Raw genomic sequence first — 287,070 nt, forward strand, 5'->3', positions numbered from 1 at the left:
ATCAGTGAGGAATAATAACTACCACTAACCACTAACTAAGTCTAAACACTAGTTATACTGATATGTCAGAATGGACGACTCCGCAGCGCTTTCTAAGCTATTTCTTTGATTTGTCTGAGAGGAACCAAATAACACAAAGCGCAGTGGGATCAGTATTCCTGCACAGCAACCAGCAACATTATTGATTGATTGCTGCTGAAGACTCTTTGACAAGTGCTGTGGGGTTACTGCCAGTCCAAAGCGCACACCGGAAATGAGTCAAATCTGTCTTTGGTGTGGGGCAGCAGTGGGTAGCGCTGTCGCCTCACAGCAAGAAGGTCCTTGGTTCGATCCTACCCGGGGACTTTCTGTGCAACGTTTACATGGTCTCGCCGTGTCTTGGGATTCTGTCTCGGTTCTCCGGCTTCCTTACACCACCAAAAACATCAATATGAGTATAAGTCACTCTCAATTGACCGTATGATTGTGAGAGTGAATGGGTGTTTGTCCATGTGTCGCCCTGGCAACATATCCAGGGTGTACCCTGCCTTCTCCCCATTGTCAGCTGGGATAGGCTACCGCTTAAACTCGTGACCTGGATCCAGATAAATGGCTGAAGATGAGATGATTACTGCTTGCATCTGAAAATCAGTGAATGAAAGTAACACAAATCTTGGTGGAATATTTTTCTGACTCTTGACTGCTGCCGGCTTTGCATGGAAATAGCCTAAGATCTCTGATTTTTCTACTCATGGTGGTTTGTTTTTTGCTAATTGGAGAGCAGTGTCAAGAATTTCCTTGTAAAATTACAGGGATTTTTGAAAGCATTACTTTCTCTAGTTTATAAAGTTCAAATAGCTGAAACTTTTGTAAAACCCATTAAAAACATCCCACCACATGGGAGACATCTTGACAGTTCTGAGAACCAATGTGGCATCCCTGGTCTGATCCTCACTTGGCTGAAGTCCTAACTATCTGAACAAACACACCATGTTCCCTATAGATCTAATAATAAGCCATCATTATGAATCCTGAAACCTGAAATGCGTAGTACCTCAGGGCTTTGCTGTTGACCCCTTTGAGTTTCTTTTGAGTTATTTCACACCTATACTGATCTTCAGTTCTATTTGCAGGTAGACTATAATTCTCTAGTGTGAAAAACTGATTTCTCTGGAATCTCTTCCATTTAAATTACATTTTTTGGTTCATTCATTGGCCTATGAGCGCAAACACACACACTCACACACACACACATTGACAAACTGAGCTAAGTGTAAGAAACACACAGAACTTGTGAGAGACAAAGGCGAAACCACTAATGGGAAAGAACGCAGATTAAATAGTCTCGGAAGAGGGGCAATGAGACACAGGTCTAACCAATCAGGGTGGGGCAGACACACAACAGCTGGGAAGCACACAGGAAGCAGGAAGTCTCGAATCAAGAAACAGGTGAGTGAGGGAAAAAAAAAACATGGCATTGAGAATAATTAAACTGAAAACATGTCCTTGGATGCTTGATGCTGTAGTGAATCACTGATCACAACATCTAATAACGACAACATTTCTGTCCCCTGCTGAGAGATGCTTCTGAGAATCCAGGATATAAAAAGGGAGAGGCTCGAACTGTATCTGAAATTCCCCGGTGAGACTCCGGCTTGATGTGAACGCTGCTGTCTTCACGCCAGCCCGACAATAACGATCACTTTGTGCGCCGATGAAAGATAAATGTTGAAGAGAGACGTCGACAGTGGAAACATGATTCCTCTGAAGTGTGTGAACATGACATCTTTCATAAAGCTTCGTTTAACACAAGTGGAAGAACATTTCTGACCTTTTCTTTTGGGTTGCTCTGAATCAAGGCTGTTTGCTGCAGCAATTATCACTGAAAACAGAAAAAAGCCTCCTCCGAGCTGCTGTATTGTGTTTCAACATTGTCGCAGTCATTCTTTCTGCTGAAGTTGCATATATTATGTTATATGATGGCCTTGAGGTAACACAAAGTGCTGAATGACTAACAGCAGAAAAGAGTCCGGCGTTCCTTTTTTGGCCACATCAGGTCTCAAGCTCAGATGAACGGATCTCCTCATGATTCTTAATATCTCAGACAGAGAAAATAGATTTGAAATAGCAAAACAATAAAAGTTGCCGGATGCCGAGAATCAATAGAGTTTGTTAAACAAGTTGAAAACATTGTGTGGGGGGTCATTGATTCTCAATAGACGTATGACTCACTGCAGCAGCACCTGCACACAGCCTTGGTTTCTCTCTAATTGTCTCTCTAGATGCTGTTTGATAAAACTTATCCATCTGTCTTTGTAAATGAGTTCAGAAGTGGGTGCGGAAAAACACAACAGAAACATAACTGTGTAATGCCAGAGGCCAGTTGCATCAACACGTCCATCAATGGTCCATTGCCGAATTGTAACATCACCAACTGCATCAGTGTGTCGCAGCTGACGAGGACTGACGGCGGCTTCACACGTCCAATAGTTGTTTATCGCCCTTCAGCTCAAGTCAGTTGAATTAAGAGAACGAGAAAGTATTCTGCGATCTAATGCTGAGATGTTTGCTTTCTTAGGTCAGTCCTGGTGAAACAATATGGATGTAAAAAATAGTGTCCAAAAATAAAATGTCAAAATTAACCTGCAATGAACACTATAGAATGAGACAAGGTGTGATCAGATGGGGAGAACAGGCGAAGACAATGCAAACAGTCTAAAGGGAGGGACAACAAAAACATGGAGAGAAAATAAGTACAAAATAAAAGGGAGTAATGACTTGGATGTGTTTAAGGATTAAACGGACTGTGTTAATGCGACACCTCCCATGAAGACGACATCTGCATGACAAAGTCTGACACAACTAATGCATGCATGATGTTTCATGACCTGCAGTCGTAAACACTCGTTATGCAACATGTGGACTGTGTCCGCAGTCAATCCTATAAACATGGATTATTGGTGTATTGCTGTTGATTAATTATACATGAAGGTAGACTGATTACGTTTATGCACATAAATGCTAACTACACTTACTGATACAAGCCTCATCGCTCCACTGCGGTAAGGATTCTAACCAATGCATGTGGCGTCACTTAAAGAGAAACATGTGTTGAGGCGAGCGTAATGTTTTGCTGCATCTTTAAGTTTAATGGTTAAGTGCTTCGATTTTCAAGCTTTTAATCAATGCTGCATAATAAATGGTTTTATGGAAGTCACTAAAATGCACAGAGGTATATGAAATATGCTTTGTGTAGTAAATACAGAATTCAATTAAAATAGCAGCAGTGGCATGCCAGGATTAACTAGATTATTTTCTTTTCCACTCCACCATTTCTCCAGTCTCGTGCCTTTTGTTTTCTTCTCCTACTTCACAGCTGTTTCTTTCCATCATTAATGGCATTGCTCGTGTCTTCCCAACTTCTTTCTATTCATCTCACTGTTTGTGCATGTTGTGTTTGTCTAATGCGTCCTTCAATTATTGATGGCCCCTCTAGATTTTCATCTTTCACATATTAAAAGTCAATTTGCGGGGGAACATGAATGCATTAAAGGCCCACAACTATTAATTTCCCAGGTACAAAAAGAAAAGCACAGAACAAATGCGAGGCTCTTTCACAGGACTGCAGTGCACGCACAAAAGCAAGGCTATTACTTGACGATTAGAAAATATTACAAAAGAATCCGGGTGATTTTTGTTTTCAGATGTGCTGCTCTGTACAGCATTTATATATATAAAAAAATACAGGAAACAGCCTGTTGGCTTTTTAGCAACAAAACAAAATTCAACTGATTCCAGATATCCCATCTTTACGAGGAGAAGAGAAATGTGTGACTCTGCCACGACAGAAGATAAAAGACAAAGAAGAAAAATAGGCCTGATCACAGCAGGAGGCACAAGACAGCGTCGTAGGGTGTGTTCGTGGAAAATTGATGTTTCTCAAAGGGTTACAACAAAGGACAGATTGTATTTGAAGAATCTGCAGCATTTGTCCACTTTGCTCCTTGTAAAACACGGAGCGCCTCAATCTGCAGCCACTTTATAGATGCTTGTACTGCACACTGGTTCCATTGAAATTACTGCTTTTCTAAGGAAATTGCTGGATGGAAAGGAAACAGAGAACAATGAGGGCAAAAAATAATTCTGGAGAAACATACACCATCGACGGCATCATCAAATGTACTTTTCGAGCCTGCCCTTCTGTGACTGTCAGGTTTGCATATTGTACTTTTTCTTGTATATTCCCCGACTCCTCTAAGTCTGCATATTTCCAGAGCATATTTCAGTGAAGTTGTTTGAACAATCAAATTAGGTGTTATTTGTCACTCTTTAAATTTATGAAATGGTTAAAGAACACAACATTTCAGAGTGATGTGTAGAGGACTAGAGGTTATATTACCACTGTCAAGGTCAATGCTTTGAAAGGCCAACAGAGTGAATTATGAACTCCTCTATCCGGCCTCCCAAGAGATCTGTGAAAATAAAATTGTCCAACATCTCAGACTGTAGCATCCATCAAAAAGAAAAAAAAAAATCACACGTGTGCAGGCATTATTTTAAGTATTTACTCTCAGAGACTATTACCGAAAGGTCAAAACCGGCATGGATGTGTTTCAGTGTCTCTTATCCCTCAGTGATGATGAAATCACAAACCTCACGAGAGCCCCGTGATAGAGGGCAAAATAGAGCTCAATTTTTCAGCTAAACCGTTCGGACGGCCGTGGCTGTGCAGGGGTTGAGCTTATCATTCATGCAGTTGTTCCAGATAAAGGAGTAAATCTCACCGTAGTAGAGAGGCAACAAAACGAAATGGGAAGGTCAGAGGAAAAGCCTTTTAATGTTTAATGCGCCGCTGACATTCCCTTTCTCCAGCGGGTTTTTCAACACTCTTTTAAAGACGAGACTCACAACTACAAAGTTCCCCCCCTTTCAAAAATCCATATTTAAGGCTTCATATGTATTTTTCAGTTCAAGGTTGCTTCGGCTTCATGACACAGGGATGATGGGAGAATTGTAAATTCACCATCAGGAGAAGGATGCCCTCGCTCATACTGATTTCTATTATCTCTTGGAGATGTTTTGGTTTTTGCATAAATTAGGAAAACAAAGCAGGTCAGTGCTTGTCTGACTTGTGGCGACTGTCAGCAGCGGCGTTATATCTTCACTTATTCAGGTTAGCATTTTTAAAACTAGCTAAATTCAATGATGACTATTTTCTATTTGCCATTGGGAGGAAATATTCCCACTGGATTCAGTTTTCCTCAGAACATTAGCAGTCTTTAGGCTTTTTCACTGCCACAACATTTTCCCATCAATAATAACTGGAAGTGTCAGTTCCATGCAAGTCAGAGCTGGGTGTAGATAATGAAAACTATTTGCCTGAAGACTGGGAATTATTACTGTCATTACAACATGGCAACCAGAGTTGGGACATCCACCACCCCTGACCTCCACTATTTAGTTCTCTTAATGTTGCTCTACTTCATGCATTGCCACTAAAATGTCTTCGAAGTTTCAATTTTACTAGCCAGAATAGCTCCAGACAAAAAGGCACAAAATGCAGCTCAAACACAGACTTAAAGTTAAAAAAGATTGCACTAATGGGCTTTTTGATAAAAGTCATGACAAGGTATGGCCGGTGTTATCATTGTTTGTGCTACATTTTGGTTTTATGCAATGGCATCTGCCCATTATTTGCTGCAAAAACACAAGCAAATGAAGAAAGACACTTTCATTGTACGAAATTCAGAACATAATTTGTTTTCCAAAATATAAAAGAAGCATAAAGGGCTCAGTTTCAAAAAAAACTATTTTTTTATTATTATTCGGCTATCGAAGTCAGGATGGCTAAATTAAAAAACCCACAGGCTTTATATTTTACAAGATTAGGCCGTTCGTCGCCTCTAAAGTAGTTTTACTCTGGGCTTTTTTATTTCTGAAGCGCTGAATTAGGCCTCGCTTTAACAGGGGGATATTATTCCAATTGCTGCTAGCACAAACCTGGAAAGTAATAACACAGCTGAAACTCACAAACCCTCCTTTTCTGCCTTTTCATCTCCTAACTCTCCGACTGATAGCTTTTCAATGACTACTTCCTGCAATAATAGCAGAACGAGGCATTTAATTATCTCAAGTTGAATGATCAGAGTATCTAAATTGTTGTAATTGTAAGATTGTATTTATTTATTTATTTATTTGTAAATGTCATTTCCCAAAGGTCCAAATGCCATTTTCCAGGAGGCGTATCAGAAATGGCTTTCTCTTTATTTTTTGCTGTTCATTGTGCTGTTGCAGGTACTGAATGAGATCTCCCCAAAGGCAAAGATTCATCCATTTTACGGGTTGAATAGATGCAAAGCTGATAGGCATATAAATACCTGCAGAAGCCTGACACAAATGTTCACCTTTGTCACACAAAGTGAGGGATAAAGGGAGGAGGTGACAGAACGTCATCCATCCCCCCAACTGCTTGCTTCAAAGGCTAGACTTGAGAGACTGTTGTGATTTGTCTCAGACTAGCTTTATGCATACTTGCATGCTCTCTTTGTTGATGTTTATAACAGATTTAGATTAAAGGTGCTGGCCAATTTGAATTCTTCAATTTAAGGAAGTTAAAAAAATAATAATTATAGTGTTGTAAAAACTGGGATATCAGCAGAAGGAATATGGCTGTATCATGTGACCAAATATTACAATAATTACATTAGCTTTTAAATGTATTGTCATTGTTATTTGTTTTCATAAAATAGACAATCACTGCTTTTACAATCTGTTTAAATCCATAGATTGGATTGTTAATTGTTTTTGGTCTCGTCTCCCATTCCTGCCTGGAATTTAAATTGCCTTTGTGATTGGAAATGTTTGCCAACTTCTCCAGGAACACAAACTGAGTTCATTGGGCGCCTCTGTAAACAGATACCAGTGTTAGTTATTTGAGATGGAGTTGCTTTTATATCATATTTGTGATTGCTCACTACCTGTAATTTCAAGTTTCCTTAATAAAATACTAACAATATTCTATGTACTGTAATAATGATTGTTTATGAGGCTTGCCAACAAATTTCAGAAATCTGGAACAACATTCTGGCCTTTGGTTGTCCCTGGCAACCACATTTTAATATATGAAAATTAGGGATCCTTAAAGGACGAGGAAAGCAAAGCTGTGAATCTCTGAACAAAACAACACGGGCGCATCGGGGCGTTAATATTTTCTAACCAATCAACATCATGAACGAATGCAAAAAAACAAACAAACAGATTGAACTGATAAAGAAGGAGATGAACCAGAATGAAGACCAAAAATAAACGCGTGATTCTGTCTTGGAAGGCATTGTGGCCTGGATACTGCCAAAAGGGAGATTAGAAAAAGAGACGAGGCATGCGGCTAGGCCAAGCCTGTATGTCAGATGCTAACCCTCTTGTTGTTTGTTTTGATGACATTGTGTTGTTGTTTGGATGTCAGCTGAGCAACTTAAATTAATCTCATGGCCCCATCATATACTATAGAGACAGCAACGCCCTGAAACAAATGGCTAATTCAATCTTTCTGTTAAATTAAGCTGAAATAAAGCGCTGCAGAGATCCACATTTAATTAGCTGTATTTTAGTGCTCCATCAAAAGCAGTGAAAGTTTAAGTCATATTTCTCAGTGAGGCTACTTCACATGACAGAAACGACAGAAATCCAAGCGGAAAGTGAAGAATATATATATAACTAACCGCCTGACAGCACTGCCAAACTCAATTCCTTGCCATTAAACATTCATCTTCTTATCCCATTTAGGGCAGAAAATGAGAAGGGAAAATGTTTTTGGACGGAATTGTTCGTGTGCAGAACAAACAAAAAAAAAAAAAAAGAAGCAAATAGTTTGAAGGAAATTACTTTCTACTTACTTAGGTTTAAAGCACTACAAACTTATTTTAGACGACTTACCCTCATTATGTTTTTATAATATATGCAGGAGAGGAATAAAAATAATTGTGAAGGACGGTGGGAAACCGAGTCATTAAATCTGGGAGGAGTGGATTAGATGTAATGGGGCTGGAAATTCTGCTAAGAATAACCTGGAATGGAACGTTGTTTAAAAAAAATCTGCCAGTTACATCAGTGTTATTTGTGATGAGGCAGGGACCCTGTAACAAAGCAATGATGGTGCACCTTGTGCTGAAAGGCAGATACACATCTTAATTGGCATTGTGCTCCAATGTGATTCTGCATGGGACCATTAAATAGATGGAGGAAGGAGGATGCAAGACTCTGTCAGTGTAGCTGTGAAACTTTAGCAATTACAGACACCGCCAATTAATGAAATCGTAATTGGAAGCTCACCATCTTAAAGAAATGCATTCATATTGGACAACTTCACCGCAAGCAATTTGCATTCGGTGGCAGTGTTCATTAAATAAGAGGGAAGTCTGGCCTTGATGTGAGAAGCAACACAATGAAGGATGCGACTTCTAAAGACTGTTATTTCCCCCTGCTGTCTTTAACTTTGCATAACAGCTCAGTTCGTTTAGGAAAGTTTGACTTGTGGTGAACACACAAAGTTTGCCCTCCTGCTGAGGGATTGATGCCTCTCTAAGGCTGTTACAAAACAGCGAGAAATGAACCCAGCTCGGCACAAAGACCGGAAGGACAATTAGTCCAGATGTGATCAAAGGTCGAGGCCTGCCCATCCAGGAATTTGACCCACGATCCCGGATGTGCTTTTCCATCGCCTCCATTGTTTTCAGCATCAATCTATTTTCATCTTCGTCTCATCTCTCTCTGATAGTCGAGAGCAGAGCTCATTTACAGGAACGCTGTCTACATGCTCTTTGTAGCAGGCAGTGCTTTGGATCTCTGTGTGGTTGGCTGCTAATTAAAGTCTGCACTTCATCATGGATGTTATAGAGAAAAGAAAATGAGCAAAAAAGCGGAGATGTTCAAAAATAAAAGAACTCTGATCACTATATCCAATCTGTCTTGGTTCCTGTACACCAAACATGCCTTTGTTTGTCATTCCCCCCAAAAGAAGGACTACCTTAACTCATGATTACTCACAGCATATTCTTGGGAAAGTCATAATAATAAAAAAAAAATCTAATTCCAACAGGCTTTCTGGTTGCCTGCATAAAAGTCAGGCATGTAACACTAATTCACAGCGTCCAACTCCGCACCTTCAGCAGCCATCTGTGTTCCTGAATCACTGAATCATGAAGTGAAGAAGGAAAACAAGAAGAGAGTGAAAACCAAAGTCCAAATTTACTGCAAGGGTATACAGCTTGTTTGCAAATTCTAACTTTTTGTTTATATTGACCTTTAAAATGTGATTATAGAGCATCAAACTGGAACCTGATGTCTAATATGAGTAGAACATACCAAGAGGAAAACAGAATATGTGGCGTAGATGGATAAGTGGCATAAACAATTTAATGAGGGAGCTTATCACGAATACAAAAAACCACAGGTCACATTTGTCAAATTGGACAACCCGCAATGCATGAGACCTCTCATTTAAGGTGGATGGAAGCGATGGCAAGGAGGGCATTTCCTCAAATTAGCATGTTAATGGCGGTGCCATTGAGAAGCCCGTATTAATTCTGTAACCATCTTGAATCAGCAGCGTCACTAGTAACACAATATGGCTCAACACGAAGATCAATTCGTTTTTATGTGTTTTTTTTAGCACATTCTCTGGCGTTTGGCTGGAAAATAAATAACTCCTTCAAAAGAGGAGACAAAAACAATACTCTCAGCATGAGGAAACAGCATGCTGACTGTATGCAGAGCAGGTTTAGTGCAGGAACACACTCTACTTGATTCTCACAAGCGACATTGGCAATCAACCCCTAACAGCGGAAACAACTCTGCAATATCAATCTTGATTTGCACAAGATGTGTCCTCTGCCTTCTAAAGGGTGCCCTGCCTGGACCCCTTTGATGGAATGCATATTGTGTGAGCAGCAACTTGGGCTGGCGAATTTGTTTTTCCCCTCCTCCACTTAATGGCGGATTCAATTCCTGGTTGAGTACATCACCGCTACGAGATTTATTGGACGAGACATGCTCATGTGAAGGTTTGCCAGTGAATTCATGTTAAACAGGAGAGGCCTCATTGAGATTGGCAAAACATATTCAGCAAAAGGAAAGAACTTTGTCTCATGTCATCTTCCTGGAGCAATTCGCCCATCATGAGATTCTCCTTGTTGGGTTTCTGCTTAAACAAAAAGCAAATGCTGTTTGACATAAATGTCTGTCTGTCTGTCTGTTTCCTTTCTGTGTTGTAGTCAGACACTCAGAGAAACAGTATCAGCCTGTGCAAGAAAACCAACTGGTAATTTTATTTGATGTACATTTGATGGCTGGAGTTGCCCAACAGCATGCAGCTGCAGATACTGCAGCTGTCATATGGCTGATGGGGGAAGCAATCCACTGGACCAAATCGAAACCTCCCAGGCACTAAAATATAAAAAACAACAAAAACAAAAACATGGGGCCCAGTTTTAACTATGAAAGTTACGTCTAAATTTGGTCAAAGAAACCCATTAGGAGATTCACAACTTTACAAAGCAGTGACACATTTCCTTTGATTACATCCAGTCCTTCCTGCCGTAACCCGGCACGCCATCTTTAGTGGGTATAAAATGCTGTTGTTTTTGAAACAAGAGCAGAAAGTTAAAGTTAAACTGTGAAACATTTGATCGACAGCTGAATATATTGCAAAGGATAAAAGTTTGTTGTGTCATTAAAGAGATAAAGTGCATGAAGTAAAGTAAATCACAATATTGCCATTTAATTTAATTGCCCTGATTCTCTGACAGCTGGTTCAAGAGCTAATTACCATTGAATTTGTTCGGCTCTGTTTCCACTAACAGATGAGTAATCTGTTAAACACAATATGTGATGGGTTTCTGCCAGGCCTTGAATCACAATCTAATTTGCATAAATATTGCTGACTATATTGCAGTCACTGCTGATCAGATGATGTCATTGACCAGCATGTTTATGAGGGAATGTGGACTATTGTCCAGTTCTTATTAGGGATGGGAACTTTAAGTAATTTAAATATATTAGTAATCATATCACATTAATATAGAGAAATTCAAATGCTAATGCAATCACAGATGAAAATGCAGGTAGGGGTTAAACTGCACATGCTAACATTGCTAATGAGGTGATGAGAGATTGCCTGTTATCCATCTGTGCTGCGCAATGTGCACATGATGAATCATCAAACAAGTTGTTCCAGGTAATGAAAGTAGAACATATCATAGCTGCACACTGCATTAATGTAGTTGCTTTCTCGAATACTTCCAAACATCAGTCGTAGACCTGCTGTTCTCCCTTCAGCAGGCTGACTGACGTCTGAATTAAAACGCTGAACATTATCGAGCGCACGTCTGTCTGTCATTGCTTCTAATGGATCTGCGCAGTTACATACCCAGCAGTTACATCATTCTGTCCTACCGAAAGTTAAAGTTTTGACAAAGGACAGGATCATTATAAGTGATTTATTGCATTAGAAATGCCTGCGCTCTCTATGCTGGGTGAGTATTGACATTTCAAAGTACTCATGCTGTCTTCAGAATAACATGCAGTGGTGGGGAAGGATGGGGAAAAGTGAAGTCAAGCTATGATGCTGTTTGCTACAGTTATTGGTAATGGGCAATGAGAGCCATTTAAAATCCCTTTGCTGCCTTCCCTCCATGCAAATCAGCAGAGTAAGAGAGAACTGACAGCAGCAACGGAAATGTGCGCCGCTGTGATTAACAATGCTCCTGATTCAAGGTGATATCTATGCCGCTGTGTTGAACTCTCGGCTGCCGCGTCTCATTATCCCCCCCCCCCCCCTGCTAATGGAAGGAGGAGACAAATGATTCATCTGCCCTGACGGTGACACGGACTACAACAGGTCTCCTCGTGGGAGAATGAAACGCCTTGTCACAGAATGGAGGATGAGAAATCAGATGCTGGAGGTGAAAGTACAACACAGAATTAGCTTGACGTGCCAGTAGGCAGCTTGCCTTATTTAAAGTCAGACGAATGCTCGATTCTCGTTGCAGTCTGTGCCACAAAAAAAAAATCTGTTTTATATCAGATTTGATTCAAAAAATTACTCTCATGTCAGATTTATGAGGTCTGAAGTCGCCATATGAAAAATCCATATTAATGAGTCACTGGAAGGGGAGCACAAAATTGTCTCTAAATTAAAACTAAAGAGTTATTACACAGGACCAGAGTCTGAGCGTTTTCTATTGGGTGTTCGCGAGTTGACGGATGGTTGCTAATTAAAGTTACACCATGTCACCAAGCATTTAGATTACTGTAGTTGAACCATTTCTTCTTCATTCGTGACTACTCTGTTTTGCTCTAAGCGATACAGACACACATGGAATCTGTGCCACAGATTCTGTGGCAACTTTCCTCAGCTGGCACACTGGTACCAGTATACATCAACCAGCAGAGACTGGCTTGCCAGCACTGAAGTGGAAAATAATCTCACTATGGCTCCTTTCTGACCTTGGCAGAGCTGGTCAAGCACTGAGTGAAGGGTGTCAGTTTCAGAAATGATAGTGGTGTTAGCATCTCTGGCTGATTGCTGTGATGATCAACGGAATAGACGTCTCCTTCTGGGAGCCTGGTGGGTGGGCGGGAGATCAGGGTGACTCCGCTCACCTGGCCTTGTATCAAAGCTAAATCAACAGGTGGGAGTCCGTCCATCTTCAGCTCCTCCGCCTTCTGCACTTGTTCTTATATTTAGTCTGTCTTTACCTAAAGTGATCTTTTAGCTATTAAATTTTTTATTACAACTCTTGAGTGTTTCTCTTTCGACTGTAAAGTGATGTCAGGCTTTGAGGGGAAAATTGCAGCATTTAATAATTAGACCTTTATCGGCTTGTGTTCTTGTCTCTGCTAAAAGCTTCCTGTGTCATTTATGTTGATCCTGTGTCAACATCCACTCACCTTGGTCATACAAAGAACGTAACAAGCTTTCGACATTCTTTGCACACAGTTAATTTAAGGTATTTAGCATTTGCATTTGGAGGCTAGGGTCAGAGACATATGCCAGTTATACGACAGAAGTGAAGTGTGCAGTAGGATTGACGGGGCGATTGCACCAGGGATCAGCTCTGAGCCCCTTTTTAATTTAACCTTTATTTAACCAGGAAAGTTCATTGAGAATTAATTATCTTTTACAATAAAGATCTGGACCTACGTTGCATGTTTTTAGTGGTGGGAGGAAGCCAGAAAGAGAGCTGCTTTAGAAAAGAGAGGAATGAAGGTGAGCAGGAGTAAAACAGAGTATATGTGTGAAAATGAGAAGGTCCCAGGGGGAACAGTGAGGTTATAAGGAATAGATGTAAAGAAGGTGGAGGACTTCAGGTACCTCGGGTCAACAGTGCAGGGTGATGGAGAGAATGTGGAAAGGAAGTGAAGAACCGTGTGCAGGCGGGCTGGAACGGGTGGAGGAAAGTATCAGGTGTGCTCTGTGATAGGAGAGTGTCAGCGAGGATGAAGGGAAAGGTCTACAAGACAGTGGTGAGGACAGCCATGATGGACGGCTTAGAGACAGTGTCTCTGAGGAAAAGACAGGAGGCGGAGCTAGAAGTGGAGGAGATGAAGATACTGACGTTCTCCTTGGGAGTGACTAGGTTGAGTAGAAATGAGGCAATAAGAGGGACAATGAAGGTCGGATGTTTTGGAGACAAGGTCAGAGAGACCAGACTTCGATGGTTTGGACAAGGAATAGTAGCAGCGCTTTAAATATGTCTCCAGTCACAAAAGACATAAAGCCCTCTTGACTTACTCGTACCTTTTTAAGCAAGAGGTGTCTTGGTTAGCTACATGAGCAGAGCTCTAACTGGGTCACAGCATGAGGTATTTTAAGTCTTACTACATCTCTACTTCAGGGGGTCATCAATACAAGCTATTGCACCAAAAAAAAAAAAAAAAAATCAAAGCAGGAGTTTGCTCATTTGGTTATCAGACCATGGGAGGATTAAGAGATGAGGTTTGTCATGTCCTGCCTGTGGAGATGCCGCATGCGCTCCCAGCATTTGCGCCGATTAAACCTCATGTAATAAGGATGATAATGGCCGACAAGGGATGAAACTACTTTATCCCTCCCCGGGGTCCAGGAGAAAATATTAATGAGAGCTTAGGTCTGGTTTGCCTTTTCAAATACACATCTGCTAAATGGGTGCTAAATGCAGGAAGCCAAAAGATAACAGAGAAAATGATTGTGATTATGTTGCTCATGAACTTTAAAGCTGCGGATGATGAGTTGTTTGAAAAAAAAAATGCTGTTTTTTTTTATATATATATATATTTGTATAAAAGGTTATCTTTAAAACAGCAGCGAGTCAAGTCAGACACGGTACAGAGTATATGTTTTGAGCCCATCTGTTCATTCTGGATGAAAATTTGGTTTCCCCGCCACGTAACGCCTCCTCGCTTTGCCCTGCCGTGACCTCAGCGTGCTTGACCATAGTCTTCCTCAAGGCCTGGCGTATATGCAGCAAAAATGAAGAGAAACATTTGCAGGATGTGAAAACATTTTTTTACATCAGTTTTATCGTGTACTTTCACGTTGATTTGAGTTGACTTCACCTCAAAATTGATTTTGTACAAATTCAATCCCCCCCCCCCCCCCCCCCCCTCCAGGTTTGACTTTCTGACAAGCCTGCAGTGTACCACAAGGAAAAATCATTTGAATCGTTTCCTGGACATAGTCACAGCTTTCTGAGAATATAGCGGCTCCTGTCCAGGGCAGTGACACAGTAAATTATGTGTTGGATTTACAAGAATTATAAATCCACTTTGATAATCCTGCCATTTAAAGTCCTCAAGTCAGCTCGAATTAAACTCCGTTCATCCGCCAGCAGCTCAGCGATGAAAATGTGTGTTATGAGCTGGATAACAACCACGAGCCACATCTGTGTGCCGACTTCTGGATACAAACATGGGAATATGATTTTTTAACGCATGGCCGGAACAGTTCCACCTGTGTCCTCTAATGCAGGCTGCGTGTTAACCTTCAGCCTCTGCGTGATCCCACGGAAATAATGACCACAGCCTCCTGTTGGATATGCAAGCCTCCTGCTTGAAACTCAGGGTTGTCGTTTTCAATAAATTAATAATAATAATGGAATGGGTTTATACAGTATAGCGCTTTTCTTAGGGCTGCTCTGGGGCAGAGCAATTTGACCACCATCAAACATACATTCACATTCATGCACCGGCGTGAGACACTGGAGACAGCGTTAGTTGGACATTGAATAGTCCTCTGCTGCTTGATAGTCTCTCGATTCCTGTGTCTTTATTTCCTCTACTTTCCTGTGAACTATATGTTTTCCCCACTGACCTGAATGATTGCCCGCAACACAACAATAAGAGTTCTTAGGATCATAGAGGATGCAGAAGACATGACTGTTTTACAAATTGTATGATGTAATATATTTTTTTAATAGTTGCCATGCAACTATTGCACATATGCAACAATAGAGCTTGTGGGTGCAGCAATATACTGAACCAGCATCGAAGATAACAAATAGCAAATTTCTCCTTTCAGTGTCCGATCTTGCTCTGCAGCCATGAAATGCCTCCATCTGAATCCAACCTGCAACCTGATGCAGGTTGTAAAACTGCTGGAGGCCCATTCACTGAACTGTATTCATTGATTATTCTGGGACCACTGCTGGCCTGAGGTGGGCAATTGCATGACGTACCTCTGTGCCTGCAGAGGCAGACAGCGGCCATGCGCAAAATGTTCACATAGTGGCGTTAATGAACACCGGCAGGATGCCTCACAACTTTTGGTGGCAGGGAGGGGTGCAGCGGTGACCTGCCGGCTTTGATAAGGGATTTAAAAAGTCTATCCTGCATGTTTATTAAGTAAATAAAGTAAGCGGGGGTTTATCTTTCAGTATGCCGTCAGACATTAAACTTGGATCACTGCCTTCTGGAAGAAGAAATCAGATTTTTTTTTTTGCAATCAGGCGAGGACTGTGTTGCTTGAGGCTGGCTGTATATACTAAACGTAATTGAATTTGGCATCTTCTCAAAGGGCTGTCAAATTGCTGACAAGCGAACTGAACTCTGAGGATATAAGAGCGTCCTCGCTGCAACTTCAGCTTGTTTGGTGATGCCAAAATTGAGGAAAAAAGGCGTAGAACAGTTTGCAGTAAGCTTGCCTTTTTGTGATCATTTCTCATTCTGTACTTTTATGTTTATAAATGTGTGACTTTACTTTGTCCTTCTTCCAAGGTGTTTAAAAAAGCTGCCGCCGGGCCCTCCTGTCCTCGCTCATGCTCGGTGGATGACTGCCTGCAGGTTGATGTAATTGGCATGCAGCGCGACCCCCAGAGCTAAAAACACGACAAGTAATTAGATCATATTAATTACAAAATCCAGGCAATAATATACAGTAATGGACGGCAGCAAACGTTAAACATTGTGAAAAAGTCAAATTGGTCACAGTAGCCATATTTATTCATACAAATATACCACGAAACAGCTGGTCCTCAGAGGAAACAGGTGTCATCTCCCAGGAAACTGAACTGCTCAACATTTCCCTCATAACCTGCAGACCAGCTTTTCCCACAGAGTGATTTTTCTTTCATGTAATCTGCTTTGAAGGAGAAAAGGGCTGAGGTGAAATTGCTCCCGCTGCATTGTCTCTTTAGATATGAGGGTCTTGTGGCCTTTGTCTTGTGAAAATGCTGAGGTGAGTTGATGGGAAAATGTCTTCCTGGAGGCCAAGGTGGCCGGTCCGGTCCCAAGGACCGGCCGCTTTAAGAGGTAGTCATCTATCAAGACCTTGAAGTGGAGTTTCAGTTTGGTGAGAGCATCTTTGAGCAGAACCAAAATGATGATCGTATTTTCTTTGAACATAGATTAACATTGCTGAACTTAACTTATAGTTTATTTAGTTATATTTTCAGCCTGAAAAAGAACAAACAGAATCAGGAAGATGTCCCGGCTTTTGTTAATTATTAGTTATGTTGGAAACATCCATGCTCGTACGTACAAAATGCCAACTTGCCAGCCATGAACATACAACATAATGAAATGATTATTTGCTTCTGTGGGTAAAGAGATTAAATAAAAGCGATCTCCAAATATAAAAAACTCTTGTTAACAATTGTAATCACTATAATCCCTCAAAGGCCAAAATGAAAAAAAGCCATCAAAAACTCTTGTTTGTGCTCCACAACAACAATTTAGTGTTGACCCCTGCAGTGCCCGGGCCCTGATGTCAGCCAGCCAGACAGATGGACTCTGAGAGTGGGGGTTGTTCTAGTGAAGTAAACTAACCTGTGATTTGGGATTTAATGGTTGAAAGGCTTGTTGGCTTGAATCAGTCAGGAGCCAAGCTAACAGAGGCATGAAGTGCAGGAGTAATAAGCCGGAAGACTGGGAGCAGCTGGGTTGCCCTGCGCTCAGCAGAAACCTCCAAAAGATTCCTTATTTATCCCTTATTCCGCCAGGAAGGTTCAACGGAGGGGCAAGCGCTCTTTTCCAACGGAGTCTCGGATCACGGTGTGGTTTTAAAGCAGAAAATAAGTCATCCAATTTAACGTCATAAGACAAGTACAGTGTAGATGAATTAATAAAGGAAAGAATAATAGAGAATGCATGTAATGATTTATACATTATGCATGAATAATTTATAAATTCTTACACCCTTGATGTGTTTCTATTTTCAGATGGTGCTCTGTTCTGTCCCGATTGGTTCTAACCCAGCATGACTACATTTGCATCTGTATTATCATGTTCGTGTTATTATATTTTGTGTATGCAAAAAAGATGTTTAGTTTAATTTCACTTTGCTACTTTTCCAGCTAAACCATAAAGGGCTCAATTCAGTTTTTTTAAAATCCTTTATTAAAAGTGAGTTCAGTTGGCTGAACTTGCAAAATGAATACTGGCCCTGTAATGACCTTTTATTTTACATTTTCCTGGGTTCATCTTCATTAAAAATGTAATTTGTCTAGATTTGGAGCTTTAAACAACAACAACATTTCTCATGATAAATAGGATTTATGACAAACAGCATGCCATTTACAGTATTACATTTGTGTGGATGAAATATTTCATTATGATATTTGTGATTATTGCATTTATAAAAAAAACCCACTGTCAATAAGAGGAAGGAAATTCTGACAGGGTTCGAATGCTATTCTCATTTCTTCAGAAACTCCTCTTGAAATAACAGGAGAAATCCTCTAAAGGTCAGAAGGGTGATGATAAATTAAGCATCATAAAGGACGAGGAAAAGTTAAATAGGCTGGAAAATGTAGCAGACATTACTTATGGAGCGTTCTACAGTGTCAGTAGCATGTAATGAACAATGTCACGCAGCTCAGATGGAGTCATTGAAATAGGGGTTAATATCTGAGGGAAAGGGAGAAGCCAATGTGCCGTACAACTTATCCCAAAAGGTTTCTGGGCTGTGTGCTAAAATCTTTCGGAAAAGCAAATGAGGCGGCGTAAACAACCGTGTTGAGATGAGCTTGATGGTGGATCCAACGAATCTATTATGTGTGGTTAACTGGTTCTGATAGAGTCCCTCTCGCTGCAGAACGTATCTGAGCAGGCGTGCAACACGTGCACAATCGACACAGACACGGTGAGTCACGGCTATGGGAAGCAAAATCAGGTTATTATTCCAAACCACAAGATTACATCAGACAGGACAAGTTAGGACATTTCAGACCCTGGTGTGATACTGTGCGCGTGTGTGTGTGTGTTTGTGTGTGGGGGACAAGCTGTGATTACCGTAATTCCCGGTGTACAAGCCGCTACTTTTTTCCAATATTTTGAACCTTGCGGTTTATGCAACGACGCGGCAAATTTACGTATATTTTCCCACTTTCGTTACGAGCCGTGTTTCGTTGAAGCCTATTTATTTTCGTTACAAAATTAACGCCCGCCCGCCCGGAGGGAAAGCCCCGCTTGCGCGTAGCTGGGGAGATCCGCGAGAAGCGCCCGGCGCTCGTCCAGAGTCGCCGCCGCCGGACCGCCGTACCCGGTCCCCGCCGCCTGTCCGCCATCCGCTACGCGGCGTCGGACGCGCCGCGTAGCGGGGAAGGAACCCACCCCCTCGACCTCCCGGGCGTCCCCACCCCTGCCGCACCACGCTCCCGCGGACGGAGGATGAGGGGCACGGGGGCAAGGGGGACGGGGACACCCCGCCAGGCGGGCGCGCGCACCGCGCAGCCTCCGACGGGCGGAGAGGGGAGGGCGACGGGGCGACTGCTCCCCCAGCCGCGGCTCGAGCCCAGCCCCGCTTCGCACCCCAGCCCGACCGACCCAGCCCTTAGAGCCAATCCTTATCCCGAAGTTACGGATCTGATTGCACTTGTGGCTTACGAATATGTGCGGCTTATTTTAGTACAAAATATATATATTTTTTAATTCAGTGGGTGCGGCTTTTTCACAGGTGCGCATAATAGTTCAGCAATTACGGTACACAACTTTAGAAAAAATGCATTTTTATTGCTTACATTGTTTTTTCAGCCTTTTTAATGATTATTTAATCATAAGTGATTAAATCAAACACATGCCAACCCCTGTGCTAAGCAATAAGCTAATTGTGAGGCTTCCAGGTCATGAGATCATGATTCTCCTGCGCTGACACAGGTCCAAGGCCCTCATGATGAAAGATTGGACATACCAATCTCATTGGCGATGGAACTGCTCTCATGTGTCCTCTATCCTTGACACTGGATTTATGGATATTCTGTGATGGGACAGTCTTTTGAAGGACTTCATAAATTACACCCAACATTTGTGAAAGACACATTGTGAGGCCTCTTTACAGGATGACACGACGTACTCCGTCAGGCTGAAGCTACAATGCAGACGTCTTTGGTAAAAAGGATACCAGTCCCTTTAAAAACAGAATGATTTAAAATAATGAAATGTGTCTTCATTATTTCAGGCTTCATGCTGAGCATGCAGCAAATCAATAGGGTCTCCTTCATGGTTATCCACTTTACCATCTCAGCAAGCCGGAGCTTTCTGCGTCAAACAGTTCACTCCTGCAGTCAAAGTTAATTATCGCCACAAGGATGGAATATTTCAGCTCATTGCACATCCAGCGTTTGTTCTCGCCCTTCATCTCTGTCCAAGAGAGTGGATCCCTCCTCCTTACTAAGCAGCTCGATGTGATCAGCACCCAGGTGAAAACGGTAAAGTCGCCCGCCGCTCCAAACGTACCGACGTTGGTTGTTTGAAAGCAATCGCATGAGAATTAATTGGAACGTTTATTGGAGTTTATAATTTCCATTAAATAAAAGCATCCTTGATTAAGTTGCTCTTCTTGTGGACTTTATGGCCCAAGACACCCAAAAGTTGTGTTTTCTGCTGATGGCTGTAGTTTTAAGTAAATTATCTTTCAATGATCTTCTGGTAATAGGAAGCAGAGAACTAAGGCGGGAGAAAACCGAAATGAGTCCCCTCAAGTAATTCTAACAACAACAACAACATTAAAAAAACTCTCAGAGCTTTTGAATCGCTAATCGGCACGGGGAGAGGGACTAGCTCAAAGAGGGAAACAAAGATGGAAGCCAAGATAAAGTATAAGTTTCCGTACATTTTTTATTAATGGTTGTGCCGGCGACTGCTTCATATAGCTAGCGCATAGAAACGTACAGGGTTTTCTACCTTTATCACCTGCCTGTGTGCAGTGACCTATTGTCTGTGGCTGCTACACTTAAAATATGTTATGTTAAAAATGTAAAAATATTACATCCAAATGAGGAAGTTGTACATGTGAAAGTACATATTATATTTTTGATTTTATTTTATCCCGCCAATGAGTTCTTAAAGACTATTGATTACCTACATCATCAGCTGTGATGCACAATTATTTTACTTACTTTACTTTTCACTCCTGAAATAAATTCGAGGGCTGGATTTTCCTGGTCAAGGAGTCAAATTATAAGGGTCAAAATATTAATGGTTTCCGATTTGACAGCTGTTTATCCATTGCAATTTTATTTCAAAGATTAGAAACAAGTTTAATTTTAATTACTTTGCACGATAAAATACTATTTACCTCATAGGAAGGGGGAAAAAAGAGGATTCTGTTCAGTGTATATATTAATCTGGTCATTTTTACACGCGACTTGATTGCAGCACTTATGCGAAACCCCAGGGGCAAAACTCCAACATGACTGACTTGCAGCACACCTGCATGATTGGACATTAATTGTTTCGAGCGAGAGTTTTATGTTCCCTCTCCTCCCACCCAGTTGTTGCATCATGACTTCCAAACTGTCACAACAGTACAAGCAAAGGTAATAAGTAGGAAAGAACTTCTTCCTACAAGCTCGACTTCATTTACACAAGATGCCATCTGGTAAATTGGCACTTCCTAGCTGCCACTTGGCCGGTGAACTGATCACGACCCTCATCCCGGAATCCCATCTGAATTCCGCGTGCACCTGTATTTCATATATGCGGGGTGCGCTGCTCTGAATGGACGGAATGAGGAGACATCTCCACCTCATTACATGATCTATTTAAAACCTGAGAGCAAAGGCAAGAGTTTGGTACACAAAAGAGGGCTTATATCCTCAGTAAATGAGCCTTGCTTGTCACACTTGAGCCCATGCACATTTGATTCAGTGCAGCAGCACCTGACTCACGCTTACACAGGGTGGCAATCGCATGTACTGAGAGGCGCTTCAAAGTGCTTGTCTCTCTGAGTCTGAAGCACGGATGCATTCATTGGGGGAGAAAAGCAAGATCACAGGAGCAGCAGCGCAGATTTCAAACAGGCAAATGTGACGCGCTAATGGCTGAACCGCCTGTGGTCAATTTGAGATGACGAGGCCAATTTATTAGCGGCTCAGTGGTGTTGCCAATTATGTTAATCTTTGAATTTAAATGGTCAATTACAATTATCTGTGATGGTGATATCGGTTCCAATTTTTGTGCCTCTTTTTTTTTAATACGATATCCAACAGATACTGTAAATAAGCATATACAATGTATTGTATTTTTGGAAAGTCTTCGAATTCCACAATGGATTTAACAGGAACAGTGTTAACAACACAACAAGAAATAACATCATTTGACTTAAATATGAAATTAAATAAAAATAAAAATGTAAAACAGAATTAAAATACTTAATTGCAGTCATTTTTTATTTTTATTTTTCCAAAGCTATCAAATAGATTTTTTCCTGGCCGGACAGACGGTATCAAATGTTTAACATGAATACACTGAGTGAGCTTCACTCCAAAGAGACATTAATAATGGAGCTACACGCAGGGAATGAAAGATCTGAGACACCAAGCGATGTAGGCGTCACTTCACAGTCGGCGACAGTCTGCTAAAGTGATTAAAAAGCTGTTCCGACTGTGCATCTCCCAAGCAACATAAGTTTCGCCATGTCCTCATTATTGATTGCATTATGTGACATCAAAGCAGATGCTTCTCAGAGGAAATGATTCCCATTTCGGAAACTGGTTTTCATGGATAGACTGCCAACACTTCAGAGCAACTTTTCTGAACATGAGGAAAAAAACGGAGAGTGACAATCTCAATTAATCAAACTCTGGCTTGCTCACCACAGGCTTTGTACCGGAATACTCATTATAGCCATCTTCTTGATGTATGAAAAAGAAATGGCACACCATATGTTTTGGATTTTGTGTAAAGCTCATCTATGTTTCGCTATTTGTCACGTTAATTGACTGTCACCACTTTGTTGTGCTGATTTGGTCATTTTAAAACCCACTTTTCAAGTCAAACTAAATCCCTTTAATAACATTTTGACTTGCAGTTTTACATCTCCGGGAAACGTTAGGAAAAAGCTGAGTAAGGGAAAATGGAGTCTTTTGAGAAAAACACAAAAGAAATATGACCAGCGTTTCCTAACCTCGTATCATATCAACACATGAGTTCATTCTCATGGTTATATAACAAAGAGAGCAGTTTTCAACCTGTTATTGGGACAATTCAGATATGTATGGAAGGTCCATGTTCTTCCTTTTGCGTGCTGAGAGCTCCATGTTAAACTCGGTGGAGACGGGCTTTCAACCGTGAACGTGCATCTGCTGTTTCTGCAGCTGCTCTCCCCAACAAACACCACCAACACACTGCATTAGTGTCGTTTGCCTCAGTGAATAATTTGCATTTGCTCCATTTTATTTACCTTTCAAATCTCCGTCCTTCCTCAGCTACACGTCGCTCCGAGCCGCTCCACACCCCTCCACACCCCTCGGAGCTGGTTTTCAAATTCATCTGTTTGATTGATCGGTTCTCATCTTAAACCATGGACTAAGATCTTTGTGCAAGTGCATCATTTTTCAATGAAAGAAAAGTTGAGATAATTGATTCAAAGCACATTACGTTTCCATAGATGGTATGGCACAATGTCCAAAGCATAAGCACACGTTGAGGTGGAGATAATCGGGCTGAGGTGATAAACCACAGCTACCCCTCCATGCATATAGCCCTGGAGATCCCTGTCAGATTGGATTTGTGTGAGACCATCAGGCTGTAACATGAGGAGGTGAGCATCTCTTATGTGCCTCACGGCCACAGTAAGACGCTGATCCACCTTGTAGAAGCCACGCCGGCGGTACGTATCTCTTGCTCTGCTCCTAAATAATTAAAAGCACTTAGTGTGTCGGCATCACCTGGGACTCCGTCCGTGTGCTTGACCTGCCTGATGGGGTCGAGTGAAGACAATCCAAGACTCTCTAGGAATCTCTGGGAGAGCTTTGCGAGCCCTGTCTTCCAGTGCTGTGACAGAAATGTTTTTTCAAGCTACTTGGGTGGGAGGATATGAACATATGTGCCAGCAGCATTGTTTCTTTGTTCATTTCAGCCTTCATAAATCATTTTTAGTGTCTTTGAATCTACATTATCTCAGCTACTTATTTATTGGTGGTACCGCACCGTCGCTACCCGTACTATGACCCGATACAGAAAAGATCTGGATCCAGATTAGGAACCGGATCCGGAGTTAAATGCGAACCGTAGCGGAACTTCAGAGTTTGTTCATGTATGTCTTCTGATTACTTTTCATGATGCTTGTAATCCAATGAAGATGAGAACCCAAACACACGGCGTTAAATAAAAGCAAACGCTCATCTATAATCTGCAAAATTGACTCAACTCTTTTCAAGATATCTTTCTGACGAGAAAGGGAGACCACATGGTGGAGGAGAGGAAAAGATGATTAAAAGAGGGGATACAAGATGTATGGCACAGTATGAATCAAATTATATCATGTCTTGCTGGAGTTTCTCTTTTTTCTGGCACAATTGGTGAAACATACTCTATATGTTTTGTGTATTTATGGCCTTGATGTCGGGTGCAGTAGTATTATTGTGCATGTATTATTTACTTGCTTAAATGCTAATGAGTAAAGGATTGTGGCGAGTGGAAATCTCTCAAACCAATGCCTGTTTTCTTTGTGTAGTCTTCAGAAATGTCCAGAACGGATCAATAATTTTGACAGTATTTCTGACATGGCTCACTCGGCATCCCAGTTGAAAGCAGAGTCGGCTGTGAGGACAGTGATGGGCAAATCAAGGTCAGTCATCGGAGGATGAATGGAGGTCTCAGCAGCTGTTACTGTACGCCTCACATTCGATGCCGCAGAGCACAAACAAAAACATCTGAGAATAAACGAGTAAAATCCGTGTTTAGCATTACATTGATAAGCACGATGCAGTGCCTACACTCATTTAAGTGATTCACGCCTTTTAAAATTGTAATAATTCAGATTAATGAAAGATAATTCATTATTGAATGGCTCCTTATTGACTTATGGACATTGATGACCTTGCACACCCAGGGAGATTGCATATCTGGTAAGAGGACACGTCTGACAGGTTGTAATTGTCTCACTGTGCATTTCGCCGTAACGCCTGGTATCGCTTGCAATGATGAGAGAATCTTTCTGCTCCTCCATCACACTAAATTTGGTGCCTGCATGCTTACTCAGCAGATTGCAGCACTGAAGTGTAGATTTGCAGGAAGCGCTCCGACCTGTTCCACCTGCTGTAATTCTGCTGCCGTATCGATTCGTTTAGCCGGTTGCAGACAGATTCCGTGCAACTGGCGCTGCAGCACCACCTCCACAGCTCCGTTCCTTGAGATAAGAGGCTTCTTTGTTTTGCTGATGGGGCTGAAGATTATCTCTCCCTACCAGAGTACAGACCAGACACTGATCTGTGTCTTTTGACAGGTGAATTACATAAACTGCTGTGGGTTTATCTTGTTTCGTTCCTTATTGCTGACAAAATGAAATAAGCCCATCGTCATCCAGCAGAATACTTTGATCTCAGTTCAGTTTCCAGTCTTGTGAGCACTTGATTAAAGACGTCTGAGAACATGTGGAGTCACTCAGCCCTACATAAGGCTTCATTTTCTGCAGCGGCACGCAACATGGCTCTCTCTCTCTGACATGCAGGCGGTGTTCTCTTTGATGTCCTCTGAAGGATTCAGAGCAAGTGTGAACAAAAAGGACAAGCGACTGTGAGAGAAAGTGACATCAGCGAAACGGTGGCGTTTTAGGGACAACACATCAAACAGGATGCATCAACGCCATCGAGCTGTAGTCGAAGTGACTCCTCTTCAGGGTAAGATGTATGAACTCTGTGACATAGATCTAAGACTTTCTCTTGTTTTTATTTATGCCGCTGAACAGATGAGCCAAATTGCATTTTAACTAGGATTTACTGTCTGCGTGGAAACATGGCGCACTCAGGTCCAAAGTCCCAGCATCCCTCATGTGTTCACTTCCTGTGGGCAGATTCACGCGTGTCTGGCAGAGACTTTGTGAGCAGCACAATGAAAATGTATCACTGCAGTGTGCTTGAAACAGAAGTACCTGCCTGTGGTTTAATTCACTGGCGAGTGCTTTCACAGCTCTTAACGTTGAGCTGTTTCACTTCTAGTTCGGAATGAAGAAGTGACCAGATTGAATTAGATGCTGACAAAAAATTGCCTCAAATACGCTCAGCGACAACCTCGAGGTGCAACGCAAAGCTCTGGCGAAATGAGAAGGAGTAAAATAAACCCGAAAACCAAGCATCTGCAGTACTTTTTAAATGGAGCCCAATCTTTGGAGTTGAAGGCAGTTTTCCAACAGTTTTATTTGTAGTTTAAGAAGTCAGTTTAGCAAATGCAGACAATTACGAAAACATTAGATAATATGGAACATATGTAGAGAGTGATTTAAATACAATTGATGTACCGGTAAATGTGAAAGGCAGGATGCGCTATAGTAATACGAATTATTATGCTCTATGTTGATTTCTTTGTGATGTTTTATGTTTTATAATGTTTTCATTGTGACCTAACAAGGGAATGCAGATGCAAATTAGCTTTAAGATAACTCTGGTACAATGCATCAACTAGAGACATTTATGGATTTTATTGTACATCGTCCCTTTACAAATACACATTAAAAAGAAAGGAAGTTATATCTAGATATGAAATAGATTCACCAGATTACACAAACTATCGAAGATTAAAAACAAGATGCCAGGAACAGGTTTACAGGGTAAAATGATTGTGTGGCTACTTGATTTGGTTTGAGTTAGATTCAGGCAAAGCATCATCATCCCAGTGACATCTCCGCGAGCCATGATTGAAATGCTTATCGGCCGAGGCATGCGGTGTCTGGATGCTGAACAAATTCCCGGTTTTCTCTTACTGGGCTTATGAAAGTCCCGTGGATGAAAGATTTGCACGTTCAAGTTCAAATATTCCTGTTTAAAGGGGTTAACGTTCAGAAAGGCTACAAACCACTGCTTTGGAAGACTCTTGTGAATTAATGCTAGTTGATTTGACATGCAGGCTCCTTTTCTGCTCCTGTTTCTTCTTGATGCTGCCTTTCCCAATGTTTCAACCGCATGGATGTGCAGTCTAAGTGTGGCAGGCTCACAACTGCACATGCATCTGCTGCTGTTGAACAGGCTCACGATGAGATGCTACGTTCCACTACACACACCTACAAACATGCTGTATTCGTGTCATCTGGCAGAGGAAATGGCTGATTCTTCACTGCCTCCATCAATAATATATACGTGCTGCACTTTTATTTTTAAAATGCAATGCTGCCTCTGCTAAATCTCAGACCCCCCTGCCCCAGACATCTCTATAAGTAGCTTTGAAAAGTATAGCCCGCCTCCATAAAACAGTGGAAAGAAAAACATCTGTTTTGCTTGGATGTTTGACCTTCATAGTTTGACATCGGCAGGATGTTTTAAATTCTGTTGGAGGGGGGGGAAAGTTTGTCTCTCTTCACCTTAGATCTTATTCAACAGAACCTTTTGTGTACGGATTCCGTGTAATTGCAGTTTCAGAAACTTTTCATGTCCCACAATAATTGCTTGTGAGAAGAGGTTTCTGTCTTTCACAGGCTGGTTGATGGGCTAAAGGTCACCTTTGAGTACAGCCCAGAGTTTTAATGTTTTTGTCAGAATATTTTGTGAACTATATGTTCTGACAGAGAATGTTTTGCAGCAAACAAACGGGCAGCTGTGAAAGAAGTTGGAGTCTAATAATGAATGACATATTTTAGGCTGAAAACATCCTATTTTATGTAACAAAGAGGTTTTAAAATACGTTTTATTGCCTGTTTAACAGCCGTTCAGTATGCAAATGCAATTTCAAACTGTGTTCATGTCTCCATTAGACGTTTTCTAGGACTTTCAAAATTCCATATTTGACATTTGGATTTGGAATCAAAGCTCTTCCCAAAGATCAAAATAATTTCTCATTTATGTTAACAAGAATATTGCACAATTGGTGGAGGGGGGGGGGGGGGAATACATCCAGATGTTTCCATTGTTTGTTTTTCCATTGTGTGGAAAAGCTTTGGAGATGACACATGAAAGCAATCAAACATTGCTTTTTGTAACAAAACATTCAAGCTGTCGTCAGTGGGAATTATCCAGGAGCAGAGGACGCATTTGGTTTTTATTTCTATTTTTGTTTAATCTTTTTAGAACTTTTCAATTTCAAGTAAACAGTGGACGGATTTTCTTTTCTCGGTTGTTTTGGTCTGCTTTTGACCGGAGGTCATGCAGTGGAAATAAACTCTGCACAGACTGCGTCTTCACTCAGAACTGCTACAGACAGAGCCAAAACAGTGAATGTCAATCACGCTCAAAGTCCCAGCATCCCTCATGTTTATCGGATTCATTCAAACCCAACAGCATTGCTTTAAGCTCAAAACGTCAAATGTGTCACTACAGTATGTTCTCAGTAAGCTGTGTGTGCCTCTTCTCTAATTCAGACAAGCACAGCCTATGTGTGTTAATACTTAGTCCTGAATTCCAACCATTGATACCCAACAAAGATGCACTCCGTATGTTAATGCATCTACATTTACAGAGTGCGCTGCAGATGGATGCAAACTGATCAAAGCTGGAGCTGCATCCTCACATTGACACAAAAGGCTTGTACACCTCCCTTTTTTTTGCCGCATAAAGAAGCTTTTCTTTACAGTATCATCAATCATCGTCTCACAACACGGTGCCACAGATGTTCCAAATTGTAAAGGAGGATGTGCCCCGACCACTCAGCAACACAAGCTGACTTCCCTTGAGCCTCTCGACAGGTGCGGCTCATCAACGATCTGATTAAACAGCATCATTACTGTGCAGGTGTGCCCTGGGCCGCCTGCAATAAAAGCCTTCTTAACAATGTGTAGTTTAAAAAGGAAAATGTAGCGAGCATTGCAATACCAATCTCACACCTCTAGGGCAGATATGCTTATTGCATTTTTATTTGAAGACCCCTCTGTTCCTGGTTCGACCACCGTTTGCTTGTCTCAGTGCTCAATAGTGGAGATCCTTGCAACAACGGGGCTGTCATTTTAACATTCTGCAACATGAATCGATGGAGGTTGTCGACAGGTGCATCAGCAAAATGCAGCTGTGTTCTCTGCCTGCCCGTGACAACCCCATCGCCACCACGGGCCCATGGAACGCTGTCTGCCATCTGTTGGATGCAGTGTAGACATCTGTGGAGATAACTCTTCTCCAAAGGGCCAGACACACTGACGATGAGCATTCCTCTCCTAAAGTGGGTTATGACAACAAAGTGCAGTCGCTTTAAGACCCCGGCGAGTGTAATAGACATGCAGGTGAATTTCCACGAGAGGGTTCCTGACAGTTTGAGCTGAGATCGTTTGGTTATGCAAACCAACTGTTGCCTCAGCAGTCTGGCCTCTGACAATCTTGCAAGTGGAAACGCCGGATGTCGCTGTTCTGGGCTGGCGTGGTTAAACGACTTGCGGTTTTTAAGCCGGCCAGATGTGCTGCCAAATTCTTGGCAAGGATGCCGTGGACGACTCATGGAAGGAAAATGAGCATTCAGTTTCTGTGATGAACGTTCCTGCAGCCAGCACACCAATTGCATGTTCCCTCCAACCTAGTGAAGTCCAGGACATGGTGCTGGGACGTAAAACTGCTCATATCGGAGTGAGCTCCGTAATTGTGTTTGTATTATATTTAATATACTAACCATGAGTAAGAAGGGCTGAGGCATTTCATTATTATTGCAGTAGGACAGTAATCTCTCTGAGGCATCCAATGGCTTATCTGTGACCCTTAAACCTGATGGAATGATTTCAGCGGCATTTTTAAAGCGGCTGAGTCCTCCAACATATTTCAGTTTTGTGTGTCAAGCAACCCTTTGAAAGGTGGCACATACCAATGAAAAAACTCAATGCATTCAATCCAAGGTGACTAATAGTTTGAAAGTAATTTAAAATGCTGAAATAAGAAAATGTGACACATCTCACCTTTGGGAAAAGCAGAAGTTTGACATGTATCACCTCAGAGGATGTGGTTGGTTCTTTTCTTTGCCCTGGAGGTATGATGAGTGCAGTACAGAATCTCGGCCCTCAAAGCTTCTGTTCTTGATCACAGAAAGCTACATCGTCATAATTCACAGCAAACATTTGAAATGTGATATATCTTTGTAATGGAATAACAGCCGCTTATTAAATTTACTTTCCACCAAATCCGTTATTACCAGCCTCAGGTGGAATTCTTGTCTGCTCTGGTATAAAATGCAATTTTTTAAATATTATCCAATACCAGCTCATCGTCACGCTGTAGAAGCCGTTGAAGTCCACTGGGTATGGAAAATAAATTTTCTCTGCGACACCATGGATCAGACACAGTCTGGCTTGTAAAACATCATCATGGAGCTGAAGACATAATATATTAAAGCTTCCTGGGGGGCGGTGGAGTTTGAATATTTGGGTTTCCTCAGGTTCCTTCAAATCCTCGCACATCCGCGGGAAGCATGAATAAGAGACTCTAAACTTCTCAAGGGTGCGAATGGTGTCTGTGTTCGTCATCCGTATGACCAACTAGTACCAATGATCTCAGTGTCAGTTGGGATCTGATCCACGCCTTCCTGATCAACAGCAGATGAGCGATTAAAGGAAATGGCGCGGATGGATGAAGCAGGGAACAGCAGTTTGAACTGAACTTCTGTCAGTCCACCAATCAGCTGTGTCTCCACCGAGCTGCAGCATAGTGCTTTTCTACCCTTTAAATGGATGCTCACTTCTTAATGACTGCCAAAATTCTGCATGCTAAGTAGTATAGAAACGAATATTTTAGGCAGTTACATTGAGCTTCTATGTCTTGTTGAATCTGATTGTGAGTATGGATAAACCCGGCTTACATACAGCGTTCTGCAAAATGCACATCCGCTTCAAATCCTCAACATAAACTAAAGCAGAATTTTATCGAACGGTAACTTGTTTTAGATTTGACAAGCGAAACTACGTGTTATTCATTAGGACGTAATAAATTAGGTTGTTTTAATAGGCGAATGTAAGAGCTCATGCAAAATTCTGCTAAATCTTCAATCAACTGCAAAAACTTTTCATACTCAATGTCACTGTATGCATGTATATATATTGACCTGGCAAGGAATCCCATCTATTATGCCAAGAAAGTTCAAACTAACACTAAGAATAATTGGAAAAAAACAGTTTGACCTCCCGTCTGGTAAATAGCGTGTGAAGTAGATAAGACGAGACGGAGACCGCTGAAACAACACTATCGGAAGCCATTTGTGAGGGAAATCATTGACGGCCCACCCGATCGAATCGTCAGGCATTACAGCTCTGTCTCTGCGAGGAATTGCTTCCCATTGTCTGCCGCCCATTTGGAGCTCTCCTGCCTGTGATGAATAACAAAACCCATCCGACAGGAAAACAGTCACAAAAGCAAGCTTCAGATTGTTGGCTTTCATAAAGGAAATGTAATTCCCGCACGTGCGACCTCGTCGGCGCGACCCCAGGCTGGCTGGCGGAAGGATATTTTTCTCTTGGTCTGTGCATCGCCCTGTTTGTCTATTTAACCCCTGCAGCAATGCATAGACTGCTTGGAGAATGACTTGCTATTAGCCGTAGGCGTGAGAAAGCCACTTCATTTAAAACTTGCCTCTAAAGCCACTGCAAAGTAAACATCGGTTGAGGTCATTAAGGAACACCTTGAAAACCTCCTCTTCCGTCTCTGCTTCTGCTCTTAGTGCTCAGATTATAATGAAACTGGGACGGTGTTATCTAATGCTTACAGCCTTCCACCGGTGTGATACAAGATACAGTAATGCGCCAGAGATGTTTCCATTAGTCAAGACGCTGCGGTGAAAAGCTTGATACGCCGAGCCCATTTTAGTTTGAGAGCCAAGACGGCCTCCTCTCTGCTGTACCTTGACCCTGCAAGTAAACACGCTGTGGGAGATATAATGCAATCACTCAAATAGATCTGAAAAAATAGCGAAATCCATCAGTTGAGTCCACGGATTTCTAAAGCCCAGCCTGAGTGCAATAATTCAGCTTCTCTTATTCACGGAGGCTTGCCGGAGGAACAACTTAGCAACTTTCTTTTTAAAGAAGCATTTCAAAGTCGTTGCTTTAATGACAGGTTGAATCAGGATGCCGCCGCACAGATGCTTTATCCTAGTGGCTCCCTTTGAGTGGAACGAGGTTGTGCCTGACTTAAACAAGAAGAAAAGGAACAAAAAAATGAAAATGTTTTACCGGCAGTAAATGAGAGGAAGCAATGTTATGCACAGGATAGGTGTTCACTTCTTTAACATCCTCTGATGGAGCCAAGCAAGGGGGAAATAACACTTTAGAGAACCAATCAGAGAAGTTCAGCCGCAAAGAGGTTGAAATGGGGAGCAGAATAATTTGCTGCCAGACAGGAAGCATGAAAGATGTTTTCAACATTTGTTGCTTGTTATGGATCGCTATTTGAAAGGACAAATGGCTAACATAAGTTTAGTGTTATTTGTCTTGACTGCTAAAATATTTTATTTCTGCTTCATAATTTGCAGAATATTAAAAATGAATGAAATGAAGCACAAGCCGCAGATGATGAAAGTCCCGATGACATCTATTCCATCTCATTATGTCTTTTATGCGCTGCCCAAAATATACTTAATTGACCCGGAGCAGCTTCTTTTAAAGCATGTTAAAGACATACGTACTTGAACATGAGGGTTTCTTTTATAAAGAAGGTGTAACATTCTGGCATTTTATTCAAGATCAAACACAACCCTTTGAAATGAGATGAATTATCACAGCAAGATGGGAAGAGAATCTCAGGAATCTTTGAAATGTCTGAAATAGAGGGGCCTTTTCTTGTCTGTGTGATCTCTCTTCAAATCATTAGTGGGTGGAGAACAGCTCTGATGAAAAGTGTTTCTGAGGCAGAAAAAAGAAAGGGGAAAAAAAGTCACAGCTCCAGAAATGGATTTCCTTTTAATTAAAAGCTATTAGTTATTCTGATAAAACAAGTATCAAACAATCAATAGCAAACAATCAATTAATGGCATCAGAAATGTCTTCCATACTGAGGGTGTGACTTTCGTCCACTGAAGCCATCAGCTACTGCAAGTCTGCATGTTATCTTTGCTGACAGAGAAGAATCCGGCAGCCTTTGTTTATGCAGCGTTACCATTGTGACCCGTGCTCGCCACAGTTTGGAGGAAAAACGCTGATAATGAAGGCAGGGGAAACGTAAATTATTCATTCATTCATCTTCCGAACCGCTTTGTCCGTTACCGGGTCGCGGGGCGTGCTGGAGCCTGTAGTTTGTGCTAAATTATTTATTTATTCATTTATTATTATTATTATTATTATTAAAATGTAAATTACTTTGTAACTTCCCTATCTGGGGAGAGGGATGTCTGGGAATCCCTGCTGAGACTGTTGCCTCAGCGACCCGGCCCCGGATAAGCGGTGGAAGATGGATGGATGGACGGATAAATTAGTACCAATATGTCCACCAAAGATTAGTAATACACTGATGCCCGACTGATGGTTATAAATAATCCGCTGAGTGGTTGTCTGTCTCCGTGTGGCCCGACAGTGGGTTGGCGACACGTCCGAGGGGTCCTCCACCTCTCACCCATAGCAAGCTGGGATAGGCTCCAGCAACCTTCCTGTGACCCGTAAAGTGGAAAAGGCAGAAGAAAATGAATGGAAGGTTTGGCTCGACTCGTCTCTTTGCATGCTGCTGTCGTCAAGGCGGAAAATGTATTTATTTTCTAATTTGATTTGTATTTTCTCAACAACCAGTCATCAGCAGCTGACCCCCCCCCCCCCCCCCCCCCCACCAGTCGACACGAGGAGGTGTCTTCCAAGGTCTATTGTTATAAATCCACAGACACTCTAACCTGATTATTACCGTTCCTCTCCTTAATGCTTTTTTTTAAAGGACATGCTTCTCGTTTCTTGTACACAAGCAGAATTTCCAGCACTTTACTTTATTTGACATTATAACGGGAACATAAAACCACACTGAATATGTCAAGGCTGACAAGATAAACACAAAGAAATATCGTGGGGATACAAACCAGAGGTCTGGTTGTCATTTTGGCCAGGATGTAAATTCTGATTTTCAATTCCTGTTATTAACTGCAATTTAAGTTTAGACGTTTGAAATGACATGCCCAGTATGCTTTTTGTTTTTTTGTGTCTCGACCAATGACACACGGTAACTGTGGCTGGGATTGTGTTTCCCTCGCTAATTTTGCATTTATGATCGCATGCAAAGAAGCGATGAACAGAGCTACCCTGTTACGTCTAAACCACCATCTGCACACATGCACGATGCAGAGACAAGGGAGTGCGTTTTCTGTAACTGCTCATCTCACGTCAGGTCATGGGGAGTTGGAACCTATCTCAGCTGACTTTGGTCGTGAGACGAGGTTCATCAAAGGGCCACAGACAAAAGACTCACAACCATTCATGTCTACATTGAATTTAGAGTCAGCGTGTTTTGCATGTTTTCAGAGGAAGCTGGAGAGTCCAGGGGGAACCCTTGCAAACATGGGAAGATCAGACAACCTCCACACAGTCCCAGGTGGATTTGAACCCAGGACCTTCTTGCTGTGAGACAGCAGCACTACCTCCTTTATCGCCACGCAGACTTGAATCTCTGCATATCATGAAATGTAATAAGCAATCTTTGATGTCTTTTGAAATTAACAATGCATCATTAACTCTTCACATTTAAGTCATTTTTACGTGCTGTAAGATTCGTCTAATTTGCGACAAACAAACAAATCTTTGAGCCATGACGCAATTCATCGTAAGTCCCCCCCCGGTCCAGTTTGTGCTTTAGATCCCTTTGGAGAGATGCCGTATTTCTATAAACAGCCAGTAATTATTCCTGCGCAGTAAAAGTTTATAGTCTAACACATCTTTAATCTCAGAGACAAGCGGTGCAGCTTGTAAAAACACAACCTGACCTTGTGTGCTCCAAAAGAGCCGCTCTCTAGCATCACACGCAGTAAGCAGATCAATTATCTGTCAAATGACTTAAAGTCCCTGCTATTCATCTCCGTCATGAGCCAATGGAAGAATGTGATGAAGACTTGCTCCTCACTTGGTTAGCGCCGCTCTCTCTTTAGCCAATGTGGAGAAAATGAGTCTCTTCTGCTTACACAGCCGCATGACGACATCTCTCTAAACACCGCCATAACAAACGATCCATCATTCCTCTACAGTTGAACGTTTGCCTGTTCCCGGTCAGTGGGTGCCGTTGGGCTGCAGACGTCAAGCGTAACTCAGCAACCAGCACACGGATTGTTATGATCGTGTGTTTTCACAATTACAAACGTTAGTTATAATGCCATTACGGCTGTTTTATGATTTGCCTCGGCCTATGGGCACAACAGTCACACATTTAATTTATTAAGTACCCTCACTAACTTACCTGTGATGAAGTGTTTGCTGCACACATACATAGCCCGATCCCACAGTCTGAAAATATATTCCAGTCTGCAGATGTCCCGAGGCTACAAATCTCTTCTTTTATTATCCTTCCCTCCATAATGGTAGAAATGCATTGACTTTTATTTATTTTATTTTATTTTATTTTTTTGGCAGCATTATTTATTTGGTGGCAGTATTTTTACACCACTTGGGGAGGCTTTTCAAACCACTGAACAAGAGCAAGGGGATAAAAATATATATTTAACTCCGAATACTGGTTCCTATACGGTATGTGATTAAAATGCAAGCAATGCTCATTTATTCCATAACGACAGTATCCAGGTAACAAGCGGTTACTCTGCAGCAGCAACAGTCAATATGTGGATCCATAATGGGCATCTCTGATGGAAGAACGGCTCCTGCATGCTATATAACAGTCCCCACTGTGCAATTTCAGCTTTGGATGAGCCTCCATCTTAAATGAGCAAATAAATGTCTTGCAGAGAGCTTTGTTGCAAATGAACTGAAGAACACGCGAGGCCAAATTAGATACCTACTTTGTTACTGCTTGCCTATTGCACACAGAGTGGAGCAATAAGTAAGAGCATGTGTCATTTCATCAACACGGGAAAATTATTTCATCTCTCATTTTTGTAACCGCAGGTAAACAGCTTAGACAGGCGCAACATGCGTTGTACGTGGAGTCTTCAGAGTGTTTGCTCAGACATGCTTAGACTCTAATTTGCACATAACCTTCTATTTTGTTGTTTTGCTCAACAACGTCTTCTTTGGATAGTTGTCATCAAGATCGAGTTTGTAATGCCGTGGAAATGACCATGATTTGATTTGCGGGAGATTTCTTTTTGAAAGACAGTACAAATTTAACGGTCAAAATAAGACTGATGAGAGGAGATGAGGGAGGGGGGGGGGGGGGGTGAAGGTTGGTGCATGAGAATGAAAGCAACTGTTGACAGCTCAGAGTGAGTCATAAGCAACATTGAGCAAAGTTGATTTGATGCCAATGAACAAACCCTAGAGAGAGAAAAAAGTGGGCTCAGGAAAATACAACAAAGAGTTTGAGGATGAGCTAAAAAAAAAAGAAAAGGGGACAAATGCATAAAATGGCGAATAAACTGAGCAGCACACCACTGTGAAAATCACCGCTTGGCCACAGTCCTCCTTTTTGATCCCATTCCACACGTATCCGTCTATAAAACAACACTCGCCAGGCAGCCGCCCTCCTTTCCTCCCTCCCTTTAGAAAACTATTTCCAAATCCTTGGATCCTGGGGTGAGGGTTTGCACACCCACCTCTGCCTGAGCTGTATATTTGGCTGGCGTTCTGCCACATCAAACTTCAACCAGCTAAAGATTCCCCAGAGGAGAGAGCGAGAAAGAGAGAGAGAGAGAGAGATTTGCTCTGCCACTCACCTGTGCAGGGCAAAGATTGGAGCAAAGCAAATGGCGCCCCACTGGATGCTGCAATCTGTTCATGAACATGTCTTCAAATACACCATCACAGGGATGTGGTTTTTTTTGCTTTGTAACCTGCAGTGACTCGAACTCAAACTGAGAAAATCCCCAACATCCATACTGCTCCTGCACCCTGCTGTAATCTCCCAGATGAGGTGGCCGGGCTCGCCTCATGGGGGGGACATGTGGTCCGTTTGAAGAAGGGCAGTTGTCACGCTCTGTGTCTGTCAGGGCTGATGACTTCTGAACTGGTTCTGGAGGATTGCAAGATCAGGAATTTTCACAGAATCCGCTTAGGACTGTGATGTTTGCTCTCAGGTTTACCTGCTATCTCGCATGTCGGTACACTTTAATACGCTTTAAGTCTCCTCACTCCCAGGAATAACTTTAAACTGTGAGGGAATTTGTAAAACTGATCTTTTCCCAATGTAGGTTTGGACTCCATAAAGTTAGGAGCCTGATTATTTCTGAGAATTCAATAGTCAGTAGAGATTAAACCATTCTCAGTTTGTTTGACTTGAGAAAGAGGATTTTAACTTTTCATTATTGACATTCTACTTGTCTGATATTTCATTCCAAAATAATAATAAAAAAAGCCACTTACCAAGTCAATACACAGCATAATAATTAAGTTCACCTGACCTATGCTTGATTTTCGAACCAAATCATACCCTTCAATATTAGCTGATGAATGAGCTCTCCAAATTAGCATGGACGCTATTATCCATCCTGCTGATTATGTGCTGCTTCATTTTTTATTTTATTTTTGCTACTTTTTAATCATGAACAAAAAGTAGAATCCTGCTCGAGTCTTACCTGAAACCCGCTGGCATGGGAAAAGCTTGCTTTGAACTGTCATGTTTGAAAGTCGCACGTATAATGAGCTCTCTCTGAGGGGTGGTAAATAATTGCCCAACGAAAGCTTCTACCCCAAGGCAACAGCGAGGTAAGGTTGACATTCATGTTTCTTGGTGAGACGTTTATGTATGTATAGCGTCTTGTCAAATCAGAGAAGCGGTAGGATTGCTGTGTGCCAGGCTGTGTGAAATATGTTGGTGGGGGGGGGGGGCTGCAAAAATGCCGATGGATACATCAGCGACATGTCGAGAGAAGTCGGTAAACATTGAATCAGCCAAGGATCACAAGCAGCCGTCTCATCCCCTGCATGCCATTCCTGTTTTCCAAGGCAATTCACTCTAAGGTATTAATCTGTGTTTAACCTCACCTGGTGATCGAACACTTCTCATTCAGAGCCCTTATACTGACCTTCTGCTGGCGAGGGCAGATCAATACCAGGAGCATTTAATCTAATCAAGCACTGATTACTTTCTCAACGTTGATTGCAATTGGCTTGGGTGTTTAGTTTTGTCAAGCAGGTTTGGTTTTCCACAGATTTAAATGATCAATCAACTGAAACTGACCTGTATTTTCTGGAAGCTGATTAGTTTTATGGAGACAAATCACTTGTCACAATGTCAAAGCCTACAGGTGTTCGCCCACTCGAAATGCACATGACCGGTGAAGCGCTTTTTGACGGTTGCTCTGTACATGCGCCCGCGTGAGCAACAGCATCTTAATCCTGATTTCATTTCATGTTGAAGCACTGAACTTTCACGCTTAATGCAAAACTTCCTTTGGGGGATCTGCAGATTTCCGCAGCGAGACAGGAACGTCGGCTGTGATGCAAGCTTTTCTGTCAAACAAGCACGTAGCTGTTGTCACCCTATTTGCATGGCAACATACTTCTGTAGGCTTGCTTTCTTTTAATTTACTGGCTGTGGACAAGGAGAGGCTGAGGAGATGCCAGCACATTCCACTGAGGTAAAGCAATCTCAGCCTCTTGGCACTGTAGAAACAAATGTGACGTTATCTGATATATTAACATCATAAATTTTCAGTCTTTCCAACTATGTTCAACATTCTGGAAACAGAGCAACAACTTTGAGGGGGTCACAGAGGGCTCACTAACGCATGGAAACAGTGTCGTACGAAGCCAAGTCCATCAAGGTGGACGATTATTACCTCCACCGAGGAGGTTATGGGTTCACCGGTCATGTAGGTTGGTGGGGGGGGGGCTATATCTCATCACCGAATTTCATCTGGATCTGATCCAGAATGAGGGCAGGAAAAAGAGCGTCACATTTTAACATTCAAAACTCAATTTCTGCTTTCAAAAATACATTAAAAATACAATCAATTCTGATTCACTTTTACTTTTCATGGTTGGTGACACCAAGAACAATTTAGACCCTTGTGATGATGATCCAGATCACCATGTGGACGGTGTAAATCCAATTAAGATCCAATTGGCTCCAGCTTGGCCCGCGACCCGATAGCGGAATAAGCGGTTAGAAAATGAAATGAAATGTTTCATTTTCAATGCCATACATTAGGACAAGGTCAAAGGTGTGATTAAAACAGAGTGAGCTTGCACACCAATATTAACCACTATTAGATGGATCTTTGTCTCACTGAATGTGAAAACATAATCCGTTAACATATTTGCAGATTTCACTGTCTATAAATGTGACAATGCATCTCACACATTAGCAAGAATACCTGAAAATCTTTAATGAATTTGAAATTTTCACACAAATTGCTACTACTACTACTATTGCTAGAATGTATGTGCTCATTTCTTTTCAGGTTATGTTGCTTTTCAAAAATGTGCTTGCAAATATGTTGCTTTTTTTTAATATTCAAGTATTTGGGAAATACTGGCATAGAAAAGTAAACAACTTGTTTTCTTTTAACCTTGAGAAAATTCAATAAAGCCAACATTGCCAGAAAACCTGCATTAACTTGAATATTTTGCTTTAAGCTTTTAAATTGATTGCTCTCTTTTCTCCCCTCGCCTGCGTGTCGACCTTTCACTATAACCTTTTCATCACTTTCCTACAAATATGTTCTTTTTAACTAATCGCTGAGATGTACTCCCGGTGCCGTGTTGTGAAACTGGGTGTGTTGGCAGTAGAAAGATAATCTTTGCTCTGCCTCAGACCGAGCAGAATTAAAGGAAACAACTGTTTCCTGGCATGCTCAGACCCCAACAGGGCAGAAGGGGCAAACGATTTATTGCCAGCGCCCAGTTCACGGAAGGAAAAATCATGTTTGAATATTTGATAAATATTCAGTTTATCAAATATATATTTGTTGTTTTTTACTACAGCTTATATAAACATGTCTGTAGAGCAGCATGTGTTTTCTTTACAACTACTACTACTACTGTACTTTCGGCTTGTCCCATCAGAGGTCGCCACAGCAAACCAACGCTCTCCACTTCACCCTGTCTTTTGCATCGCCCCCCCCAAAACCAGCCACTCTCATGTCCTCCCTCATTACGTCCATGTATCTTCTCCTGGGTTGACCTCTAGCCCTGTTCCCTGGCAGCTCCATCCTCAGCATCCTTCTACCGACATAGTCACTATCCCAACACACAACAACACAGTTCCCAACACACAACAACAAAAAGATTCCTCATCAGCCGATTGTTCAAACCCAACAAATTACAGAAGCGTTGGTGTGTTCAGCCTTCGGGTATGGATCGGGTGGGCAGAGAATGAAATCACCAGGCCAGCATTCCTTAATTGAAACCACCAACTCCTCAAGCTATCCTATTACTCCAGGCAGGCTGGGGTTGCCAGGTCAAAGTCTAAGAGAAGCTCCCATGCGTAATTTATGTTGCGCTAACCTCAGATAATCCATACATATAAGGTGTGGGGTTATGACACTTCAGACCCCCTACCCATCTGCAGCCAATTTGGCCCTTGCGCAATGATCCTTAAATCACACAAAGCTCCCAGACCTGGCTGACTTGACTACAGAGAAGCCAGAGGAGCCGGTTTTCATTTGAATTCCCTCCACATGCCCCTCCTGGTAGATTTAAGGGGAATAAAATAGACCCTGGGCATTAACTACCTGAACTGGTGATCCTGCTCAGAAGCCAGCAATCTTTGCTTTTTCCTCCCACCACAATAAATTGCAAAGGAATGTGGCCCTCGCACCAGATCAATAAAACTTCTTTGAAATTTAACAAGAGCAGATGTTAGAAAATATACTAAATATACCCTGCTACATTTAAAGTGGCTTAACCAAGAATGTTTTTTATGCATGGGTGCAGACAGCTAAAGAAAGCGGGCTTCTTCTTAAACCCTTGCTATCTCAGACATCAAACATATGGTCGCTTTCATCACTGTGAAGATTAACCTTATCACAAATCACATTTCTTCAATTATGAGGACAAACTCTGCTGGGGAGTGGGAGTGCGGGTGGAGCTGCGCTAAAGATAGAAATTGATTGGCGCACGTGATTAAAGATGTCTGCTGGCTATTTTCCAACTGTGTTTACATCTTTATCAAAATATCATCTTTGTGAGGGATGCTGCCCCGCCTGGCGACTGGAGAAGTTTAATTTCTTGTTTCTGGTGCTGATTTGTCACCTGTTTCTGTATTACTAGGCCACAGCATGCAAATTATATCACAAAATGTCATAGAGATGGGATTTGGTGTCACTGGTGGTCTTTACGCACGGCACTTCTTGATTTATCTTTTCATCTGTAGGCAAAAAAAGTCCAATTTGAGTCAAATATTCACAGAAATTAGAATTGTCACATTATTATTATGGCGTATTTAGCATGTGGGTATTTTTAACTGATTAGTTTACTTGTATCATAATCGATCTCTGTGAGTTAGTATATATGCACTATGTCAATAAAACTGTACTGATATCTTACAGGTGTAACATTAAATCAGGCTGACAATCCAACTATTTAAATTCATAAGTAAGTGACTGACAATGTGCATATTTGTAATCAATAAGCTGATAAATATCTGACGCTACGCTTCACACTTATATATAGTTTACTGCATGTGTTCCTCTCTCTCACACTCGCTTTCATTTAGCTTATTTTTTCATTTCCAGGTTCAAATTAATTTCATTAGTTTGCTCAAATTCAAGGTTTAACAGTCAACACATTTAATGCTAATTAAATACCAAAAAAAATGGTTACACTTCAGAACAACAGGAATTAATGTTCACTGAAAGGCTTAAACTGTTGCAGCTAATCTTCCATTTTCTGATTTAAATAAAATAAAACTAAATTACCTGCATCTGTAAAATGCCACCAAAGTTGAAATGTATTGCAAAGCTGCTTCTCTTTGTAGAAGCTTATGTTGTAACATGACCTCGAGGCCTTTTGAGGGGGGGTTCCACAGAGTAGAGCAGTAACTGAATTAGATCCATTCCAACATCCTTCACGGGAACTGTTGGACGTCTTCCATCCATTCTTCTACAATTTTATTAAATGCAGTTGTTGCAAATTAGGTTTTCAAATGTTTCCTCTGTGGATTCAAACAAATGAACACAGGGAATGCTTAAAGTTTCTGCAGAGGGTCAGCAGCCATCTTTTCACCAATTACCTGACTGAGGGCAGGTGTGTTTGTCGGACTGGATCAGGATTGACCACAGGACATATTTTAAATTTAGTGGGTAAACACTATCAGCTGAGGCGAAGGAGAGAAATGGGCTCACTAAACCTTGTCTGACAGCATTATCCTGGCCATTGGTAAGAGTGGAGGGCACGATGTAAACAGCTTTCTTCCACATGCCAATAAATCCGGAGCCATTACTGGCAGCGACGTGTCGGCTTGCATTCTAACAACTTTCCATAGTGAGGCTCATGCATACGCAAACACTCTCACGCATGCTTGCACGTGCACATGATACAAAGAGACACACACGAGCATAAACCAAGTACATTGTAAACCAAGAATAAACAAAGTAGGAATGTCTGCTTCTGTTGCTAGGATACGGGTTCTTCTGGCTCCTAAGTAAATCAGGGTGACTGGTGGCCCTGACTGCTGTGAAGAATTAGCACAAGCTAGTGTGACAAAGTAAAGGTAACTTCCAACTTAATACACAAAGAGAGATCACACATATATTCTCAACTGGTTTTGGTAAGAATCGTGTGATTCCATAGGTTCGAATGTTTGCTGTAAAACTCATAGTCCTTCTGCTGACATTGGCCATAAAGAGATCAGTTCAGCTGAAGGTTAATCTGCATTAGCAGCCCAACAGACAGTTAATGAGTTATTCCCTGCTTCCATTAACACTCCTTCAATTCAGATTAACAGCATCCAGTTCAATAAAAAAGGAACTTTAAAAAGGATATATTGTTGCAGCAAGTAAAACCTGATTCACAAAGTCTGGTGGAAAAAGTGTAAACCAATATTATAATGGAAAAGAGGTGGCGGTATTGTGAATGCAAACACACACACTGAGTGAATTCATGTCTCTCTCTCTGCCTGCTGTGACCCATGCCCCCTCTATCATTGGGCCGTTATTGACCAATCACGGCTATTGATTTTCTCCTCAGCACACCTCTGTATGACAGCTGGCCTTTGTAAGGGGCCTCACCGTACTCATAACTGCTTCCCACCGGCCACAATATTTGCAGGAAGAAGTTGCCAATTTAACCCCGTTCCAGCCCTGACACCAGAGGACACAAGGTCAAACCGATGGACGGAAGCATGGCTTCACGTCCAGTCAGAGTTTTTATACACCATTCACACTGAACTGGGTTCCTATATTTGTCCATTTGCACTTAATCTCCGACTAATTTTAGACTTATTGTAAATTCAGAAATCTATCACCTCCAAAGATCACACATGACAGGGGATCGATTATTCACCCCCAAGCTACTGAATTCAGCCCGGGACTTGTCCAGCATCGTTAGAGAGCCTGAGTCTAATGAAAGTGGATTACAGCCTCACGGCTTCTCCAGGTAATGTATTTCTGACATCTGGAACGTCTCCTGTGTTTATTTATGCTGTATGACTCACCTAATGCAACTTTTCTGTAAACTAATTCCATTGTTGTAGCAGAACAGGAGCAGTCTATTAAAATACCCTCAGCTCATGGACATAATGTTGAATCAAGCTCCAGCTGTTTAATGAAAAAGCAAGAAAATTCTCAGTCATCCATGTCATTCATCAGTTCATTTTGTGATTGAGCATTTACAGCTGGATTTCTTTCAAATTGATATTATTAATTCCAAGAACTGTGAATCATCTTGACAAAATGGAGTTATAACAACGCAAGTAGGCCAAAATACTATTTCCGTCCCTGTGTGCACGTGTAAATTGCCTCCATGATAAATATTATTGCAACCACATTGTAGTAACGTCGGCAAAAATGAACTGCTAACAATAAATAAAGAGTGGAAATTACCTCGATGGATGGGAGTAAAAATTCCTTTCAGAGGAAAAAGTGAGCCGGACAACTAATCTAAACAGAAATTCAACTAACACGAAGTTCCAGTTGACGGCGTGCCAGGTATGCAGCGGATCCTGAGAATCCAGGGAGGAAATCTTTTCTGTGAAAATGTTTTGTATCTTTGATAGGTATTAAATGACCATGCCTGGAAATGTGTTCAGGTGTAAAATGCACTGGACAGGAGCTCAGCAATTCAGATGTAATTTTGCTATGATGAACAGGGAACAAGCTGCAACACGAACACGTTACCCTGAGTAGAAATATTTCTACAATGCTTGGCTGAATGTGAAGCATGTGGAAAAAACAAAACAAAATGTGACCGTTTACCACAGTCTAGCCTTGGAATTCTAAGCCAATTCAAGACAGTAAAGCTGAGATAACAATACAAATGTTGATAACTGCGGTTACGATGGTACACGGTTGTGGCTAACAGCTGCTAACGGAGGATAGTTTAGCAGGGGAAATTGATAAAAGGATAGCTCATATGCTACTGCACTTTAATGATACCAGTCTAGAAAAGAAGACAGTGTAAATTCATTGTTGAGTAGATAAAGAACAGCTTTCTGTAAGTGACATACGTCAAACGTCAATAGTCTCTGGATGTATGGCTGCACTGCAGGAGAAATATAATAAAAATCACATTAGTAAAAAAGCACTCTGAGAGCACAAACCTCGGCAAATATTGTGAATGTTAATCAGGATATTTCGAATCATATTTATATATCATTTTGTGGCATCAGGTATAATATAAAGCTTCATATTTAGCAGAGTCTTTTTTATTTATTTTTAACACAGGAGAACGTGAAACCAAAATGCTGTCACTGCTGACCTGGAATTCAAATTTCTAAACATTTTTCACACCAAAATATCTTTAATCCCTCCTTTTGTTATCCTTGGAAACTTCATTTTATATAGGAAAAAGCTGATCTCACAGAGAACCTTGGCCCTGACTTTGAGAACAGGGAGAAGCATAAGTACAGGCAAACAATGAGGAGAGATGAAAAACACTTTTTGAAAAGGCAGAGACACACAAACCCATCCAAGCTTTCCTTTTTGTTGAGTATAGAGGTAGGCTGCAGCGCAGTAAAATATTTCAACTACAGCTGTGTCAGAAGTTTTTCCGCTAATCTCCCGAGTTGAGGATCTTTGAGTGGGAAACTAAATATCTGTGTCTGAGGCCTGTCACACTGTGCTACATCACAGGATAATCAAAAACCCCCTTTGGCAAGCTTTCACATTGTGTGAGAGAAGGGCCTCTTTTGAGAAACGAGGGATGGGGAGAGACGGGGCTGGCAGGCAGTGGCTGTGGAAGGAGGGCTTGGAGGAAGAGGAGTAAGTAGGGTTAATCCCACACTGTCATTATCCTCACTTCTTAGCCACACTCTGCAAGCTTCCCCATAATGAAGGCCATTTCCAAGGATTTGAACCTGGCATAGACACCAAATTGTGCAATAATTACCGATACAGGGCGATCGCATCCACCTTTACCCTTTATGTTAGGTTACAAATAATAATCCGTCATCATTAGACATGTGTAAACCTGCAGAAAATGCAGCTGCTGATTTGCAAGAATGTTTACTGTTACACAACAAACCACTCCCCCCTCTGCTTTCACACATAAATGTCGAGAGCGATTTGTTTCCACCGTGATCTGTTTGTTTAATTGGTACTGATTTGCTTGAGGAGCTGAAATCATAACGCCAACCCAATCCTCTAAGATGTTGACATGAAAGCCTTTATGTCAACCAACTTTATTAAAAAACAACCGCAGTGACAAGTGGAGGGAAGAGAGAGAGAGAGAGAAAGCTAGGCTTGTGTTCATTTCAAATGCTTGTCAAGAAGAACAAATAAAGTGACGTTTAATAGAAATTATTTATAGTCTATGTAAAGGAATTTGGGACCGGCAGAATTCGATATTGTGGATATGAAAGTGCAAATGACTCAGTGCTTCACACTCCTTTTTCCCATGTGACACGACACCTGCTTTTCAATGACTTAACATCCCAGTTCAAGCCCACACATGCACTCGACCCTCTGAACGCTTCGCCTGTTGTCTTCTCATCTTATCAAAGCCAGGGTTTTATGATTGTCATAGACTGACGCATACAGCACTGGTAAAACCTCCCGTCATCGCCGCTTAATCTTCTCTTTTATGGGATACTTGTCAATTTTAACCGATTAATATTACGTTTTCTCTTCAATGTACTTATGACTAATTTCCTACCCAGCCTTTGTATAATCATATGTAAATATCAAAAGGATATTATCACACAAAAAACTCAGTGCTCAGAAGATCAAAGTACATAAAGCTCCGGAAATGAATCAGCCATGAATCAAATCTATGAATGATGACATGACTCATCATATTCTCAGAAATCCTGCATGTCACAACAAGCAGGTAAAATTGACAACTGGGCAGAGTGGAAGAAGTGTTCATATATTCAAAGGTAGTCTGATATTATATTCATTCTCATATTGAATTAAAACCATAAATGTACCAATAAGACATTTAATTAGCATCGTCTTTGCTACGTAAAGCATTCGGTATATGAAGGCTCAGATAAACAGGTTTACCGCATTTTGTAAGCCAGGTATTTGACCTTGAGTATATATTCTGACAAACAATGTTAACTGAAGGTGAACTCCCTGGCCTTTTCAGGAGCTTTCAAAAGCATCACAAGCTTTTTTATCACTCTGTGAACTTTTCCCAGTCGCTGTGAATGAACACCGAACTTAATGCTTTCTGATTTTGAAACATGTTTTTCAAAAATGAATCGGATTTGAATCAATGCCTATTTGCAATGTTCAAACTCCATCTACTTCTTTTTTTTCCAGACACATCTACAGCATCTGCGATGCGAGGCAGTCTTTTCCACTGAAATTAGCTTCCCCTAAAAAACATGACAAACTTTCTTCACATATACTGAGAGCAAATAAAGAAAGTACACATCCGTACGACAGAAAGTCATTTGATTTGCAGATACCCCTCCTGTTTCTACTGTGCATCCCAACCTGACGCTCACACAGAGATGTGTGATTAAGCTTTGTTTTTGTGAGTGTTGCGATGCACCGTTTGCTGAGCCGACTTGAACAAAGTACGGTGTTTAATATAATAGCTGAAGCTGTAGAAGGATTGTGTTGAGGTGCAGAGTGCCACGGGTAGGTGTTTGACAAGTGCATATAATTAAACAGTGAAATTAGGTGATAATATTCAATTGGTGGAAAAAATAACCATTGTTCATACATAGAATATCTTTTTCACAAATTTAGAACAAAAAGCAGTGCAGTTAAAACAAACAAAGAAGAGCAAAAAAGCTCAATGTGAAGAATATTCATTTGGAAAGTAAAAGCATTAGCATTTGTGACCTGAGGGTATAGGCATATTTTGTATGTAAAAATGCAAAATGAGGGGAAAAAATGAAACAATAACATGAACTGGAAAACAACCTAATCTCACACCAGTTACACACCATGCAGAAATAAGACTGCACGGATTAATATGATCAGCTATACACTCTTAGAAATATATGATACGCAACACTCTCCATGCACGCATGTATTTGTTCATGTATAATCATAAATTATGCATGAATAAATTAAGATGAATTCTATGCCAGAGAAAATGGTTCCGCTATATCTTATGCAAAATGCAGGAAAGTAGTGGCACCTATATGTAAAACACACATTTTTTTTGGCTTTATTGTGTTTTCATAAGATCACAGACCACACATCACATATTTCCCCATAAAAATCTGTGCAGCCATTTCAAATCTGTTAAGCCTGCCAGCACCAGATAAAAACCTGGGTTTAAAGCCCCCACACAGTTGGCACACGCGCAAATGAAAATGTTTTCAAGCATGCTGATCATGTAGTGCATTACAAGTGACTCGTTTGGATGAAATGCGTCACTTAATTTCTATGTGATGTCATTAAACCTGTTTTACAGCATTTAATAAAAAAAAAATGGCTTTTGAGCACTTCAGTGATGAAATGTGCAGCAGAGGTGATACCATTAAAGCACGGGGAAGTTGTTGTTTCATCCTGTATAAAGCCGAGGGTGCAGGGGTGTCAGTGAGGTGACGCTGGGGGGTATTTATGATCTGTGCTGTTGTCATGTTAATGTGTTTGTGGGCTTCCGATGATCCTCAAAGTGGGATTATATAGGAGGAGGAGCTTTCAAATTCATACTTTTCCCAGAGACACGGAGGTCGAATCTGAGGATTACTGTCCTGCAACTGGAAGTCGGCTAAATAAGTAAAGCATATACATTTGTAATCACAACAAGAGAATGGTGTATTTGAACTTTTACTGCAGCACCAGATTTGTGCCTGGCCTCACATCACCAACAAACCCCTTAAACGTTGCTCTGTGCTGCATGTCACCTTGGAAAACAGTTTACGTTGCACTGAACACCGATTAGCTGCTAACAGCATAAATAATGATAGCGTATCACTTTGCTAAATCTAAATGCAAACATTTAACATCCTATTTGAATGACACCCCAGCAGCTCAAGTATGACACACTGACAAAGACATTTGGCATTTGCATTGAGCCACTTTGTCATCCGCTTCACGAAGTTGAGAGAATTTACTCACACCGACTGCACAGTCAGAGGTGACGCAAGGTGCTGTGAAAAACCACAGCTCTCTGATTGAACAGTGATAAATCCGCAGCACGGACTGGAGAGATATTTTGCATCCGCTGTTGCTGGCAGATTGATTACATTTCAGAGTGGAAACTACATTTGCAGCTCAGCAGGTGGTGAGACGATGCAATGAGAACAAGATGACTACCCACTGATGCACTGTGGACAAAGCAGAAGAATAATAACTGGTCTCTCTCCCTCACCCTCTCGCTCGCTGATTTCGCTGAAGTGGAAAGTTAAGCGAGGACTCCAATAAATACCCCCCCCAAAAAAAAGAAAAATCCTGATCAACTCCATGTGTTGCAAATTAAATCACAATTCCGACTGCTTGATTTGAATATTTTGGTTAGTCATACTCTTTACTCAGAGTTACGGGGGGGGAGTTCCCCCTTATACAACACACAATGACTTCATGGTGTTGTTTTATCCTTTCTGAATTTGCTACCGACACGCGTTCCCCATGACGCACGGCACCTGCCTGACCTGCTGTGGTGTGGCGTGTCCCCCCCCCCCCCCCCATTCACCTGAAGCGGCCGCGTTATTTCTGTCGAAAACCGAAATATTACAACAACAGCGTGAGTCCGGAGGAGGGGGGGGGCGTTGACGTAGGCTTCCACACAACAGCTGACAGTCAAAAGCCGAGGGGCGCGTTCTCCTCGGGAACAGACGCGGAGCGGCCGCCCCCGATCAGAGGCGGGTTTTGTGCGCTCGGACTCGGAGGCGTCGCGTCGCGGATCTGCGTCGGAACTATTGATCCCGTGAATGCAAGCCAGCGGGATACAACACGAAGCCTCTGTCGAGTGGACGAATACAGTGAGGAGGGTAAGCAGCGTGGCCGTTCGTCGGCAGCGGCGGCGGCAGCGAGGACGACCGATCGGAAAAAGAAGCGCAAAACACGCGCTTCGTTGCGTAGAATTTGGAGTTTCTAGCTGCTCTGCCGTGTTTTTTTTTGTTGTTTTTTTTGCATTAGGCAGCAAATCTGCGCATTTCCTCTCGTCCGTGAACAGGGACGTTTGGATTAGTTTTAGATTCAGCGCTTGATTTGCGTTGATTCATTTGCACGTTTGAAGTCTTCATGACATAAAATCATTTGCGTGAACTCAGCTTCTGCAGATTATTTATTATTATTTATTTATTACGAAACGCTTTTCAAGGAGAAACGCTTTTCTAAAAAGATGCGTTGCACATATTTTACTTTCACGGCACTGAGACTCGACTGTTTCAGGTTTACGGGTTCAAACATTTCTTGGGATTGTGTGGCAGCGAAGAGTTTAGATTTGAACTTTCTGAACTTGAATAGCCTTAAAGAAAATAAACTGTGGCCGCTTTTAACCTGCTGAATGAATATACAGTATATTGAGAGATGCTGCTGCATATTTGCATGATCTTATCCAGATGTGTTTTATTTCCAGATGTTACCCAGTTGTCCTCCTCATAGCTGCTTTCTCCCCTTGCAGTTTCTGTTGGCAGAGAAGAAGACATTTTTTCCTTTTCCGATTGTCCTCCAGAAGATGCTCTTTCAATGTGGGCTGTCGTTTTGGTGATTTCGCCAGGCTGAAGTCCTCCAGGGTCAGGACCTCCCTCATGGCAGCCTTCCTCTTTGGACTGCTGATTTTCGCGATCCAGTCCCCCCCCCTTCTCCTCAACCCCATGGCTAACAAGGGATCACCCTCACCCCCAACTCCATCGCCCCGTGAGAACGGGACCGCCAGTCACCGAAACGGGACCCTCCAGCAGCTTCCTCATATTATCATTATTGGGGTGAGAAAGGGGGGGACGCGAGCGCTGATAGAAATGCTCAGCCTTCACAGTGGAGTGGCAGCAGCTCAGAAGGAGGTGCACTTCTTTGACTGGGAGAATCACTATGAGAGGGGCTTTCCTTGGTACGTCAGCCAAATGCCCTACGCCTTCCCTGACCAGCTGACCGTTGAGAAGACCCCTGCCTACTTCACCTCCAGCCATGTCCCCGAACGCGTCCACCAGATGAACCCCGACATCAAGCTGCTGCTCATCCTCAGAGACCCCACAGAGCGGGTGTTGTCGGACTACACCCAGATATTTTACAACCATCTCCAGAAGCGCAAGCTTTACAAGCCCATTGAGTCTGTTTTGGTGAAGGACGGTGAGATTAATCTGGAATACAAGGCGCTCAATCGCAGCTTGTACTATGCTCATATGCAGAACTGGCTCAAGTACTTCCCACTTGACAGCATTCACATTGTGGATGGGGACGAGTTGATCAGGGACCCCGTACCAGAGATGAAAAAGGTGGAGAGATTCTTCAAGCTCGAACCACAAATAAATTCTTCATTTTTTTACTTTAATAAAACAAAAGGTTTCTACTGTTTGAAAGACCACGGACAAGAACGCTGTTTAAGTGATTCCAAAGGCAGGCCTCACCCTTATGTGGCGCCTGCCATCCTCCAGAAACTCTACCAGTTCTTTCATGAACCCAACAAGAGGTTCTTCTCGCTTGTGGGTCGAGCATTCAACTGGATATGAATGTTGATATGAGCGTTGGCAGCATGATGTAGAGTGTTTCAAGGATTATCGCTGTTTGACTGACAATGTAGATGAAGAAATACGGGAGGTAGAACGAAAGTTTGAGCTGTATCTATTTTTACACGAGAGCATTTGTTACAGGAATATGATGAAGTCAAATATCGCGCCGCTATCCATGCTCTGCGTGTCGCTTGTTTTCGTATTTTCATTGTCAAATGTAATTTTCTTTCACTGCTGTCCAGCTCAACTTATCAAAGCAGAGGTTTCCTGTGACTATAATGATAGCCTTAGACTTTACCATTTAGTGTTTTACATAAAGCTATGAAGTTTAATTTAGTTATAAATTCATGTTTAGCTTCATATGATGTAACGAACGCCTAACTGCATTTAGAGTTTGGATGAATGGACAGACGGACTGAAGGATGGATGCATGGACTCGACCCGCCGCTGTGATTTTCTCAGTCACTTTCAGGCATGAGCCGTGTTAAATATCAATTTGCTGCTCAAATCTTAATCATTCCTATCCATGCTTTGTACACATTGTGTATTTGTGATATAAATACTCTTTTTTAATGTAGAATTAATATCACAATAAAGAGTTATATATTTTTTTAAATCAAGGCTGATGTTTTCCTTGAGGTTTTCCAGTTTCACGCTCACATTACTTGCAATTCTGCTGCGCAGTTTCGGACGAGGATGAGTCGAGTCATGATGATGACTCTTTAAAAGGCAAAAGGAGTACTAGATCACACTGCTCAGAAAACATTCACATAATAATGTGAATTATTTTGACATTTGTAATAATTCCTGCTTGTCTTGTGAACATTCCCTCTTCAATTACCCTCCGATTGCATAAGCAAAGGTAAAAGACGTGGTGATATCTGTAAAAGCATCTTCTCTTATCCTCTTGGGGAGGGTCTGCTTCATATTTATCGCTATAATTCTTATCATACGCCAACCATTAATTCCTCCTTAAATTGTCAGAGTGTGTTAGTATGTAAGTCTATGATCATAGATTTCAGCTGACAACAGAGAAATCAGTAGAGCTTGTTTTTTCCCAAGGGTCCAATCATCTTATTGTTTATCCAGCGAGGCAAGGGATACATGTATTTGTTCAAATTTTATTGCTACTTTGAAAACATGGCCTAGTCTGGTGATGATGAATATGATGAATATATTTATTAGATGGAATGTTAGAGTACAGTACAGTCACACAGTAGCGGGTATCACAGTACAAGTAAAGTCAAACATTCTGTCTAAGAGGAGCATTTCAAAAAAAGCCCTTGCGGTCTTGTTTCCGTTGAAAGTCCTTAGTACATAAATCATCCACAATTAACGATACAAATTTAACAATACAAATAAAAATAAAAACAATATTCAATAACTCAATTGATGCAAAGTAACATTAGAAAAATACAATGATTTTACACCACCGATGCAAACTAACAATCTAAAATAAACTAGAAAGACAATCAGAGATTGCAGACCCTCGCCTCCGATAGACTATTGGATCTTGTGAGACAGTAAACAGGGCTTCCGGATCAGAGGAGCCAAACCTGCTCTAGCTTGCTGCTCCGGAACGTACTACAAGACACCTTCTGGACTCTTTTTCCCATCATGCCATTCGTGTCCCTCCCTCTTAAAGTGGCAGTTTACAGCAGAGGCACAATTTCAGATGTAAAAATAATTCTAGAATCTGGATCCAGATCCGGATCAACGCCATTCTCGGGGAGGGCCAAGCCACGGACAGAACCTTGCTTGTGTAAAATTTTCAAGTTGATTGGGTTCCTAGTTTTTGAGTTATGCGCTCGGACAGACAAGCAAACAGACAAACATACAAACAAACGGACCCAATTACAATACCCCCGCCTCCCCTTCGGCGAGGGTAATTAAACCACAGATACAAAATGACAACGAATGGCAATAGATTACATAAATTACAATAAATTACAAAGACACTTAATATGTGCAACGTAGGTGGACAAAAAGGGGGTGGGGGGGAGGGGTTTATCCGGAGAGAGTCGTGATGACTATCACAGTTTCTGTCCCCTTAAAAGGTGTATTTTTAGGGCTGTTTTGAAGGAGGCCAAAGAGGTGCATGTTTTGAGGGCGGGAGTCAAACAGTTCCACCATTGGGTGGCTGTATTATAAAAAGATGATTTACCCATGTTAGTCCTATAGGAGGGGGTAAACTGGCTGTTGTTTGAGCTCCCCCTAGTGTTGTGGCTGTGGGTGTCACTAAATTTGTGGAGGTGTTCCGTCAGGTATGCAGGGATTGAAGGGACTGAGGGCAGAGCTGCATTGACTATTTTAAATGCCAATCCCATTTTGAGTTGTTTAACCCTGTCTTCTACCCTGAGCCATTTTAGGCAAGCAAAATGTCCAGGAAGAATTAAGGTGGGTCATGGGCCCCAGATTGAGGAGTAGCCGAATCAGTTTGTTTTGGGAAGTTTGGAGCCTGGTTTTCAGGGACACCTTATTGACGCCGCAGACAGGATGCGAACCTCATCGCCCCTTAAATGCAGAGCAAAGTGATATTTCTTCACTTTTTCACCACTGATTATTTCATTCCCCCCCAGGTCAGGTATATTATTCCCTGATTTACTTGTGGTTGTGAAATTAAATCATATACTAGCATCTGAAAAACGGGGTTGGCAGCATGCGCAGTGGACAGTATGTGAAGGTGTGTTGAGGTGAATTCTGATCTCCGCTGTCAGAGTGACGGATGACTGTGTGTGTCATTGTGTGTGCACAGTGACAGGCAAGCTAACTTTTTCTGCTATGAGCATTGCTTTGAACGTCTTAGGATTCTAGCTGGCTCTGCAGTCACATCAGAACAAACTCACCTGAATCCTTTGGTTCTTCTGGGAATGGGGAAGTCGGGAACTAGGCCCAATAACATCGTCATGATAAGCCTATAAGTCTTATAGGCTTATCAGTATAAGATATATTTTCTCATAGCGTAAGCTCTAATTAAATACAGTGGAACCTCAGTTCTCGAACAACTCAGTTTAGGAACAAAAGAAATGGAGTTTAAAATGCCTCGGAAGTCGAACAGATGTTTGGAGTTCGAACAGATGAGCAAAGCCAAAGCGAACCGAACACACGTGAACGAAGGCGGCTCAGTTTGAGTCCCCATCGGAGAAAGACTGTGCAGATTTTTCATGTCAAAAAATGTTGAACATGTTCATCTCTAACGATTTTGTTCAGATTACTCTTGTAATTTTTTTTAACTCAGTTAAAGATCGTCGATGTTTCTAGGTGACTTTTTGCAACTACGACTTGACTGTCTGTGCTTGCTCACCACACCCTGAATGACATTCTGTCCTCAGCTGTAAAAGTGTACCCAACCCTTAGAAAAGAATGCACCTGCCTAACTTGCTTCAGTAAATTCTCTCAGTCGACTGAGACAGCCATATCATTTCTGCCAAATAATTCACGATCACAACACGGAGCAGATGCAGCAGTGAAGTCTCAACTGATCAGAGGTGAGTTTTTCATGAGATATCACAGATCTTCTGACATCTTGAACTATTGCTGCTGGGAACACAAAATCCAAACCAGGAACCAACACAAAACCTTTTCCTTTTTGTTTGACAGTCTTGATTAACACAATCGAACTTTCACACTCCAAAAAATACAAAATTATATTCATACAGTAGCTCGTGACATTTTCAATGAAATAATCAGAAGATAAAATGTTAGCAAAACATTACAATGATTTGATAAAATATATTTAGTTAAATGAAATAGAAATCTAATCAGGGATTTAAATGTACATAAAGCTGTTTTCATTGCATGTATTTTAATGTATTTTTAAATTAACAAATCCATCATGAAGTTTAGAAACAAGTAATGGGAGTGAATCCTGGTGCAGCACTCTGTGACAGGTAGGTCTAACATGATCTTTTATTGCCACAGTTACAGGAGTCAGTAAACACAAGAAGGCAGATGGAGTACAGGTAGGATCAAGTTATACAGGCTTTTGTACACAAAACTTCGATATTCCATATATTTAAGTATTTTTAAATTAACAGTTCCTTCAAGGAGATTAGAAAAAGTGTTGTAATATTAATGTAATGTAATGTAAATATAAATATTAGCATCTGTGTGTGTATAATCATTCACAACTGAAATTCAGGTATTACATAATTATTAAATATAAGTTCACTTTTTTGGTCCAGTGAAATTAACCAAAAATAAAATTCTCTTGTGGACAGTTATGGTCAAAAATGTACAGAGTTATTTTCTTTTTTCTTTTTTTTTTCTACAAATGCAAGGCAGCGATATTGCCATTTCTTTGCAGTATTTACCAAATTTCATTTCCTCGAACTTGTAAATAGGTGGATAATGCGTGAGATTTAGATTCAGTGCTTGACATTTCCTATTTAAATGTTATTGATCTGCATAATTACGGTGTTGGATTCGTTAATTCTACCTTAAAACAAAAACAAAAAATGTAGAAAAATGGGCAACAGGCACGCAGCTGCTGCAAATGCAAATGCTATATATTAAAAAAGACACCATTTTCAAGAAGAAGCACTTATAAATGTTGCATTGTATATATTTTGTTGTAAAAAAAGTGACAATGCGCTGACCGCTGAAACTGGAAATATCTGACACTATGATGAAAGTGGCTCAGTGTGTTGGGACTTGGGCTGGGAAGCGGAGAAATCCACTGGTTCAAGGCCAAGCCCAGATGAAATGAGGAATGCGTGCTGGTGGCTGGAGAGCGGCCAGTTTTACCCTCAGAGCACTGCAGATGTGCCCTTGAGGAAGGTACCGCCCCCAATTGTTCTGGGTGCGCCGATGATGGCGGCGCCGTCACCCTATGCCCTCTATACACATATACATATGTGTGCTTGTTTCAAGGGCCCCTTGTACTCTGGTGTAAATGGAATTTTGTTACGTTTTTGCTGTGTAAAAAGTGTGAAAACATAATGACAATAAAAAACTAATCCTAATCTCTTAAACACATTTACTGCTTAAAGTGGAATCATGCAAATACTGCTGGAAAGAGTTTTTATGTGCAGCGAATGAAGCTTTCAAGAATGTAAGATGCTGCTGCTTTAACATGATGAACAGAAAATCTATATTGATAGAAGATGCAGCATATTTGTTGGATGTGTTTTGTCTCTGCCATTTATTGACCAAGTATCCTCATCATAGCTGCTTTCTCCCCTTGTAGTCACTCCTGCTGGCAGAGAAGAAGCAGATTTTTCCTTTTGGATTGGACGATTGTTCTCCAGGAGCTGCTCTATCAATGGGTTGTAGTTTTGGTGATTTTGCAAGGCTGAAGTCCTCATGGGTCAGGACCTTGCTTTTGGCAGCCTTCCTCTTTGTGCTGATGATGTTTGCTATAAAGTCTTTCCCCCATCTCCTCAACCCCATGGCTTTTAAAAGATCGCCTTCACCTCAACCTTCATTGCCCCGAGCGAACAGCCTCACCCGTTATCAAAATGAGACCCGCCAGCAACTTCCTCATGTTATAATTTTTGGGGTGCCAAAGGCAGGGACATACGCGCTGTTGAGAATGCTCAGCCTTCACAGTGGAGTGGCAGCACCTCTGAGGGAGGTGCACTTCTTTGACTTGGAAAGTAACTATGATATGGGGGATTCTTGGTATGTCAGCCAAATGCCCTACGCCTTCCCTGACCAGCTGACATTAGAGAAGACAGCTAGTTACTTCGCCGCTAGCAATGTCCCTGAACGCATCCATCAGATGAACCCTGACATCAAGCTGCTACTCATCGTCAGAGAGCCCACAGACCGGGTGGTGTCAGGGTACACCCATGCATTGTACAAGGATATCATGAAGCACAGGATTACCAAGACCTTTGAGGAATTTCTGTTGAATGATGGTCAACTCGATCTGGAATACAAGGGTCTCAATCATAGCTTGTACTATGCTCACATGCAGAACTGGCTCAAGTACTTCCCACTTAAAAACTTTCACATTGTGGATGGGGATGAGTTGGTCAAGGACCCCGTACCAGAGATGAAAAAGGTGGAGAGATTCTTACGGCTGGAACCACAAATAAATTCTTCATTTTTTGTCTTCAATGAAGAAAAAGGTTTCTACTGTTTGAAGGAACATGGACAAGAACAATGTTTAAATAAAAAAAAAGGCAGGGCTCACCCTTATGTGGAGCCTGATATCCTCCAGAAGCTCCACCAGTTCTTTCATGAACCCAACAAGAGGTTCTTTAAGCTTGTGGGTCGTACGTTCAACTGGAAATGAATGTCTGTGTGTCAGTAATTTGGTGAAGAGTTGATTGAGGATGATCTCTAAGAACTGGGGGTGGGGGGGTCGTGACCGTGACTGTTTGTGCTTTGCTTTAGCATTTCCTTTTTCTGAATTTGTAATTCTCATTAAATAAAAATCTTTGTGGAATTAAAAATATTCTGAGGTTTATGATTTACTAAAAATATTTTTTTATTGTTACATTTTATGCTTTTCTATACAATTTAACACCACGTTACAACCTTTGGAGTGGACCCAAGCCTCTTATGGGTACCAGTCATTTCTAAATCACTTGGTTGAAAAGTGATTCCTGAGTGACATCAAGTGGTAGGAAAATATATTCTGAAAATATCCCCCAGCACCAGTCATGTCTCTCTCAGTACCTGCCGTGAAGAGAAAGGCTGGCAACGAGCACACACAATTCCAGCAAAAGTGTGTGGCGTTGGGAATATGGGGCCAAACGGTCCGACCTTTGCCTACAACGCCACTTTAGGACTTGCAACCTAAAGATCTATTTTTTTGTTCCTTTGGTCCCCAGCTCATTTTAGCGGGTTTCCCCAACCACAGGTCCGCTCACAGTGACGACCAGCACGGCATTCAACAATTCAAAACATTTATTAACACTCTAAAAACTTCCTTAAAAACACTCCACAAACAAAACAAAAAAATGAAAAGGGGAGACAAGGCAGTGACAGTCCACGGCCAACCTGCCTTCGTTGGGGAAAACACAAAGACAGGGACGAGGGAATGAGGGAAGGGAAGCACCTACATACGCCCCCCCCCCCCCCAATCAGTGGTAGATGGGCCACAGGTGCTCCCTCCCACACCTGCCTGCCTAATTACAAGTCTCTTTTGATATCCAATCTGAAACAGCGTCCATGCACCTTACAGCCCAATAGGATGTGCAGTAAAAGGTATAGACAAGAATCCACAAACAGAATCAAACAGCAAGGCAAATATACAGCAGGACAGATGAGCAGCGGCAGCCAAAACGCACCAGCGTACGCTCCTCAACAATAGAGGTGTAAAACTGCACCAACATCTGGGTCGGCAGCTTGAGTTTCCTCAGCTGCCGCAGGAAGAACATCCTCTGCTGAGCATTCTTGATGAGGGAGTTGATGGTCTGCTCCCTCATCAAGCTGTTTACATTATCGAAGGGAGGAAACACTAGCAAAATGTAAAAGCATTTGCTCACGCAGCATACGATAACTTTGAACAAATGTCGCGTTTTTGAGCAGTTCCGGAGAGAATCTCAACCCAGCAGCAGCATCGGCTGCAGTACCTTTCAGCACATATCCTCTACTGCAGGTAACTAACTAACACTGCTGTAACAGGCTGTTCTGTGTCTATGTACGTAAGAAAGGAGGCGTGTCCCCTCGTGTTGCAGTAGGGCGGAAGTGAGCAGAGGTTTGACCGCGATGATATATGTGTGTGTGGGTTCACTCTCGTTTGGAGAGGAATAAAGGGACCCATCTCATTTATTGTTTCATTATATACACAGTAGTCATGTGTTTCAGTCACGTGACGTTTTTTGTTGTGGGCGCCATCTTGAGGACCTACCAAGGACCTGCGGCTACGCTGTGAGAGATGTTCTCTGTTAAAAATAACTCACCTAACTGCCCTAGAAAAGCAACGGTAGCTACAAAAAATTGACACTTTAGGTTCAGATCCGTATCTACCCTCTAATCAATTGCTGAATCCACTCCGGTCTGCAAAACACCTGCCGGATTTAACTTTTGCGGACAGGTTCCACCTGGTCCACAATCCCTCCCCATCCACTGGCGAAGCCCTCAAAGCATTTACAAGTACAGAAGCTTGCAACTACTTCATGGGCTAAAGATGCTAAACGTCATTATGTGGAGGCTAAAAAAATGTTCGTGATCACAGTGTTAGAATTTTAAGTTATGCATAAACCCATTAAACAGACAGCATCTTACAACTTGGTCCTCAAGATGGCGCTGCGAACGCTGTGTGACGTCACATGAAACCCATGAATAGGTGAACCCTGGATGCTCAGCTACACTGCCTAGCATGTTAGCACTATTTGTCTGATTGGAAAACCTGTGATTACTAACTGTTAACTTTAAATTAATTCCTTGTCATGCATGACATTTAGATGACATTTAGTAACACACCTGCCTCACCTGATTCAGTCACTCTCTGTGAAGCAGCCATATAATTTCTGCCAATGGCCTCAGAACCACAACACCGAGCAGAGAAGTCTCATCTGATCAGAGGTGGAATTACTGCTGCTGTAAACACTGAACCCAAACCAGCAGGATGCAACACAAATCTTTTTGTTATTTTAACAGTCTTTATTAATGCAATCCAACATGACACACTCTCCAAAAAATAAAAAATTGTAATCAAACGGTACCTTGTAAGACTAAGCAAATTTGACATTTTCAATAAAACAATCAGGAGAACATCTGTTGGTATGTGTGGTCCTGTAATGACTTAGTCCAGATTGTACCCCTATGCGGCGATAGGCTCCAGCAGAAACCTGTGACCCATATTTTGGATTAGTGGCTGAAGACGAGAAGACAATGAATGAATGATTGCTAAAAATTGGTGGTGAACTTATGACTTTTTACCTCCTTCACTCTGACCATCTATTCTTGCAACACACTGGCTGACATTCCAGCTGTCAACCACAGCTATGCAAGTTGAAACAAAGAAAATTAGACATCATATGTTGGCACCGCAGAACATTCTATACATGCTGACATTTACTCCACCCCGAGACGGGGCTTAGGATTTAATGCACCTGCCAAACCTGCTTCAGCTCCACCTCTCCACTATCTGAAGCAGCAATGATATTTTTGTTAAATACTTCAGAATCAAAACACGGAGCACACACCACGGAAAAGTCTCAGCTGATCACAGGTGAGTATTTTGTGCTCTGAGACATCACAGATCTGGGTCTTACATCTGGAACTATTGCTGCTGGGAACACAGAACCTGAACTTGTAAGTCACCACACAAAGCTGTTTTTTCTTTTTTCTTGAGAGTCTTTAGCACATTCTGGCATAAGACACTTAAAAAAAGAAGCAAAATCAATCGTTTTCAAAACAGTAGAGGGTGCAATGTTAGTAAAATACTACAATGATTCGATAGAATATATTAAGGTAAAATAAATAGACAGATCTCATCAGGGACCAAGTCATGTAGGCTTTTGTACATCAAGCTGTTCAAGGTTCAAGGTTACTTTATTTGTACCTGAAGGTAGATTTGTTTTGCTGTGAGATAAAGTTAAAACATCCAATATCCATTTAAAACCAGCAAACATACATCTAAAATTTATACAAACCGTTAAAACTGCTCAAATAATATTTCATCAGCGCCAGTAAACCAAGATGTCATAATAACAAAATAAAATAAAAATATTCTTTTTTTAAACATTTTTAATTAACAATTCTTACATGAATAGAAACATGTACTAATGGGAGTGAATCCATCCATCCATCCATCGTCATCCGCTTATCCGGGGCCGGGTCGCGGGGGCAGCAGCCTAAGCAGGGAAACCCAGACTTCCCTCTCCCCGGCCACTTCCTCTAGCTCTTCCGGGGGGATCCCGAGGCGTTCCCAGGCCAGCCGAGAGACAGTCTCTCCAACGTGTCCTGGGTCTTCCCCGTGGTCTCCTCCCGGTGGGACGTGCCCTGAACGCCTCACCAGGGAGGCGTTCAGGAGGCATCCTAAATAGGTGCCCGAGCCACCTCATCTGGCTCCTCTCAACGCGGAGGAGCAGCGGCTCTACTCCGAGCTCCTCCCGGGAGACTGAGCTTCTCACCCCAGCTCTAAGGGGGAGCCCAGCCACCCTAAGGAGGAAGCTCATTTCAGCCGCTTGTACCCGCAATCTTGTTCTTTCGGTCACTACCCAAAGCTCGTGACCATAGGTGAGGGTAGGAACGAAGATTAACCGGTAAATCGAGAGCTTCGCCTTTCGGCTCAGCTCTCTCTTCACCATGACGGATCTGTGCAGGGTCCGCATCACTGCAGACGCTGCACCGATCCGTCTGTCGATCTCCCGCTCCATCCTTCCCTCACTCGTGAACAAGACCCCGAGGTACTTGAACTCCTCCACTTGGGGCAGGATCTCCTCCCCGACCTGGAGGGTGCACTCCACCCTTTTCCGGGTGAGAACCATGGCCTCGGATTTAGAGGTGCTGATTCTCATCCCGGCCGCTTCACATGCGGCTGCGAACCGATCCAGTGAGAGCTGGAGGGCACGGCCTGATGAAGCCAACAAAAGCAAAAAGCAGCGACCCGATCCTGAGGTCACCAAACCGAACCCCGTCAACGCCCTGGCTGCACCTAGAAATTCTGTCCATAAAGGTTATGAACAGAATCAGCCAAACCTGCTCTAGCTTGCTGCTCTGGAACGTACTACAAGACTCCTTCTGGACTCTTTTTCCCATCATGCCATTCATGTCCCTCCCTCTTAAAGTGATACTCCCATGTTACAGCACAGGCACAATTCCTGTTCATGTAAAAATAATTCTAGAATCTGGATCCAGATCCGGATCAACGCCATTCTCGGGGAGGACCGAGCCACGGACAGAACCTTTCTTGTGTAAAAACTTCAAGTCGATTGGGTTACTAGTTTTTCAGTCGACTAAGACAGCCATATCATTTCTGCCAAACAATTCACGATCACAACACGGAGCAGATGCAGCAGTGAAGTCTCAACTGATCAGAGGTGAGTTTTTCATGAGATATCACAGATCTTCTGACATCTTGAACTATTGCTGCTGGGAACACAAAATCCAAACCAGTGGGACCCAACACAAAACCTTTTCCTTTTTGTTTGACTTCTCTTGATTAACACCAAACTTTCACACTCTAAAAAATACGAAATTGTAATCAATTCAATCAATTTCCTTTTGAAATGTTTGTTTATTAATCTGCATGTTTGCTGTGTTGCATTCGTTAATTCTACCTCATAACAAGACATTTAAAGGAACTCAGCTGCTGCAGATATTGATTGCAAAACCACGACCTTTTCAAGAAGAAGCCCTTGTAAAATGGCAATGCTGAAACTGGAAATGACTCAAGTCAACTACTTTCTTTAATTTACTGTCTCTTAAGTCCCACGTCCCTTGAATTCCCAGTTTAACTCTATTATCACCTTTCAGTACACTCCGTGATCAAATCACAGTCACTATCACACTCTTAAAATAGGCAAAATAGGACGACACTACGGAAATAACCTACGCCGCTTACTTAACATCGTCTCCCATCAAAAACAGTGTAAAATTATGACTACAGTATTATCATTAGATGCCCAAAAGGCATTTGATCGAGTGTCCTGGAAATACTTAATTCAAACACTAAAAAGATTTAAATTTGGTCCTAAATTTATAGATTGGATTGAAACAATTTATTCTTCACCCCAGGCAGCTGTTAGAGTTAATGGGTTCCGATCGGAAAGGTTTACATTAGAGCGTGGTTGCAGACAAGGCTGTCCAATGTCACCCTTGCTCTTTGCTCTAAGTATTGAGCCGTTAGCTCAACTTATTAGAAATGAAGATAATATTAAAGGCGTATTAATCGGCAATGAATTGCATAAAATATCCTTATATGCTGATGACGTCCTTTTATATCTGACAGATCTACCCACGACTGTCCCATGTTTACTTGAAAAGTTAACATCGTATGCATATTACTCAGGGTATAAAATCAATGTCGATAAGACTGAGGCCATGGATGTTTTGGGGAACATCCCACCGGATTTAAAACGGCAAAGCGGCTTTCATTGGCCTAAAAAAGGCATAAAGTACTTGGGCATTAATATTCCTCTTTCATTAGACAATCTGTTTGACACAAATTATGGTAGACTAATTAATATAATAAAAAGTGATTTGGATCGCTGGTCTGCGTTACCCCTGTCCCTCTTAGGCCGTATAGAATCAGTCCGCATGAATGTCCTACCCAGGCTCCTATATTTATTTCAAATGCTACCAATCGAAATACCCAAGTCAACATTTGAAGGATTAGATAAAATAATTTCAAAATTCATATGGCAAGGAAAGTGCCCTCGAATAAAATATAAAACTCTCCAAGGATTTAAGGAAGAGGGAGGCCTTAATCTTCCTAGCTTTAAATATTATTTCTGGGCCACACAACTAAAATCACTGATTTCATATATAAAAAATGATGCTGATACAAGATGGTTAAGCATTGAACAGAAGATGTGCACTGACCCACTACAGGCATTGCCATTTGCTGACATTCCATCTAAGGGGTTAGCAGAGTGGACTAAATTCACTCTTGACATTTGGAAGAGAATCAGGATTACTTTTAAGTTACCAACCAACATCTCTATACTGTCTAGCATTGGTTATATTAAATCCTTTACACCAGGCAAGATGGACACAGGCTTCCTAAAATGGGCTGACCATGGTCTTATTTACATACACCAGTTAATTGATAAGGATTGTTTATTGTCATTCGATCAGCTGAGCAGAAAATACCAACTTGACAAAAACGACTTCTTTAGATACCTGCAAATACGATCTTTCTTAGTGTCTCATACAGATTGGAAAAAAGTGCTGGAACCATCGGCCATTGAAAAATTTCTTATACCATTTCAAAAACAAGAAGGAGATCAATAAGTAATTACAAAGCTATATAAAATATTTAAGTCAATGACTCAAAACAAGCCCATTTTGGCGAGGCAGAGATGGGAGGCGGAGGTGTCACAAAATATATCTGACGAATTATGGAAAGAGGCATGTATAGCGGCACACCAGACTACAAATTCAAATACATGGAGAGAATTCAAATGGAAAATACTCAGCAGATATTTTAGGACTCCAGACATTGTAGCTAAAATGACACCGAATATACCAAGTCTATGCTGGAGAAACTGCGGCACGGATGTGCCTAATCATACACACATATTCTGGTCATGTCCTAAAATACAACATTTTTGGGACGAGGTGTATACTGCCATAAACCGGATCCTTCAGTTTGAAATACCGAGGGATGTGACGGTGGCTGTTCTGGGTATTACTCCACCAGGGCTGCTAGGACGATCTGCAACCTACCTTTTATCCATCCTTTTTACAGCAGCCCTGAAATGCATTACAATTTCATGGATGAAGACAGAGCCACCGTCGCTTAACATTTGGAAAGTAAAACTGAAAGAACTTTACGAAATGGAAAAAATAACTTACTCACTACGACTGCAATTACACATCTTCGTAAAACGATGGCGACCAGCAGAAGGCTTCTTAATGTAAAAACTAACCAAAAGGATAAGGGGTCATGTATACCTGGGTGTGCCGCCACTGTAATTAAGATTTCTTTTTTCATTATATAGGAATTTAACCTAAAAATCTTAATGTGGATATGCTGTCTTACTATGTTATATTATGTATCATGTGGATAAGAATACTGATGTTAAATGCTCTGTTGCTGTTAAAAAATTGAAATAAAATCTAAGTGGGAAAAAAAAAAAAATAGGCAAAATAATCAAACTAAGTTAAATGAATTGAGCATTTACTGAACATGTAAACAATCAAACATACCGTATTGACCCGAATATAATACGACCCCCTCTTTTTCAAGACTCAAGTTTGAAAAAATACTTTTTGAACACCAAACTCGATTTTTATACAGAAAATAATTGCAGTACATCTGAAACAAATGATTATAACAACATATTCCAGAGAAAATGTTATTTTGCCTCATTCAAATCATGCAAAAACTGTCTCACATCTGCATTTAAATATGTGAACTAAAGTGCAATCACATTTGTAAATGACTGGCTTCTGGTTTTTAAAATGTAAATAAACCAATCTACTGTGATAAAACAACAAAATTGCAATCACTGCATGAACCATCAAGGTGAAGTCTGTAACAAATTGGTTGGGAGACATCGGGGAGATCGCTGTTCTCCAGCGGCTGGAGGCTGCTTGTCCTCCGGGGTTAACTTCCAGACTTCACGCTGGGGAAGAAGGCTGAAGTGCAGCAATACAAGATGGACACGCCAGACGGACGTGCTGAATCACTGAAGCTGCTTTATTTTACTTGCACTGTTCAACAAAACTCCTTTTCCTCCGCTATCGCTCGCATATCTCTGTCTCCTCGTTCTTTCTGTCGCCGCTCCGTGCTCTCTCTCTCTTTCTCACTCACTAACTCGCTCCCGGGGGGAGGGGCGCACACCCCAGCTGGACGCACACACACATCTCACAACATATGAATAAGGAAAAACATCTCAATAAAATAATGACAGGCGTTCGCTTTGGCCTTGGGAGTTACGTTCAGCATTTGCTGTAAAGACATCTGGCTCCATCGAGCGTTCTGAATGGGTATAATGTCTAGACAGCAAATGTAAGACGACTCCCACTTTTCCAGTCTTATTTCAATGCAAAAACCACCGTCATATATTCGGGCCAATACGGTATATTCCGTATGTTCCGATACGTCACTCCGGAGTAGAAGCATAATGACAATAAAAAACGAATCCAAATCTCTAATCTCTTAAACACATTTACTGCTTAAAGTTTTTTCTTCGAATCATGCAAATACTGCTGGAAAGAGTTTTTATGTGCAGCGAATGAAGTTAAATAGCTTTCAAGAATGTAAGACGCTGCTGCTTTCACATCATGATCAGAAAATCTATATTGATAGAAGATGCTGCATATTTGTTGGATGTGTTTTGTCTCTGCCATTTATTGACCATTGTATCCTCATCAAAGCTGCTTTCTCCCCTTGTAGTCACTTCTGCTGGCAGAGAAGAAGCAGATTTTTCCTTTTGGATTGGACGATTGTCCTCCAGGAGCTGCTCTATCAATGGGTTGTAGTTTTGGTGATTTTTCAAGGCTGAAGTCCTCATGGGTCAGGACTTTGCTTTTGGCAGCCTTCCTCTTTGTGCTGATGATGTTTGCTATAAAGTCTTCCCCCCATCTCCTCAACCCCATGGCTTTTAAAAGATCGCCTTCACCTCAATCTTCATTGCCCCGAGCGAACAGCCTCACCCGTTATCAAAATGAGACCCTCCAGCAACTTCCTCATGTTATAATTATTGGGGTGCCAAAGGCAGGGACATATGCGCTGTTGAGAATGCTCAGCCTTCACAGTGGAGTGGCAACAACTGAGTGGGAGGTGCACTTCTTTGACTTGGAAAGTAACTATGAGATGGGTTATTCTTGGTATGTCAGCAAAATGCCCTACGCCTTCCCTGACCAGCTGACAGTAGAGCAGACAGCTATTTACTTCCCCACTAGCAATGTCCCTGAACGCATCCATCAGATGAACCCTGACATCAAGCTGCTACTCATCGTCAGAGAGCCCACAGACCGGGTGGTGTCAGGGTACACCCATGGATTGTACATGGATATTGCCAACCACAGAATCATCAAGCCCATTGAGGACTTTCTTTTCAAAGATGGTCAACTCGATCTGGAATTCAAGGGTCTCAATTATAGCTTGTACTATGTTCACATGCAGAACTGGCTCAAGTACTTCCCACTTAAAAACTTTCACATTGTGGATGGGGATGAGTTGGTCAAGGACCCCGTACCAGAGATGAAAAAGGTGGAGAGATTCTTAGGGCTGGAACCACAAATAAATTCTTCATTTTTTGTCTTCAATGAAAAAAAAGGTTTCTACTGTTTGAAGGAACATGGACAAGAACAGTGTTTAAGCACGGAAAAAGGCAGGGCTCACCCTTATGTGGAGCCTGACATCCTCCAGAAGCTCCACCAGTTCTTTCATGAACCCAACAAGAGGTTCTTTAAGCTTGTGGGTCATACGTTCAACTGGAAATGAATGTCTGTGTGTCAGTAATTTGGTGAAGAGTTGATTGAGGATAATCTCTAAGAACTGGGGGTGGGGGGGTCGTGACCGTGTTTCTCAAGAACTATATCACACTGCGTGGTCGGCACTTAAATAATAGGAAGTCATTAATTCTTTCATATGTGATGTTTATCTACAGTAAGGCTGCACAAAAAAAAACCTCTTGGGAAGATTCTGTTTAATATAAAAATTGTACCGTAAAATTACGGGGTTAGAGTTAGTCCTGAGCCGCTGCCACAATGGGCCAACGTAACCCAATGTTTCTAAGATGCATGATTTTTTTTCAATGGTGGAGGGAAACCAGATAATCTGGACGAAAATCCCATTCAGACACAGAGAACACGGAAACGCTACACAGAACAGCCATGTTGGGAATTCTGCGATTAGAACCCATGACCATCTTGCTGTGAGGTAACAGCGCTAACCACTATGCCATTGTCCTGTTTAATTGTCAGTATCAAGTTAAGTTCAAAGGACATGATCCAAATGCAGACAAAATGACAAACGTTCTTTTAAACATAAAAACCAAAACCATTAAATCTTCAACAATGTAATAATAAACCTGTTTTCTACTTCCTCATCACTCAAACAAAAAGAACACCACACTTGTAAAACTTGGAAATGTACAGAAGATGCACCAGTGGAACAAGTATTTCTTCTCACTCAGTCTGCTGTAATTATCTGTTTGTGCTTTGCTTTAGCATTTCCATTTTCTGCATTTGTAATTCTTATTAAATAAAAGTCTTTGTGCAATTAAAAATATTCTGTGGTTTATGATCTACTGAAATGCTCACTTTTTTTAATCGTTATATTTTATGCTTTTCTGTACAATTAAACACCACGTTACACATTACATTTCCTCTTGAAATGTTTGTTTATTGATCTGCATGTTTGCTGTGTTGCATTCGTTAATTCTACCTCATAACAAAACATTTAAAGGAACTCAGCTGCTGCAGATATTATTGATTGCAAAAACACGACCTTTTCAAGAAGAGGCCCTTATAAATGTTTTGTTATAAAAAGAAGTGGCAATGCTGAAACTGGAAATGACTCAAGTCAACTACTTTCTTTAATTTAATTCAATTCAATTCAATTCAGTTTTATTTATATAGCGCCAGATCACAACAGAAAGTCATCTCAAGGTACTTTACAGGATTAGCAGGGAAAGACCTGCCGGGAAAGACAGAACCCAACTTGACCCACAAGAGCAAGCACTTTGGCAACAGAGGCAAGGAAAAACAAAAGAGAGACTGAGAAAGCGTGTGGCAAAGTATATCTGACGCTATTCCAATCCGACACTGAGGAGGAAGACTTCCATGGTTTCAGTCCACAGGAGGAAAATGAAGACAGCTCTCAGTGACTTTTACCGGTATGTTTTTTTAACCAGCCCTGTTAGTGCTGTGTTACTTCCGTATTGCTGCTGTGTTACTGCCGCGTTACAGGCACTGTTTGCTATTATTTATTATTAAAACTTTGAAAACTCTTTCTTTGTACCATCTTTCTTTGTAAATATCTCATGTTTCAATGTGGGCACATGCGGCTTATGTACAAAATGGTTTTTCCTTTAAAAATGTACTGGGTGCGGCTTATAATCAGGTGTGCTCTATAGTCTGGAAATTACGGTAAATGCGTCACCCTGTATTTGAACCTCACTGGAGTATTTCCACTTGTAGCTGAAACTGCTGTGCACCCAAACCCAACAACAGTGACAACAATGGTGACAAAGAACAAGAGTGATTTTCTGGGTAGGGAATATTCAAGAATTTCCTGGGATTGTGTGTGAATGCAAATTTATGGGGGGAAAAGACATACTTTTAAACAATAAAAGACTAAATGCCCATTGTTGAGAATGAAAAATGTTGAACATATTCATCTCTAACAAATTTGTTCAGATTACTCTTGTAAATATATGTATTATTAACTCAGTTAAAGATCGTTGATGTTTCTAGGTGACTTTTTGCAACTACGACTTGACTGTCTGTGCTTGCTCACCACACCCTGAATGCCATTCTGTCTCCAGCTGTGTGGTGTACCCAACCCTTAGAAAAGAATGCACCTGCCTAACTTGCTTCAGTAAATTCTCTCAGTCCTCTGAGACAGCCATATCATTTCTGCCAAATACTTCACGATCACAACACAGAGGAGATGCAGCAGTGAAGTCTCAACTGATCAGAGGTGAGTTTTTCATGAGATATCACAGATCTTCTGACATCTTGAACTATTGCTGCTGGGAACACAAAATCCAAACCAGTAGGACCCGACACAAAACCTTTTCCTTTTTGTTTGTCTTCTCTTGATTAACACCAAACTTTCACACTCTAAAAAATACGAAATTGTAATCAATTCAATCAATTTTCTTTTGAAATGTTTGTTTATTAATCTGCATGTTTGCTGTGTTGCATTCGTTAATTCTACCTCATAAAACATTTAAAGGAACTCAGCTGCTGCAGATATTGATTGCAAAAACATGACCTTTTCAAGAAGAAGCCCTTGTAAAATGGCAATGCTGAAACTGGAAATGACTCAAGTCAACTACTTTCTTTAATTTACTGTCTCTTAAGTCCCACGTCCCTTGAATTCCCAGTTTAACTCTATTATCACCTTTCAGTACACTCCGTGATCAAATCACAGTCACTATCACACTCTTAAAATAGGCAAAATAATCAAACTAAGTTAAATGAATTGAGCATTTACTGAACATGTAAACAATCAAACATACCGTATTGACCCGAATATAATACGACCCCCTCTTTTTCAAGACTCAAGTTTGAAAAAAGACTTTTTGAACACCAAATTCAATTTTTATACAGAAAATAATTGCAGTACATCTGAAACAAATGATTATAACAACATATTCCAGAGAAAATGTTATTTTGCCTCATTCAAATCATGCAAAAACTGTCTCACATCTGCATTTAAATATGTGAACTAAAGTGCAATCACATTTGTAAATGACTGGCTTCTGGTTTTTAAAATGTAAATAAACCAATCTACTGTGATAAAACAACAAAATTGCAATCACTGCATGAACCATCAAAGTGAAGTCTGTAACAAATTGATTGGGAGACATCGGGGAGATCGCTGTTCTCCAGCGGCTGGAGGCTGCTCGTCCTCCGGGGTTAACTTCCAGACTTCACGCTGGGGAAGAAGGCTGAAGTGCACCAATACAAGATGGACACGCCAGACGGACGTGCTGAATCACTGAAGCTGCTTTATTTTACTTGCACTGTTCAACAAAACTCCTTTTCCTCCGCTATCGCTCGCATATCTCTGTCTCCTCATTCTTTCTGTCACCGCTCTGTGCTCTCTCTCTCTTTCTCACTCACTAACTCGCTCCCGGGGGGAGGAGCGCACACCCCAGCTGGACGCACACACACATCTCACAACATATGAATAAGGAAAAACATCTCAATAAAATAATGACAGGCGTTCGCTTTGGCCTTGGGAGTTACGTTCAGCATTTGCTGTAAAGACATCTGGCTCCATCTAGCGTTCTGAATGGGTATAATGTCTAGACAGCAAATGTAAGACGACTCCCACTTTTCCAGTCTTATTTCAATGCAAAAACCACCGTCATATATTCGGGCCAATACGGTATATTCCGTATGTTCCGATACGTCACTCCGGAGTAGAAGCATAATGACAATAAAAAACGAATCCAAATCTCTAATCTCTTAAACACATTTACTGCTTAAAGTTTTTTCTTCGAATCATGCAAATACTGCTGGAAAGAGTTTTTATGTGCAGCGAATGAAGTTAAATAGCTTTCAAGAATGTAAGACGCTGCTGCTTTCACATGATGATCAGAAAATCTATATTGATAGAAGATGCTGCATATTTGTTGTATGTGTTTTGTCTCTGCCATTTATTGACCAAGTATCCTCATCAAAGCTGCTTTCTCCCCTTGTAGTCACTCCTGCTGGCAGAGAAGAAGCAGATTTTTCCTTTTGGATTGGCCGATTGTTCTCCAGGAGCTGCTCTATCAATGGGTTGTAGTTTTGGTGATTTTGCAAGGCTGAAGTCCTCATGGGTCAGGACCATGCTTTTGGCAGCCTTTCTCTTTGTGCTGATGATGTTTGCTATAAAGTCTTCCCCCCTTCTGCTCAACCCCATGGCTTTTAAAAGATCGCCTTCACCTCAATCTTCATTGCCCCGAGCGAACGGCCTCACCCGTTATCAAAATGAGACCCGCCAGCAACTTCCTCATGTTATAATTTTTGGGGTGGCAAAGGCAGGGACATATGCGCTGTTGAAAATGCTCAGCCTTCACAGTGGAGTGGCAGCAGCTCCGAGGGAGGTGCACTTCTTTGACTTGGAAAGTAACTATGAGAAGGGTTATTCTTGGTATGTCAGCCAAATGCCCTTCGCCTTCCCTGACCAGCTGACATTAGAGAAGACCCCTGGTTACTTCGGCAAGAGCTTTGTCCCTGAACGCATCCATCAGATGAACCCTGACATCAAGCTGCTACTCGTCGTCAGAGAGCCCACAGACCGGGTGGTGTCAGTGTACACCCATACATTGTACAAGAATATCATGGATCACAAGATTACCAAGACCTTTGAGGAATTTCTGTTGAATGATGGTCAACTCGATCTGGAACACAAGGGTCTCAATCATAGCTTGTACTATGCTCACATGCAGAACTGGCTCAAGTACTTCCCACTTAAAAGCTTTCACATTGTGGATGGGGATGAGTTGGTCAAGGACCCCGTACCAGAGATGAAAAAGGTGGAGAGATTCTTAGGGCTGGAACCACAAATAAATTCTTCATTTTTTGTCTTCAATGAAGAAAAAGGCTTCTACTGTTTGAAGGAACATGGACAAGAACAATGTTTAGGCAAGAACAAAGGCAGGGCTCACCCTTATGTGGAGCCTGACATCCTCCAGAAGCTCCACCAGTTCTTTCATGAACCCAACAAGAGGTTCTTTAAGCTTGTGGGTCGAACGTTCAACTGGAAATGAATGTTTGTGTGTCAATAATTTGGTGAAGAGTTGATTGAGGATAATCTCTAAGAACTGGGGGTGGGGGGGTCGTGACCGTGTTTCTCAAGAACTACATCACACTGCGTGGTCGGCGCTTAAATAATAGGAAGTCATTAATTCGTTCATACGTGATGTTTATCTACAGTAAGGCTGCACAAAAAAAAACCTCTTGGGAAGATCCTGTTTAATATAAAAATTGTACCGTAAAATTATGGGGTTAGAGTTAGTCCTGAGCCGCTGCCACAATGGGCCAACGTAACCCAATGTTTCTAAGATGCATGATTTTTTTTCAATGGTGGAGGGAAACCAGATAATCTGGACGAAAATCCCATTCAGACACAGATAGAACACGGAAACGCTACACAGAACAGCCATGTTGGGAATTCTGCGATTAGAACCCATGACCATCTTGCTGTGAGGTAACAGCGCTAACCACTATGCCATTGTCCTGTTTAATTGTCAGTATCAAGTTAAGTTCAAAGGACATGATCCAAATGCAGACAAAATGACAAACGTTCTTTAATCATAAAAACCAAAACCATTGAATCTTCAACAATGTAATAATAAACCTTTTTCTACTTCCTCATCACTCAAACAAAAGAACACCACACTTGGAAAACTTGGAAATGTACAGAAGATGCACCAGTGGAACAAGTATTTCTTCTCACTCAGTCTGCTGTAATTATCTGTTTGTGCTTTGCTTTAGCATTTCCATTTTCTGCATTTGTAATTCTTATTAAATAAAAGTCTTTGTGCAATTAAAAATATTCTGTGGTTTATGATCTACTGAAATGCTCACTTTTTTTAATCGTTATATTTTATGCTTTTCTGTACAATTAAACACCACGTTACACATTACATTTCTTCTTGAAATGTTTGTTTATTGATCTGCATGTTTGCTGTGTTGCATTCGTTAATTCTACCTCATAACAAAACATTTAAAGGAACTCAGCTGCTGCAGATATTATTGATTGCAAAAACACGACCTTTTCAAGAAGAGGCCCTTATAAATGTTTTGTTATAAAAAGAAGTGGCAATGCTGAAACTGGAAATGACTCAAGTCAACTACTTTCTTTAATTTAATTCAATTCAATTCAATTCAGTTTTATTTATATAGCGCCAGATCACAACAGAAAGTCATCTCAAGGTACTTTACAGGATTAGCAGGGAAAGACCTGCCGGGAAAGACAGAACCCAACTTGACCCACAAGAGCAAGCACTTTGGCAACAGAGGCAAGGAAAAACAAAAGAGAGACTGAGAGAGCGTGTGGCAAAGTATATCTGACGCTATTCCAATCCGACACTGAGGAGGAAGACTTCCATGGTTTCAGTGCACAGGAGGAAAATGAAGACAGCTCTCAGTGACTTTTACCGGTATGTTTTTTTAACCAGCCCTGTTAGTGCTGTGTTACTTCCGTATTGCTGCTGTGTTACTGCCGCGTTACAGGCACTGTCTGCTATTATTTATTATTAAAACTTTGAAAACTCTTTCTTTGTACCGTCTTTCTTTGTAAATATCTCATGTTTCAATGTGGGCACATGCGGCTTATGTACAAAATGGTTTTTCCTTTAAAAATGTACTGGGTGCGGCTTATAATCAGGTGTGCTCTATAGTCTGGAAATTACGGTAAATGCGTCACCCTGTATTTGAACCTCACTGGAGTATTTCCACTTGTAGCTGAAACTGCTGTGCACCCAAACCCAACAACAGTGACAACAATGGTGACAAAGAACAAGAGTGATTTTCTGGGTAGGGAATATTCAAGAATTTCCTGGGATTGTGTGTGAATGCAAATTTATGGGGGGAAAGGACATACTTTTAAACAATAAAAGACTAAATGCCCATTGTTGAGAATGAAAAATGTTGAACATATTCATCTCTAACAAATTTGTTCAGATTACTCTTGTAAATATATGTATTATTAACTCAGTTAAAGATCGTTGATGTTTCTAGGTGACTTTTTGCCATTACGACTTGACTGTCTGTGCTTGCTCACCACACCCTGAATGCCATTCTGTCTCCAGCTGTGTGGTGTACCCAACCCTTAGAAAAGAATGCACCTGCCTAACTTGCTTCAGTAAATTCTCTCAGTCGACTGAGACAGCCATATCATTTCTGCCAAATACTTCACGATTACAACACGGAGCAGATGCAGCAGTGAAGTCTCAACTGATCAGAGGTGAGTTTTTCATGAGATATCACAGATCTTCTGACATCTTGAACTATTGCTGCTGGGAACACAAAATCCAAACCAGGAACCAACACAAAACCTTTTCCTTTTTGTTTGACAGTCTTGATTAACACAATCCGAACATTCACACTCCAAAAAATAAAAAATTCTATTCAAACAGTAGCTCGTTACATTTTCAATGAAACAATCAGAAGATTAAATGTTCGCAAAACTTTGCAATGATTTGATAAAATATATTTAGTTAAATGAAATAGAAATCTAATCAGGGATTTAAATGTACATAAAGCTGTTTTCATTGCATGCATTTTAATGTATTTTAAATTAACAAATCCAAGTTTAGAAACAAGTAATGGGAGTGAATCTTGGAGCCAAAAGCAGCACTCTGTGGCAGGTAGGTCTAAAATGATCTTTTATTGCCACAGTTACAGGAGTCAGTAAACACAAGAAGGCAGATGGAGTCCAGGTAGGGAACAACAAGCTTGTAATTGTGGACAGAAAACAAAAGCCAGGACGGAACATCGGAGACAGGCAGAGTCAAACAGGCAATCATGAAAAGCTGGGAAGTCATGCATATGGGAGACAAGTCTAATCAGGGATCAAGTTATACAGGCTTTTGTACACACAACTTCAAGATTTCATATATTTAAGGATTTTCAAATTAACATTTCCTTCAAGGAGATTAGAAAAAGTGTTGTAATATTCATGTGATGTAATGTTATATAAATATCAGCATCAGTGTGTATATAATAATTCACAACTGAAATTCAGGTATTACATAATTATTAAATATAAGTTCACTTTTTTGGTCCAGTGAAATTAACCAAAAATAAAATTCTCTTGTGGACAGTTATGGTCAAAAATGTACAGAGTTATTTTCTTTTTTCTTTTTTTTTGCTACAAATGCAAGGCAGCGATATTGCCATTTCTTTGCAGTATTTACCAAATTTCATTTCCTCGAGCTTGTAAATAGGTGGATAATGCGTGAGATTTAGATTCAATGCTTGACATTCCATCTTTAAATGTGTGTTTATTGATCTGCATATTTGCGGTGTTGGATTCGTTAATTCTACCTTAAAACAAAAACAAAAAATGTAGAAAAATGAGCAACAGGAACGCAGCTGCTGCAGATGCTATATATTAAAAAAGACACCATTTTCAAGAAGAGGCACTTATAAATGTTGCATTGTATATATTTTGTTATAAAAAAGTGACAATGCGCTGACTGCTGAAACAGTAAATATCTGACACTATGATGAAAGTGGCTCAGTGGGTTGGGTCTTGGGCTGGGAAGCAGAGAAATCCACCGGTTCAGGGCCCAGCACAGATGAAATGAGGAATGTGTGCTGGTGGCTGGAGAGTGGCCAGTTTTACCCTCAGAGCACTGCCGAGGTGCCCTTGAGCAAGGTAATTAGCATTGTTTTGACAAGCTTGTAAGAGTATATGTTAGAATTAAGCAATGACATGTCATTTATTCAATTAAATTCTCAAAACAATGCTAAACTAAACGTGAATGTTTTACCATTTGTGACTCATATTTCCAGTCACATTAACTCTAAAATGCATTTTGAGTTTAATATACTTTTGGAAAGTTGTGTGAAGGTTCTCAGCATCCTAAAGACAGCACAATATTGTGTTTGTGCTCATTAAGAAAGATGCATCATATTGAACTGTCACTGAATGCAGTTTTAGTCCATGCATAAGGTACGACTAGAAAATTTGTTTATTTTGTAATTTCCAATTAACCTGACACGGACCGGTCAGAGTCAACCAAAGGGCCGTATGTGGCCCTGGGGCCATACAATGCCCAGGTCTGTACTAGGGTGGAGACGGAATTTGGTTGTGTGTTTGCATTGACAATAAAAAACTAATCTTAATCTCGAATCTCTTAAACACATTTACTGCTTAAAGCTTTTCTTGGAATCATGCAAATACTGCTGGGAAGAGTTTTTATGTGCAGCGAATGAAGTTAAATAGCTTTCAAGAATGTAAGACGCTGCTGCTTTCACATCATGATCAGAAAATCTATATTGATAGAAGATGCTGCATATTTGTTGGATGTGTTTTGTCTCTGCCATTTATTGACCATTGTATCCTCATCAAAGCTGCTTTCTCCCCTTGTAGTCACTCCTGCTGGCAGAGAAGAAGCAGATTTTTCCTTTTGGAGTGGACGATTGTCCTCCAGGAGCTGCTCTATCAATGGGTTGTAGTTTTGCTGATTTTGTCAGGCTGAAGTCCTCATGGGTCAGGACCTTGCTTTTGGCAGCCTTCCTCTTTGTGCTGATAATTTTTGCTATAAAGTCTTCCCCCATTCTCCTCAACCCCATGGCTGATAAGAGGCCGCCTTCTTTCCGAACTTCATCGCCCCGTGGAAATGGGGCCACCCGTTACCAAAACGAGACCCTCCAGCAACTTCCTCGTGCTATAATTATTGGGGTAAGAAAGGCGGGGACACGGGCGCTGCTAGAAATGCTTAACCTCCACAGTGGAGTGGCAGCAGCTCTGGAGGAGGTGCACTTCTTTGATAGGAAAACGTCCTACAAGATGGGCTTTCCTTGGTATGCCAGCCAAATGCCCTACTCCTTCCCTGACCAGCTGACATTAGAGAAGACCCCTGCTTACTTCACCACTAAACATGTCCCTGAACGCATCCATCAGATGAATCCTGACATCAAGCTGATACTCATTGTCAGAGAGCCCACAGACCGGGTGGTGTCGGACTACACCGAGTTATACCACATGCATATCGTTACGCAAGAGATCACTGGGACTGTTGAGGATATTCTGTTGAAGGACGGTGAGATCAATATGGAAGAAGATATTATCAGTTGTAGCTTGTACTATGTTCACATGGAGAACTGGCTCAAGTACTTCCCACTTAAAAACTTTCACATTGTGGATGGGGATGAGTTGGTCAAGGACCCCGTATCAGAGATGAAAAAGGTGGAGAGATTCTTAGGGCTGGAACCACAAATAAATTCTTCATTTTTTGTCTTCAATGAAGAAAAAGGTTTCTACTGTTTGAAAAGCAATGAGCAAGAACAATGTTTAGGCAAGAACAAAGGCAGGGCTCACCCTTATGTGGAGCCTGACATCCTCCAGAAGCTCCACCAGTTCTTTCATGAACCCAACAAGAGGTTCTTTAAGCTTGTGGGTCGTACGTTCAACTGGAAATGAATGTCTGTGTGTCAGTAATTTGGTGAAGAGTTGATTGAGGATAATCTCTAAGAACTGGGGGTGGGGGGGTCGTGACCGTGTTTCTCAAGAACGACATCACACTGCATGGTCGGCACTTAAATAATAGGAAGTCATTAATTCTTTCATATGTGATGTTTATCTACAGTAAGGCTGCACAAAAAAAAACCTCTTGAGAAGATTGTGTAATATAAAAATTGTACCGTAAAATTATGGGGTTAGAGTTAGTCCTGAGCCGCTGCCACAATGGGCCAACGTAACCCAATGTTTCTAAGATGCATGATTTTTTTTCAATGGTGGAGGGAAACCAGATAATCTGGACGAAAATTCCATTCAGACACAGAGAACACGGAAACGCTACACAGAACAGCCATGTTGGGAATTCTGCGATTAGAACCCATGACCATCTTGCTGTGAGGTAACAGCGCTAACCACTATGCCATTGTCCTGTTTAATTGTCAGTATCAAGTTAAGTTCAAAGGACATGATCCAAATGCAGACAAAATGACAAACGTTCTTTAATCGTAAAAAACAAAACCCTTAAATCTTCAACAATGTAATAATAAACTTTTTTCTACTTCCTCATCACTCAAACAAAAGAACACCACACTTGGAAAACTTGGAAATGTACAGAAGATGAACCAGTGGAACAAGTATTTCTTCTCACTCAGTCTGCTGTAATTATCTGTTTGTGCTTTGCTTTAGCATTTCCATTTTCTGCATTTGTAATTCTTATTAAATAAAAGTCTTTGTGCAATTAAAAATATTCTGTGGTTTATGATCTACTGAAATGCTCACTTTTTTTAATCGTTATATTTTATGCTTTTCTGTACAATTAAACACCACGTTACACATTACATTTCTTCTTGAAATGTTTGTTTATTGATCTGCATGTTTGCTGTGTTGCATTCGTTAATTCTACCTCATAACAAAACATTTAAAGGAACTCAGCTGCTGCAGATGTTATTTATTAAAAAGCACACCCTTTTCAAGAAGAAGCCCTTATAAATGTTGCATTGTATATATTTTGTTATAAAAAAAGTGACAATGCGCTGACCGCTGAAACTGGAAATATCTGACACTATGATGAAAGTGGCTCAGTGGGTTGGGACTTGGGCTGGGAAGCGGAGAAATCCACCCATTCAAGGCCCAGCCCAGATTAAACTAGAAAGACAATCAGAGATTGCAGACCCTCGCCTCCAATAGACTATTCAATCTTGTGAGACAGTAAACAGGGCTTCCGGATCAGAGGGGCCAAACCTGCTCTAGCTTGCTGCTCTGGAACGTACTACAAGACTCCTTCTGGACCAGAGCATGCGGAGAGGGCATAGGGTGAAGGCGCCGCCATGATCGGCGCACCCAGAACAATTGGGGGGGGGGGGGGTACCTTGCTCAAGGGCACCTCGACAGTGCTCTGAGGGTAAAACTGGCCGCTCTCCAGCCACCAGCACACATTCCTCATTACCCTCGCCGAAGAGGAGGCGAGGGTATTGCAATTGGGTTAGTTTGTCTGTCTGTTTGTTTGTCTGTTTGTTTGCTTGTCTGTCCGCGCGCATAACTCAAAAACGAGTAACCCAATCGACTTGAAATTTTTACACAAGCAAGGTTCTGTCCGTGGCTTGGTCCTCCCCGAGAATGGCGTTGATCCGGATCTGGATCCAGATTCTAGAATTATTTTTACATCTGGAATTGTGCCTGTGCTGTAAACTGCCACTTTAAGAGGGAGGGACACAAATGGCATGATGGGAAAAAGAGTCCAGAAGGTGTCTTGTAGTACGTTCCGGAGAGGCAAGCTAGAGCAGGTTTGGCCCCTCTGATCCAGAAGCCCTGTTTACTGTCTCACAAGATCGAATAGTCTTTTGGAGGCGAGGGTCTGCAATCTCTGATTGTCGTTTTCTAGTCGTTGGATGCGTTTTGTCTCTGCCATTTATTGACCAAGTATCCTCATCAAAGCTGCTTTCTCCCCTTGTAGTCACTCCTGCTGGTGGAGAAGAAGCAGATTTTTCCTTTTGGATTGGCCGATTGTTCTCCAGGAGCTGCTCTATCAATGGGTTGTAGTTTTGGTGATTTTGCAAGGCTGAAGTCCTTATGGGTCATGACCTTGCTTTTGGCAGCCTTCCTCTTTGTGCTGATGATGTTTGCTATACAGTCTTCCCCCCTTCTGCTCAACCCCATGGCTTTTAAAAGATCGCCTTCACCTCAATCTTCATTGCCCCGAGCGAACGGCCTCACCCGTTATCAAAATGAGACCCGCCAGCAACTTCCTCATGTTATAATTTTTGGGGTGGCAAAGGCAGGGACATCTGCGCTGTTGAGAATGCTCAGCCTTCACAGTGGAGTGGCAGCAGCTCCGAGGGAGGTGCACTTCTTTGACTCGGAAAGTAACTATGAGAAGGGTTATTCTTGGTATGTCAGCCAAATGCCCTTCGCCTTCCCTGACCAGCTGACATTAGAGAAGACCCCTGGTTACTTCGGCAAGAGCTTTGTCCCTGAACGCATCCATCAGATGAACCCTGACATCAAGCTGCTACTCGTCGTCAGAGAGCCCACAGAGCGGATGGTGTCAGGGTACACCCATACATTGTACAGTAATATCATGAAGCACAAGATTACCAAGACCTTCGAGGAATTTCTGTTGAATGATGGTCAACTCGATCTGGAATACAAGGGTCTCAATCATAGCTTGTACTATGCTCACATGCAGAACTGGCTCAAGTACTTCCCACTTAAAAACTTTCACATTGTGGATGGGGATGAGTTGGTCAAGGACCCCGTACCAGAGATGAAAAAGGTGGAGAGATTCTTAGGGCTGGAACCACAAATAAATTCTTCATTTTTTGTCTTCAATGAAGAAAAAGGCTTCTACTGTTTGAAGGAACATGGACAAGAACAATGTTTAGGCAAGAACAAAGGCAGGGCTCACCCTTATGTGGAGCCTGATATCCTCCAGAAGCTCCACCAGTTCTTTCATGAACCCAACAAGAGGTTCTTTAAGCTTGTGGGTCGTACGTTCAACTGGAAATGAATGTCTGTGTGTCAGTAATTTGGTGAAGAGTTGATTGAGGATAATCTCTAAGAACTGGGGGTGGGGGGGTTGTGACCGTGTTTCTCAAGAACTACATCACACTGCGTGGTCGGCGCTTAAATAATAGGAAGTCATTAATTCGTTTATATGTGATGTTTATCTGCATCACATATGAAAGTCTGTACAAAAAAAACCTCTTGAGAAGATTCTGTTTAATATAAAAATTGTACAGAAAAATTATGAGGTTAGAGTTAGTCCTGAGCTGCTGCCACAATGGGCGAACATAACCCAATGTCTCTAAGTTTTCTTTCAATGGTGGAGGGAAACCAGAGAAAGAATCCATTCAGACGCAGAGAGAACACGGAAACGCTACACAGAACAGCCATGTTGGGAATTCTGCGATTAGAACCCATGACCATCTTGCTGTGAGGTAACAGCGCTAACCACTATGCCATTGTCCTGTTTAATTGTCAGTATCAAGTTAAGTTCAAAGGACATGATCCAAATGCAGACAAAATGACAAACGTTCTTTAATCGTAAAAACCAAAACCATTAAATCTTCAACAATGTAATAATAAACATTTTTCTACTTCCTCATCATTCAAACAAAAGAACACCACACTTGGAAAACTTGGAAATGTACAGAAGATGCACCACTGGAACAAGTATTTCTTCTCACTCAGTCTGCTGTAATTATCTGTTTGTGCTTTGCTTTAGCATTTCCATTTTCTGCATTTGTAATTCTTATTAAATAAAAGTCTTTGTGCAATTAAAAATATTCTGTGGTTTATGATCTACTGAAATGCTCACTTTTTTTAATCGTTATATTTTATGCTTTTCTGTACAATTAAACACCACGTTACACATTACATTTCCTCTTGAAATGTTTGTTTATTGATCTGCATGTTTGCTGTGTTGCATTCGTTAATTCTACCTCATAACAAAACATTTAAAGGAACTCAGCTGCTGCATATATTATTGATTGCAAAAACACGACCTTTTCAAGAAGAAGCACTTGTAAATGTTTTGTTATAAAAAAAAAAGCGGCAATCCTGAAACTGGAAATGACTCAAGTCAACTACTTTCTTTAATTTAATTCAATTCAATTCAATTCAGTTTTATTTATATAGCACCAGATCACAACAGAAAGTCATTTCAAGGTACTTTACAGGATTAGCAGGGAATGACAGAACCCAACTTGACCCACAAGAGCAAGCACTTTGGTAACGGAGGCAAGGAAAAACTTCCCTTTAACAGGCAGAAATCTTGGACAGAACCTAGGCTCATGGTGGACGGCCATCTGTCTGACCGGCAGGGTTGAGAGAGAGAGAGAGAGAGAATGGCATGTCTCTTAAGTCCTACGTCCCTTGAATTCCCAGTTTAACTCTCTTATCACCTTTCAGTACACTCCGTGATCAAATCAGTCACTCTCATACTCTTAAAATAGGCAAAATCATCAAATTAAGTTAAATGAATTGAGCATTTACTGAACATGTAAACAATCAAACATATATTCCGTATGTTCCGATACGTCACTCCGGAGTATAAGTCGCATTAGTCAATTAATGCCTCATAAAGAAGAAGTAAAACAAAAATAAGTCACACTTCTTTGGGAAATTTATTTTGCACAAGCAAACACACAACACGTTAAAAATGACTGGTGTGTGGCTAAGTGCAGCACACACAACAACTGAAAGGAAAACACACCAACACACCAGACACTCAGTCAGCCTGCCGTGCATGCTACGTGCAGCATCAAGGAAAAGTATTAAAAATGTAATTATACGTACACAGGTTGTATTTAATCCATTTTATTAAATCTCTGGAAAAAACATTTCGCAACTGAGATTGCGGTTTCTTCATGTCATTCAACACACCTCTATAAACGCCGATAGCTGATTCAACGGCCTTTTGCACTTTATGTTATTTTCCATTCGCATCAATTTCAATCAAAATCTTACGGGATATCTGAAACGCGTGATCAGTTTGGTCCATAAGGCGGTGTCGATTGATTCCGGTGTTTTGTGGAACATTTACAGATAGAGAAATTCTTGCAAGATTTCAATTGAAATTCAGGCTGTCCCTCCTCACGAGATCTGAACGCTGAGCGAAATCTTGCGAGGATCCTGGATATTTTCATTGGAGCCCAATGAAAATATCTACACAACAAAAAACACAGCCGAGAAAGAAAAACCAAAAAGCCAGCTCTAATAAAAACCAGTCACAAAAAAAGAAAACGCCACGCAGGACCCGGGCGCACGGATCAGCTGCGGTCGGCGAGGACGAGGCGAGACCGAGGGACGGGAATGGCAGAAAGACGTGCTGCACGCAGAGACGAGAACCGAAGAGTAGTCCGACGGGGAACAGCGGGCGGAGCAGGGCTTATGAGGGCTGGTGGCGATTTGGCTCAATCTGCCTCAGGTGCGCCCGGGGTGACCGCAGCCAATCCCCACGCAGCAGGTCCAGGAGCGAGAGGCAGAAACAGGTGTGCGTAATAAGGCAAATTAACGAGTGCAGCAACATGACCCTCACATAAACATCAGTTAAACTTTAACTGATCAACACACGCACCCACACACATTCAACGCTGCACGCACACTGATGCGCAGAGTTGAATAATTTCATGTCATATAATTTCATTAAATCTTTTGTAAATACGGAGATTATGTGTGGTCTCCCCTTTTTGTCATAAACTGATGAGCCAGGTTTGTGACAGTATGTAAAAAATGCTGGTACAAATTTTTAAACAAAACACGTTAAATGTTGCCAATCAAATGATGAACAAGCTGTAGGTTCATTTATTTGTAAATCTGACTGTGCCTCACCAGACATGAACCCCACCGCACGTCACTGACCCCTGCACATGAGGGCTTTTAAACTGCGCCCGGGATTAAGTAATTATAGTCATCGCACAGTCACTTAACTTCCATTCTCCGGCCCGTCGTGTCCTTCAAACCACTTCAACCTCATGATGAGGGCATAACGCTTTGAGATCTATGGGTTATATGAATGGAGTGGCTGTCGGACAGAGAAATCTGTAGGCAATGAGGATGAAATAGGCTCCACCTGCTTGAGCTAATGGGGATGGATTGTAGATCAACTGGTTAAATGTGCTGACGGCATCAGTGTGTCTCGCCTCAGGCAATTGGCACAGACAAGAGACGAGTACAGTTTACGGCGCCCTCATTATTTGCACTCAATCACACTTTGATCCTCACTTGTATGTTTGAATGTATGTAAATTAATGTAGGACGTTGGTTGGTTGGACGTGCTACGGGCATGTCTGTAGAACCAACGATCTTGTTATGTATGTAGCTAATCAACATTTGAATCCCATCTCTGGTCTGTGCGGGAGTCTTTAAAGGAACAACATGTGGGTGTTTATTCAAACCTACAAGAGTAAACAACTCTACATTAGCATTTCTGGGTTGTATTACTGGCCTGAATCGGCCTCGATGGGCTGCTGGTGATTTGAATGTGCGATCTGAGCACAGTTCCTATAGCGTAAAGACCAACATGGCAGCTCTCAGCTCATTAACGCTCGGCGCTCTCACTCAAGCACACGTCTTCCTGAGAATCCACACCACAGCGGGAGAAATGACTGGGAGAAATAAGGAATAATCAAGGATCCATTCTGGCTGCGAGTCGACCTGAATACGGGGCTCCTCGCTGTCATCGAGGCTCGGCCGACACACTGCTGCCGTTATAATAAATGGGGCAGTGTGTGGACAGGACTGAGGGAAGGGCCTACAGTACAGTCACACTAATGCTTATGGAGAAGGAGCTTGCAAGCCTCTGCATGAACCCAGCCATGCAGAGGCTTGGTTCATGCAGAGGCTTGCTATCGTGCAACTTCTGTATTTTATACCCACAGTCTATATCTGGAGCAGCATCAGCACAAACAATCTGAATTACAGTTTTTATAAATCTATGAATAAGTGAGTAGGCAGTTGTGGTTTGATGCGGAGGATTGTTTTTTTTTTCTTTCTTTAATAACTCAGCCCCATCCCAACATTGGCATTCGCAACATTGTTTCTGTGCATCAAACACAAAGAGAGGAGAGCAAACAGATGAAAGAAAAAAGGTACAATTATGCTGTCAGGGAGAGGCTAGGCAAACCTTTTAATGCGACGCTATAAATTGCAGCACACACAAAGGAATACTTTCACCTCTCAAGGGGTAAGTATGAAGAATAAGTTGAAGGTTTTACAGATAATTAAATGGCAAATGAGTCACTTTGGATATTCTATAAAGTGTCGTGTGACTAAAACACCAACTGTATTCTTCTTGTAACAAATAAAAGATAATGGCCCATGGTTCTTTGTCATGACACAGATGTCTGCAATGATAGTAATAATATTTAATGTACAAGACATTCATTTTCTAGTCACCTCCATCCTTTGTCCATCAATCATCTCGCGGCCGTCAGCGCTGTGTCAGAAGCCCCGGGGCACAGGCAGAGTGACTAATGTTGTCTCAGTCGGCTCATCCCTGCACCAAAGGCCCCTAATATCCATCCAGCACTATCCGACCCTGGTGTCTACAGATTTCTATCATTGCTCCAAGCGTTAATTATTCACGCTGCAGAATCACACTCTCACCAGAGAGTTAGCCCGACTGCCTGCCCTCTCCCTCTCACTGATCTTATCTCGCTGGCTGTATGACACCATCTCATCCCTGCTGTAGATTAGAAAGCACAACAGCCCGGCTTGGTTAAAGTTTGGTTTTGGAAGCTCCCACTGTTCATGCCATTCTTGGAGTTTGCTGCTAACTGTTTTTAGCGGAATCGAGCCAAGGGCCTTCTTGTTGTGGGGCAACAGCGCCACCCACTGCGCCACCATGCTGCCCGACATGCTAACGTCGCTGAAGTTGATTAGTTTCGTAGTCTTTAAATGTACTAATTCATTAAATGACACACAAAACATGATGGTGCTGCATTAAAGTCTGGCTGCCACCACCACCGGCACTACAAGACATGCTTACGCCATCAACCGGCCTGAATGGCAGACTGAAAGACTGACATCCATGCAAGTGAAACATCAAACACACAACTTGTTTCCCGCACAGTTTGAGGCATCAGCTCTCAGTGGATCGGTTGAGTTATAAAATAACGTATCCATCACTCCCTGTAGTTCAACGGCTGGCTCTCCCCATCAGTCGCCAAGCTTAGGTCAGTGTGAAAAAACCTGCCGCACACAGGCAGCATCACTTTGCGGTTATTCTGCATAGACACAGACTGTCTCTGCAGCTGCTCCGTCCTCTTGATGTGGTTTATCATTGAAATCACTTGCGTCCACGCTGTGGAGTTCCGTGACTTTAACTTTAATCCAGAAACTTCCTTCACGGTCATCCTCACATGCATACACCCCACCCACATTCAACCTCTGTGCTCCTCAACCCCCCCCCCCCCCAAGCTGGGACTGTGGATCTTATTTCTCAGTGACAGATCTAGTGCAGGAGGAGAGGATGGCAGATCTTTTTTGGGGGGGGTGTTGGTGGGGGGCAGGATGAGCTGTCAGATTGACAGGCCTGTGGGTCTGTCACTGGGGGCCAAGGTGTAGAGATGTTCAGGGAGTTGGAGTTTGCAGCTCAAAAGATAAGCATCAGTGAGAATACGAGAGGCTAGATGGTAATCTTCTACAGGAAATCAGGCTATACCGTTGCAGAAAAACCACAGGAGAGACGCTGACCTTGTGTGCTTTTGCTCGGCTGCATCACTTCTGAGAAGAGGCCAGACGTCCGACTCACTGCACACAACAACAAGATCCTCTGATGTAGTACAGCGCTGTTTGAAAAAAGGCAAGTCGTGAGTAGAAGCTGTGCTGATCAAGTCAAACAAATCTGTTTCATTAATGGGTGATTTATTTATTTATTTTATGATTAAAGCATAATGGCAGAACGAAGAACACAATTTTTAACATGATGTATTTTGGGAACTGTTATCTCAAATGTCGTAAATCGTAGTTTGGATGAAGCTGTGTTAAATTGCCGAGCCGATTAAATGAAACACACTCCAAAGAGCTGAAGGGAACTGCCGTGTCGGGTGAATTTTCGGAGTGGCTTCACGGCTTGTGAGAGGCGTCTTTCAGCGAGCATAACCATTTGACCCACTGTTAATGCAGAAAGTAACAGCTTTTAGAACCCCATTACAGCAAAATGCAAGAATTTCCATGGACAATTTGAGTTTACCACAACGCTGGCACGATACCACAGTATCGGTTATTTAATTGCTGAGAGATTCGCACATGAAGATGTTGCGGAAAAAGAGCTTGATCGGTCAACAGCTTGAACACAAACTAATTTCGAAGAGAAGCTAAATTATTGCTTCAACCATCTGTTGTTTAAACACCCTTCACAGTTGATTGGCTTTATTCCTTCACATCGACCTACAGTACTTGTCAGTGCTTGAAGCAGAAAAACAGTAAGTGCCAGCATTCCACTTTGCCACACAGTGGTGTGTGTGTATAGACAGCAAATCTAAATCATTATATCTAAATGTCTTCACAGAATACATCATAATTAGGACACTGTCAATGATAAATATGGGGACAGCTGATAATTAGACGTTGAATTCCCACTGGTGAGCAAAAAAATACAATCCGATGTTTCCTTTAGCAAAAGTCCGGTCATCCTTGACTGACGTTATAGTCAAGAATGACCGGACTTTTGTTGCAGTACCTGCGTCACAAGGCTCAATGCTGCTAGGAAATGCGCTAACATTAAATGGCCACCATTCTCAGGCGTGTCATTGCTCGGGCCAGCATCGCCGTAAGGTTCATTTTACTTCAACTTGTCGTGGCCAGCCTGAGGTGAGACTCATGTAGTGCCCCCTGAGTGATACAGTTTATTCAGGACCATTATGAATGTCACGGTGAACCTGATACGGCGTGATCTGAAAAGAATAATCACAGGTTGCGAGCCTCATACAAGAAAAGGCCGGGATGCATTGAAGAATAATGAGCGCCAGCCCACTCCACTGGCAGCTGCCATAGTTGTGCACAGTTCTAGTTCTACCTCCACTTATGGTGATCACAAATTGCCAGTGAATAACAATGGAAACTGGAAAAGCATTCAGAAAGTGCAGACCTCCACCGAGCAGCTGATTGCCCTCGCAATTAGATTTACACTGTCCACACGGAGATCTGGATCATCGTCAAAATGCTCTAAATTGTTCTTGGTATCTTTAAACACCAACCATGAAACGCAAATGTCAATCTGAGTGTATTTTTTAATTTATTTCAATGTTAAAATGACCTCATTCTGGATCAGTTCCAGAAGACATTTTGCATGCATGAAGAAATATGCAATATTTTACAAGATGTGATTTAAAAAACATTTTTTTACAGCCTTCATTATAAGTAAATGAGAAAATCCATCTCATTGTGCCACTGGGACTGGCAACGAGTCACAAGAGTGATAGTTGAGTACTGGTGAGATCAGAGCACTGATGCATTCCCCCCCCCCCCCCAACAAAAAAAATATCTACAGTCAACATTGAAGACAAGTTATAGGAAAGTTATCAACCACACAGGAAATCCTTTCAGGCTCCTCAGCGCTGAAAGCCATTATCAGAGCCCAGGTGTTTCTGTATGTCTAGAGAAAAAAGGCTGACCGTCTATTTCTGCAACCAAACACATGTAATCGGATGAACAGAAACTGCTGGACACCCACTAATGCAGGTGTGTTTTAGTACAGGTCGTCTGATAAGGTAAGAAACCGCTGAACTGTTCAACTTCAACCTGCTGCTGAGAGGGGAGATGAAAATGACAGAAATGCAAATAGCATGAGGAGAACACATTTTAAATTTAGTATTTCCAGCTAGAGTTGAGAATCAGGTTTTGGGTGATGTGAGAATGGCATCTCGTCTTATATGGAATTGTTGGGGCATATTTATTTAGCAAAAATATCTGTCAATTTGCTATAAATTTGGCTCACTCAGGTTTTATGCTTTTTTATGTTCCAGTCGTGAGTTGATTCTCTCCTTTTGCCGTCATATTTGGGTGTTCTTTACCTGTAAAATATTTAGGATTTTAAATGCAAGCCTATTATTTTACTCTGCTCCTGCTAGTTGGTACTGTTTTTTTTTTACCTAACCTTTATTTAACATGAACAAAAGTCTCATTAAGATTGAGAATCTCCTTCACGAGTGCATCCTGGCCGTGACAGGTAGTGACACAAACAAACAAGGTTACAACAAACACATATGCAAATACAATTTAATAGCTAACATAAAGTCGTAATAGCAAGATGGCTACTTTGTATTTGAAGTCGGGGAATCAGAAATGTAATATCTGAACGTGGATAGACTTTGACAATAAAGTCTGATCTAATCCACCTCCCTGAGCCTCAGAGATTAGTCAATCATTCTAATGGCATCAGCTTTATGTCTCTACAGAGATAAAACTCCTTCTCAGTAAAATGGAAACTTAGATATAACACTAGAACTTAAAAAATATCTTCTTGGGTCTCATTTGGTCAAGGAGAAAACATCAGTACTCCCTCCCTCCTCGTGTGTATGTGCATATATATATATATATATATATATATATATATGAGTGCAACACCAAATGCCTTTCATAATCACCTCCCTCTCCTAGCCTTGCTCCCAAATGCCCCCAACACTCTCTCCTTCCTGAGGCTTTCACCAAACCGCCTGCAACGCAGGCATGCTGATTAGCTGTGGTCAAAAGTATCACAAGTCTGCTAATATAATGTGATAAAACGAAATTCTAATAATTTAGCAATATTAAAAATTAATTCCACAGTAAAATCAGCAATAGTTTATTTCTTTTTTTTTTTTTAATTAAAACTGGGGAGCCCAATGAAAACATCTCCGTTCTAAATGCATATACTATCGCCTCATTCCTCTGCAGGTTTAACAGCAGGAAGAAATGTCCAAGGACAAAATTGTGCTGGAAGGCCACATTCTTTAGCAGAAAAGCAAACTAATGATGTTTTTCCTTTTTGTTGCGCTCGCTCGTTAGCTCTGGAGAGCGGGAAACGGCCATGAGTCTGCTGCGATAATGGTGAGTTATGGCGTCCGTATCCCTGATGTTCCGCATGAATGTTCCCAGGAGAAACTGTTGGAGTTCGCAGCCCACTGTGTAAACTACCTTTCAGCACAGAAACCAGGAAGGAGTGAGATTCTGCTTTGTCGCAGCTGACCTGGACTAGTTTCTGTATTTCTGCTATGATTTACAGCTCTTATTTATGTTTGAATGAATGTTCCTTTTTAAAGCGAATTTGTAATATATATATAGTGTAATAATCGCTTACAATCACCAAAGTCAACCAGATTCATAATATTTTAGGTAAAATGTATAAAGTTTTGTTGTCGTTGGTTTATTTTACCCGCACAGTTCTGCCATTATAACAGTAAAGACATCAATAATACGCCCTTAATAGACTTGGTGAGCCACAGTTACAGTGAGATGCTTTTTATTATATACTTCCAAAACATTGTATGTTTGTAATGTTCACAGTGCAATGACAAAATATTTAAGGTCTTTCTTCTATGTTTTATGGCCGTGGTCCTGCAGTAACGCACAGAGTGTATTATATATACTGTATATGTAATTCTTTACATTACTGGGTAGTAAAACTTAAAGAATGATGAAACCTTCAGCTTTTGGTTTATTGGAACACTATTACCCATCTGAAGAAGATATTAGCTTATGTCAATCCTCAACCACCCCTCCTAATATTAAGTCTGTACTTGTGTTGTATTTATGAAGAGGTCGTAAAGAAAGGTGTCAGCAATTTAGAATCTTGATCCTGACTTGACAAGACAATACCTAAATATTATACACAGGTATATTATTTTGGCTTTTTTTGCCAATTAATACCTGATGGTATATTTGTACCTCTTAGACATAAAGACGTATTCACTGTTTGGGAAAAGCCAAACTGGACCCTAATAATTTTTGATGTGGGACAGACAGGCTTTAAATCAAATAGGATCGGACATGATCGATGCTCCCACAAAAGATGAATTCATCCTAATATTTCTCTTGTGGTCTAAAGTGACGATGCACTTTATGTCATTTGCCAACAGAACATCTTCACAAACTTCTAATTACTGTCCTGAACACTGCTACAGACCGCCGCTGCTTCTGTATAGGCCTGGTTTAAATGTGTTGGAGTCTGCGTGACTGTAAAAATGATGAATCTTTAAAAAGGAAATCCCTCTGAGATGAGCCGTGGGGTATAAAGTATGTTGCAACATCTCACAGTCGCTTCCTGTGCTTACCAACCTTGCACACGCATATAGTACACATAACTCAGACTATAATACTACATGAAGAACCTAAAGCAATTGTAGACTTCAGTTATTTAATTGCTTTTAACATAGTTTAGTATAAATATTTGTCTTTCTGACCCTAAATGTTTTCTTTTTTTTTTACTTGCCTTTTATTTTGTAGGAGCTATGTTTTGTAGAAAAGAGATAAGACTTATTTGCCTGTTGAGATGGAGAATGTTGATCATCCTGCATTTTATAAAAGTGGTGCAATGATTTTGTTCGTGTCACAGACATCAGCTCAGGTATACGCAGATTTAACCATGATCCCGGGTTTATGGAGTTTGAAAGCTTATTGTTCTCTCAGCACCTCCAGTTTGAACAAAGCGCATTTTTCTTTCCACAGGATTGCCGCAGGACGGACAGGAAGAGGAATCGTCGGCGTGGTAGCTACAACAGCGTCGTGGAGCCCGAGTACCACGTGGTGGAAGGCATGCCAGAAGTGGCCATACTTCCTGCCAAGCCCATCGATGATGACAGAGATTATGCAGGTCGAGACTATATACATTGATATCCCTCTTAATTTATGTCGTTTTCATCTTTCATATACTTAGTTTATCTTCATTTTTGGGTAGAATTTAGTTTATTCAATAATTAAGAATGCCCAGTTTAACTTTATACGTTTCTTAGCGTGTTGTTTTATTTGCGTTTTGATCTTTTAGAAATGAAGCCACATAAAAAAAATCTAAAAAATCAAAGTCTATATCATTATACCCATCTCCAAATGGGTCGAGGCCCACATCCCATCTGTGCGGGTGTGCCTCTGCTATAAAAATATAAAAATAGTAGTGTACAAAAGAAAACTCTGGATTTAGATAACATATATAAATGTATCCTAAAGTTATCCATACTTCCACATAATTAAACACTGAAAGACAGAAGGAAAAAAAAACTAGCACCACAAGCTGTGGTGAGAATGAAAGCTCCGTGGTGCTGAGAGAACTGGTGCCGAGCGACTGGGTCCCCAGCGCCATCTGTTGGCACGGCTGCACCGCGGGAGATCACAATTATCCCCGATCCAAATGGGGCGAGGGAGAAGCACGTCTACAACTTTATACAGAACACAGCTTGAAACTCTGCTGTGGTCTCCCTGTCATCGACGCAGGCTGGTGGCGCCGTGAGCCACTGGGCCTGGCAACGAGTTGCATGAGTGATGAAACCCAAAAGAGCATTTAAACTAAGGCTGGAGCTGGTGAAACTGTCATTACTGTCCTCGAGAGAACTGTCGCATCACAATGTCTTTCTGCTTTCAAGACAAGGATCTGCGGAGGTCGGCGTGGACTCACAGCCTTTCATCCGCCTCCGCCGTAAGTTTCGGCTTTCTTCAAGTGAATGTAACCGCTGCAAATGTCTGCTTGCACGTCATCTGCTGTGTTCTGCCCTCTGTTCTGTTAGGGTAACTCCAGCATGGGCCCCAGAAACATTCCTCTTACTGCAGGTAGAGTGGCACATTTCTATTGTGGTATTGATTGTGAGGAAAGAGGCAAGAAGAAATAAAATACACTCACAGGATTCGGAAGTCCGACACGAAAAGTCTGAAAACTGCATTTACTGCATTTTCAAATCGGTGACATAGCAGCCGTGATTAGCATAAGTAATAACACAAAGCTGGAAATCCAAGATACTATAATAAATATCTGTGATGAAAATCACCAAAATTAAAAAAGAAGTTTACGTTTATGTTGCATATCTTTGCATTGTGCATATGTTTTCAAAAACAGGACCTGCTATAAATAGAGACCTGAAGCCAGGCAGAAGAAAGACCGGATTAGGTAAAGCAAGTTTACTCACCTTCACACACCTGTCAGCTCATAAAACTGCACATTCTTTCTTACAGAGAAAATAGCCGCACCTCTGCAGCCTGAAGACCTGGTAATAACAGAACGAAGTAACGCTCGGTGTAATTCTGATTTTGTTTGTATTGATTGTGACTCAAAAATAATAATAATTTCTCTCTCTCTCTCTCTAATATTCCAGCGTGCACACAGGTAATTTGCTCAACGACAACAAGTCATTGTCGGGTTTAAAGATGTCAGGCATGGACTTTAATTTAAATTCTGTGTCCTCCAGATGCTCCCCATCCCCTCCACCCCTGACCTCGGAGTTAGCGAGTCACTTGCCTGGGCTGACTCTGCAAGAGCCGTGCATAAAAGAGTGAGTGCTGTTGCCATAGCAACATGCCATGACTTGCCCTCAGTGAGCTCCTGTGGCTGTTCTTGTTTCACTTTATTGCAATTCAACCTGATCAAGCTGTGACTCTTTGGTGGAGTCAGGAAGCCCTCTAGTTGGTGTGGTGGCACCATCTGCTGGGTAGAAACACAATGACAGAATGTGTGACAAAACCTTTTTTTTATTTTTTATTTTATTTCAGTGGACAGAGTACAACGAAAGAAGTGAGTACATAAAATGTTTTAACCATAAAAATAATATGTCAGATTATACAGGAATTATACAGCTTTTATTGTCACTGTCATCACAGTACAACTACAGTGCAACAACGATACAAGTTTGATGACTGAGCATCGGGCTGCAGCAATAACCTATTTCCATTTTTTATAATTTAACAGCCAGAATTTCGCCCACACACCAAAGGTAAGCGCTAAAAAAAACCATGATGTAAAATTAGCACATTTTCCTAGTTGTAATATTGTTAAACATGTTTCTAGGTCTGCTGAGTGCTCAAAGTTGTTCTGCTCCAAACAACAATTTGGATTCAGAGACACATGTGAGAAAAAGGTGTGCCCTTCATTTCTCAGGATATGAAGGATAACTATGGGATGTTGTGTTACTTTTGAGTTACATGTGTTACCTCTCTCATTGTTTAGATCGCAACAAAGTCCCGGTAAGTAATATAGATCAGTATCATTATGCGGTTATAGATCACGAAACGCAATGTCAACATCCACCTGCAGAATGTGTGCCACCCTGCGAGTGGCCTCAAGCTGCAGGCAACTTTGACGGAGAGTCTTTGGTCCCGACGGAAAACCCTCTACAGGTAAACCTTCTGCTCCCGAATGAAGCAGACATACAAGCTGCGCCGCGTTTTGTTCACTGAGTGCTTTCTGGCAGGCCTGCTGCGAAGAAGACTGGTACGTTGGGGCCTGCAGTCGAACAGATGCTGAGCACGCCTTACACTTGGTGAACAAGGTAGCCTGTCGTATCTCTAATAACACCAAATCCATTTAAAAGACGATCTGACGCTAACCGGATCCTCTCTGGTTGCATCAACTGGATGCCAGGACGGGGCATTCCTGGTGAGGGACTGCTCCATCGGCACCGCCAGAGAGCCTTTAGTGTTGGTGGTATACCATGATCGGAAGGTTTACAATGTGAAGATTCGGTTCACCAAACACGCCAACAAGTACACCCTGGGAACAAGACAACGGCCAGACGATGTGAGTGGATCCAAGTCCAGCGACGGAATTCACTCCCACGGTCCTCAGCGCCGTGTTTACTGTAACTCACATCCTATTCCTCCCCAGATGTTTGACTCTGTGGCTGATATTATCAAATTCCACTCCATTTTCCCAATAATACTCGTCAGTGGGCGACATATTCCCGGCACCCGAACCCCAGAAAACTGCGTGCTGACATGTCCAGTGTCGAGAAGGGATGTCGAACAGCTTCTGCAGTAACACAAGCTCTCTATTGTTGTTGAATTTGTTGGTGGGGGGGGGGGGGGGGGGGGTCTGTACAGAAAGCAGGTTATAGAGCCCCATATACATTATCTTCTAACACTAAAATATAGCAGTTATTGATTACTATGCAAAGTTAGGGCACATCCGGAGGTGGAGATGGTGGGATGCTTTTCCTTAACATTTCAGAATGGCACGCAAAAGTAACTAATAAAAAAATATTTCTCCGTTCAACCATAATTTCAAATAATTTAAAAATGACATTGCTAACTCCCTACCTTGATGTTTAAATTCAATAACCATGAAATCGTCTGCTGCTGATTTACTGAAGGTTCCCAGAAGCTGTCAAAAGAAAATCAGGGAACTCAATGTCCATAAGTTAGACTTCAGGCACCGGCAGAATCGAGACATGCAGACAGTGAAAAAGGTCTTTATTAGAGAAAGTTTAAAATCTCAAAACTAGGAAAAAACACTGGTTGGTTTTGTCACTTCCTGGTTACACTTACACAATAAAAGCTTCACAACGCTGCATCGTGTCCTTCACATCTGCGCTATTAACATGTTTACTTTACTTTTTCTTTTCAGTTTCTTTTTTTACTGCTACTAGGTTTTTTTGTATTATTGATAGAAATGTGACAAGGTAAATTAAAGTATTTGTTTTTATATAATTTATGTAATCTATTCTCAACTTTAATTATTACGTGTATTGTGTTTATTCTCATTGCGACTTATCAGCCGTTTTCACACATTTCCACAGCTCTCATATTAAAGGTGTAATACAAAGTTTATTTTCATCCTGTAATACATTTACAGTATATGAATGCTATATAATTTACACATAAATACCAAGAACACTTATGTAATGAAATCCAGCTGACAAAACAGTGGAAATGACATAAATTATCATTTAGTTTTAATAGAAAAAAGAGTTACACAATCATAAAAAAAACATGAAACAGTAATGACCATTGAGTATGAAGAAAACTAAAGGCAGTTTTAACTTCAACATGACACATCGTCACACACGAGAATGAAAAGCAAGGCAAACATTCAGAAGAAACTGCCACATTATATAGCGCCTTTAAAATTATGACACAGACTGCCTGACAGCTTGCTGTGTTAGGAAGATAAAGCACGACGTAACTGCGCCTGTAGAAGAGACTGAAGAATGATAACTCGTCTACGCATCGGCAGCACGTTAACCCCGGTCATGGCATTTTTTATTTTTTATTTATAGGTATGTACACCTTAGAATCTGTGGGCGAATAGAACTTATATACAGAATAAAAATTGTGGGCAACCAAAGCCTACATGATCATAGGTCTAGCACCTCATACAATAAGATTACTTTATTAACAAGAACACACAGCTGCAGTAATGCCTCCGTAAGAGCAGGAAACGGATCTAAAACGTATTTGGGTAGAAGAGTGTGTAGCCGGGTTGTTGTTGTAATCCAACAATTTGAATGTCTTTTCAGGGGCCCGGGGACCCCTTCGGTCACTGAGTATGTACATGAAGGTGAGACGACCTTTTAACGTTCCGATATAGCATTTAACACTGTTCAAAAACAAACATCGAGCCCCCCCCCGTGAGGGACGATCGGGGACACGCCGAATGATTCAGGGTAGAGATTCCACCAGGCAGAAACTGTCAAATGAATCGGTGCATTCAGGAAATCCTCGTCAACCGTCAAGTTACAAAACATTCAAGCTCACCGAGGAGAAGTCCTGTCGAGTGATAAATACTGGCGAGAAAGTGGAGCGTAGTACTCTCGTTCGGTATATTTCCTAAGACACAGTACATGAAAGGCAACTGCTGACCAACCGTCTGCTTCTTTTCTTCGCCGACCCAGCTAGCGCTACGCCCACATCCACACAGTGGCGCGTATGCTAGAGTCGTCTTTTTTTTTTTTTTGCACCCGATCACTCGACAAATTTACAAGCCACAAAGACAACTTGGCAAACAACATTTTCCCCCCACAATATTTCTCAAAAGGTAGCAGAGACGGTCTGAACGCCCCACAACGTGACCCGCCTGATGAAACACGCGAGATCCCTGCACGCACTTTTGCCTCCGGATTAATGTGGAGCTTTTCGTAATGGCACGCAACGCTTTCATTTCCTCGAGCAGAACTGTTGTCCTTAAACGCAACCGTCATCGCAGCAAACATGAGATCCCGCCGGCCCGGAAACGCTCAGCGCTAGTTGAACTTTTCCTTGCCTCGGACTTAAATAAAATTTGGGATTTACCCTTAAATACATTAAAAATACATTTCTGTCTGAACATTAGAAATTATATTTGAACCAAACTTAAAGATCTCACATAAATATTACAAATCTGAACATTTAGGATTGTCCAAACGTGGATTATTTATTTTTATGAATTTAAAAGATAAATCTTGTGGATAATGATAGGAAAACAAATAATTTCTCTTTCTGCAGTTTGAAAAGTGACTCCTAAGGGTTATTTGATGCATGTTTTAGAGTAAGAATATTTAAGAAGCGGCGGGGAAGTGATGGATGATTTAATGTTACGTTGCTAAAATCAGATTTGTGGGAAACGTTTTGCTGCTGCAAACCGCTTCTTTCACCGACTACAGGTATACATTTCTAATTATTTAGAACCGCACGTCTCAAACAAATGTTGTGCATCCCTAGATTTAATCAGTATTCAAAAACCACTGCTATCATCAAACAAAAGTGGGAACAGTGCAGGTTCTGCATATTCACGGTAATGCTTGGATTATGAGCCGGTTAGCACACGAAGATTTAAGTCGGGTCGCATCTCGAAGGGGTCGGAAAAGAAAAGTGAACACTTCCAGATGCAATCGGAAAATAAATACAGGTTTGTCTTTTGAACAGCAGCATGCGTGTCCAGACACACTGAGCTCTCGAGGTTCTGTAACAATACTTGTGTGAATAAAGGGCTGCAGTCTGTATAGAAAACGTAAATGAATGAATACTCAGTGAAAAAATACCCGGCCAAATATGCAGATGCTTTTCCTCATATCCAAATCAACCCGCTGTAATACTAGTCATCTCCTGGTGAGCATCCTCTGCTGTCTGATCGTTTGTTTTCCGTTAAGTTCAAGGAAAGACTCCGACAGTGCAGCCCATCACCTCGTACTTCTGCCCCATCACTTTGCTCAGCCTCATTTTTAAGATTTGGCACTTTGGAACCGCTTGAGGGGCTGCGGTGTCAGGTGAGGTGTCCGTCCTCGTGCCCTGGACGGGCAGCCGGGGCTTTGGGTGGTTGAGCACCACCACCGGCTGGTTGGGGCCCGGTCGCTTCACAGGCTGGTCCTCCTTCAGCGGCATCGGGTAAATGGCGGCGCGCTCGCTGAGACTGCCCACCGACACCTGACTCTTATATTTGGATATTCGAAGCTTGACTCCCTTTTTGTTTTTCTTCCACACACCTACTTGCACTCTCTTCAGAGAGACCGTCAGGAACTTCGAGGAGACGTCGTTCTCACTTCTCTCCGTTGGCTGCGGAGGGTCTTCCGAAGCGGTGGATGCAGCCACGCGGCCGTCGGTTTCAGAAACGGGTTCCTCTTCTTTCGCCGATATCGAGTCCGCGATGCCGCTGCATTCTTTTTCGTCTTTTACCGAGGCGTCGTTTTGTTCCTCTTTGACGTGCGTGCTGCCGTGGGTCGGCGCCGGAGGGAGCTGGGCGCCCGTAAAACAGTCCTCGACTTTGACAGGCTCAGACTTCTGCGCCGTCAACGAAAGGTTTGGTGCGAAGGCTTCATCTTTCGGGGCCAACATGGCACCGTGGCCCGACGTTTGAGTCTCCTTCGTCAGCTCCGCGCTGCTCTTCATCGTGATTTGATCTTGACTTGTGTTAACAGGACTGTTGCTTTTATTATCCATGACGATTCCACGCAGAGCCATCACCAGGGGCTGGATGGGGCCTGGCGCATCCTCCGGCTGTTGACTTAATGAAAACACGGACGAGATGACGGGGAAGCCCTCGGGCTCCGGCGCACGCCCTTCTCCGGCTCCGTCAGCGGATCCGACTTCCTGGTTCCAGACCGACACCTTTGGATTTGTGCGATTTGAAAGCGCGGGCGTTGTGAAAGAAGGTCCGTTTAGAGTCCTGGGAGCTGAATAAGAGTTCTTTGCGACATTATCCTTACAGAGTGGAATCGATGGAGTCCTCACGAGACCCGCTGCAGTAGAGGAAGCAGCGCCGCTCTCGACGAGGATCTCGCCGGGTTCCTGCTTCACAGCCACGCACGCGTCCCGAGGGACGCTTTTCACGCCACTTAAACTCCTCTGGATACGTTTGGGGGGGTCCGCAGTAGAATTCTTTCTCTCGTGCGTCGCTCTCTGAGTAACAACGTTTTCTGGACGCAGGGCGCCGGTGCTCGGTTTGGCGGGAACCCTGACGGCTGCGAGAGAGGCCGAAGCGGCGGGTTCTCTCTGCGGAACCCGGATCCCATTCGTCTTCTCTCTTACCAGATTCAGGACTTTGGGAACCTTGTTCGGCACAAATGTGTGACACTCCAAGTTGATTATTTCTTGCGACGGTCTTTTCAACAAACTTTTGTCTCGGCCGACTTTACGAAGGAGGTTCTTGGAAACGCTGACCGGCGCAGCAGCAGGACGCTCCGCATTCACAGTCCTGGGTTCAGCCTGCGTCCTGTTGACCGTGCACGGCCCCATCGCCGGAGTCTTTGCAGTGCGTGGATTGATTAACGCGGACGATAATTGCTTTCCTGCGGCTACGTTTTGATGGGCCGCGGTCCTCGTATCTTTAACCACGGACCCATTCTCCTGTTGAGAGACGAGCCTCAGCTTTAATTCCTTTGTGCCGTTGACAGTTTTCACCTCGACGAGCTCCACCAAACAGCCGGCGGGAATCGACACTTCGTCCGGGAGAGACACCGTCAAAGCCCGGTTGTGCTGAATCAGTCCATTCAGAGGCGACTGGAGCTCTCCGTTCACTTTGCCGGCATTCGCGTCCGGCGGTTTCGCCCTCTGTTCATCTTTAGCCAGCCTGAACGCCGGCGCGGTCGAGGCGGGCACCGAAACCCGAACGAGCGGTCGAAGCGCCGTCAGGTCGGCAGCGGGGACGCTCGGTGAGGCGCCGGAGACGGGAACGCGGGGGACGTTTGGATCGCCGGCCTTCGCGGGTCCGTAATGAACCCGGTCGATGTGCTTGACCAGGCACAGCCTCCTCATGTAGCCCTGTCCACAGTGAGGACATTTAAACGGATACTTCGCAGTGTGCTGCTTCAGGTGAGCGTTCAGCTCAGCCTCGCTGGACGAGATGTCGTTGCAATAGAAACAGAAGAACCTCGTCCCCGCGTGCTCGAGCGCGTGCTTCTTGAACGCCGCGGCGTCCGTGGAAGCGTATCCACATTTCTCACAACGCATCAGACTCAAAGCGCCCGGCGCGCGGTCCAAAACGGGACGGCCGCCGTTCACCGGCGGCGGCGGCACGCCTCGGTAGCTGACGGGCTTCATGCGGAGCGCTGGCGTCCGCCGGTCATCCAGAAGCAAAACGATGAGATGAAAAGCCGCATTTATTCAGGGGAGGAGGCGTCCATTTTCAGCTTGTGTCGAGAAATCCTTCCCTGAAAGCGGGGAAGTCTGGTGAAGTCGTCCACCTGTGAAAAACACAAGAGACGCAATGATTGGTCATGACAGCATTCAGAAAAGGCCCTTGAGCCCCTCCCCCCTCGCACCGAGATCATGCTGACTTGAATCTGTTTGTTTTTCTTTTCGGTTCATTAAGGGACCATATGTTCCCACATAAACACAAAGCTAGCATGTACCTACAGTTATTGCACTGTCGGTGCGGCTAGCCTGCTAACCCCGCTAACCCAGGCTAGCCGCATTTGAACACAAGAGGAAAAAAAGGCCTTATCTACCCACAACAAGGGCTTCACGAAGACGACGGCCCGTGTTTGAAGTGTTTACGTTTTCCCCAGAGTCAAATCACGAACCTGCTCAGAATGGTGGTTTTGCTGCTTTTTCTTTTTTTTAGTAGAGCGTTTGTTTTCAAGTGAATAAATCCGTTCGGCGTACGTGATCCTTACGCTTCTGTACGCGGGCACTTTGCTTTAGCTTTCCGTTTGCCCACAGTAGCTCGCGACGTTTCCGGAAAAGGATGGATCCTGTTTTCAAAATAAGATTATAGGAAGGAAATATTACCATTAATAACTTATTGCAGTTGCATTTGTTTCTGCAAAGAAGATTCAAGGAATGTTTTTTTCTATTTCTTGTTTTATTTTGAGTTGCAGAGTAATTTTTTACCTCTTTTTTAACGAGAGTAAAGTTTATTTTGAAAGCTGTGGCCGGAAATCCAGGTTGGTTACTAAATACAGTAGTGCATTGATCACTGCCAATGTTATGTAGCTCAAGATAATCAAAGCAGAACAACAGTCCACACGCAAATTTGAGGGACAAGTCAAAATAAAAATAATTAGAATTTCGTTTGTTGTGCCAATATGTCTCAATGTTTGCAAAGCCATAATTTTATAAAACGTAACTAAAAGGTTTCAACAATGCGAAAATACTCGAAAACCTCTAATTGTGTGTAATGCGTCGTTTAGGCGAAATGAACGAACATGGCACATCGTCTCAAGCGTTATCGAATACTGATAGACGAGACTTGGGGGGGAAATAAGAGGATTATCGGTTAATGGCGTCTTCTTTATAGTTATATTATTTTTGCGCTTTATTCTTCAAACTATTTACTTTGGCCAGGTGGTGGCAGTAATGGGTGCTTAAAATATTGTAAGTCAAAGAAGAAGAAGAAGAAGAAAAAGAAGGAGAAGAAGAATAAGGAGGCGGAGCTATGACTTGTTACGTAGTTACGATTCTTGAAGACTTACTACGCCACAAAGTCACTGGCCTCCAGAATGATAACAATACTTAATTTCAAACGGGCGGGTAGAAGGCGGCGCGCTGAAGATGTCTGCTTGGAACGTTCATAAAACAATTCAAACATGCTCCGAATCCGCACGCTGCTTCCGCTTCCGTCACTGGCGTTGCCAAGGTGAGAAAAGAATGCTCATTGTTTGCTGTGATGACGCTGTCGAGGCTTCCTGTCTTGTAATTTTTATTCTTGTATTGCATTCTTGTCGCTCCAGCCCGTATTTGTAACCCCCACCGTGACTGTTGTGTAAACACTTTCTGGGATTTGCCCGCCGTTGTTGCTATTCACAATGACACCGCGGTGGCTTTCGCGTGACCCTCCCATTCCGTGCTTGCGCCACTTTACGCACGAAGCGTACACCTAACGCGTTTCCTGGTTATGGGGCGCAAGGTCTCTGCTGGTTGGACAGGAAACAACTTCTCTGGTCTCCCCGCAGACGCTGCGTCGCCTCCCGAAGCATGGCGTCGAGCAGGACGGCGGCGGGGATCACTCGCTTCGACTATTTGGTGATCGGAGGCGGGTCTGGGGGTTTAGCCAGCGCTCGGAGGGCGTCCGAGTTCGGGGCGTCCGCCGCTGTGATCGAGAGTCACAGACTCGGAGGTACCTGCGTGAGTAACAATAAAAAAAGAACACGTAGTTACCGTACTCTGCACATTTCACGCACACGCGGGTTGCCAGGTTCGCTGCGAAGCCTCCGGACTCCCTTTATGGACGGTTTTGTTTGTTTGCACAAACCGCTGCGGGAAGCGAAAGCGTCCCAGGCGGATAGATAGCTTTAAACGTCCCTCACAGACTCCGATAAAACGTCAGAATAGCTTTAGAAAGAGTTTAAACTTTACAAGGAGGGAGATGCTTCAAGAGCTGCAGTTTTTTTGAATTAGTATTATTAGACTTACTTAAAGACATCCCTGTTCTAAAGTATATTTACTTCCACCAATGAGAGTTTATGTGGCTGCAAATACAACTGATGAACTGAATTATTCCATCTCTAGATGTAATTGGATCCGTCATTGAATTAGGTGATGCTACTGATTAATGCATGAAAAAGAATCCGAGATGTCGCCATGGCGACGGCATGCTATGCCCTGCCCTGGATCTGGATGCGACGCAACAACTGTCAATTTCCTAACAAACTAGAATGCACACTTACTCGAGCTTCAACTTCATTCTGACGCCCCAACCGGGACGGAAATTACCAAATGGGCTGTTTCAAGAGACGCTTTCGGACTGTTCAAGTGGAATTTCTAGTAGTGGGCGTGTGCGTGTGTGTGTGTGTGTGTGTGTGTCTCATTGTGTTTACATGCTACACTGACTTTCCCATAACAGAAGGGAAGTGATCAGAAGAGATATTCCTGTAGATTAATCCAGTTGAACAAGCTAACTGCAGGAAGTTGTGAAACGTTTTCTGACTCACTGAATCATACACAGATGTACTCTCCTCTCTAATAATGCAATAATATCTTTCAGGTAAATGTTGGCTGTGTTCCTAAGAAGGTACATTTTTCTGTCCCCTCTTATTTGCAACTTGGATAAAATAATTATTTTCTACGCATCAGAAATGTCTGAAGTCAAACCGGCGTCTTTGCCGCTTCGTTTTGTTTTACAGGTGATGTGGAATGCTGCCGTTCATGCAGAGTACCTCCACGACCACAGTGATTACGCCTTTGAAGTTGAGAATGTTCGTTTCAGTTGGGAGTAAGTCACATTACCCGTTTTGAGCTCTTTTTAGACCCGCTGGTTCTTCCTGGTACAGATTCATTGTCTGTGGTGCCTCGTGTTGCATAACTCCAGCCAACGACTCTTGTCTTTTGCGCACATATTTTAGTCGAGGCGATCGTTAGTGATAAGCCTCTGGTGAGGTGAGCCGTGGAGAAACTCTAACGGGCAACGGGGCTCGGAATTTGTTTAAGGTGTGGCTCCAATGGGGGTTGTGTTTCCAACTGTGAATATGCAGTACTTCCTCGTTTTTGTGTTTACTGTAGTCCTCAGTGGTACCAAGTAGTTCCTGTATTTTTTTTTTTTTTTATTGGAGCGGTTAGGATGTGTCCGTAGCTCGGATTCAATTGTACGCTAACCAACCTTGTGATTACATTTCTGCTGCTTGATACGTTAAGCCCATTTTGATGCAAGTCTTTTGGTTTGAGAGTAAAACGTTTATGATGATGACGAAATGATTCTTATCTTCGATGATGTCCTTTTGTTTGCAGAACTCTCAAGACCAAAAGGGATGCGTATGTCAGTCATCTAAATCGCATTTATCGCAACAATCTCGACAAAGTAAATTTCTCTTTCTCTCTGTTTGTATCATGTTGTGTGTTTGTGTATGAGGAAATAATGATGTCTGCCTCACTTCAGGCTAAAATCCAAACTATTCAAGGTCAAGCTCGGTTTACAAGCGACCCTGAACCGACTGTGGAGGTCAATGGACACAAATACACGGCCCCCCACATTCTCATCGCCACTGGGGGGAAACCTTCTGTTTTGAGTGATGCTGAAGTTCCAGGTGAGATGTGCTGTTGGAGAAACGGTGATAACCTTTTATTACCTCCGGCAAGGAGGTTATGTTGTGCATTTTTTCCATTTCCTTTTTCTCAAAAAAAAAATCATATTTTTTTAAATATGCATTCAAGTCACTCTTCAAAAATTACATTTTTAAAGGGGACCAATGTGCACTATCATGAAAAATGATGATAGATGGATCTGATCCAAAATGAGGACAGGAAAACATGACATTTTAAAATTTTAAACCCAACTTATGGATTCAAAAATTAGCTAAAACACACATCAACTCCGATTCACTTTTAGTTTTCGTGGTTGGTGTATAAAACCTCTCAATTTCGCTAAACGAGTGATTCGTTCATCATTTCAGGGGCGAGTCTGGGCATCACCAGCGACGGGTTTTTTGAGCTTGAAACCCTCCCAAAGTAAGTTTGCATTATATTACATGGAATCATTAAACAGTGTAAAATGTGTGTCTATAATCAAAGGTTTTGTTCTCCCAACAGGCGCAGTGTGGTTGTGGGTGCCGGTTACATTGCTGTGGAGATGGCAGGGATCCTCTCTGCCCTGGGGTCCCAAACATCCCTCATCATTCGACAAGCGGGAGTAAGAATAATATCTGTTTTTATTTAATCGTTTTAAGTAAGAAAAAGGAGAAGAAGAAGATATATGCAGCAAATTGATGCATCCCCACATACACTGGTAATCTCTCTGCAGGTATTGAGGAACTTCGACAGCTTCATTAGCATAAACTGCACCAAAGAGCTGCAAAACTCCGGCGTGGATCTGTGGAAGAACTCGCAGGTGAAGTCCGTGCGTAAAACAGATGGCGGGCTGGAGGTAACGATCGTCTCCAAAGACCCCGAGAAGAAGAACGAAGAGGAGAAGACGAGAACCATGGAGGATGTGGACTGCCTTCTGTGGGCCATTGGCAGGCAGCCCAACACCTCTTCACTGAACATTGGCAAGGTGCTAGCAGTCTGCTTCGTTAGTGAAATGTCTCCTCGTGGTGTTTACTGTAACCTGGATGCTGAAATGTGCACAACATCTATGATCAGCAAACAATAATGATCGGCCATTCCGAGATGGAGAGATGGTTTGGTTGTGTGACCTAACGGAGCCGTCAAGCGTGTTGGAGTAATCGGACGCTTCAAAGGAAAACCGGAATAACACTTCCATCCTAAAATGTGATCCTTAAGCTAAGTGATGATCTCTGTTTGCAGACTGTGGCTACAGACGAAAGAGGCCACATCATCGTGGATGAGTTTCAGAACACCAGCCAGGCAGGAATCTACGCTGTTGGGGATGTTTGCGGCAAAGCGCTGCTCACGCCTGGTGCGAAAGTTGCACGTTTGACTTCAATAATCCTGCTTAAAAAACTACATAGTTGTGTTTTGGTTCTACTCTGGACAGTATTAAATGATGTTTTACAGCCCAATGGTTTCAAAAGTATCTTTTATGCATGTAATCTAACTTTATGTGATGGAGGTTTTCATTGTTTTAATTATACAAAACGTGATTCTGCTAGGCTGATGTTGCACGCAGTCTTAATTGTGCAACATACTGTATACATCATCTCTGCAGTGTAACCCTTTGTAGACAACTGTAATGTTTTGTTACAATACTTGTTGTTGTTCAGAATTGAACTCTGGTTGTGTTGCATGTTGGGGCAGTTGCCATTGCTGCAGGCAGGAAACTGGCACACAGACTGTTTGAGGGCAAGACGGACTTGAAGATGGACTACTCTTCTATCCCGACAGTGGTGTTCAGCCACCCACCGATCGGAACAGTAGGCCTCACTGAAGGTGAGGGATGACTTTATGGTGATGATGATGATGATGTTAAAATTTCCTTTCATTGAATTTACATACTAAGTCCAGTGTTTTGATTTGTGTTTGTCACAGAGGAGGCCGGTAAATCTTGGGGAAAGGAAAATGTGAAGAGCTATAAGACTTCTTTCACTCCCATGTATCACGCCCTCACAAGCAGGAAGAGTCAGTGCATCATGAAGCTGGTGTGTGTCGGCAAAGAGGAGAAGGTAGGAGGCGTCTTTCCAGTGACGATAACTAAAAGCAAAAGCTTAAAAGGCTGTATAAGTCCTCTAAATAAATGTAAAAAAAATTCAGTCAATAAATCAAGGCAATAATCACTATTCTGGTTTGTTCCTGAGTAGAGAAATCTTCAATATGTGATTCATTTTTGACTGTTGAAATGTATTACTTGGAAGTCAATTGTGTGTTAATTTATGCGACTAAATCTTTTAAACTCTAAAGACCGCTGTGTTATACCAAACCCAATTGATTTTCTCATCTCCTCAGGTGGTGGGCCTGCACATGCAGGGCCTTGGCTGTGATGAGATGCTGCAGGGCTTCTCTGTGGCCATCAAAATGGGCGCTACCAAAGCAGACTTTGACAGTACTGTTGCCATTCACCCCACCTCCTCTGAGGAGTTTGTCACCATGCGTTAATGCCAGTACGCCCACAACGATCGCCACCACTTTGACTTGCTTTGTGAAACTGCAATCTTTACTTTCATTTTGAAGCAGCATCATGTTGCATACGTTGGGAATTTGTGCAGTTTTGTGGCCTCCGTGCTTTGTTTGCAAAATCACTTTGGTAAATACAAATTCCAGGTGTCTTTAACAATTATTAAGATTGCCTGTTGAGAAAGGGAATATATTTAAACAATGACTGATCGGTATGTTATCAGAATGATTTTGAAGCAGCTATTTTAAGGTACTATACTTGCATAATTTTGCCTTAATTTTGCCTATTTGTTTAAATTGTTTTGATTTTTTTTCTAAAATAAATGGACCAAGGCAGGGGTATGGACTTCATAAACTCCATGTGGCTCATGGTTGGGGTTGTATTATCATCTAACCCTCAGATGATTGTGAAATACAAGTGGGGAATCTGCATGTGATTGCATTTGAAATCAGAACATTTGTTTGAGTTGTTCGTCACTTGTCAGCTGAACATAAAACACGTCGCACCCTAGGGTTATATATTTGCTTGAAAGCAATGTAATACTCAGTAGAATAGAATAACTCTGCAAGCTTTATTTTTATTAGATGGCATGATTCCTTTCTCTTCATTCAGTTCTGTCTTGACACTGCTCTGTGATTGTTGGTTAAAGCTGACATATTGGGAAATAAAATAAAATTATTACAGAAAAATTGGGATGCATTCCTGCTCATTCATAAGAGATTGTGTGTAAATGTTGCAATTGAATATTACAGAATTTCCCTCGGGATTAATAAAGTATATATTATTTCAAGGTCTCATTTGTCTCTGATAATATTCCCCCCCCAACTGTGTATTGTTTGATGTAAATTGCCTTGTGTGAGCAGTGGATTAATTGATGTCTCATGGCAATTTGATGTAATAGATTGGAAAGCGTCTCGCGAGAAGACCATAAAGTCACGTGAGGGTCGAAGGTCAAGTATGTGTTAACTTGCGGGCTTTACTGGTTTATTTATTTATTTCTAGCCCCGCCCACCTCTGTTTCCATTGGCGTTTGTCGAATCTCTTCAGATGACGCCAACCAATTCCTCTCCCCGCTCGTAACCGACAAACGAAGGCAACCAGTATTACCCAATCAGAAGAAGCGTAAGGCGGGACATTACTTCGACGTCATAGGACAGAAATCAGCAAATCGCGGACTCCAGGCTCATCGCAAAGATGATGCCCTCCGGTTTTCCATAGATTCTCAAAATGGCTACACAATACACAGAACAAACATCACCATAGTAAGGTGCTAGCTTTTCCATTGTAGCCTTATCTATACTAAGTAGCTTGGGGCAGGTGTTGAGTTAATTATAACGTGACACAGCACTTGTTATGGCGGCTAGCGATGTTAGCTTACTGCTAGCTTGTTATGTTAGCCAAGTTTATGGTTCCAGAGCCGCCGGTGCCGTTACGGAGTTTTGATGTTAGCCGTTACGTATTATTGACTAGCAAAGTTAATTCCGTTGATGACAACTGTCAGCTGTGCTACCGGTAACCGTGTGTTTTGTAGCCCCGATAGATAACCCGATGAAACAGTCCTGTGAGGCGGCGTGTCGGCGTTAATCTGTTTGAAGTGGGTTAGCTTGTGGCTGGGCTATCTGTTTGAAGTGGGTTAGCTTGTGGCTGGGCTATCTGTTTGAAGTGGGTTAGCTTGTGACTGGGCTATCTGTTTGAAGTGGGTTAGCGTGTGGCTGGGCTATCTGTTTGAAGTGGGTTAGCTTGTGGCTGGGCTATCTGTTTGAAGTGGGTTAGCTTGTGGCTGGGCTATCTGTTTGAAGTGGGTTAGCTTGTGACTGGGCTATCTGTTTGAAGTGGGTTAGCTTGTGGCTGGGCTATCTGTTTGAAGTGGGTTAGCTTGTGGCTGGGCTATCTGCGGCTGCGTAGAAGCTTCCCGCACTGCCGTCCCGAGTCCCGCTGCAGCGAGGATGTTCCCCAGCCTGGTCCACCGGCCATGGCACGTCTTCTGCAGGGTTTCCTTACACCCCAAGGCGCAACTGTCCCACGGGACCCCGACGTCCCCCCTGCTGTGTCACGGTGAGGAGCTGCTGCCGCGTTACTTTTCTAGCTTCTCTCGCAGCGTAGCGTTAGATTACTCTGCGAGACAGAAGTAACGAGCGCTTGTGGATTTCCTCGTGCAGGGTGGCGGAGTAGAGGAATGCATGGCTGGCGGTTCGGTCTCCCAGAATGCCGCGGTGCCTCTGGGGGACTGTGCAAGGTGCAGCGCTACAGTACCGGCAGCAACAAAGATGGTCCCTCAAAAGCAACCTCAGGCGATGCACAATCAGCGCAGGACGTGTTGTCTGCTGCTAAAGCCGCATCTTCACCAGGTGACCGGACTTGTGCTTGCATTGTGTCGGCTGAAACTGTTGTGTTTTTATTTCCCTGCCAAAACAATTTCATAAAAGTACTGATTTCATGTACTTTGATCACGTAGGCTCAAAACCACAGGGTCTAACTAAAGCGGAGACGATCCAAGTAAAAGGTAAAGAGCGACATTTGTATGGAAAGTCATTTAAAAATGGACGTTTCCTAGAGTAACCGCATTGGGTCTTTTCATAAAGAACATTTGGAAAGAATGAAGACGTAATCCTTTAAAAGTTATTTCCGTCTGCTGTCGTGCAGTTCGCGCGGTTCTGAAGAAGAGGGAGTACGGAGCTAAATACACTCAGAATAACTTCATCACTGCAGTCAGAGCCATGAATGAGTTCTGCCTCAAACCAAGGTAACTTCTGTTCCGTTATTTATTTAGTGTACAACAACATTAGTCTGCCATCAGTAGAAAGCTACATTAGTGGCATTGATTGTTTGCTCCATCCGTTAAGTGCAGCTAAACACGGACTAAAAATGCAGACGCACCACGACGCCACAAGTTACTGAGATGTTAATAAGTCGACGTGCTGCTGTTATTAGTAGTAATCTTTTTCCTTTTTCTCACCCCCCCACTCACATGATGACAGTGATCTAGTACAGCTCAGAAGGATCAGGAGGCGCAGCCCCCACGACGACACGGAGGCTTTCACTGTCTTTTTGCGGTCAGACGTGGAGGCCAAGTTAGTTCTGCGTCCCTTTGATATGTGTGACAAATGTTTTGTTGCTCATACCTGCATATCCGCTGATTCAGATGTTTCTCCCTGCGTTTGTCAGGGCCGTAGATGTGTGGGGAAGCCACGAGGCTCTCGCCCGGGAAAGAAATCTGAGGAAGGAGGTGGAGAGAGAGTTCCAAGAGAGTAGGTGTCTGCTTTTCCTCCCGGACCGGCTGTGCATCCTTGTCAACATGTCAAACAGATTTATTTATGTTTAGAAGCGTGTGAATTTGTTACGAAGAAAGGATGCTTTGTTAGCTTAGCTTAGCACACATCCTGGAGCTATGCTGTCCCTCTTCCAGCATGCAGTGTTAGCTTCACAAACCAATGGCTACTTAGCTCCGAGTGCTAAAAAGCACCTCATCCTGTTTGCCTAAATGTCAAACCATGGGCGGTGCTACTATTTTTAGAGGACCCTGAACGAAGTAGAAATTGTCTGTTTATAACTCGGTTGCTTCACAGCGTTCTAATTTGTCTCATCTGAATGCCTCATAGATATGTTCAGGAACCAGCAGTTGTTGAAGGAATACAAAGACTTTTGGGGAAACACTAAGGTGAGCACCTTTTCAGGGCAGGTATGAGGTCAAAGGTCAAAGTTCTGCTCCATAATCACTTGAATTAACCATGAGCGCATCTCTATATGTTTTACGAATGTTAACTTCGACACTATGCTGATTGATTCTCTTTCCAACACATCGCGCCTCTCAAATTCCTTTTTCTCACCCCCCAAAAGCCCCGATCAGGCCAGAGGTCGTTGTTTTTACACGGTCCAGGGAAGGTGGTCATGGTTGCTATTTGCATGTAAGTTTCCGTTCTCTCTCCAGTCTTCATCTTGAAAGGGGAAATGTCTTCTTCTCCTCGCTGACATATCGTTACCGGGAGTTTCTGGATTAGAGGTTTTGGTTGATCTGCTCTCTGCAGTGTTCTAATAAACAGTGTGTCCTCTGAACTATATTAAACCTGACCGCGGTCAGAACTCTGAAGCATTATGGTAACTTTATTTCTAATGGCCCAGATTAGAATTAGTATTTAAATTGTGACCACACGGGCGCTCGTCTCACATGATGTCCTTCAGTCTATTTGATTAGGATGATTGTGTTAGCTGACATGTGCATTCACATGAACGACCAAGCGTTTCCTTCATTGCTCACGCACGTGACTATTCATTCGTGTGTTCAGTTTGAGGTGTGGTCAAGACCAGAGAAACACTCATTCAAAACGGAGTTCATTTTAACATTTGCTTCAAAATGGAGGCTTAATAAATACGTTGGAATTGAACCGCTCACTTTAAGGGCCGTTACAATCCTGCCTGCTTTCAGGGTGGGGTGGGGCTAATATTAGCATGGAGGGGGAGTCAGATAAAGCAGCCTCACGTGTAGCGCGGGAGCTAACGTAGCATTGCCAGTTTCTCCCTTGTGCCGGTCCCAGGCCCGGGTGAATGCAGAGGGTTGCGTCAGGAATGGCATCCGACGTAAAAATAAAAAAATGGCAAATTAAATATGCAACTCAATCTGGGATTATTATTTTTCCCAGCCTCAATGATCATAATATGTTAAAATAGTGTCCATACTGCGGTGTTGGCGGACGTCCCCTGATCATCGTCTGTTCGTCTTCCCTCCCCAGCAACGGACTGAACTTCTTCTTCAAGCTCCTGGCTTGGGTCTACACTGGCTCGGCCAGCATGTTCTCAGAGGCCATCCACTCCTTGGCCGACACCTGCAACCAGGCGCTGCTCGCCCTGGGGATCAGCCAGTCGGCCCGCAATCCTGATGCTGGCCATCCGTAAGCAACCACCTCTAGTCACACGACATCCTGGTCACTCTGGCACCAAACTCTGGAAGGAAACGTGAAAACACAGAAACGACGCCGGATGCGTTTGGTTTAAAAATGTGCATCGACAGCCCAGACGGTTCAAGATGCTCATAAAAAAAATGGGTGTTATATTAAAAGCGTTAAAGTTTTTAACATTATTATTATATATGAATGGATTCATTATTAACAGTGTTGTACAACACTAGCAAATGAACCGTCTATTGCCACCATCAGGGACAAACAGTTGTGCTTCCTAAACTGCTGCGTCATCCAACTGGCATTAATGTTATAATTATTGTAAACGATGATGTTAAAGTTTATTTTCTGCTCTTCGTCTGTTTCAGCTATGGCTTCTCCAATATGCGCTACATTGCCTCCCTCATCAGCGGCGTGGGCATCTTCATGATGGGGGCGGGCCTCTCCTGGTACCACGGCATCATGGGAATGCTGCACCCGGAGCCCATGGAGTCTTTGTTGTGGGTGAGCGGAGGCCTTTTGTCTGTGACGCGGCGTGCACAAAGGACGGAGGCGGGCTGAACACGTGATGTTTCTGTGTCGCAGGCTTACTGTATTTTGGCCGGCTCCATGGTGTCGGAAGGAGGTGGGTTTAAAAACGGCGCCGTCGTCCGCCGGCGCCTTTCGTACTGAAACGTCTGTCTCCTTCCTCAGCCACGCTACTCATCGCCGTCAATGAGATCAAGAAGAGCGCCCGCCGGACGGGCCTTTCTTTTTACGATTACGGTCAGTGGTGCTGATGGAAACCTCTCTGTGCTCCGGAAGCACTTTAGATCCACGCTGAGTCTGATGCGAGATCAGTTGAACTCGAGTGTTGACTTTGTCCGCCCATCGCTTGGCGTGCAGTGATTCAGAGTCGGGACCCCAGCACTAACGTCGTCCTCCTGGAGGACACCGCTGCTCTGTTGGGAGTCATCCTGGCTTCTGGCTGCATGGGGCTCACCTCCATCACAGGTAAATGGACACTCCCATCAAGCGCCCCCCGATATTACTATGATCGTTTGAACCTTCTCGTCCTTTGTTTGCATCTTCCCAGGCAACCCGTTCTATGATAGTTTGGGTTCCATCGGCGTGGGGACCTTGCTGGGCACCATCTCGGCCTTCCTCATCTACAGCAACACCGAGGCCCTGCTGGGACGCTCCATACAGGCCGAGCGGGTCCAGAAGCTCACGGAGATCCTGGAGAACGATCCCGCTGTCAGGTGAAACACGGAACCCCGGTCATTCCCAAACGGAGGCTCGGAGGCTCGGCGCCTCACAAAGTCGACACGGCAGCGGTGTTCGGTTTTCTTCCTGCTTAACCCGAGGCCTCCCCGACACGTGTTTCTGTGAGCAGAGCCATCCACGACGTGAAGGCCACCGACATGGGCCTGAGTAAAGTGCGCTTCAAAGCCGAGGTCGACTTTGACGGCAGAGTGGTGACACGGTCGTATCTGGAGAAGCAAGACATTGACCAAATGCTCGGCGTAAGTTCGCTGCTGCTGATCTTCGCTGATCCCAGATCCGTTTCAAATCTGTAAAAGATACTGTAGGTTTAAAAAAAAAAAACAGCTTGAGCGTCGTCTTAGTAACATTTATGGTTATTGTTTAGATTAAGTCGTATTATCGGAGTATAACTAGAAGTAGACGGCATCAGATTTCAATCTGAAGATGAACGGCTCGCTTTCTGTTTCTGCAGGACATTCAGCAGGTGAAGACCCCCGAGGAGCTGGAGGCCTTCATGCTGAAGCACGGGGAGAACATTATCGACACCCTGGGAGCGGAGGTGGACCGCTTGGAGAAAGAACTGAAGGTACTCGTGTGTCCAAACGTGGAATTCTAACATCATCATTTATCCATTGAACGAATGCCTTTTCTAAGCTTTGGACAGATTTGGATGTAACCGCATCTTGTTCTTCCGTAGGAACGCAACCCCGAGGTTCGTCACGTAGACTTGGAGATACTATAAAGCCTGACGTGGCTCTGCCGGGGGTGGGGGGGGTGGGTGAAGAACCCACAAGAGGAAACCATGACCTCTGCAATCCACCTCCAATAGTGACTCCTGCAGGACAAGCCTCCGTCTCGGCACGAACCATCCGATCAAACTGTCCAACAATCTGCAGCTTTACCCAGACGGACGTTTGTGCTTTCTTTGCTTTGATCGAGCTTCGGTTGGCTGTTCGGGTAATTCAGGAGATCCGCGTTCACCCTCGATTCTGTGGATTTCTGTCTCGGGACTAAAGACTGCCGACAGCCTGCTGGAGCTTTAAGAGGAACGTAGGTGTGATAGCTACAAGGTTGTTGGTTTAAAAATCCTAGGACCAATATCAACGACCAAACCTTTTAAGGACACGATTCGGCCACAGCGGGAGTATTTCCTCCTCTGATACGAGCCTGAGCGCCAAGTATCCACAGGAGAATAATTTATTTTTATTTTCTTTTAACGTTGCATTAAGGACGTGAAGATGGCGCAATGCACAATGTTCTCTATTGAAGACTTAATTTATGGGTAGATTTTATTACAAGGAAAATGTGCAACACATGTTGTGTTTAGTATTTGGATTTGTGTGACAGATTAGAGGAATCCCCAGATCAGAACAAGCCGATCTTTAGGCAAATCAGGAACTTCAATTCTCGGTAATGCATCTACGCTATTTCACTATTTCTGACTCCAAACTCTGAGGTTCTTGTTCAGCGCTTTGGAAGGAGAGCGATTGTCCTTTCCCAAAGGCGAAGCGCTGGCGGGGATGCAAAATGTCTTTGCAGCCCATAGATTTTATCTGGCGTCCACAATAAAGGACGCCGCCCTGTACAATGTATGTATACCAGAGTATTTAGTACAGACTTCAGTGCTCTAGAGCGATCTCTAGAAAAAAGAAAAAAAACACGTAGTGTGGCTTTGATATATTTTTATCCTCCATTCATCACCACATCTGCCCAGACATTGTGTTTCACCTCGGAGCGTGAATATTCTACTTTAGGTTCTAACGACGTTGGCACTGCTGAAGGAGGAGGTGGAATAAATGTGAAATTATTTATTAAATTGTCCTTTCTCCATCATGTAGTCGGATTCATTATGTAGCCATTGTGGGGGGGGGGCGAGACGATGGCGTTTTCCTTCTGGAAGCTCGGACGGTTGACTGGAATGGAAACGAAGGTCCGTTGGATGCTGCAGTTGTGGGAATGAGAGGAGAGGGGAGGGGGGGAGGGGGGGGGGGGCACTCGCCCGAACGCTGACGTCAATAAAAAAAAAATAGTCATTTCCAGGCAGGCTGCGCATCGACCGACCATCCAAAACATTACGCGCGGCGTCGCGCCCGGATCTCCTTTGGCTGACGGACTGAAGATGCATATTTGCCTCGGCGGAGCGGAGGCGACGCGGACGAACCCCCGACCGCAGGTTTCTGGATGTTGTCTTTAATAGTTTTTGGCTGTTGCGCACACATCAGCGTCACGTCTGTGGCGCTGCGCGTCGTGTTTCCCGTGCTCGCTTGCGTGCACGTCGGCTGAGGAGAACCAGCGGATCCACGGTCGGGTTCGGCTCAAATGCTTTGAAGGAAACGTGCGTGGATACGCGCGTGCCACCGAACGTTCATTGATCCCGTCACGTCGTTCCCATCGCCGCCATTATTGAGTTGTGATTTATTGGAGGCTTTATTATTATTATTTGCGTTTTTTCTTCTCATATTTGATGTACTGTATCTTTTTTTTCCGTTCGTCTCTTGCAGCCCACAGATGGGGGGGGGGGGGCGACCCCCCCCCCCCCCCCCTCCATCACCACAAGCCCGTTTCTCTCCTTTGTGGAACTGGATTGAAGAAGCGTAATTTTGCGCCGCTGCGTAATCACGTGTCCGCCTTTCTCCTGTTATTTCCTTTACGCGCACTTTCTATATTTATTTTTTATTGATGTTATTTTTCCCAATCACCGCTTTGGTTGCTGTTTCAGGCTCTGGAGCGCCTCGGAGTGTGAAGTCAGGAGAAAGTCGTCATGGCGGATCGTCACCCACCCTCGCCCTGCTCTACGCTTTTAGCCTCTTTACAGTGCCGCCTTGTCTCTTCATGTTCAAGCAGCATTGTACAGGGCTATGACAGCATAGAGAGCTGAGCCGCTTGGGTGGCAGCCAGCAGATGACATCACCAGTAGAAAACACAACGGGGGGGGGGGGGACCGGATCGGAGGTGATCTTCTATCGATTGTAGGCAATAGGTTTGTCTTTGAATTCTCAAAAAGCCAAAAAGAAAATGCATGACTTTACTTTTAAGGTCATAGAAAACGAGCACGTGGAGTTTGTCATATTCAAAGCGAACCGGAGTCCATCTGCAAGCCGATATGTATTATTGAACCATTGTGGATCAGCCTGTTGTTGTGCAGCTCCTGTTACTCTGGAATCACAAAAGTTGATCATCCAAAAAGAAAAAAGGGCAACAGAGTCATCTGTGAAAGAAAAATCTGACCAGATTGTTAAAAAAAATAAATAATAAATCACAATCCAGAATCCTCAAAGACTCTTTTCTGAATGTTTGCTGCACAAATAAATCGACCTTTATCACACGCTGGGGCTACTTGTTCATTGTTTGGAGGATATATTTGCATGGCGACCCCTCAAGCAGAAAGCTCAGTACTAGCGGGGGAATATATCTGCACTGTGTTTGTATATTGAGCTGCAACCAAACCTTATTTTCATTAAGTCCATCCAAATCTTGTAACATCAATTGCTTGAAGAATTTCAGAAACAGTTTCCCACAACTCCAATTTCCTGAAGCCCTATGAAGGACAAAGAACTCCAAATCTCAAGATATTCCGTTTTCTTTCATAAAAACAAATCAGCAAATTCTTCTCGTGATTGAGGAGATGAAGCTGGAGACTTTCCTCCATTCGTTTCAATTTCTGACTATAAAATGTATTTTCTGTGAATAATATTTGTATTTCTATCCCTACTATTAAAGAGATTGAATTTGAAGTGCTTTCTGTATTTTCACATACATACTCGGCTTTATTAGACAGACCTTGAGAAAACTAATTCAGTCTAATGCCTCAGCTTTATTGCACAATATTCTCATGTTAAAACAGGAACTAATTTCGATCCGTAGTTTAAGACTGGTGGAAAACGAGTCATTGTTGGTACTCCATTGAGAGAGTATCCTCTGTAACGGACCTGACCTGCTGCGTGTCTTTGTTATCCTTCATTCTGTCTGATATGAGATTAGCAGGTGGATCATCTGTAAACACTGGGCGTCCTCATTAATGAAATAATAAGCTTACAATTACTAGAGGTGACACTAGACATTTACATACCCAAACAGAAGCATTTGGATTTACAATTCATGTTTGCTTCAGATCATATCATACAAATTAAATGCAGATCTATCGACACCACAGCGACAGCAGATTCAAAGAGTTTATTATTACAACTTACGTTTTCTTACTAAGAATGGCCATGGAAGAAGAGTCCTGCTTTGTGTCCTCTTTGCATCGCAGTCCACTTGATGCTCCTCTGTATGTTCCTTCCCAGACGAGGACTTTTTGAGGATGTAATGTCCAGGCACTTGGCATCCTCACCGGCTGCAGCTCGAGCAGGGCTGCAGGCCGTTCTCATTACAGGAGGTGCACTTTAGGGCTTTGAAGGAATCCGTGAAGCAGTTGCGAAACACGGACATCTTGCTGCCATGGCACATTGGGCACGGGATAAAGGCAAAATCCCCGCAGGTCTGGCACATCCGGGGATGCTGTACCCGCTAGAGAAATACATCTCAAGTTCATTTCTCTTCCTAATCAAAGAAACTCACTTTATACCTCAAAGTTTAACATTTTTGGGTTAAACAAATGCTTTTTCTTTCTTTCAAGATTTGCATGTGCTGCCATGTTAGCTTAGGTTAGCATGTAAATTGAAACCCCAGTAGTAGCGTGTTATGTTTGTTTAATTTGTGCATGGAAGCTTCATATCTAACATTGCCTCTTTAAAACAACTGCTGCTAATCGTCTCCTCAGATGTTTTTCCGTCATCTAATCACACTTTTCTTGTTTCTTTTTTTTTACCATATAAGCCAAGCATAATCAATAATCCACTTCATTGGTGCGTGTGTGATGTTTCCCCAGCATTAATTAATACCCTGCAGTGGCTTGTATGTCTTCAAGCTGTATCGCCGATGAAGACGTTTGTTGGCTCTGAGCTCTAGATCACAACCGAGATCAAGTTACTGCAACAACAGAACAAAGTGGGCCACGACGACGTGCTCGAACAAACCTGTTGGAAGCGGAACCAACAACAAGCTCTTATTTACTGATCACTGATTGATTTGCCTGCATCGATTCCAGTGCAGCTTTCTCATGTTTTATTGATGATGCAACAGAGGTGAAATTGACTGCTGCCGTTTGCCGTTCATTTTGATTACTTATCACAGGCAAAAGCCATTCATTTATTATGATTTTATAATTACTTTTTAATGTTTTATTTTTATTTTTATGTACTAAAACATCTAAAAGATTGTTCAGTAGATCTAACGGGAAACACTTGACGAATGCAGGATATCAGTCACAGGGTTTTTCCCAGTCTATTTTCCAGGCCTGTGAAAACTAACCTCGATTTTTGTCAGAAGGTCTTGAAGCTCTCCTGATTCATTCATGCCGAGTATTTTCTCAGCACCCTGCAAAAAAAATAACATTCGACACCGTAACCCAGTATTTAATGAATTCACGGCAGATATGCACGATGTCAATCAGAGAGGAGTATTAACCGACCCCAAGGTAGTGTCCGTCGATGAACACGACCGGAAATGAAGGAGGTTCTCCGACACGTTTGCACCGCTCCTCCAACTCCTTCCCGTACTCACAGTCCAAGGCGATGTTCTTCTCCAGGAACTTCACCCTGTGGTTCTGAAAGATCTTCCGGACCAGCTCGCATCGCTCGAAGGTCGTCCTCACCACGCGGAAACTCGTGGTGTAGATCACGATGCGCCCAAATTCAAGAGTTAGCTCTATCTAAAGAGAGTAAAAAAGAAAATATTGTATTCCTTGTTTTACTTCTTCAGGTTCAAATCAATCATGCAGACATTAACCCATGCCTTATACTTATAGCAAAGCTTTAAGTAGATGTTGAAGTAAGATTTCAGCCAATGTACTGATGGTTTGAATGCTTACTCAATGACACCGTTCAGTCATGGGGGGGGATCTACATGCACCTAAATATAGAAGTAAGTGTGTGTGTGTGTGGATGGAAGCATAACTTCCACGGTGGAGGTAATGATTAATACAATAATACAAAGGTTGTTTTTATTATGCTTGTAAATCCAAGCGTAGAACGCTGGCAGGGAGTTATCATCAACACATTTGGAGCTGGTGCCATCGCTCCACACGTCTCTGTTGACATACTGTGAGCCAATCCATTCGGACCCCCCCCCTCCATGTATACTTATTCTAAACAGAAAGATTGGATCATTGGACCGGCACCATAAACTTCTGAAGTAGAAGTCTGAACATCCTGAAAGGCCATGTGTATCAAATAAAGGGTTAAAAATAAAGATTTAAGTCATTTTTGTCTTTAACATACTGGCATCTTCAAACGGTTTGCATCCACTGTCAGAATTACGAGGTTTTGCGCTTTCTTATGAAGTTTCAGGGAGAATTCTATTTCTAACTGCTAACTGTGTTTATAGTTGAGTCAAATCAGGCAACTATTAGAGGGAATTCTGTAAAACTATGTAGAAGAATGGAGCGTGGGCTTCCTCAATGGATGGATGCACACATTGTTTAACACTAGTTGGGATGCCTTTTGAGAATTCTCTCATGACACAAAAACAAATGGAACTTTCCACGTAAATTCTGAGTATGAGTTGGGCAAGCTGAATAAAATGTGCAGGATTGCTCGCCTATGTCCAGAGCGACACCCGGATGATCGGACCTCCTTCAAAAACAGCGTGTCAGGGTGAGTCAGAGACAGTGCAAGCGACAGCCAATGACATCTGGGCATGAATTTGATGCTGACGGAACGTAGCAGTGGACTAATCCTTTAAGGTCGATCCGACTTTGATAAGCATTTAAACTTCAACCTAAATAAAGGATAAGCTCATTTAGAAGCTTCACCTGACCCACATTGATCATGTTTGTTCTCCTACAGTTTAATGTACCTCTTCGCAGAAAAATAACTTCCTAAATATGACCTTGTGCATGGACTTTCCGTCTCCATAGAGGCCTGGATTTGCCACAGAATGACAAGCACTTGTCCTTCGTGAAGGGATACTAGAAAGCAAAGTACCAAGAATTCATTAACCTGATCGGGTCTCTCTTGAAACTGAACGACATGCATCATTAAACTTTAATTGATCCGCGACCTTGCCTTCCATTGTGGGATTTTATCCCCACCGTGCACTTAGATGTGCCACCTACCTGAAGACAACAGTGATGGGAGCAGATGTCCGCAGCATGCTAATGAGGAATCATCAGGCAGAATGTATTAAAGCACATATAGAATAACTATCAGGTGTACTTACGCTGTTGGATTTAGGGAGGTTTTCAAACAGCGTCTGAGCCGCGCTGACCTTGTGCTTGACCCCTCTCACAGTCCCGTTATTACTGAGTATATTGACCCTCTTGGTGGTGAACATGCAGTCTTTGGTGGCCCCTGCATACATGAGCAAATCACCAGGCTCATACTCACTGTCGTCCAGCTCAGAGCCCACGCATCCGTGCAGGTGTCCCTGTACATCTCCACTCGTGGATGGAGTGCTAGCCCGGTCCGCATCCGAGCTGCTGGTGCAGTCCGAATCCAGCGAGTCTGAGGGCCCCTCATCCTTGAATATCTCCTTCAGCACCCGGCCGCTGTTCCCCGAAGCCACGCGGAACCTCACCCGCTTCTGGGGCTTCCCCTGTCCCTCCGTCATCATTGCCTCCTCCATTACAAACCCTCTGCTGCATTACATGGTCCGCAACACTGCAGTGCAACGCCTTGCGTGTCATTCACAGGTAGAACACGCAGCTCAGACGCAGCCGGTTGCCTGCCATGGATTATAACCGCGTTTAATCCTCACCGTTAGAGTCGGATCTAAAAATGACCGCGAGCCTGTAAGCTGTTTTACAGTCGGACTCACAATGCCAGTAAATAATACATGCATTTCTCCCGTGGTAACCTAGCAAGCTACGGTAAAGCGATAGTTGTCTTTAAATTATTGATCGCATTTTACACAGTTTTTCACCAAAGCTTTGACAGCAGATGATTTTATGGACAAAAGTTAACTCAAATTTAGGATTAAATCAAGACCCATCTTCACATTATGACCCTTATCCACGCTGGCACTCACTTTGGTCCACGTTAGTAAGATCAGAGCAAAGTTGATGAATGAAATTTGGGATTAAAATGTGATCAAATAGCTAATGTGCAGGATACAGCATAGGCCTGAGGCATTTTAGCATCCATTGATAAAGAACCGCCTTTTACTCTCTCTCCCTGTCTGTCTGTCTGTCTATAAGAATACATTTGCTAATCTTCCTGACATTTACTGAATAGATAAACCGCCTGAAGTCCACATATTTAAATGATAACTGGCAATAGCATCAAACACAAATGTTGTTCATCCTTAAGGCTATATTGTATATAAAAACCTATAGATAGATAAAAAAAAAGTTAAAAAAAAAGTAAGGATCTATCGAAGATGTGACCTGTACAAATTTAGTATTCACATTTAAATTAATTTAGCTGCAAATATAACTTTGACTACCATTACGACTTATGCCACTATACCACTTAATATTAATATATGTATAAAATCTGGTAGAACTCATTCGTAAGGGAGGCTGGTTGCATATACATCTTATATTAATGAACATATTTTATATATATCATTTGGAGGGCAGATTTTCAGGCGTGTCCGTGATAAATGTCTCCGTGACAGGAGAGTGCTGGCAGAGATGCTGCGAGTTCTATCGTGTCACAGGCGATGAAACGGCCCCCTGGAGATGTGACGCATCAGCCCGTATGGCAGCTGCAGTCTGGATCCTGAAGTTAACATTTCGGTTAGATTTATGTTGCGCTAAATCACAGCAACAATTGTCATGAGGAACTCCTTACTTTCCCCAATTCTCCATGAGTAAGCCTGGTTAGTGTGACCATGTTAAAGCCTGACATTAGGATGTCTAGACTTTGAAATTACTGCCTGAGGAGATGAGGGGGGGCTTAATTATTTAAATTTAAATTTTCTTCAGTTTTTTTTATTTAATTTTATTTAAATTCTTCCCCATTTCAAAAGCTCTTATTTTATCGATCAGATCCTTCACGTTTTGGTTATTTCATATAAAACTCAAAGCTCTTCATACCGGTTTGAAGCGAGGAGGGAAAAGGTGATGCCAGATGTCTGGACTAGAAAATATTTGTCTCAAAATGGATGGCAAAAAATGTGTTGGTCTGCCAGATTATTGTCTTGAGGTTTAATAAACAAACCGAATGGATTTCCTCTTCCTGGGAAATTGTTTTTAATCCATTTTTATTTCACCTGGGGTTTAAATCTCTGTGCATTTTATCACACTTATCATTTTAAGTGCTTTTGTCTCAGCAACTCTGTCTTTCACGATGCATTGAGTCTTTTGTGGATGAAGGAAAAGAATGAAGCACATTTATATGACACAACTTGTATGCTCAAGTATTATATTATATTATATTGTGGAATATTGGATTAGAGATCCTGTAGCTGGTTGTCTAAAGCTGCTTATGTTCCTCTGCTTGCCAGTTAAACATACTGTTCCATATCACATAAATAATGATCTTTACATATCATTTTAATTATGCTTCTATATCGTAGAGGCAACACACGCACACACACACACGCGCACACGCGCACACGCGCACACACACACACACACACACACACACACTATAACGCTCAGTCAAAGATATGAAGCTCATAAAACTGGTCTCTACTAGAAAAAGGATTTCACATAGAAACAGCCACAACAACGTGACCAAAACTGAATTGAGATTGACAAACACAACAATAACTCACCGTGTTGTTCAGTCTCCTGGAAAGAACTTCTTATCTGGAGTTCATTAAAACACACCCACATCATGTTTAGTCAAATAGCCATTTAATCTCACATCGAGCGCAGCTCATCAGTGATACTAATGCAGCCACACATCCATGTCCACTGCTGATAAAGAAGCTCTCTGACCTTTGTGCTCTGTAATTGCCGTCGTCTTTTCAGCACAGATGAAAATGTCAAACAGTGATAGATGTGTTTAATTTTGTTCAGAATAAATAAACAGATAGATTATCAGTTTTAATTTTATATTAACTTCATTAACTTTCCGGTACAAGGAACAATAAGGGGGGGGGTCATTTATATTAGTGTTTCATCTCCCCTTTTCAAATGCGCCTCCTTGAACGTTTGATTATCGACTACACGAATCAACTGTTGTGATTAGGGTTCAGGAAAATGTCCCAGAAGGAAAACCCTCCCAGACTACAGATCATCATCCACAAGAGGGCAGAACTATGTAAGTAGAGCTGGCCTAAATGCCATGCTGCCCAACCCCTGAAGAGCTGCAGGCAACAAAAGAGGAATATAAAACGCGAGGCCTGGTGGCTGCATCCAACATTTCTGCTTGATCAGTCTCAAGATAATGATTAATAATGTGCAGTTTTTACTAAGGGATATTTACCAGCTCTGTGAGACTATATTAAGGCACAACTGCAGGTTACATGCAGTTAAATGCAGTGTCAGAGAACATGTTAGCTTTGGTACCCCAGGATATTACTGCAATCTGGCAAAACCTTCAATTTATAGAACACAGATATTATTATTATTGATTTGTTACAGCAGCTACATCTGAAGACATGACAATCACATTACGGGCTTCATGGTTTCACATCACACTTGTGTATCCAGAACGTAACACCAGGTTTGGCTGTTTGTGACGCGACAAATGAAGGCTCACAGGTACTCCTGGTGAAAAGGAGATATTTGAAGGAGCACAGAGAAACTCCACACAGTTAGCAGTGAAGTGAAGGCAGCCATTTAACGGCGAACTCTGCTCACACGCAATCCTCCACTCACACAATCAACTGTGGGAAAAGGGGATAAAGGGGCTCACAGTTGATCCTTTAACTTCTTTCTCATTCAAGTAACTGCAGGACATGGAACGCTTCTTAGGACAAGCTTAAGAACTGCAGACCAAAAGCCAAAGTCACGATTGCAGACAACAGGATTTTAATGCTGAGCAAAAGATGCAGCTGCATTTCTGACCTAGATCAAATACATATTAAAAAAACAACATAATTCGCCTTTATGAGGAGAGCAGAAGATTAAAACGAGAAGCATGTTGGTCTTAATGAAGTACCACATGCAACAAATAAAGTGTTGTAAATTGTGATACGCGGCTAATTTATGCAGTGGGCAAAGAAACAACAATGTGATCAGAATCAGAATCAGAATACTTTATTAATCCCAGAGGGAAATTCTATCATTGTGAAGTCCATCCATCCATCCATCCCATCCATCCATCCATCCATCCATCCATCCATTTTCTTCAGCTTTGATTTTGTCAGCGCTAGACATTTAAGTGGCTTGTTGAACGAGTCACTGTTTGGATTGGATATGCTGTAAAAACCAACACACACAGTCATAATCGAGGAGGCGGGCCTCTTGTCACTGTTGCTTAGCAACCATAGGAGCTACGGAGCCGAATCCCCATGGTGGTGAGCTGATGTTAAATTAGGCAGAGTAGGGGTAAAGAAAGGAAATCTTTCCGATAGATTCGTCTCTCTTAGACAAAGGAGGATGCGTTCATGTTCGGCTCTTTATTTCAGATTTTGTGATGTGGTTTTCTTTACCTAAATCTTTATTCGCTGAATATTTTTTTTACTCAAAGAAATGCTCATAATACATATTGGTGTGGGAACTAATTTTATTTAAGACAATTATTTACCGGTACTAGTATTGAAATGTACCAAGTAGTTGCTATTGATTGTACTACATTTGTATCTGGCTTATATACAGATGTTACCAGATGTTAAATCTTCACAAAATAATATCAAACACATTTTAATTGTACATTTAATGATCAGTTTGGTCATGCCCACAGTCATAATTTATTTAGCACTAAATTTCAAACAGCTACTTGACCACAAGTAAAAGCATGCTATGGTTTGGCAATGAGAGTGATTATTTGCTTGCGACACAATCGATATTTATACAATAAGTCGTGATGAGCCGTCTCCCACCCACCGTACCATTGTTGCGTCTTCAACCTGTGAACATTTACTGCAGAGCGGGGGGGGGAGGGGACTTCCACTTCAACGATCAATTTGTTTGTTTATAAGAAAGTATTTGTATCGTAAACATGATGAACTCCGTCGATGTTTTCCCATGTTATACTCGGGGATACATTTTTGAATTGATCCTACAATTCTTTGCTACGGCGAAATTAGTTTGTGTATTCCGTTCCACTCCCCCCCCCCCCGCTCCTGACTTTGGTACAGTCCAGTGATAGAAGCAGCGCCGTCCTCCCCGCGTCAGTTTCTGGTCGGTCCGGTGTCCGCTAATAGCGTGTCTCGGCGTTGTAAATCCCCCCAGTGTGAGCCGGGATGCAGGGGGGGGGTTCCTGTCACAACCAGGAAATGAGCGTCATTTTCATTAGCACGTACGCAGCAGTAGTGTCTGCCCGAGAGAGGCTTCTCTGCTGAGATTTAGCCGTTCTTAAAAAAAAAAAAAAAGACAAAAAAATCTTCCGGGGGGGGTTGAGCAGAAGACCCAGAAGCTCCGGCCGCTTGACAGGTGCTGTCGCCCCGGCGGCGGTGCGATGCCCCCAGTCCAGAGAACGATGTCTGATCTTCGTAGCCGGGCGGAGGGTATGTAAAAGGACATTTTTACTTTATTTAATGTCTTTGGGGGGGAAATGCTCCGCGGCTATTTCCTTGTTATGTGCAGGAAGGCCGGCCGGCAGCTGGAACTGGTAGCGAGAGAGTCCAATAACTCGCTAGCGAGAAGCGAAAGCTGCGAGTGACGGCAGCCCGGCTGGGACAAACTGGGACAAATGGTTCCCAGGAGGCGTATCTAGAAATTATAGAGTGTCTACAGTAGAGTGGGTTTAAAATTACAGCCAATGCGACTCGACCGCCCCCCCCCCCCCCCCCCCCCCCCGCTGAAGCGCTCAAGAAGACAGCTTTCTCCTTTGATATGTTAAGCCTTGTTGTCCTGCAGGCCTTTAAACACACAACTTATTTGTAACCCTGACCTATGACCTTTCTATTGGGATCAATAACGAACTGTAGTTTACTGTTATTTATAGTCCTCTCAGTGTTTTTGTTTGCGACTGCTTCGGTTTGATTCATATCTGTGGACATAAGACTAATATCACTGATTGCTGTTGAGTATATTTTTGGCTGCAAAAGCGGTCCGACCTCTTACAGCCTCTCACTCATACCCCCCCCTGCCAAAATCTGGGCCCAAGTTTCATACCCAATATTTTCTTTCATTAAGGACATGAATTAAATATAAAATACATTAGCTAAATTAGTTTGCACAACTCTGGATACCATCTGAGTTTTCTAAAATGGGGTCTTCAGCTAAGAACTGTGGCATGTGTGTATATATATTTAAAGAGACATGTGACTCCTTTAAAAATTCAGCGCATTCGAACACGAAGGACTTTCTGAAAGCTTCAGCAGAGTAGCAAAAATACTTTTTCTCCTGATTCCCCCCAACACTGGTAGCTACAACTCGTGCTGCATTATTTAAATGCATCAGCCAAGGAAGCAGTTTAAATTTTATTCTTTTCTTTAAATGTGGTGAATCATAGCCGGTCCGGATATGTGAAAGTTTAAACTCCAGTCTTTATACCTTACTGAAGAAATACCAAATGACTAAAGGGAGCTGTTTGAGAAAGAAGATTCAGCAGTTTTGTCTTGATATCAAACATAAAATTAGATATCTTTGCCACTAAACCTAATCTCTGTCCTGTTTAACTCATTCAATACCATTGACCTCTAAGGATGTCAATCTAAATCCAATGAAAATGGCTGGCACTGAATGAGTTAATGTTGCTCTCCCTGAAATGTATTATTTTGTTTACTTGGACTGTGTGAACAAAATGGATCTCACACCACATCACGCCATCCCGCTGTAATTGGTTGCCTTCGGCGGTAGTTCTGTGACTTGGTTTTAAAAGGCCACCCAGAGAACTGGTGATTTTTAAAGCAATTCCCAATTTCCCTGAAAGAGTTAAACCTCTGGATGCTTTTTGTACTGCAAGAAACGTTAGGAATTAAATAATATAGTCCTGCAGAAGATCCTTGACCAATGCAACTGTTGCAGGACGAAAGAGTAAACGCATGAATTATGCAGCATCTATTACTGTCAACCACCAACTTCCCCACACCACCTTTGTGAGTCACAAAGAGCGATGATTTGCAGTTTTTCATCTCATTGTACTGAATGTGCTGCCCTACTTCAGTGTGTCTGATTTACATCAGGTAGATCGTATCAGGAGGTCACGCTAGGTTGATGGAACCTGCACTCCTATTTTCTGGCTCGTGGCTCCATGTCTAGTTAACTCTGCATCTGTTCTGCAGCATTTCTTTTGGCTGCCTTTATGAGGGCTTAAATACTCCATCCTCCCTTCATTTCAGCCTGTAATTTGTTTTAATCACCACAGTGTATCAGGCAGGCCTCCATCTAGAAAGGGCAGCCGTCTGCCAGGCTTACCACCTAATCCATCAGTGGCCTGTCCATCAGCTTTCCATGCCACACACTCCCCAGTCTTGCGGACCACGTGTCGCCCCGTTCCTTGTCACTCTTCCCCGCCGAGCTGTGGAAACATCTGATGCCACTGCCAGTCACTGTGTGTTCAGAATAACCCTGTCTAGGATGCTGAGGCTACAAGTGGTGAGCATGTGTGATCCCAAGATGGACAGCTAGGTCATTTGCACTGATCTCTTCAGTGCAAATTTGTAAGAGAGTAGGTGAGGTAATACCTGTTCCCACTGTCTAGATGGGACACCTGATTGATGGTCGCTGTGCAAGTGAAGCCCATTCAGATGTCAGGAAGCATCCTGTCTGCTGCACAGTACGGTACTGTATGCTGATCAGCAGACAGACCAAATCCCCACTCAGAATTGTCACTAGAGGTTCAAATAGACAGGTTAAGCCTTCCTCGCAAGGTTGCTTCTATCCAAGACCGAATACTCGCCTTCGATTCGTGATAGGTGATCTTAAGTGTCGGACTACTCGCATACTAGCTTTGATTGCCGTGAGCAATTTCCTTCTCCATTTCATCTCTACCTTTCTATCCTTCACAAGGTACTTTATGTGCAAGTGAGTCAGGGTTTTCCCCTCATAGCATTTCAATAACATCAGCTAAGCCCCAGTCTGTATGAAAAGTGGTCGCAGCGGCAGGAGGAGGGAGACTGAAGGGGGGGGGGGGGGCTATACTACTCTTTTCTGGTGGGTATGAGAGCTGCCCATGTGCCAGGGGGGATGACTGGCTGGTAATTATGTGGCACAAAACCCAAGATGGCACTAACTCCCCTGTTTGAGAATGCTGGTGTGTTACGTCAAGTCCCCTTGGTATTGTATGTGCCGACATGGGACATCACCACTGCTGTAATTTCCAATTAATGCGCCGTCTCAACACTAACCAGTAGCTCTTCTAATTTGGCTTTCTCCAGGTACTCATTCAATTTCCTCTTTTCAATGATTCCCTTCTTTTTGCAAAGCATGGCGGATGAGCCTGGACATTTTGAGGATGGGCAGTTGTGAAATAGCTTGTTTACACTGAGATGAAGAACCAGTTTTAATGTTTGCTCCTGCCTGTGCTTCTATTTACGGTAAATATCCATAAACCGGAGGGTTGGACCTTAAGTCATTTAGGCGATCAAAATAAAATGAGTCGCTTGTGAGCAAACGTATTTCTTCTGGCCTGGTTGTTTGTAAATTAGATGCACAAATGTATCAAGAGTGTCAGAAGGAACTCCAAGGAAGTGACACAATCGGTCGTTGGGGAGGGTTGATCTCTTGCTGCCCTTTACCCTGTTATAAGGTCTTTACAATTCTATGACACCATTCCTGTCTGAAGCTTTGTCCTGCTAAGTCTCATAAAATTACCTGATTCATTCTACTAAAACACTCCTTAAAGACTCTTTATTACACAGCTATAGTCACCGGCTTAAAATGTGTTTGGAGAGGTCACTGTCTTTTTGGACTTCTGGTATAGAAGGGATGGGCAGTTTCGAGCAAAAATACACACGGCTATCAAACTTGCTTTGTCTGCCAGCAAAATTAGCTATTGATTGGTGAACTATGGAAGCACCATCTTCTGCGGTGGTTTGTAGATTTACATATACTGGTAGTTTTACGTGTTGATAGTTGGTACTGCACCCCATTTTCCTGTTTCTTTTGTAAAAAGGTTTTTAGTCGACACCAGATTTTCTAATTTTCTAATCACACTAACTCTTTTGTAGACTCGGGCCTTAATATTAATAATAAAGGACGGCGTCCACGTTGTCTGTTAATATGTAGCGCTTGATAAATGGTTCATATGTATGATGTGCTTGCGCTACTTTGTACTGGTGGATGATGGAAGTGCGAATGTAGCCTGCTTAGCATATTGCTACAGCATCACATCAGGTCAATGAGCATCGCTGGGATGGATTAATTGTCATTGCTCAGCCATTTGGATATTACAACTATTTTTAGAGACCACATGGCTGAATTAATATGGCTGTCCTGATTAGGATGTTGACCCCATTTTCAAATCGAGCTGTGCACTTCACTATCGATTATTTGTGTTTTATTAGCCAGTTGTTCCTTCATACCCATGTAGGCTTGTCAGTAATAGTATCGATCCATCTTGCACTGATGGAATTAAAACCACTTTGACAGCGGAATACATCTCCCTCTTTCACAGCCAGTGAAAGAATACCTGCCAATGAGACACTCTGAAAAATACTATATTACATCTAAGAACGCTGAGTAATCCTATTTTTAATATACTGTAAGGTTACTGTTTTGTAAAGTGACTTGCTTCTGAGTTCAAACATCACTAGCACTAGTGTCCTAGGCACAATAGGAACGCAATGTGTTTGATCATTCGGAGAAAAAGGGTAACAGGCTGTCATCATCTCAACCAGTTTTAAAGAGAGAGAGAGAGAGAGAGAGAGAGGCTTCGTGGGCTGACGACAATTCTTTAAGCTGATGGCATTAGCTGAGTAAAAGTGCAAACTACTATAAAACAGCAAGGGATGCTGTGCCCTCCTAGCAAAATGCCTATTTTAATTTAATTTAACCTTTTTATTTCACCAGAATTAATACCACGATGCAGTCAAACCTTAAAATTCAGCCCCACTTGTTCCCTTTGACCTTTGACTGCCCTTTACCATTCATAAATTCCCACAGTGGAAAGGTTTCTGTCCATGCAGATCCCTCGCTAAGCTGAGCCAAGCTGAGCCAAGCCAAGGAAAGCCCTGTGATGTCACAGCGAGCCCCGGCTCCCTATGCTGTTCCTGGACTGTCCGTCTCGCTGTAGTCTGCTTGAGCCTATGGGAAGCCAGACGGAGCCGAATGAAGGGGGGGATTAATCCTGCAGCTGCCCTTGTTGTTGTTGCGAGTGCTGCTTACAGTATAGTATCTGATAAGGGACTTAAGCACAATATTCTTGCTTGCATTGAGGCAGTATCTATTTCCAGTACGGAAACAGTTAGGAATTGTTTTTTTCCCCATAATCTCTGGTCATGTAATTGTCATGGATAGAATGCGGCTGCTCTCTCCATTGACATATTTATCTGGCATGAATAAATCGCTGATTTATTTATGACCCCTGACACTAGGGTGGATTTAGGATAAAAAAAAAGAAATGCTACTAGAAGTCTGAACTTTGCTACACTCACATTTCAGTCTTGCTTTCATGAGGCGTTCATGTGTTGGTCTGTGTGTTCAAGCTTTCTCCTGCAGCCGATTCGCATGTCAGCCCGCTTCAGAAAGCTTCTTGACTGTAGTTTGGCTGCATCTCAGTAGCGTGAAGCTGCCCGCCCCACCCACCCTGTTATTATTGAATGATTTGTGTGGGAGCCTAGTTGTGGACAGGTCACGTGGTCTGTATTGACCAACCTACAACTCTCAAGCTCTTTAGTCCTCGTTCAGTGTCTCAGCCGCAAGACCGGATCCTGCCTGGACTCATTTATGAGAAGCCTTTTTTGTTTTTTTACTTGCATTGCGGTTGCCAGAAGATGGATATTATACCCCATGCAATCAAATCCTAAGGCTTAGTCATGGAGCTAACTGAATCATTGCCAAGTGATCCGAGACAGAGTACCGGTAGGTGCTAACGAAAATGTGTTGCAAAATGCTGCCGGTGCTTTGATGAAAGCTTCATTTGTGATCAGAAAAAGATCTGGTTGCTAAAATAAAGCTCAACGTTGATCCTATTTACAAGATTTTAAATTTTGAGTACTGTTACTATTTCCAAACGAAGGAAAGCAAATATAGTGACCACGTTAAAAGGGATGTGTTCAAGGTCTAAATTGATCAGTGTCCGATGAGCTGCTGTTTATTGTGTTCTTTAATATTTAACTGACTGGGGCAGGTCGTGTGATTGAGTATCAGGTCATTGTTGCTAATGATATTATGATCCCATGTTTACAATTTAATAATTTTCCACTCCAGCCTGTTCTGTGCCCCGAGGCAATCTGCAACCAGACAGGTCTTGTGTGTACTTTTCTACGAACACTAGTAAGCAGGCGTTAAAGACTAATCTTGTCATGTATACATGCAGGATGAGTTCTCGGAATGAGTGTCTCTGTTACCGACTATACTTAGTTAGGGAAGCAATTACAGGCTGGGGAAAGGCATGCCTTTCCCAGTTACAGGTTACACTGGACCCAGTTGTTTCTTCCCGAAATTTGTGCTGCCTTGTGACTTTTTGTTTCCCTCGTTCCGACTGTTGGCTGACGCAAGCAGTAATTCTGACATCTTGCCTTCGTCCAAACTAATTTCCGACACTTGACGGCATCGATCCTTCCACCTTCCATCGATCAGAAGGCTCCTGCTCTTTACTCCTTCAGAGCTTTATTTATCTTTTGGCTTTTTCTTACAGCATCTTCTCTATTCATGCATGTTTTCTATAACCAACAAGCATGGGGTGATATGCAAGTAAAGACGCAGATTGACATTCATATTAGCAGCGAGTATCGTCCCAGTTTTCCATTCCTGCCCTCTTTTTTTTTTTTTACCTCGGGGTATTTTAGCTGTGGCATTTAATAAAATTAGTGGTGGGGAAATGCACGTTGTCCATCAGGGAATATTAAGAGCTGTTCCCACTGGGGCAACTGTGGTAATGAAAGAGAGAGAGCACATTATCCGTACGGTGTGGTAGGAACAAACAATAACGGATATATAAGAGGAAGGCTGTTTTCATGGCGGAACCTCCACCTTCGCTCAACCCAAACCTCTTGAAAGTGTAGCTCTACTTTTTAAATTGGGTAAGCTAAGCTGCACGAGGATCAACCTGGTTTCTATTATCTGGTGTCTTCAGCTACAAGAGCTCTGCTTTATGACACTGAACTGTACCGGAAGGAGTTGTTACTGTCAGACAATGGAGGGTTTTTATGAATCTCGTTGACCTAAAATTGTTGTAAGATTTAATTATTAAGGATCCAATAATATACTCGCATACACATTTCAGTTTCTGCCATTCTAAAATTGGCATGAAATGCTTAGTCAAGTGGAGCTGATTAAATTCACTTAATTTTGCCCACAACAATTAAGAGACAATGTGTCTGACTGCCCCGTATTGTGTCAAAGCTGCGCGACAGAGTGACGAGCCGAAGCTGTAGCTGTGTCTGCTGCAACTGGTGCATTGCAGCACCCGGCCTACCCCCAGCACACGGGGGCCCTGTTCTCAGGGCTCATTCATAAGAAAGAGAGCGACATCAATCACGGCGGCTCAGCCAACTCCCCTGGCCTACTTTTCACTTGCGCTGCATTCGTCAGTCGTGCCAGTCCCGTCATCGTTGATGCTAATTCCTTGATCGGCCGAGACGTCTTTGATGACACGAGGATATTGTTTAACAACGTGAAAAGATTTTCCTCTGCAAGGAATGGACATTGTGACAATAGGACATCAAATGATGTGAAGAAGTGGATTAGTACATACGATTAATACGATTGTGTCGTTTACATACAAAAGAATATCACTTAAATCTGAGATGGGGATTAAATTAGAGAGAAGGAAATGACAAGCAACAGAGGTTCCGGCGATAATGACCCCCACCCCCCCGCCAGTTGACTCTGTTGCATTGGTTTGCCTTTGCCCTTCTCGTGAAAACGGACGAGTTTCACTACTTAAGCGCTGGGCGCCACTCTTAACTGCAGCGCCTCACCCTTTTTGGCACCATGCCAGTCCAAAAAATTACCTCCACTGATCTGATGTCTTGCACGGCAGGACTGGAACGGCCCACGTCCCCCCCCTCGGTGACCAAATACCTACAGGGGGTCAGTTATTTTTAGCCCAAGGGCGCACGCTTGGGAGAGAAACGATCAGGATATGATGGGAGGACACAGGATGGTATGACGACACGCCGCTGTAATCCTCTGCACTAAGCCAAGTTAAAATAACACGAGCTGCAATCTAAGAACCGGGGTTTGTGTAACACGAGTGAGAGAGCGGATGAGAGTAAAAGGAGAGAAAGTCACAAGTGCGACTTTGAAAACTGTGTCACCCTTCATTTGTTTCCTCTCAATTTGACGTGACATGGAAAACAAATATAGGGGGGGGGGGGGGGGGAGGCTGCAGCTGGTGGATATCGAGTGTGGGGAGTCTGGTTACAATACCTCATGGCATTGCGTTGTGTTGATGTTCCCGTAGACAACTTCCGTCACTCGTCCTCTTCCCTCCTTACCTCAGAACAGCTCTTCTTTCCATTTTTAAATTCCACAGTTGTGGTAACTATGCTGCCGCCTCTCCTGACCTCCATGACGCCACCAGCGCTTCATGCTAGGGAAAGGCCAACCGGAAGCCGCTGCCTCACATGCCGGCAACCGGGACGTATTCACGATTCTGTTGATTTACGAGTTTTAATTTTGTGATCCCTGTGCAGTACTGAAAGGAAGAGGGGCTCGCAAAGGGGAGGTTTTCAGTTGGAAGATGAGGACGGGGAAATATGAGCCCGTATTAATCCATCTCACAAACATGATGACGTAGGCTGAACAATCCCCCCCCCCCGATTTTCGACAACCGCTTATCCTGGCTAGGTTTGTTATTATGGTTTGAGCTTATCTTAGCTGACACTGGCTGAGACGTGAGGGGACGTGTTCATCGCCGGGCCAACGCATTGGAAGACACCTCAGATGGTCCTCACTTCCCGACGTACTCGTTACCATCTAACAGTACTAAAGCAAATATCTTTGTTGGGATCCATCTTTTAAGCTTTAATGCTTGACAATGTTTTCAAAATGTGAACGCTATACCGACTAACGAGGTATGAAATTAAATTTTGAGTTTTACTGGCACCCTTTCCTCGTCCTTCTGTGCCTCTCTGTAATGTTTTGTTTGAGAGAGGGATTCTTTGGTGCTTTTCCGACACTGCAGCAAGCAGCTCGAGGCTTGAGATATTCCTGTAACATCCCTAGACATCCCTTTTTTCATGACGCAGCACTTGTCTTCTGCATGGAAGGAAACGGGACATGGTTTCTGAAATTCAAATGTGATGTTTCGGGCTTTGTCTCAAGATAACGAAATGTCTCTTTCTAAAGAAATATAAAAATGCGTGTGTTGATTTTTTTGAAAATAAGGGGGAATGCCTGCCTAAGCATATCTGCAGCCAATGTGGAGTCATTATGTGATGTATTGATTTTGCTAGCATAGTCCCATCCCACTTGATTGAACTTGGTGGGTGCAGAGCAGTGTAGCATCTATCAGAGAGAGAAAGAAACAGTGTGGTCCATCCAAAAACTCTAGGCAGGACTTTTCTCTCTATTGCACATTTCGTTTTTAAGTTTACAGTTAAAATATATAGTGTGACTGCATGTCAGTTTTTTAAATTAAGCACGTACTTTTTCAGCTCATTGTAAGACACAAGGGGGGGAAAAAAGCCTCGGCATGTACAGTATGTTTTGTACCTTGTTTATCTTTCTTCACATCACAAACGCTGATCCAGGAACAGATAAATCTTATCTACTCCTGCCAGCGGGAACATCCTAACGCTATCAGAAAGTGTGTTGGTTTCCTGGATAGATGCAGGTTACTCTGTATGACTCAGGCCGTCGGCACCGCTACAGGTGATTCCCTGTATTATATAATGGGGCTATTTTTGCACGTGATTGCGGAGGTGGAAAGAAGAGATGTATTGTCGCTATTGTCTGGGAAGCTCAGGGTATCTTAAGCAGCATTTCTCTGTTAAGAATAAAGGGTCGGCTGCAGTTAGATCATTAGTAGTGTGCCATACTGGAAATTAGAAATTACTTATCAAGGTATTGTGTGGACTGCAGTTATTTTAGTGTATAATTTACTCCTTCATTGATTGATTGACAATGGAAAGCTTTGTAATGTAACACTTTTCACGAATGGAATTTAGAAATATATTGATAGATGAATGAAAAAACATTAAGACTTAAGACTCCTAAAGCACCTGTGTTGACTGCGGTCTCTACAGGTTAAGTTCTCCTTCGAGGACTTTTCACTTCAAATCCCCTCCATGTTGCAGGTTATGAAAAGACAGAGGATGCCTCGGAAAAGACATCCTTAGCTGACCAAGAAGATGCCCGACTGATACACCTCAACCAGCCACAGTTCACAAAGTTTTGCAACAATCGGGTTAGGTAAGGAGTTGTTTTATGTCAATGCAGTGATTGGATGAGAAATATTTATGTACAATATGGCTAAGTTGAAAGTTGAAATACAATCTAGAACACCGTCATCAAATTACTGTATATATTAAAAGCTTGCTCAAGAGGTGAAAATATTTCTTAACATTAAATGTTATGACGGATGACATGGAGAAACCTTTCTGTGTCTCTTTTGGAGTCTGACCTGGGTTGGTCATACCCCATTAGGAGTCGTGCCATAGTGCAGATCTTTCTCATCCAAAAATTTAAACCTGAATTTATCCAAATTCTTTAAGTTCTCATCTTCAGTTCCTGAACCTGAGAGAAATGATGTTACTTTCAGGAAAGAGAGATTAGAAAGGTAAAATACATTTTACAATTTCACTTCTGGGCATGAATAACAATTTAAACTTTTTAAAAAACAAGACTCATATTACCGGCTCCAAATGTCAACATTTGAATATTTGATGGTGAACCAGAGATTTTCAGGCCAATGTTTGGAGCTAATTTGACTAATTAATATAAAGGTTTACTGCGTAGAATTTAAGAATCTAACCATTTGTTTCTCTCCCCGGTCTCCCTGGCTTGCTTCGTCCTGAACCCAACCCATTCGGCCTTCAGCACAGCAAAATATAATGTGCTCACCTTCCTTCCCCGGTTCCTCTACTCACAGTTCAGAAGGGCAGCCAATGCCTTCTTTCTCTTCATCGCACTTTTGCAGGTAAGATTGGACATTGCTCTGGTTTTTGTGACTCTGAGTTAAGCACAAATATAATTGATAAACTAGGGTAAGTCACTGCTTCTGTCCTCTTTTCCATGACTCGCTGTAGACATCACTTCAAGCAATCATGTCTGTGATTTCATATTCAACCCAAAAAAGGCTGGGATTCCAGGCAAAAAAAAGTGCATGCTATTAAAGAAAACTATAAAAGCTTTTGAGATGATTATTGGTTTTGATTAGTGCCAAACAAATACCCACAGATTAGCACTACTGCCACTGTTTTTATAGGTAAATAGAAGTATTGATGAAGTATTCCTGTATACTCATGGTCAGCATTAATTAAGTTCACAATGCTAAAAACCTCAACATTTGCTCATTGCGTCTTGATTCAACAGTAGAAATGGAAAATAAGAGAAGAAATGCTGTAAAGAACTCTGAACCCTTGAGATGTTAGACCCGTCTTTGTTAGGAGTGCTTTGAGGATGGGAAAGCGCTCTAGCCAGTGACCTTGATACAGCTAATTTGAAAAGCGGCCAGTGTGAATCTTCATTACCTGCCTTGTCAAAGCTGCAACCTTGAATAAAACATCTATGCAGATGAGGCTGATGAGAGATCTGGTTCATTTAAGTTTCCTTTGAGCAGTCGAACAGGGACTATCTCTTGTGGCCCTTGCTTGGCTGTAACTAGTATGTTGCTTTTTAAGTTTTGAAAGTCTTAAAATGGATAATGAAACATTCAATGGTAAGGAGAACGTAATAATAGAACTTAAAATGTTGCTTGTGCCGGGTATAGCTCTTTTAGGTTTCATAGGTCCAGTGTAAAGAAAAGCACATGACTTTTCTCATTTATATTTGGTCCATTTTATTTTCACACCCAAGCTCGGATAATATTGGAGTTCTTGAAAGCCTGAAAGTCTGTTTGGAAGCCAAGTTAAATGATAATTATCATTCCAAACTAAGCCTTGCGTAGCACGTTGTTTATAACGAAGCCTATTTCACTATTCCTGTTCTTGAGCTTTACCATGAGTCCTGCTCATCGTTAAACTGCCAAAAAAAAAGATTAACTAAGAATTGACTGCCATGACTCCATTGTCTTTTCTGTATTTATTTTTTCTTTTTTTTTTTTTTAGCAAATCCCAGATGTGTCTCCTACTGGTCGCTGGACCACACTGGTGCCTCTGCTTTTCATCCTGGTGGTGGCTGCCGTGAAGGAAATCATTGAGGATCTGGTAAAGAAACATTTGAAATCATGCGTATTCTGAAGTTAATTGTTTGATCTTGTCTGTAAAATGCCTTGATTTACAGCGAGCATAGCGGTTCATGAATGAACCTCGCTCCACGCTTCTTTGTGGAGTTTGTAAGTTGAGGCTTTTGTGGCGGACCTTTGCCTCAACGGGTCCAGTACGCCGGACCTGTTCTGGTGCTGCTGTGAACGGTGCCTCCTTGCTGCCTGTCAGGCTAGCCGTTTCCAGCCACTGGTAGGCATTCTTGATTCCAGCCAATTCGCCCATCTGTTGAAGGTACATCCCATCAAGTGGCTTACTCTTCCATTGCATTTCCTCTTCCTCCTCATCACCCTCTGCCTGAGGCAATCTCTTGGCAGTTTCCCCCCAGGGGGCCTTCTTCCTGGAGTGTTCACAGACGGTCCTGGTTTCAACACCGGATTGTGGCTCTGACAGTCGCTTATCATTTCTTGTTTGCTGAGCAGTTTGCGTTCTGTGTGCTCAGACTTCCTTGTCAAGCGCAGAGAGGAGATACTATATTGATGTTTGTACGACCAAAGCAGGATCTACCAAATGAACGATCAGACGGAAAGCAGTCAAAACATCTCGTCTCTTCCAGAGTGGTTTTTTCTTCTTCTCTCATCTTTTTATTATATGAATGAGTTCTCATTTGCCCGGAAAGGCCGTGTTCCAACGTTATCGGCTGGAGTCCTTCTGAGCTACATTGCGGTATTGTTGCATTATTCGCTATTGCAGTGACCCTGCAATGTGATCTGCTATGCAGCTCCCAGTGGGCAGATACTGTTAGCTTCTGACTTGTGCCAAAGCGACCAGCACAGCAAAAAAACATGGGCATGGAAGGATGATGACTCCGACTTTATTGTTGAAGGTCGCCCGTGCACATGGCTGTTCCCTATACTGCACTGTGCCTCACAAGTTGACCTCACAGGGCAACCTCGACCCCGAACGTCATAAATAATGCACTATAGATGCAGAGCATATCTTGCTGCTAGTGCTCTGCTGCTGCAGTCTGAGTCTTTGTTCTGAGTTGTTTGGCCATCTTTTATCTTCAATGTAAAATGGTGAATTACAAATGGCAGGATATTTACCTCCGCCGAGACGGAGGTTATGCAATCGCCGGCGTTTGTCCGTCTGTCCGTTGGCAAAATAGCTCAAACAGTTCTAGACAGATCTTGATGAAATTTTCAGGAAATGTTGGGAATGTTACCAGGAACATTATTACATTTTGTTGACGATCCAGAAGAGATTCTGGATTCTGGATCACTCTGAAATCTTTGGTAACATTGCAGTCAATGGTGCTTCAAAATGTGTTCCTCAATATCTCTGTTGATTGTTGACCGATGCTTATGGAATTTGACGGTCATGTAGGGCGGGGACCTCCATCTTGGCACCAAGTTTCAGAGGTCCGAGCTCTCTGAGTGCGTTTCTAGTTTATATTAATGTTGTTAAACTTTTTCCTCACTTAAATCTTAAGGTGGAAAACTGCAGTTAATGCCCTTCTGCTTAAACACTTTCACTGCTGCTAGCTTTCTCCTTCGGTTTATGTTGCAGCCGCACTAGACCTGAGCCTGCAGTATTTATACAGAACCTCTACGCTGCTCACCCTCCACTGCGCCGTGATTACATACATCATCTTAATACAGTGGCTTTCCCTTTTCTACACGTCCATCAGCACCAGACGGAGTGAATAATGGAGTCACATAGAGAATGAATGAGGGAGGTGAAAGGCAGGAAGGTTTTAGAGTAAGGGGGTCGGGTCTGTACAAGCAGAAAAGGCAGTGAGGAATGAAATTAGCTGACAGCCGTTGCGTGGAGGATGATGAATGAGCTTTAAGGTCTCTCGAGTAAGACTCTGGACATAGTTGAGCTGATAAAGCCATGTATGACAGAAGCATTCCATTCATAGCAGAGATGTTAAAAGAGATTTGATTCAACTAATGCCTGAAAAAAAGCTGAGCAGAGGTTGGCAAACAGGAATAGAATGAATTAAGACACAGGCACGACTGAAATCAGCGAGATCTGGACAAAAGAATGGTTGGCTAGCACATTCAGTTTATTCCATGCTTCAGAATCGAGGGATTATTTGACTTTAGCTGGTGGTTATTAGCAGCTGCAGCTTTCATGACTGTCTGTTTATAGGTTGATTTTGCAGGTCTGTAGAGTGTGGCTGTATTGATGCAACCCAGTTTACCCTGTTCTGTTTTTTTCAGTGATAAGCCTTAAAATGTTTTTCATGAAATGTGCAGTGCAGTGACTGACTCTTTGTTATAGTGCTTGCAGTTCCAGTTCCCAGCTGATCAGTGGTACTTTGTTGTTCTGTAAAGATGGATTCTCTGTTGCCCTGGGTTACAAGCAGGTGCACCTTTCTGCTTTTAGTTTGTTCACCTGTTGTAGATTACGATCATTTTGAGATGTTAGACACACAATCTGTGAGATTCTACATTTTTACATATTTGTTCCATTACCTTGATGGTGAGGTAATGGAACAACTTTTTTTTTGTGTGTGGTTCTTGACACTTTGTTCATGCGTGGTACGTGTTTGTGATGTATTCTTCCCTGTTTTGTCCTTTACAGAAGCGGCACAATGCCGACGGCGTCGTCAACAAAAAGGAATGCCAAGGTATTTGAGCCCTTCATTCGGTTTTAGCGGATGTTAGTCCCATTTTTGAGTTAATGCCATGAATAACCTAAATCGTAATATTGCTGAAAACAATTTGGTCGACGGCTCTTAATCTGTGTTTATCTAATTTACTTCCTGTTTCTGTTTCACTGTGAACCCCCCCCCATCTCTGTCATTACACACCGCAGTATTGAGGAATGGTGCCTGGGAGATTGTGCACTGGGAGAAGGTATGTATGCATCCACAATGCGTCGCTAACGGCCGTGATTTTCAGTTCGGAGTTTTTATTCATTTATAGCTGAAAAAAATACTAGTATTCTATCCGTTTAAACATCTAAAGTTCTTTTATCGGCTGGAGAAATCTCATCTAAACATGCACACACATCCCGACCGCTGTAGAATCCGGCCACTAATTACGCGAGCATTTCATTTCCGTGAAGATGGTCATTAGAAGGCGAGGCTGGGGGGGGACACACAGGCACTTCCTTTCTTCCCTCGTGATGAAATAATTTCATTGCTGTGGCTGGAACAATTTGCTTAAAAGACGAGCGTGTGGGACAAAAAAACAACCACCAGGCAGTGCAGAAGTGACAGATCTGTTGGATAATTGTGACCTTCCCTCATCCATTAAGTATCACAGCGTAATCTAAGACCATTTTGTTCTTCCAGCTCTTGGTGATATGAAGAATTGACTGATTAGACAATGTTTTTGTTGACTAGCTCCTCAGAACTCGATAAATATGATGACATTTCCGAGGCTGATGCTTTCCTACTCTAAAAGAAATCTAAAATGTTGCTATGAGTACAGAATGAAAAAAACAAAACTGTAATGGATAAATCATTCTGCATGTCAGGTACTGCAGCAAGAACTCGATTACAAAACATATATTCATGGCCAAAATATGCAGCGTGTGGTTGTTCATAATCGACCCGGCTGGGTAACATCTAGGAGTCGTCTGTGATCAGAATAAATGAGGCTGTTTGAAGACCGATTCTTCATCAGATTGATGCATTAGCTCAGGATTACGGTCGATAAAATATATTTGATTCATCCATTGATTTGCTTCCTGCAGAAATGAAAAGGTGTCCCTTTCTGGCACGTGAGAACATCCCCCCCTTCCAAACACAAAAAAACAAACCTCTCTAAAAAGGCTGGCTTTAAATAATTGATGCTTCAAATTTATCTTTGTCATCCGAGCTCCCCTCAGCGCTGCAGTAACTCTTTCATAACTGCTCATTTGACAATCTTTTTTTTTTTTTTTTGGTACACTCTGATTTTATGAGCAAAATTGCACAAAGAACTTTAACACGAACGTCCATTTACCGGTAATCATTTAAATATGTTATTGGTCAGCCTCTGAATTGTCATTGATCAGCATATGTTTTGTATTGGTCAATAAAACTACGGAAATAGAATAAGTAGGAATGTGATGTTCATCCAGTGGTCATTTCTCATTTAATCCTAACCTGCTTGCTATGATTGGAGGTTGTTTTGTTTTTTCCTGTGATCTTGTTGCAGCCCAGCCGTGATAGAAGGAAGATTCCAGTCATGTCTGCAGTGTGTCTGCCTCTATCCTTCAGTATTCCACGCTTACTACTCATCTGTTTGTTTGTTTTTTCTCCCCGGCTGATGTAGATCTCATGTCCCATTCATGTTGCGTTGAAGGCCGTGCAAAGCATTAATGCTTTTATTTCTACAGGTTGAGGTGGGCGATATTTTTAGAGTAAAGGGTTCTGATTTTGTTCCTGCGGATGCTGTCATTTTAACATCCAGGTATAGGAATCCAACCTGCTGTGGGAACATCTCCCCTCTCTCCTTCCTTACCCAATTACCCTTATCTAGTGTCAAAATATGTATTTATTTCACATTTGTGAATAAAAGGTACCTTTTTAAAAGTTCAATAGAGGGATTAAAGTGATCTGATGCTGGGTATGAGGTTGTGACGGCCATCATTTCTTTAGGTGGGACAGTGGTGATGTTATTTTGGACGAGGGATATTAAACCATGTCAACATAAGCCTCCCTACCTACCATCACCTTTCCAAAAAAACATTTGGACCTGGCGTAATGGGGCTTAAATAAGTTATATATCCCTATTTTTAATTTTTTTAGTTCAAATTTATTACAAATTTACTCGGATGTATCTAAAAATAAATGTTGTTGCTGCATTTTCATTCTCAATTCTGATCTGAAAGTGATTTTCTGGAATTCACTGCATCAGGCTTTGCTGAATCGTTTTGTGAACAGGAGAATGGCCAACCCTAACCCTGTGTTCATACAGGACTGATCATTGTGCTCTTCATCTCCCTGATACTGACACGGTTGTCTTTCGCCTCCTTATGTTATTTTACTCTTTGTTTTTGTTTCCATCTTCTTTCCCGACCCGTCGAACAACTGCCTCTCTCTCTCTCGCCCCCTGCTGCTCTGTGGTTGGTAAAATCAGGTGGCTGTTGGGGAAGTAGTCAGAGCTGCAAATGGGGATCACCTGCCGGCTGACCTCGTCATACTGTCTTCCAGGTCAGGAAACCTGCGACATTACCATCAGAACAGGGGTGGCAGAGATGGGTGTGTGTGTGTGGGGGGGGTGGGGGGTGGGGGGGGGGGGGGGGGGGCTGTGTGGAATGACACAAAGAGCTTTTCTTTCCCACACATTAGAAAGGAAGAGGCCTGTGATTATTCTTGCAACACACAGATATCAAAGTGCCAAAGTTAGGCAAGATGTCATTTTCCTTTTTAAAATTAAAATACAAATTATATTGTGGTTTTTCAGCGCACAATATAATCATTTTATCCTGTCGTGTAACAAATCCAGTAGACTCCTCACTGTTTGACTGTAATGCCACCAGAGTAAATGGAGACGTCTTAACTCGCAGCACAGTAGCAACCACTCCTTCCTTAAGAGAGTTTTTCTGGGGGGGAGGCTGAATGTACTCGCCGTTTTATCCCACTTGCATCATTTGTATGGAACCCTGCATGAACCACTTTGATTAAATGTGTGCAATTTGCATGCATTCACATTCCAAGATGTAACGTAGACGCGCATCTTGGATTTCTGACTGCCGTCTTGCCCAACATCCTGCTTTGTATTTGAACTGTAGTTCAATCATGCACAGCAAGCGGTTGAACAGTATATAGCTTTTTTTTAATTAACTGCTCCATGTGGTTGGATTCTCTTTCTGTCCTTCATGGCAGAATTATGATATAAAGCTGGCATTTGATGGCCAGTCCCACCACATTGATTGTGGTCAGGATTCAGTTGTCATATTTATTTTTGATTTTTGTGTTTTGACCAGCATTTGGCATGAATAATTAACTCTATTCAAAGCTCACCATCAGCGCCAGCATGCTTAACTGTCTGTCCCCATGCCCGGAGTCTTTGAGGAGCCCGTTTGTCTGCTCTGTTTGTCGTGCACGGCATGCCCGCTTCTCCTCGTCATTGGCTGGTGTTTCCTCTCTCCACTCTCTGCCCCGCTGTATTTTAGCTCTAGACTATTCACCTCTGGGGTAGCAGGAACCAAATATGTAACTGAGATTAGTTTCAGAGAGGAGTCTTGGTTTGCCCTTGTCTGCAGTAGTTTTACAGTATATAATCGTTTTGTTTGGGACTCTTTTAAAATGACCTTTATTTCAGACATATTTGGTATTTACATTGAAAGATACGTTATGTACATTGTCTTATTTTTACAATATATCAATTTACAATTCTAATGTAAACTGAGGTTAGATAATATGGAAATGCTCGGTTGAATAGCAGTTTATGACAACTATTCTCTCCCTCCACATCAGTGAGCCGCAGGGTATGTGCTACATTGAGACATCTAATCTGGATGGAGAAACAAACCTCAAAATCAGACAGGTGAAGTTTTTTTTCTCCCAAACACAAAAGTGCATCCAAACAGACGCCATTTTTTGCTTGCCGCACAAATGGATGAGGAATACTAACACTGCTCTAACGCTGCCTTCACAAAACCAACAGGGTCTCCCACTGACTGCAGACATGAAGGACATTGACAGCCTGATGCGTCTTTCTGGGCGGATGGAGTGCGAGAGTCCAAACCGCCATCTGTATGAGTTTGTCGGGAACATCCGCCTGGATAGACACAGGTGGGCTCAGTTGCACAGCGCCATTCCTGGCTCCGCTTACCGACTCAGCGGCCATCGAGCCAGTGTTAAAAGGAAATATGAATGATTTAAACTCTGCTAAGTAATTGAAGGACCTGCTTCAATGTTATTTGATAACGTTTTTGTTTGAAGGCTTTATTTTTATACAGTTGTATTCTGTTATTTACATTTTACATCCCAGCTCTTGTGGAATCATGGTTGTACAAGTTCATTTCATTTATTTTTTTTGCATTTAAATGCAGATTTAAAATTAAAAGTATTGCAAATAGAAGCTATGGGTAATTTCTTTTTAAATATTAGTAATAGCATTACCGAATACTCATTACCTGGATTCAGTCAGATGTCTGCGCTACGAGAATTTATTTCGCAGTTTCGTAATATCAATTATCATGAATATTTCCATGTTAATAAGGGATTAGGAAGGGCAGTAAACTATTTGGTATTGGGCTCGTGGCTGTTTTTAATTTGATAAATAATAACGTGATCATCTTTAAGAGGCCGTGTTAGTGGATGTATGGATAAACGACAAATGGCAGTGATGTTTCTCTCTGCAGTACAGTACCTCTGGGCCCGGATCAGATCCTCCTGAGAGGAGCCCAGCTGAGGAACACTCAGTGGGTGCACGGTGTGGTGGTCTATACTGGACACGACACAAAGCTCATGCAGGTAGAAGATCTTTGCATAGTACTCTGGGGTATTATGTTACAAAGCAAATACAGCTCAGTGTTCTGTGTCATCTCGGAGCATAGGAAGAGGAGATATCTGTTGGCCCGGATTAATTTGCTATCGTGTCGTGTGCTACCCAGAATTCTACTCGGCCTCCTCTGAAACTGTCCAACGTGGAGCGCATCACCAACTTTCAGATCCTTGTGCTGTTCGGCTGCCTGCTAGCCATCTCTCTTGTCTGCTCCATCGGTCAAACCATCTGGAAATACCAGTACGGAAATGACGCCTGGTACATGGACCTCAACTGTAAGCGCCCCAGCAGCCCACACCGCACCTCTTAGCCCATGTATTTTGTCTCACTTCTCCATATCAGCTTATTTCTTTGTCATTTTTTTAAGTTCCTAAATGCTGGTATGTGTTGTGTCGTTTTTATTTATTTTATGTATTTTTTTTATGTTTGCTCAGTTAAACTATGTTTCGCATTACAAGTGAAATATGTTGTAATGTGGGAATAAGTGAATTCCCTGTTAACTGAGAAGACGCAGCTGTGACATGCATAGACGTGCTGTGAATGAGAGTATGAGTGGAAAAAAACAAAATGGTTGAATATCACTGCGCTGCTGTAATTTTTTGTTCCTTTCTAATGTTCTGTTTGATTTTGTTGTTTTCTTTGTTGTCGTTTTTTTAACAGCTCCAGGTAACAACCATTTAAAAGCCTTGGCCATCCGTGAATGACTCTCCCTTACTAACCCCTTACTGAAGCTCTGCCTTTGCTAAGCAAATGAAGCCCCCCCTACCCTCGCCCCTATACGGTTGTCCTACTTTGTATGGGCCCATGCCATGGACAAGCACATACCAGGGATCCAACAATAGGTTTTTTCCCCCTTCAGCTCTCTTATTCCTTCGTCTAGTTATTTTCAGTGCCTGATGCAAACTGTGTCTCACTCTTCCTCCATTGTTTCGTGCCACGTTAAACGCTTTGCAGTTTCCAGCTTCAGACCCTCATCTCATCCCCCTCCGCAATTCTTTTTTGAGAAAAAGAATAGCAGCACACTCAGGGAGGCAATGTTGTACTCAGGAAGTTGTTTTTTTTATAGCAAGAGGCTTAAACATGTTTATTGACTGAGCACGACATGAGGTGCAACCCAAGGGGCAAGAGCCGACATTTTCTAAATGCATCCTGAGCAGACATAGAAGGGCGGGAGGAGCCAAGTGTTAAAAACCCAAGTCATCCTCAACATGAATCTATTTTTAGTTTCTGTTAATGCAATTTAAGAAATCATGACCTGCTCAGTTTATTTGTGGCAGTTGTTCTGTTTTGGTGATGATCTGAACCTGGTATGCAAAGTGATTAGTGTGACACTTTAGCCATGACGTACCCCGATAGGCCTCTAGGAGAGGTTGTGCCCTGCTCAATTCAAGCTTGCATTATGACTTGCATTGTCCCTTTTCACAAGGCTTGCATTGGCTTCTATTGATTTTACTTTCAGCTTCATTACTGTCCTCGCTGGTACTTATTAAAACCTACTTCTAAAAGATGCTACATCACTCTAATGAGGGGCGTGTAAGTCATAAAGCTGGTGTCCCATCTTGAGACTGATGTACTTCCATGAGGAGTTGTTGAGACTCTGTCCAAAGCATGTTATCCAACCTGTGACAAAAGAGAGAGGTGGGGTGTCAAATCTTAAACACCCCATTTATTTGGAGCACCATAATCTCAAAGTGTATTATTTTCTTTCATTACCAACACATGGGAGGCCTACAATGCATGCCCAGTGAGCTTTGACTTTGACCTAAGGTGTAGTTTATAGATCATAATTTTCTTTAAATGGAGAAACTTTAACTTCACGCACATTAAGAGTCTGTAATCTATATTTACATTCCACCTGCTACGGTTCTTTAGGTTACCGCTTTCAGTATTTATATATACTGTAGTTGTACTTTTATTGCAGTATAATTGCATTTAAGTGGCCTTTCTCTTTTAGAAAACTGCTTTAAGCATAATGATGTGTTGGAGCAGAACCAACTTGCGGTCTCTTGAACAAATGAAACTCAAGTTACAGTCCAATTCTTTATACTTATTAGTATCATGAGAGCTATTTGTAAGTTCACTTGCTTTGTTAAATTTAATTTAAGCTTCTTACAGTCACATTGCTGTAGATTACAGTGACATATAATCAGAGATGAATTTAATACCAGATAATAGGTGTAGCTCTGCAATAAAGTGACTTGTGCATGTCCTGGTTTGATGTGGTTTGGTAATGACTCTATTGATCCAACATTGCTGTACCGAACTTTTATGTGACGGTCGACTACATGACAAAATGTAACAAGCTGGCAACTAAAAATGTAGTAAAATGACACGATGCAGTGAGCATCATTAAAATCCCAACTTTTCGCTGGCATAATTCACCCCCCTCTTTTTCACTCCTTGTTGGTTGAGAATGTGCTATGGACTGAATTCTCCCTCCTATGTCTTGAGAGCATCCAAATACATTTGTCTTCCAACCCCACTTCTGCAAAAAGTATTCACTCATACTCGTGCTGTTGTTGTTGTTCCAGTAGCAGTAGCTTCCATTCTGCCCATTTCTTTGTGCCATCCAGTTTGTTTGTTTTTAGTTTTTTTTCATTTTGCAATCTTTCTGTCGTGGAGAAGGGCTGCCCCCCCTCTCAACCGCAATACAAAGAATCAAGGCTTGGGTTTAGGAATGTTACATTCATACCTCTTGCAAGCTGAGGAAAGGTAAATCACATCCCTCCTTTTTTTGTCCATGTTTGGTGTCAGTGGGGTTACATGTTACTCATTGCAAATTGTCAGGGCCTTTTGGAGAGGCCAGCATCATTTTTGCATAGTGCTTTTTGAAATTCATTGCCTGGATCATGCTGGAAGCCAAGGCTGCTGCTGTGACACTAATGACATTTGAGATACTCCAGTCCTTGTTCATTAGTTTGAATCCTAGGGACATTAAATTTGACAGCTAATCGTTGTAAGAGTATGAGATTGGGTGGAAGAAATAGTTAATTCCAGCTAATGAACAGAGTTAGCCCAAAACAGTCTCTGAATTGGGGTATTGTTGATCATTGGCTGGAAGTAGCTTTGGGCATTTTCATTTGACTAATGGACATTCTTGAACCAGCACTGATCAGTTTCCTGTTTATCAATGTCCAAAAACCAATTTCCTGATAGATGGCGGGGCTGCTAACTTTGGCCTCAACTTCCTCACCTTTATCATCCTGTTCAACAACCTGATCCCCATCAGTCTTCTGGTCACATTGGAGGTCATCAAATTCACCCAAGCCTTTTTCATCAACTGGGTGAGTTGAAGCGACACGCTGCAAATTGTGCTGAACTTGTCTCAAAAAACGGCTAAAGGATGCACTATTTTCTATGGTCAGCGTAAGTTAAAAGTGTTACGCGTTTCCAAAGGCAGCAAGTAGTTCTGATAAAGGTCTGGAAAACCCCCCCACTGCTTAGCTAAAACCAAATGGAAGACAAAAAGAGTTGGCCGTTATCTTATGAACCTGAAATATGTCCAAGGTAAAGAGGCGGATAGATCCCTCAGGAGGTGATGGAAGCCCACGCAGAGCTGGCATTTGTATTTTTAGAGCATCATGCAAATCTGTTTCCAGGCAGAACCACATTTAAAAACCTGACTTGCATGAAACATTAAGTGAGCACTTAGACTATTGGTGTCTTATATCCTTAGAAGGTAGGTCAACCTTGCAAAATGTCTTTGCTAAAGAAACATACTTTAAAAATGTTCCCTTTTAAACTTTAAATATTTAAACAAACATTTCAGAAAATATGTTGTTATTTTTTTTATTTTATTTTAATCAACATGTATTGCAGTTCTCAATTGACCTCACTTCTCGCAGATCCAGTTGGTTCTGAAATGGGTTGTGTTTTTTCTTTTCACCACTGTTGAGAAACGTAATTTGATGAAAACTTATCAAAGTATTATCTGAAATCTCTGAGGCCCCCCTAAAGTTCTCTGCTGTTGGTTTTAGGACACGGATATGCTCTACGAGCCTTCGAACACACCAGCCATGGCTCGCACGTCCAATCTGAATGAAGAATTAGGCCAGGTAAACAGTCCAAGTGATATATTACATTATGCTTTCACTTGATAGATTTAGGATGTAAACCCATAATTCCCTGTTCCTCCACCCATACAGGTGAAATATATTTTCTCTGACAAGACGGGGACCCTGACATGCAACGTGATGCAGTTCAAGAAATGCACCATCGCTGGTGTTGCCTATGGGTAAATTTCCTTTCCCTCATTTGGTTATTTCTTTCCTGCTCCACTGTTGCCTGCCCAAAAACACTGTTAAATGTCAAATATGCATCTTGGTACATCTCGTGTTTCTCTCTCCTCCCTCGACCTCTTCGCAGCAGCAACCCTCTCAACATGAAGTATAAATTAAGCACAGAAACCTTTGCAAAGAAAGGAACTTTATCTTGTTTATGCATGTCATGTTGAGGGTGTTTGACAATGCTGTCTATACAGTCTCTTATTTCATTGTGAGGTCAGAGGTTGACAGTGACAGTGAAGGTTAGACGTTTTGGAGATGAGGTCAGAGAGACCAGACTTTGATGGTTTGGACATGTCCAGAGGAGAGACGGGGACGACATCGGTAGAAGGATGCTGAGGATGGAGCTGCCAGGGAACAGGGCTAGAGGTCGACCCAGGAGAAGATGAACATGGTGAGGGGGGACATGGGAGTGGCTGGTGTTGAGGAGGACGATGCAAAGGACAGGGTGAAGTGGAGAAGGTTGATTTGCTGCGGCGAACGCTCACGGGACAAGCCGAAAGTACAGTAGTAGTCTCTTCTCTTGTCCTCTTAAAAACCTCTCATTTAACTTTATTGGGAAGACTATTAACCTGAGAAAAATTAATGACTGAGAAGAATACCTTTAAATAAATAAATAAAATAAGTACAGGCTTTGATGGTTCATGATTAATTCCATTTGTATAAAATTTATCAAATGATGGCTGAAGGACAAAAGTGAGAATGTTATCTCGAGTTCCATTCCAAAGTTCTCATTAAGCTGTGATTGCTAGTCCAGAGAGAACAGAGAAAGCTTCTCACATTTTGTAATGATAATGTACATGTAGATATGATACTAGCAAGCTTCTGTTCCTTGTACGTACAGGATTTGCGTGGGGTGGAGAAATGTGCCGTCTTCTGATGGCTTTTGTTTGTTTTTATTTAGTTTCTCTTTTTCCTCTATTTAATTGGGCCAAGCCTGTTGGTCTTCAGAGACACTCCTCCCCTGCAAAGATTGAATATAGTCCTCTGAGGCTTTCTCCTTCATCCCCAAGAAGAGACACTTCGCTTTGATTCTCAGAAATGAGGACTTCCTCTAATCTGACTGATAAATATGGATGGCGGCTTCATCTGGGGAAAGAAAAAAGATGTTCCTTATTTGTCAAGTTTTGATGATGCTATCATTTGGGTCACTCTTTCTATCGTGTTTGGTTACCAACGTATGATTTGACAAAGCTGCATTGAAAACCCCCCGACTTTTCTTAATATCAATATATGACATTCTCCTGGAATTAATATTAAATTTTTTTTGACCAGTCATGGGGTTAAGTGTGTGTGTGTGTGTGTGTGTGTGTGTGTGTGTGTGTGTGTGTGTGTGTGAGAAACTGCTGCCTCACCACAAATTAAGTGTTGCTTTAATTAATAAAGCCGACCCCGAAGGGTGCAGACATTAATTAATTCCACTGGATTTGAGTCCAAATCTCAAAGAGGAGAGGCTGTTCTGGTGCGACAGGCTAAAAGTATCCTCCTGAGTGTTATTAATTTGATGTGAAGTGAAAGCATATTTTTAGATGGAAGCAATATGTTTTTTTTAGTAAACAAAGTCGGTGGAGTCTCGTCTCACTTCAAAGTTGTACTCGGTGCACATCTACCGTGGGTGTAGTTGTTGCATGTATCTCGTTCAGTACATTCTGTTTGGCTCCGCTCCTTACTGTGAATAAAAACCCTGCATTGCAGTTAGTCTGCCGGAGCCGAGCTGTCAAAATGATTTGGCGCTGTGCTCCGTCTACGTTTAGTTTCAGACGGTGCAGTTTGAGTCCTGAAGAGACAAACACAATCATCACTGTTCTAACAGCTATTGGGTATCGTTAAATATAATAATTTAACACATGCATGCAGGGAAGTTTTGCTTTATCTTGCTTAGGAGTTTGTGTACTACAGTAGTACTTGTCAGCTTGTTCATAAATGGTATTTCTAATAATTTGTTGTCTTATTAATAGTTGTAATATTACAGCCAGCCAGGCTAGCTGTTTCCCCATCTTCACACTTGCCATGCTAAGCTAAGCTAAATGGGTGCCGACATTGACCATTGATCCATCTTGAAGCCACTGGTATCCATCCATTCAAAGGATCTAATAAACGTTTTGTCACCAAGATAATCTCTCTTCCTGCAGCCACGTCCCTGAGGCTGAGGAGGGTAGTTTTGCAGACGATGACTGGTAAGATGATCGGTGTGAGATGGTTGGTTTATGTTTTTTTTTTTTAACTCTTTGCTTCTGTGATGAATTTTTGCTGCCTTTTCATTGTGGAAATTGTGAGCACAAGACCTCAACAGACGTGTTTCTTTGTTCGGTACACTTGTATGTGACTGTGATTCTGAAATCAGTGTAACTCTGTCGATATGAAGGAATGCCGTGATATGTGCTGCTGACAGCCCTTTGTGCATTCGGCAGGCTTATTTTCCGAGCATTTACTTTGTTGTGTGGAGTCTGAAGCTGTGCAGCACATTCTTCCTATGAAACTAATGGAAGAGTTGTTGTCTACGCTCCAACACTCTCGTTCTCTCTCTCACACATACACCCACAGTCCTACTTCTGAATCCATCTGCTTACAGTGCCAAGATCTGCAGTAACAGCATGGGTGTGTCTCATTCATTTTGCATGGGGGATTGAAGTCTGTTTGTTCATACCTGTTGTTAGCAAAGTGCTGAGTCTGGCTGCTTTGAAGGAAGTTGCTAGCTTCCACGATGGCATGTCTCTTTTTGTTTGTTTAAAAAAAAAAAAAAAAAAAATCTTGTTGCAAAAAACTGAATTAGATGCTTTATTAGTACTCAAAATAGGACAGTGATGGAAGAGGAAAGAATAAATTGTGTTTTACAGTTTTCATATTAGAATGAGGTTGAATGAAGTCCTATGCATGTTATAAATTTATTATTTGCTTCTAACTGTTAGAAGCAGGGCAGCGCAGTATGTCACCGGTTTTTATCAGCGACCAGTCCCTCGCTCTTAACCGTGAACTGCTCGCGCACATGTTACCATAGAGACGGGACCTCTGTGTGCTGGCAGATAATCAATAGCTGGCCATCCACACACCCAACGCCCATGCCTCAGAAACGTCATCAAAACACTCGACATGGAGAACTGCATGACTGTGCCTGTAGACAAGTGTTTGGGGCTTTCTTTCCCAATTACAGGTATATACAGTAATGAAGACACCAGATGATGTCATTGCAAAAATATTCTGCAGCATTTTCAGTCTCTGTTGCAGAAGGTTCGGGTGTTTTTAATTATATATGTGCTTTAGAAATGTAGCTTAAGGTTTTGGTTTTTGGTATCCATCCACATTTATATTTCCATAGCCAAGTGGAACGCCATTTATGATTCATGCATTTGACCGAAGTGAATATAATATGTGACGGGGGGGTGAATAAAACATCAAGTGTTTCTTCTTTGTGCGTGGTGAATCGGGCGATCTGCTCCTGCAAGCAAGGACAGAATGAAATACTCTCACTGCACATCACAGCACTGGCAGACCTGCATTTGCATTCTGGCTTCACTGCGTTTGATAGTTGTTCATCTACCCAAGTAGTTTTTTAGCAGAAGCTAGTTTATTCTAACTCTACTGTCGGTATCGGGTATTTCAGTGTGCTCTGTTTTCATTTCTCCATCTCTTCTTTCCAGGCACAGCTCACACTCCTCTGAAGAGGCAGGATTTAATGACCCAAGCTTATTGGAAAACTTCCAGAGTAATCACGTAAGTAGTGTCAGGGTTCCCTGCCATGTGCCTGCAATGCTGAACATACAATTAAGAGATTCTGTGCCTCATAGTGTTTTGGTTGTATAATGACTTTCTTGCCAAATGAAGAGGACCTTGGATGTTGGGCTTGTGCGCTCTGGTGGGAAGGCTGTGTTCTTTGGGGCACTGTAGACTGGATAGAAATTAGTCTCGAAGCAGAAAACGTCTGTAATTTCATCATCGTTAGTTTGCCAAACAAACAGCAGGAACATAAAATGTCAAACTGATGTTCTGCTTTCCTGTAGATCAAAATGACCTAATTAAAACCTCAAGCAGCTCCTTGAGGAAGTGAGGACTGGCCAAAGGTCCTCACTGTTCAGGTCTAAACTCAACTGGTAGAAACACACCAGTTGCACACACACACACACCCGAATGCATGCTGGGATGTCCTTCAGAGGATACCTGTCGTCCCAGACCCGATGAGCCTGCTGCTGGGAGCCAGAGGGGAGCTCTTTCAGCCACCTGCACGCTAATAGACTGTTTTTTCATTTGGTGGAGACCATTCGATTTGCCCTTCGATCTTCCATTCATTCACTCCTTCCCCCCTATTATCGGTCTTTCATCAGAGTTTCCGTTCTATACTGAAAGTGTGTTTGTGTGTGTGTGTGTGTGTGTGTGTGTGTGTGTGTGTGTGTGTGTGTGTGTGTGTGTGTACACAGAAGAGCAGATGTTTTGGGGTGGTCAACAATGCGTGGCGTGCCTCATGTGTTACCCGAGCTTTTCCTCTTCCACATCTTTCTCTCTCTCATGTTGTTGAACGAGTAATGTGATCTTATTCTGCTATCGGTTTCATTTTTGTGAAGCATTAGCAGCCTGATGTGTTTGCTGTGCGACTCAGTCCTGCCGTTGCCCTGCAGGTAGCCGATAGCCGTTGACTCACTGAAAGCTCGAGGTCCAGGAGCCTCAGCGGATGCTTGTCTAGGACGAACCTTTGGCTAGTCAGCCGTGCGTTTCCCTTCATTAATGTTAAAAGGCCCTCAGTGTATAGATAAGTCTTTTTTTCAGGGACTAAAATAAGTGTATACCACTTGCACATGAATGAGTCAGAGGCCGTGCTGCTTTTTCATCAGTCTGGCCTGAGCCTGTTTCACACACTGAAAAGCCCGGGGGCGCATTCTAACATCAATATGTTGAGCTTCGGCTCCAGTCTCGCTGTGTCGGACAGTTTTTAATTAAACACGGTAAGAATTTGTGGTTTCCATGGTGACATTCACTCCATTTGTCCAACAGTGTTCTCTGTCGCTTTGTTGCAACATATTTTGTATTAAAGAACGCGGGAAGTTGAAACACCTTTTCCACTTACTTTAGCCTACAGCTGCTGTCATCCAGGAATTCATGACCATGATGGCAATCTGTCACACTGCAGTCCCGGAGCGTGCAGAGGGAACGATCACCTACCAGGCTGCTTCTCCAGGTAAATCTCACCTTCATGAACATGGATGCCACTGGATAAACGGTCACCTCACCTAGTACGTGCGAGAAAGCTCTAATGAAGGAGAGCTAATGCTTCCCAGACTCCTCGAGTGTCAGGGGGTACAGATGTTTAGCACAATAAGTCCCAGAACAGGACTGTGATTACTCAACAAGGAAGCATGTCCTATAACATGCTCATTTGTAATACCACAAAGTCACTGCAAGTAATGAAGATGCTGCCTGGCTTAAAAGAAAATAATGGCGACGTTCGATCCACAGCTATACCTTGAAAAGCTTAGTCACAGCTTCCATTTTGAAAAGATGAACCAGTGTAATATACACTTGAACACTGTTATCATTCAGGTTATCTTCACACAGCGCTGCCTCTATTTTTTCCCCTGTTTATCTTTCACATCGCTTTCAAGATGAAGGAGCTCTGGTGAAAGCTGCACGAGACCTCGGCTTTGTGTTCTCTGGCAGGACCCCAGACAGCGTGATCATTGAAGTGGTAAGCAGGGCGCCGTGCAAAGCTGCTGTTGGAGCGTTTAACAGGAGTGTCATGATGTCTGGATCGCTATCGAGTTAAAAAGACCTTAAGGAAAGACTATAAGACGCTGTGCTTTTTTTTCATTATACAATGTTAACAATGAGAGCAACAGATCAAGGTCTAATGAGGTCTGCAGGCGCTTGCTGGCAAATCTGATTGAACTGAGCCATTTTGTGGTTGTCGTTTATTCACGATCAAACACTCACCCCGCCCTTAAATCGTTCATTTGCTTCATTTCTGAGATTGTCCAACACTTATCTTGAGCTAAAACTAATATAAAAAAGAATGAAATAGGAATTAGACCTTTTTCTTTTTTAATACAGATGGGATACAGTGAGATTCACATTGGCTGTGGCATCTTGGCCTAATTTAGCATCCGTCCCCCGAAAGAAGCTATGGTTGAACATTCACCTGATTGCACTCAAAAAGAGTGCAATCAGGTGAGCCATTTCCGTTTTTCTTCTTCTCCCGAGAGCATCTTTACGCCGAGATGTTTGCACGATTTCTTAACCTTCATTCTCTAGCTCAACATAACATTTTAATCGCTCTGCCTTGTACACAGCTGTCTGCACTATTAAGGAAGTTAATTGAATCTTACCTGGTTATTCTACCTCCATCGGCTTAGTCCCGTTCAATGATGAATGCGTTTAAGGTTACAATTAAAGCTGATTTTAGGCTTGTGCCAGAGCTGGTCTGTAAGATGTTGTTTCATAAGAAGGCCAAGGTGGAAACGCGACCTTTTAGACCGCTAACATGTGCGTCTCTTTGGATCTAGCTTGGAACAGAAGAGAAGTATGAACTTTTGCACGTGCTCGAGTTTACAAGGTAAATTGCATGATATTTTTTTTAGTACTCATTGTGTGCCTTGCATATTAATCTGTCATCTGTACAGACGTTGCCATCTTCCTTTTGCCGCTATGATTTACATTAATTAATCGTGTGGCCTACAGGAGTGTGATAATGTTCTTTAAGCAGGTGCATGTAAACTCAAACGGCGCTCGATAATTTACTGCGACACCTTGTGATGTCTCTCGCTTTCTTCCTCTCCCTCATCCCACCTTCCTCTTTTTTCCTGTCACAGCGCAAGGAAGAGAATGTCAGTCATCATGCGCACCCCATCTGGGAAGATTCGCCTCTACTGCAAAGGGGCTGTGAGTGTCTCTCTCCATGGCAACACATGACAGCACATCACCGTTGACGACAGACACTCCCCTCCCCTTTTCTCCTCTCCCTCTTGTCAGGAAATCGTCACACTTTGCAGCGTTACCGTATTTCACACATTTCTCTGTAAAAATAAAGGTGATGCGTTATTATAACACTCTGGATCAAGCACCTGCTTGCTTTGTACATATCTAGAGCTCTGCTGTTTGGATATGACAAAATATAATATTTTTAGAGCATTTATTGCATAACAGATAGAATTTTGATTCTTACATTCAGTTACCATGCTAAGTATTTGTATCTTTTTAATATTATATATATTTGTTGTGTTTTTGGGTTTTTTTTTGGTAGTCAAAGTCCAGATTGTTCCTTTCCTTCCTCTTTGGGTTTCGATATCCAATGTTTCTTTCCCCCCTTCAGGATACAGTGATCTACGACCGTCTGGCAGACAGCTCCAAGTACAAAGAGATCACATTGAAACACCTGGAGCAGTTCGCCACCGAGGGTGAGTGGATAAACATCGCTCCCTGCCGGCTAGAATGAAAGCATCTTTTAAGATGCTTCTCACGTGGGCCTCTCATTTCTGTGTGATCACTATGGCCTCTTGATCTTTAGTTGCAGCATCGATTATTTTTTGGTCAACAGTAAATTATAATGTGAATATGCAGGAGGATGATAAACCGCTGGCGGTGTAGCTGAAATTAATGCTTCAGAGCCTCTCCCTATTATTTTCTGTTTATGCTGCCCCCTTGTGAAACAAACGCAAACCTGCGTGGAATACAACGCACGTACAAAATCGCATGCATAGAAGGGTTTGCTTTATTAGCCTCATAGCATTTCTATCATGTTAACTTTTTGGGAACTTAATTACATCCTGTCATTTTTTTTTTCTTCATTTTGGTAGATTGTTGGCAGATAAATGCTTCAGTGAGTCACAGAAAATTATTTATGAAAAAAAGTTACTCATGGGTTGTGTAGAATGGCTATCTCTGAGTTCATAATGAATAAAAAAAAAAATGAAAACATACATCTACCCAAATAATAATGTACATGTCGCAATTAGCTCCTATCCGTGTGGGTTTTGTTGTAACCATCCACCCATTTCTTTTCAAATGTATGCACAGAGAAGCTTAAGAAGTAATTTGGTGATTTATGTGCCCACTTCTTATCTATTAGTGTTCCCTCTATCCTACATCAATGCGTACGCTGCAGAGAACTGCATCTGGATGTCACCCTTGGCATCTCTACGGCTTAATCGAGTCCAGTTAAAAGCCATGACGTCTGGGCCACACATTATTCTCTTCCAGGGCTGCGCACCCTTTGCTTCGCAGTGGCGGATGTCAGTGAGTCGTCCTATCAACACTGGCTGGAGGTCCACCACAGGGCCTCCACCTCACTCCAGAACAGAGCCCTAAAGTTGGAGGAGAGCTACGAACTGATAGAGAAGGTGAAACGTGTTATCACTTTCTGATGGCTCATTTACTTTTGATATACCATGAATTTTGCCTTGTAGTCATGACAACAAACATCTCAATGCTTCTGCCAGGGGAATGTTTTCACCTGACGTTTGCAAGTCAATTGAAAATGAGGAAACTGGTTGGAAGGGTGGATCATGTTCCAAAGAAAGGGTGGAGGGAATTCTTAATAAAGGGCTGCTGTCTTAATGGCACTGCTGGCATTTGAATTAGAACTTAATTGAATTTAAAGGCCTGTCAGGCTATGCCAGAGCTATATGCGCCATTGAGTGCCCTCCTAATTACGGAATGCAGTGAGTTTTACAAGTGGGAGCGACTTTCCTTTATTTCATTATGTGGTGCATTTACTTAATGGAAAATAAAGTTTCTTACAAAATCTTTTTTGAAAAGACCTGTGCTTTTCAGACTGGGCACAAACTCAACCCCCCCCCCCCCGGTGTAGCCGCTGTTTAGTATGCTCAGACCTGGAAATGTGGATAAGTCCGAAATTGTGTGTTTGCAGGAGAGATTCAAGGTTTCACCAGCAGTTAGTGTTGGTTTCCTGTGAGGTGGGTCTATGTGGAAGTGCTAGTCAAACACAGGAAGCCACGGTCATAAATCAGCCACTTGGCGTGTTCTTCATGGCTGCTCCTGGCTGCCCAAAACAAATGAAGGCAATCAATCATGAAATAAACATAAAAGCTTTCAGTGAGGAAAATCTAATGTGTATTGCTTAATGGGCAGAGTGCGGCAGCGATGCTGCCAGGGATTCGGGATTCATTGCACTTTGGAGGCCACCCATTCTCAGAAATGCAGTAAGGACACATGGGGGCGCAATGGAGTCACAGTGACATTTTAAGAGAAACCATCACAACTCGATAAAATCATCTGAAGTTACACATTAATGTCTGCTCAGCTGGGTTTACTCAACTCCAAGAAAGTAAGAAACTTTTTTATTTGATTCTGCTTTGATTGAAGCAACTTGGGACCAGGGGTGTCAAACTCAATTACACAAGGGGCCAAAATTCAAGATGCAGACTCTGTTGCGGGCCAATCAGATTTTACATTTATTAAGTGCTCAAGTACCAGCAATATTTTGACATGAAAAGTTCATTTTGAAAACATTACATGACACATGATCCTTTAAAGTGAGTAATCGCAACTTACTTTTTCTCGTCCTTCTACTTTGTCTTTTCCCTCATTTCATGTCTAGAACCTGCAACTGCTGGGGGCCACAGCGATAGAGGACAAACTCCAAGATAAGGTGCCGGAGACCATTGAGACTCTGATGAAGGCGGACATCAAGATCTGGATCCTGACGGGGGACAAACAAGAAACTGCTATTAATATTGGTAAGATTCAGAGAGAGTGCAAGATGTCTTTCCAATGATAAAACACCCGGGAGAGGCACATTTTTTTAACATCCCCCAGAGGTGATAGTGCCCAAGACGTAGCATATGTATATGGGTGCGAGGAGGCAGCTCTCACATTTCAGATTCTTCTGGTTTTAGCCTTGCAGATGTTATCGGACAGGTGAAAGACTAACACTGGTCCACCGGTTCCATTTCAGGTTCCTTGATTGGTCCCACGGAATCACAGCTCTTACACTACAAACGGATTCAACTTTGAATACAGCTGAGCTTTAAACAAGAAAAATAGATCTGAAAAGTGCCTCCATTTGTGGCTTTACCTACCACTGAGGCCTGACTGAATCAGCCCTTTGTGACCGCCATGCCCAGACGTGAGGGAGCTCTGCCTAAGCGCACACTCCCTCCGAGTATTTTTACAGGTCCGCTGCTTGACTAAATCAATCTGTAAAATCTCTTCTCAATATTGACAGACTTTTTTTTTTTTACTATTTTCCTCACTGAAAGATGATCCCCATTGCTGAGTTTAGTGGTGCTCCATTGCTCCATCTCACTTCTACTTTTCAAGAAGTTTTCTTTAGCACATTTCCACATAGTTGAAACCCGGAAGATCTGTTTGACGCGAGGCTGCGACTCTCATCACCGTGTCCTAATCCTCAGTGATCATGATAACGGACAGTGACTTCTCTCTCACCGTGTCCGGCCGCCTCAGGAAAGAGCAGTGTTTCCACTGCACTTTATCAAAGGGAATTTAAATGTACTTGACGCACAGGATGATTCAAAGTCTAAATTCAATGACAGGAACGTGTCCTCTGTGTGCACTATTTACCGCACAAAAGAGTGAAATCAGCTGATACCTACCTTCCCATCGATTTCGCCATGTCAGTCATTTCAGGCCTCCTTACTTCCTTTGTCTTAAAATATTTCGAACCACAACCTTCCGTAGGTAAAACCTGGATTTATTACGATAATTGTTGCTCATTTTGCAACATTTGCGATGACCCTGATTTGTGTGTCCATATTCCACATTCCTCAAGTCCTGTGGGAACAGTGTTGAGTTCCTCCCGGGACGCAGAAAGGCATGGAAGTCAACTTTCTTTGGTGAAATAAAAAAGGGCAGTTTGGCCACAGTCAAATGAGCTGAAGGTAAACACATCGAGCGGAAGGCCTGTGGCTAGAATTGACGAGGGGGAAGGGAGTATAGATTTTGTGTTTAGATGGGGAGACATTTTCCTCACATTGGCAAATTTTGGGATTTTTGCACCTTTGCACTTATGAAAACAATCTGCCAGACCCCGGCCCTGTTTGGGTTTGACTCGGGAGGTGAAACCCTCTCAATTCCTCGGGCAACACCTCGCCTTCCCACCCCCATGTGTACTATTGTACGACTGAATGCGACTGCCTGTTTTGTGTGTTTAAGTGCAAAAATCTTCTTGCGGTTTTGCTCGTTGAAAATACCAATGTTTTCAATCGATCGATCGATCTTTGTGAAACATTTATGTTTCCCCCCTCAACCGGAAGCTTCTCCTAACATCTCACCGTTGACCCCGAGCATCTGTCCCGGCCGAGAGCTGTGGAGTTCGATCCCCGGGGAGCAATGCTGGATAAGTTGTAGTCGTAACAACGTATGAAACAGGAAAGGGACAAACACGGATGAATCAAACTCATTAGTTGTTTCTCTAGACACTAATCCTTCACTGTAATATTTTAATGTTTATCCCTTTAACACTGTTGCTTCACATTGTCTGTCTGGGGACATGTTGTGAGATAAGCTGAAGGTTGCTGTAAAACTAAAATAAACTTTCTATTTTCATTGCTATTTTATCTCCTGTGAGGTACTTCCCGCCTGGCAACATGCTACTTATGCTATGAAATGTACAATTAGATATTTCCTTTTTTTTTGTCTCTATGCAGGACATTCCTGCAAACTGCTAACCAAGAACATGGGCATGCTTCTGATCAATGAAGACACTCTTGATGTGAGTATTTAGCTTCCTGCTTCCTCTTCAGATTGCCAGACCTGTCGGCTCCCATTTAAGATACAGTAGTTCCATGTATGGGAAAAATTCTTACTGAAATTACTTATGAATATTTTTAATAATCTTGAGGGTGAAAACTTGACTTCAGCAGGACATCGTTGATCGTAATTGTCCCCTGATCTTTACACACAGTCCTTGCAAAGCATTTGCGAAATCTTAACAGGAAGCCTCCCCAAAAAGACAACAGCCGCACGTCCCAAGTCAGCTTCAACATGTTTAGGAGACCCTGCAGAGAAGTCCATTGACCCCCAGCGGGAGAGCCTTGTCTGTTGTTTCTGAGACTGAAAAGGTTCCCCCGCTTCTCCAGCAGGAGAAAGCAAAGCTGGGGAGGCGCAGATGGAAGGGAAACTAGCCTGTGCTTTGCTTGTTGGTCGAGAAGGGGATGTGGGAGTTCAGAAGAGGTGGGGAAATTAGTGGGAGAGGGGGGGGGGGGGGGGGGGGGCGATGACGGACGGCCTTCACTCTGTCTGCCGGTCGTGCAGCGTGATAAATGAAGTTGAGGTAGAAATTCGGGGTTGGTGCATTCACAAAGCACACGGGCCGGCACTTTGAAATGTCAAATCCGATTCTGCTGTGGTTGAGCAGATGCTTACATAAGGCAGTTTGTTAAAACACAACGGGAGAAGCCAAGACCTGAGGCAGGCACAGAGGAACACCGGGCCTGGCAGCCAAGGCTGGTAATTCCGAGTGCTCTGGTGCTGCAGCAGAGAATAATTGAAGCATGCTGCGCTGCTGTGTTTATAAACGGTCGACGGAGAAGACAAAGCTTTAGACATCAGCCCACGTAAATCTTAAACTGAAATCCTGAATTGAAACTTGTTTTCAGGTCAGCATTGTTTAATCATTTGGTGAGCAGAGGGCACCGAGTGAGAATGGTTATTCACATTCTAGCATTAAAAAAAAAATCATTTATATTCTGTGTTTAATTACTGTAAAGTTAGGAAAACTGGCACGTTTTCCGGAAGCAAGTACGGTATGAAACAACTCGTGCTCAGAGACACACACGTCAGCACACTTCTCACGGAGATGGAAGATCCTTTTTCAGTGTGTTTAAAAGTGAGCCAGATGATGACATTACAACAAATGTCCAGATTCCACATGATGAGTGTCACGTCCCGTGGGCAGTATCATCCAAGGGGGGGGGGGGGGGGGGCTGTATCAACAAAGGAGCTCAGTCCTTATGGAGAGTGCTTGTGGATTTCTGAATGGACACTGCATGCACATTCCAAAACCAAACACTAGCTAGTCAGATCAGGCTAAACTGTTCGTTGCAGCCATAACAAAGAGGCTTTAGAAGGAGACATATAGAATTAGTGCTAAAATTCCTAAGTGGGAATTAGGAGGGGGAAATGGGCTCCTTATTTGAGGAAATGGCAAACTTTACTTCACTACGTGATGAATAGATTGTGCTCTAAAGTTCTTATAGAGCTGGAATGCTGTCTTAAACAGTGCTCGCACGCACACACACACACACCTACTCCCTCTAAGATGTCATCTGTAATCACTCTGTTGCTGCGACGTAGAGGCCGCCATTGTTGGCCCTGTGGTGCAATATAGATATCAAAACCTGTCTGTCCTCTCCCTCGCTCTCACAAACACGAAGCCTGCCCGCTCCTCTGCATCTCGTGCTGTTTTACAGACCCCTGAAGGGGTGGTTAAGTCCCGCCAGCTGCTTTCTTCGTCTGTCCTTCGCTGGCTTTCTCTCCTCTGTTAATCCATCATCTCTTCCTGTGCATGTCTTTCACTGTCCTTCTTTCACTTTTGCAAATATTTCTCTTCAGATGGGGTTACAGAGTTTTGTTATGCCAAGCATCATTGCGGGGTCCCCTTGGTACAATCTGCCTGCTTTGACATGGCTGACCCTGACACCTGGCCACCATGTCGTGATGATTACCGCTGTTTCAGCGTTGGGCTTGAGGCCTTGTATTGGGGTCATTGTTTTGCATCTGTCCATTCTAATCTCTTAGTTTTCCTCATCAGCTCATTCTCTCTCTATTCCTTTTTTTTATTTTATTTTTTTATTTTTTTTTACTACATGGATATTATTTTATTGCTATTCAGTTTCAACCCGGACTCCACATTAAATATGTCAAAAACGATAAGCAAATTGCCGTGTCTCAGGTCGTGGTTGCATACAAAAATATGTTCTACATTATTTAACCCCATCTGTGGGAAGGTTGATTCATTAATGCAATGATGATCTCACCAGGACAGTTAACCCTCTTGTCGTGAATTTTCATCATTGCGCTGGCGACTTGTCCCGGGTGTACCCTGCCTCTCGCACGTAGCCAGATAGAATAGACTCCAGCATAACCTGTGAGCCGTATTTTGGATAAGCGGCCTGAAGGAGAGAAGATAAATGAAGGAAGTGCAAATGGAAATAAAAAACATTTAGACATTTTCTCTGACGTGTTTTACCCCGAGACACATTTTCTCATCGAGCGAACGCGTGACTGTTCTTTAATTACGTACAACGGATCCATTTTACCTCATCTCTCTCTCAGCCCGACGGCGTTCGCTGCAGCCCGATGCTCAGTCATCGAATGTCATTTCGCTGTCGTACCGTACTTGCACTGTGCTCGCTATACCATGCCATAGTATATTGTATAATTATTATTGTCGTGACTGTTGGTGTCCCTTTTTTGTTGGTGCAGAGAACAAGGGAAGCACTCAGCCACCACTGCGGGATGCTTGGAGATGCCCTCTACAAGGAAAACGATTTTGCTCTTATTATCGATGGGAAGACCCTGAAATACGCCCTCACATTTGGAGTGCGACAGTATTTCCTGGACCTCGCCCTGTCCTGTAAAGCTGTCATATGCTGCAGGTATGATTTACACCTAAAACGGTCAAATCGACCCCAGACGATCAATCAAACTGACCAAAGGGAAATAATAAACACCGTGTTCTTATCTCAATGACATTTATGTACAGAGTCTGGTTCCACTTGAAATAAGTACCGGTAGTTGGAATGTTAAATATCAGCACGTATATGCAGTACAGTACTACTCACAAGGGGACGACATTTTGAAATACATACTAGTGAGACATCCAGTTAGGGATGCATTTAATGATTAATCGGAGGGATGATTAATCCACTTGTCTATACAGGGCAATGAAACTGCTCATTTTCTCAGTCCAATAGCCCGAAACCTAAAAATGTTAAGAACAAATATTGCGAATGAATGAAGGTTAACGTAGGTCTGGAAATGTTTACTTTAAAAATATTTACATTGAACCGAAAAACCTTTTGGCTCAAATATATTTTATGCCAGTATTTTGACAACTCTGTTTATAAATTTAAATGGTAACTTTTCAACATTATGCTTGTACAGTGTTGACCTACCAAGACCACATACATAATAGGAAGTACTTAAGTCCTTAAACAACCATGGCAGGGTCTGGGCTCAGAAGTCGGCACCATGTATTCAAAACAACAGCGAACCTTATTACTCAGCGTATTATGTCAAATTTGTATTTACCCTCCCCCCACCTCTACCTACCTTTGCCTTGTGCATACTCTGTGGGCACGAAGAGACACCGAGAGATGAATGAGGCCTCTTAAACCACAGAGAACATAAACATGAACAGTTTCACAGCTTAAAACAGACGTGCAGTTTATGACATCATCTCAATACACACTACCCCCTTTCCTCTCGTGCACGGAGAGGAAGCACTTGTGAGAGAGGCCACAGCCTTTCCTGTCGGTGAGGCTGTGAAGTCTAGTTTGAAGACTTGTAAACGAGTTAAAAGATACATCCGTTCCATCACAAGATGATTGACTAGTAAGAAAACATCGCTGCTGCCGGCGCATTTCAAATACACGAGTACCCTCATTGAAATGTTCCTGCAGCACGGTGTTATTCACACTGAATGCAAACACACATTTCAGTTTGCTCATGTCATGTGAATGACACATTTTCAGGATTCACCGGAATGCCCGGCCTCCTCACTGACATTTTTCCAAGAGCTTTCCTTTTCCATTAGGTCTCAGTAGCTCAGTGTAGCTCCTGATGTCCACATACAGCTACGACACTCCAACCCACTGTTATCCAAAGATAAAGATGAAGAGCTTTGGTTCAGTTTTTCATTTCATGAAATACCTAACGGTCCATGCGCTGCTGCTTTTTTTCAGAGTATCTCCTCTTCAGAAGTCAGAGGTGGTGGAGATGGTAAAGAAACAGGTGAAGGTGATCACGCTGGCCATCGGCGACGGGGCCAATGACGTGGGAATGATCCAGACGGCTCATGTCGGCGTGGGAATCTCGGGCAACGAGGGTCTGCAGGCAGCAAACTCCTCCGACTACTCTATTGCCCAGGTGAGGCAATCTTAGACATGGACTAAAAAGTCCAATTCCACAAATTGTCCTGTCCTTGTCTCTTCAATATAAATATTAGCGCATTAGCTTATACAGGGAAGTAGCAACACCTGTAGAACAGACATCTGACGACCCACACTTTCAATAAGACTAAACCGAAAGAGATTTGAGTTAAGTCATGCTTATATCACAGTAACCATAACGTCTGAATCTGTGCATGGACATAGGACACCCATAAGCAACAAAAGCCACAGAGTTCCTGTATCAGCCTCTGTTTTCAGACCGCACGCCACTCGGTACATCATGTTCCCATGACAGCCGGGGCTTCCGAGTACAGAAACGCAGTATACTCTGTGCTTCTGCATACATTCTCCATTTGAAATTGCCGTTATGTCTTTCAAAGACTGGCCCTCCTAAAATCCATTTAGGTCATATTCCTCCAACAAATTTACAGAAACACCAGACTTCAAGTGGTGTTTCTGTACATGCACTGTAATTTACTAACTGTGACTTGGCATCAATCCTTGAAGCATTTAAAAGCTCAGCATCATCCATCTTCGGATTGGTGAGACTTTGGGCCGAGTCACTTCTGCTCTCCGTCTGGTGTCGGCTTGTGTCTGTGTTAACTGATGGTTTGATCCGACCGTGGAAGCGGTCGGACAAACTCGGGATGCCACCATGCTGTCATTTCACCAAAAGATTACTGTGGTGATGTTGAAATGCAAGAAGATCTTCCAATAAACCAACGATTCTCTCTGGATTTCTCCTTAGTATAATCACATGTAGTAGCCAAAAACAGTATTCAAATTATTCAAGTCTCCTCAGGCCTCCAAATGGTGTTATAATTCAACTATTGCACTGATCCACGAGAGACCGATGCACCCCCCCCCCCCCCAAATTAATACTGCCTTCATCATTTAATGATTGTAGCATTGTAGCCTTGAAATTCCTGCAGTGATTTGATGAAAGCCTCATCTACGACGCCTCATCTGTCTTCTGTACAGCGTAATGACCAAACGCTGCTGTCTTTAATCCTGCAGTTGTTGCTGTGTTCCAGCACTGATCACTGATTATGAGGAACCGTTAGACAGAGTACAGGTACTGCACACAGTCTGCTGCTCTTCATTCATTCTTGTCATTTTCACCCTTTTACTCCTACACAGTTTAAATACTTGAAGAATCTGCTCCTTGTCCACGGAGCCTGGAACTACAACCGTGTAGCCAAGTGTATCCTGTACTGTTTCTACAAGAATATTGTCCTCTACATCATTGAGGTACGCTTTTCACGGCAGCGCCCGAGTTTCTCGTTCAGATCTGAATGCAAAGCATTGAGATTTTGGATGATTTGGAAAAGGAAAGGATTTGCTCGTTAGAGTTTCCGTGTTTGTATTTCCTTTGACTGGCCTTTTGCATTTACCTGCCAGTTTGTACAGCTCCTGTGCGATTGGTTTGAAAAAACAGGCGGGATTAGCTGAAAGTGCTAAATCTCCATTTAGTATTCATTACGCTTGCACATTAAAATGAAACTTAAACGCATTAAAACATTAATTTTAACTCAGTTCTTTGATTATTAACATTTAATTGTACCTTTACAGTTAAACTATGCTTTTCATAGCCACCCAACTGAACTTGAATATTATTGAAGGCCGGTCTGTTGGTGTTCGGTAGGTATGATGGAATTTGACAGACACCAGACCTGCTACTGATTGCAGGTTCAGAGCTATAAGTAAGAATGGCAGACAGGTTAAGTGCATCCTATCAGCAGCAGGTTTATCACTGGGGGGGGCTCAGATTTTTTTGAGCCAGAGCCCATGCACACTAAGTAGCAAGTTTAGCTCAACATGTTATCATAAAAGTCTAAATCCGATGTTGCTGCTTACTGTTGGATCACACTTTCACACATTTCTCTCAACTCAAATGCTTCCATGAATGTTCCTAACACAAGGAAATCAGTAATTAATGGATCTATTAGATTTGGTTATTCTATGTGTTGGAGAAAAAGAAAAAGAAAAGCATGGCTGCAAACATGGCTAAATGTACAGAAAAGACAGAAAAACAAATCATCCATAAACATTTCTTCCTGAGTCATGTTAAATACATTTTCATTGTCAATGTTGAGGACAGAAACCCACTTTGTTTTTTTAATCCATGGCATCAGAAATTAGATTATGTGCATTTAACTTGCAAAACCTGAAACCACTGGCGTTGAATTTATGGAAGACAATGAGCCCCTGTTCCAAACTGAGTGTGTATTATCCCAGCACTTAGTTTTTAATTTGGTTAAAACTCTACAAGGCTAGAATAAAAATCAAAACCGGGCCACTGAGGAACCAAACATAAGAAAATGGAAATAAAGGAAAAGAAGTCACTCGTTTTAAAAGTTGGCCATAAACGTTAGTGATTTACACCACGGGGGTGACCCAGAAAAATATCAGCCATGTTTTTAAAATGCCATCACCACACAAACTGACGCCGTCGTTTTTCTTCCTCCTCTTTCCGTGATCATTGTTTCCCTCCGTGACCTTCATTCTGGTTTATGTACCTTTTACAATCCAGCATATCAGCTTCTGGGTTACTGGGACAGTCACTGTCTTTGCAATTATTAATGATACTCTGAAATTAAATAAATTTCATATATTTAATGAATTTAACATTTGTTCTCCTTTCTGCTTTTTATATGAATTCTCAATGGATATTTATAACACAATCGCTTACGTTTTTTTAAAATTGTTTACCCATAATTTGTGCCAGACCACACCTCTTCTTTGAAACATCCTGGATCCCTTTTCAGAGCAGGTGTTTTCCTGCTCCTGGGGCATAATGTCTACTGTAGTTGCAGCTACAGGCCGAGCTTCCCTCAAAGAACGTAACTCCCCACCATCCTCCACTTATTCAAGGGATTCAAGTCGATAATAGGACTTTTTTTTCCCACTCTTTAGCCGCTTCAGTATTTCAAACGTTCCTGTTTTGTAAGAACCTTGACATCTAAGAGCATAGGCAACCCCAGGGTATGGGCATACAGGGCATTTGTTGCGTTAATAGGTTTACTTTTGTGCTCGCATGTTTTTCCTCATCGACTCCCAGGCTTCCTCGCAAAGAGAGAATCAAGAAAATTGACGGGAATTTTAACGTTTTTGTTCACAGCATCATTGTCTGATACATTGTTACAATTTGAATTCCAGGACTGGGAGACACGGGGTTTAAGCCTCTTTCGGCCTCCCTCTTTTTCCGCAGGGTCTTTGGTTCTTTTTAAGAGACAGGAGTTGGAGGGCCAAGGCTTCTGCAGCTATTGTGGAAGACATGAATGTGAGGCTAATTTAGTTTAAGGTTCTTGGAAAAGTTGTGTGATCATTCAAGATTTTCTGTGACTCACCGAGGGTTAATTGTGAGTCTGAAACGGTCACTCCAGGGGTTGATTGACTGGCAGCAGGAAGTGCTTTGCTTTCTGCATGCTGTTGACTGTGGTTAGTATTTCCTTATCAGTAAAAGAACAGTTGGGATTAAAATGTGAATTATGTTTATTGAAAAAAAGGAAAACACAATTGCTCAATTATTTCTAGAAACAATGCATTTTAAATAGAATTCAAATTTGTTTCAACATTATTAACTAAAAACAGGCGTGCATAAAGATGCATTAAATCTAAGTCTTTCCTTTCAAAAGGAAGCCAGAGTAACCATTCCAATGGCCAATCCGTCTGGCCACTCATGTTTGATTGACACATTTTCAGGGTGCTACAGAAGGGGGCTGATTGACAAGTGCCGTTTATGAGGCAATTGCATGAAAGCTCATTCAGATCCAGCTCAGTGTGGTGAGAGATGCCTTGGACTTGCAGAGTAAAGCATCCTGGCCGCCGTGCTTTGAATGAAACCACAGAGGCGGTGTCTGGCGTTGTAGAGCAGCGTTTGTCTGGAGCCCCACATATTTTCAGCACATTTAGTGGCTCCTTCTTTATGTCCCTCTGTAGTCTTGGCGTGCTTTGTGTATAAATTCCTTTAGCAATTCAGTATTACAAAGCTTAATAGCATCAGGACCCGCATTGTTAGGGGAAAAAAATCTCATCCACTCCCAACTCTCCAACCCAGAGGCTCTTTTAGACGAGGCCGCAGCCGAACCGCCTTGGAATCAGTGATTTCTGATTCACTGATGAATATGCAAAAAAGTCTTCTTATCAGCTCGCTACTGCCCGCTCTCCCTTTTCTCCACTCCAGCTTACCTCCATTACTGTTTTTCATGATGTTCAGTCAGGGAGAGAGGCCAGCCACACCCCTCCACTGACTGGCACTCAATGAAGAGAAGGAGAAAAAAAGGGGGTGTGTGGTGTGGGGGGGGGGGGAGGACCCTGCCTGGCTGGCTGGTACTTCCCCTAATGAGCAAATCAATGCATCTGTCCCTCAAGAGACGGCAGAGGGAGAGAGCGAGAATGTATTGGGACCCCAGTGACCAGGCCAAAACACTCACACAGAAGCGTTTACCGCATGCTATGAATAGGAACCCTTTTAAACGTGGTACAACAGCCCACCGCCTCTCATTGGCTAGAGCTGGAATTAATTCAGCCGTTTGACCTACCCGCTCGCCCCTCATTACCATTGCTTGAGCTGCGCTATCCTGCCTCATATCTTGGGCTTCATTCACACATAAACAAGGGCAGACCCAAAACACTTAAAACGGTTCCTGCTCTCCCGGCAGGTACTGTTATAACTCCTGATTTTTGTGGTTACAAAGCCACGTTGACTCAAATTGTGGGTAACATCCCACATCCAGTTTAAAACAGGCCTCTCTTGCAAAAGAAACAGCATCATGGTAGATTGCACCTGATGAAGTTTAGAGGGTGGGCTCTGTGTTGGGTGGGTGTGGCAGAAAGGGGAGGCGAGGGCTGCGGTCTAGGTTCACATGCATAAACACAGGCTTCGTAGATAGGAAACCATCCCCCATCCCGACGAGGGAATGAAGAGGGCCTGAGAGGTGGGGTGACAGACGTTCGTTTTCATGCATGCTCTTATGCAATTAAATGGGAAGGACCAATGGCAGGTTGGTATTGGTCATGCGGAGAGTGGCAGTACTGGGTGGGGCCCTCAAATGGGCTTTGTTCCAATCTGAGAATTTGCAGCAGTTCACGGCTCCATAATGAAGTTAAATGAAGCGAGGAAATGCTCGGCGGGCTATCGCCGACACGCGGCACCCCTGATACTGACTTGAAAGACACGACTATGAAATGTCAAACTTGAATGAAGGGATTTACTCATCACTCGGTGTCTGTGTGCAGGCAGTTTTTCCTCGAATGTTTTCTCAATTTAAAAATTCATTTTTTGCTAAATGTGTACTGTACTTTCTACTTGCACACTACTGTAGTTCATTCAGAGTACATGGCTTCTGTCCTGATCTTTGAAGCTACATTTTGTTTTGATAAGTATGAATAATCAAGAATCTGTGATAACCCTCCTCTTCACCCAACATGTGGTCTGCGTTACCCATCTCCATTTCCGTGTACGGCATCTCAAAGTCCCGATCGTTCAGCCCCGACTCTGCTCTGTAACTGATTAACCTTTCCTGTCACCCACTTTTCTTCAAGTATGTCAAAGAGGAAAATAGTGAGCTTGAGATATGGTTTTGAATATTAAACCATGTTTATCATCTTGGTTTGTCAATGAAAATGATAAATAATCGGGGGGGGAAATAACATCCAAAGTCTGTATTCTTTTCTGTTCTCTATTTGCTGTTTTCACTCTTTCTGTGACTTTGTCTCCCTTAGATCTGGTTCGCATTTGTCAATGGCTTCTCAGGCCAGATCCTGTTTGAGCGTTGGTGCATTGGTTTGTACAATGTGGTGAGTGTTAAGAAAATGTAATCTCTACAGATCCCATTTTAGTTATTTAACCTGTCTTGCTTTCACTAAGGACGGATTTGCAGTGGGGCCCCAAATCAGATCCATGTATTTTGTGACTGTCATCAACATCTTGAACACTTTCTCCTTTATTAATGAAGAGTTGTCAAGTACATATTCCCTCTGTTCCCTAACCTATGTATTGCATATGAAAAAACAACAACTCTGCTTGCTCCGAAGAGTGTATTTAGCAAGAACAGCTACATTTGAATGCTTAAACGGATGTGAACAATTCAGCAACTGAGCTTGCTGCTGATATAGGGAGTCCCACAGGGCTCTACAATGGGGCCACTCCTAATGAACTCATATTTCACCTGTCACGACTTAAGGAGAACATTTTCAATCTGGAAGTCGTCTCTTTCATACCACATTAAGCCCACAAGGAATTGATATTTAGTTTTAAACTGCTTTTCATTTCCGACTCAATTCAGTAAATATTACTGAATGACTGACGCGTCAAGGGAAATTTCCACTCAATTTTGTATCAGGTAGAAATGAAAGCAATTTGGGAGATACATGTGATCTTCTTCAAGTGAGAAGGACATTCCCACACCCATGCATTTTGAAACAAACCACCACATTACAACAGAGCCATTTTGTATGGCCTGAAAAGCCTTATCCTGAAACTGGGGGGAATTCCTGCAATTCAGTGGGACTGTGGGAGGCAGTGGCCTGAATCCACCCCTTAATGGAGATCTGTTTGGGCCTGGCTTTAAATAAGAAAAGGGTCCAGTGGAGCATGTCCTGTGGCCTGCTGGCGCTTCAGACCGGGGTCTGCAGTTTCCCACTTTCAGATGGGCCTATAGGGAACTTACACCAACTGACCTGTTGAGCCCCCAGCTACGCAATACCATCCCTCCTCACTCAGCACCAAAATTACACCGAGACAAAATTAAACTTGAGCTAGGGTTTAATACTTTCCTCTAGGCAAGAATATTATCGCTGTTTGCTCGGGTTGGGTTTTTCATATAATATGGATTTGTTCAGTGAGATCCTTAATAAATAAAAATTGTGAATGAATCCAATTGAGAATAAGCAATATTTTTTTATGAATTCTGTCACTGCACAAATTATGTGCTTTTAAATTTTTCGGGAAATTTAAATATTTGTACGAAACATAATAGAATCTGAATAAATGTTTAATTTACCAGCGTATATCTCTGTGTGTGCATTTTTTTCTTCTTATGCAGATATTCACTGCTCTGCCTCCTCTCACTCTGGGAATATTTGAGCGATCTTGCAGGAAAGAAAATATGCTGAAATACCCAGAACTCTACAAAACGTCCCAGAATGCTATGGGCTTTAACACCAAGGTAACAGTATACTCTATGCATGTTCTTCACGGCTTCATTTCCATGTTGTACATGCTATTTGATGAACTTTCAATTATGCTTAATTTATTTTAGCCTTTTATTTTAGTTATTAATTCTGTTAGCTTCCTTTTAAAACCTGGTTGATCTCTTTCAGGCTGTTGAGCCTCATCACTGGTAACATAATGTGCTCTCAAGCTTGTCCAGAGGTTGTCAGAAACGAATACACTTCTATGATCTTTTTCACACCTATGACTGCTCTCTTGTCTTGTAGCCAATCAACCTCACATTAATGACACGAGTCACTCCTGTTGTCTTTTTGTGTGGGGGCTGGTGCATCGTATTTCGCAGTGTCCCGGCAGCTGCAGTCAGAAGGATCTCCAGTTGTCTCTCGGTTTGGCCTGGCTTGACCTATTCTGTCTGTGCATTAGCTTTCCCCCTGCTGATAATAAAGATGTCTCTTCCTTTCTCCATGCCGCGCCAAAGCCCTGCACCCTCCTCACAGGCATGGTGACCCGTTTAGTGCTGCATGGAGGTGGATTAAAGACTGGATTGGCCATGGTGGTCTGGGGCAAGGAAGGTCAGATTGGGCCAGGGGCTTCAGCAGAAAGAGGGAACAGAGAGGGTGCTGTCATTACGTGACACCATTTGTTGTGGGAAATGATGCAATTTGTTTCAGTAAGGGAGTTGTTTGTTTTCAGAGCAAGGCTGTCAGATTGATTTCATCCCCGTCAGGACCGCACTCAATGTATGAAATTACAACAGCATTTCATTTAGCAGACACAATGAAAACAGATATTTCTTTGCCTTTAGTGTGCAGGTGACTTTCTGTTGGCCCAAAGTTAAGTAATGCCAAACTGATAGAAGTGTGTGTAAACCCCATGTAACTTGCATAAAGTTGGCAAAATATACAACATTTAAAAAGAAAAATGAATTTAGGCTAATAGAAATAATTGATTGCCACATTATATTCAAAAGAACCGACTGTTGGATTTGGCTCCCTCATAGATATCTTTGCGGCTGAATCCTGTCCAGTCGAACGGCTTGCAGATTTTCCCAACATTAACTTGCAAGGACGTTCAGCATTTTGTTGAGAGTCCAATCTTCTTTGTAGCTAATTCAACATTTGGCAGAAATTATTTAACAACTCGGGTAAATTAAACATTTGCTTGACTAATATTTTGCTGTCGGACTCCAAAATGTTTTTTTTTTCTTCTTTTTTTTTACAGCTGGTTAAAAAGGATTGCAAAACCATTATTTTGCTACCCTTGTTTCCTTTCTCTGGTACCTCTGATCTTACATGATGATCAATCTGAGTTCAGCACTCTTGGCAGTGGAAAAAACATTTCTCATTGTTCTTATCCCAACTAATCTCAGATCTATGTTAATAATTCTCTTTCCCAGAACAATATTTGCGAAATTAAAAAAACGTGACATTAGAAATTCACAGAAAAATAAACATCATCCGAGTTGTGGAACTGAATCCGTTACCTGCTTCGACCTGGAAAACTGAACAAAATAGGTCCTCTGTATTCTATAGATTAATGTAGCTTCAGATATTTCCTTAAATTATTTATTTTAATCATGTACTGGTATATAAAATACATTGGTCATCAAAATGCTGATTTAATTGTCCAAAACTTTGGTTGAAGGCTGTTGTAGGTTGGATTTTCCCTACTTTAACTTAACGGTTCTGTGCCAAAAAAGGTTCACAAAAGTATGCGTTTGATAGTTAGAAGCAAATGAACCTCAATTTTGTTTAGGCCACATTTTCCAAGACCCATAAATGATGACTCGGCCAGGTCAGCAGGTTGTTTTTGCTGGCTCGTCCACTCTTTTCCCTCGATATTTTTCCCTGCAGCTGGCCCGAGGCGAGGCGAGAAAATCCTGCAGGAATTTGGCCCCTCAAAGCCTGTCTTTTTGCACGCCTTGCTCTTTTGTACACAAGATACTGTCTTTGTGAATTAAAGCTGTTTGTGTTGTTGAGGTGAGGGAAGGGAGTGACTGTAGGTGTTAGAAACATGAGGCGCCGCTTAAAATGTGTTGCTTGTTCTCTTTCAATTACATATTACCAACACTTGAGTCACTCTAATAAGCAGAATAAATGCATCTTAATGTGGGCACAGGAATTTCTGCAGTCTACCATCATCACCTCTTATACTTCATACTCTCTATTTTTATTTGTTATTTTTTTTACTTTCAAAATGAAATGACAGGAAGCGGATGGGCAGCTCTGGAAATATTTGGCTCAATATTAATTGCTGGCATTCATGTTATTTATTTTTCTCTCTCATTAAAGCTAAGATCCACAAAGGACAGAATTATTTCAGGACGGAGCAGGCATTCATTTAATGGAGATCCAGAGATCCCTTGGATACAAGGGAAACAGAAAGCGCTGGTCCGGTGAATGGGAGGATCCCACTGTGATAATTGATTATGAACATTTATTGATTTTATTAGCGTTCCTTATTTTTAAAGCGGATCTTGGGCTTCCTGTGCCCTCACGGTGTTTGGTGATAGTTAAAGCGGAGGCTGATGGAGACCCAAGCTTGCAGTAGGAAGCTAAATTTCATCAACGTGTGATTATAATGTCGGCGATGGTTCGGCCCATGTTTCAGCACAGAGATGGCGGCGCACGGCTCCGCTTTGGCCACCCCCCTTTAATGGGTTTTGTGTGCACAGTGGATGGGTGAAGTAATCCGGGAGGGGGATGGCTGTTGTGGGGACAGTGTTTAGTCGGTTGGAAAAGGCGAGTAGGTCACGCCGTTGAGGCTAAGGTGTGTTATAAGGGCTGAAGATGTTTTCAGTCACTGCACTCTCTCCTGCTTCACTCTCAACTTCTTCTTCATTCTTTTTTTCCTGTATTTGTGGGTATTTAAAGTATCTACACAATGTACAGCAGTGCCAATAGCCGGAACCTGTGGAAAACCTGAGAAATTCCCACTTTCAGGGCGACCGGTCTGTCTTTCATATTTCAGTGACAGGTTTGCTGAACTTGTTAAAATGGGTGTTTATTAAGAAAGTGAGCCCTGAGCTTTCTGTCTGCCAAGCAGCGATGATTAAAAAGAGGCCAACGATTGAAATATGTTTTTTTTTTTTTTTTTCTGTTGTGTTTTTTTTCTCCGTCAGCTGTTTACTCTCTGGCCTTGACACATTTTCAAGTCTCGGCGTTAACGGCCACGTCTGGGCCGGTACGGGAGAGGAAAAGGGCGCACAAATGTTGTGATTTTTTGGATAATAGATTTCATGGCTGTTACACGGTACATTGCCCATTAGTGTTATGTTTGGCACGAGCTTTGAATAATGTAAATTTGAAACAAGGTGGTTTTGGTGTGGGAGTATTGACTTAAAAGTCTCATCCAAAGTCGGCATGCTTACGCACACAGACACACACGGTCTGCGGTCCACAGCATGATTTTCCTGGCCCTTAATAATAGCCATGAAAACAGTTTAATCTCTGTCAGGCCTGTCAGTCTCTGTGTGTGTGTTTCTATACTCATTTCTGCTTGTTTAGGAACCCTTGACATTTATTTTTACACCAGGTAAAACTCTCAAATGAAAAGGGCCGAAAACCAAATGAAATAATAAGAGGAAACGCTCATGCTGGCAGTCCGCATATTAATGTTGCATGGTCTTTTCATCGAGACGAGGACATGCATTTTTCAGTTGCGATTTTTTTTTAACACAAGTTAAATCCTCTTGCTTTTCATTATTTGTGCATTCACACAAACACCCCCCCCCGAACACACACACAGAGGATATACAACGTGTCTGTCAGCGGGGTGGCCATTCAGCACGGAGGCCCTGACAAAACCGCCACTTACCCGAGCGCTGGGCTGGCACAAAGGGCCTGGGTCAGGGGTCACTTGGAAGGCTGGAGCTCACCGCACTCTTTTCTCAAGCTTTTTCTTTTTCTTTCTCTCCCTCTCACTCTCTCTTCTTGGAATCTCTCACTGCCTCCATACCCCCCACTCTTCTCTTCCTCCTCCATCCATCTCCACTCTGTTTTGCAGGTCTTCTGGGCCCATTGTCTGAATGGGCTCTTCCACTCCGTCATCCTTTTCTGGTTCCCCCTTAAAGCCTTCCAGCATGGTAAGTAGCTCCCAGAGACTCCTCCACAGCTCTCGTTGGATGAAGAGGGAGGACGGTGGAACTCACATACTTTGTCAGAATTAGGGCTCTCTTCAAACATCATGAATTGCAAACATGTGTGTGCGCTCCTCCAAGAGCGACACACACTAACAAGCCTTTGTTCATGTTTGCATGCCATGTGTGCACAGTGTGCTGATATTTTGTGCCGTTTTTCTCACTTTTGTCATGACTTCAGACAGACACATTTCCCAGAGGATGAATCGTTTTTATCCAAAGAGATCGTCGCTCTTTTTGTCGGAGTAAATACATTTAAATTGACTTCACAGAAATTTAATTTAGCCATGAATCAGTCGTGCGTATTTGTGCATGCAGAGACGCGGGGTTTCTGTGTGTGAGTACAGACGGAATGGGGATCTTTTAAGTAAGTCTTGGCTGGCCAGTGCAGAAGACCACACAAGCTTGGGCTTGCTTCCCAAACAAAGGCACCAAGCCCCTTCATTCTGACTGACAGGCTGTCAGCAAAGCCTCAGTACACATGAACATGTGATCAGATTGAAAGAAAGGGAGCTTTTCTTTCATTCGTTTTCCGTTTTTTCCCTTTAGTTCTTCTTTCTTTCTTTCTTTGCAGTTGCGTATTACTAATATTCAATTCATAGCTCCGAGCCAAATTTGTAAAGTCAGTTTGAAATATTATACCCGTGTGATTTTAATACATTTTGAATTTCATAATGTTGACATTTCTGGGTAGTCTTTTCATTTATTCAGAATTTAAACATTGTTTAAAAAAAATAAAGATCTGCTCTATTGCAAATTAACAAGAATGACCTGATGACCTTTCTGTCAATTCTTTTGCAAAAGACAGCATTAACTTTCCATCCCCTCTCAAAGAGCAGTAAAGGAAGCAAAATTGAACTGTGGTTTTCCAAATTTCACACTGGGATGTACTGAAAGTAAAATCCAGTGTGCTCTCTGGTTGTTTATACCTCGATCACCTAAAGGAATTCTGCATGAAACCCAAGAGCAACAGCTTTCGACCTAAACTTCTCTTGTTGTTGATTCCCTTCACAGATACGGTTTTTGGCAATGGAAGAACTCCAGACTATCTCCTCTTAGGGAACATGGTTTACACAGTGAGTGCACAAATCTTCTTCAGTCAGTGTCAGTGTTTCTGCTGTGCTAAGCAGTTCTCAAGTCTTATCCAATTTCAGTGAATAAATATTTCTACTTCCTTGTGCTTCGTTTTAATCTGCTGAGCTTTTCCAGTTTTATACTGCACAAACGGCAAAACACAAATAAACTGGCTATAAATTGAAATAATGTGATGCAGCTCCCATCGTTTTAGCACCTCATAGGCACGTTCCTGGTTTAATGTCGGGGTCATTTCTGTCTCCTTAGTTTGTTGTCATCACAGTTTGTCTTAAAGCGGGCCTTGAGACCTCGTCCTGGACCATGGTGAGTCGATGACTTTTGGCAATCTTCTTATGTCGTTGTTCCTCCATTTTTACATGACCACTGGTGTTTTTTAGGGTTTGTTTCCACTACGCTTGTAACTATAAAATCTAGCGTATTTAAATCTAGGTAAATTATAATGAAGCTTAAATGTGTGTTAAATCCAGAGGTTAATCAGCTTCACTCACCTTAATATCCTCTGATTCTCCACTTACAGTTCAGCCACATTGCCATCTGGGGAAGCATCGGCCTGTGGGTGGTGTTTTTCATTATCTACTCCTCATTGTGGCCCCTCATCCCTCTGGCTCCCGACATGTCAGGAGAGGTAATCAGGCTAGCATGTGCTCACACACATACTTACTCATCTACACTCCTGCAACGGCTTCCCAAAGAAGCTTCTGCTGTGACCGTCTGTCACTGACAAACCGGCACGGCCTCATAATTCATTTCACACGGATGTCGGTGGGAATTTTAAACTTGCCACAGACCTTTGTAAGGATAGCCAGAGGGGTAAACTGTCAGACCTCTGGCTTGTGTTGCGTAATGACTTAATTGAGCCAATTAGCCCAGTGTTTGTGTTACATCACCCTCCCTGCCATCTGAGTATCCACAGGTGACACTGAAACATTGGAGTAGTTAGTTTTACAGCGAAGCATAGACGCGTAAGGATCTATGGGTTGATGTACAAGCAAATGTGCAAAAAGCGACCCTACGTTTAGTAACTACATTTCTACATTCTACATCTACATTCCTTGCTTTGATATTGTTCAGTTTTTAGTTATTTGCATGTGCACACTGGCTTTCTGGGCCACCGCAGGTGGTTAATGGGGACCTTTCAAGCACATTGACATTTCTCAATGAATTCTGGGAAAGGGAATGAGGCCTCCTTTCATTCGAGAACAAGAACACAGTAGGAAGTTATTTAATGTCGAAGTCTGGTGCAACAAGGAATGCAGTCGAAGAAAATATTTATGTAGGACTCCTTACTTGTGTGTCCTGTTTGAGATTAAGGTCCTGGTAATTGGAGATTGAGTGAACATTTGAATTAATTCATTAGAGAGCCATTTGATTGTTTCCGGGAGTTCATTTCTTTGCCTTAGTCTTGGTGATCGGTGGTGATATCGGATAGGAAAACTTTAAATGTGTGAACAGCAGCCATATCAGGGAAACTCTTCCTTGTTAAGAAGTAAGAACATGCATCGCATCCCAAAAGGTAAATAAATACAAGATATACGTGTGCACAGTTAAATTAAAGAACGTTATTAAAATAAACAAGGGCGATCGATTGGTTTCCTTTAAGATTAAAGGCTCTGTTTGTTCGGTTTTCTGATGAGATTATCATGAATTCCATTTATTGTTTTATTGCTCCTTATGCAATGATGTAAAAACAACTTATCGACATGTCTGTTCCTTAAATCTTTCTGTAGCGGCCAGTCAAAACAAACATTTCCAAACCAAAATTTCATTCTTTCATTCATTTTTAACCGCTCTAATCTGAAATCTGGGTCACGGGATCCATCACTGGCGCCTGTCCCAGCTGTCTACGGTCGAGAGGCCGGGTGCACCCTGGACAAGCTGCCAGTTCATCGTAAGGCCACACATGGACAGACAATCATTCACGCACACACTCACACTTACGGACAATTTAACGTAACCAATTCACCTAAGCTGCATGGGAGGAAGTCGGAGAACCCGGACAGAACCCACGCAGAGAACGTGCAAACTCATCACCGAATGGCTCCAAGTTGGATTTGAACCTGTGACCTTGAACCTTCTCGCTGTGAAGCAGCAGCCCTACCTACGGAAGCACCGCGCTGCCCAGACCAACAGTTTTTATTTATTTTTATTCATGCAGTGAAACATCGGGCTTTAAAGCTCATTGATATCTGGAGTCTTACATCACTGACGGCATGACAAATTACATTTCAGATCACACGGTACAAACGACACACACACAATGGTAGCTGCACACATACAAAAACTGGTTCTTATATTGTGTGCGCAAACACACACACAGGCCTTGGGTGTTTCCGTCCCCATCTGTGAAGTCCTTTGCTTTCATCTACGCCCTGCAGCGCTCCACCAAAGACAGTAATGGTGTCCTGTGGGTACTCTGTAACCCTATGCCCCTGCCCAAACTCTGGGATGCCAGTACATCATCATCATCAAACACGGACACATCTCTCCGAAACCTGAGAAGGCATCAGAGACACTTGTAACCTCTGAAGAGCAGGATTACGCTCGATCCTACCGAAGCCACACGTTTCTCCACCACCTCCTCCCTGTGTGCTGGAATCGTATTTTTGTTCCTCTCTGCCCTTCCATCTATTTTTTTTTGCTTGTTCTCCTTTACTTGTTGCGTCGTCCTTTTTTTTTCTTTGCCCCCCCCCCCTCCCTCTCTCATTCTGCCTAAGGGCCAACAACATAACAGACACCAGAACTCCATTCTCCTCCTGTTTCTGCTCTCGCTCACTACCCGTCTCCAACAGAAGAGGCCAAACGGCGCTCGGCTTCACGTGAACGCATTCATCAACGTCAGCCTGAATCCTCTTCGATTGATTGACTAGACAGGTGCGAGAATCATCCCCAAAACATGCACACAGAGTGCTCGAATGCCTTTCAGAGGTACTCCCGACCCGGTTCATCCCATTTGCGCTTCATAAGTCTGACACAGATATCAGCAGTAAATTTCAGATTGCTGTGTTGAAACGGTGTTATCTCCGCTTCACCTCGGGAGACGTCTCAGGTAGGCTCTGATACGCAGGCCTGCTGACGTTCCCCTGCTATCATTGCAGCTGGCCTCGGTACAGTTTACCCTTCTCTCTGTGCTTATCCACACACACCTTTGCCGTTTCCTATTTCTGCATCGACAGCGGAGCCACTCTCAGCCAGACTCCAGCACCTGTTGTCATCACATCACAAGGAATTCACACTTGACACACGTGCATCAGATTCTCTTACCCCGTTTCAACTCGGCGATAAAAACAGATTTTCCCAGAAAGCCGTCATTTGTTCGGAGAGGTTTGTTGGAATCAGAAATGTAAGCAGCGCTCCATGCCAGCCTGTCGGATGTTGATGGGATTAAGAGCAGGAATGAATGGAAGGACCAGGCGAACGCCTCGAATTACTCATCTCTGTTTGCAGAAAATTTTAAAGAATTATTCATATTTAAGGGCAGGCTAAGGGTATCCAAGCACATTGTTATTCGCAGAAATGATGAAAGTGACGATTTGAACTTACTGTTGCTGACTAAATATTAACCCCTAAGGTTTTACGGTTCTCTATCCATTTTACGGTTCTCTATCCGACCTGGGGAGTCATTCTTTGGGTGAGGACGGGTTTTGTTTTGGTGAGATAAAAATGTGCAGATTCTTCAAACACGCTGAAGGAATTACCGGTACTGACCCATGTTCATCACTGCTGTTGACTTGGCTCCTCCGTCGTGCTTGTGGAATCCGTCTGTTCCTTTTTTAAGACTCATGAGCGTGTCGTATGGAAGGTTTTGTTAAACTCCTGTAACTCCCCCCTGATAATGGTTGATAAGCACAGCAATAACTAACTGCTCAGTGAGAAGGTTTTAATCTGCTGAACTCACACTGTAAATCCTGTGTGCACAGATTCCATTGCTTGCGTGTATTTTCTGTATTTATCAGGTGACACACAGAAGAAAGAAAGTCTTTGTTGAACTTGTGGCGCTTCTTGAATAATTGGACATTTGCTGGATTTTTTGAATTTATTCAAGCAAGGAGGGAATTGTGCACTTAGAAGTTGAAAAACAGACTTTAACAACATAGGTTGTTCCTTCTCCTTTCAGAGCCGCAGATACAGGAATGGTGCATTCGTGAAGCTCGCGTTTAAATGTTAGGCCTTCTCTCTTGGACATCGTGCAGTGTTTTTTTTCTTTTCTTCTGCTGAATATTCAAGTAATGGATTACTTCAGTTGACATTTAGCATTACAGATGCCAGTCTTCCTGGACAGGAACACATTTCTTCCCTGTCCTTTTCAAGGAAATGCCCAAAAAGTTCAAGGAATCGGGTCCTTCTGTAAAGTTGGACTCTAGTTTAAAATCCTTATTTCAACAGGTCAAATTTTGTGGACATAAATAATGAAGCCTCAACCCATGAATGCTGTACTTAGAATAATATTCCCAATCTGCTGTGTTGCCCACCGGTGGTTGGTGTGAATTTTGTGGGAATCTCAAAGAAGAGTTAAATTTACATCTAGATCATAATCGAGATAAGGATTATTTGGATCAAATCCAGATCTGGGATCTGGGAGGCAAAACTATAGCTGAAGGGGTTTTGTTCTTACCATTTACATTTGGAAAAGGTGGAACTTCATCTAACAGCATAAACGTCCAAGCATTCTATACGTGTGTGCGTGCGTCGGTCTAGCCCTATGTCTGCTCCGTGTATGCGTGTGTGGCCGTGATGGGGGTCGGTGGCCTGTCAAAACACACCCCTCCATGCCAGCGGACACTACTGTCTGTCCAGCCAGACAAGTTTATTAGTTTGCCCTGAAAATACAGGCCCACTCCCCAGACCTCTCTCACCCCATCCAGCTCCCAGGGGTCCCCTGGTATGAGGCATAGCAGCCGTCCACCAACACTGCTGGCCCCCGCTCGTTGTCATGGAGCCTTTCCAGATGCCTGAAGGCAAACTTTTGTTGATTGTAACCGGGCAGATTTATTTGGATTGTGAAACTTTGACGTCAGATTAAACGGTGAATTCATGCATTTTACTTCGGTTTAGTCGCGGTATTTTGTTTCCATGTTATAGTTGCTGCAGTTTTTACATCTCTACTTAAAGGTTAATGTTGACACATCGCTATTTTTTTTCATTTATCATTTATGTGCATAGTTTGTGGCTCACAGTTATGTATGGTGACATAAATATTGTCCTTAGATTGAATTTGTGAAAGACAGATTTATTTTTCATGCTTTCGTGACTTTGATCGTGCAAGCTGGGTCCCTGGTTTATTTTCCTAAGGCTCTCAAGTCATCTTAAATTTCCCCATTAAAATAGGTAATACACAGGATGAAAATGAAAATAATTAAACTGACTCACGAGAAAAAATAAATGTGTGTAAATGTTTCCATCAGGACAGCATAATTTCCAGAAAATTGACATGAAAATACCCCGTGCTTCGCTGCAATTTTCCCTCATCTCATACATTTACAGCCTCCAGGCAACAGAGAAACGCTCCATTCATGCATGTTCCATCCCAAACTGTAGGAAAAAGCCATTTTTGATTTCCTGTCATTTGGGATTTCCTTTTCCCCCAATGTTTTGTCAGACATCAAAGTCAATTTGCAAGTAATGGTGAACAGATTAGCTAATTTGAGCAAACCTGGCTGCTTTGATAGCTTTGACATTGAGGAGTGTGTGTGTGTGCGTGTGTGTGTGTGTGTGTGTGTGTGTATGTGTGTCTTAAGGGCCCTGACTGTGTCACATTACAGGAAAGGACACTGTCGAGGGGCCCCAGTAGTTTAAACAAGTGGCACATTACAATGCGAGGAGCGCAAGTTTTGCACTTTGACATGTAATGACAGAAAGTTTCAGTGCAACGGTCCAAAACAAACATCACACAGAAAGCTGAAAGGATTCACCCCCATCGAGATGACCCGCCGATGAAACACTACTCTGATCTGAACCCCAGACAACCTCCTCTATCAGCCACTGGTTTTTTTTGTGTGTGTGTGTGATTTATTTCTCTCATGAACTCGATGCGAACATTTATGTGCTAAATTAGACGAAAAAAAAACCCATCAGCACATTGTTTATAATTCAGTGGTTGCCAGGCAATGACTCAAAGGAGTTGCCTGACTTCAAGTAAAAATCATCTCTGTGAACTTTTAGTCAACTTGGCGAACAACTTAATCATTTTGGTCTGAATTTGGCAGTCAAACTCTTACCTAATATAATGATTACAGACTGACGGCCCAAGTTTTTGGTTTTCACTGCGAAACGTATGATTTAAACAATGTGGACCTACAAGCGGGTGTTTCTTTATCTGCTTATCTGTCTTGAAGAAGAAAGTCAGTCGCTCCATGAGCTCGTGCTTAGACACAGCCTTGCTTTTTCTAAATGGTAACTTTGGCATGGTAGCATGCTTCCTATGACGAAGCTAACTGATGTTAGCAGTAAAAAAAAAAAAAACTGAAACAGTTTTCTTTCTTCCTCTACTGATTTAATTGAAATTCCAGTTTTGGGAACCAACGACGGCATTCAGAAATCATTTTCATGCTTTGCTAACAATTGTTATCGCTGCTGACACCGACTTCGCTACCTGGATATTAGAATTTTCTGTGGAAAATCTCTGCAGATGTCATTCTTGGAAAGCGTAACACGCAGGCATTGAATGCAGATGATCACAGTTTCTACGCTTCATCGATTCTTCATTAAAAAGCGCCTTGGATCCTGTTCCCGCGTCTCCTGTCACTTACTGACAGGAGCTCTCGGCACAGCGAATGGTCAAGCTGTTTTCCTGTGAAAGAGATACTGCTGTCGGAATACTTCACAGGTACTTCCTCCACCCCAAAAAGGCGGAGGGGTGGAGGAGAGCCAAACAAAAACATGGTGTCATTTAGTCACGGAGGATTAACCCACTTTAAGCAAGTTATGTGGACCCGTCTACTCCTTATTTCCACAATCATGCTGTTTGTTTTGGGCTGCCTTTGTCATGCATGTTTTCTATTATGTGCTCCTTCAGAGGATGATAAAGGCTGTTCTTTATCAGGTGTTCCTTCTTTTGAAGAGCTCCTCTTGTTATCCGATCTGTGGTGAACTCTGCATTGTCTACAGTGACTACAGAGTAAGTGTGTGTGTGTGTGTGTGTGTGTGTGTGTGTGTGACAGGCAACCATGATGTTCACTTCAGGAGTCTTCTGGATGGGCCTGCTCTTCATCCCCATCACCTCTCTGGTTTTTGACGTGACCTACAAAGTGTGAGTCTCCTCTTCACTCTCCTCGCTCATCATCGCTCCAGTATACATCAGATTCAGGAAATTCCTCCAGAATCACAAGCATCTCCTGAAGAAATTCCCTGCTCCGAGTAATAGTTGTATGGATTTTAGGGGAGTTTGGCCGTACCATTCTGCTAATACGCCGCTGGAAATAATAGCTGCTGCTCCGGTTCTGATTGACATTGACAATTTTAATATCTGTCTCGGAGGGGTCTGTTTATCTATGAGGTATTGGCCATTAAAACATATGGTTTAATTGACAGGGTGAAGAGGGTGTGTTTCAAGACGCTGTTGGATGAGGTCCAGGAGCTGGAGGCTTTATCCAAAGACCCAGGCGCAGTGGTGCACGGAAAGAGGTACAGCTGCACACCCCTCCAGCACCCGGGTCTTTGTTCTACTTTATGCATTTGACATTTCTTGACCTGTTTTGGTTTGAAGGGGAACAACAACAAAAAGTCGTACCCGAGGCAGGTCAGAGCTAAACTGATCAATCCGGTTATTCGAACTCTCTCTAAATATTGACTGCATCTAAATTTCCCACCCAGCCTCTTCTCTTTAAATTGGAGGATTTGTGTTTCTGAAAATTGCCCAAAGTGTGCTTTTTTTTTTTCCAGATTCTTATTATAGGTGGAATCTTAAAGGTTATTCTGGACAAATGGTTCCTGACGATGGAGACGTGCAAAAGGAGAACCACAGAGTTATGGCATAGCTTAATATCAAATTTAATCATCCATAGCCTTCCAAAAAAAGCCTAAAAGAATTCCAAAAATACTCCCGATTCCAATGCCAACAGCATCCCTATGTGGAAATAAGAAATCTTTAAATTGCTGCTAAATTGCAGGAGTTTGACTGTAATATCAGTAATCATACTGCTCGAGTAGATGTCCACCTTTTCTTCCTTCAAAATAGTTGAACGTCTCATTTTCGCGCGGCGCTCCCCCTATATTAAAGCCATTTATTATAAAACCGTATTGGCTTAACCTGGTCTGCTGTGCTCTCTGGGGGCCGAGGCCTGCAGCAGTCATCAACATACAGCAGATCAGTGTGAGATCTCCTGCTGGTTGAAAGTGATCTCCCTGCCTGGCCACTGTCCCAGACCCAGCAGGCTGCACACACACACACTCGCGCACAGACACACACTCACTTCTATGGAAAACCAAAAACACTTTGCGATACAAACACACGCATAAATAGCCAATTCTGCATAAGTGCATGTTTAAGGAGCCGTGCATGCACGTAAAGACATTTATAGACAACTTGTGTATGTACTTCTGGCTGATGTGTTGTTTCAAATATTTTGCACACACACACACACACACACACTGTTCTTCCTGTCCTCTCCCTACATGGAGTTTGCACCAGCAGGTAGCAGCAGTTGGCAGCTCCTTCCACTGCGGCGGTGCTTTGACACAGGCTTGATGTATGAGTCCTTAAATGCGCTCAGGGTGACGCTAACACTCTTCCTGTGTGCAGCCTGACGGAGAGGGCCCAGCTCCTGAAGAACGTCTTCAAGAAGAGCACCGTCAGTTTGTACCGGTCCGACTCCATGCAGCAGAACTTGCTCCGTAAGTCTTTCTTTCCTCCCTTTCTTTCTCACTTTCTCTGTTTTTCTTGCTTTTTCTCAGTCTTTCTTTTTCTCTATTCATTCCTTCTCTGCATCATACGTCATACATAGACTTATCCTCCTGATAGGTGAAGCATCCCTCTTCTTCCTGTGACATTTGGTATTTCTAGATCGTCCAGGGCATCTCATCCTTCTTTTCTACATCAATATCCTGCAGTGAGCAAATGCAGGAAACACATATCAGATACTGAATCTGCCAGCAGGTCCGCAGTGTCTCTCTTTCTATCTAAACGAGCTGATGGATGAGTCATGTTCATCCTGACAGGTGAAGTTAGCGGATTGCTGGATATCTGACCTCAAAACCTTTTTAAACACCAGAAAAGTAACATTACAAAACTCTACAGTACAAAAAAAAACCTGGCTAACAGCGGTGACCCCCCCCCCGTCCCAGAATAACTCCATAACTCATTGGAACTGGGATCAGTATGCGCCATTCATACTATAAATATTTGTTCTATTCTTTTTTCTTTCCGTTTCTCTGTTTTGTTGTGTCCTTTGCCTGATCATTGTGTTTTTGTTTGACTCATAGGTGTGGATGAGATGAGTTTTTCTTTTGTGTGATACCCTTTTTCATTTCATCCGTTCAAACCTCACCCTCTAGGTCCCCAATAGACGCCTCTCCCCCATTTCCCCTCCATCGCCGACTTCCCGTCCTCGCTCTTCTGTGTGTCGTGAGCAGAGCTTGGTAGAGCGAGATAAAGATGAAATGATGAAATTTTACGTTGTTATTCCCCTACAATGCACCCATCTCAGCGGGGCCCTTTGAACTTCCCCGCTGGCCTGCAGGTACTGAGTTGACGCCTGAAGGTGAGTCAGGGTTCAGAGGTCAGAGAGGAAATCCTGTAGAGAGGTTTAGGTGGTAGATCACGGAGGTGCTTTTATACTTGGGATTCTTCTTTAAACTCCTTTTAGTGTATTATGTTTTTTGTTACACTGAATTTAAAGGTATATTATGACATTCTGGGAAATATAATTTTTTGCTTTCTTGCTGAAAGGAAGAAGATTAGCAGATCTTTATTTTCCTGAGATGTGCGGAAGAGAGAATTCAGCACTGTGAAATAACTTTGTCATCCTCTTTCCGCCAAATGGATGGACGGATGAAATTTACTCCTGATCGGTTTTTACAGGGATTAAATAAATGTACCTTGGGGAGCTTTAGATTGTATTTGGACCGAGGCTGTTTTCCTTTATGCTAAGCTAAGCTATCCAGCGTCGTACTTCCTGTTGAGGATCTTCATCTTCTCGATTCACTTTCAGCTAGAAAGCAAAGCAACATAATTCCCAAATGTTGAACCATTGTTTTTTATTCATCGTTCAATCTGTTTGTTCACTTGTCTGCATGACCTTCATTTTAAATGCTCTCCTCATTTTCCAGATGGCTACGCCTTCTCTCAAGATGAGAACGGCGTTGTGTCTCAGTCCGAGGTCATCAGAGCTTACGACACCACGAAGCAGCGGACCAACGAGTGGTGAGCCGCCGGCCAGCCTGGAGCCACAGCAGCCGCTTTAGATGGCGACACATTGAAGCTTAACGAAGGCGAGACGCGGGGCACGCCTCCGCCACTGACGGGATTTTTAAACGGGAATATAAAACGGACAGGCGAGTGGATAATGAATCATCTTTTTTGGAAAATATACACGGAAAGAAAATGAAATTGTGTTCACAATCCGCTGTAGCGCGGCGCTTTGTTAGCGGTCTGTGGTCTGAAGCGCTTCACTGTTCTCGCACCGTTTCTCGATGTGAACACCTCACTCTATGAAATCATCTCAAATCATCAAATTCCCGGACACTGTGCTTAGATGTCAAAACACTGGATTTGGTGTGAGTTAATTAACACAAAATTAATTTTAGAGGATTTGCAGCTTGAAGATTGCCAAAGAGCAATCGTGTGTACAATCTTCCAAGTTACAGTGCTGGTGAATTCGGAAAACATTCAACCAAATGCATTCACACTCCTGAGTGTGTTCCAGCACCAAATGGACCACTTCCGAGCAGACGTTTGTAACATTTGAGTTCGACTTTTGCACTTAATGAAGCATCTGTTGTGTGAAGCCTTACGTGTATTCATGCCTTTCTCTGTTTCTTTGGAAATGGTTCTCTTCTCTTTCATCTTTAAAGTCTGTAGCTAGCGTGCCTGTTTCTTTTTCCGTCTTGTGTGTTATTTTTTTTCGAAGTTGCTGCTTTGAACCTACCATATTCCTGTTCCCACTGTTTTCACAGCAGAAGCCTTGCTCTTAACAAATAACTGCATTCCACACATAGCTCCTGTCTCAATAATCACAACAGTGCCTATATCCAATTTTTCCCTTGTAGAAGAAAAACATAGCCAAGAATAGTTTTTGCCAGCTATCTTAGACCAGTGCTCCACACACACACACCTAGTGAAGACTAGATCACTATCTCCCCACCACATTATTGCACTCATGCAATGTGAAAACTACAGAGTGCCTTGTGGCACATGTATGACGTCAGATTGAACGGGAGTCTCGCCGATGGTCCCGTCGGAGGTCTCATTGATGATGGTGTTTCCCTTAGAATGGAGATTTTAATCCCGACATAAGTGCCATTAGCATAAGGGAGAGGGATATTAGCCAGGAAACTCCACCATGATATCAAAACTACTTTGTCTCTATAGTTATTTTGTGGATTTGTATTTTTATATTGGAGATGTATGAATTTTGCATCGACTGGCTTTGTAATGAACTGTCTAACTTATTATTTTTTTCTTCTTCCTAAACTGGCAGGATAGAATAAATCGGATGTCTCGTTGTATTAATATTGATGTTGTTACGGCTTCATTTATGAGTAATTGTGAGGCCCGTGTGATTGCATTGCTTTCTTCTCCCTATGGGAGATCAGCTTTCTGATGCCGCGTATGAATATGTCAGCTTATTGTCTGCACTTGCATGTGTGTGTGTGTTTCTGTGTGCGCGCGCGTGCGTGTGAGAGATAGAGAGAAAGCATTGTCTCTGCTGTGTATACGGTCTGTAAGCATTGCATGTCTGTGTCCTTCGTGAGACTGGGAGCTTCTGCCATTGCAGTCCTCCTAGTGTGATGCTTTGGTGTGTGTGTGTGTGTGTGTGTGTGTGTGTGTGTGGTAAGGTTCGCTTCAATTGTCTGTCTGCACGATTCCAGGTATAGCCATAGTGTACTACTGTGCGATGATGCATGACCCATATAGGAAAGAGTGAGTGCGGTACGACTGTGAATATGGTTGCGTTTGTGGTTAAACTCGACTGTAGGAGTTTCTGATACTCCGCTTGCGTCAACAGGAGATGTTACACAAACCACTTAATGTACCTTTGCAGTAATGTGTGTATCTGGTCATTTCCAGTTGCGGTGTATGATTTATCTTGCGTGTACGTGTCTGTAACTTGTTTTCTTCATGCGATGTCCCTTCGCTTTACTGGAAAACTCTTTTGTGTTTCCTAGCTTAGTGGGCATTTGGTTATTTTTCCCCTCCTGCTCTTCAGTGTTAAAATCGAATCGCTTATCATCGTCCAAAGGTTTCAAACTACTGAATGTGGGAAGGCTTGAGCTGTTGCTTTCTTTTTCTAGAAAAGATTAAACACACACTGCTGTCTGTGAAAGTCGTGAGCTGCATGAATGGATAACTCGAACCGTTCTCTGATATGTTTACTGTACTATTTCGATTCTTCCTTAAATGTCGATCGCTTCACAATATTTCTTTTCTGTCACTTTGGGCAATGATTGTTCTGCATGTTGGGACTGCAAACTAATAAGTGTTGTCTTTTACTACCATGAAGGACTACTAAAATAAACTACAGTCATGGAGGAACAATGTGAACATCTTGACTATTTATTATGTGCATTCGCCAGTTTGTAATCGCTGCGTCAGCTTGTGTGGCGACAAACAGGACATGCAGGAACCTAAACAGGAAAAGGCAGGGAGGAACAAACAACTGAAGCCAATACAGTCCTTACTTGCTGTATTCTCAACGGTTAAACGCCAAATATCAACAGCTATTATCTGTGATTCAGATGATGCTAATGTTGAAGATGCTATGATTTTATATTTTCTTTATAATTAAATATATGACTTTTTCCAAAGCTGAAGGCAACACCTCTGATTTTAATACAACAATGATTTTAATATTAAAACAACCTTTATTTTTAATGTCTGTCAAATACTAGAAAATACAAGTTCAATATATCTTGAAATTTTTATTTCTATTTTTTTTTTTTAGAAATTCTACTTTTGGCCCTGAAACCACTTTAATTAACAAACTTGCATCATTTAATTAAATGTTAATTGTGATGCTTAAAGCTCGCCTGCGTTCTTATTTTGATATTTGTGTTCTTCTGGTGTTTCGTGATGATTTAACTGACCAAAGTGATGCTCCCATTTAATGTCGATGGACTTATCAGTCTGAACAACTTTAATTTATTAGTTGCATCCCATTTTTCGGGGGGGAGGGGGGGGGGGGTCACATGCTTTATACAACAAATTATTGGATTACATGCATGCGTAAGAGCAGGTGATATGATTCTAGTGCAGATGTATGAAAATGGCCAACATAAGGTACTATAAAAAATGAAACACCATTTATTTATACCTAATTGGCGTAAAAAGTGGTTTTGATTTCCTGAATTGATTGAATTGTGTTCTTGTCGCTACGGTGATATGAAGGATCGATGGAGAATGTTGTTACCAGGCAATTGGGATATATATATATATATATTTTATTTTTTTTGAGATTCCAATTTTCTGAAAGATTCAGGAAATAGGTTTAACTTCAAGTTCCTTCTATAAACGTGATGACATTTGAGATGCATGAAATCAATCGATCGCTGCACTGATTGGTTTGCCGGGAGCCTTGAAACGGTCCAGTGATGACAGGCTGGACAACAACGTTGTTTCATGAGACTCCGATCGCCGAGTCTATTCCACAGACAACCGGCGAACAGAACGGTCTTTGTGGACACTTCGTCATACCTGTTGCTGCAACCTAAACCTGTATTTCTGGGGCCAGTTGGTTTTAACACTGTGGACCGGACCATGTTCATTGAACACTGACAATGACTGATCTCAGCGCCGCATTCCTTCTGTGAAGTCTGGCGCGAGAGCGAGCGACAGGTAGAGCGATGCCGTGCAGTCCCAGCCGCTCCGGTTTCCTTTTCTTTGAGTGAGCGGTGATGAGACTTGCTCCAGAGCGCAGCCTCTTTTCTGCTCAGATGTCAGAAATGCAGCTGAAAAGGCATTTCTTTCCATATATCAGTGCACAGAGGGTACCGAAAAACTTATTTTATTCATTCTAGTTGGGAAATCGACACGATCCTGCTATGATGCCTTTACAAAATATAAGAAAAAGTTCACATTTTCTCAAAATTCAAACGTCATTAGTGTGTCGGGCCCTCGTGATTGTCAGCAACAAATCGTCTCCTTGGTTTCCAACAAGAAAATAAAACACTCAGTCTCTGAGCGACGGAAACGGTGCACAGTGGAGATAACGGTTTTTAAAAGTAGTTAAGAGTCTGTATTATAAGGTGTCGAATTGGAAAAACGGCGTGCATTAAAAAAAATACATGCCAGTGACGTTTGGTTCCAATCGGAGAGAAAAGTGAACAATGTTCAGAACCGTTGCGTCTAAACGGGTCCACATCTGCTTTGTTTGCACTTCCTCCCTCTTCCTCCCAGCTCGCTGAGTCCGCCGAGCCGCCCTACGGCCTCGGATCCAGACACCGCCTACTCTCCGACTCAAATCCCACCACCATCAATCGTTTTTTTTTTTGTAATCCCCCCCTGCTCCTCGCTGCTGGGGGAGCGCCGTCAGCTCTGCCCGAAGTCGGCGAAGCCTTTGGCTGCCGTGAAGACGTCGGGCTGCAGAGGGAAAAAATATTGCTGCGGCAGGAGGAAGCCGGTGCTGTGGTGAGTCGGCACGGAGGCCTGGTGGAGCTGTAGCTGGCTGTGGGTGGAGGCATGCTGGACGCCAGCAGCCATCGGTGCTGGCGGGGATGTGTAGGGGGGAGGCGGAGGTGGAGGCAGAGTCTGAGGGTTCTGGTTGGGGGTGGGGGCTGACGACGAGACCGCGGCAGAGACGAGGCAGCCGTGCTGCTGCTGCTGCTGACCTCCGAGGGAGAACCTCCGCATGGAGCTGCCCCCCCCCGCCGAGCTGGAGCTGGTGGTGGCCGTGCTGGACTGTCGCGACGGGGCCCGGAGGCTCGGGGGGGCGGTGGTGAGGATCATGGGGATGGTTTCCCCCTGGCAGCTACGAAGGGAGAAGCGAATGGGCTGCTGGGTGGGCTGCTTGGGCCGCAGGCAGGTGCAGCAGTAAACGGCCACCAGAGAGCCGACGATGACGAAGGCGACGAAGATGCTTCCTACCATGAGGAAGGGCACGTAGACGGGCTCTGGAAGCGAGAGGAAACAGACGGGTCGAAAGGAGCACCTCTGTCAAATGTGTAATATATAATATATATTTATTACATTATTAATTACACAATATCCACAGCGTGTATAAAAAAAATACTTTTTAATCGTAGTGCGTTTTACAACGACATCCCGAAGCCTACTTTTTATGCTGGTTGGGATTCATTTCTTTTAAAACCTGAACTGTAAACTGATTTATTCCTGCTGGAAAGCATCTAAAGTTACACGTGGAGCCGGATCGCACCCTCAGAGGAAATAAGATGTAGTTTGTTTATTTTCAGAGGATAAAATAGGAAATTGCCAGGACACGGTCCATTAAGTGAAAGTTCCACAGCTTATCTGTTCGGGAAATTTGAAGTAAACTGGTTTAACCCTCGAGGATTAAAGGTTTCATCATTAACAGGGGGGGGCTAATGCAACACTTGGGTCTTTAAAGAGGCCAAATACACTGAGCTGCTGTCTCATCGTGCTTTAATTAGTTTGGTTGCTGAACTGGGGAGCGTTCAAAAGTATGTTTGTGGAAGAGGTCTTGGAATACGTCTCTGGAAAACCTTTGCACTTATGAATCTGCTAAATATTCCTGAGTAATTTACTTTAATGGGCTGTGAATGTGACATAAAAAAGAACTCACGTATTTCCTTTTTTTTTTAAATCAGACTTTAATCAGAATTTGAGGTCAAACAGCCACGATTTAATACTGCGAATATATTAAATAGTGGAAATTGAACTGAGAGGGTATTTTTATTAAGAATTAGAAGAAAAGCAAGTTAAAAACGTAAATAAAACAATCTTTTTTTTCCCTTATAACTTTGGCGATGTTAATTCCCAACATGCTGACTTCCCATTTTATCCATTTTACAAAATTTCCTTTGACAGCAGCCCAGCTTTGCGGTTGGAAATGATACCCTTTAGCAAGGCACTAAATCCTGTTATAATCTGCAATCACGCACCTTCCAGCATTTGCCTAATTAATTCCGTCTGCACTGAAGTTAATAATTGAAAATAAAAACCACTCACGGGCTGCGAACTCCGTGTTGTCCACCTCCCTGTCGTTGGTGCAGCTGCCCTGCTCCACCCGTGCGTCCGCGGCCGCGCAGCAATAGCGCAGCGCGCACGAGCCGCAGCACACGGTGGCGTCCATGGTGTCGAAGTCCTCCGGACACTGGAAGCCATCGTGATAATTCCCATTGGCGTCCAGCCATCCGTGGCAGTACTCCCCCTGCGCGTCCGAGATCCGCAGGTTCCAGGTCAGATATCCGAGCAGCAGGCAGTTCAGCAGGCGCACCATCCCGTTCACGGCCCCGTGCGCGCCCCGGACAGACTTCAGCTGCCGGACACCGTGCGTGTCAAACCGGCTCAGCGGCTCTTCATAGAGATCGATTCACTAACAGAGAAACTCGAATGGATCCAAACGCGTAAAAGTTATGTTACCGTCATCGTTCCACCATCCGCGCCGTTTTCAGCCAAACTTTAGCGCACTATGAGAATCCCGGATTAAATGTCCTCTCCGAGCGTCTCATCCGGCTACGAGCGCGTAAAACGATCCGCTCCTGGCTTCTGGTCTGTCCCTTCATCGGTCGAGACCCGCGGTGGTTCCTTCGTGTTTTGCGCCCTCCTCATTGGGAGACTTGCTGCTTTTTGTGACTGCGCGCGCGCACGTAACTTCCATTCAGCGAGCGTGCGCGCTCTCGCGGCCGAGCGTTTCATGAAACGTCTGACAAGGGTTGTGCTTTTGATGTCAGTTCAAGCTGTCAATAACATAAAAACGTTTTATAATTGCAGTTTTGTGTTTTTTGTTAATTACATTTAAACTTTTTAACAAATTGCTACGAATCATTCGCCAGTGAGAAAATCCAATTTCAGATTATGTCACGATAAAGAGATTAATTTCCTTTAATTTATTTTTATTTTTTTTATTAATCGCATATAAACTCCCTGATAGATTTTTATTAAACCTGGCGAAAAATGGATCCGTCAAAAATATAAGTATAGGATGAAGCTTTTGTACCACTCCCTTATAGAACCCTCAGCGTCTTGTTGGGATTTAAATTAGGATTTAATTTATTTAAAAGGGGCTGACAAGCCTTCATGGAGATTCGCGTGTTATTTATTCACAGTTATAACTAATCAAAGCTGTATTATATTAACTTTGTTTTGTTTTTTTACATGTATTTTTCTTTTTGGTTTACAAGACCTTTGTTGGGTTTAATGTCTGTACAAAATGTTTATTACGCCCTAACCCACTCTATTGATTTTACAGTCGAACAAAAACTACAGAATGATGTTTGTTGAAAAGGAAAGTGAAGTTCCTGTTAAAGTGTCGGGTTAATATTCTTTGTCATTCGTCGGTTTGGCGCCCCCGTGTGGTGACGCAAACTTTTATCCCTGCAGCTGCCGCGGCAGCCTTCAAACATTCAGGTCGAGTCTAACTTTTATCGGAGACAGTTTACTTTCTAAATATCTCCTTATATTATTATTGATCAGAAAAGGAAATCCTTCCGGCTCATAGCCCGAAGCGGAATCACCTTTTTTTTTTTTTTATTCCCGCATCCACTCAATCATCATTAAAGAGAAAGCAAAAATGCATTCATGCGTAAATGTTTACTGCGTAATGGTTTTTGTCGTCTCCGTCTGGGTGTCTCGCTGCACCGATGCTTTGCGCTCAGCGCCAAAATGGCCTCTCTTTAGATCACCAGCTGCTAATGCGCCCCGTTGTTCTCTGCGCGGATGCTGGCTCCAAAGGAGGCCGGCAACGGCGCACAAGTCCCGCCTGCATCTCCCTCTGGACGAGTCTCAGCGTCGGCGTTCCCGATTGGGGATTGGAGCTGCGGCTTGTCAGTGAACCCCCCCCCCCCCCCCCCTTTACAGACAGGGACGAATGACGGATCTGACCCCCCCTCGTCATCAGCTGCCTGTCGTACACACGAGCGCGCCATCGACCCGGACCCATCCATCTGTCGGGGGATGGAGGGACAGATGCAGCCCGCGGATGAAGGGCCCTGCGCTCCGAAGATGTGCCGACAGCAACAACAGCGCGGCCCGTGCAGCACCATGAAGACCTTCCCGAGCAAGACGCGCTACGGACGGCCCGCCGCGGTGGAGGCGCCGCCGTTCGGCGACGGGCATCACTTCACGTTCCATCCGGAGCAGCCGCGTCATTTCCAGCCGCATCAGCACCAACCCGCGATCAGCAGCAGCCAGCAGCATCAGCATCGCTTCCCCGGCGAGAACAGGCCAAGCAGCAGAGTCCCGACATCCACCTCTGCGCCCGCGGCGGCGGCGTCTACCGGGACGCAGCAGCGGCGCGCCGGCGGCGGCGGCGGCAGAGCCGAGTCCAGAATCAGCCCAGACTGCAGCTACAGAATCAGCTCAGGTGGGCGTTCAAAGTTATTCAGAGAGAGGGATGATGATATTAGAGGGACTCCTGGTCCGGTAGTTGGGTCCATTTGGATTTAGGACCCACATGTTTACATAAACGGTTTACATTTGATCATTTGCTGCATCTTTTACAGAAACATAAAAGCAGCAGGAATCTGTTCTGTGGGCTTCACCACTTTTATTCCATTTTTATTTCTTCCTATTTTTCCTCCACTCAGCACAGTGATCGATTTGCCGCTGTTATGAGTCTGTGCCGTAAAAATGGCACTGGGTTATTTGTGTGTTTGTGTTTACTCGCTCACATTGTCCCTTTTTTTCCTGGCATAGAGGGGTGGGTCCATGGGCACGAAGATGAAAGCCATGAATCTAATCCTGTGAAATTAAAGATGAGCCATCTCATCTCCTAATCAGATATTAATCTCTTTATCGCCGCTGGCAGCGCAGAGTCAAATTGCTGCCGGTTATTGTTGCTTCACAAACAATCGAGCTGCCGGGCTGGGCTGGGATTACGCTCCGGCCTAATCTAAGATCTAAAATCATCCAGATGAGAATCCACACGTCTGTGCGTGAGGATTTAAAATCTGATTTAAAAACAAGTGTAGCTTAATCCTGCTTCTGTTGGGGAATGCTATGGATGCCAGGGCTCGCTATTTACATCTGGGGGCCCGAATTGCATCAATGGCCGCATGCAAATATTGTTTGGCTGATGGTTTTAATCCACTTCGGTCAGTAAATTTGCCTTGATTCCTTCCTTTTTTTTTTTTTTATTAAATCCCTTGTTTCAGACATCATGTCCGATTGTTGCATCCTTTCCAGCTTGCACAAGATCCTGCAGTGTCACTTATTAAATAATAATACAAAGGAGTTTTCCCCTGCAGAACTGAACCCCCCCATATATTACAAGATGCACTCGTACCGATTCTGACACATCAAAGTGTTGTTATTTGCTGCAGCCGGGGGCGAATTATCGACCCTTCATGAAATATCTATTTTTTTTTTATAAAACAAGAAAAATTGACGTCCTCCTCTTGAGGAGGAGCCCCAGAGCAATCGGCAATCAGTTCTCTGTGCAATAACACAAATTGCATCGCGATGCCTTTCCCAAGGAGTTTTGATTAAAATAAATGGAGCTCATAAATGTGCCTCCGTCAAGCGTGTTGTTTTTAATGAAATTTCATGAGGCTCTGAGCTCACGTGATTCCACACAACTGTGTGAGGAGAGAAGGAGGGTGGCGGTGGCGGCCTGTGGGTGGGGTGAAGGGGCGGATATCGGATACATCTTGACGGGCAAACAGATGGCAACGCAATTTAATAAAAGTAACACACTGTCTATAAGCGGTGGGCTTATAGACAGTGTGTGTGTGGGGGGGGTGGGGGGGGGGGGGCATGGCGGTACATTTGCGATCATGTCTGTGAGACGAGCTCAGACTCACGGGGACGCTCGTCTCTCTTCTGGATTTGGACACAGCAGATCCTGAGACTTTAGGTTCTCCCGTCATCTGAATAAATCATCATCAAGCTGACGCGTCTGTGAACGGAGAGGAGCACCATTTGCTATTCTGTGATGAAACGGCTTTGCTGCAACAAGACAGATAAGGGAGGAGGGGGAAGGCCAGAATATTGCCCCCCCCCCCCCCCCCTCCAAACCTCTGAGAGTTTATTTGGTCCAAAATGTGAAATTAAGACTTTGCTCTTCTCTCCTACTTTATGAATCATCTCATGACCGGGCAGATTTGTTGTCTGACTGCATCTTGTGTTCCTGATTTATTTTAATCACGAGGGAGCCTTTTCTTCATAAATCACTTTGACTTGAATGAAGCACTTCCTCCACTGCTTTATATATTTCGGCAGAGCTAAAGTCCATTTATTGACTGTTTCGGGACGTTCACTGACCGTCTGCTGTTCCACGTCTGCTGTTCCACGTCTGCTGTTCCACTATGACTTCATGTTATCAGAAGCTTCTTTGGGATCCTTTTATTACCTGATGAACTTTTATTCGTTGGCCATCGTGTGGTCTTAGTAGACGTTCAGGATAATGTTCAAAAGTTATCGAAACGATCATTTCTCTCTTCCTTCTGTCCTTCCTTCCTCCCTCCCTTTTTCTTTCTTTCTGGAAGTTGAACAAACTGAACTGTGAGGCTAAAGAACTGCTGCTGGGTCGTTGGAAGTTGTTCTCCTCTTCACCTTTGACCTCCTTATTTTTCTCCTGGCCGCCGCAGAGAATCATCTCATCCTGGATGCCTTTGCCCAGCAGTGTAGCAGAGTCCTCAGCCTCCTCAACAACGGGCGTCTCCTGGAGCCGTCCTCCTCCTTCACTTCTAACATCAAGGTGGAAGAGGAGCCGACGGAGGTGCGGGGCCTTCGCCGCTCCTCGCTGGGGAAATCGAAACCTGAGGAGAGCTCTTCCACCACGGACCCAGAGGAGGAGGGGCAGCAGCAGACCTCTGCCATTCTCCGCGTCTTCACAGACTCCCTACAGAACTATCTGCTCTCCGGGCCTCAGCTGCAGCAACGCTTGGCCGCGCCTCCGGAGGACGAGCAGTGTCCGTCAGCGGAGGCCGGCTCGGGGGATTCTCCAGCGAGACACAACCTGGGGGGCTGGGGCTCGCCGACTCCATCGGAGTCGTACGGCCACCCTTCGTCTACGCTGCCCGAGGAGGACGAGGAGGAGGAGAGCTGCTGTCCGCGCTGCCTGGAGTTGGAGCAGGAGGTGCTGTCTCTGCAGCAGGAGAACGAGGAGCTGCGTAACAAGCTGGAGAATGTCCCAGGTGCAGAAAGGGTTTGACTCTTTCCTTTAAGTTCGGCCTTCATGTTTTAATTAATGCACGAAACAATGAGTCAGTTACCAGAATAAATGATCTTTGATCGATTGGTTAACTCTGAGAGCTACTACTACTGTACTTTTGGCTTGTCCCGTTGGGGGGGTCGCCGCAGCAAAGCAACCTTCTCCCCTTCACCCTGTCCTTTGCATTGTCCTCCCCAACACCAGCCACTCTCATGTCCTCCCTCACTATGTCCAGGTATCTTCTCCTGGGTCGTCCTCTAGTCCTGTTCCCTGTCAGCTCCATCCTCAGCATCCTTCTACCGATATAGTCCCCGTCTCTCCTCTGGACATGTCCAAACCATCGAAGTCTGGCCTCTCCAATACGTCTAACCTTCACTGTCCCTCTTATTGTCTCATTCAGGAAATACTCCAGCTGGGTGGCGTCTTGTCTTGCTTGTACAACCCGGTAACATTAGTTTGTGCTTTTTTTGTGCTTTTTTTGTGTAGTTCCCTGTCAAAATGTTCTCGACTACTTTAAGACTGTTCTGGAGTTTCACAACCAGCTGGTCCAGCCGATGCCAGAGGAGCAGCTGACTGAGGTGAGGAGACACATTGTTTTTATTCTTACAATAAAGTGTTGTGAAAGTCTGGACTAAAAATACCCTGTTTCTGCAGGAAGAGGAGCGACAAACAGTATTTGAGGTACATGCTCTAATTTAAATCTGTAGAATCTCTTATATTCACTGTCTATAAACTGCATAAAGGAGCGCGGAGCTGAATGCCTCATCGTCCTCCTTCCTTGCAGGGTAGCAAACAGCTCCTGGAGAACTACCCTCTCTTCATCTCTAGTAAGCAGTGGGACGAAGCCGTCAACTCCTCTAAGAAAGACGGGAGGCGGCTGCTGCGCTACCTGATTCGCTTCGTCTTCACCACGGACGAGCTCAAGTTCTCCTGCGGTTTGGGCAAAAGGAAGCGGTCGATCCACTCAGGAGATCCGGGCCTGGAGAGACGGCCTCTCAATCCAGTCAAAGTCAGCTGCCTCAGAGGTACGAGGCCCCGGATTGGCTCCGCTCCTCGTGCCGGAACACTGATAGAAACACCCGAAAGACATAAATATCCGGCTACCGGCACACAATGTCTGCGCACAACTTTATATACCAGCAACTACTTCAAGGATGGCAGCTTTGACGTTTCACACTATTTTGGGTCTATGCAGAATTTCAGCGAGTGTCCTCTATCTTCTTGCCAGAGTTCATCCGGATGCACTGTGCCTCAAATCCAGACTGGTGGATGCCGTCGGAGGAGCAGATCAACAAAGTGTTCAGCGACGCCGTCGGTCACGCACGCCAGGGCCGAGCGGTCGCCACGTTCCTGGGCAGCAGCGGCAGCAGCACCAGCAGCCTCTACATGGACGGCTTCGACGGACATCTGTCGCAGGATGAGATGTATTTAAAAAGCTGCCCCAACGGCCAATCGGACTGAAGAGGGAGGAGGAGTCACAGGACGAATGCCGGAAATGTAGCTGTACAACAACATATCTCAAAAACTCTGACCTAATCCTGTCACTTTAGCGAGTGAAGAAAACATTCCAGATGTTTATGAAACCGAATATAACTCCAGTGTCTCTGAAGCAGTTCCTATTTTTAGTTTTGTAGCATTTTGTTTTTTTTGCCATTTCTTTAATACTTGGAATTTTGTTTGCTCCAAATTTGCCTCTGAAGGGAGGGATCAAACACAAAGTTTCAGTCTTCCATGCTACTTTTTCTGTAGTCTTTTTTTTAAATATATATTTGCATTGTGATTTCAACAGGAAATCCCATGCAGCAAATATTTTCACCACAAAGTTAATCGTGTTAATGTTGGTGATTTCTGCTATCAATCCCTCCATTGCATTTAGAGCCTTTCTGTGAAGCTCTGTCATTGGTTAAGCACCTTTACTTGCAACCTTTCTGCAGGAGTGCCTCTGAGCAAGTCATGTTTCGTTACCTGTGGTTTTGTCATCCCCGCTGTTATTTTTTTTTCACTTGGATCTGTTCTGCTGTGTCAAGTTTTTCTTCGGGAAGTGCATTATAACACGGAGTCCTTCTGCTGCGCTCTATAATACAGAGATGTTTCGGTCAAAGCTCAATTTCCTACAGTGGATTTCAGGATCAGCTGAAAACTGTGTGTCATTAAAAACACGGAAAATTGTAAGCACCAAAGTTTAACTTAAACTTACTTGAGATATTAACAGGTCAGCAGCAGGCCTTGCTGAATTTTTCATGTGAGGTCTCCTAAATGATTTGGAAATAGATTCATAATTTAGAGCCGCTGTTGGTAATTCTTAAATTGCAGACTGTTTCTTTTTAAAGTAACGCATGCACTTTATTTAATAAATCCAAGTATTTCCTCTGTTATTTTCGTCATCCTGGTACAAAAAGCCTTGCGGTAAAAGCATTCATGTGTTCAGCTGTTCACCGGTGAGAGGACCGACTGCCTCGCGCTGCCTGAACGCTACCTTAGAATAATGCCTTAAACTTGATTCTGTACCCCCACAGAAAAACGTGTTGATGCTTTGTGTCTTATCAAATTATAGAAAATATCAATATCTCGACCCAAGCAGAAAAAAAAAAACATTCTATCTTTCCAGAAGCGCTTGTTTTATGTCTCACTGTGGCTGAATCTATCAGCCGGGGTCAGAATTGAAGCATAAGTTTGACAGTGTTCATTTATTTTGGTACTTCATTACGCCGTTTTCTATTTTTGAATGTGCTGCATTTGGTGGGTCAGTTTGCCGAGTTGGTATACAGTATACTAAATGTGTATTATAAAGTACAGTATTGTGTGAGGTGTTCTTGAAATCTCTCTTTAAAGGCCAAGTAGAGAAGTGCCACAGAAACCCGACCAGTTGGCTTCTGTCGTTGTGTTGCTGTCCTGAATGTGAGCGTTTGCTTCTATTTACTCCTTTACCCTCAAGTTTTATCAACACTGTGAAACATCGGAAGGATTTTTACAAATCTGAGAGCTTCTGTTGTTTTTTTTTTAATTCATAATAAATAAAACGAGCACAGAAGCTGAAAACTTACAGCTGACTGAGCCTGACTCACTGCTTTCATATTTTCCTCTTGCTCATTCATTCTTTTTCTTTTCTTTTTTCCACGATGCGACCGCAGCACCGCCACCTCGCTGTATCTCCACCAGATGGCGCTGTAATGAATGAAGCAGCGCTCCAGCCACCGCCAATAAAAAATGTGTCCATATTTAAATGTTAATATTTTATTTTTCATTCATATTAAAGTCTGTGCGCAACCTTCCTTTTGCATTAGCTCGTTTGCTGTGTCACGTGCTTAACAATAGTGCATGTGTACATTATTACGCATGTTATTATAAAATCATCCCGTTCCTGCGCGTGAAAGCGTTCTCAATAGTGTTCCGTCTGGAAAAGCAGGTTACATCTGCCGGATGCGTGACGGTGCGTGTGATCTGCGCGTTTTTACGCAGGCGGTGGGGCTGATCTGATGGAGCTTGTCGGTGCTATTCTTTAATTCTCTCTCTCTCTCTCTCTTTCTCTCTCTCTCTCGTGACCCAATGAGCAGATTTTGGGAGCAGCGATGCGACGTGTGCGCGGAGCGTGGATTTAGGGTGGACGTCAACATTCCGCTCGCCTAACTTTGGGGGGGAGGGATTTGGGAATGGCCTTCAGAGCTAGCAGCCGACCCCAGACCCGCTGTTCCGTCTGAAAACCAGGATCCCCGTCCGCGTAACGGCGCAGGATGATGTCACTGATAGACCTGGACGACGATCAGCGGTGGGTACCGACTCACGTGAACGTCACCGTGCTCCGCGCCAGAGGGCTGCGAGCGAGGAGCAAGCACGGCAGCCGCTACCTCTACGCCGTGGTCCAGGCGGGGAAGGACAAGCACGCCACCGGGCTGGTGGAGAGGGCGGACGGGCCCGAGTGGAACGAGGAGTGCTGCTTCGAGCTGCCCCCGGGGGTGCTGGAGGACAGCGGCCGGAGCGCGCACCCCAGCGGGGGCGCGCACCTGGTCGTCACCGTCATGCACCGGGTACTTATCGGTCTGGACGTCTTTCTGGGACAAACCACCATTCCGCTGGATAAGATATTCCAGGACGGGACGTGTCCCCGGGATGAGTACGTCATGTTTTCATTTGTGTTTATAGATGCACATTTTCAAGTAATGCATGTAAAATAGAAGTGAAAAGTACGATAACAGCTTTCAAAGTGTAGAAGGGGAGAATGTGAAAATGTAAATAGGCTCAATAGTACTCAAGTCTAGTACTTCTACTTACTTAGCCTAAAAGCCAGCAGAGAGGCTTTTAGCCCCCCCCCCCCCCCCATTCTCCCAGTGTTCCTGCTGTTAGTGTTGGCTCTCCAGCGGCTTGTCTGGTCCAAAGGATTTAAGAGGCAGGAACAAAAGGGAAGATGTTATTGGTGGACTCTTCATACAGTCTTATTCATGTCTTCTATAAAGCCTCCACATCGGTGGGGGGGGCTTGAGTTGTGACTGAGCATTGTGTAACCCCCCCTCCCCAATGCAAATGTCCAGATTGTGTGATATTCAGACATTTAAACCCTAACCCAGCCTCTGATTCGGGCTTCAAACAGATGTCACACATCGCCTGCTAAAGTGAAAGCAGGCTTACTTACGAGACTTTCTCTTTTCTTTTTTGGGGGGCTCCAGATGGTTCAAACTCAACTCTAAGGTGGGAAGAAAGGAGAAGGACCGAGGTGAACTTCAGCTAACAGTCCGGTTCACCCGCAACAACATGACAGCCAGCATGTTCGACCTCACCATGAAGGACAAACCTCGCTCTGCTTTTGGCAAGCTCAAGGATCGCGTCACGGGGAAGAAGAGGGGGGACGTGGAGTCGTCCTCTGCAATTGTCCCCGGCCGCTACGCCGCTTTGTCAGGGTCCCTGGGGCAGCCGTTCGGGGAGGATGGAAGAGGGGCGGACGTGGAGATAGCGGAGAAGGGGAGCAAGGTGAAAGATTTCTTCAAGGGAAGGCTGAGCAAGTCATCTGACACCAGGTCCTGTTCATCGCTGGCTTCAGACAGTAGCGTGTTCTCCATCGCCGGTGATAGCCCCCCGCCCAGCCTCGATCTGCTGTCAGACCCTCCCAGCTCCCCCATCTACACGAGCAAAGTGAGAGTGGACGCCCATTACGGAGACACAGACTTGGCTAAGAAAGGTGAGGGCTTGGTATGAAGGCTGTATAAAGCAGTACGTGTTTCATAGCAGCAACAGACCTGGACATGTGGATGTAATTATAACTCAAATCAACACTGTAAAAAATATCAGCAAAGCTTTAATCGTCAAATGAACACCAGGACTATTTTACATATAGTAAATAACATGCATTGTGTTCAATATACATGACTATTGTTTTAAATCTTAAATTGCAACACAACTGATCATTTACAGTATATAAGGCGGCCACGTTTTGACTAGTTTATTTCCATTCCCTTGATAAATGTTAGAGCTAATCTGACAGGCTGGTATACCAACATCATTGTTTGAAAAGTATTGTAGAATTGTACACGCTAATATCTATTGTATCATAGCCATTCACAGTGTTAGTACCTTTCAGCTCATTGTTTTGGTTTTATTGCACACAACTGTTTTTGTTTGACTCTCAGCAATCTCATTTACCAAAACTATTTGCATTTAGAAGCTACAAAAAAAAGCTGCTCTCCTACAAGAGTTTGTTGAAAGAAACTAGACTAAAAGCAGAGTTCATTCTTATCTCACCTCCAACTGGATCTGGGGGGGGGTCAAACTCAACGTTGCTTCCAAGTGTTATTGTGGTGAAAAAAGCCTTTACTCGGTTGGCCTCTAAAAAGCCAGTGTGTTACTAAGCCACGGTGAATGTTGAGCCAAGATGGTTTTAAAAGTTGTGATTGGCCAAAACCGAAAATGAGAACATCAAAATCAGAAAATTCTGAAAATTCTAATTCCCCTTAGAATACAGATTACATTTTTTAATATTTATGTATTCCTTTTCACAAGCCAGTCCTTCCTTCTTTCCAACAGTGCTCACCAGCCAGCACACCACAAGAGTTCTGACTCACAAACGAGCCTTCAGCGACGAGGCTAGCAAGATCACAACAGCCTTCGCTCGACAAAATCCTGCCGTGGAGTCTCTCAAGGGCCAGACCATGACTCAGTCAAAGTCTTCCTTGTGTATAAATGGAAGCCACGTCTACGACTCTGAGCCATCCACACCGAAGAGCTCTGCTGCCCACCCGTCCAAGATGGCCCTTCTTGAAAAATGCTCCCCGCTCTCTCTCTCCCTGCAGAACCTCACCAAGAAAAGTGAGGACAAAGGTTCCTTTGCCGATAGGCGACGCTGGTCCTTTGACAAGACGAAGAAAGAAGGAAAGGATGCAGAAAAGGAAGGTCAAACATCAACTGCTCCAGTTGAGCAGGCTGAAATAGGAGGCCATTCTGAGCAGCCAGTGGTGCCAGATGTCCCCTCGTCTGTCACTACGTTTGATAAAGGGAGGAAGCTGAGAAAGTCATTATTTTCTGGAGGTAGGAGCGAATCGCTGCCGACTAAATCAGACGTGAACCAGGCTGCTTCAGCATCTGAGGGGAGGCTGAGAGGCTGGTTTGGCTCTGGCGACTCCCAAAACAAGCCAAGGTGAGTCGGCTTGTCTCTCGGATCTACTGTGCTTGAAGAACGTCTTTGCATCCAGCCACAAAAGAGGCCTAGATCCAGTTGGGTTTTGTTGAAATCAATATTTGTTCTCCTGCTTACTAGTTGGAAAATGGAATTGATTTACTTTATCCATTTTACAACCATGCTATATCATTACCTCATGCTATATTTCCCACAAATGGCACTTCAGCATTTGCATTTCCTCAACCAATGTGACAAAGATCTGTCATTGTGGTTTCGAGAAATGGTCCCACAAAAGGATATACAGACATTCACCCCTCTTTAGCGTGACATCACCCAACAGAGTTGCTGCAGAGGCAGATCTTGAATGGTCTTCCACGGCTTCAATGCATTTTTTTTTCTTTATGCTTGATTCTTTTGCAGATGTTTTGCTTTTTGGATTACATTTCTGTTAAGCCTTTTCATCTACTGACGCAGGTAACAGAAATGTCCCACTTTGTTGTGGAATATCAGCTTATATTTTGGTTATTGTACCCTATGTTCCTCTACAGGCTGGAAGTTTCTCCTAAGGTAGAAAGCAGCTCAGACGCGCCCCCTACCCTCACTCCTTGCTCCCCTGTACCCCTCCAGTTCTCCTCTCATCCTGCCTCCCCCTCCGGCCATGTGCCACTTGATGATCACAGTCACACCAATCCCTTTATGACCTCTAACTCTTCATCCTCCATCTCCCCTTCCAACCCTTTCCCCTCCCCAAGCAACCCCTTTTTTGAGGAACTCATAGCCGAGGAGTCTCAGCGGTCCCCTCCTTTTCCTCATTGCTCTCCCTCTATATCATCCGCCTTTCACGACACTAGTGAGATGCCCTGCACCCTCAACCCTGTTAGTGATGTCAACCTTACGAATAGGATTTACAAAAAGCGGGAGCGTCCCAGGCCAATGCCTAGACAGATATCACTTCCTGCAATATTACCAAAGACAGCTACGCCTAACGTCACCAACAAGTCTATTCGACACTCTGAGAGCGTCGGAGAATGGGATGACTCGTTTGATGCCTTGGCCTCTAGCAGGCTCAATTCGCCCAAAGGTCGTTGTCTTCAGAACCACAGGGATGCAAAGAAGCAAGCGACACATGAAGAGGAGCCTCCACCTTTGCCTCCAAGGAGACTTTTGAGAACATCAGTGAATGAGATATACTCTGATGGCTGGCTGCACCGAGGTCAAGAACTAGCTGTCCACAAAGAAGCCTACCTCCTCTCGCAGACCGGCGCAGCCTCACTGCAACGTGGAAGAGAAGCAGAATGCAAACGGAACAGTGTGTCCCCGGGGCCTCCTACAAGCATGAAGGGCTCGGACACCCTGAGTGTTCCCGCTCAACCACACACAACGACGACTTCCCAGGGAGACTTTCCGGAAGAAAAGTTCAAAAAGTTCAAATATGAACCTTTGGAAGATGGAACAGACTTTTGGGGTGGGATGCTATTTGAACAAGACTTATATGGGCGTGTATGTCGAGGAAACTACAGACCACCTAAAGTAAACAATCGCTTTTTAGCTGTTAATGCTGAAGAAATGTCTAGAAATCAAATTCCATCCATGAACTCAGAACGTAAAAAGCGTAATAGCGAGACGTCTCCCTCAGGCCTTTTGGACTTGTCACCTACTTCCCCCCCAAAGCCAGATGTAAATGTAATAGATATTACAACCACTCAAATAGAAGAGGCGGAGTCCAATCCACCTGAAGCCACATGTCACAACAATAATGTGTCTTTTTCACCCACTTTAGGAGACTTGAACATGAATGAAAATCACTCTGATTTTAATTTTATTGATTCTGATTCTTCTCCCCAATCGGATGTCATTGATAATCTCAAAGGCACCAGTAGTGTTGCTGAAACTTTTCCAAAATCGTTGGATATTTCACTGATGGCTGCTTACAATGCAAAGATAATGAACGCACCCCAGGGTGTGTTCACGCTAAAGGATACGTACATACGTGAGATGAATTCCTCCTTTGAAATAACCGCATTGTCTGACAAATGGTGCAAAGTCCCTCTGATTTGCAGAGAGCATGGCCAGGATGTTCAATGTGAACTGAATCCCATGACCCCACATGGTAATTCCAGGGCAAACAACAAAGACGTGACTATTTTGTCTGCACAAAATCAAATATCCAATCCTGCTGATCTTGAATCCAGAGCAGATATCTCAAGTCTTGATGACTCTAAAAGGGAGCAGAGGGATTTTGATGATAATGGAAACACAGAAGAAAAAATGGATATTGCTGTCCGAAAGGATTCATTTTCTGGTGCGGTTAGTGCACGCTTTAGACCAAAAGCTCTGTCCCGACAGAGCAGCGGCGGCAGCTCGACCTACCAAAGCAGGAGTGGCGACGGAGAGTTTGAACAGTTGCTGTCCCTCGTTCAAAATATTTCAGAAGACGGCGAAGGACCATTTTCATACCAGCCCACGAAATCAGCCCTTTCGACCTTACTGGCATTCAATAAACAGACTCACTTACAAGAAGATAGCGCCAAAAAAGATCGAACAAATCACGACAAGTCCAATTCAACAACACAAGTTTCTTTAACAGTGGAATCACCCGAAATCAGTTTTGAGGACCTTCATGCAAAAGTTTCACCAATCTCAAAAACCCCTTCATTGACTTTGCGAGAGCCTGAACCCGCTTCTCCGTCCATCCCTTGCAAACTATCTCCAGCAACTGATGCTCAGAGTACGCTCCTCCCTGACCCTTTCTGTTGCCCCCAATCCATACACCCCCCATGCATGGAGCCCAGCACTGGAGCTAGCGCTACTCTGGCTGTGGCCCCCTTCACCCCCTCCTCCTCCTCTACCACTCCCACCACAGACCAGCTCGTGGTCGATGCACGGCACTCACTTTTGCCTGAGGAGACACATCCAGCTAGCAACCTGCCCCATCGAGAGAGCAGGTGAGAATCCTCACTCTCGAAACTATATGAAGAAGTTTACGAACTGTAGCCGAATGAATAGCAGACATGATTTACACGTAAAATACAAAACAAATAAAGCATTTGTTGCTCTGGCTGCTTTGTCGACTGCTGCCTGGCTTGTTTTGGTTTTAAATATATTTATGCCTTTTTTAGTTCTGTCTTTTTTTGCAATCCAAAGTGGTTGGATGATACTTGCTGCGTTGCTATTGGCTTTGCTCCATCTATGTTATTCATCTCATTTTTCCACATGTTGAAAAGATGGTATGCATTTATTTATTTTTTGCATTAGCTCTGCCCAAATTTATGTATTTTCTCTGCTACTTCATCCACCGTATACATTATTGCCAGATCAGTCTGTTATCAAGAACTAATACATGCTTTTTCTTTCTCCCGTGGCAGGATATTATATTCCTAGAATAGAGATCATGTGATGTATACTCAGAAATATTGACTGCAGACAGTCAGAATGCCCTTGAGGTGCAGAGGATCCAACATTTCAAGGAATTATAGATTTTTTATTGCGTTACAGTGGTTGGGATTTCATCCTCTCTAGCGAGTCACTTCAATCACAGTGCAGCTGTGTTGAAATACTAGTGCTCAACTCTCTACCTCGCAGATCTCATCCAGTGAAGCCATTGACCTCCAGCCAATCAGAGAAGAAGGAGAGCCGTTCGGTTCTCGAGAAGCTGAAGTCTACTATCCACCCCGTACGGATCACCCAACAAGTGGCAGGAGAGCCTGAGCGAAGTCAGGTATTAAAAAAGCTGACGCAAACATTTATATTCTTCCATGTACAAGTATGTAAAGTATGCACAGTATTTCTGCACTTTGCAGAAACAATGTGTATTTTTGAATCTTACTGTGGCTGAACTAATACCTCGGTGAGAATTTGGTGTTGAGAAGCAGGAGCAAACATTTAGTAATCTGTCACATTTGGAAAAACTGATAGCAATATTTGAGTATCAGTTGAATATTTAAGTAAAAATGTAAGGTATTTTACTGGTCTTTTCTCTTCGTGTCACCGTACTGTGAAGGGAAATATTGTGTATTCTACTTTTTGCTCCGTTACATTGCATTTATCTGACAGTCGTACTCATGCATAAGCACTTAGGAAATGCTTTTTTAATTTATAATATTTTTAAATAATTTGTATGCATACAAAACTCCTGGCCTCAGCCTGTCAAAGGGGACAATCAGCTGCTTTTCATTCATAAGCAGAATAAGGCTGAGACGATTTTAAATTGTGACAGCATTTCTTAGTATTTTTTTATAGAAATGATCCTAGAAATGATCCAAAAATAAATTTGTTGAAACCGCAGGGAAATTGTTATGAGGATTATTTATTTGTTTTTTTTTATTTTACAAGAGGTACTTGTGTTTTCAATGCGCTGCTGTAAACAGAACTGCTTTTCGGTGCAGCTGCTCTTTGTACCAACTCCCTGTTGGACAGAAGTTTCTTTCAACCCTGGAGCGAGAAATGCTGATCCCATGACTTCTCTCAAGTGTGGCTAAGTCCTTGGCCTAGATTACAGTTAGTCTTTCTAGAATATGTTTGTGTTCATTTTCTGCAACAGTCTGAACATTTTCTCTAACAAGTGAGTCAGAGAATAGGCTGATATGAATAGATTAAAATCCTGGGTTAAAAAATTAAGAAAGAAAAGATTTGTCACATCTTACCGCCACGATTCTAACCTTAACGGAGGTGTGGAACAAACATCCAGTCTGTATGCTAAGCTAACTGTCTCCTGGCTGCAGCCTAATGTTGAATTCAAAGATATAAGCGTGTTATCAGTGTTTTCGTCAGACTCCACTTATATTTATGTCTCAACCGCTCTATCGCAGGAGGTGACGGTGGAACGCTTGGCTCAGTACCAGCATCTGACCAACATGGAGCTGATCTCCCTGCTGCTGCAGCAGGAGATGGACACGCAGAAGCAGCAGGTGGCATCGGAGCAGCAGGAGGCGCAGCTGCACAAATGTGAGTCCGAGCTGAAGAAGGTCAAGTTGCAGGTTCGGGACCTGGAGGACTACATAGATAACCTTTTACTGCAGATCATGGAGCAAACACCCACACTGCTTCAAGTGCGCACAAGACACAAGTAGCAGAAACTAAATGAGGACCGCCTTGTTGATGTAGATGCAGTATTACCCAACATGCATGCTGGTTACCGTCCCATTGTGGCCTAAACAGAAAACAGAGAAAAGCACCATGTGAAACTGTAGATGCAAAATATTATTTTGCACATGCTTCATGGAATAATTTTAGGTAGGCAGCTGTTGTCGGTTTAAATGTGTTAAGACCTTCCATTAATGCGCCCTTTGGGATTAAACTAGTTGTAAGAAGCAAGAAGGAAAAAAAGAAATTGCAGAATAAAACACTGCAATTTAAATATATAAAAACAACATTTTGTGGTAACAATAAGCAGTATTCACGTATGTGCCAGAAACTGCTAAAGAGGCTAAAGAGGCTTAATGCTGTACTTTGTCCTTTGCTTACACTATTATGCGTTCAGCAATACTTGCTTGTAAGACTGATCATAGCCCTTTCTGGCAAAAAGAAGGCTCTATATTCCCTCTATTTTATTTATTTGTTATTATGTAATTGATATGATTTAAATATTTAATTCACATGTTTTGCTTTTTGTTTTTTTGTTTTTACTTTTTTTAATCAATTTTCGTTGAAATAGCAACATTTTACTGTTGAAATATCAATGTAGCATTAAATATGCAAGAAAACTAATGTAGACTATTTCTATAAAATACTATTCTCAAAGAACACTCTAGTACCACTGTAGCTACTTGCAATGTGTCACATGACCACATAACTGTACTGTAATAAAATTAAGTGCACAAGAACCAAAGATTATACGCTTCTTCTGTGCCCTTCTTTCTTTCTGGTCAAGCTTTACAGAAACTGCAGAGACTACAGGGATTCCACAGCATGTGAAATATTTGCTGGTCTCCACTAGAGGGCACTCTTTGCTGTACGTGAATGGGAACCTGCAGATCGAACATGGATCTTATAATTTATTTATTTTTTAATTCTCCACAGACTCTCAATCTGATATACATATTGAAGTAAATGTAAAAGGAATTTACTGCATTTGTTTTTGACATTAATGTCAGATTGTGAAACACTGAAATTAATGAAATTCAACTGTAAAGCGAAAATTGAAACACTTTGTAATTGGCCCAATGCCACCACCTCTTTAAATGATTCTGGATCCAGCTGTGGATCTGCATGATCACAATCATCCAAATATAATGAATAATTAAATACTTCTGAAAATGTGCGGTCACAAACGTGAATTGTTTGATGGAGGACATGTTTATTAGATGTGATTATTAGATTAGATATTAGGGCCGCACCTCAACCAGATCCTTGAAGCTCCGGATCCATCGCCCGCTATCTTTCCCCAACATCAACCCGAACGGTTACGCAGTAGCTTTCACTTTATCGATTATTTGGGATGTGTAGTCATGCGGTTCAACTTTGCCAGTGTTCTTGCCAAGGCGAGGACTACACGTCCCAGAAGACAACGCGGTTCGCCGCTTCGCTATTTAGGCTTTCGCATTTGAACGTAGTTCATTTCCACTTGAAGCAGATCCGCTCATGATCCGCTTCATGAATAAGTAAATAGCTGTGCGTCATGGCGGAGTCTGCAGCACATCCCGTCTTCCAGCTCGGACGAGCCCGCTACGACCAGGTGAGTCCTCGCTGCCCCCCCCAATAAACACGCGTGAGGAAGACGCGCCGCTCCAGCTGATCTGATCCGGATGCGCGACCTGCGCGCACGTCCCGAGTCGGAGTTGCTGCTGATCCGCGGCTCGATTCTCCGCCGGGAACCATTTCTCTCGCCTCGTGACGAACTTCTTGCGAGTTTTATTACACGTTTATGGAAATGAATTTGTTTTAATATGAGACACTTTGAACTTTCTAATGAAATGTCGCGCATCGTCTTGCACATGAGCCCAACGCGAATCACACTTTTAACACCCTAAATATATTTTCTTTTCTTTTTTTTGCGTGCTTCCTGCAGATTGTTGCCCAACCTGTGAGTGTCCTTGTTCCTGTCTGGAGCCCATTACTCAGTTTTCCTTCCTCGGACATTAATTTATTTGCATTGGACAATGTTGACAGCTGCTCAATGCAGGAGTTACAGTCTAAAAGCTAAGGCTCCTTCTGTTTTAATAATTATTTACCACCGGTGAGTTTAAAGTCCATATAAACAAGTTAACTGATATTGTTGTGGCTGTAATTATTATTAAGATGCAAAGACACTTGGAAAAACAATGGATCAGTCATAAAGCCTGGGTCATTGTCTGCTGGGGGCACCGGCGCTGGAGTCAAGGGAGTCAAAGTTCATGTTTCTTGTTCGCGATTCAAGGATACAACAACAAAAATAGGCAAACAAATGACAATATACCAAAACGGATCCCAAAATATCTCAAATTCATGCAAAAGGACCAGGAAAACATGAGAGAGAAACAAATATAAAAGAAGGGAACTACTTTACAGCCTTAAATAATCACAAGACAAGTGAAAATGAGATGCAAAATGAAAAAACGCGCATGTCGTGCGACACAAAGACCTGAAACAGCGCAGAGATATAAAATGGGGAACAAACAGGGACGCAAAACTAAACGTTAACAATAAAAACATGGACACCAACCCAATCCCCGAGACGAAGGACAAAGACCCACAGATTATTTTCATGCTCCTCTCATGTTCAAGTTGTTTAAGATTTGACCCTCTTTTGTCTTTCACTCTGCAGCCGAGGAAATGTGTTGCTCAAGGTGCCGTAACGCTTTCAGCTCCTGATGCCAGAGCAGTTAAAATTGGGTCAGTCCTTGGATCAGCACGAATCTCTCTCTCTGTGTCGGCGCTCCGTCGCTGCTAGTCTCCCCGTGGACTCTCCGGGGAGCGGAGACTCATGCATATTTAAAGAAGGCTCCTCACATGGATCCTCGCGCTGCTCCACCACTTTAGGACGCAGCACTGCAGCACAGGAAGGGGAGATTCATCTCCAGTCTGTCTGGAGGAGGACGGAAAGTTGTCATTTCATTTCGGACCTGGTGCTGAACAGATCGTTGGCGGGGAGGAATCCGTCTCTCGGTTTCCCCCGCTGTGCTTTCTGCCCTTCATCGCTGATAAACATCTCCGTCTGGAGCTGCCATGTTTTTCACCCGTCTGGTTTGCCAAAGAGATTCCTGGCATCAACTACGACTAGGGGGGGGGGGGGGGGGGCTTTTCACACTGTTGGCAGGCGCACTTTAGCAATTAGCATGCCGATGGAGCCGTGGAAGAACAGCAGAGCGGTAGACGGGATGCTTGACCGGCGCTTTCAAGCCCCTCATGTCAGATAGAAGGCGTTTGGGGAAAATCCACCGTGCTCCGGTTATTCAGCCACTTGGGAAAAGCTTAACTCGCCCATTTGGATCATTTTAACTGCGGCGCAGGTTTGCGTTCACCCGATTTAGATTTCCACGAGACTTAAAAGAGGGACGAGGCACGAATGAGAAAAAGTAAATAGCAGGTTTTGCATTTCTGGATTCGGATAAAGGGACGGATGCATTTTACTCTGATTTATTTAATGACTAGTCGAGTTATCAATGAGACATAATTAAGATATAGAATGGCAGAAGATCCAGATCTGTGTTTGTCTGAGGAATCCACGACTGAATGCCATGTCTTTATGACTGAATTGCCCCTTGGGATAAATAAAGTTGTCTGAATCTGAATCTGAATTTACCTCTCTCCATTATTGCCCCATCCAATTCTATATATTATTCTCCCACCTGTACCCAATTAAAAACGCTTACCGGTAATCTCTTCCAGGGTTCGTTCCTCGGCCGTCTGAGGCACTTCATAGACGTCATCGACCCCAGCACGCTTTTTGTGTCCGAGGTACGGCTCTCGCATGTCAACTGCATAAACGGTATCAATAGAAACTGAACAATCAGATATTATTTGAATGCCAGTGTTCGTGTTTTAAGAGCACCAGAACCCAGTTGTGTTTACTGGATTGCAGCTTGGGCAATGTCGTTATTACAGCCCGGCTCAAACACCAGCAGCCGACCCATTTATTAAAATACAGGAATGACAATGCACCCGTTCATTACAAATGCACAATGAGTGTTTTGCTCGTTGCTAACATAGATGTTCTGTTAAGGCTCATAATTAATGTGTAATGAAGGGAGTGGCCGCTTTAAGTCATTTCAGGCTTTGCCCGGCTCCACTCTCGCTCTATTTCTATGGCGGCCACCATCATTTATATTCCTAATGGCTCTACAGAGAAATAATGGTGGCATTACAGCAAATGTGTGTCTCTTTATGTATTTATTTTATTGTCATTTTACAGTCTTACTCTAATTATGTCCCTCTTTGAAAATGTCCCGTGTGCGTAGAAAGAGTTGGCGAGTTGCATCAAACTCCTCGATGACTACAAACACGGAACTCTTCCCTCTGGAGTCTCCGATCATCAGGTTCGTCCGCTATAATTCCATGCGTGCCTAAAAAATATAACTACATACGCCTAACGTACAACTGCACTGCTTACCTGTGCAGCTGTGGGAAGCCCAGAAGGTCAAGCAGGTAAGTGACACGCCCATCATGAGCCATCCGGGTTGCATGCACCCCCAGCCATCCAGGGCTTCTGGCCTCCCGACATCATGCTCTCTGCACACAGGCCATCATTCATCCCGACACGGGAGAGAAGATCTTCATGCCATTTCGAATGTCAGGTACGACCTCAGATGAAGATCTTCCTCACAGAACGTTTCTCCATTGTGCGTCGGCGGTTTTTACGCTGAACATCATTTCTCCGCTTGCACAGGTTACGTACCATTTGGGACACCGTTTGTAAGTCGCACATCTAATTCATACGTTGGCTGTTTGGCTGCAGGTGAAATGAGACTTTGGACTTATTTTGCCCACAAAATAAGCTCTTATTCCCTGGACTCATTTAGGTCATTGGTCTCCTCCTTCCAAATCAAACTGTGCTGTCTACCATTATATGGCAGGTACTGTGAATACCTAACATACTGCAAATCCATTGCATTTATTGTACATTTTGAACATCTGGTAAGCAAACTCTCCATCGATCTATCTCCTTTCCCCGTCTTCCCATTTGTTTCCTTTGCTCCACGGAATCCACTCCATTTTCCTCATCCCTTCCTTCCACACGCTCTTTCCTTTGCTCATTCTTGTAATCTTCTCACCCCTCCCCTCTTTATCCCATCTTTCCTGTAGTGGCTGAACCAGAGTCACAATGCCTGTGTGAACTATGCCAACCGTAATGCCACAAAGGTAGAGGAACTATTTGCCGTATCTACGTGTAGAAGTTCAGATCGTTCATCCACTCAGATTTTTTTACGTACATTTTTACTCGCTGTTTTTGTTGTTTTATTACCATTAAAATGTGTTTAATGGATTCTACATTTCCCATTCAAGCTTTTAAGATTTCCAATCAAAATTCACAGTAAAAACATGCAAAGAAGTGAAACCATTTTCCTTTGGTTGCCCTTCAGCCTACGCCAACCTCAAAGTTTCTGCAAGGCTACGTCGGAGCTGTGAGCAGTGCCGTTTCCATCGCAGTGAGTCTGCCCCCCCCCCCCCCCCCCCCCATCACAACCACTGCCCATTTCTAAAGTGTGCCACACACCTAACGCACATTTCCTGTTTTACCTTGATCTCTAAGGTGGGACTGAATGTGCTGATTCAAAAGGCCAACAAACTGAGCCCTGCCACCAGAATGATAATACAGAGATTTGTCCCCTTCCCTGCTGTCGGTAGGAACCTGTGAGCCAGTTGGAGCCGACAGTAATTATGTCCTGCTGGTGTTTGAACATTCGGCTTTGAAAATCAAATCGGTCTCTTTCTCTCCTCAGCCAGTGCAAACATCTGCAACGTGGGCCTGATGAGGCACACCGAGCTGTCTGAAGGTGTCGACGTAATGGACAACAACGGGAACGTGGTGGGATCCTCCAAAATCGCTGCAAGACACGTGAGTGGCATTCGCCCCTTCGCTCAGCCGAGGCGACTTATTTGACTATTTTCATATATCTTGCTGTTTTTGAGCGATTCTTTTGTAATTTTGGCTGTTAATATACGACATGCCGCTTCTGTCGCTCGGCGAGTTCAGCGGCCGTCCGATTTCACCAAACACAAAAATCCTATTTGACCCATTTGAACCTGATGTGAAGCGTGTGCACAATGTTCTCGCGTCTTCCCCAGGCGATCATGGAGACCGCCTTCACACGCATGGTCCTCCCGATGCCGGTCTTTGTTCTGCCCCCCATCATCATGTCCTACCTCGAGAGGTTCGTACTTGAATATGCAACTAAGACTGCAAGTAAGGCTATGTTCTCAACCTCTCGGTCTGTAAAATGTCTTTGTCTTGTTTTTGTCCTAGCAGCTGTTCGTGTTTGTTCAGTTCCCTAGAAAGGAAGGATGAAGAGTAGAGCAGCTAATAAGATAAGAGCGCACCTCGCAGCAAAGCTCTCAGTGCTGAGCGCTGAGCAGGAGGTGCTCAGTGACTGTGGGACTAGAAAGAGAGGCAGCACATTCTGGCAACGAATCAAATTCAAAAAGGGAAATAATTTTGGTTTATTTTTAGATTTCTTCGTGTTTTTCTAATCGTTTTTAAAGTACGGTACACTTTTTATTTTTTTACGCAGTAGCTTTTTATATCAAAGTGGTGGGATGTCAGTTCTCCTGCCGCTTCAGCATAATGTCCGTTAATGACTCGTTTTCATCCAGCCTGGTTTTCTGCGAACCAAAAACTGACTCGACGGCTGCAGTTTGACAGTTTCTGAAGCTGTTTCTGGATGTCTGCTCATCAGCATGAGGCTCTTGGGTCCATGCAGACCCTGTCAAACCAGTCCTCTCTACTCTGATACATTGACAGGCAGCTGAAACGTGTCTCTACCTGTCTGGTTGGACAACCAGTGAGTGATAAAAATAAAAATAATTTGTTTTGAATTCATTGGATGAATAAATATTTGATCCTGCATAAGTGGCATTACTGCCGTCACAAAACAAACAGCCTCTAAATAAATGATTAGTTTAGCGGTGAAGCTGCTTTAGAGACTGAATACGCATTTTGCTAATCGACTGCAGCTAACATGCTGCAGCACGAGATGGTTAGCATGTTTGCATCAGGTAGGAAGTCAAGTCGCAGCCGGAGAGGCAATACAGCCGGTGTTTACGCACAGAATTAAGATACCTGTTTCTATGGCGACTTGAAATAAAAACTGATATCTGGACCGACTCGTGAAACCCAGAGCTGGAACTTTTCACACAGACAGTCTCTCACTCGCACTAATTATGGGAAATGGCTCCCCAAAATGAACACGCATTTTTTTCTTCTTCTCCAGATCCAAAAATAACTTGCCGTCACTGTTCCACACAGGAGGCTCACTTTCTCTTCCATTCCTATCTTCTGCAGGCTTAGATTTCTGCAGAGCAACCGCAGATTGATGTTCCCCATCCACAGCGTTGTGTGTCTGGTGACCTTTGCCCTCTCCCTGCCTGTGGCCATCAGCCTGTTTCCCCAGATGTCTCAGGTATGGTGAAGCCTCGCTTCGACTTCTTCTTCTGCTGCTTCTCGGTCAGGTGACTGAGGGAGCAGCTGGGAAAATGGTCGAATTATTCATGCACTACTTGAAATGTACAACCCCGGTCCGTTGAACTCTTATTCCAGATGTCTCTTTTTACAGCTAATTAAAAAGGCAAAGTGATTTTTTAAAGCTCATAGATAATTTCCCTTTAGCCTTTTCTTTGCATATATGTGTGTGTGTTTTTTTTTTCTTGCAGATTGAAGTGTCTCGCTTGGAGCCAGAGATTGCCATGGCAACAGATTGCAAGGTGGTGACCTACAACAAGGGTTTATGATGGATGCACGGAGTGGAAGAGGAGCAGAGAGGATGGATGTCGTGCAGCCATGTTTCACAAACCTTTTACCTTTCAACCTTTCGACCTTGACGCTTTTATAGGATTCCTTCTTCGTAGTGGAGCCAGCAGATCATGTACTAACCCAGGCGTTTATTTTTTAACAGTTCTCAACAGTTCTTGTTCTACATTTTTGCTCTCCTTGCAGTTTTAAATAACAAGGCGACTTGTGTATTTAAATATATATATATATATATCTGTATAAAGAAATTATTATATATTTACTTTAAAATCAGTTTTCTTTTACTAAAATTATTTTGTATATTATATGGAGTTTTCCCACACACGGGCTATGTCTATGACATGTTGCCCACTTGAGTCGCGTTATCACCTCATCATAGATAAACTTTTATCCTTATAAAAATGCGTGTGAGGAATAACACAAGACTGGGCTATTGAACAGTATTCTGCAGACTGCGCTGTAGATGTACTGTATATCATTTTAATCACTGTTTAAAGTAGTCATTGACAGTTTAACATGTCAGGAATCTCTAATGTGAAGCAACATGCATAATTCTTTCTACCTTGATTTTATATTGTCTGATACTCTAATTGTTGTCCTATCCTAGAATATAGGAAGGTTATTTCAATCTATTGCTATTTCGTAAACCACTGTATTCCTAATGAGCCATTGCTTTGTATAATATGAAAGTATAATATATATATTATACTACCTATGATAAACTGGTATTTTTTAATACTTTGTAATGGGCTACTACATTATTATAACATGTTTCTCAAACAATGTTATAAACATATGTAGAATTATATAATAAATACCTTTGCTCCTGTTATTGTGGTGGAAATGTTTATTTCTGGAAGTGTTACACCTGTTAGAATATTTTTTTTTCATAGTGCAGGCTTAAGTGTTTTTCCTCTACTTGAGGCTTTCGAAATGATCCATCATTAATTGCTATTTTATCTTTAGATTGGCACTGATCGATTAATCAAACCTATTATTTTAACTTTACTCATATAAAAAGTGATTGATTGATTGATCTGAAACATTATCGAAAAATTAGAACCGTTTAATCTCTTTTCCTTTTCAGATGGATTTGCGGCAGCTCCGGTCTCACTTCCGGACGGATGTTTGTGGGACGACAGGTCTGAATGTGCGGTGTGATTTCACGCGTCCCCACTAGGCGGAGCTGAACAACCATACTACCTGCTGACTGTTTTAGAACGCAAGCGTCCTGCAGTACACACGCCGACCACGTGAGGGCGCCACATCTATCAAACGACACTAGTCAGGGTTGAAAGGTAAAGGGTTTGTGAAAGATGGCTGCTCCCCTGCACGACATGTTTTCCTTCTGCGTGGACCCTGACACAGTTGCCGCCAGCGTGGATGTCCGATTTATAGACAATATTAAGGTAAGATGATTTAGAGTTCTTCTGTGGGCTCTCAGCAGAAGGCGCTGCTCTCAGAAAGTACTGGACGAATCGGCCTGGCGTGTGAACGAATTTGGCAGAATGTTACTGATATTGAATTCTTATTTTTAACTTTAAAACTAAAAATACATCATCCTAAAACAACGCCAAAGAAGAGGCTGGGATGTGCGTGGCGGAGGAAGTAGCTTCATGGCTAGCAGTTGAAGTTAGCATCATTTTTTTGCTACCAGGCTGATTGAGATACAGAGGAGAGGAGAACAAGCAGGTCTACAATGTATTCAGACATAATCCAGTCATCCACGACATTGATATACAACAGGGACGAGCCCACTCGTCGAATCACATTATTTCCGTCAGTGCTGTCATTTAAGAGGATTCTAAATGCATCCGTCCATCCATCGTCTGTGCCTGCATCCTGCATCCTGCCTCCTACAGACCAGCCGTGATAGTATGAGGGCAAAAAGCAAATTTACTCCTGTAAGCATCTCTGCATGCGCCAGAGTCTCTGACATGTTAAAGCATGTTCGGTTCCCATTTGTTTAACTTCTATAAGTTTGTTTTACGGCGCACCGGCGAGATAAACTCACAGGATTTAGACATTATACACGGTTGTATTTAAAAATCAAGATTTCCCACAAAAATTTGGTTTCACACAAAGGTAATGTTTTTTTTTCTTGTTCACATTTCAGGGCAAAGGTCTCTTTGCTAAAAGGAACATCAAGAAGGGAGAAAGCGTTTTTGTGGAGCGTCCTCTGGTCTCTGCCCAGTTCCTGTGGAATTCTTTGTATAAATATATAGGTGAGACATCAATGCTTGAACAAGTGATGCACAGCTTGGATTTATACGGACTTTATAGCCCCAATTTCTTATGAATTAAAGGATAAATAAAATGACGCAGGATAAAGGCGTGTTTTAGGAGGACTCTGATGTTCGGGCTGATCTGTTCCCTCTGCTCTTCTGCGTTCTTGCGTAGCATGCGAGCACTGCTTATGCGTGTTTTAGGAGGACTCTGATGTTCGGGCTGATCTGTTCCCTCTGCTCTTCTGCGTTCTTGCGTAGCATGCGAGCACTGCTTACGCGCTCTGGAGACGGCAGAGGAAAATGCGAGGAGACTCAGCGGCATCCCTGAACTCAGCCTTCCTCACCCGGAGCTCTGCCGTGTTCGGCCGGAGCGGCACCAAGCCTGCCCCCAGTGCCAGGTTAGTCCGGCGGCGTTGGACCACGCCAGACCCCCCCCCGACCTCACCGCTGTTGGATCAATAGAAGACAGTGACTGTATTGGCTTTTGAACATGTCGAGCTTATTGATCGCTTCTACAGACCAGTAAAACCATCTGGCTTTGTATTCTTTACTGACAGTTGACCATTGGGGATGAGCTTAGAGTCTACTTGCAGTTTTCTTCTTCTTCTTCTTCACGATTTATGTCCCTCATCCCAGCAAATAATTGTGACGCAGCGACTCTAAACGGTAGTTGTGAACGCTTATCGATGTAACGCGGCCTCTGTCTTCAGGTGATGTACTGTAGCAGCGAGTGCCGACAAGCTGCGTCGGACCTGTATCATCGAGTTCTGTGTTCGGGTCCCTCCCAGGAAGACCCTGACCATCCCGTCAACAAGCTGAAAGATGCATGGAGGTGATTTTTATGGATATTCTCCTTTCAAATCCTCATGAATGAGTTGAAGGCCATTCAGTCACTTCACTGAAGGTCGCTTGTCTTCTCCCCAGGAGCATGCATTATCCCCCAGAAACCTCCAGTATCATGCTAATGGCCAGAATGGTAGCTGTGGTCAAGCAGGTTGGTATTACTATGGGAGTCTGTGACATTGCTGTCGTCAACACAATACAATCCCTCCAAGGGACAGATTAATAAAGTATTGTGTATTGTGTTGTCATACATAAGTTGAACTGTGTATCAAGTACCTAAAATCATGTATATGTTATATATTCTCAACAAATAGTGAGCGTGAGAATGTCAGCACAGCATCGCGAGCCCTTCGTGCTTAACAAGCAGAAGTAAATGATGGATTTAGGGAAGCTTACAAAGTAAAATGCTACAAATGACATCCTGTGCTGAGTTTTGATCATCCTTTAGGAGAGATTGGGCATGTTTATCGAGTATAAATTGGATACTAAAATGGGGAAAAAAAGAAGCACCATGAGTCGGTGGCTTGACTGTTGGCGATTATTGGTTATGTTGCAAAGGCCAAAGACAAAGGACATTGGAAGAAGCTGTTTTCGCACTTCTGCAGCCGGGCAGCAAACGAAGAGGAGGAGATCGCCCATAAACTCCTGGGAGAGCAGTTCAAAGTAAGTTATCACGTTATTCTGTTTGAAAGATGAGACTTTTCAGGCTCAAAGCGTTTAAAGTCGAGCAAGTCAAAGACTCTTTATGCTAATCACAGATCTTTACACGATTGCTGCTGCACTTCTCCCTTGACGGGGGTGGAGTTCCCACTGTGGCCTCTTGTTCTGATGAAGCGTATAATCTGTTATCTAAATGCGATTTCTATATGTCATTGTTTCTATAGGGGCAGTTGGCCTTGTTACACAACCTTTTCAAAGCGGCACTTTATGATGAAGATCTTAATCGGGTAAGGAAGAACAGCTGATCTCGAACCGCTTCTCATTTCTTTGGTTAAATTAAACGTTCAACATTTTGGGTTAATCCGAACCATTTTTCCAGTTTGGTATTTTATTCAGTTAAATATTTCCTTTAGTATTTCATACTAATGAACACGAAGTCGCCCCCTGGTGGTCGGATGCTGTACATGACATGAACCTCTCTCCCTCCATGTCGGCATACCTATTTAAGAACTCCAAAGTATACCTCAAACTTTTCCCAAAGATAGAAGTCAATTTCTCATTGATATTTGCGCCCTGCTCGCGATCCTGTCTGGTGGGTGCATGGATGGCCCGGATCCGCTGCCTGATCCAAACAGCGCAGACTCCACCTTTAAACAATATCACCGGTGCAACATGGTGGTGATCATTTTTGGCTTCATTTTTACGGAGATGTCAGGGATCACGAGACGGGGATCATGTGACTTGCCAAATAATTTCAAGCGCCGAGCCAACACTATAAACGGCGCCGATGCACTGGATGTTGAAACATGGAAACTGATGTTGTAGCCGACTGTGACCTCTAGGCATTAAAGGGGTTGAATAAGATCAATACTCCTCGAGCACAGATCAATAAACACAGATGTGATTCTGTTGCAGTGGTTCGCCCCGGAGGGCTTCCTCTCTCTGTTTGCTCTTGTGGGGACGAATGGACAAGGCATTGGCACCAGGTAAACACTTGACTGTCCTTCACCCGAATCTAAACAGGCCCAATGCTCAACCTTACTTTGGTTCAGGTCGTGCTCTCGCTTTGTCCCCCCCATATTTTTCTATTCAGTTCTATTTCTTCCCGTTTCAAATACAGTTCCTTAAGTCAGTGGGTCCATGCCTGCGATGCGCTGGAGCTTCCCACCCAGCAGAGGGAGCACTTGGACTCTTTCATCAACCGGCTGTACAAGGACATTGAGAAAGGTCACAGCTTTGTCTCAGTTTTGCAGTATTATAAGAGTAAATTATTTTGTCTCACTAGTCATAATGTGTGTGTGTGTGTGTGTTGCTTTCAGTGCTGTAGTATTGACACCACTACACTGCGGCTGTTTGTATTCACCTCTGGCCAGATCTCGATAAAAGTGGGAGTTGTGCATAATCGTCTTCTCTTTCTCTGCAGCAACGGGAGACTTTTTAAACTGTGAGGGATCTGGACTTTTTCTCCTTCAAAGCTCATGTGAGTGGCGATGATGTGATATAAGTGTGGTCGCTTCATTTCAAACGCCGTTATCCTTGCTGTCGGCTGTGTCTGCTGACCCCTTGGTTTTTGATCCCTGAAGGCAACCACAGCTGCGTGCCCAATGCAGAGGCTTCCTTCCCCAACAACAACTTCCTGCTTCAGCTCAATGCCCTTTGTGACATCAACCCAGGAGAGGTCAGCTGACACGGCCTGGGTCTGGAGCGATAAATTCTGGCCTGGCATAGATGAGACGAAGCATCCGTCGCTAGCTTTGTGCGCTCCCTTGTCAGCGGGCGTTAGAAGGCTGAGACTTTGAGGATTTGAGTGGGTTTGTCAAGCTGTCAAAAAGATTGAGAAGCCTTGCATCTGCACGGCACAAGTAATGTCACAGCATCCATTCCACTTTCACAGCAAAGCTCTCCTTTGAATGCTCGCTAAGACAAGAGAGCTTAGTATACAATAGCATTTTATTCATAGATGGAATGACATAGCTGAAATGTCCAGGCTCAACTTCTTCCAGCTCATTTGTTTTGTTTTTTTTTGCTTTGTTTGTTCTTTAATTTATAGGAGATCTGCATCAGTTATTTGGACTGCTGTCAGCGGGACAGAAGCCGACACAGTAGACACAAAATCCTAAGGTAAGGATCTACAATACCTTCACTAAGCTACTTGAAATGGGTCATCCTGCTCCATCTGCATCAATAAAAGCCCCAGAGATCGATCGATCTCTCTCTCTCTCTCTATATATATATGTGTGTGTCTCACTAGTCCACATGACGTCTTTTGAAATATAGTCCAGCAGCAAGTTTTTTTTTAGCAAGTCTTTGAGATGATTAACATTTTCACTGCATCCTGTGACAATTAACAGCCTCAAAAAGCTGCCGAGCACTCCCAAGTTAGAGGTGTGAACGTCACATCAGGTGAAAGAATTAATCAAGTATTAATTAAAGTGGTAAACTCACATATGCTGGCTGCTAATGAGCCACACGTCTTCAGAAACGCAGAGTGTGAAATTCTTCAGATGAATTTAACCCCCGGGTGGAGGTGCAGCGATGTGACTGGTGGAACATTTTCCTTCCAGAGAGAACTACCTGTTTGTCTGCTCGTGCTTAAAGTGCATCACCCAAATGGAAGAGCTGGATGTGACATCAGAGGAGGAGGAAGAGGAGGAGGAAGGCGAAGCAGAGGGTGAAACGGAGGGGGACGAGTTGGAAGATGAGATGACGGATGTCTGATGAAAGACTTTCCCTGATTGTTGTTAGCTATTCCCGTTCCTGTCGTCGCGCTAAGCGACCGCTGATGTTTGGAAGAATAAAGATCCCAGGAAAAAAAAAGTCCTATTATCAATAAAAATAAAAAATCTAATTCTTTATTCAATTTTACATAGCAGCCAAGGAAACTGGTAAATCAGATATGTGTGAGATATTGTGAAGATGGGGATCTATTTTGTTCTTCATACTTCAGGGTTTTCTTGTTAAGTCAAGAGCCGTTGACCCCATTTTACCCTCAAAGACTGCATGAAAAGGTTCCGAAACACTTCATCCAATATGGATGTAAACCTTCTACCTTAGGATAGGACAAGATAATGCCCATCTTTTTCACATTGATCAATACTGATATTTACCACCACGTATAATTTGGTGCCAGTTTGAGTATCCTGATAATGACTGAGGCATAGAGAATTCATTATTTTGCAAGTAGAGTTTATTAAAAAAAAAAACCCAATCAAGGCAGGCATTTGCATACATATTGGTTTAGAATGTATTTTATCATAAATACTTTAGTCTTAACAAAAGCAAAATTAGCTTGTTTTGCAGTAGCTTAAAGTAAAGGCTACTGGGATGGTACTTTTTCGGCTTATGGAAGTGATGGCATAAATAAGCGAGCCCTGGCGGGACAAGCTGAAAAGAAGTATAAATGATGATGATCTTTGTGAAAAACTGTTGTGATGTACAGCCACTTCCCACTCAGTGAGCGAAACCAAACAGAATGGTTTAGTGTGTGAAGGAGAGAATCATGGAAGCAACAAAATGGGATAGGATCCGGATTTCAGATGAAGCGGCTAAGAAATTGAATGATTGAATAATATGGAGAGTAAATGATAATTGTCATGTTCTATTGTTCATGAATAATTGTTAGCCTCATAGAATATTTGCCCCTCAAAGGCATTGGCTAAGACTTAGGCTATTAGGCTAACAAAATATAGGTCGGAACAGGTTAAAGTTTGGACTTAATCTTGACAAAAGTGTCATTTTGATCCGGGACTTCCAATTTGCGGAAGTTATAAAATAAAATAATAAATCTGCTAATGCACTGTGTTTGGCCTTGTCTGAATCAAACTCTCTTGAACATCTGTTATTTTTGTACTTCCGAAACAAGGAAAAGTGAGGAAAACAAAGGTCGTAGCTTCTTCTGTTTTCCTCAACTTTAATGTTTTGTACATGATGATGCCGGTTGGCCGAGGAGGCTTATTTATATTCCATTGTAATTACGGTCTTGTCATATGGGAGGCATCTGGCCAGTGTGTAAATATTGGTTGGCTTTCATTGCATGATCTATGGGATTATATTAAACACTTCCTAATGCATTATGGAGACCTTGATTCTTAAATTGCCTTGTCAGAAGCGGTCCTTTGTTGGGAACTGCATTTCAAACCTCAGTTCCACATGAGTGAACCTGCTGCCGCCGCCTCACTTGAATCAGTATTGCAACAAAGACTAATCACAAATCCCAGTATTTTCACTTACTGGACAAAGATTAGAAATATTGAGTAATCCCAATGTTCTCAGGAGGCATTTAGCGTTGTGGAGCAGGAGAAGATGGCCGAGTAACTCACAAAAGTACATCTTAAATATTTAGTCTCAGCAAACCAGAGCCTATAATTTGTTGTTTTTTCCACTCCGGCATAAAACATCGAAATTGCACGTCCGTTAGGTCATTTCGTTTAGACACCTCCTGCCCTTGCAACAGAAGATTGCACTGGTAAAATATTTGTTCAGCCATTGCATATTAACCACAAACCTTTGGTCAAATTGTCTTTCTAAAGGGAGTTTGGGTCTTAACTAATCATCGCTTTTTATGGCTCTTGCTCTCCAGATAGCCTTTTGCCGCAGGCACCTTTTTCATGGGGCATGGGGAGCGAGATGCCCCATTTGATAATTTACTCTATTTAAAATGTACTTAATTACAAAACAGATTAAAGAAGGTTTTCTGCTGCTGCTACCTGCTAGTCTATTGGTGCTCTCGCTGACATTTAGTACAGTCAAATTGAGGCTCTTCTGGAAATTCTGGATAAGAATCAGTCTACAGTAATGAATGTTTTCAAAGTATATTTTTCCCATGTGCCTCCAGCCATCTATCGTTGGTGTAATTTGTATGGATATTTTTTAATTATGTTTCTCAATATACTCTATCCCCAGTTGTTTCTGCACTTGCATTGCATGCTAAATCACCCAGAATCCAAAAAGGGGAAAAAGCAACAACAAAAAAAACCACACACACATTTTGACCATGTTTGCACACCTCGATTCAACGTGGCAGGAGGTCAGATTCCAGGATGCATCTTCATCTTGAATAGCCCCCCCCCCCCCCCCCCCCCCCCATCATTGGCGGTCATCTTCTGAAACCATGCCAGAAAATGCTGCAAGAGTTCTGTAGCTTTAAAAAGTGGGCTCACCGGAAGGGCCATACTCTGGCAGACACAACATGTGTGGGGCACAGACTTTTCAAAGTAAGAAAAACCGAGAGGTCAAACAGTCTACTCCAAAAGAAGAGGCCTGAATAGAGCCTCATTTGAGGGCAGAGAGCGTGGAAAGGAAAAAGGAAGTGGAACAGAGACAGAGTCCTTTATTCAGACAAACCAAGTTGAAAATATTTGGCAAATATTTTTAAATGACTAATGATAGTAAATCGAAAGAATATAAGTACTCTTGCTCTGTAAAGAAATACACTAAGTTAGGCATGTGTAACCGGATGATTGGAGTTGATTGGGCAGGCAGGTGTGGGAGGGAGCACCTGTGGCCCATTTGCCACTGATTGGAGGGGAGCGTATATAGGTGCTTCCCCTCCCTCGTTCCAGGATCCTCATTTGTGTTTTCCCCGTCTCGAAGGCAGGTTGGCCGTATAGGCTGTCACTGTCTTGCCTCTCCTTTTCATTTGTTAGTTTTGTTTGCAGGGTGTTTTTAAGAAAGTTTTTTGAGTGTTAAATAAATATTTTGAATTCCTAATGCCGTGCTGGTCATCGCTGTGAGCGGACCTGTGGTTGGGGAAACCCGCTAAAACGTGCTGGGAACCAAAGGAATGAAATAAAATAGCTCCTGAAGTGGCGTTGTCGGCTTTGGCAACAATTGTTTAGCCCCATATGCCCAACGCCACACATGCAAATTACACTAAACTAGAGGTGGTTTGAGTGAACAAAACGGCAAAAACAAGCTAGAGTCTCAATAACAAGCGTCACTTTGTCCCTGAAAACACGTGAACTTGTGTCAGTGTTTGAGGTGTCTGGTGCCATCTGGCAAGCTCCTTCGAACAAATGTGTGTGAGAAGCCAGGTTTGCCACATCCATTAAGACATATAGTCAAACACTTAAAATAAAAAAATAAAACCCTGTTAAATGCCACAATTATGTAAACACAAGCAAAATAGCTCTCACAAACGCATATCTCCCAGAGAAGTGCCTGGCCTGGCTAATGTTAACTTGAGCCAATGAATGACATTTTGTTGCTACCACAGCCCCCCGTTCTTTACCTCAAGGGGTTCGCCATGTGCAACAGAGTTCGCTGGTAAAGGATGCACAAAAGCATAAAACTAAATCTTAGAGACGATGACCAAGACGGTTTTTTTCTGATACATTTCCCCCCCAGGACGTTAAAAGAATGTTAGTTTTGATTTTTCATTTACTCCAAACCCCATTCTGAAAAGGCTGCCCCCTTTAAGTATGTTGCTGCCCCCTTTAAGTATGCCTGCTAAGCAGAACACACAATGTGAAGACATTATTGAAGATACAACTATCACGTGATCTCAAAATGTTGTAGATTTGGTGGGGAACTGCTAAATTACACTTCTACGATAAGTAGTATTGATTAGCTCCATGAAACTACTGTTGACTTATCCAGTGAGGTTAAAGGTGGACTGTGTTGTTATTCCTTCTAGTGCAAAAGTTGTTTTACTATTACCCGTTGGTCAGAAGGCGTGGGAAGTGAAAAGCTTGTTTTTGGATTCAAGAAAAGTGAATCTTTTTGAAAACAGACCCCATCTGGAAGCAATCTCTAACCTACATCAGGACTGTTCAGACTGGTTACCAGGATGGATACCATTGCTGCCTTGGAGCGCGACTATAGAACGAATGTGATGAACGATTGCTTCATGTGAAATCAGCCAACCTGATGTAAGGTAAGGAGTTTAACTCACCCTGCATAAAAAGAAATACAAAAAAGAAATAGTGTTCAAGAGTAAAACCATGACTGCTGAGCGACCTGTTGGTTTTTCTCAGAGTTTGAGGTGTTTGGTTCTTCTCTTCAAATCATTTTAACACACAGTATGTAGTTCCAAACCACTGCTCAAGGTGGTTTGTGAAAGCCACCAGTGACAATCGGCTGAATTATTTATATCATTACTGGAGAAATATATTTTTGATGTGTTTAGGTCCCAGATAAGTAGGAGTACATTTCATGCGATCTCAGTTTTCCATATCCTGAATTTTATTTAAGTGATTAGTTGCCATCTTGTTTCATTGATAAGCATACTCACATGAAAATAAATAAATACATTTATGGAGTGTTTCTTATTATTCCTACCTACAAGAAGCACACATAAAATGAATGCTATTGGATCAAGCACAGAACCTCGTGGAACTCCATAGCTAACGTTAGCCTGCATGGAGGATTCATCATTAATATACACAAATTTAAATTGCTGTGTTAGTTAATGGTATGACATGCAACACAAATATATAACATGGCAATTACAAATATTATTTTTTTCTAATATAAATAGAAAGTCGTTTGTATATTTGACTAAATTGTCTCTATGCTGTGATACACTCTAAAACCTGAAGGCAAAGGGAAAAGGCAATGAAATGAATCTCTATTAAGAAGAACTTGGCTGTTAAAGTAGTTCGAATCCGACTAGGGGCCTTTCTGTGAGGAGTTTGCATGTTCTTCACGTGTCTGCGTGGGTTCTCTCCGGGTTCGCCGGCTTCCTCCCACCACCAAAAACATGCAAATTAGGTGAATTGGTAACACTAAATTTGCCATAGGTGTGTGTGGCCCTGCGATAAACTGGCGGCTTCTCCGGGGTGTACCCCACCTCTCGCCTTGCATGCTGAGCTAGGCTCCAGCACGACCCGATAACATACAAAGTGGTTAAGAAGATGAATGAATGTTGCACTGACATATGAACATATTATTACAAAAAAATGACTACCTCATTGTTATTATTCCCTGAAATGTAATTTCTCATTATTGGCTCTGCTGTGGAGGTTTCTTGTTTGGGATATTTGCTCTTGCGTGGCTGGCTTATTAATGTTCTTTTCTTTCCATCTATCAGTTGGGATTGGAGACCTCCAGGACATGTGTTTTCTTAGATCTCAGATCTTGAGAACTTGCATAATAATAATAATAATAATAAAAGACCATTGTGCTGTGTGTGAAAGAGACCAACTGTGAATTCCTGCATGAATTCTTGAAGGTCAAGCCAGACATTCCCACTGAGACTGAATATGACCTGACTTATGTAGGGTAAGTGAGACATTTGAAACACTTCTATTCAGCTCCGTCGCTCACTATCTCCTTTTCACATCTCTCGCTGGACGTTCAGCACGTCGTTGCTAGATGAGGGTGATGCTTTGTTTTAGCCGTGGCATTTTGAAGTTCAGGAAGTGACCGAAGAAATCGTGTCCGCAGCTTAATCTTGTTAGTCTGAATGGTAAGACTGCCAACGAGATAAATTTGTGAGATGAGACATCTTTCAGTGTGAGGAGCTTGTTGATGTGCTGTTCATGCCAAAGGTTACACTTAGTTATAACAGAAATCTTTTCTTGCACTAAAAGCCACAGGCAATTCAGTGTTATTTAGACAGTATTCTTTATTTAGTTTTATGTAGGGTGAAAAATGAAGCACACACACAAAGTATCTGCAATCATGTTAATTTGTTCACAGCCTGCTGTTATAAACTTAATAACTAGTGTATATGGTAAGAATTATATAGGGATTGGTATTGTGAGAATTATGTTGATATTGATACAGATACTTATTGATATTATTGTTGATACTTCCGCTCTTATTTGGTCCAAAAAATTACAAGTTTGTTTCCCTGAGACATAAATAAGCCGATTCAGAGGGCATCATATGAGGAATTACGTGCCAGCTTTACGATAAAGATAGTCTCAATCTGCTCAATAGTTGCCTGTTGTAGATGTACATTTGTTTAATTTTTCTTTTACTTATGATTTTTCAGTCCAAAACCAAAATATACAACACAGTATCTCAACTTTTACTGAAGCAGGGTTCTATTTAAGGCGGTGAAGGAACATTGCACTAATAAGAACGTCAATTCCCGTTTGCCTCTTACACTGCAATAGTCTGGCAACTGTTTCACGGGCGCCGCAAGTATTTTGGCTTCCATGAGTGATGACAATGAAGTAACCATTCCAAGATGCATGTTCTCCATATTTGAAAATGGCCCCTCGTCGGTAACTTTCACTTCTCCATCCCAAATGGCATGTTCTGTGTGCGAAAGTGAGCCTCCTCCTACCTCCCTCCCCCCTCCCCGCCGCCACTGCCTCCTTCATCACTAAATACCCTCAGGACACGCTTTGACCAGCATGAGGGTCGGAGTATTGATGCTCCTAACAATTTCCATTGATTACACATAAGAAAGACCACATGCAAGCCTCGGGTTCACACAGCCCCCTATTTACGATTACAGGGTTAAATAATGTGCGAGTTTCATAATATATAAAAACTACATAATTGCCCATAACATGTTTTTTCATTCATTAAAAAAACAATAATAAATACCTGATTTAATTGTTAGACTTCGTGCTGTCAGTAAGGCAAATGAATTACTGAAATAATAAGAAAAACGGCTTTAACAAACAAATTAGCATATTTTGAATCACAATAATGTTAGCTTCATAATCCCTTTGATGTCTTCTCAAAGAATGAGCAGATAAGACATTTTTTTTATGGGACGCAACATAAACCCCTTCCACTTGTGTCAAAACTATCTGGACGACTTAGTTTCATGCACAATAATAATAATAATAATAATACATTTTATTTATATAGCGCTTTTCTAGAAACTCAAAGTCGCTTTACAAGTGTACATAAGATTAAAAACAGCATTTGTACATAATCAGCCCAGGTGAATGACTTGTGCTTGTGTCTTACTATGACCCTGAAGCCCCCTGTTAGCTGGAATTGAGTAGTTCCAAAAAGTTTCATGACTGAGCATAGATGTGGCAAAATCCACCAGGACAGGAAGTCGGATTTACGCACAAGCTGGGAATGTGATAAAGGCCTGAACCTCCGTGGTGAGAGATCCACCTGACAAATCGCATCCGCGTCACTGTAACTCTGCTTGTGGCTCCTCAGGAGGCTTTTTAATATTTTGTTAACTTAAACCTGTTTAGTGTGACAGAGGATGAAGGCCCCTGAAGTGACAAATGTTTCTCTAATGTGATGGGAAGTCATTTTTGGGTGAGGAGGTGGTGGGTATTTTTTGGGTTGAGTAAGAGATGCTCTGGTTCCTTTGAGCTTTTTTCTTTTCATTGTAATCTCGAGCTGGTGGCCTTTTCCTTCTTCAGCCACTAAGGTTTGTATGTTCATACGGAACATTAATCTGTTTCAGAGAGCAAATAAAAAATGGTTCAGCTCTTCTCATGCTCAAGGTCGTAAGTTACGAAAACAGTGACGTAAGGTTATTTCAAATTATTGGGCGTCGTGGGTCACTGATGCCTCAAGCAATCTGCTATCAAAAACCAAACAGTCCTTACAGGCTCAGGAAAAGTGAGTCTTTCCACCTTTTTGGAAATAAAGTACCCTAATAAGCACTCAAAAAAGAGCTTTTAGCTTCATGGAGTTACTGCTGCTTAAATCTAATTTCTTGTGGGAATTATAAAAAACTGTTTTTGGCTATTAAACTGTCTTCAAAGAAAATAGCCTTCAATACACCTTTTCAGAGGACGATCGGTTTTCATCTGCTGACTGAACGAGTTGAATCACAGGTTTTTAAGCACTGCAGAGTTTGTTCAATTGTAATGGGACAGCTTTAGGATGGTGGAGGAACAGGGCAAAAAATAATAATAATAATAAATAAATGAATAAAGGCTTCTTTCATGATGCTGGCGGTCTGTTTGTACGGCTGGTTGAAGAGTCTCGGGACACCACAGGGAAATGCATCGGACCTCCAAAGGGACGGCCCAGCGGGGAGTGCTGGCAAACTGCCGGTTTGGGCGGCTTGCATACCTTACGCAACCCCAGACCTCACACAAACGCAACATCAACCACAACCACGGATGAGCAACCGGCTCACAGTTGCTTCAGGGATTTCCAACCAGAATAAATGGACATAATGGCTTATATTTACTCAAGTTACTGTAATGAAGTAACAGTTATGTGTTTCTATGCAATTGAGTAAAGAATACTTGGAAGGTTGTAATGAACTGGTAAAAAAAGGAATCCCTCTCTTTGGTTTGATACACTCTCCTTTACCTATTTGATCAGCACACTGGTTATCACTAGCACAGCTGCAATGTAGAACTGTTACTTTGAAGTTATTGACATGAACCTCAAAGATGTCAAGTTATTCAACTTCAGCGTAGTTGGCGCATTATGGAGTAACTATTCCTTCTGCCGAAATACAACTCGGCTTACATGCACAGGAGTATCGAAGGTATCATTATATCCAGAGACGGTCCATCGTCAGACCAACAAATACAACCTGGAGGGAGTGTATTAAGATACCCAATAAAAACTCAGGAGAAAGCGTATGTCCTCTAAAGGAACTGTCAGTAATACTACTTGAATTATTGGCACATAATTAATTTCCTTCCATTGTTTTATGTAATTCATATGGGCCCCTATCCAAGTATGTATGTTTTTTGTCTTAAGTGGCCTATTGTTATTTTTCATGCTACATGCAAAATGGTAAAAAAAAAAAAAAAAAGGTCTGGAGCATTGAACAAATTTAGAAAAAAACAAGACTGTTGTTCCATTCAAATAAATACAGTACATAAAAAGTGTGTACTAAGCAAATATTGGAGACACATGTGAATTAATGAATGAACATACTCCCTATTTTCCAGTCCACGCTTTTTTATTTTACACACATGCAGGAAACTGCTGAATTATAGATGCAGAAACAGGAAATGCCTCCCTATAGCCGCTGCCACTCAGCCTCTGACCTTGCACTAAATCAATTAGCAGTGCCGCAGGCAATCAGCGGACCTCCTTGAATGTGCCCTTAATTTATGAGGGCCTCTTGGACCTCTCAACAGTCTCTACCTGATGGGTGGCCACTCCTGCTCCCGTTTTCACAAAGAGGACAGTCATTTCATGCTGTGCAAATCAAAGAGCAGTCGGGGTGACATCGTTGTGCTTCCTCTGCTGTGAAGCATCCTGTCCTGCCCGTAAAAGGCTCTCTTCCGTGTAATCAGGAGGGTCCTGTTCCACTTGGTGACCACTGTGCACATCCGTTACTGTGTGCTTTTTCATTTGTCCTCTCTCGCGTTCTGTCTTTTATGGTGCGGCTGCAAGGCAGGGCTTGTTGTAAAGACAAATGGCTGCACAATTTTCCTGGCAGAAATGATTTAGATGGATAATGCTTATCCATCTAAATCATTCTTAGAACCTACATAGAATTAAATAATGTTTAAGTGAGCTCAGTATACTTTATAACTGACTTTACAGAAGCTCCTTTTCATGCTAACAATTTTCAAAATGTACCAGAATTCACCAGTAAAGGTTGAATGAAGTCTACTGGTGTGAGGGAGACTTACTCCGCTGGGGGCGTAGCGGTGAGGGTTGGGTTTAGGTTTCTGATGGGGAGGATTTGGTTGAAGGTGCGAGGCATCCTGGGTTGAGGTGGTGAATGGGTGGAGATGGCTGACAGCTCTTTCTGAATTCTAAAGACAGCTGGCGGCAGAGAGAGAGAAAGAGAGAGAGAGAGAGAGCATATTGGAACTTCCACATTGATTGGTTGTGACTGGATAAATGGATGATGAGGTACTTAAGCCTAAAATAGCGGTTAAGTTCTTGTGACATAAAGAGCATGTGCAGAGATACATTTCCTCTTGTCTGAACCTTCGTTTTGCAATTGTGAAATTCCAAATATTGTTTAATGTAAATATATATATATATTTATTTTGTTGTCTCTGTCAGTGTGTGATTCCATTAGTTTTACATAGTGTAAGCCTATCTGCTGGTTTTCCATGCACTGCTCCGAACTTCATCCTGGGTTGTTTCCGTTTGGGGAACCTGACACTCGGTGGAGCCTCCAGCCATTCAGTGCTCATCAGCAGGATCAATGCAGCATCTGTCTTTCTCCCCCTGAGACCCAGTGGTATTTATTCCTTCTCCAATCGAGTGGATCCTGAATCTTCCCATTCACTCTCGCTCCCCAGAGCACACGGGGGGGTACATTTCCCATGAAGATGAATAACTCTGCATGCTATTCATGCAGTGTATGGCAGCACAGTTGTACCAGGAAATGCCTTAATGCATATGGTTCCGATTATCTCACATCATCATGAAGAGTGGATGAAACTTGGACAGGATAGCTTCTCCTTATACCTCCCTGTAGGTTTCCACATGCATTGCTTAGTGTGTAGTGGTTTTCTGCATTTAACTGGGACTGAAACTAATTTCTCTTCGCTGTATTTGCCTGACCTGGCGGCACGGTGGCGTAGTGGTTAGCGCTGTCAACTCGCAGCAAGAAGGTACGGGGTTCAAATCCTCCCACCTCCAAGAAACATGCAGTTTAGGTGAATTGGCTACTCCAAATTGTCCGTAGTGTATGAGTGTGTGTGTGTGTCACGCTTAGCTTTGAATTTAGAATTTATCAAGTGTCTCTGACGCTCAGCGAGGGAAAAGAAAAGCAAATCCATTAAAAAAAAAGTATCTATCAATTGAGATGACGCGTTTGGCAACAGCCTTGGTTTAAAGAGAAAGGACTTCATGCTTTTATTCTCAGGAAGGAAATGTTTAAAAACGGGACTATCTTTCTTTCTTGCTAACCTGAGCACATAACCACTAAATGTTCATGCCGAATATCCGTCACTCCATTTTCATGTAGATGTGAGAACCGCTATCGTCTTGCCTAAAGCCACTTTAAACTAGCAAAAATGTGTCTACTTTAAACACGGGCTTATCCTTAGGTGACTCATGCACCAAGTCCGCGCCGCATAATATGCGGAGACAAGGTTGAAAACGAAACAATGAAGCCTTCAAAACTGCTTCGGCACATAGAGATCAAACATCCTGCATTAATAGACAAGACCTTGGAATTTTTTGAAAAATAAAATGGTGAAAATGAAGGAAAGTGGAATTATTGAGACCACAACTTCAACAAATGTATGTGTTATGGTGAGTAGATAGTGATGTAATAATCATTTAATAGTTATCACAAGTGCATAATATAAGATTTAGTGGTTACAGTTACAGTCCTATTTGTTTTATATTATAAATTACCCTCCACGGAAAAATTGCCCGGCATGAAACCAATCCGTGGCAGGAAAAAGGTTGGAGACCCCTGAGACATATGGTGTAATATTCATAGAACGACAGGTCAGGAGAAGCAAAGTGAGACAGTGCCAAAAGTCCAGCTGAATACTATATTTAAATTAACTATTAAAACGTAAATCATTAAATTAGAACAGCTTTTTGCTTGCATTGCGAACGGCGTCGATGCAGAAGGCTTGATGAGGGTTAACAAAGTATAATAGATTAAGATTAGATTCCCAGGAATAACATTTCTGCTGAGCCGCTTGCTTTACAACCAGCATGGGAAACAGCCGTGGTTACCATTTCGACCTTTGCCCTCACTGGATTTTGCCTTTTAATTTGGCTGATAGTCTTTTTCCCGGGGGACACATATCCACAAGGCATGGGTAACATCAATGAACCCGAGTTCAGGTCAGGTCAGTCTTAAAACTCGATTTATTACGAAGACATGTGCCTAAAAATCATCTCCATGTTTCATTGCTACAATTGCTACCTTTGTTAAGGTTTGCATTGTTGAATGAAAATGTCTCTTTTTTTAAATCATGAATTATCACCCAGATGTTGGAATCTGTCTGTTTCCCAAAACTAGAACAATCGATGTTATCCAATGTCACTGTCACCACAATCCACTCAAGTCCCTTTACTTTCAAGCAACCTGAATTTTCCAGTTGCTTGAAATCTATATTGCTCTATCTTATATTTGTGTTTGAGCAGGGTAGATTTCTTAGATGTAGGTTAATTCCCTGAAAACTGAGGTTGGACAGAAGCATTAAGCTGATCTTTCCAGGTCAACAAATCTGTGCTAATTATCTAAAAATGTAGTTGCATAATTAACCTTCATGTTGCATTCAGAACTACTCGATTCAGGTTAGAAGAAAAGCAGCCCACGCGGTCATTTCAAAGGAGCGAGCCTCTCTGGGCTGGGGAGGCTTTGCAGTGCTGTGTTGGCCAGCATTTAAACATTTTCCAAAAGGTCACAACTGCTTCTGGCGAGGCGCTGCATTGGCCGATCAAGTAAATGCACACCACACCAAACACAGACAGTTTTTTCACACAGTTGACCTGATTCAATGCAATTTTTCCTAAACCTCATTATGTGAGCCATGAAGTCAACCAAAGCGCTATTCCATGATAAGGATGTGTTAAAGACAGTAAAGGAAAGGCTCTGCACCTTTTGCACATCTCAATTAGCATGGCCATGGAAATTGAGAAGTGCAAAAGGCGCATGTCAAAGTGTCTGCGTCTTAAAATAAATATAGTTTGATGTAGATTTATAAAACATTCCTGTGCTTTTCAGAGGCACATTTCATTTCCAAATCGTTTCATAAATTACATTATAATGTACATAATTAAAGATTTTTTAATCATAATTGTATTTTTATTTTTATTTTGAGGAAAAAAATAATAATGACGACTTAAGCATAACCTGAAAGGTTGGACATAATATTTGAGCAGAATGGCACGCTTCAAAAGCAGCATAGCTTCCCACACACACCTGCTCAATTCTCATACCTTGGAACAATGTCTGGTGAATGGGATAAACACCTATTGCGAATATAATTTTGCATTTATACATTTAAAGATGTATAGAAACCTGCACACACTCTTGTACACCAATCAGGTACATTTCACTGACAGCACTCACACAAATCTCAGGAGATGAAGTATGGATCTTAAAAGACAGGAGCTGTTGATCCAAGTCCCGTCTGATTATTTTTGGCCACCAGGAGTGTCAGGAAATTAGTGATAGATGTTCTTGGATAACCTTTCATCCCCCCTTAACCTGCCTCAGAAACAGATGCCCCCTTTCTCTGTGAGAGCCGGTGTAACCCGATCTTTTCGGAGTGTGCAAACCTTTCATTAATTACGATAATGACTGAACCGAGAGGTGTCAGAAAATGGAAGGCGCTTCGAGACGAGGCGAGGCGAGTCGGGAGTGGACACATATGTTCTTTATTCATCTGAAGGAATGAGGAGTCAGCCCACGCCTTTGTAGCTGTGTTGGTGTTGCAGCATGTGATGCCAATCTATTGTTTCTCCATTCAGAAAACTATTGGTGCCATCAGTCCATTGCATGCTGCTGGATTAATTCAGCATCGTCCTCTGTTTCCTCTGCGATTGCTTGTGCTGGGTTTTAAGACACAAGCAGGCATCTGCAGAGAAGTAGCATAACCTTCCGCGCAGTGTGCATGAGACGCACCATCTGTCGCAGTGAGAGGCAGCGGCATCACCGTCTGTTGAATTGCCCACCATGCAGTCTGGCATCATTTGAACACTGTTCGATTTGGCGTGGCGCTAGCTGTGAAACGCCCTTCTCAGATTGCTGTGACTGCACGCACCCAAACTTCCCTGCATGTTTGACAAATAGTGACAAGGGAGATGACTTTCAAGTCGACCTGCCGGCCCGCAGGAACCAAAACTTTATTCAATTTCGTGAAGCTATTTCAAATTATGAATAATCAATCTTAATCAATGTTCTGTGACGGAAAATAAGTTATTTCAGGTTGTTTGATGTCTGTCCTATGTTGACCCCCCCCCCCCCCAGCTGTAAGTGTCCCAGGGGCTCCCATAGAACAACCACCACTCTGTTCGCAATCAAGTACGGACGTGACGCCACCGTCCTGGGAGCAGCGGGATTCTTAGTCAACTTGAGGAATGTTTGAAGGTGTAGAATGAGATCCAGAAACGAGATTTCTTTTTTATTGCTCACTGTAACAATAAAACACACACACACACACGCACACACAAAAAATGCTTTCACTAAAATCCTCGATTTGATTTCATCACCAGATGTGCACAGACTGCCTGCTTTATATTGCTACCACTATTCTGTTTGTGCAGATGCTAAAGGAGAATTTACAGTTTTGTCATTATTGAAACATGATCACACCAGATAATGTGGAATCAGGAAAACTTGGGTTTATCCACAGGTCCATGTGGGCCAGGCAAATTTGATTTGCTCATAATTACTTTTCCGTTTTGTCTTGTTGAATCCTCTTGGTTGATTTGAATGAGCATGTCACTGTTTTCCCCCTCATGACCGACAGAAGAGTGTGTAATTAAATTAATGTAGGCTTCAAAAATCTCATTGAATTCAAATGTGAGTTCAGAGTTTGTGTTCTGAGCCTATTAGATGACTGCCAATGGCTTAAGAGGGTGCCGTCACACGTGTGAGATTAACATGATGAGTTTTTGCTTCGTTCGACGTGGGTGAATTTTGACCTGTAAAGATGCAGCCGCGGCTCACAGCAAAGATGTGTGGGTTTGACCCCACTTGGCTGTCATTGGCTGGAGTTGTCTTAATGAGCCAATGAAGGAGATAGCGACTGTTGTTGTGTCTAACCAGCTTTTATTGTTCTATGTTCCCCCCATTTAAAACAACAAACTGTCCCACGAGAAAGATTCTGCTGGCCGGCAATGAGTTGGTAGACAGGCACTGACAGCATCAGCCAACAACCAATCACACAAAGCCACCGCCAACTGGTTTACGTCTTGCTTTGCCCATTTTCAGGCAATCGCCTCAGAAGGCCAATTGTTAAAGCCATTAGTTGCACCTGGGTTTCCCCTACTAGACCAATGATATTCAGAAAAAGGTTAGGGGGGGGGGGGGGGGGGGGGCATTCGGTGACCCCTTGCAGATCCCAGACTGGCTCCAAATCTAAACCAGAATGAGGTCTAATAAGGCAAAATGGAGGAGCACGTGTGTGTGACTGGCGCCAGCGATGTGTCTGAGCTTCTAAACCTCCCAGAACAGAACAGAACAAATATCCCCCAAAACAAACAGAATATAGGTAGACAATAAATGGGACACTTTACTTTGAAGCAGAGGGAAATGAGGCCACTGCGCTTTGGGTCGTCATGCAGAAGATAGAAGCCTGCATTTGGCAGTGAGCGCTGCTTTTAAATGACTCCAGCAGATATTTACAAAGCCCCTCTTCATCACCCACTTTGGATGCTTTGACAATGATTATGGCTACAATAACTAATCCCTCATTAATGTTGCGTCCACGCCGCTCGGACTCGCTTAGATAGGAAATCAATGCAACATTGCCTGAGGCGAGACCTGAACGCTGTCCATCTCCCGTTCAAGCAGCACCTACTCTACGTATTGAGAGGTTGTGAGAGAATTAAGAGATCCTCGACATATCGATGGCAACTTAACACCCCTATGTCAAATTAATAATGCGCAATGAAGATGGGCTTTGGCCTGAGAGGTTGATTTATGCCACGGTTCTCATAGCGAACGCACAGCAGACGTGATTCAGGTCCCGCTTGGCTGGTGTTGGTTAATTTAAGCACGAGAAGGAAAAGTTTCTGCGCCCCAAATCCACTGGGAGGAAACCAAATACTTTCAATTGTTCCAGAGAAAATTAACATTTCCCCTCTAATTCTCTCTAAACTGTTGATGGGGGGCTTTTTCATTTTTGTGAAATAAGTAATGTTGATTTCAATTACAAATACAGTTGCACATTGCAAATATGCAATTTACCAAGCGATCCCCATGGCACTGAGCAACTCTTTAAATATTCAGTGAGCGTACTTCACAGCCCAACTCTCTGTGTTTAAGTTTACTAACTCCCGGGAGAGTCAGAAATGCATTGTGCCAAATATTCTCATATGCAATCTCGTTAGGGATTTAAAATTACAACTGTTGAAGCGTAAAGGCATTTTTATAGCTATACAGTCTTTTCAATTTGAGGTCTCAGCAAAAAAAAAAAGAAAGAAAACAACTTGGACTCTGAAGAGGCTTGAATTAATGTTCCCTGCACATCTATCTGGCAAAGCATTATGAGAAATCCGCCATGAATGACAGGGTAGATCAATGTAGCTTGGTCTTGGAGGTCTTTGTTCTGTCTGAGGCACAGAGTTGGATCATCCTTTTGGACCCCTGGTTTGCTTTATCACAACGCAGACACCACTTCTCCTAATCCAGCACGGAGACCTTTTGTTATCTTCTCCTTGTCAGCTTTGTTTAAATCACCCCGAAGCTCCGGTCGTTTGTTGCTCTTTTAAAGACACGGGATATGGGGAAGGCAACACAATCAGGAAAATGCATCCTGACCCACTGACAAATTAAGGGCTTCTGAACCATAAAGTGAATTGATGTGAAAGTTGAATTCTCAAAGAATCAATAACTATATGATTCAAAACAGTGAGCAGCTGTGAAAAATGAGCAGTGCAGCTCGGGTCGTCTGTGGAGAACAAGAACTCTCCGGGAGTGTTTTTAATTCATATAGAATTAAAGAAAAACCTTTGACACATTCGAGAATCGAGCTGTTTCTATGTAATATGTATTCTCATGTAGCAGGTTACAGGAGACTAATAAATATGACAGAAATACTTTACGAAAACCTCCTCAAGGTCCAGAGTAAAGCAAAACCAAAGAATATCTTTTGAGTGATACTCTATAATATTATTTGAAGATCAAATAATATGTTGAGAAATACTATTAGAATGTTACTGGAACATTGGTTAATGCTATAACATTTTTGCATTATCAGGCTGGAGTGAATCAGGGCTTTCAGGGCTGTGTGAACACAAAAATAGGATCTTTTCTAATCGGATTTGAGTCACTCATATTAATGATTGGACAAGCATCTGATTCATGGTCATTCGACATGACAGTCACATCAGAATTCATATACAAATTTCTGACATCACCAGCCAGCGACTGGCAGCAGCGGTAAATGAAATGACTGGAGACGGAGGGATGGCAGTGATGCAGCTGTTCACAATCTGCTCATGCAAAAAAAGGCATTGATGTCCACATGCTTGTGCTTTTTACGGATGAGTGTGTTAAAAAATGTGTCCCATCAAAAGAATCAAATCTGAAATGAGTAGAAACAAGGAGACTTGCAGCCTAAAATTCCCTTTAAGGTCATGATTTAATGTAAATCACTGAAGCGACATTATCGACCACAATGAAGAAAAATGTTGTCATTTGAGAATTGCAGTTTAATTAAGTTTAAGTAATGTCTCCATTTGTATTCTCCCTCTGTGTCAAAATGTTAGCATTGTCAAAGAGTAGTTTTACAAAGTAGGAATATTTTTATTATTAATATTGTTTTTAGTAGCCGTATTTCTGGATGGGTCAGAATATTAGAGCTAAGTGGCTCCTAAGGTGACTGAGTGATGTTGTGAAAGGGTTATTGTTTCTGATGGGCGGTGGGGTCCTTGCATGGTGGTCCCAGCCACCAACAATGCGTTAATGCGCTTTGAATCCTACTGCAATTTTATTTTATTCATTCACAACAGCAGCATTACAGAAACGTGCTTACATTATTAATGAATGTAATGCATATTCAAAAATGATCCAATCACTTAGATATCGTGTTATACATTTTAAAGACTATAGTTCCATTCCAAGTGAAGCTGCTGCCAGTTAAAAGTTTTGCAATGTGCAGGCCGACCTTTCAGCCGGAGAAATCAACTCGTGTCATACTTTATTAACGCCACGGCAGCCCAGGCTGTGGAACCCGAGCTGCGTAATGTCCTGCGCTGCGCAAACAGCTCCCACCCTCTCGGCAGTAGTTCTCCCCGGCAGAGTCAGCATCGCTCCAGCGAGGTTAACGCGCAACAGAAGGCTGTCTCTCACAAATACCAGGACGTTCCGGCGCACAGGGCATCTTTCACTGAGATTATTACGCATGGCTCTGGCTTTGCGCAAAAGCGCCAGCGTCTGACCATCTTGGAAGAAAGTGATGGGGCACTAAGAAAATAAAGGACAGCATCAAGAAGCGAAACGGTTAAGTTTTTTTTGGTGTTTTCCCTCTTCCGAGAGATTATACTCTCTCTGCCCAGAATGATCTCCTCATGCGTAATAGGATAGCCTCTTATTGCCGTGTAATTATATCCCCACACTCGTTTTCCGACGCCTAATCTGACATTTTCAATCAGAGAGATGGATCTGTGGGGAATTTATCTGTTTCATCTCATAACTTTGGGTGAGTAAAGACTTGTCTTTTTAAGTACGCGTGCATGTGCCGGAAGGATCTCGCTTTTTTTTTTTTAATCATAAAATAATTAAAGATGCTCCATCAGGAGTTTGATTTCAAATTAAGCGTGATTAATTTGGCGGCGGTTCCCTCTGGGCTACAGCGACAGCTGCATTTTCAAATCATGGTGCAACAGAAGAACTTGTTTTGTGTAATGTAGCCTATACTTAATAATAAAGTATTTACCCATCGGAACGCACGCCCCGAAATCAGTGCGGATGTTTGGGTGTGTGCACATATAAAGACCGCACGTGAACGCGCTTCATTCCTTGGTCCAGTGCCTGTATTATATATTTTGACTTATATATTTATCCATCTCATGTCATCCATACCACCTACTTTTTTATGTGTATTAACCTCAATGTTAATTATCATGTACCATAAATGATATTCATTTTCATTTACACCCCAAAAATATATTTACCAACTACATGTGCTGGGCGTTTTATGAGATGCTTGCATTATAGATTAGTCTAGTAAATACTCCCAAAGTGACCATCCTCAGTGATATTTCAGTGTCTCTGAGCTACCTCCTCTCCATGTAATTGAACCGAGCTGCATTTATTGATTTTTGTGGCAATAATCCACTGTATGGAGCGAGGAGCACTGTGTGGTTCCCGCTCAGTGTCTCTTTGTCCCTATACCACTGTGTCTTTCAGACCTGCTGCCACAGCGCTAACACGTGAATCCTAATCATTACGCCCACTGATGTCAAGAGATAATGATTGTCTTATTAATTGGCATTGGTTTACTTAACAACATAATGAATATGCATTATGTCATTCATTATTAATACAAATCCTGGCGTTCTTCTATCTTGTATGGATTGCTGAATGGAAAAGTGCTTTCGGTAATGACATTTGGCTGTCACACATTTATTTGGAGACAGTGTCTGAGTGTTTACTTGTATAAATTATTATTATTATTGATTAACTTATTATTGATAATGTCGTTTTGTTCTAAATATCATAACAATGTTATATATATATATATATATATCGTCCGTCCAAATCAATTTACCACAGCTGAAAAATGAAAAGTCAGAAGCTACTGTCTTTGTGGATAATTCATTAAATTAATGTGGCATTCTGTGCAGTTTCTGTGATTTTTCAGCTCGCACATGATCCTGCTCCCCTTACCACTTCAGATATTAACAGGCCAACACAGAGGGATGTCAGAATTACAGCAATTTTCCAGAAAGTGCTCTTGGAGTGAACATATTTCCCAACTTGCCATTAGGGTTTGGCATTGTTGGATTATGTTTTGGCTTCTGTACCCTGCTTTTGGTTGGTGAAATGTGAGAGGAGAGTGAAGAATTCATGTGCACTTCATAAAGCCAGAGCATGATGAATATTTAATAGGAAGAAATGACAGTAGACTAGGGACTTTAGTTGTCTATTTAGTATCATATATTCAAGCAATCTGATGCCTTGTGGCCAACGAAAATGCTATATGTGTGTAAAATATTTACCTCTGTCAACCTGGATTCAATAAAAATCAGAGCAATGAGGAAGGATCAGTCAGTACTTTAGTTAATTGACTGATAGGAAAAATAGTCTCCTTTTCTCTCAGTGATTACATAACTATACTTTGTCCAGTGTGTTCTGCTATTATAAACTGAATATATTTTCATTTGAAATGCTGGAAATTGTTATAGCTATTTCTCACTCATTTCTGATCATTTTAGGAAGGATAAAATAACAGTTATGGGCATGAGAATCAAAAAGGGATCATATTAAAACCATTTACATCAGGCTCGGTTCATTGAAGCTTGCTCATTAGACTCGCTGGAACGCTGCCCTGAGTCTGGACATGAACTTTGAGAAGTGATGATTTTCAGTCCAAGGTTGGAGGTCTTGAGGAAGACTTTAAATTAAATGTTCAGTTTATGCATGGAGTTGCAGGGTTCAAACTGAATTGTTGTTGCCTCCGCTGTTATGAAAAATAAAAATTAAACCCAGGCAACGAGATGCCTGGCTGTGATCCCATCTGCATGATAAATGTGAACCGAGGTTCACTTTGACATCAGAATCAAAATGACAGAATTAAGCCCAATTGTGCATGCAAGTATTTGATGGGCATGTCCCCGCAGTATTACCGGTAAAATGACAAAAGGCACCAAACTTGGTAAAGATTGCAGTAAAAAACAAACAAAAAAAACCACTCACAGCCAGCTATTTGAAATAGTTTTTATTAATTGGTTTAGGGTTGTCATAGTTTCTTGTTTTGCTTCAGATTATATATAATTAATCAATTAATTTGAAAATCGTCTCTTTCTACTACAATACAGATTTTGATTTAATGAGTTTGACATTGTGGGATATGACCTGTACCATTAATGGAGACAGATAAGTACTGACAAACTTGCTATTACCAAGCAGCATATTGGCTGGCCTCTTGTCCTGGATTTGTCATGAATCTCATTTGACGCAGGCAGCACCCGTGGCTTATATACATCCCCTCACTCGCTCATACTTATTTAATGTGGGACACAGTTCAGTTTAGTTCACGTGAATACAGAAAAGCCCACGTATGACACAAGATGTAAACCAAACTTTGGTCTAGATTGCTTCTATACTAGATGACTATCCAGATATTTTATTTAAGTTGTTGTTTTTATCATCTCACTGCACACCAATGAATTGGCTACTACAAAATAAGTGCAGATAAAAAAATAATATGGGCCATAAATAATAAGAGGCACATAAAGATTAAGATATCTATGTATACAAAATACCAGCGCAATTTAGGATAATATTACAGACCAATGACGGTCAAAGTATGAATAATGTACACCAGAGTAATATATTCTATTTCATATTTAATTAGTATAAATAGCTATTGTATATATATTTTTTACCATAGAATTCTGCTTTAAAGAATATTCACCTCACAAATAGCAGCTACTAAAAAGTTCTCCTACAGTGCTGTTCAATTTCTTCCCCTTCAGTGCCCTGTTTTGTGAATTACTTGGAATCTGATGACCCATGACATACATTTCAGTCTAATCCCTTTATTACTGTGTTATTGTAATTCCATAGTTATAATATGAATCCATTCGTACAAACCTGAACATTTACAGGCTGACATTTAACCCAATTTGGTCGTGGAATCACGGAGCCAGGCACCGTAGCAGTTACAGCCAGACCGATAATAGTTTTCCGAGGTGCAGCAGACGTTTACGTAGTCGTCCTTTCATGAGACGCTTCACCCAAAATTTGGAAGAGAGTCTTTGAATTGGACTTTTATGTTGTCAATGGGACATTTGAGAGGAACAGATGAAAAAATGTAAAAATAGTAATGGACATGATTTTTAATCTGACAGTCCTTATCGCAATGAATGAATCTACTTTAGTATAAAATAAGTATTTCAACCCTTACCTTAAAATAATATTTTAGATGAGCACGTTGAGAAAAACAAACAAATAAACACATTATTGACCCCCCCCACACACACACACACACACAGACGATGCAGTTGATACTTAATGCATCCATTTGATGATACCTTTACTGGACTGGACTCAAATATGTAATCATTTGTCTTCCCGAGTCTGTTTGGAATCTCAGGCCTGCAGGAAATAAAAGTCTACGAAGGATATGAGCTTTCCGTCGAAACCCTTTCCGTATTTTTGAAAGCATTCACTCTCTGGCAGAGCATTAAAAGCTTTAGAGACGGAATGGCTGTTACACTTTTCCTGTGGGCTGCCTCTGTTCTCTAGCTATTGTTGGAGCTCATAAAACTGCCTTGGTGCTTAATTATCGGGGCCTTAAAATCTCTGGCTGTCATTCATCGAATGTCAGCCATGATGGCTCTGACCTTTAATGGTGGCAGAGTTCAGTTTCCCACATAATCATCAGCATATAATATTAAAGTATGATAGACAGCACACGTTTGCAAGTTATGGCTGCTCCCAGTTATTTAGTCAAATGGGTTGCACTTATATAGTTGAGAAGACTGAAGTGGCGTCATCAGAGGCAGCAGGGAGAGGGTTAAACCCAAAGGCGCGATGAACGCAGGTGAAAAGTGAACGAGCCTGCTGTCGATCTTACGCTGACATGCTTGGGTTCTCTCTGGGTTCTCCGGCTTCCTCCCACCTCCAAAAACATGCAACTTAGGTGAATTGGTCTCTCCACAAATTAAGTGAAGCTTGAAGTTTGTTTTGTGTCATCAGGATATTTCCATCACGTAATGTTATCAATACTGTGGCCCTTGCATGAGCTGGCATCTCACCCGGGTTGTACCCCACCTCTCGCCAGCTGGGTAAGACTCCAGCGTAAACCCGTGACCCGTATTTCGGAAAAGCGGCCGAAGACGGGACAAATTGCATCAGTTCGGTTCGGTTAAACCACATCCTATAACAACAAACCGCAGTAAAATGAACTGGCAAGAAAAGCCCAGTGTGGTTTGGATTGAGGTAAACGATATCAGTCCTGGTTTTAGTTTTTTTTGTGAGTGTCTGTGTGTGTTTTTAGAGAAATTGCAGAGCCTAGGAGTAGTAAATGTATTTTCCTGGCTGAATATTTAGTTTCATTTGATTTATAGGTTTTCTGTTATTTCCTTTAGTATAATAATCAATTTAAGGTATGGTTAAAACGAAATAATACATATACTCAGCTCCAGAAAGCTGGTGATATCCAGTTCCAATGAAGTAATTGCACACTGCTGGCACACACTGATTTAAAATGACGCATTAGGAAATTGAGAAATATTCATTATAATAGTACAATTTCACAATACTCCCTCTAAGGACCATGAATAACTCAGAGTTTGTCTGTGGTTGTCCTGGCAGAAATACTGTTCTGAATAATTTGGCACAGCAGACTTCCAGTGGAGGGCTTAAACGAAACCTCTGCCCCGTGTTGCATTTTTGGAAAACTTCTAAATCTGTCCGAGGTGAATCACGTTTCTTGAGAATGAATGGAAAGATACTTTTGAAGAGAACTGCAGCAAAATCCTCCGGTTATCTATGTGTAAATGATGCACAAAATGCCTGCAATCCAGGGCAACCCTTTAGAGGGCACTCATTGAGATACGTTTAAATTCAAAAATGCAACCTTAGAGTCTTATTGGAGGACACAACAAAGCTTTATTTCTGTTGTAAAATGCTAATGCATTTTCTAAATGCTTCAATGTCATGTAGAAACTCAAATGATCCAAAATAGTCACTTGCCTATAATAACGTGTTTCGGTTTCCTCTTTTACTCCCTGGCATTAAGAACCACAGAGTGCACACAATGTACTGACTTTTGGTTGAATCAATGATCTGTTCTCTGTGCCCCCCCCCCCCCCCCCCATCCAAACAACTGTTGATATTCATAAACTTTTCCTCTTTACAATATTCCTGCAGTTAAGAGCTGTGGGTCTCATATTGCGCTGCCTTATGAGGCAGAATATACTATATTCTAGTGCTTAGAACTTCAGAAATATTTTTCCCCCGTCATTGAAGAGTAGAACATTGCAGGAGCCAACACAGTTTCATGGCAAGTAGGATGGAAGCGCTCCTTGACTGGATGACTGAACAATTTGATATCTGTAGCTGTGTTATTATCTCCGCCAACATGCTTTTGCGGGCCAATGGAACAATTTATTTTTGGCAGTGATGTGGATCATTACATGTCGACAATATTCCATTCATGATTTGCTGCCTGCTCAAGGTGTCCATCAGGGAGATGAGTGAATAAGAGCATGCATCTGCAGTTCTCTCACCAGGAGATGGAACCAGGCTTCTGCAGCAGCGACAACTCGTGTTAAGATAAATCGTTTAAAGGGGAAACTTCTTTGGGAAGTTCACTTCATAGTGAACATAGCAAATAAGATGGGGGAGAGGGAACTGAGCCAGAGAGGACAAATCCAGAGTATTCCAGAAGATTAGATTTCAGGGTCTTCAGCATATGTTTAGCAGGCTTGATCTTATAGCTCACTAACTGTGGTGTCGTCTATGATCTGGCAGTGTGACGGTGGTCTCATGAATAGATCTTGATTGTGATGAGAAGCAGCTGGGTGTGTGTGTGTGTGTGTGTCACCTGCAGGCAAATGTTAGACATGGACATGAGGAGGAGAGCGTTAATCAAAATACTGGTCAATCAAGTTTGAGGAGGATCTCCAGAGGCAGATGCAAAACTGAAGAGGAGCGCACCCAAAAATTGCAAACCTTTTACTCCAGCTTTTGAATAATGGGACCAAAAACGAAAGTGTTTGTATTTATAGTGTGTGTATATGCCAACTCAGATTTTACGGTTTTTAATTACTACTGTATGTTTGTTTACAAGCACAGGCAAGTGAATTTCTGTCCTCTTCAGCCAGCAAATGGAATAGTAGCTTATCACCATTCCCAGATTGGAACATGTAACGGCTGAGCTACAGCACCAAGCAGTTTTTCAATGACATGTATTTGGTATATTTATGTCTAGGAGCAGCTCTTCAGTTAAACAAATCAGTGAAATCCGTTTGTGGCCTCACTGAAGCCACAATGAAAAAAAAATGAAATGACTGGAATGGCTTGTTTGAGTGCTACAAATTGATTTACTGTCTATGCGAGGAAATACATGAAATGTAGGAAATGAATATTTTAATTGGATCCAATATGCCAATATTTCCATTGTTACTGGTTTACAGCTATAGATCACAGTCTCGTGCCTGAACCACAGGCTCTTAGACAGCTGTAATATACGGTAGACCTCAACGGGATGATACAGAGCTAATCAGAGCATTTCCATGACCCAGTAGTTAACAGTCATTGCATCAGGGCGGTGATTTCTACTGCTGTGCCCGCGGTAGAGAAGAAGAAATGAAAGAAGAGAGGATAGGTTTCATGCTTTAGAATATGCAGGTAGCAACGATCAAACTCCTCGAGAATTCTCAGGTTCCACACCACGGAAAAAGATGTGCACAATCAATCCTGCGAAACGCAAAGCATCCATTTTTACATATCATAAATAATTTCATAGCAGAAGAGGATGGATTGCTTCCAGTGGGGAAAGACTCGACATCATTAAAAGTCCCAGGATGTGATCTCATGTGTGGAGGTTTCTTTTGGCCAAATTATTTCCTCATTAATGATGTAAAAATTCCCAGTCGCTGTGAAGAAGCCAAGAAGCCTCAGCTTTATGTTTTTTGGGAGCATTGTTATTGCTTTTGGGATGTTGATCCATCGCCCTGCTGTTCTCATGGTCTGCATCATAATGAGCCTGGAGCTGGATATCTCTTGCAGCATCACACATTTGGCCCACGGAAGAGGAAGGACGCTCCCGGGGTGTCTGTGCCGCACCTCTGCAGAGTAAATCCCTGCCTCAGTATATTTGCAGTACGTGTGACCTTAGGTTGTGGGAAAAACACGTGTTTGAGGTTACAGAAACAACATATGGTGACGTTGTGCAAAGTGAAAGGTCGCCTAGAAGCTGATGTGGCTCTTTTAAAATGTTACAAGGCTATAAGACAAACAAAAACGAAAAGGATATAAGTCTGTGTTTAAAAATAGGTCATGAAACAAACCTCACATTTTGGTGCTGACCTGAATACTGGGGCTAATCTTTCCGTAACTCTCCTTAACATCACACAATGAGATTAATTATGCAAGAACTATACTTCATGAATTCCTGTGGTGTGCTGCAGCATGGTATCACATGTTATGCTGTCAAATTATTTTCAAAATCCCTTTTGTTAACATTTTGTTGGACCCATCTGTGTTGCATTGAAGCAGATTTATTGAATGAATAAAAAATAAATAAAATGCTTCAATGCAAATGTAGGTGCTGGGGCACCTTTATTATGGCGATAACAGGAAAGCAGGTGGGATTACACCACCTGTCTTGTATTTGATTTTTTGCAGAGGTTCTCAAATTATTCATTTTGTCATTCTAGAAACGCACAGCTCAGTGTTTACACGGTAAAATTAAGTACATTTTATGAAGCCACTTTTCTATCAAATTGCACTTGAGCCATATCCCCCCCCCCCCTGCAAGCTATAATCCAGACGGCTGTTTCGACTGGGAAACTATGAATTTCAGAGCTGAAATTTATTTGGCCGCTGTTACAGTTTATTTATTATCATTTCATTGAAAGAATGTCTTCTGGTATGTAACCTATGACATAAATGTCTAATGCTGCTTGTCTGAATAATGGATTGAGTGTTTCATTGACATTCAGTGGTTCTGTTTACAGCTAACAGTGACTGCAGGACATAACCAGACTTGAAATGCACAATTTCATATTTTTCTGTGTAAAACAATAAACAAATGCTTCATATTACTGAAAGCTTATCGGCATTCATTATCGAAATAATGATCAGATAGATTATTGGCAAATCAAAGTCTCTCTATGAGCTTTCATCTGACACGCTGAAGATGAGCAGAGAACGCCGTTTCCTGTCATCCTACCCGGCGTGCATATAAGATCTGTACGTTTCATTCATCAATCACAGCGCTGTAAGCGTGACTGACAGCTCTGAAGATGACAAATAGCTGCTCAAGTTTGTGATTTTCCAGGCATGACTTTCACTCGTCCTTTGCAATCACATTTGGATGCTTGAAAAACGGCTCGGTTTCTACACACATTGAAAATATTGGGTGTATGGCTGCGGCCAGTGTCAGAATCATGATGTAATACTTCATCCCGTGTTGACTGAGGGTTTCTGCTCCTTATAATCTCCAAGCCGGGCCTTTGGGGTCCTGATACCTTTGTGACTATGAGGGACTAAAAGGTCATGGAGCTACTGCAGATCACTGCTGATGTCCCATGGGTCCTGCATGATTGACAACACTCTCTGCTCTGGAGTCAGCCTTAGCAAAATAACATCTGGCCACGCTGACCCACTTTTCACCTTTTGTCATCTTCATGTTGTCTCTGGGATTAATGGTAATTTCTCTGCGGTGATGTGCTTTTTAAAAGCGTATCTGCGGAGACACCAATTATTGATAGTGCAAGGCCAGCAAAGACACAAAATCGAACTGAGGAGTCAGCCATTGGTGTTTCATTAAGGCCATGCAACACTCTTAATTATTTTACAGTGACAACAGACTACACTGTTATCTCACGTCCCCAGTGTGGACCCATAAAAGTGAAAAACAGAGGAAAGCCCTTCGATTGATTGTTTTTAAAGATTGAAAACGACACGTTGCATCTCTACTGCAGTGTCAGGAGGCGGAGGCAATCAGCTGAAAAGCCCCATCTCGAGATTCACGCTTTAGCTCGTCTGTTGCTTTATTACAACACGACAGACGGGTCTCAAGGACTGGGGTCATGCTGGGAGTCCGAGCAGCACAGAGGGCGCCGCTGTTAAAAAGGCTCATCAGTAAAAAAAACGCCCATCAATCATTGCATTAGAATGAGTGGGCCCCTCCCCTCCCGTAAAGACTGCTGAGTGACAGCCACAGCTGGCAGGTGCTGCGACTTTATCGCAACATTAGACCCGACAGAAGGTTAACACTTAATCACTTTGTTAAGACAGTGCTGCTGCTGGCCTGTAAATATGTCTCCCTTATTAGTGCCAGTGGCTGGTGAAAGGCAGCACTCGATCGCGCTGTTGGTAGCACCATTGGATTATTCTGTTGTTGGTATCTCACTTTTGGCATCGAGCTATAATCCAGCACAAACACAGTTCAAACGTGAACTCTTTCAGAAAAAGCCTTTTAAAGGCATGATGCTTAATTCATGTGTCATGTGGTCTGCTAGGGCGATTTATCACTGTCAGAAAACGCTTGTTCGAGCAAGTTGCACGCCTTAAAACATAGCCTCAAATGTGTTATTCAAACTTGAAGTCAAATGAGATGTTTTTTTAAGCTCAAAACTACAATTGATAATTAGACCCCTGATTAGTTCTCATTCACCAGACTCTTCATGTTTTACTTCATTATTTCTTCCTTGATTTCAAGACTGTGTAGAATAAGAAGCATGCAGCTTCATACACAACAGTGAAGCATGTTCATTGTTGAGAACAGCTGTATAGATAATGTTCGTCTTGATTGTGTACAGAGTGAGCTCTTCCGGTGTGAGGACTTACCGTTTCTCAAAAATACACTCTAGGTTTTTTAGTTTTAGGTAATTTTGGTTTTAGACTGTTGGTCAGACAAAAGAAGCAATTTGAAAAGGAGTCTGAGTTTTGAAGGTCTATGAATAGATATTGTTGTGAGGTCTAGAAAAAACTTTTAAGAAAGTGTGTACATTTTTTGGATCATAATATACAGGATTTGTTCTTCCCCTACCTGCTTCAAACAAAAGACCCACTGCGGTAAGGAAAAGATCCAACACACAGTAAGTTTCCATTTACCCTGAGAAGCACAAGATGATTAATAGTGATTACAAAGCTTGGTGCCTGTTAATGAAGTAGTCCACTATTATTGGGTATGAATGATACTTACCGTACTTACACTGTGCTCGACACTGTCTCTATCTATTTTAGATAAGCCGTCATTTGTATGCCACGGTTGGTCGCTGCGAGTTCTGCTCCGTGCTGCAGACAGCCGCCAGTTTCACAAAGTGGAAAACATGACGTGTCACGCGCTCTCCTCTGCAAGCCGAGGACGATGCGCTGATAAGCGTTGCAATCGTTACATTTCAAGAGTCGATTCATTCATTATGCCACATTTTCCAATTGAAGATAAATGTTGCGTGACATTGAGAGTGTACATCACACGCTGGCATTGGCTATGGGCACGACTACAGCTTTGTCAGAGGCTCCACTCACACGGTAGCAATGCCATAGACCTTTAAGAAAGGTGGTACGCACAGGTGGCACATTTTCCCTACTGGTCCTCGGGCGGACCGAGAGACAAACTAAAACATGGCAACATTCATTACAGGAAACTCCGAAACCAGGAGTTAAACAAGCGTTTATCTTCTTAAACGAATGGCTATAGGATTCAGTGATCCATACATCTCACCAAACAACCAGTGGACCGTGAACGTCAGGAATCGCTCTTCTAACATTTATGTATATCTGCTTTTGAGCCCATGAAATGACAACACAAAGCCTGAAGGTACACAAAAGCCTCGACACTTGATCACACTTCGAGGCAGGCGGAATCAGAGGAACACTGATGGATGATTGCGGTCAGGCTTGTGCAATTTCAGCACAACTTGGAAACACATGTTTGCAGCATGTATGCTTGCAGTTACGTCCCGAGTGAGCCTGTGTGATGAGACACGCCGTCTAGCACAATGTCCAACAGCATCAGGAAAAGGGTTTGACCTGCAGTGAGCTTCACAAATGCTCAGGTTTCCAGCTGTTGTTGCTGATTGGAGAGAAGGATTTACTTCTCCTTTCTAAAGCTTTTACCATGTTAGACGTCCCCATGTTAGATGTGTGTACTTGATTATTGCATTTGAGCTGAAGGATAATGCCGCCACTCAAAAGAACGTTTTTGGCACTTAATGTTCTGTGTTGTCCTTCCATGAAGGATGCTGAGTAACATTGCACATAATAAGACTGGAACTTTTGGACCCTTATTTGCATTGTAAAAAGGCTGCAGTTTGGTTATTTTTAAGCATAAAACCCATTCGGGTTACATCCAAGAGATTATCTTCTTTGGGTTAAATTAAGAAAGTATATATTTTTTTCCGGTATGGTAAAGTACCTGAACTGGATGACCTTCAGCCTTCCAACTAAAACACAACTTTATGTTGTCTTGAGGCTTTTTGTCTTCTTGCACGTACACCTTGCACACATTGTGTTGGATGAACTTGCTGTTACATTTTTCCTTCCATTTTACCCCCCTTGACCACAACAAGCATTTTCTTTTTCATATAAAATATAACGTTTTCAAAATAGCAGTTTAATAAATCTGATAAATTTCAGTGTGGAGAAAAAAGGCAGAGCTTTGGGAATTGTATAAGTATATTAGAATGAAGGCTCTGTGTAAGAAAAATCACCAAGTCATTTTTCTGTCACCTCTATCCCTCTTCGGAATTACTCATTTTAAATTTCAATAAAGTTAATAACAAAACAAAATTTGTTTTTTTGGCGAATGACTTTGGCATCATTAAAAAGTGATTGATGTTGTTCACAGCTTAGCTAATTAGTTGGAACTTAATATGCAGCAATTCTTCTGAATTTAATATTACATTTGGCATCAATGATAAAGTTAATATCTTTGTGTTGTGGACTTGAAAAAATGAAAAACATCTCACCCTGGACTCTTGAGATTTTTCACTATTACCGGTATATATTTCTCTTGATTGGCTAAAGCAAACTATTTATTGATTCTGATGTAACCGGATGGGATGTAATTAGGCAGGCAGGTGTGGGAGGAGCACCTGTGGCCCATTTGCCACTGATTGGGGGGGGGGCGTATATAGGTGCTTCCCTTCCCTCGTTCCCTGTCTTTGTGTTTTCCCCGTCGAAGGCAGGTTGGCCGTAGACTGTCACTGCCTTGTCTCTCCTTTTCTTTTGTTTGTAGAGTGTTTCTAAGGACGTTTTTAGAGTGTTAAATAAATATTTTGAATTGTTGAATGCCGTGCTGGTCGTCACTGTGAGCGGACCTGTGGTTGGGGAAACCCGCTAAAATGAGTTGGGGACCAAAGGAACAAAAAAATAGGTCTTTAGGTTGCAAGTCCTAAAGTGGCGTTGTCGGCAAAGGTCGGACCGTTTGGCCCCATATGCCCAATGCCACACTGAGAATTAATCCAAACAGGAGTCGACAATGGAAATTTGCCTCTAAGCAAATACCAAAATTACTTTTGTAAAGGTTCAATTTTGTGAATTAAACCAACTGAACTATGAAGAGGAAGACAATAGTAATTGTTTTGGTTCTTCACTGTGGAATCAACAAGGCAGTGAACTTTAGTACATGATGTGGTCACTGTTCCAGGAAGCTCACTGTCTGTTACTAATCGTTGTCCTGCAGTGTTTCTTATGGTTCAAGAAGAACAACACATGGTGTAAATGTATAGTTTTCTTCTGTGTGTGTGTGTGTGTGTGTGTGTGTGTGATCACACTGCGGTTGTGACTCAATTAGATAAAAAAGAAAAAAAAACCTCAAATCTGGTCTATTCGTTGTCTTTATGTGTTTATTACTTCACAGACAAAGGGAAATACATTATAGATGGAGGGCGAAGGCTGACCTTGTATTGTCCCTTTGGCCAGAATCTAAAAAATAATGTTGCCTGTTAGGTCTCTCATGTTCTGTTCGTAGTTCTGTCCACCCAGACTTAAACATCTCCACAACTATTGGATATGTTTAACATTTAATCTGTAGCCATCATCAGTTTTTAATTAGTTTAAAATACTTTGAGGTTTTTTTTTGCCAGTTTCCTGCAAAACTAACAATTTTCTAATTAAACTAATGTGAACATGATGTTTAGAGATAAAGATTAAACATTAGAATGTTAGTGTACATAATCAAAATACATGGTAAATGACATATATCTGTAAAATATCAGCAGACTCAATGTAGCGCCTCGGCCAGGCCTGTCTAATCCTCCTCTACACACTGAATTAGTTTAATGTCGCAATCCTTAAATGTAATCAGCAAGAACAAAATCCTTGTCACAAAAAGTCCCTCAGTCTAGAGAAGTTATCATCCCCAAACATCCCACAATCCCCCCCCCCCCCCCCCCGGCTATGAAAACCCTCCATTCTGGTGGTGATGTGATCTCCTGTGACTTTAACTGGACACTTCTGCTATAGTCCTGTCAAAGTTGTTGCAGATAGAGTTTGATTAATGTCATCAATTACTTAATGCTACTTTGAGTCCCAAACCCTTAACCTCCCAGCGCCCTGAGCGCACGTGTTCTCGTTAATGAACTCAAAATTGCGACTCGCGCTTCTCAAAAGAATCGGTCGAAGACCCGCTCCCTCCCTCTCTCTCACACACAAGTCCCAGTGTGGACTTGAGCTGTCATTAGTCAGCATGTAAACTTTAATTCTGCATGATCTTTGCAGCTCTGTGGGCCAGTCAGCATTTAAAATATCTGAGTTTCTCTTAAAATATTGGGGGGGAAATTACAGCCAGCAGTGCTAAGAAGGTGCAGCCTTCAGGAATGCCTTGCCAATGGAAGGCAGAAATCACAAGCGGCTGCTTCCATTAAAGTAAAAGCACAGCTTTAATCCAACTTTCAAGACGATCTATTAATTTTGACTGCACTGAAACAAAGGTGACAGTCATTAAGTGCATCAACACTTTAGAGCTTGACTCCACGGCCTCGTGGATTTGCAGGATGAGAGGAGGAGTGAGGGTGACGTTCCAGCTGACTTAATTAAGTCTCATTTTCCGTTTTATCTCTCATGAAGTGGATCATTATGTTGGCGAGCAAGGGTAACTGATCAGCCAATCTGCTCCTGATTTATGTGGCAGGGAAAACCGAGGACTTTACTGAGTCTCAGAACAAATTGATTAGTGACATGGCTAATTGGCTAAACCCACTCGTACATCGAGACAGGCTTATTGGAAAGGTTGACTCAAGCGTCTCATTTGCATTCGTGATGTATGGCGTCTGTTCACGCTTCTGCCCGGGCTGTGCAAACTGACACGCATAGCACGAAAGTCCTGGGACATCTACCCTGCGTTTGCAACTGGACATCTGGCCTTCCGGGCCAGATGGCAAGAAAGAAATTTAGTGAGAGAATGGATTTTTGTTTTACTTTCTGAATGCAACATTTCCCTTCATTAGTTTGGGAGTAGTTCATGGATCTTTATGAGACAAAATATTGCATACAAGTAGTTGGTACCTATTTGATGCAGATAGGCTTAGGGAGTTGGATAATACCTGATTGACTTTAAAGGGACTGTCGGACATTCTGTTCTAGTAAATATACATGGAGTGTAGTACGTCTTTCATTACCATTTGTCTCCTTTCATCATCGTGATGGAATGATAAACTCCAGACTCTCCAGCTGCAGTATTGGTGCATTGAGTTGACAGTCATTGCACTGCATTGGCCTTTCCCCATGGCAACAGACATAGACTTTGGTTCTTTCACTTCTCAAAGTTTGCTATACTCTTTTTGTGACACACACACACCTACCTATTATTCCAGCTCTCTGACTCATAGAAAAGTACTTGGCACTGAAATGAATAGTTGTTGAGGTTGTTTTTCAGCCTGAGACAGAGAAGTGGGCAGATAGCGACATTCCCGTCTAGAGCTAAGGAGCTAGCATGGCTTTAATCTTGACATCGACAGACTGAAAGCCATCGTTCCCACTGTGATGTCGGTTTCTCCCCAAAATTAAGACGCACGATGCGTCTCCAATTTCGGAGCAACAGATCGAAGACATCCATCAAAAACATTCATAGAAATTCCGCTGGTTGATGTGAAAGGAATGCTGTCGTGATTGCTTTCTGGCCAGGTAATCTCCACTCTGGGTTCACACGATTTCATAATAATCCCACTCATGTCTTTTCTATTCTTATTGCTGACACTGGTCTCTTATATCTCATCTGGCCTTTCCGTACATTTGACTTTTAAACTTGAAGTCAGGAAACGCAGACAGCATAAAAACCACATGACGGCTGTGTCCTGGAAAGAGAGAGAGAGCAAGATAGAGAGAAAGAGACGGAGACAGGCAGTAAAGTTGTCTCTGAATGTTCTACATATATTGGTGTTAAAACCTTTAGTTTTTTTTTATGAGAACTGCATGAAGAGGAAAAATAGTCCCCGAAGCTCCACATGAAGCATCAGCACCACTGAGCCCGAGAGCAACGTTTCTGCTCTAGTCCTTCAACAGCAAATTTAGAATGGGGCATTTTAGTATGTACAAGCACTCCTCATGCAGACTTTCTGTCTTGCTGTTACGCCTCCAATCAGCGTGTGTTTCTGCTCTCTGTTGTGCTCTGAACTGTGTCTCCTGTAGCTCTGTTGGAGGTTATCCTGGCTGGCAGAGACTGCTTGATGGCTGGAGAATCCTGCTCAAGCGATGAGACTTGCAGTCCTCGTCTGCGGACTTTGCGTCAGTGTGTGGCAGGCAACGGCAGCGTGAAGTTGGGCCCCGGTGCCAGAAGCCAGTGTGCCAACGCAGTGTCCGCCCTATTATCCAGCCCCTTACATGGCTGCCAGTGTAAGCGGGGCATGAAGAGGGAGAAGAACTGCCTGAGCATCTACTGGAGCCTTCATCAGTCCATCGTACATGGTCAGTAGGATTAACCGATGTCTGTACATTACAAAAACAGAAGGGTCCCCCCATGCTTAATTGCAAAAAGTACAGTTTCGATGAATTACAACATTATAGTATTTAAACCAGTTTTTCCGTCTGTGTTTGCTATTCCTTTAGGTCTGAAACTGGTGGAGAGTTATCCATATGAGACGGTGCAGAGGGATTACGACTATGTCCGCCTGGCCTCCATTTCTGCTGGCAAGTTCATTGATCTTCATTAATTATTTTCCTACCATTTCATCCTTTGAAGATCTGTTAATCTGGTTTTAACACGTGTCCCAGTGGATGTTGCCTGGACGCGTGCCCACAGCAAATAGAGTACCCCGAAATAGTTACAAAAGAACAACCATTCATCTGAGCATCAGAATCAAAAATTAAATCGTAATTTTGTTGGAGGGCGACATTATCTATGCATGTGTCATTTTTATTTAGTAAAGCTCTCTTTTCTCAATGACAGCTTTGATTATTCATATTGTTGTAATGCTACGAAGCCACCTTGTGTTTAATTGAATGGTGCAACAATGCTAGATTGATTCACATAGAACTCTTTATCGAACTTTGTACATCCTTTCAAGAAACAATTAGCAGAACTGACATTCACTCTATTATTTTAATTTTTTATTTGGTCGTTTCAGTTCCAAACCCCGCAGGTCACATACTGCTACTTTTATTCATAAAAACACAAAACAATGCTGCATTATTACTGTTATTTTTCAACTCATACCTATGCTTGTCGTCTGCCCGACTTCCATCCACAGATTCCGATGTTGGCATGACAACTGTGAATCGCTGTCTGGATGCAGCCAAGGCTTGCAATGTGGACGACTTGTGCCAGAAGCTCCGCACAGAATATGTCTCAGCTTGTATCAAACCCAGTGCCAGGTCGGGGCTGTGCAACCGGCCTAAATGCAATAAAGCCCTTCGCAGGTTCTTTGACCGCATCCCTGCCGACTACACCCACGAATTGCTCTTCTGCCCCTGTAAGGACACGGCGTGTGCAGAGCGGCGAAGGCAGACTATTGTGCCCAGTTGCTCTTATGAAAGCTCAGAGAAGCCCAGCTGCATTACACAGCTGAGGATCTGCAACGCTGACTATGTGTGCAGGTTAGAGGAAATAGACCATTTTAATTAACTCCTATTTATTTCAATGTCAGTCTTTTTCATGTCTGTAACAGATATTACCGTTATTTCTCCTAGTCACTGCCTCATATGGATGACATAATGGATTACTATAATATAATCACAATCCCCCAGTTTGATTTTGCTTAATGATCCACCTCTTTCCTTGTGGTATAGAAAATCAGCAAAAGCCAATGTTAATCACCATTTCCTTTACTTTCAAGTATCCCTTGGATACAATTTTAGGTTTTCCTCACCGTATATATGTCGGACCAGTGCAATGCAATATTATGGCGCTTTGAAACCAGACAAACAGACATTCAATCAACAAGATGTCTCACTGTTTTACCCTATAGCCCTCTACCACCATTGGCTAGAACACCCCAGAGAGCCTATTGGAATAACACATTAAATATTTAGCACAGATAAAGAGCCAGATGGTTCAGAGTTATCGCTCATTGCTATCTCTGGTCATGGCCATTATTTTTCACAGCCCCATTACACTCAGAGGGCTTTGCTAATGATCCCAGGTCTGGGGGATGAAATATATTAGTCTTTCTATCACTTTCGCATTACAGTCCAATGGTTTCCGTCTTCACCCTGGCATATTTCTTTATGTCATAGGGGCAAACTGTTAATTAAATGACTGAGCTACAGTAGAGTTAAAAAAAAGAACCAACAAACTTTTTGTTAACAACAAAAATCCATCATGTTCTTGCTAATTGCATTGTTGTTTTTGTAGGTCTCGACTGGCACAGTTTCAGTACAATTGTGAACCCTTAGAAATGTCTGCCAATGGCTGCAAGCAAGGGAACTATGGAGCCTGTCTTGTCGCCTACACTGGGCTAATAGGTTGGTGCACAGCCGTGACGTAACACACAGTAAGAAACCACATAAATAAAGAGAAACATGAAATGAAATGAGTGCAGTTGGGTGAGAGAATGAATATATATGTGCTATACGCTATGCTAATGAAGGAAGGAAAGAGGCAGCAATGAGTGAAAGTCAGCTGGAGGGTGAATTCATTAATAGAGGGTCGAAGAAGGAGAATTGAATTAAACTTCTAATTCTAATCCAAAAGAAAAGTTCAACATAGTTTCAGATACAAAATGCATAAAAACTTTTCATTCCAGAGTGGCAGACTCCTTACATAATATGACATTTTTCTTTTCATAACATTCTGCAAAAGGAAAAACAACTACCACTTTTTCTTTCATGCACCGGCAAGAGGATTAAATGCATTTCAAGGACCTCGAATAGTGGCCCTCAGCATGAACACACACTTGGCATTTTCATTGCTGTCCTATATTTATTAAAGCACTTGAAATCCTACCTCAACAATAATGACCAAAAATAAAACAGCCACCAAAAAATATATACAGTATGGATATCTTAAAGACTTCTGTGAATAACAGTACACTGTTAAATCATGCGAGTTGGTGTGTTGCCGATTGGAACATACTAGCCCTGTTCAACATGTCAAAATGTAGGAAATGCACTGTCCATTAATGTTTCAGATAATAAAGCCCCATGAATAAAAGTGCAACAACTCAAGGAGGATGCATTTTTAATACTGATTAAGGCCTGTGTGTGGTCTCTCTGCAGGAAGCACAATAACTCCCAACTATGGCGACAACTCCACATCCAGCGTGGCTCCATGGTGCTCCTGTTCAGCCAGCGGGAGCCAGAGGGAAGAGTGCGAGAGCTTCCTGGAATACTTCACCAGCAACATCTGTCTCCGTGAGTGGTTTTAGGATCAGCGCTCTGTCACTGTGTTGACGAAGGTCTGCTTCCGGTCATTAAGTCTGTTTAAATGATCACTGAACCGACAGCTGAAAGATTCTAAATGCTTTCCAATATAAAATGGGGCTGGGCTGTGTGACTTTAAAATACTATCCAGACCATTTCAAACTTTTACCTTGATTAATACCTAATACTTTAAATTGACAAACATGCAGCAATTAATAGTTTCCCTGCTATTGAAATGACACAAATTGAATGGAGTTATTTGCGATAGTAAAATTTAAAATACACTCAGAGTGTTTTGCAGACAGTGTGATGATCTATAACGCTCTCATGTCCAGTAATTGTAAAATTACATCCACCATCTGTTTAGCTGGAAACAGGGAAACATCCATCCTGGCTTCGACTAAAGTTAATATAATCCACCCACCAGCACCTGTTAAACTGACTAATCAACCGAATATGTCTTACATGCTGAATATGCATCCAAAAGCAAGCAATGTTTTGGAATAATGCCCATTTGGAAGAGGCAGATTTATATTTCAGCTGAAATTAACAAATAATGTAAGCATATGGACACTTTCAGTCTCAGACTAATTGCGTGTCATTTATACTGTTGAATAGTGCTTCACAAAAACCTTGGCTCCAGAGCCAGATTACTTTTATTTCGAAGTGAAATCCAAAAAACGGCATTCCCTCATCAGAACAATTTGCATTGATAATCTGCAATGGAGGCCATTCAAACAGATTTTACATGAAAATCAAAGTAAATAAGTTCTATTATAGAAGAAAGTGACAGGATGGAGCTGTAGGGGATTTCGGCGATGCAGATGCTTCCCAGCATGATCAAATAGAGTGATGCCTTTAAATCAGAGAATTGCCAATATAGTCTCTCTCTCTCGCTCTCTCTCGCTCTCTTTCAGTGTATCTGTTTCTCTTTGCCGATCGTTCACTTTGTTTACTCTCGTTATTAATCACCCCCATCATGCTGTTTCCTTGGTAATTCCACCCGGGTGTTCAGACAGTCACTTCTCTGTGAATTTTAAGTATGTTGGCCCTGGAATTATTTTGTAATTGTAATTTTATTAAAATGCCCGACATGACACCTGATTTACTTTTTTTTTCTCCACAATTGGAAATGAAAAAAGTTATTGAGCCGGTCTTGAAAACCTCCCTCAGAAAACGGGTGACACTGCTTCAACCTTTAAACTGGGGTGTTAATTTGACAAACTTTCATTCATACTTTGGGTCCAAGAAAAACACAAATATATGTTAGATTTTCCCATTGAGATCCATGCATTATTGCCTAATTTAGAGAAAAAATAGAAAATCAACACCAAAGAATATATTTGAACCCCCTCAAACAATGATGTGTTTTCTACCTTGGAAATTGGTCAAGCAGTTTTTGTTTAAACCTGCCGGCAATCCAACGAGCAATAAAATGGACACAGGGGAAAACACAACTTGGATTAGATAACAAAGCCATCATAATTGAGCACAAAGGGTTTATTGCAATTTATTTATAGTGTTCATGTTTTGTGATGCCAGTGATCACCTGAAGACCTTTTCTCATTTCTCTTTCTAACTTTTTGCTTTAGACTTTGAATAATGGTTCTTATTACTGACTTCAGCCAGTTTATGTCTGTCTTGAACATGTGCACACAGAGGGTATCTTTGCTCTGAGTGTGCAGCGAGGTGAATCTTTGGCCATCCTTTCCTCGGGCCCTCGGCCTCGACAAGATACAGAGAGAGGCCTCAGAGTTGTTTGGCCATCGCAAATAGTCTATGAGTTAATGAGGTCGATGTCGAGAGGCAGGTGCAGTTTGGATACTTGGAGAGAATACTGAGTATATTCTGTTTTCTGTCCCCTCTCTCTCTTGTCTCGACCGACCAAAACCGAACCAACTCGAGACCACCAAAAGCACTCATGCGATATTTACTCATACGAACAGGCAGTTGGTGTGAGTGTAAAGAACATAAGGGAAGAAAACCTATTGATAAAATGTCACTGAGGCCCAATAAGCTCATGAATTACATGGAAATTGTTATTTAAGGCAGTGATAATATGAGGTACTATGTATGTAATTACCGGAGTTGTTGTCGTTTAACTTTTTAACCTTTTCAATGTGAAATAAAGCTAAATAAATATTAGCTTCAAACCATAGGAAATTATTTTTAATTATGTAATTTAATAATGTAAATTACCTCCGACGAGACGGGATGTGATTGCGGCAGCTTGTCCGTCAGTTAGCAAGATAACTGAAAAGGTTCTGGACGGATCTCGATTTTCGCTATATAAATAGAATTGTAAGGGGAATGAGTTGCTCGGCGGGAGTGTTATTACCCCTTTATAGTCAAACTGTTACCATGTTATTACTGACCTGTGATGTGTATGCCACCCTTCATTCCAGAGAATGCAATCATAATGTCTGGAAGTGAACCAGATCCGCATCCGACTCCCAGTCAGTCCAGTGCTCCCAGCCCCGGCAGTAGAGAAAACCGGAACGCGACTTCTCTACAAGAAACAACAGAAACTACGCGGAACATTCTGGATACAATAATACCAACTCAGGTGTGCATATTGTTTTTGCAGCTTTACACACACATACGTCTGACAGGAGCAAACATTACATAGGATCATTCTTAAATAATAAAGCAACTAGCTCCAGAAACTGGCAAACACTTGTGTTCATGAACGCATGGAACAATCTCTGTAAACAGGTGTATGCTGTCGCACCCCCCCCCCCCCCCGCCTTCCAATTTCAACATCCTTTCACGTTGAAATGCCGCACAAGGTCTTGTTTATCTTACTTTACATTTTTTAATTGCGCCAGGCAAAAGATGGAAAACAAGTCTTGTTGATTTTGATGTTTTTGAAGCTACCTGTGGAAAATTAGGCTGCAGCATTTGGAAGGATCATAATATAAATAAATAATATTGAGATTAGATCATACAGTAATAAAATTTGACTTTTCATTCGACTTGATCTAATCTCTCAACCCTGTTTATTAATCCTGCCCTCTCAAGAGAAATAATGATCAGATAAAACTCAATGCACACTTGATTTGCAGATCATCAGCATTAGACCACACACACACAAAAAACAATCTTGCATAAAAACCGATTTCTGTGCCCCCCTCCTAGGCCCTGGGAAATGAATTACTAGTGGGCCAATCCACCTTGCCATCTGATAGCCTTTCCACCTCTGCCTCATCTCCCAGCCTAATGCTTCAAGCTGCCTTTGGCCTTCTGTTGTGGCTCCTTCTACTCATCAATGGACACTAAAGACTGCAGTGTTGCTGAGGAACCTCCTTTCTCCGAACAGATGGGAGGACCAGTGCAGTTCAGAGGAAAATAGACCATGTGGCGTTACGCCGCCTAAATATGTACAGCGATTCCGTTTTTCTATTCTTGCGTCTTTGGTCCGAGTCTACCTGCCAGTGTTCTTTCAGAGGAATTCTGCATATTGAAGCCAGTCTGAACATTTGTACATTGTCGTTGCAATCAAGTCAAGTCAAAATGAAGTCAGAGTAACGCTTTTGTGGAATAGCCCAGCTTTCAACTATCCAATTTACTTTAAAGATTCACTTTAAAGATTTAGTATGAAATTATAATATACAAATGTATGATAGAAAGACATGAAGTATGTATGTTAGGCTCCAATTTGATGCAATATAAGGGAAAATGGTTGATGCAAGCCAGATAACTTTATGTTAGCTCTGTCCTCAGTGCAGAAATGATTTTAAAAAGATGTTGAATGATGAGGTGCTTTAATACCAACCTATTCCAGTCACCGAATGAGGATCATTCTTCCTTTTCCAGTATAATGATCTGTAAGAGCTGTTGCTAATCGATACATAAGAACAGCCTTAGAATAGGAATAGTTCTTTCCATCATGACAGTCACCTTTGTTGAATTATCTCATGCCACTTTATGTTTTATTGCAAAAACAACAGTGGCTGGTCATATAAAACAGCAAAGACAATTAGCTTAGCTGGAAATAATCAGACAAGCAGTAACTCATTACCTGTAGCTGCTGTTTGTACGAGCTTTTGCGTGAGTGTCATAACCTTGTTTTTAAATGTGTACATGACGGTGGATTGACTCTGAGCTGTGCCAGATCAAAGAGACCAAATTGATTTATTGATCAGTACAGGCTCTGTCTGAGATTAAATTGCAATGAATGATTCATTATTTTTGATAATGGATTCTGAATTGGACCAGCAGTATGTTGACATGTTAGCATCATTCAACTTTTATTTTTTTATGTAAAACGCTTTAATTTTTCCCCTTATGGTAAATCTAATTTAAACACATTACTTTCTGGACACACTCAAGTGATTTATCAATTCAACCCAATGTGAGAAAGCCTTTTTCCATATTAAAATTGCCTGTGTATTTACAGCATGTGTTAAAAGCTTTCTCAAGATATCTGGTTTTACCATCCATTATTACCTCCGCCGAGGCGGGGGTAATGTGATGGCGGTCGTTTGTCCGTCCGTTAGCAAGATAACTCAAAAGGTTCTGGACGGATCTTGATGAAATTTCCAGGACATGTTGGGAATGCTACCCGGAATAGATTATCAAAATCTGGTGATCTGGAAGATATCCTTGATTATGGAGCAGTTTGAAATTGTCAGTCTCTTAAACTGCAAGATGACAGGAGTCATAATTTCTAAGAGTAAACTGTAGGGCTAGACAGAATAAAAGCACCGTAATGTGATTAGCACGATGCTCTTAACATGACAATGTTAGTTTTGACCTGACGATGACAGCTTATTCAAAGTTGAAGTGTCTTCGGTGGCTGTAATTCACATTAAGAGGAACAGGAACGCGTGTACTGAATTCCATGCATCCCTCTAATAGTTGTGGAGTCGTCCTATTAAAACTGGTGGATAGATTAATTGTTTTGCAGCACTGAATCTACAAACGCTGCCACAATGGTTGGATTAAACACAGAATCTGCCAGACTGTATCTGACCTATAATTGTTTTTTTCTTTTCAGTGATTGAACAGAGCTCCTCTTTGGTGATGTGCAGCATTTTGTCTGGTTTTTTTGGCACATGATTTCCCAGTGTTCTCCGTCATGCAATTATTAAACTTATACCCTTGAAGTTTGGACTCTTGAAGTTCACACATTCTCTCATTTAAATTTTGACAGTAAAAATTTATTGTTTTGATTAACCAAATAATAATTTAGTTGAGAAGTGCACAGAAAAGTAGACAATTTAATGTTTGAGGCTTTCTAGCTAATATAAAATAAGAAATCCGCATATTCTAATTACGGTAACAAGCTGGCGTCAGGAAGGATGAGATTTTTTTTTTCTTGATTAAACACTCGAGATCTTCAGTCATTTACAAATCAATGAAGATGGACTTTCTGTTTAGTCGGTGGCTACCTCAATAGCACTGTCCCCAACTGAATATTTTCCATGATAGTTTATGTTCTTTTCAGTAACAGGATGACATTTTATGTGTACCTTAAATCTTTACATTACATCACGGGATGCCTCGTTTTAATCTCACACAAATTATTTCTGAGAGAAGATTTAAGCAGGTCCAAGTTGCCTGAGGCTCATTGTCCTCAGCGCTCTATATATACAGCTCTTTGTTTGAGCTGCAGTAATATTTCTCCATGGGCACTTACATTCAAATCAGCTGTATTGGCAACCGCCAAAATACCACACTACAGGAAGGAACTCATTACACCATTAAGTGGATTGCTGAGATGAATCGGAATGCTCAAAATATGATCAGTTGTGCTGATTCATGATATGCTCGTGCATCACTGAATGACACATTTTAATTTTCAGTGTGCTACATTCTGGAAAAAGCAAACATAGAGTGTTTCAGAATCATCTCTTGTTATTGATGACTCATGATATAGTTTGTCAAACTGGCATTTGGGATCACATGGTGGTATGAAATGAAAAACAAACCACCATGTGATCCCAAATGTCAAGGCTTCCCTTCTTCAGCATATCCTTAAATAACAACACCAACTTACTGGAATCAGGAATGTCAGGCTGTCAAGGATGATGTGAATGACAATGTTCATTTTAATAAAAAAATAAATAGAACCGTGCAGCAGATTATAAAAAGATATTACCTGTGTGTAATGATAAAAATTATGTCTGCGTATTATGCCTCTGTCTTGGAGCCTGTAATCCCCAGAAAGGGGCTTATCTACTTATATATTTCATGTCTGAGGGGCATCACTGTGTCCTCACACTGAGGCAAATCTAACGCAAAGTCATTATTACATGCACAACAGAGTGACATTGATAGTCCTGTCTAGTAAACATGGTGATCTTGATTTAATTGATGTAGAAGTAGTGTTTTGTATGTTTGTTTTTTGTAAAGTAGCCTTGATGTAATTTGACTGGATGATTTGAGATTTTACCTTGATTGATGGAGTCATTAAACCTCGTGTCCCGATCCGTGCTTGTGCCTTTCGCTCTTAAACAAGTGTCCACATGCATGGAAAATATTTTATGAAGTTGTGTTACAGTGATCCAGATGTACAAATATGTTCACGTTTGTCAGCTCGCATCTGTGTTTGTATCCCGGCCTGTGTATTCATGCGTGTACGTGCAAAGCATGTAGGCCTATATGCGCAGACATCTGTGGCTGCAGTCTGTGTGTGTGTGTGTGTCCATGCATATCTGTGTCTTTGAGTGTGTTTGCATGAATGCACAGGCACAAATTTGTCGTGTTAAGGTGATTTTCATTGCTTCTCCTACGGTTGGTTTCCTCACAGGAAGGAAGCTTATCTATTGAATTTGTAGGTGCACACTAGCAATCCTCTTACTGTACACGAATTCTTGTCATAGTTTCCAGCATGTAGACGAAGTAGTGATCTCCCCAACGATGGCAGCGTCGGAGGGGGAGCATCTGGACGCTGTTGACTGTACACTATTCAACAGACCTTGGGTCCTAGCTGCACAGCTCACTAGATTGTTCCATACCAGAACTCTGCCTATGGGACCATTTTCTAAAAGAAAATGCCACAACTAAGAGACACTTTGGAGATGCTTTGTATAGTAGCATGACTCTGAATCACAGCATCATCCACAGCTCATTCCCTGCCTCACTGTTGAGATGGTAATTTCCTAGCTCATTCATAATTTGCCATTTTCTATTGAATGCAACATCAGTGGCATTTAGTCGTGCTGTATGGCTTTAAGTAGCTACTTATGCGCCACTCATAAAATAGGCCTACAGAATCTCTGCACACAAACTGCAAACTGACAGAGGAAACTCTAAATATGAACAAAACATTAATATTACAGTGGAAATCTACCTTAGGACTCTTAAACCTAGTTATGATATGCATCTTTTCTGCAATATATATTGTAGTATAACAAAACACACAAAAACAAAAAATCACATCACACATCTCGCAACATGACTGTTGTGCATGTGCTCATCGCATGATAAAGTTAAAATCTGGTTGAAAGGCAAGTAGAATCTCAAATGTCAAGAGGGTTCACACTGATCTCATTGAAGCGCTCTTCAGTTACGCTGTGATACGATGAAGAGAAATATTGCACTACTTTTACTGCAATGTGCAATTTCGGCATTTTCATTACACCTCCATGAAATGAAATACATAACCATGACCGTGTGATACTTCAGTACAAGGATGAACAACAGATAAACCAGATGGCAGATATGCGTTTCTCACCCCTCTTGACATTTCAAGAATGCCACCCCCAATCATGCCTTGGCTTAAATCATGTCCCGCTACCATGATGACTCCGCTGCCCCATAATCTTTACAGGACGGCTGCTTTAGAGGACGGAATTATTGCACGAGACCTGAACTTCAGATTTACATACACATGTAATATACAGCAAGATTATTATGTATTTTAAACTGCATTAAAGTTGAAAATAGTTCAAATTACTCTGGAGCACCAAATAGCAGGCTATGACATCCACAACATTGCTAACAACCCATTACACACCCTGATACCTCAGAATACATTTTACAAATTACGCATTACTCAAGGTTGCAAAAAAAAAAAAAAAAAAAAAAAGCCCCCCCCAAAAAACCTTTAAAAATATTTCAAGGCTTGATCCGGTTTGCTGACGGTAATCTTTCTGAGCACGTCTGTCTTCCTTTCTGCTCTACTGCTAAATGAGACATTCTGAAGGCAACAGGCTGATGAGCTGACTGCATGTTGATGTCAGCCCACATCCACCTCTGATACCAGCCAAGCTCTCTCTCAGCCTTCATCACATGTGGTAGAAGGATTCGGGCTGGGCCGAGCAGCCATTTGCCCCAAGGAGAAGTCTATGCATAGACATAGACAAAGACGTGAGATACAGGTCCGGCGTGCTCCCTTTCTGTCTATCCCCATTTCCAACAACTGCTGAGCAACTTTTCCAGTGCTTTAGATCCAGACGTAAGTCAGGTCAACATCTGCTCGTTGGTAGCCTATCACCTCATCCAGTCAGCCATGAAAAACACAGCAGCTTTTTGACCCAACACGCACGTGGAGAGAGTATTATCACTGGTGTTCCCATTTCATTGTTCTCATTTTAGTATATTCCTTTAAAAAAACACATCAGATATGCAGAGGAATCGATTTCCTGTTTAAAATTATTATTCTATGGGGAAAAGACATTGAAGCCACAGTTGACTGCGTAAATGTGAATCACAACAAACCACACAGTCATGTGTGTTAACATTTAACCACTATGAAGTCACAATAAAACATGATTCCACCCATTATTTAATGCATGTGATAAGCAGGAGGAAAATGAACGAATGAATGAATTATAAGGTTGCAGAGTTATACTGCCCCCTATTGCTGCGGATGAGCAGTACAACACTTAACTTAAACTCAAAACGCGAAGCTCAGTGTTGGTCTTGGTTAAGTAAAGATTAGTGCAGTAAATCACCATGACTTTTGCACTGAAGGGTGACAGCCAACTCTACTGAAGGTCTCATATTCAGAGCTTGCAGAGCAAACAGCAGTAATTGAGGATTTCTGCAGTCATGGCAACGCCGACATTCAATCTGACTAGGAATGCCATTAGAAAATGCTAAATGCAAATATTATTAATTAAGTTGTTCAACACATGCAGAAAGTTGATATCTGAAATTCAGTGACTGGCATTTGTCTGACTGCAAACAGAGTGAAATAAAATGTTATAAATTTATTTATTTATTTATTTATTTATTTGAAAGGATAAAACCCCTTGAGATGAAACCATCTCGTTTTCAAGGGGGTCCTAAATCAAAACAAAACATAGACAGAAATAACAGCAGTGCAAACATGAAAGAACCACCTCAACATCAACAACAACAAAAAAATACTCTCTTTTTACACACAAACACACATCCACACTCAAACTGCACACATACAAACATTCACACGTAGCTCTGTCAAATTAGTAATAATAAACTAAAATTGCAGTTATAACATGAGAAAATAAGATAGCAACACAAAATTAAAATTAAAAGCAGTTACAAACATTTTGAAAATGTAAAAATAGGGCATTTTTAAACATATTATAAGACCTTATAAATACAATAAAAATAAGGATCATTTCAGCGTGAGATTTTTTTGAAACAAACCACATCCAGCTTTTAAGGTATGGTGGGTTTTGACATTTACAGTTTGATATGTGTAAATTGAATATCTTAGTTGGACTGATTTTACAATATATGCAATTTGACAATAGTTGTTAAAAATATTTGATCAGATTTTGTAATTCTGCATTCTTACTTTCCTTGCAAGCAGTATCTTTTACCTCCAGAGAAGTCTGATGGGAAACCTTAGTCAGAGAAAGGTTTGTAAAGTTTTCAAGGGTAAAAAAAATAAAATAAGTTGCCTTTGTTTATTACAAATAAAAGACTCTGGTGTTATGAAGCTGGCGGAAACCTCTCCTGAATAGTTAACGTCCCAGCCAAACTGCTATAATCAGAGTTCTCTCTCTCACCTTATTAGTGCTGCCCGGCTGCCCCAGGCCTGCTCATCCAGAAAATGTGTCACCTATCTGTGTCATTATAGCCCCACGTTTGTGACGCTGTTTTCAGTTCTCCGTGGTCTATTAACCTCTTCAAACTAAACTTGGTAGCATCTTTGGTGAACCAGCTGAATTCAGGGTCATTGATTACCTAAGTGTTGCTCATTAACTCCAAAGCACCCGTGACCTCTTCATAAAAGCCAACCTTATCAGGAAGCTGTCATCCAACATGAACCCAACAACTAGCAAAAATGATTCTCGCCTCAAATATAACGCAACCAATCTCCACACCAATCATATCATCATGAAACATACAATCAGTGTGTGCCTTCACTTTGATTGATCTTTGTCACAAATAGTTTTTTTTTAAATAAATTAATTCTTTCATAATGTCTGCGGATCATCAGCTAAGCGTTTTTACAACCAGCATGATTCTCAGTTCAATTCCCTGACTTAAATATCGCCATGCCTGAACTTCTGGAGCATATCTATAGGAGCACATCCTCAAAGCAGAGCTCACTGTTCCCTCTGAGTGTATATAACATACCAATCAACGCTTGTGAAAAATCAGAGCCTTTTCTCCACAGGAAAGTGAATTAGACAACTCGCACATACCCGAATACGCAGTCGCAATTAATAAGCAATAATAAAGAAACTTTTAGGGCACAAATCATCCCTTAGTCCAAATATCTTATTATGTTTCCAGATTACATTGAGCTCCAACTTGGACTCTGTCCACTGTGTTGCTCATCCTTATGACCTGCAGGCGTCAGACCAGCAGCTGCCTCAATAATTCACTACCTGTACGCAACATTTGCTGCTCAGTCAGCGAGCTGTTCAAGCACACTTTAAATTAACACAGTATCACTAAAGTAGAAACAAAAATGTGTCTTTATACTGCATCATAAAATGGACGATCTATGTTATTCATCTGGGTTGATCAGCAGTATACTGTGTGCTGATGCACTGCAGGAGTGAGTATAGTGAAATGTGTTTCTGTCATGAGAACAGGACCGAGTGGAACCCATTGGGAAACCAAACATCTGCTCGTTCACTGTCCAGCCGGTGCAGATAGACTATGCTCATAGACAAAACGTGCTAACTTGAGCAAAAACATTGTGCAACAGAGAAATGGCAAGGCTGAAGGAGAAGACACTGTGAGCAACGGGAGAGAAGAACGCTGATCAATGCGTGTCATATTAAATGTTAGTGAAAAACACAGTGAGCTTTTAGAGATTACCACGACAGGAGTTATTTTAAAAAGGCTGCTATTTATCAGCATTCCCATTTACACAGCCGCTGATATTTTGGCGACGAGTCATCATACTCTTAAAGCAACTAGTAGACAGTTAGCAGGCTTTTAACTTTCAATGTGAGATTTTAGAAATGCTTTTTGATTCGATTGGAGGGTAGGATCAGCAATCATGTATATGAAAAGTAATAATTTTTTCCATTGATTGATTCTTTACAATGCTCTGCTTGACGAGTAGAGAGGCTCCAGTTTGTGTGGGGAGTTTTCATGAAGCGGTAATTAAATGGTCTCTTTTAAGAATACGTCTTTATCATCATTACAAGTGCAGCAAAATAGCAAACAATGTGATTCAACTCTGGAGGAACTTTGTTGCAACGCTGGTGCACAATCTTCGTGTTATAAAGGCTGTGAACGTGCACGATGCGTCCGAGTAATGTGCGACGATGTAAAAATAAATACATAGAAAAGGTAATATCCAAACAAATTAGCAAGCGAGCTAACAGTGACTTTACCGTGCTAAGAAATATTGTGCAATGGGATTGCATTCTCTACAATGCATGTGAGATTCATATGAGGAACCGAAGGCAATAACTTAGTGACAGATTACAAATGAAGGTAGATGATTGCTGTGAATTCCAGCACACGCTAAACAGCATCTCTGGGAAAAGATGAAACTCGTCTTGAAACTATATTTTGGATGAAAAGAGATGTTGCAATAGAAAAATGAGGTTGATTGAATGAATTTATACTTGTCCTCAAGTAAAACCTGTTGAAACTGACCTCATTTGTCCTCTAATAATATAACCTACCAGTACTGTGATGAACACTGTTTCTCTGAGAGAGACTTTAATTCAGGTAGAAGTGACATGCATAAGAGACAGACAGGCGAGCAATTAGCAATTTTGCCTAATCCTTTTTATGTTACAGAGGGTGCCGTCACCTGTTTCTATGGTAGCACAGGATGATTAATCCAAATATTTTCACATTATGAGCAACCACTGTAGGAAAGGGGAGGGGTTGCTCTTTTGGTTGCATTCTCTTATGTCGGATGATCCCCCTGTAACAGAAATCTCCTGCTAAAAGTTTTTAAATATAAATAATAAAGATCCTTCCACTGGGTTCTCTTATACAGCATGAATAATGCAGTATAAACACTTCACCAAGCTGCAATATGGTTGCATTCATCAGGGACATAACCACAAATACGGACATTAACATATCAAAATGACCCAGCTGATTTTTGACCTTTGCTATACAAGCTGACCTTCACCTCCCACATTGCCTTTAGCATCTGAGGTTAGCTCCATTGTGATTGGCAGGGAGGTCATTAAGGTGTTATTCATTGGTTGTAACTACCTGTGGGTCCGTCTGCGAGACCACTAACGCGATAACTCTCACACAGGAACCTCTCTCAGCTCTGTGCAGAGCTTTCGTTGCCACACTGAAAAACAACGCAGACTTGTATTCGTGATTCAAGTGTGCCAACTTGATGAAAACCGAAAAGGACACCGAGGAGATGTCAGGAGTGACGGTGAATCATTTTGCTGAGGGTGAGCGCCATAACATTCATCAAATTTAATGTAGTATCTGTGAATGATCATTAGTGTCTGGCCTTTGCTACAAAAGAGCAGAAAAGGTCTGGCTTGTTTGAGGACACGCATTTATGCAAAGCAATTATTATTGAGTCAAAATGAATTACACCACCTTCAAATTTAATCAAAAAGCATTATTTCATACAAATTGTTGCAGCGGCAATTAAAAGTCAATCAATTGATGAAATAAAGCTCATGTAGTCTAGCAAACGGCCTCATTTGCATATATTTTTCATTGTGCAAGTTTAGAAAGCTATGCAGCTAAAGTTGTTGTTTGAGCATGTGATGACCTTTTCTTATCAGAGTGCGAGATTGATGTACAGCAAATCAATTTCATCATCGTCCTTCAAAGATTAATGATCAGATTCAGAAGCGAGGCATGTCAAACTGGTAATTGAGGTTTGGGTTAACCTTAACGTAACTATGTGGAGCAGCTGTGACTCAGGAGAGGAAGTGGGTTGCCCACTGACCATCGGATATTCTGCTCCGGCTGCATGCCATGAGCGACACAGGCCAAGATATGAACCCAAATTGTTGCTGTGTGGGTAAATGGCTGAGGGGAAAAACTATCATGCTATGAATAGGAAAAGATGTCTCCTAATAAATGAGTTGATGTAATTATCATTATAACACAGACAGCTGATAGGAAAATTCACCCGACTCCTGAATAATAATCACACACTGCATCCACATATACACCCATATATAATATTCTACTGCAACAAGATCATTGTAGGTGCTCAGTTACTCATTTATTGCTCCATCAGTAAAACATTGGCAGCAAATTAATTCAGTAGTTCTCATATGCCAGATCAATTCTGACTTATGAAACTATTTTTTATAATTTCAGCAGATTTTATTTGTCACGAAGAGACATTTAGTTGCTTTTATAGGCAGCAGAGCAAATGCTATGCTTCTGTTTTACATTAGAAAAGCCTCTCAGGGTTTTTTTTTTATCCCTGGTTATGGCCTTCGGGAGCCAGTGGAATTTGATTAATGGTTCACAATACACAAGGTTGAAGTCATTGTGTACTTTCAATGGACCCTTTAACTCCAGAACATTATCTTATTAATGCAGCATTTCATTGCCTAACTGGCCTCATTGTTCGTAATGTTATGGTCACTGTTTAACTTATTCAAGCAATGAAAGTCCACAGCGCGATCTGCATGCAACCTGTTTTTGAGTATGAATGGAACCTGTGATCAGTTTCCCAATGCACAAGGGCACAGTCTGATTACATGTGACCATGTAAAGCGATTTTTTAATTTAAAATATAACTATTCTTTTAAAATATTTTTGTGTAGTTACAAAAGCAAAGAACAAAGCAAAAAATTATGCAGCGTAATAAGTTTGCATCAGGATCACATCCTTCAAACATAGATGTGTTATTATTAGAAGTATTTTGTTTGAAAATTTCTAAACTAGAAAAGCACTCGGAGAGCACAATCTCTAGCGAGCAGCTCATTTCCCTCAGGACTTTAAGCTGAAATAAAAATAAAAATAATACAAGACGCAATTATTGGAAAAGCATAGAGAAAATGCTTTATTGCTGATAAAGAAGACTGCATGAATGCACAAAATGTGGAGAAAAGTTTTTTTTACCCACACAAGACTTAAAACAGTCTTTGAGTAATGTTCTGATGAATTATTCCACATGCAAAATCCATAAAAATTTGGAGAACTCCCTCATCCCAGGGTGAACATGAACTTGGTGTCCACAACAGCAGCGATGATCATGTGAGAGAAACCAAGATTATGATGGTTGATCCGAGGGAAACCTCATTATAATAACAGTACACCTTGCACCAATAAACCAAAGACAATTAATCATGAGAAACCTTTTCAGTGTTAGTGTCTTATTGTTAGACTCGCAGATAAGTCACGTTCACTGACATTTGAACAATAGGCTGTGCTGCCATCTACTGGCCGACAAGGGAAAAGTCATTCATGCCATTATTTGATTGTTTATTGACTCTGCCCTAAATCTTGACTGAAAGGTTGCTTTTAAATCCAGTATACCAACTCTTTCAATCTAACACACCTACATGTTAGATCTTTTCCTACCTGAATAATTGATTGGCTTCATTTGGATCCACATACACATTAAAGCGTGAGCTGAAGAGCCTGTAAAGTTTTAGAGGGGTTGTAACTGAAGAAAACAACAAATGATCCGTTTTATTAACAGGATTAAATGAAGCAATCAGCAGATGGAATCTACAAGGAGAAACCCACCAGCAAATTATGTCAAGTCAATTATTAAAAGGGGACACTTATTCAGCTTTTTGACATTTACCTATTAAATAGTCTGGTAGTTATTATGTGGATCAAGAATTATAATACACTTAAAAACAGATGGCTACATAATACAACTAAAAAAGCACTCAGAGAGAGTAAACCTCCTCCAAGCAGCTCATTCCCCTCATAATCGGATTTATGCCGTCCACATGGTGATCTGGACCATCACCAAAAGGTTCTAAATTGTTCTTGGTATCTTTATACACTAACCATGAAAAGTAAAAGTGAATCAGAGTTGATATCTATTTATAACTGATTTTTGAATCCATAAACGGGTTTTAATGTTAAAAATGTGTACCGGTATTTTTTCCTTGACCTCATTCTGGATCAGATCCAGAAGACATTTTTCATGATAGTTCATATCGGACCCCTTCATGACTGTGATTTTTGATGACCGAATTGGAGGGGAATGCATATTTTAAGATATAAAAAAGCATTTTTTTTAAAAGCATCCATTATAAATACCTGTTTTTCCTCAAGATCCATCCAACAGTTTTTCCGTAATCCTGCTAACAAACAAACAGACAGATAAACAACAGTCAAACTCTCATCATGTATTTATTTAAATATGCCTCTATTGCAGCTTGTAGGCACGAGGACCCAGCAGAAATAGACATCACTCTCACCCGAGGCCTTCTCCTTCTGCCCTCCCACTTCCTCCCTCAAACTCGTGTTGCTGGAGGAGGTGCAGGGAGCTGGTGGTGTGTGTGTGTGTGCGTGCATGTGTGTGTGTGTCAGAGAGGTTGTGAAGACATCACAACTGTGTGCAGGGTGTTTGAGAGTAGAGTGAATAATGATGGGTTGACCTGTGAAATTTTTTTCAACTAAAACAAATGGTGGAGATCATGGAAGCCAAAGAGATCCTGCATTTTGTGCCGACTGGTAAGTTTTACAGGGTTATAGTGGGACGAGAAGGTCTTTCATGGGACAAACTAAGCCAATGATATCAAACATGAGTTATGGGAAAACCAGTATGTGTCCGTAGACCCATGTAAGAGATCTCATCCCACCAATTGTGTGCCATGCTGAAGACATTTACCGGTATTTTTAAAAACACAAAAATGTCCTTATACTTTTTACAAAATATTTTATTGAATTGAACTGCCTCTTAAAGAGCCATGGATCCCATGGAAGAAATCCAAATATCTTGGCTGATATGGACAGTTGACTAAACTATTGTTTTATTGATGTTATTTAGCGAATGGACATGGTAATCTTCAAATCAATCACTAATACCGTAGTCATTTTTAGTTGAAGCCACAACACCACAAATGCATGTTGCCTTCATTGTGCAATTAATGGGTTACAAAGACCTGCTTGGATTTTCTCAGGTCAAGGGTTAAGAAGCTTATGCCACAGAAAAATGCTGAATATTGTTATCTGGGCAGATTTCTTTTCTCTTATTTAAAGAATGACTCAGTTACAGTTGAAACAGAGAAGCTGGATCTCATCTACTGGTGTCCTCGTTTTTCTTCAGCCTTTTAAATGTGACGCAGGATTGATGACGTCCACCAACATCCACCCGTGTTTCATTAAAAATGTCCCAGTCAGGAATAAAATCTCATCTCAGATTGCGTCCTCTAGGGTTGTCGACGTCGACTTGTGTGTCTGTGATCGCTGTTGGCCCGCTGCTCATATTTAATATGTTGGATAAACAAACAGCAGAGAGTCTTGATCGTCAGCCTTTGAGGCGCTGATGTGGAATCAGCTGTACTTCCTGTTTCCTCTTATCTGGTGCTGTGAACATGTACATTGTGACCTGCAGCTTCCTGCTCTAACAGTGGGTTTAAACTGTTATAACAGAGTACAGAATACTATGTTTTACCACAAAGCAGAATGTTGAAAGGCAAACCCTCAAGTTTAAAAGGGAATATGCTTCATCACTCTGTTTCACGTACACCGTGTCCCTTCTGTGGGATTGTTTCACCTCTTTTCGGTTAGTAGCTCAGTGCAAGTGTTCCAGAGACTCAACAAACGCCTCTGCTTTTCTATCGCTCAAGGACATTCTGTGGCCACAGATAGCAGGGATTAGAAGTGTGGCAGATTGAACGTCAGCCCGGTGAGACGGAGTAATTAAAGATATCAAATCACGAGCGTGAACGGAGCTGAGGTTTTGGTTTCTCAGGGCTTAAGATCTGTGAGATTACTCTTCTAGATGAACAGTTTTAGATTTTAAAATAAGGAGATGGAATTGATGTTTTGTATGATGAAATGGCTGATAGTACTTTTCAGCAGCAAACTTGCTTTTGCGTTCAGAAACAGGGTCGGAAAGCAAACTGTTTTAAGGAATAGAAGCTGCTGCATCCTTGTGTAAAATGTTCAAGGCCTGACTTACACTTCTGTCCTCGTTTCTCTGGACATCAGGAAAACCTTCCAACCTGCAGAAACGTTTACTCTAGTGCTATTGTTGCATGCTATTGTCTTCTGCTTGTACGATTGTGGATATTTATAATTTACTTGACGTTTATCTCCAAATTAAAGCATGTTAAAGTCCCTGGAATGTTAACCCCCCCCCCCTTCAAACTGCTTTGAGATATTGTCTTGCCCAGAAGCCCCAGCAAGCCGCTCTTTGCCCGAGGCAAGGCTAAGCTCATCCCGACACCTGCCGCTTCACCTCAGCTACTCGACCGACCAACAGCAACATCAGACGCAGCTGGCGCCAGGTTTTTGTTGTAACCGACAGCCGAGAGATTCCGTCAGGTTCTTAACACCTGCTGATTTTTTGACATTTCTTTGTGCAATATCAACAATTTTTGTTGATAGGGTTATATTATATGTTGTCACAGGTTGTTGTTGTTGTTGTTTTGTTTTTACTTTTCTTTCAGGGTATCATCTGTACTGTTAAAACTAATATTTGCACGGGTAATAAAACAGTAAAGAACAATTTGGCTGTACTTTTACAGACAGTCAGAAATCTGACATTGTGAATGTAATTTATCCTTGCCAATCAGTAAAGAAATATACATTTAGGAACTTCTGAATATTTAAAATTGTTTTTATTAATATATGACAGTAAGGATGACATTGTCAGTGTTAATGCAAGTGTCTCGTTGTCCCCAATAAGGTCCATTTCCTTGCAGTCTCAAAGAGCGACGTCTGTAATGTGTCAAGGGTTCAGCGTTACATTTCACCGTTAAAGCTGCAATACCAACATTTATTAATTGTACTCAACCATACAGCTGATTAGCTAGTGGTCATTGAGGGGCATTTAGCGGCTAAAGATAAAATGTCTTGCTCAGATTGAATGCTACTGCTGAAGTCAATTTTCTTGATGTGTAAATAAGCAACTATATTTGGATATAAAGTGATAGTATGAATAAATGATGTTTGTTCAGCAGCTCCTAAATGCTTTTATTACTCTGAAATTATAGCTGGTTTATTTTTTAAATAAACATTTCCACATTGTGTGTATTAAAGATTACCATGCAGCTCTAACGGTAATTAATTAAAGATGTGCGTGATGTTGAAAACAATCGTGTGTGTCTTTTCTGCAACAGATGCTCTGTCGAGCAGGAGATCCAAGAATGGATATGTTTTCCAAGAAATGGGTAAGTACAGTAGTTCCAGTATATTACATTGAGTTATTGGCTTTCTCTGCATCACTCCAGCTCTTTAACACACTTCAAGACATTTTATTTAGTAAACACATCATTCTTTTTTCCTTCAGGACCTGAAGTGGAATTTCACATGCAGTTATTTATGCTAATGTTGATTACTGTTCACCAGCCCATGATGACTCATTTCACATGCTGATAAACCCACTCGGTCCCTTCCCTAATGTGTTGTGAGGTTAATTAATGAGTGAATAACAAGCAGATGATCTCAGATGGGAAGATGAAAAGAGAAAACCATAGCTCAAAGGGTTAAGGTTAATTCTCTAATCTCCTGGTTCAATCTTTCTGCTTCATATAACTTGCACTTAATATATTATATTTATCTAGATATAATTAAGGATTTTATGAGTTCATACCTGGTTCGAAGGGGGGGGGGGGGTTATTGGGCCTTTAGTGGTGACACCGCTAATATGGCTACAATAACATCTAAGCCTGGATGACGACAACAGATTAATCTCACTCTTAGGTTGATCCGTGAAACAGCTGTTATTATTATTGGCTGGATTCCATGGTAAAGCCAATTTCAACAAAGTACTTCAGTTGTGCAGTACTGCATGTAATGTATGAACTGAGGTTGGGTTGAGGTTTCACTGTGACTTTATGTGTGTGTTTTTACACAGAGCTGCAGGACGGCGAACAAGAGGATTGTGGGAAAGATTCACATGTTGCTCAGAAAGGCCAGATCTATGGCAGTGAGCCTGACTTCCCTGGGTTTGCGCTTTTAAATACAACAAGAAAAGTAAGATTTGGTTCATATTTACCTCAGAAAAGGGTTATTGTTCCAACTATATGCAAAAAAAATAGAAACAATATAACGCCACCATTCACATTTCCCCTGGTCCTGGCGCACACTAGCATGTGAAGCCAATGAACTTCAAGGAGGAAGTGCGTGCCCACAGAGACCTGGACGGCTTTCTGGCGGAGGCAAGCATCCTTTTGGATGAGAGGGCTTCCACTCTGGATGAGGTCCTGAGGAGAATGTTAAGTCATGTAGCCGTGCATGCACATGAGAGCTGCGACGTGGAGGAGGTCGTGAACTCTGTGTTCACGGACGTAGGAGGGGAGGACTTTAATGGTGAGAGAAACTGCACTCTGAAGAGACGCAGTGTTTGCTTTTGATGCTGCTTGAAGTGCTCACAGGAAAGGTTTTCAGGCCGTTCATTGCCATGTTGAACGTCTCCACAGTTCAGCTGCTGTCAGAGACCATTCAGGGTGTGACTGTGTCCCCCACTGGAATTCATTACCAGCAGTCCTGGCTTTGTATTCTGTGAGTTCACATATACTGTATATGTGTGTGTGTGTGCGTGAAAAGGCAATGTCATTAATTACAAACATCATTTTTTTGGACCAAGTATGGGAGGGCGTATCTAATTTCCGCCCATCAATACATATAATCACTTAATCATTTATTAACCATCAATAATGGGTATAAGTCAATACGACAAAAGAAATAATTTCCTGTCAATTCAGCTCCAGTGAGAAAAGCCTGCAGAGACGGCATGTTTGCATCGCCCGCCTGGAGAGGACACAGAACTGGGGAGTCAATTGCTGCGAGGCTCGCTTTGTCATCCTCATCCTTGCCCCTCCCAGAACGGTAAAGCCCAGTTTATAAGATGCTCTTTTTGAGTTGAAATTTGGATCTGGTTTATGTTAGGTAGTAAAAAAAAACGAAACAGTTGTCACAGATAAAAAAGAATATATGCAGCAGGATATATAATTTCATTGTCCACCGTTTCCAGAAAAGCACCAAGACCACCATTGAACTCGGCAGAACTTTTGCCACGATGTTCTCGGACATTTACCTCAGGGAGAAGCTTCTGCAGGTCAAGAGCCAGGATGAGTTCAAACAGGAGCTCCTCAACCAGAGACAGCAGCTCATGGCAGTCACAGAGAAGCTGGCTGAAGAGGAAGAAGAGGACTCAGATCCACGTAAAAGGAAATCCCTTCAGGTGTGAAAGCGATGCGTAGGATTTATGCTGTAATATGTTAAGTAAAAGTCCAACAATATGACTCTTTCATCATGACAACCTATCCCGACAATTTGGAATCACTTTGGTATAATATGATAATTATTTAATTTGATGCATGATTTATTCACAATGAAGTTCAGTTAGATTTTTCACTTTGAAATTAAACTGAATCAACAGAGTTGCAACTCTGTAACAAATTATTCATTTAGTAGGGATACATTTTCAATGAGTCCTGTACATTTAAGCATTCTGGATCCCTAGATCTTGATCCAGATCAACACTGAGGCCTTATCTATCATACTAGAAGCATAATTGCCCCGACGGTTCCTCACAATGGTAAAAATTATTGTGGATTTAATCCAGACTAAATTTGAACAGATTATTTCTTTGACCATAACAGACAGACAACAAACTTTCTTTCTGGAAGAGACCATTTGACTAACTTGAGTTAAATATGCTGTGTAAGTGCTATTATCTGACAATATGGACACACAACACTTTGTAATAAGAAGTTTATACCCGTGAAACATTTATGAACTCTATAATTTGAGGCCACCTTGTGTTTAACATGCCATTTAGTTATATAAAGATGTGAAGCAGCAGTGAGCCAGATTTTCTGATTACCTTGTTTCACACTCCATCACCCAGGCAAGAGAAATGAGAGGCGGCTGGGCGACAGACTGAAAAAGCTGCCAAGCCTATGATTATTAAAGATTTGTGTGTGTGCAGCTTTGTGTAATCGTTATTTTTTAGTTGTAAAATAATTTCCTGTAAAAATATAGGCAGAGTATTGGCATTTAATAAGCCATCAAAGACATTGATTTACATCATAAATCATCACTTATATGATCTCATATGGTTGTGATGCTCCGGATCTGTCTTCACAGTGCAAAGATTTCCTTAAAGCCGGTAAAGGTGTTTATGGTGACCTCCGCCGCAGACTGCCCCTCTACCCCTCAGACTTCACCGATGGTATTCTCTCTGGAACACTGCTTCCTGCGTCGGCACATATCCATTTACATAGCTGATTTGTTTCTGCTATAAAAAGAAAACATTCTCCTTTAACACCCTGCTTTGACTCTTCCTCTTCTTTCTTCTATAACCCTTTAAATAATCAATCAAGGTATAATTGGAAAGGACCGCTGCCTGCTGAAGTACACCACCACTGCTATTTTCCTCTACATTGCCATCCTGCTGCCTGCTATTGCATTTGGCTCACTGAACGATGAAAGCACAAGAGGAGAGATCGGTAAGGCCCGCTTGTTTGCAGCATCCTGTATTATCGTCAACGCTTTGTCTCGGAGCATACAGGGGACGTTTTTTGCTGTTTGCTTTTGACAGATGTTCAGAAGACAATCGTTGGTCAGAGCATCGGAGGAGTAATTTATGCTTTGTTTGCTGGCTCACCACTTGTCATTCCACTAACCACTGCACCACTGGCCATCTTCATAAGCGGTGTGTATAAGGAGTTCCATAAGGAGACAAGAGGCCAACATTTATCTTGACATTGTTATGTCAATTCTTAAATGTATAGCAATATTATGGGGCAGTACACTGTTCCATAACCAGTTAAAATATTTTTGACTCATAATAAGACACACGGTTTAGATTTTTCCGAGATTTCCTCCAATCTAGTGGCCAAATTGGTGAACTGTTTGCTTGTTAAATGAAAAAAGTGATTATAAAAACCAAAACAACAGTTATATAAAGTCATCATTTTACAAGACTGTGAGAATTCATGAGTCTATGATGATCCGCTTGGCAGCCTTTTCCCCTTCCACTTGAATAGATGTGTTGTGAACAATTAAAAGAGCTGCTAGTGAAATGGTTATTAACTACATTCAATAAAACATTTGCGTGAGTGTGTATCCTGATACGTTTATGTTTTATAGTCATCAGGGGCATCTGCGACGACTACGACCTTGACTTTGATGCTTTCTACGCCTGCATAGGTTTATGGAACAGCTTGTTCCTCATCCTCGGAGGCTTATTCAATGTCAGCCTGCTGATGAAACTCTTCAAACGGTGAATGCACAACATGGCTCTCATGCAACATGTATTACCGTGTTATATCAGAAGAGGGCAGAGGCCCTATAGCTCTAAATACGCAACTAATCATGTGGCCCTGAGGTCACAGCTGGAAGAAGACACGTTTTGTTGCCACGTTTCAATTTTCAGCTTTAATTATGAATTTTGCTTCACATGCTCTGTTGCAATCTGGGCCTTTTTTCTGCTTAGCCTCGAGTGTCCTGTTAAGTTTGTATTTAAATACTTTTTGTAAAGCATGAATGATCATGACATACTGCTTCCAGCTCAACAGAAGAAGTCATTGCGCTGTTCATCTCTGTGGCGTTTGTCGGGGATGCAGTGAAAGGCACCGTCAAGAGTAAGTGGAACCACGGTCAGAGTACATTAAGCATGTTATGAATGCTGCTATCCACACTGCAGGGCAAAGCGGGAACATCCTGTCTTTTGTTTGCCAATGAAGTGTGCATATTCATCACGGAGCATGAAAACAAACGGGACTATGTGCTGTGGAAAAACAACCATATGCAGCGAAAAGGATTGTGTTTCGTTTGATTAAATTTATCTCTTGCACAAGATGGGAACTAAGTAATAATCATCATCAGAACTAATCGCTGTCTTGTCAGACACAATAAGATGGTATTTTGGAAACTGCTCTAGTTATGTCCTTTTCAGCCCTACGAACAACTTAGTTTGAACAAAATGTGATATTCATGGAGGACAAAGTTTTCTCTTAGATATGTACGAAAGTGTAATTAACAGAAACAACAAATACAAATACTACCTTTAAGCCAATCCAGCTCGGGAGAAGTTCTTGTTAGAATGAGAATGTTTCAACTCGATTTATTTCTGTCTTTTGTAGTTTTTCAGCACTTCTACCACGGGCCCACGCTGACCACAACGAACAGCACAGTGGTGTTTCAGCAGATTAGCGAGATTCTGGAGAAGGCGAACAGTCATGCAGGAAACAACGAGACGGCGTTGCTGATGGGACAGGCAGTGGGACATCCCTTAATCTTCCTGCCTGAGTCTCTGGTGCAGTGCACAAGAGAAAGGCCCATCCTCTGTCTGCTGCTCATGTTGGGGACGTTGTGGCTCGGTTACGCCCTCTACGTTATTAAGAAGAGGTATCTTCACTTAATCTACTATTTAATCAGTATCTGTAGGGAATATATAGGCAACCTGTGGTTTGAAATAACCACGGCTCTTAAATAACAACGCATAGTATTACTACCCTGTCTTCTGTCCATTTGTCGGAATTATCAGTAACAAGTGATTCCTGGTGGGTAAGTTAGTTCAACGACAAAAAAAACCTGACAAATTGTATTTATTTACTTTAAAAAAAAGATATATATTTATTTAAAGTTTGAGAAAATATGTGTAAAGTCATAAAATCTAGAATATATCTGCATTATGTTATGCTACATTACACTCTGCTATGTATATTTCAGAAGCTCGAACCTTAACGTTAATTAGGGAAAATAAAGAGAAAGAAATTGTCCAAGTATAAAAAAATAAAGGTCAGCATGCATGAGTCAGATGATTGAAGCGGCATGCAATATGAGTCAGAGTGGTTGAAAGTAATTAAACTAAGTAAACTATTATTTAAACTAAGGCACATCTGAGAAAATTTTTTGTACTTTTTCCTCTCCATTTTTAGTTACTTTGGGATTGAGATTGTAAAAACATTTAGCCTAAAGGTTAAACATGAGGTTAGTACGGATCGGCTCCTACGATGTCCGTGTTCTAAAATACAAATACAAGTACTGCTACAGTAATAAACTATTAATCACATCGGCGGTGTTGCTTCTTTCCGCCGCAGCCCGTATCTCAATGAGAAAATCCGAGAGGTGGTGTCCGACTGTGCTTTGCCCATCTCTGTGGTGACGTGCTCCTTCATCGGCTCCTACCTTTTCCTCAACATCCAGCGTGAGTACAAATGTCTTACATTATTAAATGAAGAATAAGAGAGTACATTTAAGACTTGACATCATGACTGCAGAACGCCTGTCAATCACCCATAAAACTATATGAAAAAAAGGACGAGAAACATATTTGCTCTAGTTCAAGACACTGTTGTCTCTGAGTCATCGCGGATTAAAGGCACAAGGTTGAATGAAGTTCATAAAACACAGATTACTAGCAGCAAAGTTCAGCTCTGTTGCATAAACCTACATTTATTTACCCCACCAATGTGTTTAAACTCATTTCAATGTGATGTTTCCTACAAACCTCATGGTCCCACTATAGTTCCTGTATTCAGTGTCCACAATGGCCCGGTCTTCAGATACCCTCCGTTTGAAAAGCTGTCAGGA

At 42.3% G+C, this 287,070-nt stretch overlaps 19 protein-coding genes across 19 annotated transcripts in view; 16 read left to right on the forward strand and 3 right to left on the reverse strand.

Annotated features, from left to right (window-relative positions):
- The first annotated feature begins 50,011 nt into the window (after window positions 1-50,011).
- On the forward strand, window positions 50,012-51,629 carry LOC137894873 (heparan sulfate glucosamine 3-O-sulfotransferase 1-like). The gene has a single exon (XM_068740349.1). The coding sequence runs from the start codon at window positions 50,172-50,174 to the stop codon at window positions 51,087-51,089; it is 918 nt and encodes a 305-aa protein (XP_068596450.1). The 5' UTR covers window positions 50,012-50,171; the 3' UTR covers window positions 51,090-51,629.
- A 2,899-nt stretch (window positions 51,630-54,528) lies between these two features.
- Window positions 54,529-57,408, forward strand: LOC137895005 (heparan sulfate glucosamine 3-O-sulfotransferase 1-like). The gene is made up of 2 exons (XM_068740482.1): window positions 54,529-54,577; window positions 56,278-57,408. Exon 2 carries the CDS (start codon window positions 56,353-56,355, stop codon window positions 57,328-57,330), a length of 978 nt encoding a protein of 325 aa, XP_068596583.1. The 5' UTR covers window positions 54,529-54,577; window positions 56,278-56,352; the 3' UTR covers window positions 57,331-57,408.
- An 8,724-nt stretch (window positions 57,409-66,132) lies between these two features.
- On the forward strand, window positions 66,133-67,110 carry LOC137895183 (heparan sulfate glucosamine 3-O-sulfotransferase 1-like). The gene has a single exon (XM_068740668.1). It carries the CDS (start codon window positions 66,133-66,135, stop codon window positions 67,108-67,110), a length of 978 nt encoding a protein of 325 aa, XP_068596769.1.
- Window positions 67,111-71,176: 4,066 nt separating this feature from the next.
- Window positions 71,177-73,321, forward strand: LOC137894902 (heparan sulfate glucosamine 3-O-sulfotransferase 1-like). The gene has a single exon (XM_068740376.1). It carries the CDS (start codon window positions 71,177-71,179, stop codon window positions 72,098-72,100), a length of 924 nt encoding a protein of 307 aa, XP_068596477.1. The 3' UTR covers window positions 72,101-73,321.
- A 922-nt stretch (window positions 73,322-74,243) lies between these two features.
- Window positions 74,244-78,345, forward strand: LOC137894853 (heparan sulfate glucosamine 3-O-sulfotransferase 1-like). Its single transcript, XM_068740329.1, has 2 exons — window positions 74,244-74,301; window positions 76,435-78,345. The coding sequence occupies exon 2, from the start codon at window positions 76,510-76,512 to the stop codon at window positions 77,485-77,487; it is 978 nt and encodes a 325-aa protein (XP_068596430.1). The 5' UTR covers window positions 74,244-74,301; window positions 76,435-76,509; the 3' UTR covers window positions 77,488-78,345.
- A 1,255-nt stretch (window positions 78,346-79,600) lies between these two features.
- On the forward strand, window positions 79,601-81,174 carry LOC137894983 (heparan sulfate glucosamine 3-O-sulfotransferase 1-like). Its single transcript, XM_068740460.1, has one exon. It carries the CDS (start codon window positions 79,601-79,603, stop codon window positions 80,528-80,530), a length of 930 nt encoding a protein of 309 aa, XP_068596561.1. The 3' UTR covers window positions 80,531-81,174.
- An 8,379-nt stretch (window positions 81,175-89,553) lies between these two features.
- On the forward strand, window positions 89,554-94,462 carry LOC137895184 (cytokine-dependent hematopoietic cell linker-like). The gene is made up of 11 exons (XM_068740669.1): window positions 89,554-89,634; window positions 91,174-91,318; window positions 92,082-92,134; window positions 92,223-92,265; window positions 92,665-92,725; window positions 92,898-92,981; window positions 93,653-93,669; window positions 93,740-93,822; window positions 93,897-93,974; window positions 94,067-94,222; window positions 94,310-94,462. The coding sequence occupies exons 1-11, from the start codon at window positions 89,554-89,556 to the stop codon at window positions 94,460-94,462; spliced, it is 954 nt and encodes a 317-aa protein (XP_068596770.1).
- A 3,086-nt stretch (window positions 94,463-97,548) lies between these two features.
- On the reverse strand, window positions 97,549-99,933 carry LOC137895185 (zinc finger protein 518B). The gene has a single exon (XM_068740670.1). The coding sequence runs from the start codon at window positions 99,931-99,933 to the stop codon at window positions 97,549-97,551; it is 2,385 nt and encodes a 794-aa protein (XP_068596771.1).
- A 1,483-nt stretch (window positions 99,934-101,416) lies between these two features.
- gsr (glutathione reductase) lies at window positions 101,417-107,095 on the forward strand. Its single transcript, XM_068739981.1, has 13 exons — window positions 101,417-101,958; window positions 102,818-102,844; window positions 102,957-103,045; window positions 103,558-103,627; window positions 103,706-103,853; window positions 104,220-104,274; window positions 104,356-104,455; window positions 104,567-104,818; window positions 104,943-104,945; window positions 105,073-105,184; window positions 105,523-105,654; window positions 105,754-105,887; window positions 106,168-107,095. The coding sequence occupies exons 1-13, from the start codon at window positions 101,809-101,811 to the stop codon at window positions 106,315-106,317; spliced, it is 1,422 nt and encodes a 473-aa protein (XP_068596082.1). The 5' UTR covers window positions 101,417-101,808; the 3' UTR covers window positions 106,318-107,095.
- A 1,187-nt stretch (window positions 107,096-108,282) lies between these two features.
- slc30a9 (solute carrier family 30 member 9) lies at window positions 108,283-114,303 on the forward strand. The gene is made up of 17 exons (XM_068739980.1): window positions 108,283-108,391; window positions 108,496-108,684; window positions 108,792-108,839; window positions 108,980-109,079; window positions 109,315-109,407; window positions 109,502-109,584; window positions 109,936-109,994; window positions 110,174-110,241; window positions 111,064-111,222; window positions 111,597-111,732; window positions 111,814-111,853; window positions 111,922-111,993; window positions 112,114-112,221; window positions 112,304-112,469; window positions 112,604-112,733; window positions 112,946-113,059; window positions 113,171-114,303. The coding sequence occupies exons 1-17, from the start codon at window positions 108,283-108,285 to the stop codon at window positions 113,213-113,215; spliced, it is 1,719 nt and encodes a 572-aa protein (XP_068596081.1). The 3' UTR covers window positions 113,216-114,303.
- Window positions 114,304-116,802: 2,499 nt separating this feature from the next.
- On the reverse strand, window positions 116,803-120,138 carry grxcr1a (glutaredoxin and cysteine rich domain containing 1 a). The gene is made up of 4 exons (XM_068740469.1): window positions 119,734-120,138; window positions 117,986-118,225; window positions 117,826-117,891; window positions 116,803-116,982 (listed from the first exon to the last, which is right to left on the reverse strand). Exons 1-4 carry the CDS (start codon window positions 120,136-120,138, stop codon window positions 116,803-116,805), a joined length of 891 nt encoding a protein of 296 aa, XP_068596570.1.
- Window positions 120,139-124,790: 4,652 nt separating this feature from the next.
- atp8a1 (ATPase phospholipid transporting 8A1) lies at window positions 124,791-189,915 on the forward strand. The gene is made up of 38 exons (XM_068740468.1): window positions 124,791-125,079; window positions 134,926-135,040; window positions 135,668-135,767; window positions 136,897-136,995; window positions 139,585-139,630; window positions 139,819-139,859; window positions 142,074-142,147; window positions 143,417-143,486; window positions 143,607-143,734; window positions 144,307-144,418; window positions 144,559-144,724; window positions 145,110-145,115; window positions 147,606-147,733; window positions 148,427-148,504; window positions 148,595-148,683; window positions 150,865-150,909; window positions 152,371-152,443; window positions 153,794-153,899; window positions 154,324-154,406; window positions 155,221-155,270; window positions 155,527-155,596; window positions 156,027-156,111; window positions 156,914-157,053; window positions 158,274-158,412; window positions 160,342-160,406; window positions 163,121-163,293; window positions 164,602-164,785; window positions 165,949-166,059; window positions 170,536-170,610; window positions 171,858-171,980; window positions 175,991-176,069; window positions 177,138-177,199; window positions 177,465-177,521; window positions 177,736-177,843; window positions 184,376-184,464; window positions 184,746-184,838; window positions 185,956-186,047; window positions 187,482-189,915. Exons 1-38 carry the CDS (start codon window positions 125,031-125,033, stop codon window positions 187,577-187,579), a joined length of 3,501 nt encoding a protein of 1,166 aa, XP_068596569.1. The 5' UTR covers window positions 124,791-125,030; the 3' UTR covers window positions 187,580-189,915.
- Window positions 189,916-191,898: 1,983 nt separating this feature from the next.
- shisa3 (shisa family member 3) lies at window positions 191,899-193,786 on the reverse strand. Its single transcript, XM_068740845.1, has 2 exons — window positions 193,516-193,786; window positions 191,899-192,479 (listed from the first exon to the last, which is right to left on the reverse strand). The coding sequence occupies exons 1-2, from the start codon at window positions 193,784-193,786 to the stop codon at window positions 191,899-191,901; spliced, it is 852 nt and encodes a 283-aa protein (XP_068596946.1).
- Window positions 193,787-195,462: 1,676 nt separating this feature from the next.
- LOC137895110 (BEN domain-containing protein 4) lies at window positions 195,463-200,122 on the forward strand. Its single transcript, XM_068740595.1, has 5 exons — window positions 195,463-195,871; window positions 198,096-198,644; window positions 199,148-199,239; window positions 199,446-199,686; window positions 199,890-200,122. Exons 1-5 carry the CDS (start codon window positions 195,463-195,465, stop codon window positions 200,120-200,122), a joined length of 1,524 nt encoding a protein of 507 aa, XP_068596696.1.
- A 2,270-nt stretch (window positions 200,123-202,392) lies between these two features.
- On the forward strand, window positions 202,393-210,334 carry rab11fip5b (RAB11 family interacting protein 5b (class I)). Its single transcript, XM_068740850.1, has 6 exons — window positions 202,393-202,772; window positions 203,323-203,831; window positions 204,674-205,283; window positions 205,814-208,210; window positions 208,848-208,983; window positions 210,074-210,334. Exons 1-6 carry the CDS (start codon window positions 202,393-202,395, stop codon window positions 210,332-210,334), a joined length of 4,293 nt encoding a protein of 1,430 aa, XP_068596951.1.
- A 1,547-nt stretch (window positions 210,335-211,881) lies between these two features.
- sfxn5b (sideroflexin 5b) lies at window positions 211,882-218,126 on the forward strand. Its single transcript, XM_068740292.1, has 14 exons — window positions 211,882-211,938; window positions 214,071-214,139; window positions 214,640-214,717; window positions 214,800-214,826; window positions 214,921-214,975; window positions 215,068-215,093; window positions 215,201-215,254; window positions 215,484-215,540; window positions 215,762-215,827; window positions 215,932-216,022; window positions 216,122-216,237; window positions 216,468-216,553; window positions 217,681-217,798; window positions 218,049-218,126. Exons 1-14 carry the CDS (start codon window positions 211,882-211,884, stop codon window positions 218,124-218,126), a joined length of 978 nt encoding a protein of 325 aa, XP_068596393.1.
- A 1,335-nt stretch (window positions 218,127-219,461) lies between these two features.
- Window positions 219,462-225,939, forward strand: smyd5 (SMYD family member 5). Its single transcript, XM_068740426.1, has 13 exons — window positions 219,462-219,554; window positions 220,262-220,370; window positions 220,632-220,771; window positions 221,084-221,205; window positions 221,298-221,367; window positions 221,775-221,879; window positions 222,101-222,163; window positions 222,792-222,862; window positions 222,997-223,103; window positions 223,300-223,356; window positions 223,460-223,554; window positions 223,927-223,997; window positions 224,441-225,939. Exons 1-13 carry the CDS (start codon window positions 219,462-219,464, stop codon window positions 224,592-224,594), a joined length of 1,257 nt encoding a protein of 418 aa, XP_068596527.1. The 3' UTR covers window positions 224,595-225,939.
- A 24,728-nt stretch (window positions 225,940-250,667) lies between these two features.
- On the forward strand, window positions 250,668-265,311 carry gfra4b (GDNF family receptor alpha 4b). Its single transcript, XM_068740671.1, has 8 exons — window positions 250,668-250,749; window positions 258,865-259,140; window positions 259,282-259,362; window positions 259,923-260,268; window positions 261,026-261,135; window positions 261,889-262,023; window positions 264,438-264,598; window positions 265,171-265,311. Exons 1-8 carry the CDS (start codon window positions 250,668-250,670, stop codon window positions 265,309-265,311), a joined length of 1,332 nt encoding a protein of 443 aa, XP_068596772.1.
- A 9,436-nt stretch (window positions 265,312-274,747) lies between these two features.
- Window positions 274,748-287,070, forward strand: part of LOC137894846 (solute carrier family 4 member 11-like) — a 13,873-nt gene continuing 1,550 nt past the window's right edge. Inside the window, exons 1-15 of the mRNA XM_068740321.1 lie at window positions 274,748-274,808; window positions 280,644-280,694; window positions 281,381-281,499; window positions 281,616-281,835; window positions 281,946-282,027; window positions 282,231-282,354; window positions 282,500-282,709; window positions 283,618-283,702; window positions 283,854-283,979; window positions 284,072-284,185; window positions 284,623-284,755; window positions 285,043-285,116; window positions 285,618-285,882; window positions 286,578-286,684; window positions 287,006-287,070. The exon at window positions 287,006-287,070 is cut by the window's right edge and continues 101 nt beyond it. Of these exons, the coding sequence (XP_068596422.1) occupies window positions 274,748-274,808; window positions 280,644-280,694; window positions 281,381-281,499; window positions 281,616-281,835; window positions 281,946-282,027; window positions 282,231-282,354; window positions 282,500-282,709; window positions 283,618-283,702; window positions 283,854-283,979; window positions 284,072-284,185; window positions 284,623-284,755; window positions 285,043-285,116; window positions 285,618-285,882; window positions 286,578-286,684; window positions 287,006-287,070 (1,836 nt within the window). The remainder of the gene's footprint in view (window positions 274,809-280,643; window positions 280,695-281,380; window positions 281,500-281,615; window positions 281,836-281,945; window positions 282,028-282,230; window positions 282,355-282,499; window positions 282,710-283,617; window positions 283,703-283,853; window positions 283,980-284,071; window positions 284,186-284,622; window positions 284,756-285,042; window positions 285,117-285,617; window positions 285,883-286,577; window positions 286,685-287,005) is intronic.

This window comes from Brachionichthys hirsutus, chromosome 6, assembly GCF_040956055.1.
Source record: "Brachionichthys hirsutus isolate HB-005 chromosome 6, CSIRO-AGI_Bhir_v1, whole genome shotgun sequence".
In the NCBI taxonomy this organism is placed as follows: domain Eukaryota; kingdom Metazoa; phylum Chordata; class Actinopteri; order Lophiiformes; family Brachionichthyidae; genus Brachionichthys; species Brachionichthys hirsutus.

Bases quoted from the DNA above. Each gene is read 5' to 3' on its own strand.
- LOC137894873 (XM_068740349.1), top strand. From the start codon at position 50,172: ATGGCAGCCTTCCTCTTTGGACTGCTGATTTTCGCGATCCAGTCCCCC.
- LOC137895005 (XM_068740482.1), top strand. From the start codon at position 56,353: ATGGGTTGTAGTTTTGGTGATTTTGCAAGGCTGAAGTCCTCATGGGTC.
- LOC137895183 (XM_068740668.1), top strand. From the start codon at position 66,133: ATGGGTTGTAGTTTTGGTGATTTTTCAAGGCTGAAGTCCTCATGGGTC.
- LOC137894902 (XM_068740376.1), top strand. From the start codon at position 71,177: ATGCTTTTGGCAGCCTTTCTCTTTGTGCTGATGATGTTTGCTATAAAG.
- LOC137894853 (XM_068740329.1), top strand. From the start codon at position 76,510: ATGGGTTGTAGTTTTGCTGATTTTGTCAGGCTGAAGTCCTCATGGGTC.
- LOC137894983 (XM_068740460.1), top strand. From the start codon at position 79,601: ATGACCTTGCTTTTGGCAGCCTTCCTCTTTGTGCTGATGATGTTTGCT.
- LOC137895184 (XM_068740669.1), top strand. From the start codon at position 89,554: ATGGTGAGTTATGGCGTCCGTATCCCTGATGTTCCGCATGAATGTTCC. The intron at 89,635-91,173 runs GTAAACTACCTT...TTCTTTCCACAG, and splicing joins TGGAGTTCGCAGCCCACTGT to GATTGCCGCAGGACGGACAG. The intron at 92,135-92,222 runs GTAAGTTTCGGC...CTGTTCTGTTAG, and splicing joins GCCTTTCATCCGCCTCCGCC to GGTAACTCCAGCATGGGCCC.
- LOC137895185 (XM_068740670.1), bottom strand. From the start codon at position 99,933: ATGAAGCCCGTCAGCTACCGAGGCGTGCCGCCGCCGCCGGTGAACGGC.
- gsr (XM_068739981.1), top strand. From the start codon at position 101,809: ATGGCGTCGAGCAGGACGGCGGCGGGGATCACTCGCTTCGACTATTTG. The intron at 102,845-102,956 runs GTACATTTTTCT...TTTGTTTTACAG, and splicing joins TTGGCTGTGTTCCTAAGAAG to GTGATGTGGAATGCTGCCGT. The intron at 104,456-104,566 runs GTAAGAATAATA...ATCTCTCTGCAG, and splicing joins TCATCATTCGACAAGCGGGA to GTATTGAGGAACTTCGACAG.
- slc30a9 (XM_068739980.1), top strand. From the start codon at position 108,283: ATGTTCCCCAGCCTGGTCCACCGGCCATGGCACGTCTTCTGCAGGGTT. The intron at 108,392-108,495 runs GTGAGGAGCTGC...TTCCTCGTGCAG, and splicing joins GTCCCCCCTGCTGTGTCACG to GGTGGCGGAGTAGAGGAATG. The intron at 113,060-113,170 runs GTACTCGTGTGT...GTTCTTCCGTAG, and splicing joins GCTTGGAGAAAGAACTGAAG to GAACGCAACCCCGAGGTTCG.
- grxcr1a (XM_068740469.1), bottom strand. From the start codon at position 120,138: ATGGAGGAGGCAATGATGACGGAGGGACAGGGGAAGCCCCAGAAGCGG. The intron at 118,226-119,733 runs GTAAGTACACCT...TACTCTCTTTAG, and splicing joins ACCTCCCTAAATCCAACAGC to ATAGAGCTAACTCTTGAATT. The intron at 116,983-117,825 runs GTTAGTTTTCAC...GTATTTCTCTAG, and splicing joins ACCTTCTGACAAAAATCGAG to CGGGTACAGCATCCCCGGAT.
- atp8a1 (XM_068740468.1), top strand. From the start codon at position 125,031: ATGCCCCCAGTCCAGAGAACGATGTCTGATCTTCGTAGCCGGGCGGAG. The intron at 144,419-144,558 runs GTAGAAGATCTT...TGTGCTACCCAG, and splicing joins ACGACACAAAGCTCATGCAG to AATTCTACTCGGCCTCCTCT. The intron at 170,611-171,857 runs GTGAGTGTTAAG...CTTCTTATGCAG, and splicing joins GCATTGGTTTGTACAATGTG to ATATTCACTGCTCTGCCTCC.
- shisa3 (XM_068740845.1), bottom strand. From the start codon at position 193,786: ATGGTGCGCCTGCTGAACTGCCTGCTGCTCGGATATCTGACCTGGAAC. The intron at 192,480-193,515 runs GTGAGTGGTTTT...TCTCGCTTCCAG, and splicing joins CAACACGGAGTTCGCAGCCC to AGCCCGTCTACGTGCCCTTC.
- LOC137895110 (XM_068740595.1), top strand. From the start codon at position 195,463: ATGGAGGGACAGATGCAGCCCGCGGATGAAGGGCCCTGCGCTCCGAAG. The intron at 195,872-198,095 runs GTGGGCGTTCAA...TGGCCGCCGCAG, and splicing joins CAGCTACAGAATCAGCTCAG to AGAATCATCTCATCCTGGAT. The intron at 198,645-199,147 runs GTGCAGAAAGGG...TTTTTTGTGTAG, and splicing joins CAAGCTGGAGAATGTCCCAG to TTCCCTGTCAAAATGTTCTC.
- rab11fip5b (XM_068740850.1), top strand. From the start codon at position 202,393: ATGATGTCACTGATAGACCTGGACGACGATCAGCGGTGGGTACCGACT. The intron at 208,211-208,847 runs GTGAGAATCCTC...TCTACCTCGCAG, and splicing joins CTGCCCCATCGAGAGAGCAG to ATCTCATCCAGTGAAGCCAT. The intron at 208,984-210,073 runs GTATTAAAAAAG...GCTCTATCGCAG, and splicing joins GAGAGCCTGAGCGAAGTCAG to GAGGTGACGGTGGAACGCTT.
- sfxn5b (XM_068740292.1), top strand. From the start codon at position 211,882: ATGGCGGAGTCTGCAGCACATCCCGTCTTCCAGCTCGGACGAGCCCGC. The intron at 211,939-214,070 runs GTGAGTCCTCGC...AATCTCTTCCAG, and splicing joins GACGAGCCCGCTACGACCAG to GGTTCGTTCCTCGGCCGTCT. The intron at 215,828-215,931 runs GTGAGTCTGCCC...TTGATCTCTAAG, and splicing joins GCAGTGCCGTTTCCATCGCA to GTGGGACTGAATGTGCTGAT.
- smyd5 (XM_068740426.1), top strand. From the start codon at position 219,462: ATGGCTGCTCCCCTGCACGACATGTTTTCCTTCTGCGTGGACCCTGAC. The intron at 220,772-221,083 runs GTTAGTCCGGCG...CTCTGTCTTCAG, and splicing joins AAGCCTGCCCCCAGTGCCAG to GTGATGTACTGTAGCAGCGA. The intron at 222,863-222,996 runs GTAAACACTTGA...TTTCAAATACAG, and splicing joins GGACAAGGCATTGGCACCAG to TTCCTTAAGTCAGTGGGTCC.
- gfra4b (XM_068740671.1), top strand. From the start codon at position 250,668: ATGAATTCCTGTGGTGTGCTGCAGCATGGTATCACATGTTATGCTGTC. The intron at 261,136-261,888 runs GTTGGTGCACAG...GTCTCTCTGCAG, and splicing joins CGCCTACACTGGGCTAATAG to GAAGCACAATAACTCCCAAC. The intron at 264,599-265,170 runs GTGTGCATATTG...CCCCCCTCCTAG, and splicing joins ATACAATAATACCAACTCAG to GCCCTGGGAAATGAATTACT.